The 288358-nt window shown below is 42.4% G+C and overlaps 3 protein-coding genes across 4 annotated transcripts in view; all 3 read right to left on the bottom strand.

The window, feature by feature from the left end:
* The window catches only part of LOC126282394 (uncharacterized), a 370909-nt gene extending 357995 nt beyond the window's left edge, over positions 1 to 12914 (bottom strand). Inside the window, exons 1-2 of the mRNA XM_049982052.1 lie at positions 12718 to 12914; positions 7297 to 7403 (exon numbers count right to left, since the gene is read on the bottom strand). Of these exons, the coding sequence (XP_049838009.1) occupies positions 7297 to 7403; positions 12718 to 12880 (270 nt within the window). The 5' untranslated portion in view covers positions 12881 to 12914. The remainder of the gene's footprint in view (positions 1 to 7296; positions 7404 to 12717) is intronic.
* A 95086-nt stretch (positions 12915 to 108000) lies between these two features.
* LOC126282122 (cytochrome P450 4C1-like) lies at positions 108001 to 211609 on the bottom strand. 2 transcript variants are annotated; one of them, XR_007551330.1, is made up of 13 exons: positions 211373 to 211587; positions 180547 to 180653; positions 172495 to 172585; positions 164206 to 164391; positions 155776 to 155845; positions 154830 to 154956; positions 151349 to 151412; positions 151156 to 151265; positions 144482 to 144550; positions 131586 to 131757; positions 126269 to 126448; positions 114433 to 114596; positions 114169 to 114396 (listed from the first exon to the last, which is right to left on the bottom strand). XR_007551330.1 is itself a non-coding variant. In XM_049981591.1 (12 exons), exons 1-12 carry the CDS (start codon positions 211536 to 211538, stop codon positions 108124 to 108126), a joined length of 1500 nt encoding a protein of 499 aa, XP_049837548.1. In that variant the 5' UTR covers positions 211539 to 211609; the 3' UTR covers positions 108001 to 108123. The 2 variants fall into 2 exon arrangements, 1 of the variants encoding a protein (XP_049837548.1); XM_049981591.1 differs by lacking the exons at positions 114169 to 114396; positions 114433 to 114596 and adding an exon at positions 108001 to 108281 and having other exon boundaries at positions 211373 to 211609.
* An 8971-nt stretch (positions 211610 to 220580) lies between these two features.
* Positions 220581 to 288126, bottom strand: LOC126282121 (cytochrome P450 4C1-like). The gene is given in 12 exon segments (XM_049981590.1): positions 220581 to 221603; positions 227965 to 228144; positions 234995 to 235163; positions 235240 to 235308; positions 239669 to 239778; positions 239863 to 239935; positions 244942 to 245068; positions 249888 to 249957; positions 256407 to 256592; positions 256673 to 256763; positions 267369 to 267475; positions 287928 to 288126. Coding segments are annotated over 12 exon segments (1524 nt in total). The 5' UTR covers positions 288094 to 288126; the 3' UTR covers positions 220581 to 221427.
* Positions 288127 to 288358: the final 232 nt, after the last annotated feature.

Genomic DNA, 288358 nt, shown 5'->3' with positions numbered 1-288358 from the left:
AGAGAGGGCTAATGTTTAAGAGACTAGTCAGGAAGAAATGGGGTACGGAAGTACTAAGGAATGAAGAGATACGCTTGAAGTTCTCTAAGGCTATAGATTCTGCAATAAGGAATAGCTCATTAGACAGTACAGTTGAAGAGGAATGGACATCTATGAAAAGGGCAATCACAGAAGCTGGAAAAAAAACGTATGTACAAAGAAGGTATCTGCGAAGAATCCATGAGTAGAAGAAATACTTCAAGGTCTACCCGACGGGTAGCCCTAGTCACACGACATTTACATTTACATTCAGTTGACCGATGGAAGAAGAAAATACAAAAATGTTCACGGAAATTCAGGAATACAGAAATACAAGTCGCTGAGGAATGAAATAAATAGGAAGTGCAGGGAAGCTAAGACGAAATGGCTGCATGAAAAATGTGAAGAAATCGAAAAAGAAATGATTGTCGAAGGACTGACCTAGCGTACAGGAAAGTCAAAGCAACCTTCGGTGACATCAAAGTCAAGAGTGGTAACATTAAGAGTGCAACGGGGATTCCACTGTTAAATGCAGAGGAGAGAGCTGATAGGTAGAAAGAGTACATTGAAAGCCTCTGTGAGGGATAAGATTAGTCTGATGTGATGGAAGAAGAGGCAGGAATATATCTCGAACATTGACCCCCGACGGACGGTGCAAGGAGGACATAAAAAGCACATTAGCACTGGCACTTGCTACGGTCGCAGGTTAGAATCCTGCCTCGGGCATCCTTAGGTTAGTTAGGTTTAAGTAGTTCTAAGTTCTAGGGGACTGATGACCTGAGATGTTAAGTCCCCTAGTGCTCAGAGCCGTTTGAACTATTTTTTGAAGAAATTTCTAGTGAAGTACGTTTGAAGCACAGCATCGTATGGTAGTTAGACATGGACTGTGCGAAATCCTAAACGGAAGAGAATCGAAGAATTTGAGATGTGGTGCAAAAACGAATCTAGAAAATGTGGCGGACTGATAAGGTAAGGAATGAGGAGGCTTTCCGCAGGATCGGCATGGAAAGGAATATAAGGAAAACACTGACAAGAAGGACGGCCAGGATGATGCAACATCTGTTAAGGCATCAGGAAATAACTTCCATGGTACTTAAGGGGGCTGTAGAGGGTAAAAACTGCAGCGGAAGGGGTTTTTAAGTTCCTCGGCGACACAAACAACGACATAAAGAAATAGACAAATATAGCCTTTCAAAAGAAAGTATCTGTTTTTAGTTCAGTAGCACTGACAGTAACGTTTTCGCATTCCCTGCTCCTACATCGTTTTCGGAAGACAGTAAAAAAGCTTATATGGAAGATTTAATCTGAGACACTACTACACCTTTAGAGGTCCTCCGAAAAAGCTTTGAAAAATACTTTTCCCGAAGATTACACAAAATATAACTGGGTAAGTAATCCATTTTCAGGAAAAGTGTCAGAAGAAGTAATCAAGAAATAAACCTTCAGCGACACGACTAGCGAAGGTCCGGTGGAGATACTTTCAAAAAGGAACCTCTTCTTTCATTTAGAACGTGAACAAAAGCAGAATACCCTCCTGTTTTAAACAAGCAGTCCGAAATTTGCTGCCGTTCGTTACTACTTACATATGTAAAAGCGTATTTTCTGAGTTGTAGATTGAATAGAAGTATAGAAACAGTCTTATTATTGAATTATAAAGTTAAATTGAGCTGAATCGAACCAAACTTTGTTGCTCTGATTTTCGATAAACAGCAACACAGTATCTTAATTTGAAAGCTGACTAATTACTGATTTTGAAGTGTGATGAATGGTTTACAATCAAAGATTCATTTTTTTGCTTTTCGGGCTCTAGTTGACTATACTCCAAATTCAGTTAATTGTTCTTTTGCACAACTGATTTATGCTATTTGTGATGTAAAAGTATAGTAAATATTATAAATGTCATTCCTCTCTTACTCACTGAATATTTAAATCAGCAGCAGCTTAACTGAATTTCATGTTAATTGTCACAAATAACTACATCATTATTGAGCAAGATGGCGAAAATTCATAAAAAATGTCAAGTGGTATGGAGTGACAAAAAAGCCTGGGACACCCTGGACAAGACCACGAGTTTATAAAATGATATGACCGGTGCCAGCAGTTATCTTCCGATCACAAAATATCGTTACAGAATGTGACACGTCAGATGTTGGGTTATCTTTGTTGTTATAGCATCTCACGTCTTGAGTGTACAACACTTTGTAATATTTTATCATGTCGAGATCTAAAATGTTTTACACTAAAATATTTTCGCATTAGGAGGAGAAAGTTGGTGACAGAAATTTTGTAAAAACGGTGACATAATCTGAAAACAATCTGAGAGGCTGCTAAGATTGCTTCCTAAATCATTTATATATTGTACTTTAGGAGTAGCAGAGGGCCTATAATACTTCCTAGGGGAACACAAAATATCAGTTCTGTTTTACCCTATGACTATATGGCCTTTCTGATGGTATCAATAATCCAGTCGCGCAACTGGGACGAAACTCCACAGTTACGCAATTTAATTAGAAGCCACTTCTGATGAACAGTATGAAAAGCCTTCTGGAAATCTAGAAATATGAAATCAGAGGTTACCTTCCAACAGCACTCATCACTTTGTGAGAATAAATATCTAGTTGTGTTTCACAAGAACGATATTTTCTATATCAGTGCTCTTATATGTAAGTAGATCCTTTCCTTTGAGGTAACCCACAATATTGCTCCAATGTTCCAAAATCCTACTGCCTGATATGAGTCAGTGATATGGGGCTGTAATTCAGATGATTGATTGTATTTATTTTCTTGAGTACTGGTGTGATCTGCATAAGTTTGCAGCTTTTACGTGTGGATCTTTCGTCGAACAAGTGGTCTTAAATGATTCCTAAGTATGGAGGTATTATATCGGTAGACTCTGAAAGGAACATAATTAGTATACAATGATGACTTTAAAACTTGACTGTATTAAGTGATCTAAAATCCATCGCAGCTCTTCTTCTATTCTACTTCTGGATTATTTCGGAAAACTGTTTCTTTGGTGAAGGAATTTCGAAAACCTTGTTTAGTAAGTTCGCTTTAATGGCACAGTCATCGGTAACTTTACCACTGTCAGTGCACAGTGAAGATATTGATTGTGTCTTGCCGCTGGTGTACTTTACATAAAAGCAGAATTTCTTTGCATTGCCTGCCAGATTTCAGGGCAGAGGCTCCATTGTGGCAACTATTAAAAGCATCTTGCATTGAAGTCCACGATAATTCCGAGCTTTTGTGAAACCCCGCTAATATTGAGGGAATTTGCGTTCTTTTATAACTGATATGCTTTTTTCGTTGCTTACGCATCAGTGTTCTGACCTGTTTTGTGTACCGTAGTGGATCAGTTCCGTCTCTTATTAAGTTTTAGTGCAAATCTCTCAGTGGTTGTCAGTACCTTTTCTTATTATGTAACAACAAAACGTCAAAATAAGCATAATATAATAAATAATGTGGTGTAGGAACTCGTCTACAAAGGCATAGTAAAGTAAATAATGTGGTACAGGAACTCGTCCACAATTTAAACAAATAATAAATGTGTGTTTTCTGGTGGGAAATGTGAATCGGTGATATTTAAATTAAGAGAGGCAGGGAAGGTGGACAGGGGGAATAAAATGATAATGACATAAGTACAATGCTTTAAAAGTAAAACAAAATACAAAATTAATGGCTTTTACAGGATTTTTAAAAACGCATACAAGAAAGGCACGTGAAACATCGTAATACGAAAAAATTGAAAATAACAGACGACGCTAAGAGCCCCTAAGACGATATCTCTGTAACAAAACAACATGTTTGCACAACTTTGAGTCTAAGGTACTGAGCGAGGCCTGTTGTTTACCATATGCGAGGCAAACAAACGGTTTAACAATAAGTGACAGCTCTCGATATATTTGCAGTGCAACGCATCGAACAAGCATGCATGTATTTGTGGACAACCCGTGATTATACAATCCGTTTGGCGTCACAGAAGAGGCGTCTGAATGGTAGGCATGTGATGACAGACACGTTGCGTAACAGCAAGCGTTGAGATTACAGCGTCTGGAAAGCGGCACCCTACTCCAAGTGGATTACGGCGGGGCAGATAAGGACCTTTTACGATTTGTTGATGTTACAGTTCACTAGCAGTGAGAAACTCCACCAGCTAGCTCCCAACAGCCTACTCATCGCAGTCTTCCAGTCTGCCTGTGTCGCTTTTCCATAGGCTTTTAAAGGCGGACAGCGCTGGTCTAAGCATCACATAACCAGATCCGAAGAATATATAAATCACGTTCTTTCTATTCTCCTTCCCTCGATTTCCGCTGTTTGTGCTTCGATTTAATCCGCTATCGAGCTTCAAATGATCATTGGGAAACTGTTCTCCACGGTTCCTCGCCACTTTATTACCTCTACTAATCCGCCTCTAGTTCGTTCAACACTTCTGTAACTAATTCCCCTCGACAGGAGGAGCCCTTCACTTCCAGTGCTGTTGTTTCTACAGTTTAGGTATTTATTGCTAACCAACGAGGTAGGGGTCTGACATTGCATCGACAACGAGAGAGGAGACGAAGCACTAGAGCAGTCCAACAAAGATACTGGAAGGTATTCGTTGCAGTCTGTTCAAAGATTCTATCACAGCATTCGTCTTAACTAATCAAGAAAATGACAGAAACATTAATCGAAGTCTATAAATGTGGACTGGTCCATATCTCTCAAGAAGAAAAGCAGTGACTTTATTATTATTGTCAACTCTCTCAGCCATCGACGTCTCTAAAGTCATTGGTCTCTTATGAGCTGCTATTAATAACTTTTCTCTCTCTCTCTTTACAAGCATTAATCCCGACCTGCGGGGTCTGCTGGTTAATCGGATTGTACCCCAACTGTCTGCGTCTAGTGTAATCCATGGATTAGTGCGAATGTGTGCAGATGTCTGTGAGCAGTGTAACAGAGGCGGCACGTTGTGACAAATCCGATATTCACCTAGCGGGGTGTGGAAAACCGCCTAAGCTCTCGGCTACCCCTGCGGGTCACTATTAACTTTTGTATTTCTTTTATTTACTGTCAGTACAAATTCTCTGCTTTGTGGCTACCGCATATCATTCAACACCTCTTCTAAAGAATCCTAATTGTAATATAGAAAACTAATCTCATTGGACATTGGTATTGATGTGTTATATCTTGACGTTCTTTTTCCGGGGCAAATTTTTGTCTGGGCTTTGTACATTGTACATGAAACATTTTACAGCTATACAAATAAGGTTCAGAGTCCAAGGGAAATGCAACCACCTTGCCCAAATCTCCTTCTAGTGAATGATTGTCTTCCCTCATTGTCCTTATTTCAAATATGAACGAAGTTTTCATAGATATCGTAAATTATTTGTCTGTCCGTATGTTTCACCACACTACTCCAGAAAAAATTTTAGAGCATATTTCTGATATTTTTATTCTAGTTTATCAAATTCCATTTAGGTAATCCATGTTCTCTGAATAAGCGTTAGATCATAATCAATTCTCGATGGTATCTTTAAATTATATGGAATGAAACTGACGTTCACTCATTTTTGCCTTTATTTTTACTTGCCTTTCTCTCTGTTCAACAGGCTACAATAGCAACATTTATACTGATGTGATTGTTTTCTATTTTCCAACTGTAGAATTTTGGTCTCATAGATTTTCGACGTCACCATAGATATATGTCCAGCTAGCAAAACTCCATCTGTTTTTAGCAGTTCTGACGATTATCATCTGCATTTGTTGCCTTGTATGCTCACTGGTCTTTCATTATGCTGTTCAGTTCCGAAAGATCTAAACGGAAGGAAGCACTTCTTATGCCTGTATGTCGATAGCCACATATAAAATTATTAACATCATTTCTTAGAAGAGTGTTAACTAGTAAGATTTAATTTCATTACAGGATTCCGAAATAGTTCAGCTGATTTACATGTAGTCAGCAATCGCCTTTTCAGGTTAGAAGTGTGACGTGCACGGAACTAACAGAACTGAAACGTTCCCGCATAAACTAATATTTTATCAATTCAAGGAAAGCAAAGTGCACTGCTGTAACAGTAGCAGATGTCGACAGCAATATGAATAAAAGGAGAGAAAAGCTTGACGCTCATTGGTGAGTATCAGGACCACAAGTATTTACCCTACTGCAAGTTGCTGCACAGTGCCTCTTCTGCTACAAAGCAAGTGGAATGGTGAAAATCAGTTCTGTGCGCTCATAAGTCGCCGTTTAACTTTCATCGTTGAGCTGTTGTTCAGGCGTGAGTAATGGTAACAAGAAAAGTCATTGCATAAAAGCAGAAAAAAAGATTTCTTCATCTCCACAGACATTAATTAGATATGATGTACAGTCTCAGTTAGTGGAAGTGTGGGGGAGTAGAAAATACCATGGCCTGACTGGGAAATGTTCTAACCATTCTCTTACAACGATTTGAAAAACCACGGATAATCTAGTTCTGGACTGTTGGGCGGGGAGTCGAACCCCGCTGTTGCCAACTACGAGTCCATTGTCAACAACTGCGCCATCTCATTTAAATGTCTGGTGAGATGGCCACAAGGCATTTTGGGTTCGTAGTTGCAACATACCAGAGAAAAGAAATTCGCAAATGACCATATTGTGTGTCAGAGTGATGGATGTACATATACAGTCAATGTCACTAAAGAAAGATTTCACGCACTAAAGATGGTCTAAATATCGAAGCGATATTTAGGATAAGATCTTTTCACTATAGTAACAGCAGAGTCCCCAAGTACCGGACTAAACAATGTTGGAAGCCCCTAAATGACGAGATCACATGAGAAATTTCTTACTGAAATTTTGCTTACATATGCATATCTAGCCGCCCACATTCTGTATCATGACCACGTTGCCGTACAGCAAGTAAGAATTCTTCTCATAAGTCAAGACGTGTTTTTCATTCACATAATTTTGACAATACATGATGTGCCAATCTAACACAATACGAAGGGTTCTTTATTCAGTAACAGGAAAATATTTCTGTTTGAGACAGTGGATTGGATTGGATTGTTTGAGGGAAGAGGCCAAACAGCGAGGTCATCAGTCTCATCGGATTGGGGAAGGACGGGGAAGGATGTTGGCCGTGGCCTTTCAAAGGAACCGTCCTGGCATTTGCCTGGAGCGACTTAGGGAAATCACGGAAAACATAAATCAGGATGGTCGGACGCGGGATTGAACCGTCGTCCTCCCGGATGCGGGAGACAGTGCACAGTCATTGAAGTGAACTGTACTGCTTTGTGGAATCGGGAAACACAAACATTACCTACCTCCATGTGTTCCGGCTTTTGTATCTGTACCGCTGGGTAAGGACCCATCCAGGTGCGAAAGATAGGTGCGAACTTCTTGTGCACCTCGTCAAACTTGCGCATTCGATCTGCAACAGAAAGCATGTGAGACAACACTTCATCCAAGTAGCCACGTATGTGTGCTAATATGTGAGTTCACTCTTCTCACTTATGTCATATGTAATGGCATGCAACGTAGTTAGCGGTACATGTCAATCTGATTAGTCCTTGGAGAACTTTACAACTGTCCCTTTTGTCATGGAAACCATAGCGAGCCTACATTTGTCCCAGCGAGGCCAGTGCCCCAGTGAACGGAAGGCATTGTGTGTCCCATTTGTAACACTGCACAACACAATTATAGAATCACTCTTTCGAAATACCGGAAATGCCTCCCATTGCGACACAAGTCTGAAATTTGGCTCAGTGGTGCCTACAACCTCCCTGTGTGATGGTGCTAAGGCTTGGCGCCGTGCGACGTTGCCGTCGGGCTCCAAGACAGTAAGGGGTCGATGCGTGCGACAGAAAGGCCACGCTTCGCAGCTCATGTGAGGTGTGGTGTGGGTTAATGACGTCAGATTTGCACCATATTTCAACACAACTCTGCTCAACGCCATCGTGGACACGTCACACTATGGGAAGGTTGTCACATCCTGTGTTACTGTCTTATCCACATTTCATTCCTTCCTTTGAACCCTCTGCGGCGGAGAACAGAACGTTGTCTCCAGCGTTGGAAACACGCAGTTTCCTTATGGGTGGCCGAGGAAAAGATTTCAGAGACACCACAGCTCAGAATAGGCACGAAAAGGCATCAGGGGGTGGTATAAACAGTGTCAATTTTTTTTTTCTTGGTCCATTGATTCCCACACATTTCATGGTAAGAAGCGACAATTCGCTGTGCGGTAAGCAATAGGACAACCTTCGACACTGCTGACACCCTCAGACGTTTCAAACCTTCTCTGAGGCTACTCTCCATCGAACATGATTGCATCACTTTGGAGTGCAGTGCGCCCGCAATTTTTGCTCGTGTGTACAGTTTGGAACGACTACGAACTGTTGAAAACCATTCGACGAAATCTGGAGGTGATCTGAAGCAGCAAAGTATGCTTATGCATTTTCAGCCCTTCTGATACGCACCCTCCTGTGGTGTGATCACGGAAGAAGGTTGCGATGTTGACGCACATGTGAATGAAACAGGAAAGCATTCCCAGTTCGGCAGCAGCCTTTATGGCCCCCGCCGGCCTTTACTGCAAATTTTAAAAACGCGCCTTTACGGAGGGTATCTGCTAATTACACTTAGATGCCCGCCGGCAGGTAACCCTTTGACACTCTTCCAAACAAGAAGCGTCATTGCGACCGAGGGTCACGTCTCAGGACACCACGCTTTTTCACCATTACAGAAGAAGATTTTAGGCATTTATGAGCCAAATTTTAAACCTTCGCGTCGCAGTGGGAGACAGTTACGGTATTTCTAAAAAGTGGTCCTTTAATAGTGTTGCGTAGTGAAGAGTAAAGGTGATTTATGTGTCAAATACGTTGATTATCGTATCGTCACTGGAGAGGGAAAAAGGGGAAGGAACGAGTAATCTTGAATCATACATTGAGAACTGAAATGTAGGAATGCAAAAAGTCAGAGCCCTACAGTTGAACAGTTGTGTAAACTAAGAAAGAAATTAATCTGTTTTTCTCAAACAAATAATATATTACATAGTTTATTTCTGATTTTTGTGTATCCATTTGTATCTTTTGAGGATATGCGTTTGTATTTGCAGCTAAATGGACAACTCAGACATGGCAAGTAAGGACAGCACTTTGCCCGATCCAGGAGGAATGGAAAATGGAATAGTAAATGAAGAATATACAGACACAAAAATGGGAGAAAGCAACAGTAAGAAACGTGTACCTGAAACAGTTCCAAAATACACAGATGTCCTATACTTCTGTAGGTCAGACCTTAAAAGGGAAAACGTGAATCACACCTGAGAACCCAATAAAAAGCACGCACAAGAATAGTCAGGCGCACAAATTCAGAGTTACCAGATCCACACGAGAATTCGTTAACTAGTGACACTACACGTAACTCAGTGGTTACATGAGTTCGTAAACATGGGTATTATATTTGTTCATCCCAGGAATGATTACAGCTGAGAAAACGATCCGCGTACTTCTCAGTGCTCATGTGAAAATAGGAGTAGAAAAAGAAATGTAAGAGAACAGGGGCAGGACATGAGTAATCAACTTCAGCATCAAAATATCTTACAAAATGAATAAAGACCTTCACGTTTCAGTGTAGTACCACATAATGCTGGTAGTAAAATACGAACTGCCCTTACAAATAAGGGAAGCCAAGTCACTTATCTTCATAAATGTTGGACCTAAAAATATTTCATAAATTCCTAAATGTCGTAATGGCCAATTTCACCATATAGTGACCAATTATTCATGCAATATCAGGCTGAATCTCATATTCTTTAATACTCAAGACTGTACATTGATCGATGAATGTTTACAAAATTCACAGTAGCATTTGTGATTTACGCCGAAGGTAGAAGAAGATACCATCACAGAAGATTCATTGGTGAAACTGTAGGGTAATGAGCGTCTAGCTTCGACTTTAAGGCTGCCATGATTTTAACACCAATCGTAGTGATGACCGATAACAGTTATCTTTGGCGAAGAAACAAAATGTTAGAGGTAGTGGGGGTGTATTGGCATTTGGGATTTGGTTTTGGGGATAGGAATCAGTGGGCGATTACTGCTAAGGGAGTCCGTATTTCTGGGATGGACCTGTTACAGTTTACAGCCAGTTACAAGTGCTCTACTAACATGATACATCGCTTGGACGCCAGCCGGCATTGCATCACTTGAATTAACGCATATGGCCTCGCCTGGTACACAGCTACTCTTGTACACTCGTGTGCTTCGTACTACGGTTTTTCGAGGAAGCGGCGAATGACATCGTTCCTGACAAATACTATAGGTGGGAGCAAAACCTATTATCCTGGTGTGATATGGTCTCATGCAATTGCGGGTCCGTAGTCTTGTATAGAACACACAGAACACGAGGTTTCGGAGGTGTTTCGAAACATCGTCGTGACAGTGGGTAACGTAAATTCCCAGTATTCAACGTTTCACAAAACTTACGAGTCACGACATAAATTTACATGATTACTTCTTTAGATTCTTCCCGAGAGAAAAACGAAAAGTGCTCAACCTAGCATTAAGAGGGTGTGATATCAATTAAATTTTATTTTATTTCTCCTGCTATAGTGTTTTGGAACGGTACTGATGAGAATGTTCCGGTCATAGGATAATATGAAATACTATTAACATCGCAAAATTCTTTGTTTTGTGTGGTATATAGTCAACGGAGAATACATCCTAATGTAGTAAATGTTTATAAGGGCGCTGTCCATTTGTTTCAAAAACAAGTGGGCATGTCCATTCTTCTTTTAACTACAATCATGGAGAAGGGTGATGTAAAACTGTAACCGAAGTAAAGTATGTCGTGAAAGTGCACAACATAGAATTGAAAAATCGAAGTTGGAAATAACTCACACTATAAACTTATCAACGGAAAGACTATGGTACCGCTTACATAAAGATGTAGCTTCCTATAACATGTGTGCCTCATTTCTTAAATGTCGCCCAGAAACGGTTCACAGGAGAGGTAATGACTAGTGTCTTCTGTGAGGGACAAAGGATTTCTCCTCACTGATTGCCTTTCAAACGATAGTGTGGATACGACGCAGTCTTGTAGACCAAACAATTTTTTAATAGAAAGTGCAAATGATGAGGCGTAGGAAAAATCAAAGCTAAGGATCCTGCCTAAAAAAATGATTTGGCAATGGAATAAATGTCGAGCCTAGCGAAAGGGTTACAGAAATCTTTGGAACGGTATTTTGTGGACGTTCTTTTCTCAAGGCTTGTGGAATGAACTCTCACTGGACAAACCTGAAACTTTGAACTTAAGCGGACTACATCGAAAACTATATTCATTTCTCATTTAAAAACAATGTATTAGTAAAGTAAATAAATGTCCTGAAAGAGTCTGTGATCACTGTGAATGCTTTGTGATCAAAGTCGTCAATATCGTTACCGAAATCATCAGATCAAAACTTGTAACACAACGTTCAGTGTCAGTATCAACAAAACCAGTGCTTTAGTGAAGTGTTAACTCGCTGGAACCTCGATTAGGCGAAGTTTTTATTGATACTGCCACTGATTGCTGTTTAACGGGTTGATCTGATGATGGTGGAAGTCGAAATGATGTTACTAACGAAGACATATGTTACGTGATATAGATGAATTTATTCCCAAATAAAAGCGAAGTCATTGACGTCCAGACCTCGCTCTCGTACTTTGCTGTCATTTGATGAGAATTCTGTCTATGCGGGCTTGGGGATAATCGCTGGGGATAACTGAAATTTTTGGTTCTCGTGTTTAATGGCATGGTTGAATTCCCAGATGAAGGTTTCTCATAGCTACAGGATAAAGACTGGAGGTAGTCATTTTTCTTTTGCCAGTTCGCAACTGGAATGGGAGGGGAAATGAATAATGTACCGTGAGGTGACAAAAGGCATGGGATGCTTCCTAACATCACGTCGGACTACTTTTTGCTGATCTAGTGCAATAACTCGACTTTCCATGGATTCGACAAGTTACTGAAAGCCCCCTGCAGAAACATTTAGCCATGCTGTCTCTACAGCCGTTGATAATTGCGAAAGTGTTGGCGGTACAGAATTTTGTGCAAGAACTAACCTCTCGAATAGGTCCCATAAATGTTTGGTGGGATTCATGTCGCACTGTCTGGGGAACCAAATAATCCACCTGAATTGTCCAGGATGTTCTTCAAACCAATAGAAAACAGTTGTGGCCCGGTAATATGGCGCACTGCGGACCACAAAAACTACATGATTATTTGGGAATATTAAGTCCATGAATGGTTGTAAATGGTATCTAAATAGCTTAATATAACCATTACCAGCCAATGATCGGTCTAGTTGCACCAGAGGACCCAGTTCATTCAGTGTAAACACAGCCGACAACATTATGGAGCCAACACCAACTTACACAGTGCCTTGCTGACAACTTGGGCCAAGGCCTCGTGGAATTTATGCCACACTCTAACTCTACTATCAGCTCATACCAACTGAAATCGGAACACATCTGACCAGGTCACGGTTTTTCAGTCGCCTAGGGACCAACCGATACCGTCACGAACTCGGGAGAGTCATGTCGTGCTATTAGCTAAGGCACTCGTGTCGGTCGTTTGTATATATGCCTATCGCTATCCCACCCTTCTGTCACATGAGTGTAATACGAAGTGCTCTCTGCGCACACTTGTCCAAAGATGTTATAGAAGAGGTATATGGAAACCAAAGAAGAGTCAAAACGTCGAATTACCTTCGCGTTTCGTGAGGAACGCTACGTAGGAAGTCCCTATGAAAGGCAGAGCTACGTTCCCAGGAAGCTTCTCGAGCTGCCTCCATCGCCATTTCCTGGCGATGATACTCGCAGACACTGCGACCACGAGGATCGTTAAAAGCAGCGACGTGACGTCCAGCATCTCGTGGAACCGTCGAGGGATGCTGCTGGCAGCGAGGCTAACAGGTAAACTGACTCCCGCGATGCACACCGGGCCTTTTGAAGGCTGTGCGCGGCCGGACTTCGGACTGCGCCCGACGCCACGCAACAGGTGATTCACAGTGACGCTGCACTCCGCTACCACAGCTTCCCTCGTGCCCTCGGTTCACATATATTATTGAGAACTGCGATGCTAGATTGTCCAGATATGTGTCCTACGTTGAAACGGAATATTTTCGGAATGCGAAGGACGACAATCACCGGGAAACGTCTGGCAGCATGCTGCATATCAGGATCATGTAAGGGTGAGACTAGCAATAGAAGTCGGCAAGAAAGGAAGAATAAGTACATGGATCAAAGATATTTCTTAAAAAAAAAAGACCGAAGAGAGAGATTTACTTTCAGTCATTTGGAAGCCGAACCTATAGCAACAACAGGCTTCATTCATGTAACTAGAAGCAAACATTTGTTTTCATGTAGACGTAGTTAATTTTCTCCATAACTTCGGAAAGAAAGGATCCCTTCTTTTCTTGTTTGTCACGTGCAAAGAGTTACATTTTATTCCATTCACAGTAGTTCGTGCATAAATTCAGTTCGGCATCTATAATTACCAAAAGGAATTTTGTTACTTATGCAGTCGGAAAAACGACAGAATCTTATTTATTTCTGCATTTCCACTTTATCATTTTAGAAGAGACAAAGGACGGGCTACAAGGGGAGACGGGAGACCCCATTGTGGCTCTGCCATACATCTGGTGAAACACCGGAAGAAATAGCACTTAATCCTAGAACTGCACAAATTCCTATTGGGCAATAGGAGTTGTCATACAGCACCGTTATGTATTGGATGTATAAACATTTAGCTCATTTGTAAGAAAAGGTAACAGACAAATCTGAATACGTTGTGCTTCAGAAAATATTGTTCGACTGAACCTAATGTAATATTTTATTTGTTTATGAGAGACGGGGACTTCTTATGAAGTAGGTTACAAATGACTAATTCGTGACTGTTCGCTTTTTAGAATAACAAATAATAAAGATACCAGATATTTTATCAGCCTGATAACAAGACTGCAATATTCAGATGAAACAGCCAAGAAAATTAAACAAACAAAATATACTGTAATAAAGCAAAGAATGAATTACAGGGGCAATACTCGTCTTGGAGACAGTAGCATCGGACGTATATTACACTGCGGGACGAGAATGGGATAAAATCATGATTGCAGTACTTTATTTATTTATTCGTTATCGCTGTTAAGCATCATCTGCACCTAGAAGACATATCAGTCCGGTTACTTTTATTATTAAAATCCGTATGTCATTAAAAACACTACGACAGGCCGTTCCGATAGTACTAACAAAAGTCACGAGATCGCAGGCCGATCAGCATATCGAGCAGTACCTGAGATTTCCCGAACAGTTCTACTCGTGTTCGAACAAGGTACTAACTGCATGCGTATGGAGCAGGAGAGACGGGAAATAGGAAGTGCTATGCGACACACAACGTGGAGGCTTTAGTATCTGAACTCTCAGTATTTCCCACATCTACCTTTACTTCTACATCAGTACTGCGCAGGCCACTTTATGATGAGTGGCGGAGAGTACTTCGTGGACCACTGTCACTTCTTACTCTGCCGGTTCCAGTTCTCAATAGTACGGGGAAGAACAAATGCTGGTAGGCCTCCGCTAAGCTCGAACCTAATTCTTTCGTCATGGTCTCCCGAAACGTGCGTTTACGGAATTTTAATGACAAACCTCAACGTCCTTCATGTAACATATGCCACAGGGCTTGTGTGGCCATGCCCGTGACGCTTTCATGCTTACTAAAGTAACCTGTGAAGAGACGCAACACTCTTCTTTAGACTCTATGTATTTCTTTTATCATTCCTGTCTGGGAATTGAAAATAAATTTGACTTAGGAAAGACATAGTAGAAATACAGAAGGCTTACACAAAAGGGAAAAGATACGGTCAGGTCTGAAACGACTGCAAACTGTCAGAAGGAATGCAACTCAGAATTGGAAACACATATAACAAATACTTGAATTGCGTCGTATTATATGGCCAAAATCCAGAACGGTTTAGAAAAGACAGAGGGGTTTGACAAAGAAGTGCACTCTCACCAGCGATCTCCAGTATATCGAAATATATGGAAATTTCGGCAGAGATGAACAACAAATAATATGAAAATTATAGAAGACGATGTGATGATATTTCAAGGCAACAGAAACTGGAAGATCAACTAAATACCTGGCAGAGGGTAATTGAAGAAGCGGGCATGGAAATAAGCTTAAGAAAAGTGAGGTGATGAAAATCAGAAGGTAAAATTAAACAAATGAAGCGGGCATGGAAATAAGCTTAAGAAAAGTGAGGTGATGAAAATCAGAAGGTAAAATTAAACAAATGAAGTATGTAAGTTGCAATAAAAATATATTAAAGAAGTAGATGCTTTCAAATACCTAGGAAGTACGCTCTACATGGTTTGAACTACGGATCAGAACGTTGAACCTCAACAAAGAGAGATCAGAATAGAATACAAGCAACAGGATTCTAGATAAGGCAAGGAAGGAAACAATAGGAAGTTAAACAATACGAAACACGCTTCAACTCACTGGCTGAAATGAACCCGTATAGAGAAAAAAGCTGAAATTTTTTGACCACGTGAAAAGAATCGCAAAAGAAAGACTATCAGGAAGCGCTCAGGAATGGACAGAATCTGGAAGCAGATCAATTAGAAGAATACGAATAAGACGGAGAGAAGAGGTGAAGGATAAAGTGATTCGGAGAGAACTGCAACGGGACGAAATGCTGGATGACAAAGGGTGGGAGAAAAGAGAAGATTGGGAGAGGCTTTGTAAATTATTTGCGTAAGCAGAAACATTTCAGCAAGAATAGGGAAAGTTGAATTCTATCTGGTAAGTGTTCAAGACTGTCAATGGCCGAACAGCTGTTTTATAAGCTATCTCCTTCGACAGTGGATCCGAGGGAACTCTTACAATGGAGTCTGTCTCACATCTGCCTTTCCTACGATTAGTTTCATGTTTTACTCCATACCATAAGCATCCGCAAGGAAGGAGGCGAGGGGGTGGCTGGGATTCGATGGGGCACTTGCTCCCTACTGCATCTGGACAATGGCTTTTTATTCATTAGAGAATTCTCTCGAATTTCTGGCAATCATTGTCTGCGATTCCAATAAATTGCAGTTCTAGCGGTCACTTTGCACCTTTATTTTTCTTAGTCATCACTCCGTTCACGGAAATTATGCCGATTCCTTGGTACGGCTGCAGTTTTGGTGCTGATCTGCAGGCGATCTGCCCAGCTCAAAGCATAAACGCGGCAGTAGTACACGTGTCTGTTGTTTTGCTGCATTTAGCGTAAGGACCCACCTCTCCTTGCTGCGTAATGGAGTCACAACAGTAGTTTACCATTTGTCTGTAGCGAAAGAAAAACCGTGATCGCGTGCAGACTCTGCATTCGGTTTTACACAACAGAGCTAATGTAGTACTCTCGGATGAGCGTAGCCATGCTATATTGTAGATGTATGCATTGATACTTATTCCAAAACGCACCTGTCGAAAGAATGAGATACTAGTTTCTGTGTTAGAAGAAGGGTGGGGAAGCGGCGGGGAAATCGTGGAATTTCAAGGACGACAAAAAAGTGATCTCTAGGATTGGCTAGATTGTGGAACTTCACGACATGCACTCACAAAGCTACGAATTCTTCATACCAGTTGGCATGCCGCATAATAATGTGACGAACTGAGACACAAGGATTACTTAAGTGGAGTTCTAGGCCGCTAGAAGTTGACTCTGCTAACCAGCTTGAGGATCGTGTTTCGAGGATTCCCTCGTTCGTCTAGTCGTGTATTGGACCTGGGCTACAGTTACCCTAGCTAAATAAAGTAAATGTAGCTTTCAGGGAACGTTTTCGACAACTTCCGTCACATCAGTCAACACTAAAAGCAGACGTAATTAAAGTACCACAGCAACTCCATATTTGAACAAATGTTAAGCTCTGAAAAAAAAAGTATTGCAGGAGGTATCAAAGTTGAATAAGTCTTTTTAAAAGTTTATTTCATGTTTCTCTTCTTTGAGGGACATTAATGTGGCATTTTTGTTGATATTTAACAAGATTTTCAGTTTCAATCTGATATTATGAGAACATGAAAAAATAATTTTTGTGAATATTTTCTAACTTTTTTTCATAAATCTTTCGATGCTCTCAATATGATCATGTGATGATGTAATTTCAGATAGCTGAGTCAAAAAGACGATATCCATATTAATAACATGAAAATAAATACTTTGTATTTAGGCCTACTATTGAAATATAGATACCATTTTGTTCACTGTACCAAAGCAATCAATCAAATTTAGTTCTTCGGGCAACACGTTTTCAAACTCACTGAATAAATTATACTTAAACTGAAAAGTTATGAATCGTGCCTCCTCTTAGAAAAATTTCTGTGACACCCATGTTCCATACTCAAGGGCGCTGATGACCACGCTGTTTAGCGCCCGTAAACCTCAAACACACACACACTCCATACTCAAAATGAATTAATGGATATGACTATTACTGTGATTGCATCAGTACAATCGCACAATAATTCCGCGTAGTTATTAGTTATGCATAATATATTACTTTTCTCTGTTTTTTCGTCCTGCATGTTGAACATGGTGGTCAGGGTATCCGTTAACTTAGTGAACTGTGGGATACTAATTTTTGCACTAGGTGCAATTTTATTTTTAACACCACAGCAGTTTCAGTCACCAAAGCCATTTTCTAATGGTAGTTAGCTTAGCGCCTTGGAGAGACACAGATGTAGTATGCATTTGTGTAATTACTCTTGGACCGCCAATTATCTTTCGTGAAAGGTAGTATTTTAGCATTCGAGACTGCTCTGGTTGACTCTTCCCATGAAATAACTTACTAAGCTGGCGCATTTCCTAAAAAAAAAAAAAAGAATAGCAGCTGGAAATTTCTGTTTTATTGTCATTATTACCATTTGAAAAATTACAGAGAGGGACGCCTCTGCATTCAGCGTATTAACCCTTTGAGTAGCACTGGTAAATATATATTGCACTGGCAAAAACTGGAATTACCAATGCGTAATTGTTTCTCTCCTGATGCATTGGTATAAATATTTATCACCCATATCTCAAAATACCTAAATATACATAATAAATTAAGAAGGATTATTATTGCTATTTCCTAAGAGTACATACGTCTATTTCCTTGCTATGCTATTCACGGAACGATAGTACCGTATTCATAGCAGTAAAGGTAATAGCAGTATTTCGTTATTTCGGTAGCTATAAACATTTAGTACAGGTGTTCATTCTGGGATTTCGAAGCATTTCGCAAAGACACAGGGTGTAGCTGTCAACAGCCTGCACGATAAGGGTAAGTACAAGTGAAAGCTTGTAGATTAACATACGAGTTTATGCCACTGCAGCTTAAAAGAACTATGGGCGTTGCATTAATTCTCATCTATAAATAGGTGCAATGACACTCTGACCTTAATTATGGGGCACGAGTCACGCCATTGAACCCGGAGAAGTGTTTATCTGAGTGCTTTTCTCCATCTAGATACGAATAGGACTTTGGTTTTTACTGTTCACACATCATAAATCACACTGTCTTATCAAAAGCGAGATGGGTGTTCTTGTAAAGAGTTTAAAGGTCGCTTTATCAAAAGCAGGGTGGTGTGATGTGATAAAGGATAGAAGGAAAATAGCAATGATGAGTCAGCGGCACAACAATGATCATTCCATTCTTAATCTCTGTGTAGTATGTAACATTGTTTCGAATTTCAAATACACCTGATTTGCTCATTAAAAGCTAATATCTCTTAGATGATTATTTTTTCTGAGTCACCCTGTAATTATTTTGTTCTACTTACTCTGATTTCTAGTTCATAACCATCTTTCTCCTCAGCGGACGTGGAAACTGCTGCTCATTGAAACATTGTAGGCTGTCCCTGAGATTTAGGTGTGACAGAGAGAACCTCATAATTTTTAGTAATTAGAGAAAAAATTAAGGAACAAAAAAAACACGAAAGGAATCGAGGCTCACGTCAGAGATAATCAAGAAACGCAGTGTGACCTTCGTTACTGAAGTACACTTAACCATTTTTGTGTCGGCTTTATCCGATCGTATGCCGCAGTGGATATACCGGTTCCCGTCAGAGCATCGAAGTTAAGCGCTGTCGGGCGTGGCCGGCACATGTATGGGTGACCATACGGGCCGCCATGCGCTGTTGCAATTATTCGGGGTGCACTCAGCCTCGTGATGCCAGTTGAGGAGCAACCCGACGGAACAGTAGCGGCTCCGGTCAAAGAAAACCATCATAACGACCGGGAGAGCGGTGTGCTGACCACACGCCCCTCCTATCCATATCCTCATCTGAGGATGACACGGCGGTCGGACTGTCCCGATGGGTCACTTGTGGCCTGAAGAAGGAGTACTTTTCTTTATCCGACCGTATAGCCATACGCTTTCTACGCTGCTTCCTGGATTCAGGGAGGTGCACAGGCTTCAGGTCGTATCCACCCCATAGATTAACGACGAGGGCCGTGTACTGACCATCCAGTCCGTGCGTTTTAGGCGGATTCCCACATCCGACTAGCAAGTGAATACGCCCAAGTACATAAACGATCTTGATTAAACTTCGTGTAGAGGGCACAAGATAGAGCAAAACGTATTTTTTTTTTGTTTGCATCCAATATCACTTTTAATGGGAAAAACACACCCCAAAATTTCATTTGTCGTTTTAGGTTTCAAAATAATGTCTTCGAAATGACGATATAAATTTTTTTCATATAAAAGTTAATATCTAATTAGTGTTCTTTAAAACTGTATAATGCTACGGTCGCAGGTTCGAAACCTGCGTCGGGCATGGATGTGTGTGTTGTCCTTAGGTTAGTTAGGTTTAAGTAGTTCTAAGTTCTAGGGGACTGATGACCACAGCTGTTAAGTCCCATAGTGCTCAGAGCCATTTGAACCATTTGAAAACTGTATAACCAAATTTTGTGATAATTTGGAATTTTGCGAAATACCCCACCACATTTAATTAATTTTAGAAAACGAAAACTCTTGTTCCAACATAAATTAAAGAATACAGGATGTCAAGTTAAATACCTTTCAGCCGTCTAGTTTTCAAACTTATTTCATTTGGCTACCAGTTTCAGCGTTTCACTACGCCCTCATCAGGCCCCTAACCGATGTGTAGAAACATTTTACATTGGTTGTGATCAGAAAAGGGGCCAGCAATACTGGTATTACTTGAACAGACGGTAGATGATGGTTGAAGTGATCGCTACAGCTGGCCCCTCTTCTGATCACAACCAAGGTAGAATCTTTCTACACGTCGGTAAGGGTCTGATGATGGAGTGTAAAACGCTGAAACTGTTGGCCAAATAAAATAAGTCTGGAATCTAAAAGGATGAAAGATTCTGACGCCCTGTATCGAACAGCCGAGTCCCACAACCATCTCCAAAAAGATGGACATTCAGCTAAAAAGAATCTTTCGAGAAACATACACTACAGCCCTTAAAAATTGCTACACAAAGAAGACATGCAGATGATAAACACGTCTGAAATGTAACGTCCACTGTTCAAAGTGCCGTCAATGCGAACAAGAGGTGACCGAGACGTGTAACCAATGGCACCCCATACCATCACTCCGGGTGATAAGCCAGTATGGCGATGACGAATACACACTTCCAACGTGCGTTCACCGCGATGTCGCCAAACGCGGATACGACCATCATGATGCTGTAAACAGAACCTGGATTCATCCGAAAAAATGACGTTTTGCCATTCGTGTACCCAGGTTCGTCGTTGAGTACACCATGGCAGGCGCTCCTCTCTGTGATGCAGCGTCAAAGGTAACCCCAGCCATGGTCTCCGAGATGATAGTTCATGCTGCTGCAAACATCATCGAACTGTACGTGCACATGCGATACGATAAACCGCAATCGCGGAAGGATACGATTCGACCTTTATCAAAGTCGGATACGTGCTGGTACGCATTTCTTCTCCTTACACGAGGCGTCGCAACAACGTTTCACCAGGCAACGCTGGCCAACTGCTGTTTGTGTATGAGAAATCGGTTGGAAACTTTCCTCACGTCAGCACGTTGTAGGTGTTACCACCGGCGCGGACCTTGTGTGAATGGTCTGAAAATCTAATCATTTGCATGTCGGTTAAATTTCGCGTCTGTAGCACGTCATCTTCGTGGTGAAGCAATTTTAATGGCCTGTAGTGTACTTACCCGGTGTAATGCGTTTGTGGAATACCATTTTTGGGAAATAAGCTGCACACATTGTGCTGCCTGAGTGTTTACAACATATCTAATTAAAAGATGTAAACATTTATTACTATTCTAATTATTTATTTTACTTATATTTGTTTTATGTTTTAAATCGTTATTTTATGGTTTACATTCATGACTTTTTTGTTTTCTAGTTTCCCGTTTCAAATACGTGTATTTTGTTACTGAGGATAACAAGTAACTCATTATTATGATAGAAAAAAATTACTGTTATGATGACGACGAACAAATCGTCGCCAATGTGAATGACTGGTGGCCAATGCTAATTAGACACATACAAATCTCTTCTTTGCATATACCGCAGGTTTGTCAGTGCAGCAGATAAGGAGCTGGCTGCATGGTCTAGGTCTACAACGACTAAAATAATTAAAAGTCGTTGGTAAAAAATAATATACCGTACTCAATTGGTGGTACAGGAGCCTTCATACTCAGGAGGAATATAATTACAAACAGACAGCTATAGAGGCATCACATAGGCCATACTTTAACTAAGTGCCTGGTCAGAGATTGCTTCCTATCAGCTGAAGGCTATACTGCTTTCCTACTTGTCGTCCCGATCAAGAGTAGACGAGCGCACACTAGAGACTTGGTGCAAGCCTCGGAGCGGCGCTATTCTCGACTTGCGGGTCCAGCGATACTGGTAGGGACTGCGGTCGATAACTGCAACCCCTAACAGGTGTGGTATCGAACGTTGATACCACAATTACAATAAAGATAATCTGTTTTTTTTAACATCATGCACATAAAATGAGCAAATATCTTCATGTAATATACACGACGGAGGAGATAACGTAAAGCAAAATTCAGCTGGATTTCAAATTGTCACGGGTGATACTCTTAAGTATCCTGATTTGTATCATGTACTTAATGATTGTATTACGTACTAATGATTGTATTATGTACTAATGATTGCAGATTGGTAATAATGTTTCTCAAGTGGAGATTGACATTATAATCATTCAACAGAACTATATCTGAAAGTCTTCTCACAAAGCTCTTCCAATATCTAAAGCCATATACGCCCCACTGTTGTACCTGTGCCGTCGATGTCTTTGTCATCACGAGATGAACGAGATCTTTGTCCTCAGGTACGGTGCTCTGAACGATTCTTTCATACAAAATTTATTTGTTTATTTATTCATATTGCTAGGGTCCCCCGTCAGGCAGATCGTTCCCCGGGCGCTGGTCTTTCAATTTGACGGCACTTAGGCGACCTACGGTCAATGAAGATGATAGGATAATGATGATGACAGCACAACACCCAGTCCCTTGGCGGAGAAAATTCCCCATCGACAATCCGTCACGCTGACCATTCTGCTACCGGAGGCGGACAATCTGACAATGATAGAGATAGATTATTTATTTGTCACACGACCAGTTTTGTGCTTGCGCCCATCGTCACGTGTTTATACGTTCATGTACATGTTTATATTGCTGGAGATCAAGAAAAAGACGGAGCATCATTATTATAATTACGCTATGGTGACAGATTTTCCACTTAGCTTCACGCTAGTTATCATTTTCAATTCCATATCTCAGTTTTATAAACTTTAGCTGCATACTTCACTATTACGACGTGCACTCGTGAAATACACTGCCTTTACATACAAACATGTATAAAGACCTGAGGATGGGCACACGCCCGAAACCGGTCGTGTGACAAATAAATAATCTTTTATTGTGACTTTAACGGAAATTTTTCTACACCCTACAGAGGAACAGCCACGGAGTTCAACAGCATCCACTATGGATAAAATTCATTTAGTGATAGAGATACTTCTCCCTCACTGGAAAAGAAAATATCTTTCAGATATCTTTTGATCTGGTGATACGTTTGTTAACCATGTTTAGATGCTGCAACAAGGACATTTTGGGCTTCTAAAAGATGTTCTGGAATTAGTATGGGAAAAAAGTTTTGAATGTAATGCCCGAGGACAAGAAACATCTTGCGATCGCAAAGGGCTCGATGACACAGGTATAATCGTGAAACGCATACACCCGCCAAGTTTCACAAGATCGTTTATTGACCGTTGAGAAAGTTCTGTTGTAGGTGAACACTGCGTTGATACCCACGGCTACAAATCCAGGTGAATCGCAATACGACGGCTATTGTTTGAGTTGCACATTACACCATCCATATTTTCAATGTGCGCGACAGCACTTAGTTACACTAACACTGCTAAATCCAATAAACTATCATGTCGACATACAGATTACGGGCCAGGAAGAAGAAAGAAGTAGCAAAACAATTTGGTCAGCTTGCTCACGCTTTAATTTGGTCATCTGCCTTGTAGTAGACTTAACATTGTCACTAAATACTTTTCGATTCTCTGACACTAATTTTTGATCTTCTCGCACTGATAACAGTTTAATATTCGATGATACCAGCTGTTTATTGACCATCCCTGTGATGAAACTTTTAGCCAATAACGTCACAAGCTGATTATACCCATTGGGTTGCTCTTTATTTACGTTCCGTCACTGCATTATCGTACGATTAATTCTCCTATTTCGCCTAAGATATCTGCTCATAAAACTAGTGTTAACTAACTATTTGACGTGCTGTTCCTGTCTTTACGTCCCCATTGCTCCCGCTTACGACACGTTGATGTCCTGTTGGTCTCCGATGCATCATTGCACTATTTGTGCTTTCTAGCAACCCGTTATTCTTCATCATTTCTGTTATTGCTTTCGCCTTTGCCAACTCAGATGTGTCAAATCATACAGATATGGAATTTCTGTTATAGATCATAATAAACCGCTATAACTCTCATTTACTTACAAACACTAAATCTAGGACGAACAACTGTTGTCACACACAACTACACCATTTCAAGAAATGTTGATGCAAGTTTACAGAAGAACAGTACTGACACAGCCACAGTTGCCAGATCTAATTTACGTCTTCAAAGTATTAACTTTTGTAATTACATATGTCATGCAGTAGATCTAACTGTGAGGAGTGGAACCTACATCTCCTCCTTCTCCTGAGTGAAAGGTTAAGTGCTATTCCTGTTATATGATTAGCAAGAAGAGAACGTGGAATTACCTTAATGGCTGGAATGGCCGTAAAGCCGGCCGAAGTGGCCGTGCGGTTCTAGGCGCTGCAGTCTGGAACCGCGAGACCTTTACGGTCGCAGGTTCGAATCCTGCCTCGGGCATGGATGTGTGCGACGTCCTTAGGTTAGTTAGGTTTAACTAGTTCTAAGTTCTAGGGGACTAATGACCTCAGAAGTTGAGTTCCACAGTGCTCAGAGCCATTTGAACCATATTGAACGGCCGTAAAATCCTCATAATTAATAATTGTTGGTCCGTGATTAATAGAGTGATCCGTGACCATGAAAGAAATATGAGTATTTTAGCAACAGTTTTTGCGTTGTATAGCAGTGCTTCTTTTAAAAGGCTAGGACTTCATCAAACGAATTTTGGATAAACATAGATTCTTTTATTGTTCATGCAGTACGAATTTAAATCTAAATTACTAAACCCTCGTAAAATTTAAGATCGCAGTAGGGTATGAAACAGGCCACTTGGTACTTAATTTGGTATGTAACATACCACTAGAGATCTAATAATGGTACTTAACTAATGCATAACCTATTAATTATTTCTTCATTTGAATAAAACGAGGAGAAGAAATCTTTATGATGATTTAGTAGCAATTTAATATTTCCCCACCTTTAGTGACCTCGGTTTAAGGCACTAGAAATGGTGACTGATCGACTGCATCAGCGTATTAGTAACACCCAACTTCATTAGACAGTCAGCGCTCTAAGGATTTGAAAACATTTAAGGGGGCACGCCCCTGAACGGGCTGCATTTTTAGCATTATCTTCACCCTCATAGCGCAACTGATCTATAAATGAGAGGTAGCTCAAAATTCTTACAAAAAATTAGGGTCATTAGTTAAAGCATTCCCCAAAAAGTTATTGAGGTATTTATTATATTTTGGTACTGACAACAATAGTTATAATAGTATAAAAAACGGAACACTATTTCACTGCGGTACCGTTTTCTTTGGAACCACTGACTGCACAGATTGGAAAAAGAGTCAGAGTACAGGAAACATTCACATAAGTGTCTTATGCCTCCAGTTGCCTTCCTGATGCTGAGCTGTGTAAAAGACAAGTAATTTATTTTACTACAACAAAAGTATTTAAAAACGTAGCTCAAATATCACCTACATAGTCACATTATAAAATTTTCAGGAATCAGTAGGCAAGGGAGATGACGGAGGTCATTCTAAATATCTGTACCAATTTTTGTGAGTTTAACTTCAGTCATTTAGGAGAAAAGTGTACCTGAATGATGAAAATTCAAGTTTTCGGTAAATCGCAAAAGAAGATTTACAGATTTAGTAACTTACCACAACGCTCGTTTAGAACATTCCAGCTGCAGTTGTCCTCCTGTTTCCTTATCCTCCACATTCTTTCTCTTCATTCTTTTCTTTATCCTTGACTCCTTGGTATCAGCAGCTGCAGCTGTCTCAGCTTCTGTTACCCGCCGCTTATCGGTAGCACTAAGAGCTGAAACCATATTCCATCCCGTCTGGATTTTCAGTTTCTTCATAGTATTGATCCTTGAAATTGCAACATCATTGAATGTTATTATTGTATCCATTACACCGATCTTCAGCACTGTCAGCCAAACAAATACAGTTTTGCGTATTCTCTGTTTCATTTGCAGTCAAAAGAGACCATGCTTACATTTCCTAATTCGATTTTTATTTGCCATATCCCTATACATAATCCTAACTGCCTCCATTATAGCAATTGGTAGGGAACGCTTGTTGGATATTGTTACCTGTAGCATTGGTGAACCAGTACTTGCACCACGAATCTTCCCCTTTCGCCCGATACAAACCGTGCTGTGGGATTTCATCTGTTGACACTTTGTGAAACGATGTTGCCCAAACGTCTTGTCTCATGTTTTCCAAATCTACTACACTCCTCCTTATTGCTAATCCATAATATTGAGTCAAAGAATCAATTTCACTTTTTCTAGGACGACCTGGACCACGTATGTGTTCTCCGTCTGACAGTTTTTTTCCACATAATCTTATCAGACGAGCTCCCATCCTTTTTTGTGCATTCAAGCTTTTCTATCAGAGTGTCCCCATATGGTCAGTCATTAAGAACAGTAGTGTGTCCTTTACAGTCTCCATCCCCGAGGTAGCCTACATACCTCACACCATGACGGACCTCTGGTCTTCTAAAAATCTTTACAACTCCTTTCATTTCCATGTTTCCACTTGAGCCATCAAAGTTCTTTACCCAAACATGATACCAATAAATTTACTTGCGAAACCCTGCCAGTGCTTTGTTTAAAATTCATAATCTAGTATCTCACGAGTTTCAATAAATGAGGCAGTTTCAAACCCAATCATAGAAGAATGACCTCTGTTTTGCCAAAATCCACCAAATGCTGCTACAATGTCTGTATTCTCAGACAAGGCTACTGCTTCTTCTGCTGCTCTTTACATTGAATGTTCACTTACTCCATGTAAAGCATTATGTATTTATTTATTGAATCTGTCAAACCTCAGTGGAGGTGGAGGCAAATCCATCACTGCACAAAAAGTCTCCTTCCACTTCCAATACATCGCATTGTCGACTATCAGTTACTGGCGATGTCGTAATATCATTGTGCATCTTACTCGATGAACCATGGACCTTGCCGTTGGTGGGGAGGCCTGCGTGCCCCAGCGATACAGATAGCCGTACCATAGGAGCAACCACAATGGAGGGGTATCTGTTGAGAGGCGAGACAAACGTGTGGTTCCTGAAGAGGGGCAGCAGCCTTTTCACTAGTAGCAAGGGCAATAGTCTCTATGATTGACTGATCTGGCCTTGTAACAATAACCAAAACGGCCTTGCTGTAATGGTACTGCGAACGGCTGAAAGCAAGGGGAAACTACGGCCGTAATTTTTCCCGAGGGCATTCAGCTTTACTGTATGATTAAATGATGATGGCGTCCTCTTGGGTAAAATATTCCGGAGGTAAAATAGTCCCCGGATCTCCGGGCGGGGACTACTCAAGAGGATGTCGTTATCAGGAGAAAGAAAACTCGCGTTCTACGGATCGGAGCGTGGAATGTCAGATCCCTTAATCGTGCAGGTAGGTTAGAAAATTTAAAAAGGGAAATGGATAGGTTAAAGCTAGATATAGTGGGAATTAGTGAAGTTCGGTGGCAGTTGGAGCAAGACTTCTGGTCAGGTGCCTACAGGGTTATAAACACAAAATCAAATAGGGGTAATGCAGGAGAAGGTTTAATAATGAATAGGAAAATAGGAATGCGGGTAAGCTACTACAAACAGCATAGTGAACGCATTATTGTGGCCAAGATAGATACGAAGCCCACACCTACTACAGTAGTACAAGTTTATATGCCAACTAGCTCTGCAGATGACGAAGAAATTGAAGAAATGTATGATTAAATAAAAGAAATTATTCAGACAGTGAAGGGAGACGAAAATTTAATAGTCATGGGTGACTGGAATTCGAGTTTAGGAAAAGGGAGAGAAGGAAACGTAGTAGGTGAATATGGATTGGGGCTAAGAAATGAAAGAGGAAGCCGCCTGGTAGAATTTTGCACAGAGCACAACTTAATCATAGCTAACACTTGGTTTAAGAATCATGAAAGAAGGTTGTATACATGGAAGAACTAAAAGGTATCAGATAGATTATGTAATGGTAAGACAGAGATTTAGGAACCAGGTTTTAAATTGTAAGCCATTTCCAGGGGCAAATGTAGACTCTGACCACAATCTATTGGTTCTGAACTGTAGATTAAAACTGAAGAAACTGCAAGCAGGTGGGAATTTAACAAGATGGGACCTGGATAAACTGAAAGAACCAGAGGTTGTACAGAGTTTCAAGGACAGCATAAGGGAACAATTGACAGGAGTGGGGGAAAGAAATACAGTAGAAGAAGAATGAAGTAGTGAAGGCAGCAGAGGATCAAGTTGGTAAAAAGACGAGGGCTAGTAGAAATCCTTGGGTAACAGAAGAAATATTGAATTTAATTGATGAAAGGAGAAAATATAAGAATGCAGTAAATGAAGCAGGCAAAAAGTAATACAAACGTCTCAAAAATGAGATCGACAGGAAGTGCAAAATGGCTAAGCAGGGATGGCTGGAGGACAAATGTAAGGATGTAGAGGCTTATCTCATTAGGGGTTAGATAGATACTGCCTACAGGAAAATTAAAGAGACCTTTGGAGAAAAGAGAACCACTTGTATGAACGTCAAGAGCTCAGATGGCAACCCAGTTCTAAGCAAAGAAGGAAAAGCAGAAATGTGGAAGGAGTGTATAGAGGGCCTATACAAGGGCGATGTACTTGAGGACAATATTATGGAAATGGAAGAGGATGTAGATGAAGATGAAATGCGAGATACGATACTGCGTGAAGAGTTTGACAGAGCACTGAAAGACCTGAGTCGCAACAAGGCTCCTGGAGTAGACAACATTCCATTGGAACTACTGACGGTCTCGGGAAAGCCAGTCCTGACAAAACTCTACCATCTGGTGAGCAAGATGTAAGAAACAGGCGAAATACCCTCAGACTTCAAGAAGAATATAATAATTGCAATCCCAAAGAAAGCAGGTGTTGACAGGAAGCGAAGGGCTGTTTGCAATTTGTACAGAAGCCAGATGGCAGTTATAAAAGTCGAGGGACATGAAAGTGAAGCAGTGGTTGGGAAGGGAGTAAGACAGGGTTGTAGCCTCTCCCCGATGTTATTCAATCTGTATATTGAGCAGGCAGTAAAGGAAACAAAAGAAAAATTAGGAGTAGGTATTAAAATCCATGGAGAAGAAATAAAAACTTTGAGGTTCGCTGATGACATTGTAATTCTGTCAGAGACAGCAAAGAACTTGGAAGAGCAGTTGAATGGAATGGACAGTGTCTTGAAAGGAGGATATAAGATGAACGCCAACAAAAGCAAAACGACGATAATGGAATGTAGTCGAATAAATTCGGGTGATGATGAGGGAATTAGATTAGGAAATGAGACACTTAAAGTAGTAAAGGAGTTTTGCTATTTCGGGAGCAAAATAACTGATGATGGTAGTAGTAGAGAGGATATAAAATGTAGACTTGCAATAGGAAGGAAAGCGTTTCTGAAGAAGAGAAATTTGTTAACATCGAGTATAGATTTAAGTGTCAGGAAGTCATTTCTGAAAGTACTTGTTTGGAGTGTAGCCATGTGTGGAAGTGAAACATGGACCATAAATAGTTTGGACAAGAAGAGAATAGAAGCTTTCGAAATGTGGTGCTACAGAAGAATGCTGAAGATTAGATGGGTAGATCACATGACTAATGAGGAAGTATTGAATAGGATTGGGGAGAAGAGAAGTTTGTGGCACAACTTGACCAGAAGAAGGGATCGGTTAGTAGGACATGTTCTGAGGCATCAAGGGATCACCAATTTAGTATTGGAGGGCAGCGTGGAGGGTAAAAATCGTAGAGGGAGACCAAGAGATGAATACACTAAGCAGATTCAGAAGGATGTATGTTGCAGTAGGTACTGGGAGATGAAGAAACTTGCACAGGATGGACTAGCATGGAGAGCTGCATCAAACCAGTCTCAGGACTGAAGACAACAACAACAACAACAACATCTTACACGAGTTATAGGCAATCACTAACCGACTTCAAAGACCCTTTCTCGCTGAAATATCCTTATAAACGTCAATACTATCTTCACATTTTCGGTACATATGTAGCACAGGAAACACACACACAGAAACAAGACAACGCACATTAACTAAAAACCACACACATATGTAATTCCGAAATCATGTATTCTCAGATCTCTGTTTACATTCGAACCACAGCCTTCTAGACATGCCTGTATTTTGGTTCCAGGAGTCAGTGCCTTCTGGAATACAACTGTGTCAACCATTTGTAACTAACGACGGAAAAAACGGAAGAGCAAAATAATGCGTTACATATTCTGATACACTTAAAACTGACAGATGGGCATGGCGCCAGTGCAACATTACATTCAACATCAATTTTAGAACGAACGGAAAATGATGGCGCCCATGAACCATACATTTTTGATATCAGCATGAAATACTCTTTTCTATAGACCAAGAAATTTTTTTTCAAATTTGTGGTAATTTTCACGCAATATTGGGACGCGAAATATTAGTAATAATAAGCAAAAGTAACACAGCTTTTGGATCTTATGTAATTAATCTAAATTGTACAACAATATCGTGCTTTTCTTGCCATGCAGACAGAATAGGCGCCCAGACGTAAGTGTGTAATACAATAAAAACTGAGCTAGTCCTGTCATTGTTGTAAAAACAAGAACTTAACGGAAATATTACATAGATATTATAATGTCTACCTAATCTCAGATCTTTAGAGACTCTGAATTCTTTATCATAATGTTCTATTACATAGTCTCCTGTAATGGCGTTGGCACAGTTTTTGTGGTCAATGACACAATTCAGAGAAATCATTATTCTGCACATACACTCATGTAGGGGAGTTCATTACTTTTCATTATCTATTACTCTCTGAGTTCACTCATATGTAAAAGTAACATCGATCAAATATATACATATTCCGTTGTCCCCACTAGTAGGTTTTATGCAAATTACATTGCCTTCAAACAAAAAGTGCGACATTTTCGTGATGTCTCACTACGCACAAATTATTAGTCCTACAAAAGAAAATGATCAGGGCCTTTTTGTAGGAAATGTACTAAATTTTGTATTGGGATATGTTCTCGCTGGTGGCCATGGGTTTGAAAATCACTTTTCTTCGTTTTTCTTGGAGAAAACTACGACCTCTAGTGAGTACGTATCGAGCACAAAATTTAACTATATTAAATTTCCTTGAGAAGGGTGTGTACACTTTTTCTGAAGGACCAATAATTTTTGCGTGGCTAGCGAGAGAATGTGAAAATCTTGCACATGCTATCCGAAGGCGTTTTGAATAGCATAAAACCCATGACTACGGGCAACTGTATCACAATGTATGCAGCGTATACATAGCTTAAGTTCCAGTTTCAAAACGCTGTAGAAAGAGAACCACTGCTCAGAATGACGTCAAATTTAAAAAGAATATTATTGGCACAGGGGAAAACGTGATTGAAAAAACTTAAGAAAATTTTACCAATAGATGGTGCTGTTGGTGTCTTAAACGTTCATGTGATTGGCTACAAACCCAGATGAAAATTTGTAGTAAATTCCTATGGGAACAAACAGCTGAGGCCATCGGTCCCTACTCCTCCACATTACATAATGTAACTTAAAGTAACTGACGCTAAGGACAACACACACCCATGCCCGAGAGAGGACTCGAACCTCTGACAAGAGGGCATGACGCCTCAGATCGCGCAGCTACCACATGCAGCAAACCCGGATGACTTGCAATACGAAGGCTATGATTTGAGATACACATTACTCCATCTATGCTTTCAATCTGCATGACAGCACAGGTTCGGCAGTCTACAGCTGTGGCAATATACATTTTCTGTATCCAGAAAGGCCCGTACAGGACCTGCAACATGCGGTCGTGCATTATCTTGCTGAAATGTAGGGTTTTGCAGGCATCGAATGAAGGGTGGAGCTACGGGTAGTAACACATCTGAAATGTAACGTCCACTGTTCAAAGTGCCAACGCGAACAAGAGGTGACCGAAACGTGTAACCAATACTCCCGCATATCATCACGCTGGGTGCTACGCCAGTATGGTGATGACGAATACACGCATCCAATGTGCGTTCAACGCGATGTCGCCAAACACGGGTGCGACCATCATGATGCCGTAAACACAACCTGAATTCAACCGAAAAATGACGTTTTGTCATTTGTGCACCCAGGTTCGTCGTTGAGTACACCATCGTTGTCTGTGATGCAGCGTCAAGGGTAACCGCAGTCATGGTCTCCAAACTGATAGTCCATACTGCTGCAAACGTCGTCGAACTGTTCGTGTAGATGGTTGTTGTCTTGCAGACATCCCCATCTGTTGACTCAGGGATCGAGACGTGGCTGCACGATCCGTTACAGCCATGCGGATAAGATGCCTGTCATTTCGACTGCTAGTGATACGAGGCCGTTGGGATCCAGCACGGCGTTCCGTATTACCCTCCTGAACCAACCGATTCCATATTCTGCTAACAGTCATTGGATCTCGACCAACGCGAGTAGCAGTGTCGCGATACGGTAAACCGCAATCGCGATAGCCTACAATCCGACCTTTATCAAAGTCGGAAACGTGATGGTACGCATTTCTCCTCCTTACACGAGGCATCACAACAACGTTTCACCAGGCAACACCGGTCAACTGCTGCTTGTATATGAGAAATCTGTTGGAAACTTTGCTCATGTCAGCACTTTGTAGGTGTCGCCACCGGCGCCAATCTTGTGTAAATGCTCTGAAAAGCTAATCATTTGCGTATCACAGCATCTTCTTCCTGTCGGTTAAATTTCGCGTCTGTAGCACGTCAGCTTCGTGGTGTAGCAATTTTAATGTCCAATAGTGTAATTTAGGTATGGCCATCCACCACGGCGAGATGCTATCATATCAGATGGGAAAAATCGATTTTTAGTTGTCCTAAGGCAAAAAATCGCATAAAAAGCAAAATTACTTCTGTTTATATTCCCAGACTGACACATGACATATTCAATATGATGTCCACCGTTTTCTGCCAAAAGTTGACAATCAACATGTTCCAAAACAAGTGGGAGACTGTCGGCGGTCACGTTCAGAATGCATCGGTTTGTGCTTGCCTTCAATTCAGCTACGATCGTAATTGGAACATTGAATACATCTTTTAGAAAACCGCACAAACAGAAGTCACAGAGATTAGAATCAAATGAGGACGGCCAGGCTGTAGAGAAATGACGGCTGATGATTCTATCATTTCCGAAAGGCCTCTTCAGCAGCCGCTTCACTGGCTGAGCAGCGTGCAGAGGTGCGCCATCTATCCGCAAATCCACCCTACTGAATTACGCTGATACGCAAAATAATTTCGCAGAGTTTAACAGTGACGGTACAGTAAAGTGACCAGCAGAACTCATCTCCTCTCAAAAATACGCCCAACGATAAACGATGCCATCAATCCGCACCATAAAGTCACCTTTGAGGAATGAAGTGGTACCGATTAATGTATGTGCGGATATTCCAGTACCCATATTTTGCAGTTCTGCTTATTGACACGTCCGTGCTCAGGAAACGATATTGGCCTGTCAAAAGAATATTCCGTAACCATTCATTATCCACTTTCATGGGAGCAAGAAATTCTAGAGCGAACGTTTGTCTTGCTGGTGGGTCAACGGGGAGTAACTCCTGAACATGGATGGTTTTGTGTGGATAGCAATGTAACATGTTTTGCATGATTTCATGCATCGTGCTCAGAGGCATGTTCGGGAAATTCACTGTGCACTGCTTGTCCGGGTGCACCACGAATCAACCCCTAGCGCAACGCTGTGGCCACATCTTCGAGGGAAGTCTGATCTACTGCTTTGAAAAAAAAAAAAATGGGTCAAATGGCTTTGAGCACTACGGGACTTAACTTCTGAGGTCATCAGTCCCCTAGGACTTAGAACTACTTAAACCTAACTAACCTAAGGACATCACACACATCCATGCCCGAGGCAGGATTCGAACCTGCGACCGTGGCGGTCGCGCGGTTCCAGACTGTAGCGCCTAGAACCGCTCGGCCACTTCGGCCGGCTGATCTACCGCTTTCCTTTCTCTGTTAAAGAAACGACTTTTCGAATTCTGTAATCATTTCCTCCAGACGTCTAACAGGCATCGAAGCAATACCTTTTCTCATACCCTTGAATATCCTTTTCCTACCCTTGAGTGTCCGCAACGTACGCAGGGTTACTGGCACGCCGCCACCGTTCGCGTGATTAAATCTTACCAGCAGCATGCCATTCTGTATGGAGGTAGTCACTCTAGGCAAACTGCGGAGTTGGTGTGCATATTCTGACGCTAACAGCGCCATCTCTTGGTCAAATTTTCATTTTTTGTGACGTTTCCCCCTGAGTCCATAACATGCTGTTATCATTCTGAAGAGTGGTCTTCTCTAGAGCGTTTTGAAACTGGGGCCTTTATTATGAACACCCTATACAAAGTTAAAAGATTTCTTTTATAGCTCTTAAATTTTATTGTTTTTCGCTTAAACTGTAATGCTTATGTAACTGATACAGGTAAATAAATGTTAGATTTCATTTGATGAAGCCTAAATATAGGTGTCACTGTTCATTCACAAAGAACTTGAAATAACCAGGCTAACAAATTTTCAACACTCGACGAAGTGGACCCAGGGACGGGTGACGTGTGACGTGTGACGTCAGTGGTTGTAGGATGGTGCCAGCCATAAAGCGATGAGCTGCGTGGTTTAACTGGTATGAGGCATCACTACTCAACCTGGTTCTCACTCGTGCCGATGAGAGGTGTCCACCACGGATATGTTTCGTGTAACAACTGCACAGTGGAACGAGAAGTCTTTGCTCGACTCATAATGGCTTGTGCTAAAAGAATGACAACACAATACAATTTTTTTTATTTATTTTTTTATGCACACACACTCACCCACACACACACACACACACACACACACACAACTCGAACAAAAATTATATGATAAATGCCATCGGAGAGCCTAAATGTAGTGTGCGTTTATCTGGCAAAAAAGAACTGGAACAGTGCGTTTTCCATTAAAAAATTTTGAAGTGTTATTGAAGAAGAGGAAGCAGTAATCCTATCTCGTATTATATACGGCGTGAGGATAAATCACCGAAATCCATTTCATTACCGTACGTTGCGAGATATGCAGCGTGACTGCTGTATCTATCACATACTTTATTAGCAGATGATCGGTTCTCTTGAACTATGCTACTAACCGTAGACAAAACCTGTTGCGCTGACGTAATTTTCTCAGAAACTTGGTCACGTCATTCCGGCAAATCTTTGATTACAGTGACTTTTGTCTTTGCTAATACGCAGATTACCGATTCGCCAGATGTGCCACACTCAGACACAGTGGCTTTGTCTGTTTCACTTACCACATGTTCGAATTCTGAATGTAATTTATTACTAATTTCTACATATTTGTGCGAAACCCATTCTGAAAAGTCATCAACAATGTGCTTGCACTGATCATTAAATTGCTCTTGGGTGAAAGGTTGAATGCTATTTGTTTTATGTGATTAGCAAAAAGCGTAAGTGGAATTATTTTAATTACGGAAGCAACAGTAAAGTATTCAGTAATTAATGGTTCTTGGTGTGTTAATGATGCGTGATCATGAAAGAAATTCATTTCAACGTCACTATTTGCGTCGTATATCAATGCTTATTTTAGAAATAAGCATTAAAATGATTTTGCAAAAAAATTGCGGGATCTTTTATTGACCAAGCAATATAAAATTAAGGGAGCAGCAAACGGGCTGATCAATAGCATCACCGTATTAGTAACATCCAAGTTCATTAAGCGCTGGATATCGTAAAGCTGTTAAAACATATAAAACAATGCCAGGACAGGAAATAACAGTAATATAAAACAAAAATAACTAACCTTTGAATCGTATGTAATTAAACTAAACTTTACAACGACATCCCCTTCTGCTTTCCGTGTAGACAAATGATTCTAATGGGTCTAAGCACTATGGGACTTAACGTCGGAGGTCATCAGTCCCCTAGACTCAGAACTATTTAAACCTACCTAACCTATGGACATCACACACATCCATGCCTAAGGCAGGATTCGAACTTGCGACCGTAGCAACAGCGCGGTACCGGACTGAAGTGCCTAGAACTGCTCGGTCACAGCGGCCGGCTCTGTGTAGACAGAAAAGGTTCCAAGAAATAAGTAACTGATACAAGAGGAATTGTGCTACACTTATCATTTTTTTTAAAAAAACAAAAACATAAAGAAAACGTTACACAGAGATTATAATTTTTATATCATCTCAGGTATTACGATACTGTGAAGTCTTTTCCATAATGTTCTAGTACAAATCTTAATGACACGCTTTGTGCTGTATTTACTAACTGAAAAGTATTAGCACAAAAACCAGATATTAGCTGATTTTTGAGTTAGGTAGTATTTTGTCATGGATGTAGCACTAGACTGCAGCAGCTCCAATATCGGGATGAAAAGCTATCGGTTAACTTGCCGCATCAAATTCGAATAAAGTCCCAAACTTTTTATTACTGCCTCTGTCATTATTGTCAGAGGAGACGGAAAATTTAACTTTTTTTCTTTTGCTGTTATTTTACTCCCCTCGCCCCATATGGACGGTCGGTGGGCTAACAGCAATAGAATATTCACCTCTTCAACCAAGAACATTTTTAAAAACAAAACAAAGAAGAAGAAATAGTGCTAAGGGAGAAACGTTACTCACGGTTTTAAAAACAATGGGTAGGATGAATTTTGATGGTGTCCACGCAAACAATTGTGATCGATTTTCTTTTTAAATGAAAAATTTGAGTACGAACAACTGAAAAACGAAAATATATACATTTCAAAAACTCAGCACAGATGGGTGAAGTTCTTCATAGAAAAAGAACAATACCAGCAGAGGGAGAGAAGGACTGCAGGAGGACAAAATGTCTCCCATGGTGGTCGAGCGGAGTTTGGCGTAAAGGATAGAGGTGTGTCAGGTAGGGAAGTACGGAAATGAAGATACGTTTTTGGGCAAATAGTGTGATTACAGATGTGGGAAAGGCGGAGGATGAAGAGCAGTTTCGTAGGTAGGAAGAGGTAGGAAGAGGAAGGAGATGGCATGGATGGAGGGGGGAAGGATAGAGCAGCCTTGATGTGGAGTGGGATAGGTGAAGGGGCGTAAAGGTGACAGGGGTACTAATACTGGGGCGTATCGTAGTGTAAGGGAGAGATAATTGGTTGATATTTCTTTGGCAGAGTATGTGAAGAGTGTGTGTGTGTGTGTGTGTGTGTGTGTGTGTGTGTGTGTGTGTGGTTGTGTGTGTTGGTGGGACGTGTCTTAAGAGACATGGCCTTGTATGGGGATTGGAAAGTAGAGGGAAAACTATAGGATTATTGAAGTCGAGTTTTCAGGTCCAGAGGTGTTCAAAGTCAGTCAGGGTAGGTGGGAATTGGATGAGTTGTTAAAGGATCCTTGTGGAGGAAGATAAACAGATCCAGAAAGCAAGGTGGAGTGCAAGGCATTTCAGGATCTTGAGGGCTTACAATACTGTGGTAGAGTAGCCATCCTTGCAACACTTGCAAAGTGGAGGATGTGTCAGATCAAGCTTTTATGAATGTGGACGACAGTGGAGGCCAGTTAGAGAAGTTCGACCACTTATCAGTTTTAGTAGTTGTAATCAATTGTGAACATCCAGCTGGACAGTTAGTAACTCAGGTTCCACATTAGCTGCTGGTTAACAGGTAGCCCTTGATAATTTAATGTGTCAATTAATTGGATAGGGGAGTTGTAAAGGGTAAGGTCGAATTCATGGAGTTGGAAGGTGTGGATAGAGTATCCAATAAATTTTGCCTAAGTTTTGAAAGGGTTGATCTTGAGGTGTCATTGTTTACATCAGGGGGTAAAGTGATTGATGAGGATTTGAAAGGATGGTTGGGAATTGTGGAGTGTAGGTTAGAGGGTAAAGAAAGCAGAGTCATCAGGATGCTGAAGAAGGTAATTTGGTGGAAGTGGTTTGGGCATATCAGCAGTGGAGAGGAGGTAAATGAGAGGAGAGGAGACAGAGCCTTTGGGCACACCTGCAGTGGGATGAAAGATTGAATAAGATTGATGTAATTATTAGGAAGAGCATTAAGTGTGGTGTCTGAAAAAGAGACTGGAATGCCATACCCTTGTAGACTTCCTCTAAGTCGAAGGAGACCAAAATAACATATTTACAGGCATTGAGCTAGTGGGATAAGAGACAAGTGAGGTGCAGGAGCAGGTCATCAGAGGAGAAGACGGGACAAAAGCCACTCTGGTCAATGAGAAAGATGTGGTTATGGTTCAGATGTTGACGGATGTGTCAGGAGCGGATGGATTTGAAGACCTGACTAACTGCTGATGTGAGATAAATGGGACAGCAGGAGGAGGTATCAGTAAGGCGTTTGTGTGGCTTATAGGAAAGTGGGATTTTGTATGTTTACCACAGTTCACTGTGGAGAGGACAGTGGTATAAAGCGCTGCGAGGATGACTAGAAAGGGGAGTGGGCGTTCTTTGAGATTTAGATAGGTAATGCAGTCGTGACTGGAGGATGTCAGGCTCTGATGACTGCGATGTTAATCCCTCTCCAAATGCACACACACACACACACACACACACACACACACACACACACACACACACACACACAGACACTGCTTTTATGTGTAGTACGTGTTTTATGTGGTGTGCTGTGACTGAAGTTTCCATGTACTGGAAACTGGGAACCAGGCTTGGGACAGTTGTATTTGTGCATTCATGGATGGCACGGAAAAGAGTGTAATCAAAGTGAGAGCTGTTAGGGTAGAGAAGACGTCAGAGGATGCAAAGTGGTCAGCTTTGTTCAGGTTGTTAGGTGAGGGGGTTGTTGTGCAGGAGAATAAATGGCTCAAATGGCTCTGAGCACTATGAGACTTAACTTCTGAGGTCATCAGTCCCCTAGAACTTAGAACTACTTAAACCTAACTAACCTAAGGACGTCACTTAAATCCACGCCCGATGCAGTATTCGAACCTGCGACTGGAGCGGTCACGCGATTCCACACTGTAGCGCCCAGAATCCCTCGGCCACCCCAGCCGGCTGTGGAGGAGAGGGGAGTTGGGGATGGAAAGACTGCCATTAAGTCTGTGGAATGGTTTTCAGTACCTGGAAGAAATAAATGGGAGTGTAGCACTGCTCAGGTGTATATCAGGCTCGCTTTTTAGCAGTGAGTAAACTCATAATGTGTCTCTGTATTTGCTGTTGGTGTGGAAGTGTATTCCAGTTGCAAGTCTTTAAAAAGAAGTGGTATAAGTGACTGGAGACTGGATTCTTGTTCAAGGAGTAGGGCTTGTGGGAGCAGAATGCAACAGTGAGGATATATGACCTTGATAGTGATGTGGGCAATCGTAGTGTCTGATAAGGTCTGCTGCTGGAAATCTGTAGTATGGGGGATATCGTCAGGTTGGTCGAAGGTTAGGTTGTTGCTTCCAATCTGGGTATCTATGGATTCCTGGTAGGCTATCCAGCTGGTGCTGGGGCAGTCGTGGACAGAGATTTGGATGGTGTGCATGGGAATGATATAGTTTGTAGGAATGTTGAGGAGAATAGGTAAATGCTCACTTCAGTAAGATTGAGGACTTCTGCGGTGATCTGTCCAAAGAGGTTCAGAAATGCTAGGATGACATCTGGAGTGGTGTTGCTTTCGCGACAGGTGTGTTGTGGGATGGGGACAACATCATCTCTGAGGGAATCTATAAACTGACACCACCATTGGAGGTCCGTAGGGGATCTACCATGGTTGTTAATAATATAGGTGGAAAAGGTACAGTCGATGTTGATGAGGAAAGCATATAGGATGGGATGTAGACAGTAACACAGGTAACAGTTCAGGGTTTGAAGAAGAAGTTTGGTGGGATTACTAGGTAAGGGTTGTGGCCAGATTAGGAAGTTAATATGTTGCCAGACTGCAACTCCACCTCTGTGAGGGGAAGGGGATTATGTATACAGTGGAGGGTATAGGGAGAGATTCAGATTGTATGATAGGGTTATAGGAACGTTTCGTTAAGGATGAAGGTATCGACATAGTGTTGGGGTGGGGTTTGCATTAAAAGGAGCTTGTTGGTGGGTAGGGAACGGATTTGTGGTATGGGAAGCATAATTCCTCTCGTCCTTGAGGAGAACTTGGGGTAAGGGAGTGGAGAGATTTAAACGAGTGTGGGTCAAAATGATTAGGACTTTGCTTTGGTAGTAGGTGGTTTGGGCACTGAGGTGGAAAATGGAGTGGGAGGCAAGAGAAATATGCTGTAGGTTATGCAGTCGTTGGAAGGGGTGGTTATTTTGAGGGACGATGGTAAGATTCTGAAGAATCTCATGATAACTTTAGCAGTGGCAGGTGGGTGGAAAAAGTCACTGGAATTGATAGGACGATCAGTAGAGTGAACTGGCAAAGTCAACTCAGACCTGATGGGTGGATATTTGGCTTTTCGCTTGGCAGAGTAGGTTGGGCTGGTACCATTGCAGGTGTTGCAAGTGGGAGGGGCTATGAGATTTAGACACTGCTTTTGTAAACATGAGTCTAGGTCAATATCAGCAGCAGCAGAAAGTAGTACAACAGGAGTAGGATTCGTTATGAATAGGAAGGTAGGGCGGAGAGGGTGCTAGTGTGAACAGTTCAGTGAAAGGTTTGTTCTTAACAGAAGCGATAGCAAACCAAGGATGACAATAGTTCAGGTATACATGCCGACATCGCAAACTGAAGATGAAGTTATAGACCAAGTATGTGAGGATACTGAAAGGGTTATACAGTAAATAAAACGAGATGAAAATCTATTAGTTATTTGGACTTGTATGAAGTTGTAGAGGAAAGAGTAGAAGGAAACATAAAAGAGAATATGGACCTGGGACAGGGAATAAGAGAACTGAAAGTCTAATTGAGTTCTTAAATAAAGTTCAGCCAGTAACAGCGAATACTCTGTTCAAGAATCAAAACAGGAGGAGGTACACTTGGAAAAGGCAATGTGAAACGGAAAGATTTCAGTTAGATTACATCGTGGTCAGACAGATTCCGAAATCAAATACTGCGTTCTAGGAAAACATATAAACTCAGCTCAAAATGCAATGGCGATGAAGAGTATTCGGAAATGTAAGAGATTACTCAGGAAGAGTCAATACCCAAAGAAGTGGTACAGAGAAGTAATATGGAATGACGTGACATGTTTGAAGTTTTCTGAAGCTACAGATAAAGCAATAAGTAATAGCACAGTAGGCAGTACAGCTGAAGACAAAGGGTCATCTCTAAAAAGGGCCATCACAGAAGTTGAAAGAAAAATTTAGGAACAAAGAGGGTAACTGCGAAGAAACTATGGGTAACAGAAGATATATTCCAGTTGATCGATGACAAAAGGAAGTACAAAAATGTTCTGGAAAATTCACAAATACAGAAGTACAAGTCTACATCTACATCTACATCCATACTCCGCAAACCACCTGACGGTGTGTGGCGGAGGGCACCCTGAGTACCTCTATCGGTTCTCCCTTCTATTCCAGTCTCGTATTGTTAGTGGAAAGAAGGATTGTCGGTACGCTTCTGTGTGGGATCTACTCTCTCTGATTTTATCCTCATGGTCTCTTCGCGAGATATACGTAGGAGGGAGCAATATACTGCTTGACTCTTCAGTGAAGGTATGTTCTCGAAACTTTAACAAAAGCGCGTACCGAGCTACTGAGCGTCTCTCCTGCAGAGTCTTCCACTGGAGTTTATCTATCATCTCCGTAACGCTTTCGTGATTAGTAAATGATCCTGTAACGAAGCGCGCTGCTCTCCGTAGGATCTTCTCTATCTCTTCTATCAATCCTATCTGGTACGGATCCCACACTGCTGAGCAGTATTCAAGCAGTGGGCGAACAAGTGTACTGTAACCTTCTTTCTTTGTTTTCGGATTGCATTTCCTTAGGATTCTTCCAATGAATCTCAGTCTGGCGTCTGCTTTACCGACGATCAACTTTATATGACCATTCCATTTTAAATCACTCCTAATGCGTACTCCCAGATAATTTATGGAATTAACTGCTTCCAGTTGCTGACCTACTATTTTGTAGCTAAATGATAAGAGATCTATCTTTCTATGTATTCGCAGCACATTACACTTGTCTACATTGAGATTCAATTGCCATTCCCTGCACCATGTGTAAATTCGCTGCAGATCCTCCTGTATTTCAGTACAATTTTCGATTGTTACAACCTCTCGATACACCACAGCATCATCTGCAAAAAGCCTCAGTGAACTTCCGATGTCGCTGAGGAATGAAATAACCAAAAAATGCAGGGAGGCGAAGACGATATGGCTGCATGGAAAATGAGAAGACATGGAAAAAGAAATGACTGTTGGAAGGACTGACTCACCATACAGGAAAGTCAAATCAACCTTTGGTGAAATTAAAAGCAAGTGGAATAGCATTAATAGTGCAACAGGAATTCCACTGTAAAATTCTGATGGGAGTGCGGATAGGTGGAAAGACGACATTGAAGGCCGCTATGAAGGGGAAGATTTGTCTGATATGTTAGAAAAAGAAAGAGAGTCGTATTGGAAGAGATAGGGACGCCAGTATTAGAACCAGAATTTAAGAGAGCTTCGGAGGACTTAAGAGCAAATAAGGTACGAGGGATAGAGAAGATTCTATCAGAATTTCTTAAATCATTGGGGAGAGTGACAGTAAAACGACTGTTCGCGTTGGTGTGTAGAATGCATTAGTCTGGTGACATGCCATCTGGCTTTCGGAAAAAGTGAAGAAGGATTACATGATCTGCTGAATGGAATTGTCTAATGAGTATAGAATATGGACTGAGAGTCAATCGAAGAAAGAGGAAAGTAATGAGAAGTAGGAGCGATGAGTAAAGCGAGAAACTTAACATCAGGATTGATGGTCACAATGTACAAGAAGTTAAGGAATTCTGCTACCTAGGCAGCTTAATAACCAATGACTGACTGGGGCAAGGAGGACATCAAAAGCAGAATAGCACTGGAGACACGGGCGTTCCTGCTCCAAGAGAAGTCTACTAGTATCAAACATAGGCCTAAATTTAAGAAAGAAATTTTTGAAAATGAACGTTTGGAGCACAGCATTGTAATGTAGTGAAACATGGATTGCGGGAAAACTGGGACAAAGAGAATCGAAGCATTTGAGATATGGTGCTACAGACGAATGTTGAAAATTGGGTGGACTGATAAGTCAAGGAATTAGGAGGCTCGTGGAGAATCGGAGAGGAAATGAATATGTCGAAAACACTTACAAGGACAAGGGACAGGATGATAGGACATCTGTTAAGACATCAAGGAATGACTTCCATGATATTAGAGCGAGCTGTAGAGAGTAAAAGCTGTAGAGGAAGACAGAGATTGGAGTACATTCAGCAGACAATTGAGGACGTAGGTTGCAAGTGCTGCTCTGCGATGAAGAGGTTAGCACAGGGGAGGAATTCGTTACGGGCCGCATCAAAGCATTCAGAAAAGAGAGAGAGAGAGAGAGAGAGAGAGAGAGGGAGAAGAAAAGAAAAGGAGACTGCAGGAGGGATTTGGAGTGCTCAACTCTATAACAGCGGTCGCAAATCCTTCCATCCGTTACATTTTCCCATTTTCGACCTCAATGCACAGACATGTCTTCAGAGTCTGTCCATACATGAGGAGGTAGTCGATGGTGGGGGCAGACTCTGTGATGATTCGCATAAGGAAGATGGGACCTGCATCCTAGATACAGATGGCTGTGCTTATTGCTATTGGAGATAATCTCATCTACCATGATCTCAGGGCTAACCTTCGTTATCGTGGCAGTGACAGTGAGGGGACAGCGAAGAGGATGAGGTTGTTTGATCAGGGCCAGTGTTGAACGGAGTGCGAGAGACATGGGGATCAAATTTAATGTCTTTAATTTTGAGGAGGCGGTCTGATTGGAAACTGGTACTATTGAACTTGATTAGGACTGAATCTTTGAGGGGGTTGGAATATGATTTTGGTGACGCGAATGTGAGGGATTTACTTAGGATTTCGACAGTGAGGTATTTGTTACTTATGTATCTGGGGGCCAAATGGGGTAGAATGAAGGTGTGAACAAATGGGGCAGGGAATGGTGAGGTGGGTGTGGTGTCATGTGTCCGGTCGGAGTGGATTTCTTCGGCGTTTTTTTTTGGTTACTGTGCTGGCTTGAGAAGGTTTGGCTCCTGTTGACCATATTTTGGTTTCTGGCATTGCAGCAGTAGCTTCTCGAGTTGTTTTAGCTGGAGTTACAGGTGAAGTAATCGGTGTGGGATATCAAATGCACCACCCAAGCCTCATCTCTCCCATGGTCTGAAGAGGTCCAGAGACTTAGAATGTTTTCCTTTGTAACAGAAGTAGGTCATTTTGGTTTTATGCATTATGCATTATCTGTCTTATGTTGACACATCTGGATGTGTCAACATAAGACAGATAATGCATTAAAGCAGGTTACTGTTCAAGGCTTTAACACGATCACTCCCGTTCACACATATTCACACCCACTTTGCTATATATATTGCTGTGAGTGAGTAGTGTTTGGCTCCACAACTCATTTTATAAGTGTCAACAATTCCTGAATGGAAGAGAATTATCCAGTTATCCAGTAACAGAATTAATTATGAGAGAACTGCAGTAACTTTCTGGTCATTTATCAGTTAACCAATAAGTGGCCAAAACACAATGACACGGCATTAAAATACACTGTCAACGATAGACAGCAACAGTTTTCCACATTTACCAATCAGATCCCTTTCCTACCGTCACTATAGAGGTCACTGATAACATGACATAAATTACACACTTTTCAGCCATTGTTTATAGGACTATATTTTACATTAAAGCTCACTTAAAACTGCAAACAAGCACTCATTTAATGAATTGAATATAACTCTACTACATAAACACGAACTCAGTGTAATTAATTTTTTGCTTACATAAGAGAAATATACAGGGAGTGCCTGGAGGTATAAATGAATGAGAAAATTGTGTGAAGTTGTTTTCGGTGGAATTCTTGTAGTGGATCTTGATGGATAATCAGTTGCAAGGGCCAGTTTTCAGTAAAGCGTTCAGTTATGCGTAGTTTGCCGCGAAATTACTGCCACCGCGTGATATATTCAGCAATATTAACGCCCTTTCTTTCCCGAATGACATTCATACAAAGAAATGTCACTGGGTGAAACCTGCCTTCGCTCCATGCTCCTGATGTTATGAATTCTAGGTTTAGAATAATTCTAAGATCGGCATCATCCAAGGGAATACACCAGATCTTTCTGAAGAATAAACATAAGAGTGAAATATAAGAATTAATGTAGGAGTTGACACAAGAATGAAATATATTATGAAAATCTGATAAGATTTTAACCCCTAAAAATACCAGACACACAAATATCATGTAATAATTGTACGACATTGTTTGTGAAACCCACTCGTAATTTTACTGTTAATGTAACGCCCTTACATCCCCTCAATTGGTAAGAAATATGCGTGTAGTAACTTTCTACGAAAATTGGTAGATAAACAATAAAAAACAATAATTGGGTTTCGAAGACAGGGCGCTAAAAGTCATCTACAGCACATCGAGAACTCTGACCGCTGTTTTCTCGTAAACGGTTCAGCATGTACCGGTAAGCCGAGACACGTGTTCGGTTATTTTGACTCCTCCTCTACTGAGAGAAGTTTCTGGGAAATTCGGTTATGACATTTGCCGTGTTCTTCTCACAAGAATTACTTTCCCTATAGGAGTGTAGCACTGTGTCAGAGATTTACGAAGATTCTGTCCACCTTTGTTTCTCGCGTTAGTATTGTCTCATTGATGTACTTTGTGGAAAATAAACACGCCCAGTGCATATCTGGCCCTATGTCGCCAGGTATTCGTAAGGCGCCCTGTGGAGGGTCAGTTAAATTTTGTGAAACACCTTGTGATGTAGTGGGGCAGGAAGAGTGGCGAATCACTTACTAACTCTCCAGTTTGCAGACCAACAAAGGAGAGAAATTCTTGACCACAATCCAGAGACCTGCCTTCTTTTGTACTTTTACTTTCCAACCCCCACCCCCTTCAACTTGTTACACTGTTGGAACACGGTTTATCCCATAACACGGTTCTACTGAACGTAAATGTAGTACACGCATTTAATGTTCGTTCCTTCATTTAACAGTCCACCATCATTTTATATAATTAAAATATTGTTTTCAATTATATGTGAGTTTTCCATTCCATACAATGCAGAAACTATTAGTCCTAGAGAAAAAAAATCGGTGTTTGTAGGAAATTTAATCTTTTTTAACTTTATACCGGAAAACGTTTCGCTAGAGGCTGCGGTTTTAAAGTTATACAAGAGAATCATAAAGTGACTTTCAACGAAAATTCCACCAACTCTCATACTCCACCGCTGGGAATTTTTAGTATGTTGTTCACGACACTCATTCCTACCATTGTACAAAAATTTACCACTTCCCTGATCTTCCCATGTTGAGTGGAATATTTAGGATGATTCCGTCGTTGGTTGATCGTTCAATGATGTAATCGTAGAGCTTTGTAATTTTCTGAAAACGGTAGGCAGTGTCTCAAGGTTTCATCGTCGAGCAACCACAGCGGTCTTTTGAATCATGCATGGCCCAGCAGGGTGTCCGTAGCTACATATGCGTTTTCAAAAACAGAAAACGAAAGTGAAAATGGTTTTACTCTGGTTACCAACTAGACACACATTTTCGGTGCTGGATGCTGACGATCAATCTGGAATCTGGTAATTCCGGTTGTACCCCATTCTATACGATGTAAAATCAGTAAGATACATTCGATTGGTGGTTGATGAGCTGCACGATCTCGAAGCTGGCACTGGTCAATATGGTACCAGAACGTTGGAAATACGCACCAACAAAATTAACATCGGCAATTTTCTTGTGTTCTCCGTCATTCCTTAGTTGCTTCTGTTTTCTTTGAGATGTGCTCAGTCTGTATCACTAAATGAAAGTCTTACGGTTGTTGGCATATGCGTTTCGCTTCTTTTTATTTGTGAAGTAATGTGGCCAGTAATTCACGTTTGGTTTATGTATATAATAACTGCTTTACATGATGATTACAGATACGTTATTACATTACAGTGTTCACTTCACTCTCTTGCTGTTAGGTGAGAAACAACTTTTTGGGGCTCGAGTTTCGTAGATTAAATTACTATTTAGTTCTGCTTACGGTTTTGTGATTTCATTGATGCATATGTGTCGTGCTGGAGCTGTACTTAGTTTGCCTGCGTACACAAGGATATCCGATTTTCGTCCATTTACGAATACATTTCAGCTTAACACTTCACTTTCACTGTTCAATATGTGTTGGCTTTGTGTGTTTACTGTACTTAGTGTTACCAACTGTAGGTACGTAGTTTTGCTTCGTCAGGCACAGCAGAAACAAAAGATGAACCAAAACCACGCAGCAGTTAAGCAACTTGCTTAATATGAAAAGTTGGTACTACTCAGTAGTGGAAGTGGTGAAAAAATTCCTATTTAGGAAGCACGCTCACATGGAATGGTCGAAGCAAAGGACACATCAAAAGAAGATTGATACATGTGAACAAAAGCTTTCATTAAAAAAAAAAAAAAAAAAAAAAGAAGAGCTCTACTGAGATGAGGTACTGACATGGAACTAATGAAGAGGTTGCTGGTAGTGTACTTCTGGAGTAGGCAAAGAGAACCGTCTATGGGAAACCCTTGCAGGAGAGGGAATAGACTGGTGAGACGTGAGCTACGTCACCCAGCAAGAGCAAACTTGTCGCTGGATGGAGCAGCAGAGGGGAAAATAGTATCATTAGATAATGACTAAATTATGCGAATCAGTTTAGAGATAATTCTGGACGTAGTAGTTACTTAGATGTGAAAAGATTAAAGCAACACTGGAAAGGATGGAGGATAGCACCAATACAGTTAAATGACTGGCATAAAAAAAAGATACTGTAGTCAATATCGTAACTAGAGCTAAATTAAACAGGTTCGAAAATTATTTTGTTTGATATTATTTTAAAAACAAAATCCCTTCCTTTGCACTGAGCTGCATATGCGTTTAGTTGCTAAGGCTTCAGCAACCAGCAGCGGATACAAACCAGAATTGAAATAACAGATCTGGTAACAGGTCTCAATGCTTACAAGCTTCAACACAACGCAGTACATCTTTTCTGGCCCACATCTGTTTACACATCTACGGTCCCCAAGCCGTCTCTCAGTAAATGGTGGAGGATACTTGATGTGCGACTTGCGAGCCTTCCACAGTTTAGGTTTTTTTTTTTTTTTATCTAGTAGTGTCTGATATTTGGCCGTTGAAACTAATAGGGATCGGACTTCAAGGTTTGTGACAACACCGGATGACAGGCTTACACCCAAGGTACACATTTGGAGGTACTGAAATTTATCCAAGAACAATCACATTGAACATAATTTTAAAACATAAAGGCTGATTTTCTGTTTGAGTAATTCCTAGTTCCATAAGTAGGGTCCTAGCCAAATGTATTTGCCATTTCATTCGTTTTTCTAAAGGGAACTTTAAAATTCGAGGACATCTCTGACGTCTCATAATGTATTTATATAATGCGATTTAATGTTCAAATTTCGTGATTTTTATTGTGGAGTCGAGTAAATATTTTGTTGACTCCTTATCTCGACAGTCACCCTCTATTGCATATTTTTTCATGAAATACGAAATTAATCTCAATCTTCAATTAATCCATTTCCACTCGCGATTGCACTCAGCGAGCGGACCCACGACCCGCCCTGCAAACTTTCTCAGACCGGACCTACTGCCACTAACGCGCGCTAAAATCAGCAGACGCAGAACCTCACCCTGCTCATGATGTGGGGTGTCCCCCGCGTCATCTTCGATGGTAAAGCCTAGAAGAAATAAGTAACGATAGGTTCGATTCGATACGTACAGGGCCGATATCCGGACCCTTAATCCGTCCTCCCACGGTACGAGGTAGCCAACGTTGACGTGCATGTGGACGGGACATCCGATACGGCGCCCGTCTGCACGCGGAAAGAGCTGGCTAACGTAATTTGCGCTCTCAGCGCTCTCTAGCGGCCTTTGTCGGCTTTATTTGGCTCAGGAATCTCACAGTTTATTTACGAAAACGGATGCGCGTGCAATAGCTACGTTAACTCTGTTAGCTATTCGTGGATGGCTTGAACAGCTAATTGCTGGTAGAGGAACATTACATAGCGCTGTACAATGATCAGAGATACATATTAATAGAGGTCATTCGTGACGTCAATTGCATTTTCATCCCATTTTCCCTTTTAAATAGAATATAGTGAAGGTATAGCGGCTACTGTTCGTTTGCGAGTTCGTAATATCCATATTCTCGATGTTGCTTTGACTAGCAACACTCTACAATAACGTACTTTATCACTGAGGTTTCAATCTGGAGATTCGGTTCGTAATTTCATTCCTATGGAAGAGATTTATTTAGAGTTGCTCACTGCCATTGAAAAAGATATTTATCGGTAAGATACAAACATGAATCCATCCATAAACAGAAAGTATGATAATAGCAAAAACGTCCAGTGCGTAACTTGTTTTTAGTTTGTGACGTAGACTGGCCTCTGGGGCAACATTCCAGTCACTGACTGCAGCAAATATATCACTTACAATGAATAACATCGACTTCTGAGACAATACTAGTACTAAATTAATAAGAAAGACCCAGAATGCTTTAGAAAAGATTTGGGGAAAACATGCATCTTCACGGTTCTTAGCTCACGACGCTATGAACTCCGCTACAGTTTCAACATAACTGCTACGTCTACATATATGACATACATTGTTTAAAGATTGCAGCTACAAATATCATTATTTTATATTTAACATGCAAACTTCACCAAAAAGACGTCCGGCTGACATTTTCACTCGTCGCGGCTACTACTGCACAAAGTCCTGATTCATCTGGTATAAATAATCCCTTTCCTTTCCTTTCTCTCCCTTCCTCCTTGAATTTGCATAAAAACGGAACACTAGACGGCACAGGTTCGAGATGGTCTTATCTTGCCTGCAATATTTGTGTGCTTTCTTGCCTCAGATTTACTGATATGAACCACGTTCTTGAATAGTTTTATCTTAGGCAAATAACGAGGTGAGATCTCAGATGCAACGATGGTGTGCCGTTGCGTAAGTAGCACTCAAGGAACCAAAGAGAAAGGCTCGTTGTTGCTTCTATGTGCCTGTCTTTTGCTGCATAAGGTAAAACTTAGCTTCTTTGTACTTCCAACAGATTGATGATACATCAGTTTCGGTCTATAGCATCAAGCTAGAATCGTTCTCGTCCACTTAACATCTGCCGTCCGCCTAATTCTCATACGCATGGTATTCAAGTAAATAACTAACCTCACGAATTCACGCAGTGCTTAAATTCTTAGCGTATATTCGAATGTAGTCAGTAAGAATGCCCGAGAATGGAAAAGGTCTATGTTCGAGTGCCGAGTCTGCCGAAGTGTATCAAACCAGTCAACACATTGCTGCTGAGCGATTCGTTGTTTCTCTGTTCCCATCCTGGGAGGAGCGAGGGTCAAGAACACCTTTACTTCCCTTGCCTCTGCTCTCACTCATATAGGCGGAAGATATTTTACAATTTTCCTTCCTTCTTTGGAATCGACTAATAACAAACTTCATTTCGATTAAGTATGGAGCTCTATCGGCTTTCCTTCACAGTCATCGTGCCGGGGACATTCGCTATTCAACAATCAGTCTCTCTAGCTATCTTCTTCTTCGTCTAGTCACCCAGTTATTTGAGACATTATTTCTTTTTTCGTAATGTTATCGAAACGTATTTGTCGAAAGATTCGAAGTGAGTGCTTTCATTTAGTCACAGTATGTAAGTTTCTAGGCTAGACATGGGGGTGCTCTGTAAGCAGCACTTTACTACATCTTCCATAAGTTCTGTCTTAACCTACTCATGGAATTTTCCGGTTCCTATCGAACTGAGTCTTTTGAGCTGTTAATATTGCTAACTTCAAAGGTAATGCTCTGAAAGAAAGCTTTCCAGGTGGCAGCCGAGCTGGTGGCGGAAGGAAGTTCCACTATATAGGTATCACTAGACGCCCCTCCCCCACACATTACCTCTCTCCTTCTATTCAACAACTAAAAAACGACACTGTACAGTACAGGCGTTATACTATTCTACGTGAAAGCAGCAACACTTAAGATCCAATAGTTCCATTTCTGAATGGAAAGATAGTCAGTAGTGCGATTCAAAAAAACCTTTCCAATTCCGGAGAGTTAAAGTCTCACAGATACTGAAGCCTACATTGCCGTAAGATATTTTCATTTTTCGGTAATTCTTGAACCTATTTGCTCAATGACATTCTCGCTAACATGATCACTGCATTAAGTAGCCTCGATTTTCTATCCTTCTTGGACCCCTCTCATTGGTTTCGTCTTGTTTTAATTAAGAGTCATCAGTACCCATTAATCTTTTACTTCGATTAATACTTTCGTCACGTCGACGTTTTCGTACGGATCATGACTGTACTCGACACTTTCTCCTTGACTACAAAACTAGCCACCACTGGCTCATTACAGAGGAAGCAGCTATCCCAGTAAAAGAGAACTGTACAACTGGAGTTCAGAAAAAAGAGTGTAATTTTCAAGAGTCTTTATTGTTTTATGCTGTTACCATGCCAAATATGAATAATGCAAAAGAAACTATTACGGTCTGAATAACTGACAGAACCTAAAGGAGCATTCACACTTTTAGTAACTGCATCTACATATATGCTTCCCTAGCCTCCATAAAGGGTGTGACGACGGGTAAGCTACCATTACTAGGTACACTCAGTGCCATTCAGATACCTGCTGAAGGAAAAATGACTGTGATGAAACCTACAGCAATAAATAAACAGCTTACAGTTTACAGTCATAGTATTTGCTAGCCGACACATGTTAATATAACTAAAACCGAGTTATCTGAAAAAAAATGTATTCCATGAAATAAATCAAGTAGAGGGGGGCAGACACTTTCCCCCAGTCCAGAGCTTATGGCAGGATGCAACCAGTGACGCCGGCCGGGGTGGCCTAGCGGTTCTAGGCGCTAGAGTCTGGAACCGCGCGACGGCTACGGTCGCCGGTTCAAATCCTGCTTCGGGCATGGATGTGTGTGATGTCCTTAGGTTAGTTAGGTTTAAGTAATTCTAAGTTCTAGGGGACTGATGACCTCAGAAGTTAAGTCCCATAGTGTTCAGAGCCATTTGAACCAATTGAACCAACCAGTGACAATATAAATGTGAGGGAGTTCAGAGTGTTCTACACGGCATAAACCAAGGTATCACAGATTTAATGAGGAAATGTATCTCAGGATCCCGCCTGCAATCGAGTGCTGCAGACAGATCCAAAGTTGAGTGGCAGCGCAGCAGGCTCAGGTAGACTCCAACGGAGGGGAGCGATGACGTCTGAAGCTATGGTGGGCGCTGATCTGGCTGATGTGACTGCTTGCAGACAACTGACTTCCGCCTATTCTGTGGCCGGTCATCTGTTGTTTAGCAGGTAGGCGATTTGCGTGGCAGACGAATTAGCCAAGGCCCGTCGCCCTCCAGCAGAGCACACCGACAACCTCTACAAGCGGTTCCAGAGGTGATGATGGGGACCGTAGTGGCGGTTCAACGTTTGCAGCAACAAAGGGCAATACACATACGTAGCAGCATGTGCCTTCTATAACTGCTCCTTGGATCCTTGTTTTGCTGTTCTCGGATTCGTCCTCTTCCCACTGTCCTAGTTCTCATTATGTCACATATAGATTCGAATGTGGTAAGTGCTGGAAGGGCCGAGGGAATGACTCACCGTTTGTGGGTACCCTCTGTAACCTACCAGATCATATGCTTCCATGCGCCGAGTCACGCAACTTGACATGCTGAGTATGTCAATAAGGCAGTGTAGGGAGAATGTTCGGCTGATTCCGTGTAAGGCTGCGAGTACCAGGAGAGTTTCCGGAAATGTAAATAGTGGACAACTGAATGCATAGTTTGTGCAAATAGTGTTGTTATGTGAATTAGTAAGTAAAGAGGGCTCCCAGGGTCTATGATAGTAGAGTCGTCTGTGGATCTTTCCTCTTCTTCCCTCTTTCTGTGCTGCATTCAGTCTGTTTGTTCTATTTTCTAGTGAGCCGTGGTAGAGCGCTGACAAAGTAAAACACAGCTCAGTGTCTCAGTAGTGTCTTATGGTTTGAGTTTTTTATGTACGCTACGCGACACTGGCTTCAAACAGTGTGCAATGCGCTGAGATACCAGGGATGCGAGATGGCTCATTAGCCGTGACGTTGTCGTTAAACCACTCCAGTTCTCTCGAAATTCAGTGTGCATGACAGCAGAAAATGTCCGCCACGATAGCTGAGTGGTCAACATAACGGATTGCCGTCCTACGTGTTCGGGTTCGATTCCCGGCTGTGTCGGGGATTTTCTCCGCTCAGGGACTGGCCGTTGTGTTATCTTCATCATTATTTCATCCCCATCCGGCGCGCAGGTTGCCCAATGTGGCGTCGAAAGTAAGAAAACCTACACCAAGCCTGCCGGACCAGCACCACGAGGGGCCTCCCGGCCAATGACGCCAAACGTTCATTTCCATAGCAGAAAATATACCTAAGATAAATGTCCTAACCATTTTATGGCATAGTGGGGATGTACACTAATGGAAATTGAAATAAGAACACCGTGAATTCATTGTCCCAGGAAGGGGAAACTTTATTGACACATTACTGGGGTCAGATACATCACATGATTACACTGACAGAACCACAAGCACATAGACACAGGCAACAGAGCATGCACAATGTCGGCACTAGTACAGTGTATATTCACCTTTCGCAGCAATGCAGGCTGCTATTCTCCCATGGAGACGATCGTAGAGATGCTGGATGTAATCCTGTGGAACGGTTTGCCATGCCATTTCCACCTGGCGCCTCAGTTGGACCAGCGTTCGTGCTGGACGTGCAGACCGCGTGAGACGACGCTTCATCCAGTCCCAAACATGCTCAATGGGGGACAGATCCGGAGATCTTGCTGGCCAGGGTAGTTGACTTACACCTTCTAGAGCACGTTGGGTGGCACGGGATACATGCGGACGTGCATTGTCCTGTTGGAACAGCAAGTTCCCTTGCCGGTCTAGGAATGGTAGAACGATGGATTCGATGACGGTTTGGATGTACCGTGCACTATTCAGTGTCCCCACGACGATCACCAGAGGTGTACGGCCAGTGTAGGAGATTGCTTCCCACACCATGATGCCGGGTGTTGGCCCTGTGTGCCTCGGTCGTATGCAGTCGTGATTATGGCGCTCACCTGCACGGCGCCAAACACACATACGACCATCATTGGCACCAAGGCAGAAGCGACTCTCATCGCTGAAGACGACACGTCTCCATTCGTCCCTCCATTCACGCCTGTCGCGACACCACTGGAGGCGGGCTGCACGATGTTGGGGCGTGAGCGGAAGACGGCCTAATGGTGTGCGGGACCGTAGCCCAGCTTCATTGAGACGGTTGCGAATGGTCCTCGCCGATACCCCAGGAGCAACAGTGTCCCTAATTTGCTGGGAAGTGGCGGTGCGGTCCCCTACGGCACTGCGTACGATCCTACGGTCTTGGCGTGCATCCGTGCGTCGCTGCGGTCCGGTCCCAGGTCGACGGGCACGTGCACCTTCCGCCGACCACTGGCAACGACATCGATGTACTGTGGAGACCTCACGCCCCACGTGTTGAGCAATTCGGCGGTACGTCCTCCCGGCCTCCCGCATGCCCACTATACGCCCTCGCTCAAAGTCCGTCAACTGCACATACGGTTCACGTCCACGCTGTCGCGGCATGCTACCAGTGTTAAAGACTGCGATGGAGCTCCGTATTCCACGGCAAACTGGCTGACACTGACGGCGGCGGTGCACAAATGCTGCGCAGCTAGCGCCATTCGACGGCCAATACCGCGGTTCCTGGTGTGTCCGCTGTGCCGTGCGTGTGATCATTGCTTGTACAGCCCTCTCGCAGTGTCCGGAGCAAGTATGGTGGGTCTGACACACCGGTGTCAATGTGTTCTTTTTTCCATTTCCAGGAGTGTATATCAGGTATTAGGGGGGTTACGATGAAGAGAGAATAATGAGGTGAGGCATTAAGGGGTACAGAATACCCACACCCTCTACAGTCGGTTTCCATTGCTGTCATCTAGTGACTAAAGTTCTCTGTTAGTTCTCCCTGCACACAGTAAGACAATGACATTATCCGTATCTGAATTATGAACATTGCATAGTTCTGCAGCATCTTTATCGGATGGATTGTTTAATATGCCAGTAGCTGGTGTGTGTGGTTGTTGTACTACAGTGATGACCTCTGCTGGTGCTAGACTGTTTTCATTAAATTACATAACACTGACTAAATCCCTTACACAATCAAAGTACCTCACTGTATCTTGACCTACTGCCCAATTAGGTATCTTAGCCCTTTGTAAAGATAGGGTCTGCAAACTGATAGGAATGGAAAAAAATGGTTCATTGCAGTTGGAAAGACATTACGTTCTTTTCTGCCATTGAAACAACAATGTGTCACTCCTGGAGTAGTTGTGTGTTAACGCTACAGGCTTGCGGCTTCCATGTTATCAAGCTACAGGTGATACGTACAGATACACGAGAAAAGCACGAAGTTCATAGATGAATGACGCTTGTTGTTAGTTTGTTATCTCATTGATGAGCGTCTTATAAAATTAAATCGATAGGTAGGTGAATCATCCGTCTCGTGAGTATTAGTCACACATGTGTGGAAAAGAGTGGAGAGTGTTGTGGTTGGCAGGAGAGCCAACACCGTGTTACTAGAGGAGGCCGAAAGGCACGCGATTTAGCTCACGCAGGCTGGCGTGAGGTCTGGAACAGGACAAGGAAATTAGAATTTAACGGACGTAGCTGGTGGAATACTTAACTTTAATCCATTAATGACGAACGTTGGTTTTGACGGTACATAGTTCACCATATCAATAGTAACTGATAATGACGCCTTGGTAGGTCATAGCACTTAACGTAGCTGAAGGCTATGCTAACTATCGTCTCGGCAAATGAGAGCGTAGAAGTCAGTGAACCATCGCTAGCAAAGTCGGCTGTACAACTGAGACGAGTACTAGGAAGTCTCTCTAGACCTGCCGTGTGGCGGCGCTCGGTCTGCAATCACTGATAGTGGCGACACGCGGGTCCGACGTATACTACCGGACCGCGGCCGATTTAAAGGCTACCACCTAGCAAGTGTAGTGTCTGGAGGTGACACCACAGAGAGCACTCCAGTTTGAAACACACAGGACGAAAGAATGGCGGAGCTCAATTACAGGCCTTTTGTTGCGGATTCACGGAGCATGTTGTAAGTCAGAGCTTTATATTCTTGGAAAGACTGAATATTAGTGTTTCTCTTCCCATGGATAACGAAGTCATTAGAGACACAGCTCTACCTCGAATGGGGAAGGTGCAGAGGGGGGGGGGGGGAGGGGGGGTAAGGAAGTAGGCCGTGTCATTTCCAACCGATACGTCCAGGCATTTAGCTCAAGCGATATAAGGTAACGGTGAAAAACTTTCACCTGTATTTGAAGATTGAGGTCTTCACGAAACCGAGTAATAATTAGTATCACGGTATTCAGTGATGTGCGTGGAGAAGAAACAGCTTCCATAAAAGAACCAGCATGACTTTGGCTGAATTTCTATCAAATGGATCCAAGTGCAGGAGCAGATTCCATCTTGTGAGATGTTAATGAACGGTTTTCAGAGCTGTGAGTGATAGCCGAGGGACGATCAAAAGGAAATTCGTCACAAATACAGGCTGTCCCAACAGAAGTGGGAAATGATAGGAATGATCATTCGAAGCAAAATTGTCCAATGAACTTGGGCTCCAAAACGCATCCATTAAGAGCTATGAGCACTGCTTCATCATAGATACTGCGAAACAAGTCTCTTATAACTAACAGCTCTTTTCTTTTCAAGTTTTGGAAGGAGGTAGCACAGAAAAAATGGTTGTGTAACAAACATGGGCTCTAATGTGCACTTCATAAGACCTATGAGCGTTTGTTCAGTAGAAAAGACAAATTTCGCATTAGAGAAACTGAATCAGTGCTCTTAGCTCTTAAGATATGCAATTTGAACCCATGTTTACCGGACGTTCACATCTTGTTTAGGTTCATACTACCACCTTAAAAAATATGGAAAGGAAACAGCCGGCAGTAGAAGAGTTTTGTTTCGCAGTATCGGAGATGCACTTTAGAGTCATGTGTAGTAGGCTTTTTGCTGTCATATCCCTGTATACTAACTTTTGCCCCTGGCCCTGCACAATAAGGTGACGAAAGTCGTGTCAGAGCTTTTCCCGGCACAGTGCAGCCGCTGGACATGGTATGTTCTCATGTCCTTGGACGGCCCCTGTAGAAATATTGCGCCATGCTGCCTCTATAGCCGTCTATAATTGCGAAAGCGTTGCCGGTGCAGGATTTTACCCGCCAACTGACCTCTTCATTACGTGCCGAGGTGATTCATGGGCAATGTGGGTAGCCATGTCATTCGCTCAAATTGTCCAGAAATTTCTTCAAACTAATCGCGAACAGTTGTGGCCCGGCGGCACGGTGCACTGTCATCCATAAAAATTCCATCGTTATTTGTGAACATCAAGTCCAACGATGACTGAAAATGGACTGCAAGTAGCCTAACATACAATCGTTTCCAGTCAATGACCCAGTCCATTCCATTTAAACACAGCCTACATCATTATGGAGCCACCACCTGGTTGCACGGGTCTTTGTTGACAACATGGGTCTATGGCTTCCTGGGGTCTACAACACATTCGAGCCCTATCATCAGCTCTTAGCAACTGAAATCGGGTCTTATCCGAACAGACCACGGTTTTCCAGCCGTCTTAATTTCAACCGATATGGTTACGAGATCAGGAAAACTGCTTCAGGCGATGTCGTGCTGTTACCAAAGGTACTTGCCAGGGTCGACTGCTGCCATAGCCTGTTAACGCCAAATTTCTCCACACCGCCATAATGGATGCGTCCGTCGTACGTCCCACATTGATTTCTGCGTTTATTATACCCCGTGTTGCTTATGTGTCAGCATTTAAAACTTTACGCAAACGCTGCTGCCCTCGGTCATTAAATGAAGATCGTCGGACACTGCGTTGTCCGTGATGAGAGGTATTCTCAGAACACTTGACGTTATGGATCTCGGAATAAAGAATTCCCTATCGATTTTCGAAATGCGATGTCCCATTAATTCCCGCCGTGGGGCCACGGTCACGTCGGAAACCTTTTCACATGAATTACAAATGATTGCTCCATCAATGAATGCAGTGTCCTTTAACACCTTATGCACTCGATACTATCGCCATCTGTGTGTGAGCTCATCGCTATCCCATGACTTTGTCACCTCAGTGTATACTGTTAGTATGAAAAACGTTTGTTAAAGCTAAGTACACTACACTATATGACGAATATTTAGGAGCTTCAGTCTGGAACCGCGCGACCGATAGGGTCGCAGATTCGAATCCTGCCTCGGGCGTAGATGTGTGTGGTGTCCTTTGGTCAGTTAGGTTTAATTAGTTCTGAGTTCTAGGGGACTGATGACCTCAGATGTTAAGTTCCATAGTGCTCAGAGCCATTTGAACGTGTATTTAAACAGTGAAAATAAGAACGGTAGAGCCACAAGGAAACGGATAGGACAGCGCTCTCAGGCTGTTGTATGACGATACTGTTGTGTACCATTTCTGGGTGATTGTACGAGATTAGATCTATCGAAGCAACATACGTACCTGATGCACTGGGTACTGGCTCTCTTTCCCCCACTTCACAACGAATCCGGCAATACCCGATAACCGAATTAGCAGTAAACTACCGAAACCTATACCATCATGTGGCTATAAACTGCTCAAAACAATTCTGCATTACTGTGACAGCGGATAGTCTGTGTTATTTGATCCAAAAACTGTTTCTTCGTACTGCGCCGTTCAAGGGGGTCTCTTGTCTAGAGTGCTGTTAGGCTGATGTTGTCTGTGGCAAAGGAGGACGTGAAGCAACGTCGCCTAGTGTGGAGTCTCGGTCAGTCTGCCCTGGAACAGTTAAGTAAATGGCATTTCTGCTGGAGTGGGTCGGCAAGCACCCCGTCTGTGTACTGCAGTCACGAAGGTGCGATCGCTGAGCAGCACCGGCTACAGCCAAGGAATGCTGGCTGTCTCTCTGTTTACCTTTCTCAGTGCCGTGTACAGAGTATGGCCTCCTGGTGGATGCTATGTCTGTCGCGTTCCGACAGGGAAGGATGTGGAAGTGAAGCAGCTCTGCTGCTCTTGCAAATGGATTTTTACATTGGTGTCAAAAACTAAAGCAGCAAATGGGAATTTGGCAAGGTTGCTTTTATTTTCCCACAGAACAGTATAAACTATGTAAAGAATACATAATGTAAACAGCTGCAACATGCGTAACGGTAGACAAAAATGTGCTTTTTCCAAGTTATCGGATTTTCACACTCATTCTGACAACTGCTTAACGTGTTCAGTATGGGTTGTGACCACCTTTGGCAGCAATACAATTATGGAAACGACGGATCATGCTGTGAATGATGTCATCAGCCTCATTTTGAGGCAATAACGCCCGTTACTCCTGCAGAGCTACTCGCAGGTCTTGGTTGCTGAAAGCTGACGCGATGCAATTCGTCTCCCCGTGCATTCCAGACATGCGCTATGGGATTCAAATCGGGGGAACGAGCAGGCCCCGCCATGGACGCAATATCTTCCAAGAGAACATGAATCACCGTGTCCTATGAGGTCGAGCATTATCGACCGTCAGTATGATGTCTGGGCCCACAGCACCTCGCAAAAACCGCACATGAGGTCTCAAGATCTCGCTACGATACCTGACGGGAGTTAACCTTTGCCGATTTACCTGCACAATTTCTTGAAGAGATGTTCGTGTGGTTAACATAATCCCCACCCATACCATTAGCGATCCTGTTCGATACCGGCCCCTTTCCTCAATATTTGGGTCTCAAAATCGACTTCCACTTTCCCTCAGATGCGAATTCGTTGAGAAGCTCTCCCATGATGAGATGGGGACTCATGTATGAAAGAAACATTGGCCCATTTACGACCGTCCAGGTGGAATGCTGACGACTCCACTCTAGACGTTTCCTTCTCCCCGACAATAAAGGCCACTCTTCTGAAACTTTCTGTCACCGTTTGCCTCGATACAACACGTCCAATGGGTTTTGCGGGGTCAGATGCCAGTTGCCGTGCAGTTCTAAGGCGGTACCGTGGTGGTCTTACAGCCAGAAAACGGTTCTCTCTTTCTGATGTCACAAATGGTCAGTCCTGCCCCGATCTTCAGGATGCAGTTTCGGTCTGTGTTAACTGTCGCCTCATCCGAGAAACAACAGAGCGATTCGCATTAAGTCATCTGGCCACATACAGTTTCCGACTGCCCTGCTTCCATTCTCCCTAAGGCAGTTCGCCCCATTAGCTGAACGGTCAGAGCGTTGGATTGCCACTCATGGGGGACGTGGGTTCGATTCCCGGCTGGGGAGGGAGATTTTCTCCTCTCAGGGGCTGGGAGTTGTGCTGTCCTCATCATCATTTCATTCCCACTGTCGACGCGCAGGTCGCCCACATTGGCTTCGCACTCAATAAGACATGCAGTTGGCAGCCGAACTTCCCGACTGGAAACTCCCGGCCACTGACGCCATACTCTCATTTCCATTTTCTTCCTATGGGCCTCCACCGCAGAGAGTCTGGTAGGCATCTTCTCTGTGCCATACTGCACCGTCAGTGACTGTGTACATAGCAGTTGCTGATGAGGGACTGCAAACAGTACGCGGTTTCAAAAAATGGTTCAAATGGCTCTGAGCACTATGGGACTTAACATCTATGGTCATCAGTCCCCTAGAACGTAGAACTACTTAAACCTAACTAACCTAAGGACATCACACAACACCCAGTCATCGCGAGGCAGAGAAAGACTACGCGGTTTGATAGGTGCCCCGACCTCATCGTTGGCGTGGTTTTCCGTTGACTGGAATGCCCCCTTCCATACAGAACACGATCGTTCGGACATCTGTTGACAGTTTGTATGATTACATCGTCAATTAGAAACAACACGGGGAAATAGCGGTTTGTTGCTTCGATTTTGGATACCATTGTAGTTGCCACGCCAGTGATCGCTGGAGTTGGAGTTATCGCATATTTGCAGTGCCTCAACTGTGCGTTCTGTTCTGGCAGAGGCTGTTAAGTCTGTGTTTCCCTGTGCTGTTGAAGGATGGTACAGGAGTGTGACAGTTTCGTCCTCAGTGTCTGAGCGACGTTGTTTCACAGACATTACCTTTGATCAATATGAGGATGATGTCTTTCCGCAGACGAGGTTGGTCAGTGTATGAGCGACGTTGTTTTAGTTGCCATTGTGGTTATGACGTTGTCCTGGCAGTTGTGTCTCTTTCAATACGTTTGTGTCATTTGTTGGGTTGAGTTAATGTTGCCTCCCCACGTGTGCTTGTGTTCTTGTTAAACTGTGTATGTTAGTACATTGATCTCTAGCGTAAGTCAAGGGCTTGATTTGAATTCCAAGGTTGTTTATGTGCAACCTGTCTTTTGCTTACATATGCCTGTAACTGAAGCTTGCCACCAGTTGATTGCTCTTAAATATTTACTCTGCCGATAAAGTCTAATTTGAGCAACGGATGGTTCGATATATGTGAAACCTATTAATCAGCCACCGGATTCTGTCTATTGACAAGTGCAGCACTTGTCTAATCCCTGATAATTGTCGTAGATGAGTAAAGTAGCGCCCAGGTAGCAACGCACGTTTCAGCCATGCAGTCCACAGTTCCAGCAAGAGAGGATTAGTCATGTCCTGGGTGCTATCACGTACACGAATCGGACGTTTCTAATGGCTGTCCAGGGTGATTTGAAAGCTGAACTGCAGCGGGACAGGACGCTACAACTTGTTTGCCCAGCCATACGGTTAACATTTTTCTGAAGAGTTCGTCTTGGAACGATAATGCGCCGCGTCCATCTCACCAGGACGTGGAGGTATCAATCGACTGAAAAGAATTACTTGTGGTATCCGTCGACATGAAGATGTGTATGAAGATATGTGGAACTAGTTGAAACCTGTAGTGCGCCGTCGCCGGTGCGATCCTCATACACTCTGTGATCTCACTGTAACCGTCGTCGAAGAGCGGGATTTAGAGCAGCAGAGCTTCAACAGCCTTGTGGACAGTACGATGAGGATTCAAGAACGTTACCGCACAGTGTGCAACATCACCATATTGAACGTACTTACGTTCCGTGTACGGAACTAGACTTAAGTCTTCCAAAAATCAGCAGGCAATATGGCCTTGTCATTTGCCTCCCTTAAGTCATTCATTGTGCAGGGCTGATCTAAATATGGACTGATAAGGAGGTGTTGAGGATCCTGGACATAACCACACAGGCAGAGGGTGTTCTCATTCTCTTTTAGGAAACCCCATTGCTGCAGGTTTGTCTTGCACTTTGGCACTTCTACCCTCATACGGTTTAGCGTTCTCCAGACTGTGTATGGTAGGTCTCCACCAGGCGCCAGTTCTTTTACATCTTTATAGGGATTTCTCAAGTCGATTTCCCACATTTTCAAACGATTCTCTGCAGCCGACCCTTCCAGGGCTCGGGTACGAGATAGGAAACTCTTCCTCGAAGAAAGCCGTCGGTCAGCAGGCTGGTGTGCATGTACTTTTATTGCTTGGTTTTTTCGGCTTCGGCAGCGATGTCACGTCGTACGTTGGGCGGTGCGATCCCCATGATTAATTACATCTTGTGCACTGGAGTTGGCCTCAAGCATCCGGTAACAATCCGTGCCATTTCATTCACCGCGGCATCAACTGTTCTCGCGTGTGTTGATGCAGACCATACTGGAGCGGCGTATTCCGCGGCTGACACACTGAAGTTCTCAGAACTTTTCCGTTTGCACCCCAGGATGCGCTGGTTAATTTCCTGATGATGTTGTTTCTATTTGAGGATTTTTCCCTTGTTGCATTACAATGCTGTTTATAGGTCAGTGTGCGATCCAACGTGACACCAAGATATTTGGGCGTTTTACAATGCTCAGACGTTCAACTCTCCATATTACATTTAATTCACGATTTGTCTCCCTGTTCTTTAAATGGAATGCACAGACCTGCGTCTTGGAAGGGTTCGGCCTTAGGTGGTTTGCCTCATATACTGAGATGGAGCTTCCAAGGTACTGGTTAATTTCTCCTCTACATTTATAAAACTGTTACCTTGGGCTGCAACTGCAGTGTCATCGGCACACATAAATTGGCGCGTGATTTTTGGCACTGGTTGGTCATTTCTATATATATTATACAGAGCTGGGGCGAGGACGCTTCCCTGAGGTAGGCCATTCCTCTGATTTCTCCACATGCTCTTCTGGCCCTGGAGACAGACGAAGAGTCTCCTATTATGCAGCAAAGTGGCTATCAGTGATGTTAAATGGTAATATCTAGTCACATTATATACTTTCCTAAGGAGCCTCCGATGGTTTACAGTATCATAGGCAGCTGAAAGGTCTATGAATGCTACTCCAGTGATGTCTTTCCTCTCAAACCCATCCTCGACGTGTTGGGTCAGGTTCAGGACTTGACCGCGGCACGATTTGCCTGGTCGGAAACCTGCTTGCTGTGGGATGATCTGTTGTTCCAAGACGCTTTCTATGAGACTTAGCGTCAGGCGTTCCAAGATCTTAAAACAGTGGCATAAAAGAGACGCTGGTCGGAAGTTTTTTGGATCATCAGAGTCCTTTCCTGGTTTCAGAAGTGCAACCACTCGGACTTTCCTCCACATATCTGACGTAATCCAGTAGCAGACTTTGATTTCAATCTTGAGCAAAGATGTGTACTTTAGATCAGATACCTGTTAATTAGGTTATTTTCTTTTTAGTTTTTCTTCCACAATAAGGATAACATTTTTTGTCTGTTTCATGTGATACCGTCATTCTATGTGTACGCTTCGCCTTCGTGACAGCTTGGATTCTGGTGGGGATACTTTCAATGCAATGTCTGGAAGTCTGTGGAAGAATGACAGTACATTATTCCTCAAGAACCGGAACCACAGAAGCTGTGATTTTGGACGCAAGGGACTGGAGCGAAGTCGAAGTTCTAACTAATCCACTGTGTTCAGGTTGGGACTCTGGGCATTTCAGGAACGATATTGCCCACAAACCACTGCCTCTCAGTTGCTGTTTTATGACAGGATGCATTGTCGTGCTGACACAATCATCGTCTGTAAATTGTTCCTCCACTCAACGTAGTACTGGATGCTCCAGCGTGTCGAGTTTGGCCGTCGTCGGCCGTTGACTTCCTGAATTTGGCATTCTGCTGTTACCGTTTCTCCACTAACGACACAATAGGCTCGCAGCCTCCTTTCACACTGGCGGGTCTGCCTCTCGTGGCATTTACAGGTCAATTCTGCATTAAACAAGGATGTTTGGATAATTATGATCAGATGGTGTATGCTGGTGGTGCAACACTTTACGTGGATGGTACTGCGATGCGATATGAAACAAATGTGTAAGTGACATCTGTATTACGGAATTTCTTTATACAGTTGCATACGAGGGGCGTTTGAAAAGTCCGTGCAAAGTCCGAGAGATGGCACCACCGGTGCGTATCGAGGTCATGTTCAAAAAACTGGTTCAAATGGCTCTGAGCATTATGGGACTCAACTGCTGTGGTCATTAGTCCCCTAGCACTTAGAACTACTTAAACCTAACTAACCTAAGGACATCACACACATCCATGCCCGAGGCAGAATTCGAACCTGCGACCGTAGTAGTCGCACGGTTCCGGACTGCGCGCCTAGAACCGCGAGACCACCGCGGCCGGCGGTCATGTTCACTTAGTAGCATCTTTGGAAAGAACACACATCAAGTTTGAACCATATTGGTCTATTTCTTTGTGTTTGGCATTCATGTAAATCAAGGAAGTCGAGTGGTTGTCAAAAAAATGGACGAAAAAGAATTTATTTTGGTGACTAACATTACTTTATGAAAGGCAAAACGCCTCAGAAGACTAAAGAGAAGCTTGGTAAACATTACGGTGACTCTCCACCTTCGATTAGAACAGTTTATAAGTGGGTTCAAAATTTTCAGAATGGCCATACGGGCACAAGTGATGCTGTACGTTCTGGACGCCCTGTGGAGGTTACGACTCCAGAAATCATTGATATAGCCCATGGTATGGTGATGGATGACAGAAGCGTTAAGGTGCTTGAGATTGCTAGTGCTGTGGACATCTCGAATGAACGGGTACCTAATATTTTGCATAAACATCTGGACATGAGAAACCTATCCGCAAGATTGGTTCTACGATTTCTCATGCTTGACCAAAAACGGAATCTTGTGAAGTGTTGCAAGGATGGTTTGTAGCTGTTCAGGAACCCGCAGGACTTTAAGCTCGTTTCATCACTGTGGGTGAAACATGGATACATTACTATACTCTGCAGACCAAACAACAACCTAAACAATGAGTTAGCAAGTGAGAATCTGCACCAAAAAAGTCGAAGACGATTTCTTCGGCCGAAAAGGTTATGGCGATTGTCTTTTGGGATTCGCAAGGATAACCCTTATCGACTATCTGGAAAAGTGTAAAACTATTGTGAAATGAAGTCCCATGCTTCTTTACAGAGCGTAGGGGAGCGATGCGGGAGACCCGCACCGCCTTACGAGGCAAGGTCCTAGTGGAGGTGGTTTGCCATTGCCTTCCTCCGACCGTGATGGGGATGAATGATGATCATGAAGACACAACACCCAGTGATCTCGAGGCAGGGAAAATCACTCATCCCTCCGGGATTCGAACCCGGGACCCCGTGCTCGGGAAGCGAGAACGCTACCTCGAGACCACGAGAGGCGGATCATTAATGGACCGTTTTAAATCCGAGCTGCAAGAAAAACGCCGGCGGTTGGAGCGCAAAAATGTCTTTTTCATTCACGAAAATGCACCAGCACACACCTCAGAAGGCGTGGTCGCAAAATTAATGGAAATAGGATTCCAATTCGTTTCAAATCCTCCCTATTCTCCAGACTTGGCTCCCTCACAATACTATTTGTTCTCCAATTTGAAGAAAAGGCTGGCGGGGCAAAGTTTTTATTCAAACGAGGAGGTGATTGCAGCAACTAATAGCTATTTTGCACACTTGGACAATTCCTATTATTCGGAAGGGATCAACAAATTAGAACAACATTGGACGAAGTGTGTAAGTGTAAAAGAAGACTATGTCAGATAATAAAAAAGGTTTACCCTAAACACTTAAGTAGGTTTTATTTTTGCACCGAGTTTTCAAACGCCCTTCGTATTTATCATCAGTATTAGTATGTCGAACACATGTTGAATGCTGCAGCTGTCCAATTAGAAATAACAATTTTTGTAGGTTCTTCGTTTCTTTCGCTAATGTCTTAACTTAGCATTAGGTTTTACTTTCATTCTGGGTCCGGTAGTTCCTTATCGCAGTTACATTTTATGCGCCGTTCGCAGTCGAGCGTGTATTTATGCACGATGTTCCTAATAATTCAGCATCTCCTTGTACCACCGGTTGTCAGCGGACAAACAAGTGACTGAGGTCGAAACCTTCAGTAGACGTGGTTAAAAGCGCTGGTAGTCTGCAACAAAAATGCAGCACATATTTCTGTGATACAGAGTAAGGCAAACTGGTAATCCACGTACTACCAAGACTTTGAAACAGTACTTAATTACAGTAAATTACTATTGCAGAATGAAACAACGCCTAACCGCGAAATACTCTCTCCCAAATGCTAACGTCCTGTGATAATTAATAGATAGTAAAGGATGAATTATGCAGTAAACGCTTCCTGAAACCTGACTTGGCACTTAAAATATACACTTTCACCATAACTCATACTTAATTTTATGCCAGTGCCTTCTCTAATGTGTTGGCATTTGTTGTGTTCAATTACGAGTATTAAGCGTAATGGGTGTTGTAGAAGTTAGTATCCAAACACCAGTTACATGAGACTGTCACTAATAATCGAGCGAGGAATACATTTGTTTTTATTAAATTCCATGCTAGACTGCTTGTTATGATCCCATAGTAGTGTGCAATGGCTGACGAGATTAAATGACTTTGCTCATGAAGGTTTTGTGATACCAGTTCAGTAATTTCTATGCGCTGTGAAAGTTACTTCCATTATGTAAGCTCTTAGAGCTAAAATTTATCATATGTACTCGTTTCAGCGATTTGATCATTTCTACAAATTCGAATACACACCACTGTCATCATACACATACGCTCAAGGCCCTTTCGAGAATATTTTTCCGCAAAAGCGACTTATTATTTGGTGTACCATTTTGCCTCTTTTCCTTCTACGCTTTCACCCGAGTCTGTTTCCGCTAGTAATTGTGATAAACCCAGTAAACAAATGTTGCACTTGTGTGCCTCTGGCACCCCACTCAGCTTGGTGCCCCTAGCAGGAACTTGTATCGCCTCGGTCTTAAACCGGACCTGCACAAGTTATTTATTGAGTTATTTATTTATTGCCTTATTATTTATTGTGTGTGGGTGTCTAGTGATTTCGTGTTTAAATAATTCGTGTTATTTGAATCCTTTTGCTTGAATGCAACATTTCATTGACTGTCTTCTTTGCTGTTTATTTGTTGGTGGATGCGTTGTTCAAGTGGAAGGCTGATTATTGGTGGAGTGGTTGTAAGCCTATAAGAAGAACATGATATGTTTCCATTATTTCGTATCATCCGTAGCGTATACAGAAAAAATTATAAGGCATCGCATTTTTAATAATCACAGAAAAAAATTCATTTTCAGTAATACCGGTTGAGAAACATATAGTCGAAATTTGCAGAGGAGGAGTAAGTTTAACTTCCATACGCCGAAGGAGGATTTAAGAGATTACGGTGCCTTGTGGCCAGGCCGATGTCAAAGAATTTCACCTGTACCCCTGATTTAATTATTCAATGAACGTTACGTTAATGCGATAGGATTTCAGAATACATATAGTCGCGTGCAGAAACCAAGGATGGGGGGAAGATGGGGATGAGAATCTGTTAGGCTGAAGAAGCGGGGCCGGCTGTTGTGACCGAGCGGTTCTAGGCGGTTCAGTCCGGAAACGTGCTGCTGCTACGGTCGCAGGTTCGAATCCTGCCTAGGGCATGGATGTGTGTGGTGTCTAGGGGACTGATGTCCTCTGATGTTAAGTCGCATAGTGCTTAGAGCCATTTGAACCATTTGATGAAGCGTGAGGGGGGGGCTAGATGGGGGGGGGGGCGGTAGGACGGGAGAGGGAGAAAGATGATGACAGAGCTAGACAGATGTAGAAAACAGGGAAGGAAGTATTAGAAGGGGAAACACACACACACACACACACACACACACACACACACACACACACACAGAGAGAGAGAGAGAGAGAGAGAGAGAGAGAGAATGTGAACGGTGGACGTTGAAAGCAGCTGGAAAGACCCATTGTCACAAGAGGCTTACACAATTGTAGCGAGCTGGAATAAGAAGAAAACGTCAGTTATGCAGTGCGTGGAGCACATCTTCAAGATCTCAAGTTGATATGAAGTTCTATTTAACAATTCTTGGTCTTTATGTTTACCACATCATCATTACAATATGTTTCATTCTTCTACATCTAATGGCACTCTGACTTGGTTACCACTGGCACCGACAAAATGGTGTAATATCGAAGTTGCGCACATTTGGCCAGAAATTAGGTATCAATTTTGTTAAAATAATTATTATATTCTTATCATTAATAGTGGCATGTTTACCTCATGTTACATTCAACGTAACCATCATTCACATTCCTACGCAACTCCCATCTACCACCTGTGCTTCCAAAGGTATTGTGTAACACTTGTGCTGTTATAGCTGCAGCATTTCGGATCCCCGCCAGTGAGCTGACACGATGTCGGCGAGTAATACGTCTGTTGAGAAATCCCCAGACGAAGTAGTCCATGGGTGTGAGATTGGGAGAACGCGCCTACCTGTGCACGGGTTCTCAACACGGAATCCATCTTCCAATAAATCCATCATTTATCATCGTTCAAAAACGTAGGTATATCTATGGTACAATGGAGAGGTGTACCGTCCTATTGCAAGTAAATATTACGCACACTTTTTACCTGCACAAGTACCGTAAAAGAAATTATTGCAACAGATCCAGACATATTGCCCCATCGATGGAGCTTTCATCGAAGAAGAACCAGGCATAGATTTTGTCAGTTGATATTCTCATCTACAAATCATTGTTTTTCTGGGGAGTGGGGGGGGGTGTCGAGCGGGGGGGGGGGGGGAGCCTCGCTGGAATTCCAATTGCTCCACTTGTGGTGCTTCAGCCTATATGATGAAGTTTTGTCGTTTAACATTTCCACAAGTGGGGAAAGTACTCTTATCTCTGAATAGGATCTGCGTGAGGGTGTTGTGATATGCATTTGCTACAAGCAAATCTACACCATCCTCGTCATACAACTGCAGGAGAACCTGCAGGTTGTATGGCGTTTTTTTGTCAGTGTGTGGACCAACACTTTATGTACCATCGAGCATGGAATTTCCAGTTCGACCGACAGTCGCCTCAGCGATTTTGAACTGAGTTCAATAGATATTCAAATGTATTTAGTTATATCAGTAAAGGTTGATGGATGGCCTTGTCCTAGAGCATTTTTAACCGCACCAGGTACTTAAACTTATTCTTTCACTGTTGAATTGCACTAAGAGCAGGTCCAGGTTTATTGAAGCGGCCACCAAATCTCGTCCGAATTTCATCATACGATAAATTCTGCTACCGCCAAATAAGAATGGCTTCCTGTCCATCTCAGTTAACAACACGGTTGTTCAGGTACCTGTAACAACAGGACACTTGTTTAGCGATGCCTCGAAGCCAATCCATCGTTTCCAGCGATAGCTGTAACTTCTGCATCTACAATGCACCTAGCATATACTCTTATCCGTGCTATACGGTTTTCTGCAAAATCAATACTTAATTTCTGGAAACCCTGTACTGAAGCTGTACAACCAGCACAAAGGAAGGGAACACGTTGACTGTAAAGACGTAGACCATGTTCCACCCATTTCCAAGCTCATAGTCCCTCCAGCTTGTCCTCAACGTACCCATGTTCACGATTTATATTAAGGTACCACACAACCCAGTACATGCTGCCTTATCTTCGCCTGCGAGAATGTAGTCAATCGCAGCACAACAGTGCGAATGGACGTAATATTTTCGAGAATAATGTCCGCATCATTGCATATGTGATGTCTTCCACATGTATTTGCAATTTTCCATCTCCCTACCCCTGGACATGATCTATTATTCATCTAAAAACAAAGATATGAAGTTTGTTACTCCCATACACACCAGAACCTTACCTTTCACTGAATCGATGTCTTCCCACGACCTTCCTGAACGAGTACCAACTGCCATTTTCGGACTAACGTACGACAGGGTTCATTCTGAAAACCGAAGGAGGATTAAACTGTGAAGATCAAATTCTACCACTCACTCATGTTTTAGTCTCGATGTTGCTGTCTTAAGAAACACAGTTGGGTTAGGGGAATCATACTCCTAAATATCTGCCATAAAAATCATTACTCATGCAGTTTTATCATGAATCTGACACTTCTGAGGTAGGTGAATGATGTGCAGATACTTACCTTGTACACTCAGTTGCTTTTCGGGGCTGAGACCACATATCGACTTTCTTCTGCAGTTGTTTCTCTTCGAGGCCTTTTACTGGCGTACAACGCATCAGAAACGTCACCAGCGACTTGAAGTGGCCTCATGTGGAATGTTAAAAAATGGCCCGTCTATGGTGTCTCTGAAATACTAGCAGGTGTCTGAGGTTTCTATCCTGAGAAATTGCTACCAGATGGGCTGTTTGTGCCATTACGTTGTAAACTTCGCCAAGTGACTACGCTCCGTTAACAGCGGAAGTGCTAACACATTATGGATATAATGGCACAGTTTTGATTGTCTTTCAACCACGAACCTACTCGCGGGAAGGTTTTAGAAGAAATCTTGATGGTAATTTTCAGTCACCTTACGTCTTTCAGTTTTTGTCGTCCTCAATTACGCTTAACTTCTGGACGCTGGCGTAAATTCTATGGATACTGATAGCAAGTTCAGAGCCCAGTGTGAACTGTGAACATGTTAGAATGATCTTCAACAGACCAAGGCGCCAACTCATCCTTACGTCTTCGACTTAATACAGAAAGATATACGTAGAGAACATACGGAGTCTGCCTTTAAGTTCTGCTGTTGTGCTGACGGCCTGAGCACGTATTGGCCGCCCCACTCCTGGTGCCGTGGGCTGTTCCCTTGGTCGACCTTCAGGGAGAAAGCTGCGTCACTGTAGCCAGCCGCATGACGCAACGCGACTGCATTCTCCTAACAGGTCCCTGGTCAGTTAGCGCTCCTATTCCATGAGGTAATGTTTACTCAGCAACTTCCGCTGCAAGAAGTTCCCATTCATCGTGACGGAACTTTTAGAACGTTTTCACGTGTCATGCTGGAGTATTGTTTCTGTCCACAGATGCAGTAGACTTTAGACGTGGCGTCTTCGTCACTTTCGTACAAGGAGCAACACAGAAAAGACTTAGGGCGAGGTGTAGATTTTATATTATTTATCGTAATTATGGCAACGAGTTGTAGTGTGTTGCTACGGAAGTAATACCGATAGCGATCTAGAAATAAATCTAAAAGTAGTTGGTGCGGTAGGGAACGTGGGATGTGTGAGTCGAGCTCTCTGGTGATTTCACAGGACGTAATGCAAGTCACTATTTATTGATAAACACAAAATCATTATATTAGAGATCATGGTAAGAGAAATTTGACAATCGTTGATAATAACACTGTTTAATAGACCTCTACAATTCCTCCCTTCTCCAAAAGGAAAACAAATCTTCCACCTTGCGAATCATTAACAACATTTATAAGTTAGTTCTCAGTTTCTCTTAAAACCATTTTTCGACACACAACTCTGAAAATACTCATAACAAACATCTCAACTGACTTCACAGTTACTGAACTCATCACGTACCCTTAGAATTACTGGAGCACTACTTAAACACAGCCGGCCGGAGTCGTCGAGCGTTTCTAGGTGCTACAGTCTGGAACAGCGCGACCGCTACGGTCGCAGGTTCGAATCCTGCCTCGGGCATGGATGTGTGTGTTGTCCGTAGGTTACTTAGGTTTACGTAGTTCTATGTTCTAGGGGACTGATGACCAAAGAAGTTAAGTCCAATGGTGCTCAGAGCCATTTGAACCATTTTTAAACTTAAACACAGTTCAATAATGGAAATCTTACATCAATAGCTGTCACATCTATTTCACCATCTGTTATAAAATCTCGGAGGAGTATATATTGGAAAACAACCAAATGGTGCCAACTTTCATAAATTAACTGTCAATTGAACATTAGATTGCTTTACATAACTTAAAAGGACAAACAGCTACCTCATGTAATCAATAAAAAAGTTGCACTTAATGTTGATTTTAAACAGCAGAGGAAGTAGGAAGAATCATGACCTCCAAAACAAGTCTACTCACTTATAATAGAGACAAATACGCTAACACATACAGTTTAAAAAAGCATGAGCTCATGCTAGTAGGCATTAAACTGGCTCAATCCATGGTACAAAGATGACGGAAGAGGTATAACTAAAAACATCATTGCCATAACACACCAAAATAGTTTAAAACAAAGTCGCTGACACACCGATCAATCACAATGCCCTAATACACAACAACGACAGCTTAAAACGAAGTCACTCATACATCAGTCAACCATAATGTCTGCCAAACAACGTAACTCAAACACTAATGAATGACAATGTTTTCTACACAACGTCACTGAGACGCTGATGAACGACTCTTTATTTACGTCACACTGCTGTACGGACCACAGCAGTAAAGAGGAGAACGGACCAAGTAGTCTCCATCGGTAATGCATAGCGAACAGGCCAACGATCAGTGGCGTGGTAGCTATTTATGCTCTTCACAGCACAGCTGAGAATCACACTAGCATAGGCCTGTCACTTTCACATCTGTCCGTATCGGTACATGAGAGGCATAGCGTCAGTGGCGTGGTGGCTGTTTATCCTCTTGACAGCACACTAGCATTATGTAATGTCCTGCGCAGTTGTCTAATATAGGGTGCCTAGGAAGCTGTTTTCTCGGATAGCTAGACTACAATTCAAGCAAACGTCGTCTCACAGCCATCTTTACTCCTGCGTTCTAGATCTTCTGCTGACGCTTTTGGTTATGGCGGAACACATTGTCCCGTCACTTCTACATCTGTTCATATGGGTACCTGTGGGGCACAGCATCCACCAGGGCACAATACTCCTTAAAAGTCAGTAATAAAGAGAAACAGACAGCCTGTCCATGTTGCCATTACCTCAGTGTTATTCTCGTAGCTCGGTGGTCGCACCTCTGTCACTGCAGTACAAAGCCCGGCTGCTCGCCGACCCACACCAGCAGACAGTCTGTTCACTTCCTCCTCCCCAGGTACTCTGTTGTATGGACTCCGCACCAGCTGACGTTGCTTGTACTTCCGCCGTGGCCACAGGCAGTACCAGCTTCGCAGCACAGACAGGGTCAAATGCCTCTAAGGACTATGGGACAACACCTGAAGTCTTCAGTCCCCAGAACTTAGAACTACTTAAACCTTACTAAACCTAAAGATATCACATACATCCATGCCCGAGGCAGGATTCGAACCTGCGACCGTAGCAGCAGCTCGGTTCCAGACTGATGCGCCTAGAGCCGCTCGGCCACAGCGGCCGGCGCAGCACAGACAGGAAACCTCCTCTGACATGAACAGTCAGAGACGTTCCAGGCAAGGCTCACTGTTCGTTAGACAACAGGAAACTGAATGTTAATTATGTACAATAAAATGAAACGAAATGAAATGATTGTCTGGTGTCGTTCACGGGTTTTACAACGAAAACTATATAATCATTTCCTGGCTAATATTTTCTGTTTTAATTGTGATACATTTTAAAGTTAAACTGTGGAGAATATATAAAATGATTAAGAATTTACGCAAAACATAGTTCACTAACAACATTTTCCGAAAACAAAGACAGACATAAATTACGCTAAACACGTTTTTGATGTAATACCGCAAACAGCTAACAGGTGGCTTAAGACCACAATGGATAAGGATCCTGGATGCCAGAAATGAGTTAAGTTTTTGGGCCCTAAAAATGTGTGTAATTCAATCTGAACTGATCTGACGCCGAGCCGACTTTGATTGATCAAATCTACAGAAGTTTTCTTAATATAGGTGCAACTGAGAGTAAGTGGCGATTGAGATCTGTACGCCCTGACGAAGCCGGGGCGGCAGTACGTACCCTGGTTGCTTCGCGTGGCGACATAACTTACAGCTGGCGAGATGTGTACGGCGGAGGCGATATGTCAGGCGCCACCTGTGAATCGATCGTGGCCGCGAAAGAAAAGCAAAAATGTCACGGACTAGCGATCAGGCAGTCGGATAGAAAATTTACTCTCCACCAGAGCTCTGAAATCATGGAAGATTTCAGTGTGTGGCACACTCGTTTGCTGGTCGTACCAAGGACCAATTTGGCTCACTTATACGACAGTGCGCACAAGGAAACCAAACGCCAAGACTGGTAAACCAAAAACGAATAATTGTGCCCTCGGCAAACAAGTATTCCGAGACGTCTGAAGTCACCTTGTCGGTACAGTAAGGACTCCACCACAGGCTCCCCTGCCTAACTGCTTGCAAGGGAATTCAGTTTTAGGACAGGTCCTAAGTACCAATCACACATGCCAGAGTTTCGACCAGAAGATGCTTCCAAACCGAAGTTCAGCACCCGAGTGCTTTGCACCTCTCTCAAAGAAAATAAAATCTGTTTTCCCTCAAAGTGGACGAACGACACCACCTTTACGCCTCCTTGAGCCAATCACCGAGTTCTAGAGGCGCTAAATCACCCCTTCCACACGACAGCAAAAAACTCCTGTCGAACCAGGACAAGAGTTAAGAAACCTGCAACTCAGGAAAGAAAAAATAAACCGCCAGTTACCGACTTTTTAAAGTTTTTGCGGAGGGGGGAATATGGTTTCCTCTGAAGTTGTGTTGCTTCCCACAGCAAAAACCAAACATACATAATCTTAAAGGTCTTTATCTAAACCGCCTGTGCCTTGGAGATTGTCAGTCATACCTATGAGGTGTAATAAAGATTCTATCTCTAAAAGTTTCGCAGATGCAGGGGTTTCTTATACAACTGAGTTGGCCAATGGAAGTGGGTCACAGGACTATTTGCAGTATCGGCAAATATGAAAACAGGTCAATTTGTATTACACATGGCTCTGCACGTAATGCCCAGTTTATGACTCCACTGTGTAGACGTGTTCCTTCCGTCTGTCACTCCCAACCCCCTTCTGCTGGCACTGCGGCAGGTAGCTCGGCATTGTTCTGCTGGAGACCTGTCTCAATGAGGGGCGACTCTGTATGCCCTGTATGGCTGTGGGCCTGTAGAGCAGGATTTATTGAGCGATGGGCACGCCGCCAGTTGCTTTACACTCGCAACATGCCATTTCTATGAGCTAAGAACCATAAAAATACTTCATGCTTTTAGCGCCCTACCAGGCTTCATCAATGTTTTCTCAGGCCATTAACTTTCTAGAGTTTCACACAGGGCGTGTCAGGTTGTAAGAAAATCTTTAACAGTTTTCCATATGCGAAAAATAGGTGAGAGAGCAACTTGTCCTCTCTCGCATATCAAGACAAAGGATGTGTATTGGCTTACACATAAAACATGCAAGTTGACTCTGCCCGATATTTTCCACAGCTGCTTACTGTAGCAGTAACTACAAAATGCCAACCCAAAGAGAACAAAAGAATTCCTAACTTTTTTTGTGGCAACTGTGGATACGCTTTGACAAGTTATTGCAGGTTGCTTTCTCTGCACTTTTCCTAAGAAACATCAGATGAAGGCTAGGATGATACCTTCAGGTTATCACTAGACATTTCCTAGTGCTTGAACCTTCCTTAATCACCTGGCCCACATTACTGTTAATATCCCAGCTAGTCTACGTGACTAGTACGAAAAGAACTACTCTTAGTTTGCAGGTAGTTTCAATATTTGGTGTCTATTCACTTTCTGACCCTACAGGTTGTCAGTAACTTTCCTAGTTGCAGGGCATCAGAGGACGTGGTTACAAACAAAAATTAAGAAAAGTACAGTTTAAAGAGTAGTGAAAGAGACTGCTTCACAAAGTAAAGCACATGGGAGGATAGGAAGAAGGGAATTGAAACTCCGTGGGTTGGACGGCTTTTTTTTTTTTTTTTTTTTTGATGATCAGTCTTTTCACTAATCTGATGCAGCCTGTCATGAATTCCTGTCCTGCGCCAACCTCTTTGTCTCAGATTAGCAATTGATACCTATGTCCTCGATTGTTTGCTGGATGTATTCCAGTAACTGTCTTCCTCTGTAGTTCTTGTCCTCTAGGGATCCATTTCGTACCATGGAACCCATTCCCTGATTTCTTAACAGATGTCCTAATTTCCTGTCCATCCTCCTTGTCAGCGTTTCCCACATGTTCATTTACTCTCTGATTGTGAACAGAACCTCCTTATTTCTTGCCTTATCAGTCCATCTAATTTTCAACATTTGCCTGTAGCACCAGGAAATGCTTCGATTCTCTTCTGTTCTGGTTTAATCAAAGTCCATGTTTCACTACCATACAATGCTGGGCTCCATACATACATTCTCAGAACTTTCAGTGATTACACCACAGAGTCAATTATACGATGGACTTGGCTGTTCTAGTCCACTTACTTGTGTTCTAGGGGTATCATCTTTGAATAGCAATCAAAACGTCCTTGGCCCCAGGTTAGAACCCTGACACCTCTCACATTTTGAATAAAAATTATCTGCAGTGGCAGCTAAAGACTTCTGCCATAAGACGTCACCCACATTTAGCCAATAGCTTGTCAAAAAGGGCAGAGGAGCGGACGGAGATGCAAGGCAATCTCTTGGCCTTGGGGTGGGGAGCTGCACCTAAAGGCAGAAAACCAGCAATGAGCAATGGCACGAGGGTGCGGAAGGCAACGGAAATCACTGCATTCAAGACACATATTGTATATCCTCAGGATCTGTAATTGAAAAAGTGTCATGACAATCTCTCCATCCACAAAAGATTCTGGGCTTGTCTGCCATACAGTTCTCCGGGAGGGGAGTGCAAAGGGGGGGGGGGGGGTGACCATGAGAGAAGAATTGAATAACCATCGGAAGGATAACATTATACTAAGCTTGCTTCACATAAGAAGGCGCTTCCGCGCATGCGCATAGAGGGGGGGGGGGGGGAGGGGGTAGCTAATGGATGAGAACTGCTCATGCGCGGCTGCAGACAGTGGGCAAACCAAGTCCATGTTGCCGAACTGCGTTGCTGCTGACAACAATCATGCTCATTTGCTATTTTACATCCGTTCAAATCTGTGAGGGGAACAGTAAACATTACAACCAATTTCGGTCAGTCGTCATGAGAGAAATAGTAATTCACGTCTTGACGACGTTGCGTCCACTGCTCCTCAGGTTTACTCCGCATGACATCGGGAGACGAGAACAGCTGACACAGCTTTGTGTGGCCGTGAAGTACAGTTTTTCTCAACATGAAAATTGTCTGACGACAAGATCATTGAAACTGCTTTCAGTAATTATTATTTATTGCAATTTGAACTGTATTATAAATAAAAATTTAAAACAAAACAAAATTAACTTCAAGCACAAACCGAAATGTTTCAAATGGCTCTGAGCACTATGGAACTTAACTTCTGAGGTCATCAGTCCCCTAGGACTTAGAACTACGTAAACCTAACTAACCTAAGGAAATCACACACATCCATGCCCGAGGCAGGATTCGAACCTGCGACCGTACGGGTCGCGCGGTTCCAGACTGTAGCGACTAGAACTGCTCGCCCACACAAGCCGGCCAAACCGAAATCATTACATTTACTTGACAACTGCTTCTACCCAATAGAGTTTTTTAAATGTGTATAAGGTATGTTTGTTGATGTGTTTGACTGTAGTTAAGAGTAAGCACTCCACATAAAAAATAAATATTGGTAGAAAGGACAAATGAAAAGCCTATCGTAAAAATGATTAGTAGGTTGTCATATTTTTCGCGGTTAAGAGGTATTGTGAGTGTAAACTAACTCGTTCGACAATACAGTGAGAGACCACATTTATAATCCATTGCACAAGCAAACAATTAGCCATCATCTGGCAATAATTCCAGGGAATGATGACCGATAACACCGAAAACGACCGATATCTCAACAAGTTACAGTTGCTGTCATTATAGGGCCTTATCCAATTCTTGTCGCGCGTTATTAGAGCATGCAACATAGTGGGAAAAGTTTAACTACTCCTTGGGCGATATGTTCAACATTATAGTCTGCATAATTCAAAGGATATAAAGTCCTAATCAAAAAGGCTAGAAAGTTCTCATTATTATGTACGCAATTGATATGTTGACAAACACATTTTTGAAATCACTAGTCTTTAAAACTAAGAAATATTATTAAAAATGGCTCTGAGCACTATGAGACTTAACATCTGTGGTCATCAGTCCCCTAGAACTTACAACTACTTAAACCTAACTAACCTAAGGACATCACACACATCCGTGCTCGAGGCAGGATTCGAACCTGCGACCGTAGCAGTAGAGCGGTTCCGGACTGAGCGCCTAGAACCGCTAGACCACCGCGGCCGGCGAAATATTAATACCTTGGTCCAAAGTAATATTGTTACTTTGGTCCAAAGTCTACATCGCAAAACCACCGCCACTTCTATTTGAATCTGTTTACGAAGAATCTGATTTTAAATTTACGAATAGTTTCAAGGCTGATATCCATCATCACTTCCCTGTCAAATTATTCTCTCTGAAGCACAGCATGCCTCACAGATTGTTTCCACGCTACAGGGGGATGTTATCTATTGCCTCATGCACAAGCGATTCAGTGAATGTTACCTTGAATGTTTTATTTTTCTCCAACACAGCCTTATCCTTTGCCAAAATTAATTCCATAGGGCTACACTGACAGTGACGTGGTTAAATGCAAAACTGTGTGAGCCCATTCACGTGCAAGTAAGTCATGTTTGTACATAATGTCACGTGACTTGTATAAATTAACGAGCTGCAGGAGATGGGCAAGAGTATGGTTTACACTGGGTTTAACATTTTTATTTTTAAGCCACGGACAAAGATCCGCTTTTCTGGTCTTTGCGCTTGGGTGTTTTCTCTGTAACAGTTGAATTATAACTGGCCATGACCGATTTCGAAGCAAGGTATGACAAGAATTGTGAATCACGTCGCACCACTGACAGCATTCTTTTTTTCCGAATGGTAGTCACTGCTGTTTTTCTTACACGTAAATACAAGTTCACTCTCAGAAACAAAAACAGACGAAAAGTCAGCGCGCAGAACAATTATCCGAGAACCTATTCCTATGAAAACTTTGAAACCGCCGGTACTATCATTCGTTTTCTAGCAGATCTTCGTGGAATGATTGTAATTGATCCATCTTTAATCAAGGTAATACAGTGTGGAACTACCTCCTTCTCTTGCATCGTGAATCTTTATATGGGATGTAGTTCGTGCTACACCTACGTCACTTCTTTGAACTAACTTCTTAACATATCTGGAAATAACTGTAACACGTTTTTGTGATGTCAGGCATTCATCAGACATATGAAGCACTTTAAAACGTCGTTGTTGAAATCATCCATTTGTTTTACAGGTTACTTGCAATTTCGATTGTTTCCAGGCGACACAAAACCAACTTTTTTCTACAGCTCCTACAGCTCTGACACTTTCTAGTTCTGCTTACAGTTCTCTTACCGATAACATATGATTTTGGGAGTCTGTTCTTTTGACTTCAAACGTCAGCAATAGGAGACCTGCTTTCAAAATCACATTTGAAAAAGTTATAAATGCTGTAAATCATCCTCCTCGCCTGCTTGTGAAGCACCACATCGAGGTATAGTGAGGGTCACTGAAGTGAAATGGAAAGAAGACAAGGATTTCTGGTCAGATGAGTATAGGGTAAAATCGAATTCTGTTCAAGAGTCAAAACAGGAGGAGGTATAATTGGGAAAGACCAGGAGATACGGGAAGATTTCAGTTGGAAAGAGATTCCAAAATCAGATACTGGATTGTTCAAAAATGGTTCAATTGGCTCTGAGCACTATGCGACTTAACATTTGTGGTCATCAGTCGCCTAGAACTTAGAACTAATTAAATCTAATTGACCTAAGGACATCACACACATCCATGCCCGAGGCAGGATTCGAACCTGCGACCGTAGCAGTCGCGCGGTTCCGGACTGAGCGCCTAAAACCGCGAGACCACCGCGGCCGGCTACTGGATTGTAAGACGTACCCAAGAGCAGATATAAACTCAGATCACAATTTAGTAGTGATGAAGAGTGGGCTGAAGTTTAAGAGTCTAATCAGAAACAATCAGTACACAGAGAAATGTGATGCGTAGGTACTATAGAATGAAGAGAAGCTTTGAAATTTTCGGAGGCTATAGGTAAAGCGATAAGGAACAGCTCAGTAGGCAGTTCAATTGAAGAGGAATGAACATCTCTAAAAAGGGTAGTCACAAAACTTGGAACGAAATACATAAGTACAAAGAAGGGAAAAGCTAAGAAAGCTTGGGTAACAGAAGAGATGCTTCAGTTGTTTGACGAAAGAAACAAGCACAAAAATTTTCTGCGAAACTCAGGAATACAGAAGTGTAAGTCACTTAGGAGTGAAATCAGTGGGAAGTGCAGGGAAGCTAAAGCGAAACGGCTGCATGAAAAATGTGAAGAAATCGAAAAATAAATGATTGTCGGATGGACTGACGCTGCATGTAGGAAACTCAAAACAACCTTCATGAAATTAAAGACAAGTGTGGTAACATTTAGAGTTAAATGGGAATTCCACAATTAAATGCAGCAGAGAGAGCCGGTAGGAGGAAAGAGTACAATGAAGGCAGAAGGTATAGGTAACGATCCATCAGAATTTCTGAAATCATTGGGGAAAGTAGCAACAAAACGACTACTCACATTGCTGTATAGACTGTATGAATCTGGCGATATGTCATCTGACTTTCAGAAAAATATCATCGACACAATTCCGAAGACTGGAGGAGGTGACAAGTGCGAGAATTCTACCACAAACAGCTTAACTGCTCATGCATCCAAGTAGCTGACAAGAATAATATACAGAAGAATTGGAAAGATAATTGAGAGTGCGTTAGATGACGATCAGTTTGGCTTTAGAAAAGGTAAAAGCACCAGAGAGGCAATTATGACATTGCGGTTGAGAAAGGAAGCAAGACTAAAGAAAAATCAAGATACGAACGTAGGATTTTTCGGATTGGAAAAAGCGTCAAATGGTACAAGATGTTAGAAACTCTGAGGAAAACTGGATATGCTATAGGGAGAGACAGATAATATACAATATGTTCAACAGCCAAGAGGGAAAAATAAGAATGGAAGACCAAGAACGAAGTGCAAGGATTAAAAAGGTTGTAAGACAGGGGTGTTGTCTTTCGCCCCTTCTGTTCGGTCTATATGGCAAAGGAACAACGATGGAAATAATAGAAAGGTTCAGGAGTGGAATTAAAATTCAAGGCGAAAGGATATCAGTGACACGTTGTGCTGATGACATTGCTGATTTGAGTGGAATTGAGGAAGAATTACACCATCTGCTAAATAGAATGGACAGTCTAAGGAGCAGAGAATATGTATTGAGAGTAAATCGAAGAAAGATAAAAGTAATGCATAGCAGAAGAAAAGAGAACTGCGAGACTGTTAACATAAGATTTTATAGTAACGAAGTAGATGAAGTTAAGAACATCTGCTACATAGGTAGCAAAATAACACAGGACAGAGTAAGGACATCAAAAGCAGACTGACACTGGCGAGGATGATATTCTTTGTCGAGGGGAGTCCACTAACAGCAAAGATATGCCTTAATTTGAGGAAGAAATTCCTGAATATGTGTCTTTTGGGCACAGACTTACCAGGAAGTGAAAAACAGGACAGAAGAGAATCGAAACATTTGAGATGCGGTGCTAGAGACGAATGTTAGATATTCATATGGTTCAAATGGCTCTGAGCACTATGGGACTTAACATCTGAGGTCATCAGTCCCCTAGAACGTCGAACTACTTAAACCTAACTAACTTATGGGCATTGCACACATCTATTCCCGATGCAGGATTCGAACCTGCGACCGTAGCAGTCGCGTGGTTCCGGACTGAAGCGCCTAGAACCGCTCGGCCACCTCGGCCGGCTGTTAAATATTAGATGGACTGATAGGGTAAGGAGTGATTATATTCTCCGCAGAACTGCAGGGAAAGGGAATTATGGAAAATACTGACAAGAAGTTGGGACAATATGATAGGACATCTGTTAAGACATCAGGGAATAACTTCCATGGTACTAGGGGAAGCTGCAGGGGTAAACACTGTAGAGGAAGACAGAGATTGGAATACATCCAGCAAATAATCGACTATGTAGGTTGCAAGTGATTCTCCGAGATGAAGAGGTTGGTGCAAGAGAGGAATTCATGGGAGGCCACATAAAACCAGTGATAAGGCTGATGATTGGAAAAAAATCAGAATGAAGTTGCACTCCGTCCCGCTGGGATGCGTGCACTAATTCGATTGGGATGAGTATCATAAAGGCTTTGTATTCTATTCTGAGTCAAGTTGGTCCACGACTATTATAAGTGGTCCTTGATATCATTGTTAATGGTACTGGGACACAGTTGACATCAGAGATGATCCCACACATCTCTATCAGAGACAGATCTGAGGGTCCTGCTGACCACAGGCGTAACTCAACACCAAGTAGAAGTTTCTAGAGACCCGTTCCTTATATGCTCAAGTATTGTCCTGTTGAAAAATGACACTACAACAATATATAAGAAGTAATGGCATGAGGAACCATGATGTCCTTGATGGATGATTGTGCTGTCATCGTTCTTTCAATCACTGCCAGCCATGACCTAATGTCATACACAATGGCTTCCCATACCATGGCGCCTGGAAGAACGCTGCTGTGTTGCTCTAAAACATTGGTAAAAATGGGACTACTCTCAATGTCTTTGCAGTTTTCGCCTACGATTGTCATCCACTGTAGCGCAGAACGACGGTCTATCACTGAACACAATGGGACACCGTTCACGTGCATTCTAAGTTTCGTGGTCACAGCACCGCTTCAGATGCAGCCGTTCGGTTTGTGGTGTTAATGGCGTCCTGCGCATCGTCCAGATGATACTAGTCTCTGATGGGTAGTGTCAGATGACACACGATGTTGCTTGTTGGCAGATGGCAGGGACAGATTTTCTTCCTGCGCAGTATGACGATTCTCCGTTTTGCTGGTCGACCAGAACGTTGACGACGAGTGTACTTGCAGACAAGTTCCCATACAGTCCGACACTGGGCCACTGCCACTTTCCAGTACCCCACAAATCTGAATTTTCCCTGATTCGACCCGCTAGCCAAATGAAGACTGACAATGAAGCCTCTTTCCAAAGTCTGTCAAGTGCTGACAGCACAATATGCATCATCTCTGTGTCCACCACAGTGGTCACTCAATATCTGACGCTGTTCACGCACGTTGTATACCTTTCCAGGCCTGCTATCAACACTAATGCTTTCCGTATTAGCTGACACAGAGCTTTGCAACTCTAATCATTATTTTACATACCCACCGATGGTATGTACATGTACGACGTTGCATACGTCGTGTGTGTTTCACTAAGCCAGGAAGTGTATATGTATTCTAATACTGGAGGCACATATTATTCAGTCAAGGGCAGCTTTCTCTGAGCAAAAGCAATATTAAAGCGCACCACCTTAAGTGCTCATAAACAATGAGGCCTCACATAAAGTTTACTGGACCAGACTAATGCCAGTACAATGCTGGAAATGTTTGAGGGGTTCCCTATAAGCCAGAGATTAAGAACTGAAAAAATTAATATCTATGAAAGTGACAAAAGTGTTGGCCATGGGGAAATCCTACCACATGGCTGTGTCTGTCAATTCATGGCTATACCGCAAGATGGTCGCGCCCGGTGAGTGAACGAGGTAGTCTGCTTACACGAGCGAATTGCTATGTTCTGTTCACGAGGCTGAACAGTTGAGTTCTTACTACTTACCTTCAAGGCGGCAAGTGCCAATAACAGCATACGTCCACGACGGAGACGAAACTGCTCCTGTTGCAACTGTAAGTAGGCTGTTTAGGTTCTTATATTGGTAACGCCACCGCCACGTAGCGCTCTGTATGAAAATCACTGGCTGTGCTTTGTGCGGTCTGTAGCTGGTTGGCATTGTTGTAATATTCGCTATTGTAGTGTTGGGCAGTTGGCTGTTAACAGCGCGTAGCGTTCGCAGTTGGAGGTGAGCCGCCAGCAGTGGTGGATGTGGCGAGTGAAATGTTGGAGTTTTGAGAGCGGATCATCTGGACGTGTGTCCATCAGAGACAGTAAATTTTTAAGACTGGATGTCATGAACTGCTACATATATTATAACTTTTGAACACTATTAAGGTAAATACATTGTTTGTTCTCTATCAAAATCTTTCATTTGCTAACTATGTCTGTCAGTAGTTAGTGCCTTCAGTAGTTTGAATCTTTTATTTAGCTGGCACTAGTGGCGCTCGCTGTATTGCAGTGGTTTGAGTAACGAAGATTTTTGTGAGGTAAGAGATTCATGAAAGGTACAGGTTATTGTTAGTCAGGGCCATTCTTTTGTAGTGATTATTGAAAGTCAGATTGCGTTGCACTAAAAATATTGTGTATCATTTTAGTGTTGATCAGAATAGGTAACGAGCGAAATGTCTGAGTACGTTCAGTTCTGCTCAGCTGTTTGAAAATAGAATAGTCAAAGAGGTTTATCTGCATAGTAATTCATTAGGTTTTTTAGGGGACATTTCACAACGTACCGAAGCTAAACTGAATGTGCTGGAGACGATGGTGCTACGATCTCTTATGGCTTCTGAGAGGCCACCCTGCAGTCCACCAGCTGAACTGACCGCGTTTTTTGCCGACGCGGTCCCAAGCACTGAAAAACTGGGCATGGCTGTATTCCCAAGCGTCAATGAGGAAGAAGAAGATACTACTCAAAATTTTTAGAATTTTAGCAGTTGCCACCATTCTGAGTAACTTATTCTCTTAAATCGATCGCTGACAAAATACTTTTCGAGATTGGGTTATTTGGAACTTAACGAATGATTATAATAACATCCTTTTTGTTCTGGAAGTTTTACTAATGGGTTAAGTTGCTACCAGAAATTATAAGAACGCGAAATAAAACTAATATAAAAATGAATGTACCATTGAATTGTTCATTATCAAAGAGTCTGGAATCTTTAAACAGACTACTTGATTATTAATTATTACTTTTCTCTGTATTTTGTGGAGGCCTTGGTTTGGGGGGAAGGGGGGGGGGGGGGGGGAAACACACGCACGCTTCCCGATATGTGGCACTACGGCTTGAAAAGATTTGAGTAACACGTGGAAGGAAGCTAATTTAGGTCCAGCATTCTCGCTAATTAGGCACAACCTTACTGATTCAAAGGAAGAAAACAGCAGAGCAGGAAACAGATCAATGATAAAGTTTAAATTAGGAAATGTACTTATGGTACGCTAAAAACGGAAAATTACGCTATTTCGTGTAGCACCAGCTCGATACATCAAGAGGTAACTTATATAACTCAGTATTGGCTTCTATGCACTAGACATTAAGCAGGTGTACACATATACTGTCTCTCAGAAACCACGTATCTTCTGTATGAATACGTAACACTGAATGCCTTTTTGTTCGTTATTTCAATCCCGCAGCCACCGTACCCTTTTGTGTGAGGTTCACAGGATTAAAGAGAATGGCACATCATTGTCGTCACATGCCGCTAAAAGATTACAATTCACTTTTCGCCCATTGTTTTGCAGTTACATTTGTGGGCATTGTAAATGTGAACTTGGAGAGGAACATTTAAGCCTTAGCGGTTCAGGTAGGCCCCTGTGTGTCTCGGGTGTCCTTTGTTAGAAGAGGGCAGTCTGTGAATCTTATTCGGTCCACAGGTCTACCTGGGGTGTTTAGTAAGCTTCACGCAAGCCAGGGTGTGGCCTTCTCGGCCGCTTTGGTGTGAACACGGTCAGCAGCAGGCCTTGTCATCCCCTCAGAATAATGTGAGCATGAGGTTTTGTCTATCTGCACTAACTTCAAAGGCCTAGAAATCGTGGCGCCGGTCAGCTAGCGCGGGAGTGCCGGTTTCGATCGGCTCCAAAAATTTTGTTTATTCAATGAGATAGCGTCTTGTCAACTAGTACATGCCGTGCATGTGCCATTCGAAGAAAGTAACATTGTTTCATTCCAGTGCAAACATCATGATCGTAAGATGGATGCAAAAAGTGAGAATTTCGCTGCCCTTTCTGCAATTTTTTGTAAATTTCGTAACATTTCTCATCTGTCTTATTGGGAATAGGTTGGATTCGTCCTCTTCACGTTGAATGTTTTAAAGGCTGAAAGTAGGACAGCAAGAAGTAAATTTTTGGGTATTCGAGGATGGATTATCGGAGGAATCGGGAGCTAAACGCCGTCTGGGACAGGTTCCCTCACTTTCCTGAACTTGAGGAGAAATAACTTTACACAAGCCACTATAGAATGATTCTTTAGCCGAGCAGCTTGCGTCTCGTATGCTTTGGGATGCACCCTTAATTGCTGACTTAATTCCAGTTTGTATTTTGTGTCTTGTATCGGTGAGCAACATAGATCGAGATATCTTAGTGCTTCATTGTTGCAGACATTCTTCCCTTCATTTGGTATCTCCCACAGTATTAGCATCACTTTTTGCTAAAGTAGTTTGTCATTCAACTAACCTTATTTTTAGACAACTTTCATTAAACTTTCTAAAAATTGAGCCTAAATAAAATTCTATTAAAGGCAGACTCGATCTTAATTTCAAGATCATCAGCGTGACCTAGAGCTTTCCTGGTTAGGCAATTTGTTGAAATAGAAGTATAACCTGGTGTACTACAAAGTTGTGTTTCGTTGTACCGGCAGTGCTTTTTGCATACAGTGGACAGCTTAGACGATAAGTTATTAGTTAATTAATTTTGTTATAGCAGCTAACATTGCACTTCTCCCACCATCGTTAGCATATTGTTGGAAACAAATACAAGGGAAACATATAACAATACTGGGTGCATTATGACTTTTGAAGGAGCTCGCCATCAGAAAAGATAATTTGAAATGGGTTATTAAATGACAGATGGGAAACTGTTCGTATAAAACAATGAAAATTGGTATGCGATTAATGTTCAAAAGACGCGTTTCTACAAAGCCCAGGGTTACAGACACTTCTCCATTTCGGACATAAACGATGAGTTCACTGCCAGAAAGTGCACCGAGCGAGGTGGCGCAATGGTTAGCACACTGGACTCACATTCGGGAGGACGACGGTTCAATCCCACGTCCGGCCACCCTGATTTAGGTTTTCCGTGATTTCTGTAAATCACTCCAGGCGAATGCCGGGATGGTTCCTTTGAAATGGCGCGGTCGACTTTCTTCCCTGTCCTTCCCTAGTCCGATGAGACCGATGACCTCGCTGTTTGGTCTCTTCCCCCAAACAATCCAATCCAGGAAGCGCTTATAGATTTGTAGCATTGGGCTTGACGAAAGACTGCACCATTGGTAAGAAGCAGTATGCATTAAACAATATCCGATATCGCGTTAGATCAAATGTCCCTTTCCTAAAGCATCCTGTTCTAGCCTTCCCAGAGAGAACAAATCGGTGGTAGTACTGAGAATTGAAGCTAGCTCATCCATATGACAGTCATCTTTTTAGCCGTTTTTCTCATCTCAGCTACGAAGGCGGGTAGTGCTTGCTACGAAAAAACCCACATTTGTATTGCAATTTGCACACTGATTCTTGAAACAAAGGGTAAACTTGCTTAAAGTTGTGCCGTTGGTATCATTGCCACATGCCCGACGCCTTTGAATGACGCGCGCAGGCTTCTCGCGCCGGTAGTACAGTGTGGCGAGACCAGCGCCACTCAGGTGTCGCCCTCTGCCGACTGCCACGAAGGGCGGCCGGAGCCACCAGCTACGTGGAGGACCGTTGCAATCAGGGAGCGAGACGGAAGAGCGGAGCCCCGGAATGCGTGAACCTGCTACACGGCGTGTTCCGGACAGATGCCTTTGTTCGGTGTCGGTGACACCGTGGATAGTACCGATCATTAACTTTTCTGAGTTCTAGTAAGTGACCTATGGTGATTCGAACGGTCGTCGCCCAGGGGCCTGAATACAGGGCCTGTTCTATGTGGCTCACCTGTGATGTATAACTAAGAGAACTCTGCTGGAGGGAGTCCGAAAACTTGTCATGCTACTCAAATGTACTGTACACGCTTGAGGAACTGCAGTAATTTTGATAGGATGAGCGCATGTTATATTCACTTCTGATTGGAAAATGTTTCTTGGCCAAGGTACCACTTAAATTAAATTAAACATTTCATTGTAAAGTTTTTTTGACATGGTTTTAAATCAATTATTTCGTGTTTTTAAAAGTTTGGGTTTAGGAGTACCAGTGGATTTTAGTAGATGGTTAGTTGCAATAAAATTGTGCTTAGAACTGTTGTATTACGCCTACCACCTCGGCCCCAATCCTTCCACTTAATGCTATGTTAAAAAAGTGTTGAAGGGCTCTGAGTAACTTTGATCTGCGAGACTTTGTTTCATGATGTAGTGTTCATCCTGAAATACTGTGACTTACTGTAACTCGTCCTGCGAACGTTTGAATATACGCTACCAGACAGGTAAAGGAAGGCACAAAGCATGTTGATGTCAACGTAACTGCTCACGTGTACACGCTATCGGTACGTATTGAAACGTCCCCGTAGAAAAATCATACAAGACTGTGCTTAAACTGACACACAATATTTTTAGCGCAACGCAATCTGACTTCCAAAAATCCCTACGAAAGAATGGCCCTGACTAACATTAACCTATACGTTTCACAAATCACTTACCTCACAAAAATCTTCGTTACTCAAGCTACTGCAATATAGCGAGCGCCACTACTGCCAGCTAAATAAAAGATTCAAACTACTGAAGGCACTAACTACTGATAGGCATAGTTAGCAAATGAAAGATTTTAATACAGAACAAACAATGTATTTACCTTAATAGTCATTATATATATATATATATATATATATATATATACATATATATATATATATATATATATATATATATATATATATATATCACCATTGAAGAGTCTTGCGGATAATATAGCAAGTCCATAACCAGCAGTTGTGCACTCACAAAAATTGTTTTTGAAATGTCCTTACAACCAGCAATGCAGTTATCCAGCCCCTTACTGAATTATTAACACACGTGCAAACACTCTCAGTCCCTACTTCTCACATATTTTCCATATACTATGACCAACAGAAATGTGTGCAGTGAAATGTAATTTACAAGTTACTTAATTTGATGAACTGGTGTCAATTACAATTTTATAACATAAGAATACAATAACAAAGGTACAAAATACATCTTTAAAGAACATAACAATACATATAACATTTGTAGTAGTACAGGCTTTACAAAAGAATCGAAATAGCAAATACATCAGTGTTACAAAAATTACGACATAAGTACATACATAAAAGATCAGAATAACTTTTGAAACATCAACTTCACACATGAGCATTAGAACAAAATAGAATAAATAAAGTGTAAACATCTTTACAGAGTAAATAACATGTTATTAATGCAAATTATATTTGAGGATAACAGTAATCCTCATCATAGTGAATGTAGCTTAGTATTAGAAAAATTCTGCAACATAAGTCTTATCAGATAAACATATAAAGACAGGAAGAACATAAATACACAAGGGTACACAAACACATAGTGGGATAACACAAGGAAAGGGCAGGGTTTGCTTTACTGCAGTATTTTGCAAACAAAACTTTCTTTACTTCTCGGAGATCTCCCTTCGTTCTTCATTATTTCCAAAAAGTCCTATCTATGCCTGCTTTCTGTACTTTTCTCATATAACCTCTCAGTGCATTTCTTCATATCCATCGCAACTCATTCTCTTATATAGGCTATCACCTCTTAAGCTAACTTAAATCTACTGAGCTCAGATGTTTAACTAAGGGACGAGGCAATGCAGCGGCACAAAACAATTAATACAAACAGCAATGACAAAAAAAATGCAAGTAAGCATAGCGAGCAGCAATAAATGTAATAATTTATATCTAAACATGACAAAGCTGAAGCAGAAAAAATATTACAGTAAAAATGTTTAATACCTATGTCACATCTTAACACTAAAGTTATGCATCATGACAACATACACCAGCAGATAAGTTACCAAATCGTAAAAAAAATTATTTTTGTAAGTCCTGTGAAGGGAAATGTCTATTTGTGCTCTCTTTTCCAAGAAAGTACATCATAAAATGATTCTTTACTGGGTCTGTAGGCAGAAAATAGAGATATTAGTACATCTATTACATTTTATTTTTAAACAATGCTGTGTTGCAACAAGAAACTAGATATTAAACAAAATAGGCAAAGCAAGGCGTGAAACGTCATTCGCTAGCCATAAGGCATTTCATAATGCAGTAAACAATCTTCGAACTAGCAAAACAATAGACATGAAACGTTGCTCATCATTTCATTTCAGTAAATATCATAAATTAAGAACTCTACAGTGTAATCATGTTTTCAAGTTTGAGGGTGTCGTATTTACTATGCTTTCTACAAAGGAATGTCAATAGCGAGGTTAATGCCCTTTTTTTTCTCCACCTGTGCCTCTGACAGGCACACACTAATGGCTTTCTTTTGTCAGGTGGTTGTCGCGCAGCTGGATGCCCACGACGCATTACGTGCAGGTGGTCACTTACCTTTCTTACTGAAAAATGTACGACAGCAGTTTCCGCTACAGTGACAGTCTCATATAAAATTATTTTCACACGTTGAAAATTTGCGTTAGAAATCTGTAGAAAACTTTTCACCAGCATAGTGATACATTCACGCATATACACACATTTCATAACACTAAAAGTACGATTCTCGGTTTCCAACATCCTTATTCACAAACCAGAGTCCCTAACCACTACTCGTTATTCCTTACCTTTATTACATATACACATATTTTCATCATAACAGATATGTAGCATAATCAAATAGCATCAGTTTATTTATCATAAACATACCGCAACAGCATAATACACATCGTCGTCGTAATAATATCATAACATCTCAGTCAATTCTCAAAAACGTTGTAGCTTCCTCGAATAATTTCAAAACCTAAAAAACGTTCTCTGCTCATTTCAATAATGTCATCTACCTCAAACGTACTTTAAAAATCATGATCTCATACCAAATACATCATTCAAAGCTCTCATAGTATCACAATGGTTCTGAAAAATATGAAGTGTTCACACAGTACAGACAAAATACAATTTCATAAGTGTGAAGTTATCCAGCTGTGTAATTGCGTAAACATCTGTCACTGACGTAGTAAAGAAAAATGTTTGTCTCTCACTTAAATGATCAGATAGCTGTGTAATTAATGTGTTAGAGAAATATAGTACCGATGTGTAAAGTAGTATAAGCAAATACCATATTAGCTAGGGCTCCTTGTGCTTGCCATACACATGGTACACAAAGTAAGCATGTACCCCCCTGAGGATTAATGTAATTATATCCTCAGGTGTTACAGATTACAGCAATGGAATGAAATGTAGCACGGAAAACCTTTGTATCATTGTACTTCAAATATCTTTAAAAATAAATGTTTTAAGTACAAAATTAATCACTCAAACACATGTACTGTAGCGATAAACTGTGCGTCTTGTTGTAAGATAATTATGTGGAAGTGTCGTAGTTATCGTCCTCTGTAAGCAAAGTTCTGCTGAAGTCAATGTACTTACCTCGCAATAAACGAAGTGGATTGCTTTACGTATAAATATTTTAGTTATTACGCTTATTGCCGTGATGAAGAAAGTGCTGTGCTGTAACGTATTGCTGTGCTATGGAAAAGGCTGTCTAATTGTAGCTATACCACAAAAGTTACCACTAAAACATGTTTTACTTTCCAGAACAATTCAGAAAAACTGTGCAGATATAAAACAGATACAACGCAAAAGCACAATGTAAATTGTGTCACACATTAGTAGCATCGTGATATAATCGTGTAGCTATCAAAGAAACCAAACGCTAAGTCATCTTTAATCTCACAGAAAGTACTTCAAATAAAGAATGTCTTTTCAACTGAACCAAAATGTTGCATTAAAACCTCATTAACAGTATATGTTCTAAGTATGTAAACCTTATAGTCGTTACGTAATCGTGCAACTAACAAGCAAGAATGTACAAATAACAACACTGTATCGTCTGTTCACTATAACAATGCATTAGTAATTTCTGTTTAAAAATGTTCCCTTGGTTCAAGACTGTATAGTTAACTTCAAAACATTGTTGAATGTTAACAGTTTCTCAGTGTGACAAAGCATACTAGAAATGCGAAGTGAAATGTTTTATGGCAAAGACAATGTTAAAAAGCAGATTATATTTCAATAAACGGTTTTACATGTGAAATGTGGTGTAAACCTTTACTCTTCCTAGTACGCAGAGTTTCAACTTCAACGCAATTATCATGTGCTATACGTCGGATTCTGTAAGGTCCACTGTAAACTAGAAAGAATTTGTGACTCAAGTGTTTCTTCTTATGTGACAATGAATGAGCTTTAATGAGAACTTTCTGACCAATATATAATTTCTTTGCATTTGCTATACCGTGTAATTTTATCCTTTTGTCTGCAGCAGAATTTATATTTTTAATAGCCAAGTCAATAATGTCTTTGTGTCGAAGTTTACGCGTATTCGGAAAAGGTACAAGCTCTCTAATTCTGTTCGGTGGTTCTTTATTCTTCAGTACAAGAACAGGTGGTAAAGCAGTGGAGTCATGAGGCATTTCATTCAGCACGTTTTGAAATAAGTGTAAATATCTGTCCCACTGCTGATGCTTTCTGTGACAATAAAGTCTGCAAAGCTTATTGATTTCTTTCATAATCGGTTCAGACGGGTTACAATGTGGTGAGTACAATGAAATTAAAACAGATTTGATTTTATGGTTACGAAGCATGCGTGACCAAACAGCAGATCTGAATTGCGGTCCGTTATCTGAAATGACTTTACTAACGTGTCCAACTTCACGTAAGAAATTTTTAACAAAGGCGATGGATACAGACCGTCCAGTGGCTGTACGTAACGGAGTGAAAGAAACAAATTTTGAAGTAAGTTCAACAGCGACTAGAACGTACGAAAATCCATTAGATGTTCTAACAAGCGGTCCCAAGAGATCAACAGCAGCAAATTCTTTTAATTTAGCAGGAATGATAGGAAACAATGGATCACGATGCGAGACAGTAGATGGTTTCGCCTTTTGACGAAGTTCACAAATAGACAAGACTCTTCGAATTCTCTTTTCCATATTGTTAAAATAACAAGTCGTTCGAAGAATATGATAACATTTTCGTGGACCAAAATTTGCATAGCTGAAATGAATGTACCAAATGAGCTTATTAACAAAATCGTCTGGAATGCAAAGTACCCATAGCTTGTCATCAACAGAGCATCGTTTGAACAGTATGTTGTTTCTAACCAGATAATAATTCCGGATCTGTGTGTGTGTCTTTTCATGCCATTTACTTTTGATGTCTTTCCAAATCGGATCTTTATCTTGTCCTTTAAAGATGTGGTGATGAAGTTTTCAAAGGCGACTTTCTGAATGTAAAGAATACTGAAATTTTTCTCGAGGTTGCTTTCTGTGTCACTTCTCAAGCCCAGCCGGTGCGCGTGACAGTGCGTCCGCAACAATGTTCTCCTTGCCGGGAATGTAGACTATTGTGAAGTGGAATTCTTGCAGAAACAATGCCCAACGTTTTAACCTGTCATGATTTAATTTTGAAGACATAAGAAATTGTAATGCACGATGATCACTGTATACTTTTACGTGCTTACCATAAAGAAAGAAACGGAATTTGTTAAATGCCCAAACGATAGCTAAAGCTTCTAATTCAGTAACGGAATAATTTTTTTTCAGATTTTGTTAGCACTCGGCTAGCAAAAGCAATGGTTTTCTGAACGGTAGTGTCATTTTCTATGGCTTCTTGAAATAAATGGGCACCAAGACCGACTTTAGAAGAATCTGTGCTAAGGCAGAAATCTTGTGATAGATCTGGATGAGCTAGTATTGGCGCGTTAAGTAGCGATTCTTTCAAAAAATTGAATTCCAAGTGTGTTTGTTCGTCCCAGTTCCAAATAGTATTTTTTCCAGTGAGAGAACAAAGTTTTGGTGTAGCTAGAATTTGCATATTCAGAAAACGACGGTAAAAATTTACGAGAGCTAGAAAACTGCGGACTTGTTTTTTTGTGGATGGAACTGGAATGGCTCTGATTGCTTCTGACTTTTCAGGATCCGGCTGAATGCCTTCAGAAGAAATAATATGTCCCAAAAACTTCACTTTTGTCCTACCGAATTCAGACTTTTCCAAGTTAACTGTAATTCCAGATTCTACAAAAATATGTAACACGCTGTTGAGGATGCGATTATGTTGTTCCTATGAGGCTTCTGCTATCAGAATATCGTCCACATATAAGGTGATGTGACGTTTTAAGAGCTCAGGTAATATGGAATTTAGCCTGCGAATGAATGCTGCCGAGGAAATGTTCAAACCAAAAGGAAGTTTCCGAAACTGATAACAAACGCCGAAACAAAGGAAAGCTGTGTATTTTCTACATTCTGGATGAAGTTCGATCTGATAAAAGTTGGATCTGAGATCAATGGAAGACAACACTTTTACACCATTAAAATTTTGAAGAAGTTCTTCCAACGTTTGCGGCCTGTCTGTTTCAGGAATAATGATAGTATTGATTTGTCTCGAATCTAAGACAAGCCTGATCGATCCATTTTTCTTCTCAACAACATGTAATGGATTGTTGTATGAGCTAACTGCAGGCTCAATAATGCCCTCGTCCAGCATAGATTGTATTTCTGTTCTAACACGGTCCCTATAATGTGCTGGAATTACGTATGGTCTAACACAAAATTTAGTATGCTCATGAACACGAAATTGGTATTGAAATCCCTTGATTGTTCCTGTTTTGTGAGTAAAAACTGTGGAATGTGCTTGTAAAATCTCAAAAAGGTCCTGCCTATCAGTGTCATTACAATTCTCAATTGTTTGAATTTTATTCTGAATTAACTCATTAGTTTCAAATGTGCCGTCAGTACTTGCAGAGCGACTGTTAATGTCTAGTTCCGTAGAAAATTCCGAACTGTTGTCTAACAGAAGGTAAAGCCGATTAATTTCCTCGTCATGGTTTGAGAGCCAATCTTCAAATTTCAAAGCTATTGACTTACCTTCTTTCTCTAAACTTATTTCGGCATCGTGAAAGTTTAAGATTGCTTTGTATTCATTCAAAAAGTCTACTCCCAGTATAACTTCCGTCGACAATAATGGAACAATAAGAAAGTTCATAGAGAAGCTGTGGCTTTGACAAAAGAATTCTAAGTTGGTTTGTTGGCGTACATCTACACTTTTTCCAATGACTGCACCTTGTAATTTAATCTTGCGTAACGGAAGTGTGGGGCAATAGTTCGATTTGTTGCATTTGCTAAAAGCTGTTTCACTAATTACTGAAATGGGACTGCCTGAGTCAAGTACTGCCGTAAATTTTACGTCATTTACAGTAATGTGAATCACAGGATATGCAATGTTGTTATGTTTTACGTCGTGTTCCTGGAGTAATATGTCCCTAATGTCTTCCATTTTAACGTAATTACTAGCTACGGCAGCTGCGTCGTCAGTTTCATAAGTACGTTTTGTGGCTGCCAGCGGTATGAGTCATTGCCTATTGTCTCTTTGTTGGTGCGCGTCGTTATTGGGATTTGGAGACCTAACTTCTACAAATTCACCTTGTCGAGAGGGCCGTGCTCTGTTTGAATTCCGCAAGTTCTGCTGCAATTCAGGTCTGTCGTTACGATCATATCGTCTGTCGTCATGTCGGTATTTTCCACAGTTTCTTTCTTGTCGGTCACGTGGTGGAGAATTTCTCTCTGAATCGTAACTGCGCGCTAGACCGTTGCGTCTTAAGTTATTCTGTCTCCCTTGATAATAATTATTTTGGTTACCATATTTTCTGTTTCTCTGATTGTCTCTGTGATAGTCACTACTGCGGAGAGGTGATCTTTCCCTGTAATTATTACTACTCTGCCAACGGTTGTCATACGGGTGGTGTCTGTTTTGGTCACGATTTGTGTTGTGAGAATAGCCTTGTCGTGTCGAGTTATTATTTCTTTCATCGCGGAATTGCGACGGATGTGACCTGTAATTGTTGTGTTCCTGTTTTCGCGTTCCGCGATTGTCAGTGTCAATTTCTAATTCTTGTAAGAGTCCCTGAAAAGCTTCAATGTCGTCTTTGCAACGGCCTGCCAAAATAATATGCCGTAAATGTTAAGGCAATTTGATTAAGCAAATGCGGATTAGTTCTGACGGGCTGTATGGGTTTGAAAGATACTGATTCTTATGTAACATGTCTTCAAAATATTTCACAATACTTGAAAATTCAGATTGTTCGAAATTTTTCATCATTATGATGCCATGTTTTACTCGGTCTTGTGTGGCTTGAGACCAATATGCTGAGAGGAAGGCATGGTAAAATTCTCCTTCACTGTGGCAATCGTGAATGACCGATCGCATACTTACAGCTGGTTCATTCTCTAAATAGCCACACATAAATTCTAATCTGTGCTCTAATGACCAGTTGGGGGGGAAACAATGAGAGAATTGATGAAGCCACGCTTGTGGATGAATGTCGTTGCCAGAATTCTTAAATGTTTTGAATTTACGTGTAGTAATGAACAGCTTATAGTCAAAATCATCGTGTCGGCGGGTCGCATGTCGTTCATTGTTACATCGTTTCGGCGGTTCCATCTCAAAATTCGGTGTACTTTGCCAATTTCTTTCATAATCTCCAAAGTGCCCTGGGTTATTATTTTGTGGCAGTTCCGTATTTTTATGTCCCTCTTCCCGTATTGGTGTGCGAGAGTCCTCTGAAATACGTAATTCTTGTATTACCTGTGTCAGCTGATCTTGTACTTCCCGGATATCTCTTTGGTGTTGCGTACTAATTTGATTCAGACTTTGTTTGAATTTCCTAATTTGTTCGCACTCTTCTGTGTCATTAAAGACTACCGGTTTTGTGTCATTCAGATTATCATCTACCTTTGTAGATAAATTAGTGAACTGATCCGAAAGTTCGGCTATTTTCTCCTTCAGTAGTTTGAATCTTTTATTTAGCTGGCAGTAGTGGCACTCGCTGTATTGCAGTAGCTTGAGTAACGAAGATTTTTGTGAGGTAAGTGATTTATGAAACGTCCCCTTAGAAAAATTATACAAGACTGTGCTTAAACTGACACACAATATTTTTAGCGCAACGCAATCTGACTTCCAAAAATCCCTACGAAAGAATGGCCCTGACTAACATTAACCTATACGTTTCACAAATCACTTACCTCACAAAAATCTTCGTTACTCAAGCTACTGCAATGCAGCGAGCGCCACTACTGCCAGCTAAATAAAAGATTCAAACTACTGAAGGCACTAACTACTGATAGGCATAGTTAGCAAATGAAAGATTTTAATACAGAACAAACAATGTATTTACCTTAATAGTCATAATATATATATATATCAGTTCATGACACCAATTCTTACAAATTTCAAAACTCCGCCATCTCTCTCCCCACGTCCATCACTGCTGGCGGCCCACCTCCAACTGCGCAACGCTACGCGCTGTTAGCATCCAGCTGCCGCTGCCCAACACTACAATGGCATACAACAATGCAAACCAGCCACAGACTGCACACGGCACAGCCAGTGATTTTTATACAGAGCGCTATGTGGCGGCGGCGTTACCAATAAAGAAAACCTAAACAGCCTACTTACAGTATGTGAACTAATGAGTTGAAATTCTCTGTGATAGCTAGAATAGCCACCCAAGTGCACTAGTGTTGAAGTGTTTAGTTGTGTTATGAGACCTGGAAGGGCGTATTAGAGACGAGGGCGTTGTCAGATATTCACTGACAAGTGTGAAAAATTCGGAGATGCGGAGTATTCATGTGAGACAGCGTTATCACTACCTGACACTTTGAAACGGGATTGACTGTGGGTCTCCACTACAGTACTAGCATCAAGCACATCAGTACGTAGCATCAACAGTTTAGTGTTCATCACGAACGTGGTTTTGCAGTCAGCGCAATGTTTACAAATGAGGAGTTGGCAGATGCCCATTTGATGTATGGATTAGCACGGGGCAATAGCCGTGGCGCGGTACGTTTGTATCGAGACAGATTTCCAGAACGAAGGTGTCCCGAGAGGAAGGCGTTCGAAGCAACTGATCGGCGTCTTAGGGAGCACGGAACATTTCATCCTATGAGTCGCGACTGGGGAAGACCTAGAACGACGAGGACACCTGCAATGGACGAGGCAATTCTTCGTGCAGTTGACAATAACCCTAATGTCAGCGTCAGAGAAGTTGCTGCTGTACGAGGTAACGTTGACCACGTCACTGTATGGAGAGTGCTACGGGAGAACCAGTTGTTTCCGTAACATGTACAGCGTGTGCAGGCACTATCAGCAGCTGATTGCCCTCCACGGTACACTTCTGTGAATGGTTCATCCAACAATGTGTCAATCCTCATTTCAGTGCGAATGTTCTCTTTACGGATGAGGCTTCATTCCAACGTGATCAAATTGTACATTTTCACAATCAACATGAGTGGGCTGACGAGAATCCGCACGCAATTGTGCAATCACGTCATCAACACAGATTTTCTGTGAACGTTTGGGCAGGCATTGTTGGTGATGTCTTGATTGGGCCCCATGTTCTTCCACCTACGCTCACGTTCTCATGATTTCATACAGGTTCCTCTACCTGTGCTGCTAGAACACGTGCCTCTACAAGTACGACACAACATGTGGTTCATGCACGATGGAGCTCCTGCTCATTTCAGTGGAAGTGTTCGTACGCTTCTCAACAACAGATTCAGTGACCGATGGATTGGTAGAGACGGACCAATTCCATGGCCTCCACGCTATCCTTACCTGAACCCTCTTTACTTTCATTTATGGGGGCATTTGAAAGCTCTTGTCTACGTAACCGCCCGCATCTCGTGGTCGTGCGGTAGCGTTCTCGCTTCCCACGCCCGGGTTCCCAGGTTCGATTCCCGGTGGGGTCAGGGATTTTCTCTGCCTCGTAATGGCTGGGTGTTGTGTGATGTCCTTAGGTTAGTTAGATTTAAATTGTTCTGAGTTCTAGGGGACTGATTACCATAGATGTTAAGTCCAATAGTGCTCAGAGCCATTTGAACCATTTGAATCTACGCAACCCCTGTACCAAATGTAGAGACTCTCCGTGCTCGTATTGTGGACGGCTGTGATACAATACGCCACCCTCCAGGGCTGCATCAGCGCATCAGGGATTCCATGCGACGGAGGGTGGATGCATGGATCCTCGCTAACGGAGGGCATTTTGAACATTTCCTGTAACAAAGTGTTTGAAGTCACGCTGGTACGTTCTGTTGCTGAGTGTGACTTGAAGAAAAGTAATAAAATGAGCTCTAACATGTAAAGTAAGCGCGTCCGGACACATGTCCACATAACATATTTTCTTTCTTTGTGTGTGAGGAATGTTTCCTGAAAGTTTGACTGTACCTTTTTGTAACACCCTGTAATGAACAGAACGTTCTCAATCATAATCAAAGGCAAGAATTTCGCGTTATTATTGATAAATGCAAAAGTTGTTTATGAATAACAGAAACATGTTTTATATAAGTTCGACGAAATATTGAAGTGATATTTGATGTATTTTTGTTTTGTGTGTTCTCATTTTTAATTTTGTAATTTTGTTGAGGAAATTGCATTTTATAGCGCTATGCGAAGTATCTTTATTGTTTTACTTATTTTTACATTCATGTGGCCCACGTTAAAAATCAGATTTCGAATAAAACCTGAATTAAAAATTGACAATTTCATTTTTAAATGAGAAGTATTTGCAGTTGCGAATGTGGACAATTGTCAGCTGTGTTATAACGCAATGACGAGAGTGAAAATTTGTGTCGGATCGGGACCTGAACCCTAATTTCCAGCTTCCAGCTTATCGCTGGCGATAGGCTGACCTGTTTTACCAGGTTGACTTGTATTTTCATTAAGATTCGTAAGACCATAGTAAAAATCACCATGTAATGTGAGCTGCAAATTGAGGAAACTGTTATTAGTAACAAACGGAAAAAAGATCTGAGTAACCACGAAACTCACGGCTTGTCTTGTATTTAAGTTTTATTCATTTAGCTTTTTAAATGTTTACTTTCATATTTATTTTTTTGTATCTATAAGGAAGAAAACTGAACAAAAAAAGGCTTTTCGTTACCGGGCACCAGTAACATGGAGAAACCAAAGACCGTAGAGGAATTTAACCAACACTCTAACAACTAAAAACGGAAAACACGTATTTGCCCAAAGCGCTCGATAATGTGGGAGCAGCAGCCATCAAATACTGGTGAAAGGCACGGAATCAGGATCGCTTCTTCCTTCAACAACGTTGTGACCCAAGGCGCCACTCAAGAGCGAGACGATTGTTTTCGTCTTCTAAAGAAAAAAAGGATACATCCGGACGAAAAAGTTTATCCGAAAAAGCGTATTCAGGCCCTCGGGAAAGAAAAGCCAGATGCCGACAGATCCATAGTCTATTATCCCGTCGACAAGAGACAAATCTGTGGAGTAAGGTATCAGTGTACCATGACGAAGCAGTCTCGGTCGGTAATAAAGGGAGACTAAGACGAGACGGGGAAGCTGTTTCAACTGGGGATAGGTGACATGGTTGACCTCAAACGGATAATAAGTCCCTGGCAGTGATATGCGTCTAGCAAAGGATAGCAGCACCTAAGAAACTGAATATTCGCAAATATGTCGCAATTTGGGGTTGCCGTCCAACATCAGTGTGAGGAGTCCAAATGACCTGCTGGAGACAGGGAAGTAATCGAGATGGAATGGAATATTGCACCTGTGTACATGTTAAGACAAATTTGTCGTACAAACAGGGAAGACCTAATCCTCCGAGCATGCGGAGTCTGACCACTATTTTATACCAAAGTCGAAAGGTGTGTCGTCACCACAAGAATTGACCAGACAGTTGTATAGGTCTGCAGGCTATCCGAGCACGACTCACAGGCAGACCCAAACTTACATATGTCGTTAACAATGTGTCTAGATTCTGCACTCGTACATCCATTATGCATAGTCCTGTACGGGAGAGACATATTAATTGAAAGTCTTGCCGGGTATCGACGGATAAATCTTATTTATGAACAACACAGAGACTGCAATAATTTCAGTTTTGCTGTAAGTCTGTTTGTTCTTAAGTAACAGACGTGAGGATAACTATGTAGAACAAAAATTTGCACTAGACTACCGGTCCTTGATATACCCTCACTCAGTTTCTAGATGGTTCACCAATTTCGGTTTTTAGGGGAATCTAATACGATATTGATCGAACACTTAGGGAAAGCGATTCATTACGAGGTACCCCCATTGAGTATGCAACACGCCCGACATAGGGGTAGCACGGCTAAGGCCTTAACTGATCAAAGCTATTAGGAAAATTATCATAGTCTACGTTTATTTATATGGCAGCCACCGATAGTTTTACAAATCTACTGTTGATTAATGGCGCCGCATTGTGTTCAGCGATGTTTGCTATTATACGAGAAGACCATCGTCAGTAAGTATTGCGGTGACATTGAGTGAGGTCTCGTCCCTCTAATGCGTTGTCGAGGGCCATCGCGTTACTCTTGGCACCATAGTGTGTTAGATGGTCACGGCTGGTGGTGACAGAGAACTCTGGCAGCGCAACGTACGTCATGCGCACACAAGCGTTATTTCTAATGCGATAGTGTCGTTGTACCACTTTTCAACAATGCTCGTCCACACGTGTTATCACAGTCTCCATGAAGCGTCTGCGTGGCCAGCAAGATCCCGAGATGCGCCCTTGACAGACGACGTCCGACGTCAACTACTGTTAGGTCTTAGTGCCAGTAATCAGGATAAGTAAAGAACATTTATAACGGTTGTGGGCCGGCTGGGCTCAGTGGAGGATACATCGGCTGTACGGTACCCATCCAAGCCGATTCACTGCATGCATCCAGGCCAGAGGGGGAGCAGCTACATACTGGTAAGTGGGGGCATATTACCAAGCTGTTTGTCAGTTGGACTAATCACCACAGTAACACCGCACAACCTCTAAATCTGTGAAATGTCATTTAGTCTCCTCCTACTCTTCTGATAGCTTCACTTTGTCAGGCAGTGCTCGTCGATTTTCGTTATTGTAAGCATTTTCATATTTATCGTCTAGCAGCGTATATTGAGCCAAAGCAGTATGAGACCCCTCACCGAGATACCGACACGCGGAACTTCTTATATAAGCGGAACAGAGACGAACAGGGATCATTTCAGCGACGATACGAGTCAGAAAGGAGGAAATCCTCTGGCACCAGCAACTTCTGAAGAGGACGCTATATTGAATTACATCTGGGAACGAGAATCTCGTAAATGGCGAAGGTGGTCGGCTGCTTGTCTGCTACTGTCGTGAGCATCTATGAAACGTGATTAAAGAACGGTGAATCTATGAGTAGGCTACAACGTGTTGGATCTTCAAGCCTCATCACATAACGTGAAGGTCAGAGGCTTACGCGCTGAGTAAAGTAAGATAGGCTGTAAACACTGACAGATATGACGACAGAGAACAGTGCTGACTCAGCGCAAATGCTTCGGCGCATACCGTTTAGAGCACTTACTTGAAAACAGGGCACCACAGAGAAGACACCTACACGTTCCCCTGTTAACCCAACAACGTCGTCAGTTAGGACTGCAATGGGCACGCGACCGTCGGGATTGAACTCTGGATCAATGGAAACGCAGCTCCTGGTAGGATCAATCAACACCCTTGTGACACGAGGTCAGCGACAATATCCGGGTATGTTGTCATAAATGTGAATGGCTCTCGATAGGTGCCTAGCGCAGATGAGGCAACCACTGGCCTTTAATTTAAGGGAATTTCTTGTCGTATGCCTAAACATATGATGCTGCATACTTCTGTAAACCTACCAACGACTTGTCGAACGCGGGACACGTTGAAGTGCTATTGCATCGCGTTCCGAAGGTGGTCATAATGCTTTGGTTCTCTAGTGTATTTGAAGTCAGGACTTTTCGTGGCTCGTAGCTCCCTCGAAAAGCGCTTAAAACTTCGTACTGTGTATATGTTTATATATTTCCATGCCACATGCAATTTCACGGTGGACTTAGATGCAACACTGAAATACACCACACTGCTTTTCCTCAATTTAATGTACTATTATTTAACGTATACTCGGCGGTCATGAAGAATAGGGTAGTCCATATTGCCCTCTACCATCAGGGAGGAACACGAATGCTACAGAAATACTGAACACTTATTAATTCGCGTTAATGGTATTTGGGCTCTGTGGCAGTGGGTTGACTTACTCGAAGAAATGCAGCAACCGGCCTCCTTTTCTACAACATTATTAATTCCAAGTGCCTTTTCCGGCTTTCGCCCAACCTCAGTTCCCGTAATACATTTATACATTTTTTTTACTAAAACTATGTTTATTGTCTGCAGTTTGAACGCTGCCCCCACCTTTTGTTATACAGAAGGGGCGTTCAGTAAGTAATTCATCATTTGAAACTTCCTGGCAGATTAAAACTGTGTGCCCGACCGAGACTCGAACTCGGGACATTTGCCTTTCGCGGGCAAGTGCTCTACCATCTGAACTACCGAAGCACGACTCACACCCGGTACTCACAGCTTTTACTTCTGCCAGTATCTCGTCTCCTACCTACCAAACATTACAGAAGCTCTCCTGCGAATCTTGCAGAACTAGCACTCCTGAAAGAAAGGATATTGCGGAGACATGGCTTAGCCACAACCTGGGGGATGTTTCCAGAATGAGATTTTCACTCTGCAGCGGAGGGTGCGCTGATATGAAACTTCCTGGCAGATTAAAACTGCATGCCCGACCGAGACCCGAACTCGGGACCTTTGCCTTTCGCGGGCAAGTGCTCTACCATCTGAGCTACCGAAGCACGACTCACGGCCGGTAGTCACGGCTTTTACTTCTGCCAGTATCTCGTCTCCTACCTTCCAAACTTTACAGAAGCTCTCCTGCTAACCTTGCAGAACTAGCATTCCTGAAAGAAAGGATATTGCGGAGACATGGCTTAACCACAGCCTGGGGGGTGTTTCCAGAATGAGATTTTCACTCTGCAGCGGAGTGTGGACTGATATGAAACTTCATGGCAACTGTGAGTACCGGCCGTGAGTCGTGCTTCGGTAGCTCAGTTGGTAGAGCACTTGCCCGCGAAAGGCAAAGGTCGCGATTTCGAGTCTCGGTCGGGCATACAGTTTTAATCTGCCAGGGAGTTCCATATCAGCGCACACTCCGCTGCAGAGTGAAAATCTCATTCAGGAATTCAACATTTGTTTCGTCGGCCAGTTTCGATCAAAAAAATGCGGTATTTGTTGTGAGACTTCGTCGTGGATTGCCCTCGCTTCAAGGTTACAGTGGTGTCGGCGCTATAGGTAGCCCTCAAAATGGCGTCTGTAACGAAGGTGCATTCCATGCACAGAGCTCTAATTGAGTTTTTTGGCGAAAAATTAGGGCATCACAAAAAGTCATAGGCGTTTTCATAGTGTTTATTGAGATCTGGCATGAACAAAGGTAAGGCAAACCGTTGGGCGAAGCGTCTGTCATGATTGCAACAACTTCGCTCAAACCTGTCCGATCTCCCGCATACCAGCTTACCGCACATAGCTGTGACACCTGCATTGTTGGAATATGCGTACATTCCCATTCGAATTAATCGACGCATCACAAACTCCTCGCTGCTCAGTTGGACATCTTTGTTGGTACTTCTGACATTTTCCACCAGTTGGATTACTCTAATGTACGTTTCCACTGGGTTCTTCGCCGGCTAACAGAAGACCGTAAAAATCCTTGCGGATTTGCATGCGCGTTAGGAGGCTGGTTGTGACAATTTTTTGTCGAAAATCGTCGCCGGTCGGAGTGGCCGAGCGGTTCTAGGCGCTTCAGTCTGGAACCGCGCGACCGCTACGGTCGCGGGTTCGAATCCTGCCTCGGGCATGGATGTGTGTGATATCCTCAGGTTAGTTAGGTGTAAGTAGTTCTAAGTTCTAGGGGACATAAGTTAAGTCCCATAGTGCTCAGAGCCATTTGAACCGAACATAGTCACAGGCGATGAAACGTGGGTTCATCACTTCAGACCGGAAAAATAACGTCAATCCATGGAGTTCAGCCAAACCACCTCTCCTCGAAGGCGGTAATGTCATAGCGGCGGTCAGAAACTCTGAATGGACTGTTCTGTTTGATGTCCTCCCTCAAGGTGCAACGATCAACTTTCAAGTGTATTTCGCCACCCTCAGGAAATTGAAGAAACGACGTTTTCGTCGCCCCAGAAATGTAAGCGAACTTCTCCATGACAACTCAAGGCTTCATACAAGTCTACGCACCAGAGCGGAGATCGCAAAACTTCACTGGACTGTGCTTCCTCATCCACGAGGCACTCCGGGGGAAGCAATAAGTGGATAACGGGAAGTGGATGTCGATCAGAGTGGTGGCATGTGGTCGTAGATGCCCTTCCAATAAGGTGGTATAAGAGCGTCACATTGAACGGGGATTATGCTGAAAAATAGGTTTTGTTGCCGAAAAAACTGGGAGTAATATCGTATATTGGAATGCTGAATAAATGAAACCTGGTCTCAGAACAAAAGTGTTGTATTATTTATTGATCGACCCTGGTAGCTTGTAGCTCCCATTTTCGCAGTACTGCATAATCACTGTTAGGATCACTAATGCGCCTTGGCGGACGTTTGCCTTTGTTAATACCAGAAATTTCTTGGAAATGAGATGTAATTTCAGATATAAACAATAGCAGATGTCGACCGTTGCATACCGCGTTCATTAGTGCACCAGTGAGCGTCAGATGTTGTTTCATTACGTACAATTGAGACAAATTCCTTTTTTAACTGTCGGAAAATACAGGATAATGGTTTCAGTGATGAATTGTTTCGAGTATTTTAAATATATTGCTCAAGATACACCTATAATCCTAAACAATATTATTATTATTATTAATATTATCAATTCAAAAGTGCTAGTGCGTAATACTATCCGAAATAATCCTACCATGTGACGTGCCGTCCACATTGCGCGCGGTCCGTAGTATATACGAGGGCTATTCAGAAAGTTGGGAACGTTTCCGTCTGATGCCGCTAGGCGCGCGCCGATCGCGTGTATTTTGGTATGTGCGTGCTCGGCAACTCAGTCGCGATCCATCCGTGACAGCGGGAACATCTCTGAGCGTCTGTTTTTTTCGATATTCGAATTTTAAATGTGCGCTGCAATCGAAAATCACGACAGTTATGAAGTATGGTCTGTGATACTTTTTTTGTTGGCAAAAAACCTAAAACATGTAGAAATTTATCGTGAACAGTGCGAAGTTAACGGAAACAACGTAATGAGTGAATTTTCCGTCCGGAAATGGTGCATTCGGTTTAAAAATGGCCGAACCAACGATCATGATGAAGAAGAGTGGACGCCCTAGCATTTTGACTGACGATCTTGTCGCTAAAGTCGATAAAACTATTCGTGAAAACCTTCACAATAACGGAGCTTCCGCTTTCTTCCCAACAAGTTTCACGGACTTTGTTGTTTGAAATTGTCGCTCAAAACCTAGCTACCACAAATTTTGTACATGATGGGTGCCCAAAATGCGTACAGAGCACCAGGAAAAACAGTGAATGGGGGCAACGTTGACATTTCTGGAGGCCTACCACATGCATGGTGATTCATTACTGGATCGAATCGTAACCGGTGGCGAGACTTTGGTGAAACACGTCGATTACAAGACAAAATTACAGTCCATGGAGTGGGGGCACACAAGGTCCCCAAAAACTAAGAAGATATTTGCAAACCATGTCAGCAAGGAAGTTGATGGCGACAGTGTTTTGGGGCGGGTAAGGTGTGCTTCTTATTGATTTCCTCGAACGTGGAGCAACCATAACGTCCAAACTTTTGTTGTTGTACGACAATGCCCGACGTCATACAGCAGACCGCACGAAAGAATTCCTTAATCCATTCCAATGGCAAATTTTCCCCCATCCGCCCTACAGCCGCGATCTCGCGCCAAGCGACTTCCACTTGTTTCCCAAGATGAAGAACAGGCTTGCAACGCAGCGCTTTGATGACGACGCAGGACTCCAGGCGGGCGTGACTCACGGGCTGAGGTCTCAGGCGGTAGAATTTTACTTCGAAGGTATTTCAAAGCTTGTTCACCGCTATGATAAGTGCCTCAATGAATTTGGTGACTATGTGGAATAGTCTCATGCCAGTCGCTCTTTCAGATGCGTGTAATTAAATGTACTTCGTGGACTTAGTTTTTTTTCAATGCCAAAATGTTCTCTACATTCTGAATAGCCCTTGTATGATGTGGGGATACCGCCTTTGGCCGCCTACTGTAACCCTCCTCCGAAGACATCTGTGTCTCCCACAGTTGTGTTGCATATAAATCGTTGTTCTCGTTGCTGTTAACTGTCAGCGTTATTGGTGTTATTTCACCATTTGTGACAAGTAACGCTCAATAGTTTACCTTTTTCCAGTCTCTGTAGAAATATTATTGGAATCCTCATTGTTGAGTGGCCACATTTTTTTTCACAATGTCTTTCTCTGCTAATCAGTGTGTATGTGTAGTGTCTATCGAACAAGAAGTGGTGGAAGTAAAATTTAGTGTTACTACTGTGCGAGGCTTACGTATTACTTGATGTCACTATGCGTGTTTTGTAAAGATTTTGGCCCACAACTAGTACACAGGTATTGCAGCTGTCTGGATCCCGTTATTTTATTAGCAACTTTTTTTGGAGGAACCATTATTTTAATGTGCATTTCATCTACAGATGTGGACCATAAGTAACTGTGTAGAGGCACTTCATGTAGTTGCTACCGAGGCGTCAGTCTGACGACGTGGCCGCTGAAAGATCGCAACACGAGCTCGCCCAGGAGCTTCAGGTCCTCCAGCCTCTCGACCGTCTCCACGCGGAAGTTGTACAGGATGTACGACAGCACTGTCTTTTCTTCCAGGATGGCGAACTTCTGGCCTGCAAAAAAGGGGTACAACAGAAGTAGCGCCACACTTTGGACTGTGCGAATTGTGTTAACAGCAATGAAGCAAGTCTATATAATTATTTGTCCTTACAAATATAGATCTGCATGATTCTGTCTTATATCTCACTAGCTACTCAGCTACTCTTCATATTGTACATAACATTCGTTATGACATCTTATGTCTGGTATAAGATTCAATACTTAGAAATAGTTATGACAGGAATTATAAGAGCAGTAATGATTATAACAAAAGTAGTTTACATTTGAGATTTGTCTGTGAAAAGTGCAAAAATAAAAGAGGTGAATTGCAGGCAAATAGATTTAGGCTGTAGGTCGTAGTAGCAATTAACATTCCGGAAGAAATGAGCGTGGTGAAGAAGAGGAACATAAATCATACACTCCTGGAAATTGAAATAAGAACACCGTGAATTCATTGTTCCAGGAAGGGGAAACTTTATTGACACATTCCTGGGGTCAGACACATCACATGATCACACTGGCAGAACCACAGGCACATAGACACAGGCAACAGAGCATGCACAATGTCGGCACTAGTACAGTGTATATCCACCTTTCGCAGCAATGCAGGCTGCTATTCTCCCATGGAGACAATCGTAGAGATGCTGGATGTAGTCCTGTGGAACGGCTTGCCATGCCATTTCCACTGGCGCCTCAGTTGGACCAGCGTTCGTGCTGGACGTGCAGACCGCGTGAGACGACGCTTCATCCAGTCCCAAACATGCTCAATGGGGGATAGATCCGGAGATCTTGCTGGCCAGGGTAGTTGACCTGCACCTTCTAGAGCACATTGGGTGTCACGGGTTACATGCGGACGTGCATTGTCCTGTTGGAACAGCAAGTTCCCTTGCCGGTCTAGGAATGGTAGAACGATGGGTTCGATGACGGTTTGGATGTACCGTGCACTATTCAGTGTCCCCTCGACGATCACCAAAGGTGTACGTCAGTGTAGGAGATCGCTCCCCACACCATGATGCCGGGTGTTGGCCCTGTGTGCCTTGGTCTTATGTAGTCCTGATTGTGGCGCTCACCTGCACGGCGCCAAACACGCATACGACCGTCATTGGCACCAAGGCAGAAGCGACTCTCATCGCTGAAGACGACACGTCTCCATTCGTCCCTCCATTCACGCCTGTCGCGACACCACTGGAGGAGGGCTGCACGATGTTGGGGCGTGAGCGGAAGACGGCCTAACGGTGTGCCGGACCGCAGCCCAGCTTCATGGAGACGGTTGCGAATGGTCCTCGCCGATACCCCAGGAGCAACAGTGTCCCTAATTTGTGGGAAGTGGCGGTGCGGTCCCCTACGGCACTGCGTAGGATCCTACAGTCTTGGCGTGCATCCGTGCGTCGCTGCGGTCCGGTCCCAGGTCGACGGGCACGTGCACCTTCCGTCGACCACTGGCGACAACATCGATGTACTGTGGAGACCTCACGCCCCACTTGTTGAGCAATTCGGCGGTACGTCCACCCGGCCTCCCGCATGCCCACTATACGCTCTCGCTCAAAGTCCGTCAACTGCACAAACGGTTCACGTCCACGCTGTCGCGGCATGCTACCAGTGTTAAAGACTGCGATGGAGCTCCGTATGCCACGGCAAACTGGCTGACAGTGACGGCGGCGGTGCACAAATGCTGCGCAGCTAGCGCCATTCGACGGCCAACACCGCGGTTCCTGGTGTGTCCGCTGTGCCGTGCGTGTGATCATTGCTTGTACAGCGCTGTTGCAGTGTCCGGAGCAAGTATGGTGGGTCTGACACGCCGGTGTCAATGTGTTCTTTTTTCCATTTCCAGGAGTGTATATAAGCAGTACCTAGCGGTGCGAATATGCTGAGATGATACTTACTTCATTTGTGATAATGTGAGAGTTGGCACACAGAGGAGCTGACGAAGTAGACATAACAGAGTGGTTAATCAACTTGTATGGTTTCAACCATTCTAAAGACACGTTTAAAGCTGTCTATCACAAACACAGGGTTCAATGCTAAATTTATTTGTAGTGCTCTTAAATCTCATACATTATTTCATGATATATTCTGTACCTAGCTATAGGTCTCTGAAACCACGACCGTCTTTGACATAGGCAGCAGAGCAGGAGGAAACGCTTCCAGGTTTCGGCCCTGCGGGAGTAGGTTAATGTGAGCGCAAGGTAAGCCACTCAAAATGTGAAATAGTGGTACATTAATAACCTGTGTAGCTGCCAGAGTGTTGAACGTAAGCATGCAGACGTGCAAGCATTGTGTTGTATAGATGCTGGATGTCAGTTTGTCGGATGGAGTTCCATGCACTTCGTCAGTCTATACAGGGACTGTTAATTACTGGTTGTGGGTGACGATAGAGTTGTCGCCTTATGATGTCCCACATGTGCTCGATTGGAGACAGATCTGGTGTTCGAACAGGCGAAGGCAAGAAGTCGGCACACTGAAGAGCATGTTAAGTTATAACAGCGATATATGGGTTAGCGTTATCGTGTTGGAAAACACCCCCTGGAATTCTGTTGACGAATGTCAGCACAACAGGTCGAGTCACTAGACTAATATACAAATTTGCAGTCGTGATGCGTAGGATAACCACGAGAGTGCTCCTGCTGTCATTCGGAATCGCGCCCCAAACCGTAACCCCAGGAGTAGGCCTAGGTGCAGTGCGTTTGTGCCGCAGACAGCTCATTTGGCCTCCTCCAATCAACATCGGCCATTAATAGTACCGAAGCACAAGCAGTCTTCATAAGATAACATTGCACTCCACCATCGTATGAGATCTCGATTGATACCACTGAAGTCGCAAAGTGTGGTGGTATGGGGTAGTTGATTGCACACTACACAGCGTCTGGCTCGGAGCTGACCTTGAAGCGCCGATTTGTAAAGGTTCAGTGTGTCACTGTGATGACAACTGCTGCTCGATTTACTTCTGCAGACAGTATGATGCTCCACAGCCATACGCTGAAGACAATGGTCTTCCCTTTCGGTAGCACCAAGTGACCGTCCGGAGCCCGCTCTTCTTGTTACCGTTACTTACCGTGACCACCGTTGCCAGAAATCATGTTCAGTAGCTACATTCCTGCCAAATCTTTCTTCAATATCGCGAAGGAAAATCCAGCTTCTCGCAGCCCTATTACACGACCTCTTTCAAAGTCAGTGAGGTGTTGATAATGGCGTCTTTGTCGCCTTAGAGGCGTTCTTGACTAACAGCAACTCACCACGTCCGACCTCACTGTCACTACAGTTACAGAGTGTATTTATAAAGCAAACCTGATCTGCATCCTCGTAGTGTCACTTCTAGCGCCACCCTTATGCAACGGGCACGAAATCTGAGTACACATCAACTTCCAGGTATAAAAATCACGCCTACCAACATTGTTTATGGCTGAGAACAGTGTACTCAACAAAATTACGTCAGTGTTCACTTGATTCTTACAGCATCAGTACAGGGTGTTTCAAAAATAACCGGTATATTTGAAACGGCAATACAAACTAAACGAGCAGCGATAGAAATACACCGTTTGTTGCAATATGCTTGGGACAACAGTACATTTTCAGGCAGACAAACTTTCGAAATTACAGTAGTTACAATTGTCAACAACAGATGGCGCTGCGGTCTGGAAAACTGTCTAGTACGATATTTTCCACATATCCACCATGCGTAGCAATAATATGGCGTAGTCTCTGAATGAAATTACCCGAAACCTTTAACAACGTGTCTGGCGGAATGGCTTCACATGCAGATGAGATGTACTGCTTCAGCTGTTCAATTATTTCTGGATTCTGCCGGTACACCTGATCGTTCAAGTGTCCCCACAGAAAGAAGTCACAGGGGTTCATGTATGGCGAATAGGGAGGCCAATCCACGCCGCCTCCTGTATCTTTCGGATAGCCCAAAGCAATCACACGATCATTGAAATATTCATTCAGGAAATTAAAGACGTCGGCCGTGCGATGTGGCCGGGCACCATCTTGCATAAACCACGAGGTGTTCGCAGTGTCGTCTAAGGCAGTTTGTACCGCCACAAATTCACGAAGAATGTCCAGATAGCGTGATGCAGTAATCGTTTCGGATCTGAAAAATGGGCCAATGATTCCTTTGGAAGAAATGGCGGCCCAGACCAGTACTTTTTGAGGATGCAGGGACGATGGGACTGCAACATGGGGCTTTTCGGTTCCCCATATGCGCCAGTTCTGTTTATTGACGAAGCCGTCCAGGTAAAAATAAGCTTCGTCAGTAAACCAAATGCTGCCCACATGCATATCGCCGTCATCAATCCTGTGCACTATATCGTTAGCGAATGTCTCTCGTGCAGCAATGATAGCAGCGCTGAGGGGTTGCTGCGTTTGAATTTTGTATGGATAGAGGTGTAAACTCTGGCGCATGAGACGATACGTGGATGTTGGCGTCATTTGGACCGCAGCTGCAACACGGCAACCCGAGGCCGCTGTTGGATCACCTGCTGCACTAGCTGCACGTTGCCCTCTGTGGTTGCCGTACGCGGTCGCCCTACCTTTCCAGCACGTTCATCCGTCACGTTCCCAGTCCGTTGAAATTTTTCAAACAGATCCTTTATTGTATCGCTTTTCGGTCCTTTGGTTACATTAAACCTCCGTTGAAAACTTTGTCTTGTTGCAACAACACTGTGTTCTAGGCGGTGGAATTCCAACACCAGAAAAATCCTCTGTTCTAAGGAATAAACCATGTTGTCCACAGCACACTTGCACGTTGTGAACAGCACACGCTTACAGCAGAAAGACGACGTACAGAATGGAGCACCCACAGACTGCGTTGTCTTCTATGTCTTTCACATCACTTGCAGCGCCATCTGTTGTTGAAAATTGTAACTACTGTAATTTAGAAAGTTTGTCTGCCTGAAAATGTACTGTTGTCCCAAGCATATTGTAACAAACGGTGTATTTCTATCGCTGCTCGTTTAGTTTTTATTGTCGTTTCAAATGTACCGGTCATTTTTTAAACACCCTGTATATTTTTAGGTAGGGTAGTAGCACCAAATACGCTTGACCCAAACAAACCATTAATGTTTAGTTTACTTTGGAAGGCAGGTAGGTATTGAAATGTGGACACATGGACGCACAACCGACAATTGTCACAAACAGGCACTGTCAAATTCGCGGCGCAGTTACAACCGTGCAGGAAATGACAGGTAGAAAATATTGTGAATTTTGTGATGTGTTTATAGGAAGATTGTCAGCGCAGAGGAAAAACAACTGACACCCAGAGGTGGGCAGGAATCAATCAGATCATTGCAGTTTCAAGCAGCCTACCAGAGACAGTGTTGTCGAACGTGTTCTTCATTTGGTTTCGTCAGACCGAACAAACGTAGCTATTGCTAAAAAAAAAAAAAAAAAAAATGCTCTGAGCTCTATCGGACTTAACTGCTGAGGTCATCAGTCCCCTAGAACTTAGAAGTACTTAAATCTAACTAACCTAAGGACGTCACACACATCCATGCCCGAGGCAAGATTCGAACCTGCGACCGTATCGGTATCGCGGTTCCAGACTGTAGCGCCTAGAACCGCTCGGTCACATCGGCCGGCTAGCTATTGCTCACCTACCTTCAATTTGTCACTCCTGAAAAAGGCAAATTGTTACTGTAATGAGCATTCGACAAATGTTAACCCCACTTACCCACAGATATCTGCATATTAGCGAATTTTAGCGCCTGCAGGTGCTTGAATTTGCGCTCGCTGATCAGTTTGGCTAACATCAAAACAAATTATATTCGAATTGGGGCAACCTACCGAATGTTTTTCTTAACAATTGTTTTTCAGCTCTACCTACCCAGCAACATGCTTATAACGTTTTTATTATGTTTCTGACCACTCCTTATGTGCACTTCAGTGTTTAATCTTTTCCTCAGATTTGTGTGTGTATGTGTATGTTGTATGCACAACAGGCATGTTACCGAAAACAAATTCAGCAAATGTGTATCACGCAAAACCAAACACGAACCCTTTCACTTTCAAAGCAACTGTACACCAAGATGACAAAAGTCGTGGGATACCTCTTAATATCAAGTCATACTTCCTTTTCGCCGGCGTAATGCAGCAGCTCCAACTAGAATGGACTCAACAAATCGTTGGAAGTCCCTGTTCAGCCATGTTGCCTACAGAGCCTTCTATAACTGCGGAAGTGGTGCCAACGCAGGGGTCTGTGCACGAACTGACTTCTCGATTATGTCACATAAATGCTCGATGGGATTCATGATGGGCGCTCTCAAATTGTCCAGCATATTCTCCAGAGCTATGGCGAACAGCTGTGGCCCGGTGACATGGCGATTTGTCCATTCCTGTAATAAAACATTAAATCCATTAATGGATGAAAATGACCTCTAAGTAGCCGAACATAACCATTCCCATTCAATGATCGGTTTTGTTGGACAAGAGGATCCAGCCCATTCCACACACACAGCTACATCACTATGGAGCACCACTAGCTTTGGTCCATGATGTCGTGAGAACTGAGTCACACTCGAACCGGGCAATCAGTTCTTACTAACTGAAATCGGGACTCATCTGAGCAGGCCATAGCTCAAGCGCCAACCGAAATAGTCACGAGCCCAGGACAGGAGTTGCAAACAATTTCGTACTGTTAGCAAAGGTCATCTACTGCCCTAACGTGTAAGTTCGTCGTACCTCCTACATTTATTTCTGTGGTTATTTCATTCAGTGTTGCTGGTCTGTTAGCACAGACAGCTCCAACCGAACTCCGCTGCTGTCGGTCGTTAAATGAGGGCAGTCGGCGACTGCATTGTCCGTGGTTAGAGCTGACGCCTGAAGTTTGGTATTCTGGGCACACTCTTGACACTGTGGATTTCGGAATATTGAATTTCCTAACGATATCCGCAATGGCTTCCCCCCATGAACCATAGATCTTGCCGTTGGTGGCGAGGCTTGCATGCCTCAGCGATGCAGATAGCCTTACTGTAGGTGCTACCACAACGGAGGGGTATCTGTTGAGAGGCCAGACAAATATGTGGTTCCTGAAGAGGGGCAGCAGACTTTTCAGTAGTTGCAGGGGCAACAGTCTGGATGATTGACTGATGTGGCCTTGTAACACTATCCAAAACGGCCTTGCTGTGCCGGTACTGCGAACGGCTGAAAGCAAGCGGAAACTACAGCCGTAATTTTTCCCGAGGGCTTGCAGCTTTACTGTATGATTCAATAATGATGGCGTCCTCTTGGGTAAAATATTCCAGAGGTAAAATAGTCCTCCATTCGGATGTCCAGGCGGGGACTACTCAGGAGGACATCGTCATCAGGAGAATGAAAACTGGCGTTCTCTGGATCGGAGCGTGGAATGTCAGATCACTTGATTGGGCAGGTAGATTAGAAAATTTAAAAAGGGAAATGGATAGGTTAAAGTTAGATATAGTGGGAATTAGTGACGTTCGGTGGCAGAAGGAACAAGACTTTTGGTCAGGTGAATTCAGGGTTATAAATATAAAATCAAATAGGGGTAATGCAGGAGTAGGTTCAATAATGAATAAAAAATAGGAGTGCGGGTAAGCTACTACAAACAGCATAGTGAACGCATTATTGTAAACACAAAGCCCACGCCTACTACAGTAGTACAAGTTCATATGCTAACTAGTTCTGCAGATGATGAAGAAATTGATGAAATGTATGATAAGATAAAATAAATTATTCAGGTAGTGAAAGGAGACGAAAATTTAATAGTCATGGGTGACTGGAATTCGAGAGTAGGAAAAGGGAGAGAAAGAAACATAAACGGTGAATACGGCTTGGGGGTAAGAAATGAAAGAGGAAGTCGCCTGGTAGAATTTTGCACAGAGCATTAATTAATCATAGCTAACACTTGGTTCAAGAATCATGAAAGAAGATTGTATACATGGAAGAACCCTGGAGATACTAAAATGTATCAGATTGATTATATAATGGTAAGACAGAGATTTAGGAACCAGGTTTTAAATTGTAAGACATTTCCAGGGGCAGATGTGGACTCTGACCAAAATCTATTGGTTATGGACTGTAGATTAAAACTGAAGAAACTGCAAAAAGGTGGGAATTTAAGGATAAGGATAAATCTATTGGTTATGGACTGTAGATTAAAACTGAAGAAACTGCAAAAAGGTGGGTATTTAAGGAGATGGGACCTGGATAAAATGACTAAACCAGAGGTTGTACAGAGTTGCAGAGAGAACATAAGGGAACAATTGACAAGAATGGAGGGAAGAAATAGATTAGAAGAAGATTGAGTAGCTTTGAGGGATGAAGTAGTGAAGGCAGCAGACGATCAAGTAGGTAAAAAGACGAGGGTTGGTAGAAATCCTTGGGCAACAGAAGAAATATTGAACTCAATTGATGAAAGGAGAAAATATAAATACGCAGTAAATGAGGCAGGCAAGTGGGAATATAAACGTCTGAAAAATGAGATCGACAGGGAGTGCAAAACGGCTATGCAGGGATGGCTAGAGGACAAATGTAAGGGTGTATAGGCTTATCTCACTAGGGGTAAGATAGATACTGCCTACAGGAAAATTAAAGAGACCTTTGGAGGAAAGAGAACAAAGAGAACCACTTGTATGAACACCGACGGCTCAGATGGAAAACCAGTTCTAAGCAAAGAAGGGTAAGCAGCAAGGTGGGAGGAGTATATAGAGGGTCTATACAAGGGCGATGTACTTGAGGACAATATTATGGAAATGGAAGAGGATGTAGATGAAGATGAAACTGGAGATACGATACTGCGTGAAGAATTTGACAGAGCACTGAAAGACCTGAGTCGAAACACGGCCCCCGGGGTAGACAACATTCCATTAGATCTACTGACGGTCTTGGGAGAGCCAGTCATGACAAAACTCTACCATCTGGTGAGGAAGATGTATGAGACAGGCGAAATACCCTCACACTTCAAGAAGAATATAATAATTCCAATCGAAAAGAATGCAGGTGTTGACAGATGTGAAAATTACCCAACTGTCAGTTTAATAAGTCACAGCTGCAAAATACTAATGCGAATTCTTTACAGACGAATGGAGAAACTGGTAGAAGTGGACTTCGGGGGAGATCAGTTTGGATTCCGTAGAAACACTGGAACATGTGAGGCAATACTGACCCTACGACGTACCTTAGAAGAAAGATTAAGGGAAGGCAAACCTACGTTTCTAGCATTTGTAGACTTAGAGAAGGCTTTTGACAATGTTGATTAGAATACTCTCTTTCAAATTCTGAAGGTAGCAGGGGTAAAATACAGGGAGCGAAAGGCTAATTACAATTTGTACAGAAACCAGATGGCAGTTATAACTGTCGAGGGACATGAAAGGGAAGCAGTTGTTGGGAAGGGAGCGAGACAGGGTTGTAGCTTCTCCCCGATGTTATTCAATCAGTATGTTGAGCAAGCAGTGAAGGAAACAAAAGAAAAATTCGAAGTAGGTATTAAAATGCATGGAGAAGAAATAAAAACTTTGAAGTTCGCCGATGACATTATAATTCTGTCAGAGACAGCAAAGGACTTGGAAGAGCAGTTGAACGGAATGGAGAGTGTCTTGAAAGGAGGATATAAGATGAACATCAACAAAAGCAAATCGGGGATCATGGAATGTAGTCGAATTAAGTCGGGTGATGCTGAGGTAATTAGACTAGGGAATGAGACACTTACAGTAGTAAATGACTTTTGCTATTTGGGGAGCAAAATAACTGATGGTGGTCGAAGTAGAGATGATATAAAGTGTAGACTGGCAATGGCAAGGAAAGCGTTTCTGAAGAAGAGAAATTTGTTAACATTTAGTATAGATTTAAGTGTCAGGAAGACGTTTCTGAAAGTATTTGTATGGAGTGTAGCCATGTATGGAAGTGAAACATGGACGAAAAATAGTTTGGACAAGAAGAGAATAGAAGCTTTCGAAATGTGGTGCTACAGAAGAATGCTGAAGATCAGATGGGTAGATCACGTAAGTGATGAGGAGGTATTAAATATAATAGGGGAGAAGAGGAGTTTGTGGCACAACTTGACAAAAACAAGGGACCGGTTGGTAGGGCATGTTCTGAGGCATCAAGGGATCACATATTTAGCATTGGAGGGCAGCGTGGAGGGTAAAAATCGTAGAGGGAGACCAAGAGATGAATACACTAAGCAGATTCAGAAGGATGTAGGTTGCAGTAAGTACTGCGAGATGAAAAAGCTTGCACAGGATAGAGTAGCATGGAGAGTTGCATCAAACCAGTCTCAGGACTGAAGACCACAACAACACAACATCCGTAATGGATTGGCCCCTGCCTCTAGCTCCAACTACCATTCCGCGTTCAAAACCTGTTAATTCCCGTCGTGTGGCGATAATCATGTTGGAAACTTTCTCACACGGATCACGTGAGTGCTAATGATAGATCCAGCAATGCATGCCTTTTTATACTTTGTGTTCGCCACACTAGCTCTGACCATATATGTGGATACCGCTATCCCATGACTCTTTTCACCCGATTGTGGAATGACTCCATGAAATATGGCAGTTAATAGTGCACCGTGGCACCACATGAAGCACTACGTAATGTTTCGCAACCTGTCTGTGGACTGTTCATTTCTTTGGTTCAAGGCCGTCGTCAAAAAGGAAGTAAACGCAGTGACAGTTCTTGCTTGTTTGTCTTTGGATGAACGAGTAGCATTTTGGCTGTGAAATTAGGGAGAACAAGATACACCAGTTTGTCTATACTACGTAAAGACATTTGCAGTAGGATGCATGGGTGTTTGCACAAGTTTATCCAAGTGGTGGTAGGATTCCAGAAGTTCCATTTTACGTACAAGTGATTGTTTGAGCTTGAGGATGTATTATGCCTCAAGAAATAAATTTGTCAGTAAGAACACAAAGCTTATTATTTCTTATACGATTGGTAGCTACTCAGACAATACTTTGTTTAAAGGCAGGTTATTGCTACACCTTAGAGTTAAGCACATTTAGTTAGTATATCCAAACTACACTGCTGGAAATTGAAATAAGAACACCGTGAATTCATTGCCCCAGGAAGGGGAAACTTTATTGACACATTCCTGGGGTCAGATACATCACATGATCACACTGACAGAACCACAGGCACAGAGACACAGGCAACAGAGCATGCACAATGTCGGCACTAGTACAGTGTATATCCACCTTTCGCAGCAATGCAGGCTGCTATTCTCCCATGGAGACGATCGTAGAGATGCTGGATGTAGTCCTGTGGAACGGCTTGCCTTGCCATTTCCACCTGGCTCCTCGGTTGGACATGCGTTCGTGCTGGACGTGCAGACCGCGTGAGACGACGCTTCATCCAGTCCCAAACATGCTCAATGGGGGATAGATCCGGAGATCTTGCTGGCCAGGGTAGTTGACTTACACCTTCTAGAGCACGTTGGGTCGCACGGGATACATGCGGACGTGCATTGTCCTGTTGGAACAGCAAGTTCCCTTGCCGGTCTAGGAATGGTGGAACGATGGGTTCGATGACGGTTTGGATGTACCGTGCACTATTCAGTGTCCCCTCGACGATCACCAGAGGTGTACTGCCAGTGTAGGAGATCGCTCCCCACACCATGATGCTGGGTGTTGGCCCTGTGTGCCTCGGTCGTACGCAGTCCTGATTGTGGCGCTCACCTGCACGGCGCCAAACACGCATACGACCATCATTGGCCCCAAGGCAGAAGCGACTCTCATCGCTGAAGACGACACGTCTCCATTCGTCCCTCCATTCACGCCTGTTGCGACACCACTGGAGGCGGGCTGTACGATGTTGGGGCGTGAGCGGAAGACGGCCTAACGGTGTGCGGGACCGTAGCCCAGCTTCATGGAGACGGTTGCGAATGGTCCTCGCCGATACTCCAGGAGCAACAGTGTCCCTAATTTGCTGGGAAGTGGCGGTGCGGTCCCCTACGGCACTGCGTAGGATCCTACGGTCTTGGCGTGCATCCGTGCGTCGCTGCGGTCCGGTCCCAGGTCGACGGGCACGTGCACCTTCCGCCGACCACTGGCGACAACATCGATGTACTGTGGAGACCCCCCCCCTCCCCCCCGTGTTGATCAATTCGGCGGTACGTCCACCCGGCCTCCCGCATGCCCACTATACGCCCTCGCTCAAAGTCCGTCAACTGCACATACGGTTTACGTCCACGCTGTCGCGGCATGCTACCAGTGTTAAAGACTGCGATGGAGCTCCGTATGCCACGGCAAACTGGCTGACACTGACGGCGGCGGTGCACAAATGCTGCGCAGCTAGCGCCATTCGACGGCCAACACCGCGGTTCCTGGTGTGTCCGCTGTGCCGTGCGTGTGATCATTGCTTGTACAACTCTCTCGCAGTGTCCGGAGCAAGTATGGTGGGTCTGACACACCGGTGTCAATGTGTTCTTTTTTCCATGCTGTGAACAGCAGAAAGCTAGGGGAAAGTACCGTCGTGATTATTTTCGGAGATGGCATGCAATTCTACTCAACGGTCAAGCAGCAGGTTAATTCTGACTTGTACAGTAAGCATATTTAAATTGTGCATTTGTCTACCGTGAAGGTGTGATGGATGTATTGCCAATTTGAGATGTTGTCATTAAGAAAAGCCTCGGTCGTTCAGGCTCGGGGATGAACCAGTCGGTTCGAAAGTAGTTACCAAAATATATGTACAGCAACTGTGACAGATTTATGATAAACTGTTCATGAAATAAATCAGTTGCTGGTCGTGCATCAACAAAATGTTGAAATTGCGTAACTAGTAAAATATATAGGATATCACAGGGGATACTGAATTTAACTGACGAAAGGATAAAATATAAAAGTGAAAGGGAATATAGTTGTCTAAAGACTGAGGTTAAATGAAAGGGCAAAATGGCTAAGCGAGAATGGCTGAAGTATAAATGCAGCTCTATAGAGGCACATTGATGTATGTTGGTTGGCATTCGTCTCATGTATGTCTGATACGCGATCTTAAATTTCATTGCTTGCTTCTTATAGCATATATTATATTTATTGATTCCATAAGGAAGGACATTATCGTCCGTGCCTTATTTGACGTCGACGTTGATTTGAACCTATTTCACACTTACGATTATGAAAATTTAAACTGTTGAAACATCTACAGTGAATCTAACAAAATATTTGAGCAACTGTCGACTGGTTTTCATCTTCGTTGAAAAAGTAACGTAATGATATGTTCTCATTTATTTAATTCTTCTATATCTACATTCTACATTTATACTCTTCTAGCCACCCATCGGCGTGTGGCGGAGGGCACTTTACGTGCCACTATCATTACCTCCCTTTCCTGTTCCAGTCGCGTACGGTTAGCGGGAAGAGCGACTGCCGGAAAGCCTCCGTTCGCGCTCGAATCTCTCTAATTTCACATTCGTGATATCCTCGGGAGGTATAAGTAGGCGGAAGCAATATATTCGATACCTCATCCAGAAACGCACCCTCTCGAAACCTGAACAGCAAGTTACACCGCGATGCAAAGCGCCTCTCTTGCAGAGTCTGCCACTTGAGTTTGCTAAACATCTCCTTAACGCTATCAAGCTTACCAAATAACCCCGCGACGAAACGCGCCGCTCTTCTTTGGATCTTCTAAATCTCCTCTGTCAACCCGACCTGGTACAGATCCCACTCAATCAACAGGTTGATCCAGACTTGTACAGTGAGCGTACGATATCCGTAATGGAATGTCCCATCCGTCTAGCTACCATTCCGCGTTCAAAACCTGTTAATTCCCGTCGTGTGGCCATAATCATGTTGGAAACCTTCTCACACGAACTATGTGAGAACAAATGACAGCTCCGCCAACTGTTATTCCCTTTGTTATCATGTATCCACGTGCGAACATTTGTTTCCTGCATTCTGAGGCTCGTTCTTAACTGCAAAGAGCTTGCAGTAGGACAGATGCTTTTCACCGTAGCGAAGATTAACAAGCGCTCTTAGCTCTTAAGGTATGCATTTGACAGCCCACGTTTACTGGACATATTTTGCTTGTTTTGTCCCACACTATTATCTCTGAAAATATGGAATACTTTTTTTTTACCATCCTGCTGTCTAGCAACATCATTATATGAACGATTGGCATAGAAGTGAAGATAAAAATATATTTGTGATTACTCAGCAAAGCCATCAGCAATTAGGAGGCCTAGGTTAGGTGCAAAGTCTAGCAGAAAGAAGGTTCTGCTGCTAGGTAGATCCCACGGTAGAGGTGTGGGCCAGCAGTAGCAGGAAGTGTTGGGGAGTGAGTACCAGGTCACCAGCATTGTGAAGCCTAGTGCAGGATTGGCTCAGGTGATTGAAAGCATAGGGGAGTTACGTAAGAATTTTACGAAAGAGGATCAGGTAGTGATAGTGGGCGGAGAAGGGAACAGTCTCGATAGGGACGGGGAGTATGATGTCAGTGGTGACTTGGTTAAGATAGCTACTCAAACTGGTGGCACGAATATGCATTTCGTGCAACTGTTTCAGCGTCACGATCGGCCTCACCTTAATGCGGCTGTTAGGCGCATTAATGTGGGGCTGGGGAGGGCACTGATGGCGCAGGGCATGGATCACATCTAAGTGGTGCCAGCTGGGTCCATCAGTAGATGAGGTTTCACTAGGCATGGCCTGCACCTCAATAGGTATGGGAAGGGGAGGCTGGCTAAGCTTATAGGTGACAGTGTAGTGGGTGGTGGTGGTGGTAGTGGTATTACTCATGCAAAAATTCCTGTAGTAGTTGGTGTTAGAGCTGCACCTTTTTCAGACTGAAGTCAGCTGATAGGTACACCTGCTTAAAGAAAGTACATCTAACTAAGGGCTCACCTCCAGAGGATGTAATGTTTCCAAGTAGAGAAGGAATTAGCATATTTCATCAAAATATAAGAGGTATTAGATATAAAGTTAGTGAACTGCTAATAGATGTTAACTCTGAAATTACTGGTATATCAGACCACCACTTAAATAATTTGATAATTCAGAGGCTTCCTTTACCAGGCTACAGATTAGCTGGCTGTTTCTCAAGGAGTTCTTTGCGGGGTGGGGGAGCGGCTCTGTACGTAAAAAACAGTATTTCATTTGAGTACATACACGTATCACGACACTGCACTGAACAGATATTTGAAAGTTCTGCAGCATTAGTTGAATTTAGTGAAATTAAACTTCTAATTGCTGTTGTTTATAGGTCCCGTAACTCCGACTTCAGAGCATTTTTGCTTAAGCTAGAGAGGGTTCTTGATTGACTTTGAAGGAAGTACGAGAAAGTAGTTATATGTGGTGACTTCAATATTAATTTTGTACATGATTGTGCAAAGGACAGGATGTTGGTAGATCTCCTAAATTCATATGATCTGATGCAAACTGTGTTTTTTCTAACTAGGGTGCAGGGGAATAGTAGCACAGTCATAGATAATATTTTTATTCATTCTTCATTACTAGATGGGCATTCTGTTAGTAAAAGGATCAATGGCCTTTCAGACCATGATGCACAAATTTTAACATTAAAAGTTTTTTGTACTCAAACCATGTCGTATTTAATTACAAACTATGTAGGAAAGTTAATCCAAGAGCAATAGAGAGTTTTTCAAAACTTGTCAAGGAACAAGAGTGGCTAGATGTTTATAGTGCCGATAATAGAGATGATAAATACAATGCTTTCCATAACACATTTCTCATGCTCTTTGAGAGTTGCTTTCCATTAGAACATTCTAAACGGGGTACTAGCAGTAATGGACAGTCGGGTTGGCTGACTAGTGAGATAAGGAAATCATGTAGAACAAAGTGGGTATTATATCAAAATGACAGAAGGAGTCACAATCAAGCTACAGTGGTCCATCACGAACAATATTGTAAGGTGCTTAAAAATGTTATTAGCAAGGCAAAAAGCATGTGGTATGCAAGTAAAATAGCTAATTTACAGGATAAAATTAAAGCCATATGGTCAGTTGTGAAAGTGTCTGGTGAGTTGCACAAGGTTGATGATATAAAGTCAGTTCGCAGTAATAATATTTCAGTTACTGATAAATCAGATATATGTACAGTATTTAACAACCATTTTCTGCGCATTGCTGGTGAATTACATAAAAATTTAGTTTCTACAGGAAATCATATAAATTTCATAGCAAATGCCTTTCCGACATTGACATCTGAAATACTCCTCTGTGATACAGACAAGAGGGAGATTGCGTCAATAATTAAATCACTGAAGACTAAGGACTCTCATGGTTATAATGGAGTGTCTAGTAGAATATTAAAGTACTGTGCTGCACATGTTAGCCAAGTATTTAGCCATATTTGTAATTTTTCCTTTAGGAATGGTCAGTTTCCTAAGCGATTAAAGTACTCAGTAGTAAAGCCGCTTTATAAAAAGGGAGAAAGGGATAATGTAGATAATTTTAGACCTATCTGTATGCCATCAGTGTTTGCAAAAGTTATCGAAAAGGCTGTGTATGTAAGATTAATTGATCATTTTATATCACACGATTTGCTATCAAATGTACAGTTTGGCTTTAGAAGTCGTTTGACAACTGAAAATACTATATTCTCTTTTCTCTGTGAGGTACTGGATGGGCTAAACAAAAAGTTTCGAACGCTTTGGGTATTTTTTGATTTAACAAAGGCATTTGACTGTGTTGATCTCACAATATTGCTCCAGAAGCTGGATCATTACGGAATAAGGGGAGTAGCTCACAATTGGTTCACTTCTTACCTTAGGAACAGGCAGCAAAAGGTCATTATTCACAATGTTGATAACGGCTGTGATGTGGGATCTGAGTGGGGTACTGTCAAGTGTGGGGTGCCCCAGGGATTAGTGTTGGGGCCGCTCCTGTTCCTTATTTATATAAATGATATGTCCTCTAGTATTATGGGTAACTCTAAAATATTTCTGATTGCTAATGACACTAGCTTGGTAGTAAAGGATGTTGTGTGCAACATTGACTCGGTTTCAAGTAGTGCAGTACATGACATCAGTTCCTGGCTTGTAGAAAATAAACTAACATTAAATCACAGTAAACTCAGTTTTTACATTTGCTAACACACAATTCAACAAAACCCGACGTTTTAATCTCACAGAACGGACATATGATTAGTGAAACTGAACAGTTCAAATTCCTAGGTGTTTAGATAGATAGTAAGCTATCGTGGAAAGCCCACGTTCAGGATCTAGTTCAAAGACTTAATACTGCCATTTTCACTATTCGAACGGTATCGAAAGTGAGTGATACTTCGACACGTAAATTAGTCTACTTTGCATATTTTCATTCACTTATGTCGTATGGTATTATGTTTTGGGGTAACTCTTCCCATTCTAGAAGGATATTTTTGGCTCAGAACCGGGCGGATATGGCAATAAGTGGTGTGAGTTCACGAACCTCTTGTCGACCTCTGTTCACGAGGCTGGGTTTTTGACATAGGCCCCTCAATATGTATATTCCTTACTGTCGTTTCTTGTTACCAAGATTAGTTTATTTCCAGCAATAAGCAGCTTTCACTTAGTTAATACTCGGCAGAAATCAAACCTTCATTTGGATCGGACTTCCTTAACTCTTGTGCAAAAATGTGTGCAGTGTACTGCTGCATCCATTTTTTCAATAAGCTGCCACTCGAATTCAAAAATCTTAGCAGTAATCCACGCGCTTTCAAATCGAAACTGTAGAGTTTCCTCATGGGTCACTCCTTCTACTCTGTGAGGAGTTCCTTGGAAAATTAAGTTGATTCTCATTGTAATGCTGATAGCGTTTGCTTAAACTTATGGACTGATTTTCTTTCAGGTTCATGAACATTTTTTTTATCTGTTATTACGTTTATGTTGTAAGTTCATGTACTGACACGTTCCATGACCTTGGAGATTTTCTCCTCAATTTGGTCCTACGGAACTTGAGATGTAAATAAATAAATAAATAAGAGCTACGAGTCATACTAAGGCTTCGTAATTATCTTTATATACATCATGTATTATTGTTGCCGGTTACCTGCATGAATGATTTTATTTGGAAGCAGCGATCTCTGAGGGCCCCGTCCGACCCTAGGGCAAGGCTTACCTATGCAGTTGCGAAGTCCGGCGCTGAAGGGCACGTAGGCGAAGGGGTGCCTGCCCTGCACTCTTTCCGGCAGGAAGTTGTCAGGGTCGAAGCGATCAGGGTCCGGCCAGTGGTCGGGGTCGCGGTGTGTGTGGCAGATCTGCATCGTTACTGTTACGCCCTCTGGTATCCTGTACCCACCTGCGAACATGCGAAGTGTTTACACACAACAGCAGTCACCCAAACTGAAAGCGTGATACCAAGATTAACGCACAGCTTGCCAAGTACCCACAGACAGAATGTAGGAGAGTCAACCAAGGACAAATACCGAAGGAATTGTGATTGTAGTGTATATTCTAATCTACATCTATATCTACATGATTACTCTGCAATTCACATTTAAATGCTTGGCAGACGGTTCATTGAACCACAATCATACTATCTCTCTACCATTCCACTCCCGAACAGCGAGCGGGAAAAACGAACACCTAATCTTTCTGTTCGAGCTCTGATTTCTCTTACTTAATTTTTGATGATCATTCCTACCTATGTAGGCTGGGCTTAACAAAATACTTTCGCATTCGGAAGAGAAAGTTGGTGACTGAAATTTCGTAAATAGATCTCGCCGCGACGAAAAACGTCTTTGTTTAATGACTTCCATCCCAATTCGCGTATCATATCTACGACACTCTCTCACCTGTTACGTGATAATACAAAACGAGCTCCTCTTTTTTGCTCCCTTTCGATGTCCTCCGTCAATCCCACCTGGTAAGGATCCCCAACCGCGCAGCAATATTCTAACAGAGGACGAACGAGTGTAGTGTAAGCTGTCTCTTTAGTGGACTTGTTGCATCTTCTAAGTGTCCTGCCAATGAAACGCAACCTTTGGCTCGCCTTCCCCACAATATTGTCTATGTGGTCTTTCCAACTGACGTTGTCCTTAATTTTAACACCCAGGTACTTAGTTGAATTGACAGACTTGAGAATTGTACTGTTTATCGAGTAATCGAATTCCAACGGATTTCTTTTGGAACTCATGTGGATCACCTCACACTTTTCGTTATTTAGCGTCAACTCCCACCTGCCAAACCATACAGCAATCTTTTCTAAATCGCTTTGCAACTGATACTGGTCTTCGGATGACCTTACGAGACGGTAAATTACAGCATCATCTGCGAACAACCTAAGAGAACTGCTCAGATTGTCACCCAGGTCATTTATATAGATCAGGATCAGCAGAGGTCCCAGGACGCCCCCTGGGGAACACCTGATATCACTTCAGTTTTACTCGATGATTTGCCATCTATTACTACGAACTGCAACTTTCCTGGCAGGAAATCACGCGTCCAGTTGCACAACTGAGACGAGATCCCACAGGCCCACAGCGTGATTAGAAGTCGCTTGTGAGGAATGGTGTCAAAAACTTTCCGGAAATATAGAAATACGAAATCAACTTGAGATCCCCTGTCGATAGCGGCCATTACTTCGTGTGAATAAAGAGCTAGCTGCGTTGCACAAGAACGATGTTTTCTGAAACCATGCTGATTACGTATCAATAGATCGTTCCCTTCGAGATGATTCATAACGTTTGAATACAGTATATGCTCCAAAGCCCTACTGCAAACCGACGTCAATGATATAGGTCTGTAGTTCGATGGATTACTCCTACTACCCTTCTTAAACGCTGGTGCGACCTGCGTAATTTTCCAATCTGTAGGTACAGATCTATTGGTGAGCGAGCGGTTGTATATGATTCCTAGGTAGGGAGCTATTGAATCAGCGTACTCTTAAAGGAACCTAATCGGTATACAATCTGGACATGAAGATTTGCCCGTATCCATTGATTTGAATTGCTTCGCAACCCCTAAGGTATCTACTTCTACGAAAGTCATGCTAGCAGCTGTTCGTGTTTCAGATGCTGGAATATTCCATTCGTTTTCCCTGGTGAAGGAATTTCGGAAAACTGCGTTCAATAACTCCGCTTTAGCGGCACAGTCGTCGGTAACAGTACCATCGGTACTACGCAGCGAAGGTATTGACTGCGTCTTACCGCTTGTGTACTTTACATACGACCAGAATTTCTTCGGATTTTCTACCAAATTTCGTGACAATGTTTCTTTGTGGTACCTATTAAAGGCAACTAGCATTGATGTCCGTGACAAATTTCGCGCGTCTGTAAATTTTAGCCAATCTTCGGGATTTCTCGTTCTGAAGTTCGCATTCTTTTTCCGTCGCCTCTGCAACAGCGTTCGGACCTGTTTTGTGTACCATGGGGGATCAGTTCTATCTCTTGCCAATTTATGAGGTATGAATCTCTCAATTGCTGTTGCTACTGTATCTTTGAATTTGAGCACCATCTCGACTGCATTTGCATAGTCAGTTCGGAAGGAATGGAGATTGTCTCTTAGGAAGGCATCTAGTGACACTTTATCCGCTTTTTTAAATAAAGTTATTTTGCATTTGTTTCTGGTGGATTTGGAAGAAACGGTATTGAGCCTAGCTACAACGACCTTGTGATCACTAATTCCTCTATCAGTCATGATGCTCTCTCTTAGCTCTGGATTGTTTGTGGCTAAGAGGTCAAGTGTGTTTTCGCAACCATTTACAATTCTCGTGGGTTGATGGACTAACTGCTCGAAATAATTTTCAGAGAAAGCATTTAGGACAATCTCGGAAGATGTTTTCTGCCTACCACCGGTTTTGAACAAGTATTTTTGCCAACATACCGAGGGAAGGTTGAAGTCTCCACCAACTATAACCGTATGAGTAGGGTATTTATTTGTTACGAGACTCAAATTTTCTCTGAACTGTTCCGCAACTATATCTTCGGATTCTGGGGGTCGGCAGAAGGAGCCAATTAAGTTAGTTCGGCTGTTAAGTATAACGTCCACCCACACCAATTCGCACGAAGTATCTACTTCGACTTCACTTCAAGATAAACCACTACTGACAGACACAAACACTCCACCACCTATTCTGCCTAATCTATCTTTCCTGGACACCGTCTGAGACTTCGCAAAAATTTCTGCAGAACTTATTTCAAGCTTTAGCCAGCTTTCTGTACCTATAACGATTTCAGCTTCTGTGCTTTCTATTAGCGCTTGAAGCTCAGGGACTTTCCCAGCACAACTACAACAATTCACAACTACAATTCCGACTGTTCCTGGATCCAAGCACGTCCTGTATTTGCCATGCACCCTTTGAGATTGCAGCCCACCCCATACTTTCCCGAGGCTTTCTAACCTAAAAAACTGGCCAGTCGACGCCACATAGCCTCCGCTACCCGTATAGCGCCAGCTGAGTGTAGTGAACTCCTGACCTATTCAGCGGAACCCGAAACCCCACCACCCTTTGGCGCAAGTCAAGGAATCTGCAGCCAACACGGTCGCAAAACCGTCTAAGCTTTTGATTCGGTCCCTCCGCCCGGCTCTGCACCAAAGGTCCGCAGTCGGTTCTGTCAACGATGCTGCAGATAGTGAGCTCTGCCTTCATCTCGTAAGCAAGGCCGGCATAATGTGCTGTTTAGTAATTATACCAAAATATAGGGTCCTCTTAGCTGTGGCATATGTTAAACAAAATTTTAGTGTACTTGTCGCATGAGGTAGGTAAACAGCACTTGTTGAGAAAGTCATCGGCAGAACTTTTTTACTTTCATAAATATACAGTAAAAGTCAGACTAGACCTTCATAGTTTTGTCTGGGATGTGTTGTCTCAAAAATAAAATGCCCAAATTTGATGATTCAAGTCAATGGTGTGAGAGGTGTCAGATGGCTGAATGGCAAAATCGTGTAATGATAATGCTCTTCCAAATATTACCAATATAACATCAAAAGTATCCAGACAACCCTATGGAACGTGGAGTTGAACATTAATTGTAATGGGAGGTTGGCCTGCCAGTATAAAAGGAGACGGGGAGTAGCGTGCTGCCAGTAGAAGAGCAGTGACAACAGAACGGATTGGCCACACTCTGAAATTGCAAAAAATGTTCAAATGTGTGTGAAATCTTGTGGTACTTAACTACTAAGGTCATCAGTCCCTAAGCTTACACACTACTTAACCTAAATTATCCTAAAGACAAACACACACACACATGCCCGAGGGAGGACTGGAACCTCCGTCGAGACCAGCAGCAGAGTCCATGATCTGAAATTGCAGCTAGCATAAGACAGCTAGCATTGGACATAAATGCAACACATAGTGATAGTTCTTCATTTTTCCTTATTTTGCCTTAGTTTGAGAAGGTATTAGTTACTAAATCACAAATGTCTTTTCGCAATCATATAATGACGTTCATCATCTTTAACGCCACAGCAAACATGTTGAATTAAAGAGGAAGTGATTGAATCGTCAGATGAGATTTCGTATTTACGGCTGCAGATGATATTAACTAGATAGATGTTAAAGTAAATAGTAAAGAAATTGAATGGATTGCTTTTGGTGAACTAAATACCACGTTGTTTATCAGATTCTGCGTTACTATTGTTTTATACATAACCGTTTTTGTGGAACATACAAATTAACAATGCCCCAGGCTCTGGATAAGCCATACATACACAATATCCTTTCTTTCTGCAATGCTTGATCCTAAAGGTGTGCACGAGAAACCCTTGAAGTTTGGAAGGTAGAAGATGAGGTACTGGCAGACATTAATCTGTGAGGGCAGGTCGTGAGTTCTGCTTGGGTAGCTCAGTTGGAAGAGCACTTACCTCAGAAAGGTAAAGCTCCCCGGTTCGATCACCGGTCCGGCACACAGCTTTAATCTGCCAGGAAGTTACAATTACTACGCTAGAACCAAGGTGTGGACCAAATATACCATTCATGACAAGTGAGCGTCATTATTCCACTGTAAAATTTTTGTTTTGTCAAATCTTACTGTTGTTTAGGTAGAACACCTGATCGACCTGTACCTTATGGACGCAAACTAATGGAGTGTACGGTCTGAATAACAGGGCAGCTGAACCGAAGTACTGAAAACATGTAACTTACATTATAAATTCATGAAGTATATCACCTTAAATAGAGCACTTGGCTCAAATGTATTATATTTAATTGAACACCACAACCTTCTGAGTACGTTTACAATCATCAAAATAGATGTCTATGTGAAACTGAAAGAAATGGTTCAAATGGCTCTGAGCACTATGGGACTTAACCTCTGTGCTCATCAGTCCCCTAGAACTTAAAACTACTTAAACCTAACTAACCTAAGGACATCACACACATCCATGCCCGAGGCAGGATTCGAACCTGCGACCGTAGCGGTCACGCGGTTCCAGACTGAAGCGCCTAGAACCGCACGGTCACACCAGTGAAACTGAATCAGATAACAGTTACCTACCCACTTGCACATCGTTGGTGACCTTGCGGGCGATGAATGGCACGCTCGGATAAAGCCTCAATGCCTCCTTAATTACCATGTCAAGGTACTTCATGTTATGTAGATCTTGCATTGTGAGGCCTCTAAAATGATCTCTGTCAAATATATCTTTTAACTCGGAATGAAAATTCTCCTGCAAAAAGATAATAATATTGACATAGATCAGATATACATTGATCCACACAACCATAGCGAGGAGGTCCTCAAGGGTGAGGAATATGCGTAAAAGAAGAATAGATAATACAAATTTACAAAAAACCTCATCTTCCACAAATCCTAAGTGAAATGTTTCTTACAGATGTGGAATAACTAAATAAAAATCTTAAACATTTTTTAATTTCTTGTGTGTGGTGGCTGGAACGTTATTCAAAATGTGTCTTCCTGAATAATGGATACGTTTCTGGAACGAAGTACGGAACTTAAAATCTTGATGTTTGTGAGAGTCGCTGCACTTCCAAGAACCAGAGTTCTCAGAAGTAAAATTTGATTGATATATTTGCACATTGTGCAATGGAAGTTGCTGTGGTGTTGCCATCCTGATATTGTTATGACAGATGTACATAATTGTTGACTAACTTGAATCAGTATTTAAATGTTACAAGCAGTGAGTCGAAATAATGTGTGTTCGAAAAGAAGGGGCTAATCCAGTTCCACATTCCAGTAGAGATCTTTTTTTTAACGCAGCAGCTGCAAGAGGAGCAGCTCAACACATGAGACAGACAAAAGAAGACAGATGAGACGCAGAACACTAAATTGAGCAGTTGGGACATGGCAGTGGATAAAATTAAAAAGTACACTGGAACAATTGACAATGAAGTGTGCAAATGAATATTTAGTAACTTAGAGTGTTACGGTGAAGAAACGAGAGAACTGGTGTGACATATTTATTAGGTAAGGTTTGTGAAATTGACCATTTGACGATTTCAGAAAAGAAGACAAAATCGGTGGCTTTCAAAGGGAAATATCCTGTACGGACAAACATTGCGATCTACAATAGAACAAATCAATCATTTTAATTATTTAGGTTGTGATATAATTTACGAATATGACAAAGATGTAAAGAAGAAATTAGAAAAATTCCGGAACGTAGGTGGAACAATAACCAGATGCGCAAAAAATAAAACAAGAAGAGAAACAAGATCGAAATTTTAAGAGGTGGTAGCAGGTCAACTGTTTGTTTGTGGATGTGATCGTGGGTTATAGATAAACGTCTGGAAAGTCGCATACAGGCAACACACGAGTTTTCTACGAGCAATGAAGGGATGCGCACAAGCACCGATTTAGAAATTCGGAAGTTGTGAAAGTGCTGAATGTACTTAACATTCTTAATAAAGTAGAAGAAAATAGAAGAAGCCGTAATGAACAGCTCGAAAGAATGAGTGGAGAAAGATTACCTCTACAGATTAGAAGATCTAATCCAGTTGGGAGAAATCAGGGAAGACAGAGCAGGCCGTGGGTATGGTAACTGGTGAAACAATTTTTGTTTTTGTTTTTTTCTTGATTGGATTTCGATTCCCCCCCCCAGAGGGGGGGAGGGCTGACAGCAGTATAACACGCCGCTGTGCACCCTACATAAAAGCAGGTGACAAAACTGTGACTGTTAAAACTGAAATATATCGAAAAAATTGCGAAGAAATATAAAAGCAAAGGGTCAGTGATGCTGATTAAAACACATACTAAAGAGACAGGCGCAATTAAAAAAACACAGCAACAGTTCGGCGTCTGTTCGCAACAGTTAAAAAAACACACCTAGCGACAGTATGGTAGCTATTCACAACACTGAAAAATGGGGTGCGCAACACTGAACACTCACAGAAACACTGCACTACAGAGTATGAAGGCATATGAGAGGAAGGGGTGGGGAGGACCTGGACAGAGGAGGGGGAAAAAGGGAGAGGATAGCCAGAAAAGGGGGGAACTGATGAAGGGATAAGACACAGAAAAGGGCGGGCAGGGCAGACGTGAGAAGGAGTGGGGAAGGCAGTGAAGAAAGAAAAAGGTCTCGGGGGAGAAAGAAGTCAAAGTGAGGGTAGGCAGGGATAAAAAAAGGATGGAAGGGGGGCAGAGGGAGCCTGGGAAAAGGAAAGAGGGTGGGAGGGGGAGCGGAGGATCAGAGGAGGGATAAATGGAGGGAGGTAGGCGTCATCTGGGAAGGGGAGTTGATGGAAGCCACCATGGGAAAGGAGGTGAAGGGTGTAGAGGTGGAGGGTAGGGGGGCTCACAACAGTGAAAGCGTGGCAGCGGGTGGGGATTGGAGAGGAGAGAAGCAACCAGTAGATGGGAGGGGGGGGGGGGGGGCTGAAGTCAGTGGGAGGTGTAGAGGACTTGGATATGTTTGAGGAAAAGGAGAAGATGGGGGAAAAGAATCAGGTCGTAAAAGACCTGTGTGGGGGATGGGAGGTGTATACAGAAGGCGAGGCAGACTGCTTGGCACTCGAGGATCTAGAGTGACTTATACAACCTCGGGGGGGGGGGGGGGGGTGCACATATCCAGGTGGGACTGGCATAACAGAGGATGGAACTGACTAAGGATTTGTAGGTGTGGAGGGCGGTAGAGGGGTTCAATCCCCATGGCCGGCCAGAGAGGAGTGTAAGGAAGTGGAGGTGGTCGTGGGTTTTGCATTGGATAGAGCAGAGATGAGGGATCCAGGTGAGGTGAAAGTAAAGGGTGAATCCAAGGTAGGTGAGGGTGGGGGAGAGACGGAGAGAGACGGACAGGACGGGTGCAGATGGTAAGTGAAAAATCAAGGAGCCAGACAAAGTGAATCGTTTGACTTATGGTGATGTCCTGGATCTTGGAAGGATTGATTTTGAGGAGCCGCTGGTTACACCATGTGGCAAAAAGGTCGAGCTGATTCTGTGGAAGGCGTTAAGGCCGTTGACGGGTAGGAGAGAAGGCAAGGAAGACGGTGTCATCAGTATATTGCAAAAGGTGGACCAGAGGAGGGGTGGGTGGTTGTGTGGCAAGGAAAAAAAAGGCTTAGTACTTCAAGTGAAGAAGGATTGTGATGATGATGATTAGTTCCTCCTTCGTATATAGTGGCTGCTTTGCAAAATATGTTATTGAATCTGAAACGATTTAGGATCTAAACTGGAACGGCATTTAAAGTGGTGACACCGCAATTCCTTCTTCACATTCGATTAGTTACTCTCCTAGTCACTAGAGGTCTGCATCTGACGTTAACGCCCGCTCCAATTGCTCGGAGCTTGTAGTTCCGCGCAAGTCCGTCAGAGGTCAATACAGCGCTTTGGACTGGAGGGCATCCGCACTGGACTTTTCATGACGCTCGTGCGAGCGTCGCACCATTGAATTGCTCTAGGAAGATGATATCTGTTCTTTCGGACATGCTGGAAGCACACAAGTTTCCTACAGTTAAGTTTGTTTTGTCATGGGTGCACAAACTGAAAAGTCTTTGTAATATAGGACCCGAAGATACAAAGGCGAATACAAGCTACGTGTCCAGCAAATGGAAATTTCACTTAATGGCCAAACGCCACTTTCAGTGTTACTGGTATTTTGTCAGTACACTAGAACGGTTGTATTATCATCTATTAACTATAAGTACTACGAGTACTGTATTATCGCTGTCTCCGTCTCGCAGATGAGAAAGTAAAAAATGCGGTGTTGCACAGAATAGTTATTATTCCTATAACTGGAAATGATATTTGCTTGTGACGGAGATGAGACGTTAAATTGTGTGGGTTTTGATAAGTTAGATAAAAAAAATTTGTGTAGTTTGAAATGTTTGCTGACGAAGCGATCTTTATCCAAAACGAGTGAATTCATTGTAATTAGGTCAACAGGGAATAATTTGGAGACAATTTTGTTCTTGATAGACTTCTAATTTGTCAGGTGGTCACATACTTGCATTTGAATCAATAAAGAGACGGTGTTATAAAAAGCATTATGAGACAGACAAAAGTTGGTAGACACATAGTTGTCCTATGAAACTCCAAATCTTCGTTTCAAAAATTTCGTTTCTTCTTATGGGTCATAATAATGTCACGATTAGAAATTGCCAGCTAGGAGTATACGTCTACAGGGTAAACAAATTGATCTGAGTATACTTCCATCAGCAGGTGGGAGTACGTAAGGAGCGACGCCAGACTGCGGACTAGAGATGGCAAAAAATAATGTAACTGATAGAAATAACCGATTATTGAGAAGTAGCAGTTACTGTGATAATCGCTTATATGATACTAGTAGTTTTTTCAATAACTGCCATAGACCATAAATATAATAGGCAGGCCCTGACGTCATTTTCGTGGCTCCAACATCTCTGGGCTGAAGTCACGTGAATGTTGGTGAAACATAGTTGATTCGTGTTGCGCTTATGGGTGTACTCAGCGTTTTGTCGGGGCAAATGGCATTACATTTCACGTGTAAGTGTTTCTATGACAGTGCAGATGCGTTTATTGAAATCTGCCGAAATGAATTGTATATGTTTTTTACACTTGAAGAAGAGTATCACGTAAATTAAAGTGTTGAAAATGATGCCTGTAAAGTCAGACTCATATTACATTTTGGAAAGTATCTGTGACAATTCTGTTACAGAAGTGAGTAAAATTGTTTCTCGTTCCTACTCATAGGTTCCCTAAGGATGAAAACCGAAGGTAGCTTTGGATACCGGCCCTGAAGCGGAAAAACTTTAAGCCACCTGCACATACCCGCCTTTGCTCGAAGCATTTCGCGGAGAAGTGTTTTGATAGGTTAGTCATTATGTACAATGTATATATATAATTTATATTTACAGTCTCTGTCATTTTTAAAGCTAGGCTCCAAAATTATTTTCTGAAACTGCAAAGTCCCACCTTTCATCTAAACTATTATTTTTTTAAACTGATAGTTTAAACTATTGTGAAAATAGTGGGAATTGAACCTTAGAAGTGCACCTAAAATTGATACTCTAAAATGGGCCTGCTCCTAAGAGTCGACAATTTTGGCACCTATAGTTGACATAATTCCCAGATCCCATTTTCTTTTATAAGTGACTAGAGCTCAAAAGGCGGCGAATCCAATGTTTAAAGGTTTGACACGAGCCCACACTTACTGTTTAAAAGAATTTTAACGACATTTTACTTTAATTGCTAGTTTATAGTAATTTCGTCCCGCTACCGACCACAGTGGCGTTCGATGTATTTGTTAGATTTCTTAAATGGTACTGTGAACAAATCCAGGTCAAATGTACACTCCTGGAAATTGAAATAAGAACACCGTGAATTCATTGTTCCAGGAAGGGGAAACTTTATTGACACATTCCTGGGGTCAGATACATCACATGATCGCACTGACAGAACCACAGGCACATAGACACAGGCAACAGAGCATGCACAATGTCGGCACTAGTACAGTGTATATCCACCTTTCGCAGCAATGCAGGCTGCTATTCTCCCATGGAGACGATCGTAGAGATGCTGGATGTAGACCTGTGGAACGGCTTGCCATGCCATTTCCACCTGGCGCCTCAGTTGGACCAGCGTTCGTGCTGGACGTGCAGACCGCGTGAGACGACGCTTCATCCAGTCCCAAACATGCTCAATGGGGGACAGATCCGGAGATCTTGCTGGCCAGGGTAGTTGACTTACACCTTCTAGAGCACGTTGGGTGGCACGGGATACATGCGGACGTGCATTGTCCTGTTGGAACAGCAAGTTCCCTTGCCGGTCTAGGAATGGTAGAACGATGGGTTCGATGACGGTTTGGATGTACCGTACACTATTCAGTGTACCCTCGACGATCACCAGAGGTGTACGGCCAGTGTAGGAGATCGCTCCCCACACCATGATGCCGGGTGTTGGCCCTGTGTGCCTCGGTCGTATGCAGTCCTGATTGTGGCGCTCACCTGCACGGCGCCAAACACGCATACGACCATCATTGGCACCAAGGCAGAAGCGACTCTCATCGCTGAAGACGACACGTCTCCATTCGTCCCTCCATTCACGCCTGTCGCGACACCACTGGAGGCGGGCTGCACGATGTTGGGGCGTGAGCGGAAGACGGCCTAACGGTGTGCGGGACCATAGCCCAGCTTCATGGAGACGGTTGCGAATGGTCCTCGCCGATACTCCAGGAGCAACAGTGTCCCTAATTTGCTGGGAAGTGGCGGTGCGGTCCCCTACGGCACTGCGTAGGATCCTACGGTCTTGGCGTGCATCCGTGCGTCGCTGCGGTCCGGTCCCAGGTCGACGGGCACGTGCACCTTCCGCCGACCACTGGCGACAACATCGATGTACTGTGGAGACCCCCCCCCCCCTCCCCCCCGTGTTGAGCAATTCGGCGGTACGTCCACCCGGCCTCCCGCATGCCCACTATACGCCCTCGCTCAAAGTCCGTCAACTGCACATACGGTTTACGTCCACGCTGTCGCGGCATGCTACCAGTGTTAAAGACTGCGATGGAGCTCCGTATGCCACGGCAAACTGGCTGACACTGACGGCGGCGGTGCACAAATGCTGCGCAGCTAGCGCCATTCGACGGCCAACCCCGCGGTTCCTGGTGTGTCCGCTGTGCCGTGCGTGTGATCATTGCTTGTACAGCCCTCTCGCAGTGTCCGGAGCAAGTATGGTGGGTCTGACACACCGGTGTCAATGTGTTCTTTTTTCCATTTCCAGGAGTGTAGTTCTGGCATAATTTTTCGCAAATAAAAAAGTAATTTTTGTTGGAAACGTTTGCCAGTCAGTTGAGAAATGTGGGGAAAATACGATACAAACATAGGATGGCAGACCGCTGATTTGTAATCCCGCCACGTTTTGCCAACAGTCACGTGATTTATGTTGGAGCCACACCAGCCCTATAGCTTCTGCACAGCAAGGCCAGCCTACTAGTATCTATGGTCGAAGATAACTGCCAACTGTATCTCGCGCCATGTGTTTACCGATGATTATACTACGCTTTTACATCAATACATCTGAGACCTGGCTACGATGGAGACGGATAGACCATCTGGAAGGTGTTCTATACGGCATGGAAATAACTAAGAAACTGCGTGCCATCTGTTCACAGAACTGTGTACTATTTCGTGCGCTCTTACTACTTTTAGCACAAACAATTAAAATACAGCCAATGTCAGAGCGGTGCCTGATAGGAACGACCGTAAAAGCATTGTCCTTCCCTTGAGTCAGCGCTGTGTGTGTCAGTTCAGTTTGGGCGTGTAGTACAGAGAGTTACAATAAGGAATTCGAGCGACTATGGAAATAGCTGTCAGAGGTTGGTATTTTTTTCTGGCAGTTGTTACATTTGCTCATAAAGTTCAAAGAGCTACCACTACAGGTAACCTGGAAGTTGGTAACTGTGTTCCTGAGTCCAGTTAGAACTCGTAGAAACCGGTGATATTTCCAGAGAGGATAGTTACTGGAATGAAGAAAATATTTTAGTGCTGCTACTTTTCACTACTTGCAGTTATAATTATACTTATAACTAAACTGATTCATTCCACCTACTTCGTTATTCAACTGTGACCCCGTAAGGAGTATTTGGTAGTGAAAAATAACTAACATTTGTAACAGTTAAAAATGACGGCTATAAAAAATAGCTAACCGTGGTAACGGTTCCTCCAGAATAACCGTTTGGCTACCTCTACTGCAGACACAGAGTGCTGCTATTAAAATGGTGGCAACAGCAGCGCGGCGAGCGTGCCAGACAGGCAGGCCTCTGCCCTCCTCGTGGCGCCAAGTCCGACCACAGGCCGCATCGAGCGTTCGCCCGGGGAAGCCATGACCGAGAGCGGCGCGCTCGGGCGAGTACGAGCGAGCGAAACCCTCAATTTGCAGAATTCTACTTACCAAAGCACTGAAACCTTGGCGACACGACTTAAAATGATCTGTCAGGCTGGACGTGGACTCAAGTTTCGTCCTTCGAATAAACATAAACGGGATAGAAGCAACTGACCCTAAGTCCAACCACAAGTATGTCTGCAGTTGTGATTGCTGGTTCAAAATGGCTCTGAGCACTATGCGACTTAACATCTGTGGTCATCAGTCCGCTAGAACATAGAAGTACTTAGACCTAACTAACCTAAGGACATCACACGCATCCATGCCCGAGGCGGTCACGCGGTTCGAGACTGAAGCGCCTAGAACCGCACGGACACAGCGGCCCCTTGCTGCCCCTTTTACAAACACTATTAGTCCGTATGATCTACTTCTTCAACTACGATTTCTTTTTGACAGCTCTCTACCTCACTGAAGTCTATGTGATAGCAAGAGAGTCACAACGATGATTTCTGCGAAAGCCAAACTGCTTGGTATGGGATGATATGGCAAACCTTTGTGGGCACTGTTTTTGGAGGCAGGGCGCAGCCCTCCGCTTTACTAACTGGGGAACTCCATTTAGCACGTGGCCTAAAAATATAAAAATTGATATCAATTGACTTACTAGTAATTCCTGAAACAGAAGTTCGGTCACAGAAAAAGCGGGGGTTATTTCATGACAGCGTAAATATTTTGTTTGAAGCTATTTTTAAAACATGATCGAATATGAGGCAGCTCGTAGCACATTACTGTTAGATTGTCGTACAACTAACTTCAAACGCTAAGTGGATATACTTTAAAGTGAGACAAGAATCTTAAAACTGGTAACGTAGCGTAGGAAAATATTGAAAAGGCAGTTAGTTGAAATTTTGGTGCTTCCGTTATTTAAGAACCATGACATCCAATCAAGAATTTTAATGTTCTTTTGACCCATTGCATTCACGTTCGCGAAGAAGACATTTCGTCGTATTTTTCTCTCTGTGAACATGTCTGTAGCTTGCTAGTACATAGGTTAGCCTAAATTTCTGCCTGTAACAACGAATCGCCGAATCTCAAAAAGAGATTCAAAATGTTTTTCGTATCCCTGATGCTTCTGTGTAACTGTATTTTTGTTTTAAACGCAGCCTTGACTGTTAAACGCCGCTCGGGATTAGCCGAGCGGTCTAGGCGCTGCAATCATGGACTGTGCGGTTGGTGCCGGCAACGGCTCGAGTCTTCCCTCGGGCATGGGTGTGTGTGTTTGTCCTTAGGATAGTTTAGGTTGAGTAGTGTGTAAGCTTAGTGACTAATGGCCTTAGCAGTTAAGTCCCGTAAGATTTCACACACATTATTTACTGTTCAACCTTGTATAAATGCCGACATTGAAAGATATGTTGGATGTAGCCGCCGTGGTATCTAACGTCACTAATGCACATCAACAGATGTCCTCAACTTGAAGACATCTCGAGACCGAGCGAGGTGGCGCAGTGGCTAGGACACTGGACTCGCATTCGGGAGGACGACGGTTAAATTCCGCATCCGGCCGTCCTGATTTAGGTTTTCCGTGGTTTCCCTAAGTCACTACAGGCAAACGCCGGGTTGGTTCCTTTCAAAAGGTCACGGCCGACTTACTTCCCCGTGCTTTCCTAATCCGATGAGACCGACGACCTCGCTGTTTGGCCTCCCCCCCCCCCCCCCCCCCCCCCCAAACAACACAACCCCAACCCATCATTTCCAGAGGGAGTTTCAACATGGTGTGGTACTATACAGTTTCCGATAGCAAAACTGCCAGCCAATGTGCCGAAGTTCTACCCAGTATCACGTTTTAGCATTGCCCACTCACTAGATGGCTGTGTTAACCTCTGCAGTTTCAAAGGAGAAGACACGTGTCAGTTACGCGTTTTACGAGTTGCCTTCACTTATTTTCTTTAATCATGCGCAGCAGCCGAAACACAACGCTAGACTGTAAGGTCTTTAACCGTAAGTGCCCACTCGGTACTGACACACAGTTTACACTGTACATTGAGAAAGAATGAATAATAAGAATAAAAGAACAAGAGAGTAATGGCTAGGCTGAATAGTGTGTAAGGTAGGGGTGTCGTCTGTACCCTCTACTGTTGAACCTGTGTATAACATATATAACGGAATGGCAACGAAAGAAGTTAGACAATGATTCAGGAGTGGAATTAGAACACAGGGCGAGAAAGCATAAATTATGAGACAGTGCAATTGCACGTGTGAGTGCACCGTGCGTGGCTAGTGTTCCCGCCTTCTTGTATTTTACACCCTGTTTTTAACGTACTTCTACCTCACTACGTTAATTTAAATTACTATTGTCACTGACTTGTTGCTTTGCCTGACCGTGACCGGCGCTAGCAGCGCGTATCGATATCCCCTTTCGTAGTATCTCTGCTCGCCTGCTATTACTTCTCGGTCGTCGTCTGTCGCCAGCGAGTTCGGGTCGCGAGTTCGGGCTGCCAGTCAGTTGGAACGCGTCACGAGCGCAGTCCGGACCTGCCAGTCGCGGAGTTGTAATGCGGCACTAGTGCATTCGGGTTGGAGCCGTGAGGTCTGCGTCGACATGGCTCGCGCGACCATTGCCGCCACGCATCACTTGAGCAGGGCCAATTCTAGTGCACCAGCGGAATTTTCTGCCTTGTGCCCATTAGTGTCCCGGTTACCTGCCTTGGCCGCCAACGTAATTTCACTCAGTGTCCTTTCCACACCTGTTGTCGCTGTCCAACCCGGTGTGTAGTTTTGACAGCTTAATACATTCATATTTGATTGTGGATAATGTCGTCAGTAACATTTTGTGTTTGAGTTTTCACGTACCGATTGGTGGCAAGCAAGTCGATTTGTCGGTCGGTCCGTGGCTGTCCCTTAGTTGGGTTCCGACGGACCAAGTGTAGTTGGGCTCACCACCTGTTTCACGTAAGTGAACGAGGGCAGACCGACCCCCTGGAGGCTTCTGAGTGCTGTTGTCTTTACTGGCTTTCTCACCGGTGTTTAATTGTCGGTTATTGATCTATCATAGCCAATGGAAAAAAAATTTCTTTGTTTTACTGTGTTTTATGGAAGTAAGTTTCAATTCCGGCAAGTGGATATTTGTTGAAAGGTTATTGCCGTTGTGTTGTCTTTTCTTTTAGTCTGGTTTTAGCTACTTAAAACTTAAGGCTTGTGGTTACTTTTTTTTTTTTAATTTGGAAAGTTAATGGTAGGCCTTAAGCCTTGGAACCTTATTCTTAAAATTACCTTTCAAGCTTAAACATTGCGTCCTTCTGCCTCTGAAAAGTTATGGTAATGTATTTTAAAATCTTGAAAATTTGATTGTGGGCCTTCAGCCGTTTGTATTGAATCTTGTTTACGTTTGTCTCTCCACCCTCACCTTGAGGCTTCCAGCCTAGCTGTGATACCATATATATTTTAATTATTTTATTTGTTATTTTAACTGCATTTTTATCTTGTTGGTTTCTAAGATTTCTTGTTTGGAGTCCTTCGGCTGTGATAGAATTGCATTTTGATATTAGTAGCTGTAAAGGTTCGGCTATGTCCCGCTTTGGTTGTAAATGTGTTATTAAATTATAATAAATTACAGTTTTAAGGTGAAACCGACCCCAACCTTAATTGGCCCTTTCCACAATCCTAAGCACTTGTTTTGCCCAGCGGGTTTAACGGGCGTCTCAGTGAGGTGAGAGACAATCTTAATAGCAAAATTGAGGGCTATGTAGTAGACGCGGTTAAGAAAGTAAAATAGCACATCACGGACGAAGCACCATGAAGGCAATAAACAGACTAGTACAGGCAAAGAGAACATGCCTTGCCGAAACAGGTCTACGAGTATCAAGTGTCGCTGAGGATCTACAGCTGATGGGCAAAATTGTTTCGAAGTGTAGCTCTGTGAGAAACGCGGATGAGAAGAAAATCGAATCGTTAGAAATATGACAACGTAGAAGACTGTTAATAATTAACTAGATTGGTAGATAAAATGTAGGGTCTCTGCAGAATCGGCGAGGAAAGGAATACCTACAGATTACTAACCAGAATACGGCAAAATATGACTGTGTAACATATCTGTCAATTTCTGTCGACATCGTTGTTGGCAATTAATGTGGTAATATGTAATAATCATACCAAAATGAACATATCTGAGTAGAGATTTAACGAACATTAGGGTATGTCTGAATTAGTATCCGTGCCTATATTCTCAGTTCAGGAAGGAGTCCACAAAAACGAAGTTCCCTTATTGACCGCCTTTACCATCGATCAGTAGAAAAATCAGACCACAGGCTGCACTATGAAACTGACAGAAAAGATGCATATAATTGTAAGATGACCCACTTGAAATAAACAATACAACGATCATCGAACAATAAATTATAGTCAGATAATATTTATTGTAGTTTGAAGTTTATGTCTACAGGTAACCTTATCAGCCTCTGTCTTGGTATAAAAGTTTTATGAAGCTCAATTTTACAAAGTATTAAGGAAAAAATATTTAATGAAAGAAAAGGTAAGGAAAAAACTTCAATATGATCAGAGGAAGTCAGAGGGGAAACATTGCACGAGAACTTGATCGGATTGCATATTAAAAACATCCATAACCTTAAGTAGTTTTTTTTATTGGACCAAAGTGCTGAGATCATCGGTCCCTTGGCTTACGCAGTACTTAATCTAACTTTAACTTACGCTAAGGACGACACACATACACCCATGCCCCATGCCCGAGAGAGGCCTCGAACCTCCGACGGGGCAAGGCGCATTAGGACACCGTGCGGCAAGTGTAACTAATACTCTCAGATGCAAAGGTTTAGGTGTGATTGGAAACCATGGGGGGGACTGATATATATATCAGAGAGAGAGAGAGAGAGAGAGAGAGAGAGAGAAGAGAGAGGGGGGGGGGGGGGGGTAGGAGTGAGGCAGACGGAACGAAGTGGGATTCAGAGTCAGAATCCATGAATAAAACGCTCCACCAAATTTTCGTTCAAGCTAGCGATCAAGGAAATCTTTTGTGTTATCAAGAATCTACATGGTGATTTTCATTTTTCTGATATTGTAACTGCAGTTTAGACTTACTACAGAGTAATTTTGTGTCTAAGGCTAGAATAACAGGATATCTTGGGGTTACTCACTTGTATCTCTGGGTGGTGTCCGAGTAAGACTAAAGCCCAAGATATGGCGGCCGAGGTTGTATCGTGGCCCTTAAACAAAATTGGTGCTTTAATAAAACACAAAACTTGTGGAATTATAAAAACAGAAAACAATCGTCAGAGATCATAAAAATGCATAAAGTGAACGCAGTTGCATTCATAAACAACAAACAGGAAATATGGTTAAAATAAAAAATAAAAAAATTAACCAAATACAGTGTAAAGTAACCAGCGATGAGAATTGCAGATGAGAATTGCAGATATGAGGAGGTTACAATGTACTTGGTGCATATTACTATGGTTTTCTCTTGTTGTGGGCAGATGTGGTCGACCAGAACACTGACGAGTGTGCTTACCCTATGTTCCCATGAAGTTCAACATCCGTCCACTGATACAGTCAAATGCCCCATAAATCTGGAAATCTGTATACTGTGCGATTCGCCAACCTCCCAAATGGAAGCCCACGAATTATGACAGATACTGGTAAAGATGTTTCACAAGAGTATGCAACACAATGACCACAGAGCATCTGGCGCTGTTTGCACACCGTGTATGCCCCAGTAACAACACTGGTTACAAACAACAATAACACATTCTGGTGGTCACTCTACCTGTCACGGAGAATTGGAACTCTGAAACATTTGCATACCCTCAGATGGTTGTGTGACAACGTATTCAGGGTCCATCACTTTTTAGTGAGGCAGCATCTATGTTTCAACAAAAAGTCATAAGAAAATTCATAATGATAATGTATTGGAGCTTTCAAGATATGTTCTTCAGGAAAGGTGCCGCTTCGAGGAGGAACAACTGTCTCATTACAATCATCCTACATAGTCTTCCATATAACTTATTTTTACTGTACTCTTGGTACTATACAGAGAGCAGTTCCATGATCTCGAAATATATTATCAGCATCATTCTCATTGCAACCTTCCGAAAAAACGCAAGACGTTGTAAGAACTAGAAAAAAAATAAATACTAAGGGAAAGAAGAGCTAAAATCTTATATGCTTAACTGAATTTTCCGCTTTCTCATCTGTGGGGGATGTGTATGTTAATACAGGCTGAACGTACTCCATACCCCTTTCATCAATGTCACTCAGGCAGCTGTCATCACTCTCTCAAGTTGTTCAGGAGCTTTGAATTTGCACATCGCAATGAAGGGGATAATGTTACAGTCAAAACAGAGTTGAGGTTCGATGTTCAAAAGTATAATTTGAAACTTTCAATAAATCAGAGAAAATATATGTGAATAATGAACACAACTAGTCACTGAAGCTTTCTGGTACTACTAATGGACTTTTCATGCGGCCACGCTGGTACAGAAACGCCTTATGATGCATATTTCATACAGACAGTAGTTTTTAATTAACTTGCAAGTGGATCTGTTCATACTACATAATAAACAAATAAATTTCAGAACTGTACTTAGCTCAACATCGAGCTATAATTCTCGAAACAATCACGATAACTTATCACGTGTGTGATAACAAATGCTTGAACAGCAAGTGTCTCAAGTAGTGCCTCAAATACTCAAGAGATGGCAGCACATGTCAGAAACGTTGTAGCTTCGTGTAGTACATGCACCTACCGGCACGAACGCTCAAAACAGTTTACGGTCCATTTATTAGAGTCAGTTTGACATGATGAAAATTCACAATACTCTGCCTTAACGGGTTATTGAAGTATGTGGCGACGAAAAAATGAGTATAAACCTCTAGATAAATGAAAAATATTAATTGGGGAAATCCAAGTAACTTGAACTTGGTAGAATGTAGACAATAATAGAGTTGAAAAGCAAGTATTGGAGCCAGTAAAGGGAAAATGTGAAGATACAGTCTATAACAGTGGTATGTAAGAACACCCAAACTAGCATTGTACAGATCGGAGCCTGGAATAATAGATCCCCTAACAGGCAGGTAGGTTAGAAAATTTAAAAAGGGGAATGGATAGCTTGAAGTTAGATACAGTGGGAATTAGTGAAGTTCGGTGCCAGGAGGAACAGGATTCTGGTCAGGTGAATGCAGGGTTATAGATACAGTCAAATATGGGTAACAAAGGAGTGGGTTTAATAATTAATGAGAAAATAGGAATATGTGTAAGCTACTGTGAACAGCATATTGAACGTACTACCAGAGCCAAGACAGACAGACACAAAGCCCACAGTAGTACATATGTCAATTAGCTGCGCAGATGATGAAGACTTTGAAGAAATGTGTGACGAGTTAAAAGAAATTATTCACATTGTTAAAGGAGACGAAAATTTAATTGTGGGGGACGAAATTCGATAGCATAAAAGGCAAGAGAAGAAAAAGTAGTAGGTGAATGTTGACTTGCGGAAAGTGTCTGGTAGCATTTCGCACATAGCATAATTTAATCATTGCTAACTCTTGGCTTAGGAAACATGAAAGAAGGCTGCGTAAGTAGACGAGACCTGGAGACAACGGAAGGTTTCAAATTGATTATATAATGGTTAGACAGAGATTTAGGGACCGGATGTTAAATTGGAAGACATTTCCAGGGTAAGATGTGGAGTATGACCACAATTTATCGTTTATGAACTGTAGATTAAAACTGAAGAAACTGCTAAAATGTAGAAAATTAAGGAGATTGGAACTGGATTAGCTGAAATAAACAGAGGTTGCTGAGAGTTTCAGAGGGAACATTAGGCATCAATTGAGTACAACAGGGGAAAGGATTACAGCAGAAGATGAATGAGTAGCTTTAAGAGATGAAATAGTGAGGGGAGCAGAGGATTAAACTGGTAAAAAGACAAGACCCAGTAGAAATCCTTGGATAACACATACTGCTTTTAATTCAGGAAAGGGAAAATTTAAAAATGCAGCAAATGAAACAAGCGAAAGGAGTACAAACTTCCAAAAAGGAACCTGACAGAATTGGCTATAGGACAAATGTAAGAATTTAGAAGCATATTTCACTAGGTGAAAGGTAGATACCACATACAGGGAAACTAAAGAGACCTTTGGGGGAAAGAGAAGCAGTTGCATGAATATCAAGAGCTCAGATGGAAAACGAGTCCTAAGCAAATGAGGGAAAACTGAAAGATGGACATTAACAAATGCAAAACAAGGATAATAGAATGTAGTATAATTAAATCACGTGATGCTAAGAGAATCAGATAGGAAATGAGACATTTGAAATAGATGAGTTTTGCTCCTAGGGTACAAAAATAACTGACGATGGTAAAAGTAGTGAGTATATAAAATGTAGACTGGCAATGGCAAGAAAAGCATTTCTGAAGAAGAGAAATTTTAACATTGAGTATAGATGTAGGTGTTAGGAAGTCTTTTCTGAAATTATTTGTACAGTGTGTAGCCATGTATGGAAGTGAAACATGGAAGATACACAGTTTAGACAAAAAAGAATAGAAAGTTTCAAAATGTTGGGCTACAGAAGAATATTGAATATTAGATGGGTCGATCACGTAGCTAATGAGGAGGCACTGAACAGAATTGAGGAGACAAGAAATCTGAGCCACAACTTGACAAAAAGAAAGGATTGGTTGAATAGACACATATGGAGACATCAAGGGATTACAAGTGTAGTATTTGAGGGAGGTGTTGGGGGGGGGGGGGAGGGGTTAAACATCGTAGAGAGAGATGAATACAGTAGGCAGATCCAGAAGGATGTAGGTTTCAGTAGTTATTCAAAGATGAAGACGCTCACACAGGATACAGTAGCATGGAAAGCTGCATCTACACAGTCTTCGGACTGAAGACAAGAACAACAACAATGTGGAAGATGAGTTGTAGTGTTAGTGGAGTGAAGTGATAAGGCATAGATTTGCGGCAAGAAGATATCAAATGACAGGGCATCTCTGCAGGAGGAAGAATAGTATAATGCACAGGAATACCTACTAAGAAGGTTATGAACGGTAAGAGAAAAATGTGTGCCAGTATTTTTTCGAATAGTCAGATGAAGAAGTAACATATGTGCTTAGCAAGAGTAACTTACTTTGTTGAAACTAGAAACAGTTGCTTGAAAATGATAAGGAATGTACATTACTATAACAACATGCACATGAAATTACGATAGTAATGTAACAAAATGACATAGTAATAGAGAAAGTATAGGGAAATAGGGAACTGTAGGTACAATTATAAAAATGATAATGTATCAATGAACTAAAACTGCAAAATGAGTTCAGCAGATGAAGTTGTGCAGTACAGGGCAAAGCTTCAGACGAGTATGAAGGCCTCAAAGAGGCGTGAGGCATGATCCACTGCGAAGAAGCGCCCATGTGCAATGTTCAGTTAGTGCCAGATGTCGAATGTGAATCTGTTGATGCGGAGCCATTAAAAGAGATTCACCGAGAATGCCCAAAATATGGACCTGGTGAGAAAAACAGTGACAGACCAAGTATCTACTGTTGAGAAGTAGGAAATGGAAGGAATATGACAGTGTTTTCATGTTTTCTGTATCACAAAATACAAATTCTAATTGTTTTGTTTGTTACTTATGTTTTCCTTGGATGAACAGATAAAGGATCAGTTTCGTCTATATTAGCGGCTGTGACAACAGCAAGAGTACACAGTCTCTGAAGTTAGTGTTACAGTAAACGTTTGACAAAAATTATAAATAGGATTAATAATAAAGATGACAATGATAATAATAATATTTTCGTATGTCTCAATGGCCTGGTACAAGTCTTGCAACTGGAAGCCAGTTGGGCAACTTAAATGTCCCTAACCTATCCCTGAGAACGGTGATTATGGACTTTCATAAATTTTCTTACATTTTTGATACACGTAAATTACAGAATGGGAGGGTTGAAGTTTTTGTGCGTGGAATTCTAAACCATGCAGAACCATCTCTAGTCAGTTTAAATGTGTGTGCTGCGTTCATTATACATGTATCCTGTTAGCGTGTGAAAACCATCTCCTTCTGTTTCTCCATCTTTCTATGGAGATAGAATTGAATATTAAGCTGGAGATGGGTATTAGGAATCGTGCAGAAGATTCAATCACGTGTTTGCTAGTATAAGTTCTGCTTTCATTAAAGGATGTATATAATAATGGTATGTGTCTTCTCAGTCCACAAATGAGCGTACTTATCGGTTAGTACATCTGTAACATATGAATGTTTTCTTTTATAGTGTAATAATGTGAGAGATCTTCAGTAGTAACTGTGTTTGAATTTTGTATCCACGAACAATAACATTTTTTTCAGAAATGTTTTCGTAATGGTTTTATTTCCAGATGGTAAAGTCAATTTGGGTCTAAGATATTTGTATATATACATATTTTTGTACTGCATCTTTAATCAGACTTTCATTCATAATATTGTACTAAATAAGAGACCAACTTTCACCAGAAGTCTTTAAAAATTTGCATACATGCAGTTTGTAGCTTTAGGTAGGAAAGTGATTATATGATGTAAACTGCTGTTTTCGACACTTAAACTGTATGAAGCGAGATAGACGAATTACAGATACATTGCAATTTTTTATCTATTTTCTTACTTTGTACTCTGAAAAATTAATCTATGAAACAATTTATAGTTATTTTAGACAGTTTGATTATGCAGCTATTAATAAATGTTATCTGTGTATTTTTGATGAGTGTGATTTACAGTGAATCTAAAGTTTGCCGTCGACATAGGCAGATACTCTCTTCTAGGACGCTGTAACTTTTATGGTCCCTCTTCTGTAGCGTCTGCTACTAGAGTTTGCTGAGTATCTCCGCAGTCCTATCGTGTCTTACGATATGTTCCGCCAACATAATCTTCCTTTTAGTGAAATTGTGCCGTAAGTTTCTCTTCTATGCCGTTCGGTTCAGTAACTCTTGATTAGTTACTGCTCTACCCATCGAATCTTCCACATATTTCAGTAGCATCAGATCTGAAAAGCTTGTATTCTCTACTTGTATATTCTGCTTGTCGCCCATGATTCACTTCGGTAAAGTAGGCCCCTGATAGCTGAGTGGACAGCCGGCACGGTAGCTCAGCGTGTTCGGTCAGAGGGTTAGCACCCCTCTGTAATAAAAAAAACTGAGCTAATCGATCAACAACGAATTTAAAACGGATGTCTTACAACGTCCGCCCCGAGCAGATGCGACGAACAAAAGCTAACAAAATGAGATTTAAAAAAAAGTGGTCAGCGAGACGGAATGTCATACCTAACGGCCCGGGTTCGATTCCCGGCTGGGTCAGAGATTTTCTCCGCCCAGGGACTGGGTGTTGTGTTGCCCTTATGATCTTCATTTCATACCCATCGACATGCAAGTCGCCGAAGTGGCGTCAATTAGAAAGACTTGCACCAGGCGAACGGTCTACCGGACGGGAGGCCCTAGCCACACGGCATTTCCATTTTACTTCGGTAAAAGGCTACACTCGAGACATGTTCTTTCCGAAAAACTTCCTAACATTTTGATTTGTATTACGAATTAAAGTATCAACTTCTCCAGAATCCCTTTTCTCGCTCTTGCTACTTACTTTGCTGCCCAGTTAATGGGAGTCGAATGCCACTTTTAGTGTCACATCCTAATGAAACAATTAAACAAAGAAGTTTTGAGAGGCAAAAAAGTTTAGAATATATTGGCTGTTGTTCTGGCGTTTAAATACATACTCAGACTAAGCAATGGGACTACAGACTGCTTCCAAATGAATGGTGCTTGAACTTAAATTACTGTAGCTCACCTCAAACATGAAAGTGTCCACTTCCTCTTGTACTTCTTGGTCGGTTAACCTCTGGCCATCTTCAGACTCGGCAAGCAACATGTCGAGGAAGGCCACTCGCCGCTTCCTATCTGTAAAAATAGCAGCTTCTCAATCCGAACGCGGCTCTACATTACCACAAACCAATCCAAAACTAGTAATTAAACTTTGGTACCTGTTTCATCTGTCTTCTCATCGGTTTTCTCCATCATCTTCGACAGTTTCTTTTCTCTAATGACCTGCCAATAACATAAAATAATTGACTGTTCAGTATATTTTCAGAAGGAAATGCCCAACAGCTATTATATATTTAAAAAAAGTCAATTTGCCACCTTGAACCGCTCCTAAAATACTTTATTTATACAACTAGTTTCAGTCATCTGAGAATCATCAGGTTCAGTGAAATGTTCACAACATAACATTGTTATCGTCAGGTGATAAAACCATGAACAATACACTGTCATCATACGTAAAATAAATTATGTCGTTAATACTGATTACAGTTTTAACATGGATGTGTACACTCTATAGCACAGTTTTTAAAGACTGTCGACGTAATTTATACTACAATATGACAACAGTGTCTTGTTCATGGTTTTATCACCTGACGGTAACTATTTTACATTTCGCCTTATATGATACTGTGAACACTGTTCCTGATGAAGATTATACGACTGGAACAGGTTGTATAAATGGAGCATTTTACCAGCAGCTCAGGCGGTAATATGACTTTTTTTTCAAATTTACTCTTTTATTGGTCCTTGTTAAAATATTTTAACGTCACGACTGAAAAAACACCAGTGTTGATGGATTTTCCTCCATAAAATAATATAAGACTAAATGCTAGTCCGTGTGATACTGCTTCAGAAGTTAAACCACAGCCACATGTATTAAACTGTTAAGCGATAGAATTTTGACATTAAAAAGGGAAACTCAATTTTTTTTCCAAAATGTTTTATACGGAGTGCTCCTCCACTATAATACGTGTAACGGAAGTCATGTTGGTATACTACATCAACGGCTGAATAGTGGGCTACTAGTTCCGGTACATGTGAAAAATATTTTGGCATTGGATAAAATGTTGCCGTAGCATCTTACTCAGTGATTTATTAAAAGTAGTTGCCTTAAAATTAACTTAAAGAGACAAACATTAATATTTACATTGTCTGAAAATAAATAGGTAAATGGGAGAAAGATATGAAGAAACACCTAATTGGACTTACAACTGCAGGGATATTCTCCTAACCCGTACATAAGCAGACGCCATAACATGCCAGTATTAGAGAGCGGATGTTCTAATCTGTAGCTGCTTAAAATCGAGATAGAGGTGGGGCCGATTCATCATTGGTCCCCCACCGCCCTCCCTCCATTTCCCTTCACTTTCACCTGCGTCAGTTCTCACTTCTGTTGTGATATGCGCTGTTTAAAAATCATGTACTTATGTGCCCCTGCCTCCTCTATTAACTTGGCGACCGAAGCTGTGTCGCTTGGGCTTTAAAACTGGCTCTGTTTACGCCACCGCCAACTTCAACAAAAAATTGCGCAGCATCTGGTGTCGAACACTTTGTATACACCACTTTGCTTTGTGTTGCTCGTTTCACGTTGTTTTCTTTTCTTACACTGAAATGAGTAAAGAGACTAATCCGGGGTTCGTTAAGGGGTCAGCGTACAGCCCTCACAACACCAAAAGGGATCGGCGATCTCTACGACTGGTAGGTCTGTTCTGCTTTGGCAGGAGCGTAAACACTAACATAATTTGCCAGTAGTGTAAGAGGGCGGTGGGGCTTTTTATCCTGCTTCGCTCATCTACTTGTGGTCTGTAAGTTCTCATTTGTTTATGCTACCATACGACTCTCATGTAATTGGTTACAGAGTCCACACACTATATTCGAGTCGCGTAAGCTCTCAGAGTTGCAGTGGGCTGAGCGCAGCAGCTTCATACAACTACCTCATCCAATCACTTAACGAGATTTTGTAAACGTCTCTATGGCAACACCTCTCTGCTCTATGGACTGCTATTACTTTCAGCTGGAGGCCCAATTCTTCCAAGCTGAGAACTTCCCACAGCACTGCTAGCTTACAGGGACTTTTTTCCTCTTTTTACTGGTTTTCAGGACGAGCCCTCACAGCCATCTCGGTTGTGGAATGTCAATTATGACGATATAAACGTGAGGACAACAAAGCATACAGTCCCCAAACAGACATAATATCCGATCTGGCCGGGAATCGAATCCGGTCTCTTCTGTTAGGAATCCACAGCGCTGACCCCACAACTACCTAGGCAGATGTCAGGGATCTCCACTACATTTGAGTTTGTTTACAGGAACAGGGGAATCAAAGACACACGCACACACACACACTGGCTTTCAAAACACCGTGCAGCTCATACGAACCATCTAGTTCATATTCATGGATCGTGTTTTTCCCTTGCTTTTATTCTTATTTGCTAAAAAATGTTCAGATGACTTTATGTTCTCGTAGCCAGAAGCCATGCTATGTTATACTCTTATTTCAAGGAATTAAATTATCTAAAGAGGATAGGAATGTATCGCAAGAGAGAAGCTCCCATTTCTCGTATGTTATTCAGGGTGCAAAATTTTTAGGAGATATACCACATTTCACGTGAGAAAGAACTATACGACTAAGAGACACTTCTCCAGATTCATAGAAAATTAGTATAATCCTATCAAAAGTCCAAGTGTGGTAACTATTGGAAATTAATCATAATAGCTTGCTCGGAACGTTTAGAATCAACGTTTTTTCCTACATTCTAAAATTTAAGCAGTATATTACATTAGATTATGCAACTGTTCGAGACGCGCAATATCTACAGGATCTCAGCCTAAACACTAGCGACTGCTTCGTACTACTCATACGGAGTCATAGGTTGGTAGTATTAAAGTTGCGTAACAGTCCAGTCACCCGGGCCTAGATATTGTATAACGAAACCAAAGTCTCTCTTTCTTCTAGAATTAACCTCTAAATTGTCTTTAAGCGTGGATATGGTTGTACATCAACCACCAACGAAGTACTGGATAGGTACACTTACAGTAGAACTACTCACAGAGGTCCAGTATAGGCTGTAGTTATCGAATGGCATAGAAACTTGGCAGATGTCCTAATGAGTTGATGTGGAACCAGTTTACACTGGAAAAAAATACCTCGAATTTTGGCCACAAGGATTTTGTTCATCAAGTGCTGCTAACCCATTACGTACGCAACATTTCTATATGTCTTTCTTGCATTCGCTGAGCCAGATTTGCACCTGGTGGCCAGAATTGGAACTAATTTTTTTCCATCGTAACGCGTTAGAATATGTAGCAAGTTTTTAGTCGTACGGTAATTACAGCCCACACTCGACCTCTGTGAGAAACTGTCCTTTAATTATAACTACCCGGTGCTGTTGACAAATCGACTGTTTCACGTGCTTCCTACACCTGTAAATTCAACTTTTTTCACCATCCCTCAGTTAGCTTAAATGGGAAGATTCTAAAAGTAAGGTGGATCATCTCTCATTGTGCAGAATGATGCGAATGACATTTGAGAATCAGTTGATGATGTTCTCTGCAAAACGTGAAACGTATGTGCGTAACTTAATTCTGTGTCATCATTTAGGAACTGTTATCAGTGGAATACGTTAGATTTAGAACTATTACCTTTCTCGTAAACTCATGTAGAATGTCAAGTTTCCTGTAGAATTCTTTTCCAATATTAGACATTCGGAAAATGAAGTCGTTGTGCAGCAACGGGTTAAGAATTCTTTTGATAGTGAGTTCGCCGATGCTGTAAACAATGAAGCAAAGTAAATGATAAGCAATGACTCGTGGCTGCTACATGACGAGACTGCTGCTGGTGTCAGCTACGTTTGGATGGCGAGGGTTTTCAGCAGGTAGTTGGGATGGTAACATTGTGATTGCATGTGGGAATTAGTGCGACATTTCTGGTACGTGTCTACAAAGAGTCGTTAGAGGTAAAAAACAATGCACTCGGGTTAATATACTAGAAACAAAGGACTCAAGAGAATGTTTCATCCGTAGTGACAGGCTCAAAATGAATGAGTGTATTCTGATGTCGTGTGTAAATGGCAGCTTTAGTTGCAGAAACTCCTAATATATCACAGACTGTTTCGGAAAATGAAGATGACGGGAATAAAGTGTTACGTTTATTACAATCAACACAACAGTTTATACATTGGTAGCACTAATTTCTTAACATTAATTGAGGTCTTTATTAGTGGGTGACATAACATGGGAACAGTTATGGAACAATAAAGAAACACCTTCTTTGATGCAATTGGTTGTTACAAATTACCTAACCATTGTCTGTCTATAATCCTAAAATGAAATAGTACATAAAAGTACACTGTTTTAAGACATAAACAAGAGGTAAGTAAAGCAAATTTGCGAGAATCTCTATTTCAACTGGGAAATAGCTTGTTTTTAGCAGGAAATTCCCAGGTGAATCTGTTCTTCATAAAAATATTCGGCATGAAGAAAGTGGCTAAAAACAATTAAATAATTATTTTTATCCTCTGATTTCTCCGAACGTTTACACCTGACACCAAACTCACATTTGGAAGTATTCTAGTCAAGGATTATATACCTGTAAACTGCGTTCACATAAGCAGATTCATCACTGTTTTGTGCGTCGACAGGGGTGCCCATCGCCGTTTCTGTTAACAGATGAAGTAATACATTTTAATCAATGCAAAAATCATTAAAATGAAGTCTTCATTCTAGAAATGCAAAATAATTCTATGATTTATCTTGTCTGTTCAGTTGTTAGATATGCACTCTATCACTGAAAATGGGTAAATATTATTGTTTCCCATGATAATAAAACTATGTACAAGGTCATGACTCAAACCTGCAGCTAGCCTATCCTTGGCAAAGTTGTTACCGAGCTATTCAGGCACCTGCTGAGATCCCCCTTCCCCTCACAGTTTCACTTTTTTCAGTATCTCTATTCCCTTTCGCAATTTCTCAGAAGCTTTCATGCAATACAGCTGGACTAGCAAACATGGAAAACATGGAAATAAAGATATCACAAGGCAATGGCTCGTTCTTCGTCAATATTATTTACAGCAACAGATTTCTTTATTTCATGTACCTTCATATTCACCAGCAGCTATTGAGTTTGGCTGTTGACTTGTCCCGGAGCTTGTGCCATATATTAAATGAACAGCGGTAAAGGTTACTATCTTTGAAAGCTACACCACTCTATACCACGAACACGAATCCACGGCAGCTCAGTTTCCTTTCTATTCGAGTAATTTAGAGAGACATGTTACAGATTAAAAATAACTGTTAAATTAAATCGTCAGATTTGCGGTTAAAGAAAAATGAATTGATATAAAATGAGAAAGATAAAAATAGATTCATTCTACGACTGTTGCAGTCTTATTTTACTACTCTGTCGATTCTGTCCAGATTGTGGTACATACAAAGTAAAAGTGTCAACAGTCCATATATATCTAACTCAGGAAACTCATGACCGCACGTTAATGCTGTTTGATGAACTGGAAATAAGCATTGACAGCAAGGATAGATAGCGCGACGTGTTAAAAAAGAAAGAGAAAGGTATATCACTAATTGTACTTTCTGTAGCTCTTTAAAACTGTTTAAGGAAACTTCATAATATATAAAAGTAAAGTACATATCTATAAAGTAATGTTCCTTAAATTCATTAATGTATGTACAGAGCACACAAGCACATAGAAACATGTTAGGAAACAAATTAAAAGTTAAGAAAAAATTTTTTTACACATCGCATTCCGTGAAGATATGCAACCGTAAAATTATTGTGTTAGTACAGACCAAGAAATTATTATTTATAAACTAAATTTTATACCGTATTATAATGCAAGATACACTGTACCTTGCATTTCGTTTATCACTGCTCCAATTCAATGAAACACAAAGATGGCCAGTTTAATGAGTCTCCCTCAACAGCCAAATTGTAATAGATAAAGCGACGTGCCTTTCTAGAAATGGGGAAATGTATTCCGCAAAAATAGTCCACGGCTTTAGTTTTTATTTATTCACAGAAATGCTATTTCTTTTTGCCACTTAGGTAGAAGGTATTACAATAAGCAGTATATCTTCTCACTGTGAAGTGAAGAAATAACATTTAGGGTATGTGATCCTACATTCATCATCATTTGCTTGGGCCTTTGTCCCACTTCAACTCGCGGTCGACCCTGTTACTATGGATTTCCCAATGTTAGTGTCAAATGGTGGCCGGATGCCCTTCCTGTCACAAACCTGTAGCCCATGGGACGGAAATAGTGTACCGCAGCTGTCGGCGTCTAGTGTAAGCTATGAAAGAGGTGAATACCGGGTTGGTCCCCACGTCCTGCCTCAGTTACACGACTCGCAGACATTTGAAACACGTTCGCGCTATTTCAAACTATTTCACGATTTACACTAGACGCAGATAGCTGTGGTACACTGATTCCGTCCCGGGAGGGGAGGGGGGAGGGTTCAGAGTGGCGGCAGCTAGGTCATCCGGCCATCTCTTCAAATTAACCTTGCCAAGTCCGATTGTAACCACGCCAACCATGCGAAAAAATGGTTCAAATGGCTCTGAGCACTATGGGACTCAACTTCTGAGGTCATTAGTCCCCTAGAACTTAGAACTAGTTAAACCTATCTAGCCTAAGGACATCACACACATCCATGCCCGAAGCAGGATTCGAACCTGCGACCGTAGCGGTCTCGCGGTTCCAGACAGCAGTGCCTACAAGCGCAAGGCCACTTCGGCCGGCAAACTGCGGGACAAAGACGTAAGCAAAAGAAGAAGAAGAAGAATTTCATTTAATATCAGGTCATAGGCATAACGTCTTTTAGCACCTGGTATTTATCAGATTGCAAAGCGGTGTTACCACAACGGTTTGGTGAATGGCAGGGTTGACACTAGCAAAAAAATAAAAATAAAAAAAAAGTGGTTGAAATGGCTCTGAGCACTATGGGACTAAAAATCTGAGGTCATCAGTCCCATAGAACTTAGAACTACTTATGCTTAACTAACCGAAGGACATCACACACATCCATGTCCGAGGCAGGATTCCAACCTACGACCGTATCGGTCGCGCGGTTCCAGACTGAAGCGCCTAGAACCGCTCGGTCACACCAGCCGGCCTACATGCTAGAAGCAGCGTCGCTTGGACTGTGAGGTGTCACAGTCGGGCCGTGGGGCTTTGTTGTTGCGTGGCGCAGCAGCAGTGCAGCCCGCCGCGCCATAGACAGCAGGCTATTGTGCTATAGCAGGCCAGCCGCCACCGTGACATTTCACCAGCCCACTGCGCTTTGCATTATGCCTGCAGTCCTCAACCCTGTATGTCGTTGGCTACGCTTTGGGGCATCTTCAGTCTGTCGGCAACGTCCTGGAAGTTATGGACAGAGAGATGTCATGTGCTGCAAGATTCCTACTATGCATCAGTGGATTTTGACATTCTTCTTCTGATATTCCACGTTATAAGAACGGAACGCTTTTAATTCCTTCACTGTGTACTCCATCTGCACTGTTTGTAAATTAAGAAGTATGAGGACGTTTTTATAACACTGGAAAATTTCCGTGAGAGAACCTTCATGGTTGGTGAGCTTGATTATTCCAAGGTTCACAGTGCACAACGTGCAGTTCATTGTTAACAACAAACTGTTTTGGTCGGTGTGTTGACTGTTGCTGAAAATGGAGAACACCGACTTTTGTGCTGCTATTAAACATTTCCATCTGAAGGCTTGGGCTGTTTCTCATATTAAAAGAGAATTGAATGAAGTTCACGCGGAATCTGCACCATCACTGAAGACCATACACTTTCAGATTAATGAAATTGAGTGTGGTCAGACAAGCAGTGAAGACGAAGCGCACTCTGGCCGTCCAGTTGATGTCACAACAATGGTAAACACTGACAAAATCCATGTTATGGTAATGCAAGACCACCGAATAAAAATTCGACAGATTACTGATCGAGTGCACAATATCCTGCATGGAGAACAGACTGCGAAGAAGTTGTGGACTAGGTGAGTGCCGCATTAGCCAAATTCGACGGAAAGCGCATACGTCACAACGTTTCAACACAATGTCTGGCGACGTTTAATCGCAATCAGAAAGACTTTTTGCACCGGTCTGTGACTGTTGAGGCCTGGATGTAGTATTAGACGCTTTGGTCAAAGCGGTAGTCAAAATAATGTACAGAGGCTGATGAAAGTTCTCCGAAGAAGGCAAAGATCATTTTGTCTGCTCGTAACGTGACGCGATCTATCTTATTGGAATTCCCACGGAATAATCCTTATAGATTACTTGGAAAAAGGCAGAACCACAACTGAGCCATATAACGCTTCATTGAAATGTCATTTGAAAACTTTGTTTGCTGGAAAGACATCAAAATTGGCTCGGAAATAGTGCTCTTTACTAAGATAATGCACCATCCCACACGTGAACTATAACAATGGGGAAAGTGCATGAACTGGTCTTTGACTTGGTTCCTCACCTGTCTTTTGTGTCTCAAGCTACAATATCTGTATAAGCATCTGTTATGATGACAAAAGTGTAAATGAGAGCAAGAAGAGTTAAGGGATGAATATACCCTGGACAGATTCTTAATATACAAGCAGAACAAATCAAGCTTAGGCGCACCAAGGCACATGCAGCAGGCTGGATCAGTGAGATCAGTAAGAAATACATCTATGGTAAACATCAGTGTCAAAGTGGAATAAACTACATTGTTTAAACATGAATCATTGGATCTAGGTATTATTAAGAAGCGAGTCACTTCGGATATCAATGAATGAAGGAAAATTGTATCAACTTTTATTCTTTGAAAGCAACATTTCTCTGCTTAAATTTGAGGTACATAAACATTCGTAAGGAGACAAGTTATCGTTGGTCAATAGTATTAGATTTTGCAACGAGGCGAGCTCTTCCTGTTTACCATTCCTTACCCATGCCCCAACGTCACCACTCAGGCTTTTTGCACATGATGCTGTGGTGTATCTAGAGGTAGTAACAATCTAAAATTGTACTGAAATGCAGGAGGATCTGCAGAAAAATGACGCATGGTGCAGGGAATGGCAATTGAATCTCAATGTAGAGAAGTGTAATGTGCTGCGAATACATAGAAAGATAGATCCCATATCATTTAGCTACAAAATAGCAAGTCAGCAACTGGAAGCAGTTAATTCCATAAATTATCTGGGAGTACGCATTAGGAGTGATTTAAAATGGAATGATCATATAAAGTTGATGGTTGGTAAAGCAGACGCCAGACAGAGATTCATTGGAAGAATCCTAAGGAAATGCAATCCGAAAACAAAGGAAGTAGGTTACAGTACGCTTGTTCGCCCACTGCTTGAATACTGCTCAGCAGTATGAGATCCGTACCAGATAGGGTTGATAGAAGAGATAGGGGATGAAACTACCATGGACAGATTCTTAATATACAAGCAGAACACATCAAGCTTAGGCACGCCAAGGCACATGCAGCAGGTTGGATCAGTGAGATCAGTAAGAAATACATCAATACTGGATTGTAAGGCGTACCCAGGAGCAGATATAGACTCAGATCACAATATAGTAGTGATGAAGAGTAGGCAGAAGAGTTGAAGAGTTGAAGAGGAATGGACAGAAAGTTGGGAAGGAAAACATAGGGTAACATAGGGTAACCATGGGTAACAGAAGAAATACTTCAGTTGATTGATGGAAATCAGGAATACAGAAATATAAGTCGCTGAGGAATGAAATAAATAGGAAGTGCAGGGAAGCTAAGACGAAATGGCTGCAGGAAAAATGTGAAGACATCGAAAAAGATATGATTGTCGGAAGGACAGACTCAGCATACAGGAAAGTCAAAACAACCTTTGGTGACATTAAAATCAACGGTGGTAACATTAAGAGTGCAACGGGAATTCCACTGTTATATGCAGAGGAGAGAGCAGACAGGTGGAAAGAATACATGGAAAGCCTCTGTGAGGGTGAAGATTTGTCTGATGTGATAGAAGAAGAAACAGGAGTCGATTTAGAAGAGATAGGGGATCCAGTATTAGAATCGGAATTTAAAAGAGCTCTGGAGGACTTACGGTCAAATAAGGCAGAAGGGGTAGATAACATTCCATCACAATTTCTAAAATCATTAAAGGGAAGTGGCAACAAAACGTCTATTCACGTTGGTGTGTAGAATCTATGAGTCTGGCGACATACCATCTGACTTTCGGAAAAGCATCATCCACACAATTCCGAAGACGGCAAGAGCTGACAAGTGCGAGAATTATCGCACAATCAGCTTAACAGCTCATGCATCGAAGCTGCTTACAAGAATAATATACAGAAGAATGGAAAAGAAAATTGAGAAAGCGCTAGGTAACGATCAGTTTGGCTTTAGGAAAAGTAAAGGCACGAGAGAGGCAATTCTAACGTTACGGCTAATAATGGAAGCAAGGCTAAAGAACAATCAAGACACGTTCATAGGATTTGTCGAACTGGAAAAAGCATTCGACAATATAAAATGGTGCAAGCTGTTCAAGATTCTGAAAAAAGTAGGGGTAGGCTATAGGGAGAGACGGGTCATATACAATATGTACAACAACCAAGAGGGAATAATAAGAGTGGACAATCAAGAACGAAGTGCTCGTATTAAGAAGGGAGTATGACAAGGCTGTAGCCTTTCGCCCCTACTCTTCAATCTCTACATCGAGGAAGCAATGATGGAAATAAAAGAAATTTTCAGGAGTGGAATTAAAATACAAGGTGAAAAGATATCAATGATACGATTCGCTGATGGCATTGCTATCCTGAGTGAAAGTGAAGAAGAATGAAATGATCTGCTGAACGGAATGAACAGTCTAATGGGTACACAGTATGGTTTTAGAGTAAATCGCAGAAAGACGAAGGTAATGAGAAGTACTAGAAATGAGAACAGCGAGAAACCTAACATCAGGATTGATGGTCACGAAGTCAATGAAGTTAAGGAATTCTGCTACCTAGGCAGTAAAATAAGCAATGACGGTCGGAGCAAGGAGGACATCAAAAGCAGACTCGCTATGCCAAAAAAGGCATTTCTGGCCAAGAGATGTCTACTAATATCAAATACCGGCCTTGATTTGAGGACGAAATTTCTGAGGATGTACGTCTGGAGTACAGCATTGTATGGTAGTGAAACATGGACTGTGGGAAAACCGGAACAGAAGAGAATCGAAGCATTTGAGATGTGATGCTATAGACGAATGTTGAAAATTAGGTGGACTGATAAGGTAAGGAATGAGGAGGTTCTACGCAGAATCGGAGAGGAAAGGAATATGTGGAAAACACTGATAAGGAGAAGGGACAGGATGATAGGACATCTGCTAAGACATGAGGGAATGACTTCCATGGTACTAGAGGGAGCTGTAGAGGGCAAAAACTGTAGAGGAAGACAGAGATTGGAATACGTCAAGGAAATAATTGAGGACGTAGGTTGCAAGTGCTACTCTGAGATGAAGAGATTAGCACAGGAAAGGAATTCGTGGCGGGCCGCATCAAACCAGTCAGTAGACTGATGACCAAAAAGAAAGAAGAGAGAGAGAAGATCGAACGGAGAGCAGCGCGCTTCGTTACAGGTTCATTTAGTAATCGCGAATGCGTTACGGAGATGATAGATAAACTCCAGTGAAAGACTCTCAGTAGCTCGGTACGGGCTTTTGTTAAAATTTCGAGAACATACCTTCACCGAAGAGTTAAGCAGTATATTGCTCCCTCCTACGTATATCTCGCGAAGAGACCATGAGGATAAAATCAGAGAGATTAGAGCACACACAGAAGCATACCGACAATCCTTCTTTCCACGAACAATACGAGACTGGAATAGAAGGGACAACCGATAGAGGTACTCTTGGTACCCAACGCCACACACCGTCAGGTGGCTTGCGGAGTATGGATGTAGATGTAACTACAGAACGAAATTACTGCAAAGCAACATGAGAAAAAAATGAAGGAGGGAGGGAGTTGACAAACTACAATTGACTTTTCAGAATTCTGAGCAATACTTTATACGGCTAACACTGATCTGTGGTATATCATATTGTATTATTAGTTTTTTGTTCGTCGAAGTAGGTAACAGTCTGTGTGGCAAAAGCGCTTGATGCATATTGTTCTCTCCGCTGCCCACTTTTTGTTTTGAATCCATCCTCTGTTTTAATGCATGAAGTAAGATTTACTCTCTCCTCTATGGCAGAGCAAAAGGGAAGACGTGTACAGAATTTCAACGTTGAGACCGCCATTATGCCTGATGTGAATATTGTAGCAACATTTGAGGTCTAATAAATGTTTCCATCATTAAAGGGTGAGATATAAAACTCTACATATGGATTTGAGTACTTATTCTTTTACAGGATGAGTTAATGGCAGGGATAAATATAGAATCAGCAGTCTACGAGCATTTTAATCACACTATTCCCACCAACTACACCGAAATTTTTATCCACGCCTACCAATAGCGGCACAAACAAACGAGAAGGGCACTGCGCTCCGTTATATACCAGCCACTCAAAATAGAGGACGATTAACTTCGAGAATAATGTTCTTTAGATTACATTGTGATTGAAAAATTGTTGTGGTTCATATCTGTTGCTGTAAGTATCACAGTTCATCCATCGTTCTAAGCATGACTCTAATGGAAAAAAATTATGAGTATAATGTACCAAAAACACATTTTAACGGTCTCAGTGTCAGATGAGTGTTTTAATTTCTGATTCCAAAGTCAGAGTAAATTCATAACACACCTAACTTCACGAATAAGTGTTAGTTGCAACGGTGACTTGTGAAATATCTTTCGGGTACTTACCTCAGCTGTAGATGTAATTGGAAGTAGTTTATGTACCTTACTGCAAATTAAGGGTTGCGTATCGCCAAAATGATGTAGTAAACTCGGCTCACATTTATACTCACAAATGTGCTTTGTATCAACTACTAAAATAAAGCGTAAGATAAGCGAGTGTGGTGTTACTATAGTGCGGTTCTTTCATTTAGGTTCTCTGTATCTTATTTTCCATAATAACTTACCGCATATGATATCGAGGGTACAGCGTGTGATGTGCGGATAAATGTCGAAGGCTTGTCCATCGGCTTTCGACTTCAGAAGCTTTACCAATACTTCTGATTTCTCCACGAACACTTCAATGAAATTATCGAGAATGGTAAAGTGGAAGGCGGGAGTAATCATCTTTCGATGTGAATGCCACTTTGTTCCTGGAATATAAGAACTATTACAGCGAATAAACCATATATTCTTTATGTCATAGGGAAGATTATGACTTCCTAAATATTTCAAATATCGTTTGAACAAGTCACAATAAATTTCAATTAAAGTTCTTAAAGCTGAAGTTTGTAGCCATGAAACAGAAAACACTTAGGGTCGAAGAGAAACAAAACAATGCTAGAAAGCACATTTGATTATATCAGATATGACAGAACTTTTGCGTCCTCAATTATTTGTTGGATATATTCCAGTCTGTATCTTCCGGTACAATTTTTTTCTTGTACAGCTCTTTATAGTTACATGAAGTTTATTCTCTGATGTCTTAATACATGTCGTAACATTCTGTCTCTTATACGTGTCAGTGTTTTCCATGTGTTCCTTCTTCGCAGATGCTGCAGAGAACCTCCTCATTCCTTATCTTAATAATCCACGTATTTTCAGCGTTCTCCCATATTTCAAACGCTTCGCTTCTCTTCTGTTCCCGTTTGCCCGATGCAATGAGTCAGTACCATAAACGATTTTTTTTGCCCGATGCAATGAGTCAGTACCATAAACGATTTTTAAGCTGCATACCTCGTTCTTCGTCTTCCACTCTTATTGTTCACTTTCAATTGTCCACATTGTATATCACCCTTCCGTGTAACTACCTCCTATTTATTCCAGAACTTATACAACATTGTACTATTTTTCATTGCAGAACGCTTTTTCTACCTTGACAAATCCTATGAACCAGTCTTGCCTTTTATTAGGTAAAGCACACATTGTCAAGCTTAACGTTAAAACTGAACGTCATTTATCAAATTCTCAGTGTTTTTTCCATTATTTTATACATTTTCCCTATCAGCAGATTGGTTCCATAATCTGTTAAGCTCATTCTGTGATAGTTCACGCACTTGTCTCCCCTTGTTACCTTCGGAATTGTGTGGATGATATTTTTCCGACAGTCAGATGCTACATCGCCAGACTGATACACTATATGATCAGAAGGTGCCGGTCGGAGTGGCCGTGCGGGTCTAGGCGCTACAGTCTGGAGCCGAGCGACCGCTACGGTCGCAGGTTCGCTTCCTGCCTCGGGCATGGATGTGTGTGATGTCCTTAGGTTAGTTATGTTTAATTAGTTTTAAGTTCTAGGCGACTGATATTCTCAGAAGTCGCGTCGTGCTCAGAGCAATTTGAACCATTTCTGATCAAAAGTATTGGACACCCCCAAAAACATACGTCTTTCATATTAGGTGTATTGTGCTGCCACCGACTGCCAGGTACTCCATATCAGCGACCTCAGTAGTCATTAGACATAGCGAGAGAGGTGAATGGGCTGCAACGCGGAACTCAAGCCCGCACCTCGTGGTCGTGCGGTAGCGTTCTCGCTTCCCGCGCCCGGGTTCCCAGGTTCGATTCCCGGCGGGGTCAGGGATTTTCTCTGCCTCGTGATGGCTGGGTGTTGTGTGTTGTGCTTAGGTTAGTTAGGTTTAATTAGTTCTAAGTTCAAGGGGACTGATTACCATAGATGTTAAATCCCATAGTGCTCAGAGCCTCAGAGCGGAACTCAAGTACTTCGAACGTGGTCAGATGACTGGGTATCACTTGTGTCATACGTCTGTACGCGAGATTTCCACAGTCCTAAACATCCCTAGTTTCACTGTTTCCGATGTGGTAGTGAACTGGAAACGTGAAGGGACACGTACAACACTAAAGCGTACAGGCCGACCCCGTCTTTCGACTAACAGTTGAAGAGGGTCTTAATGTGTAATAGGCAGGCATATATCCAGACCATCACACAGGAATTCCAAACTGCATCAAGATCCACTGCAAGTACTGTGACAGTTCGGTGGGAGGTGAGAAAACTTAGATTTCATGATCGAGCGGCTGTTCATAAGCCACACATTAGGCCGGTAACTGCCAAACGACGTCCCGCTTGGTGTAAGGAGCGTAAACATTGGACGATTGAACAGCGGAAAAAGGTTGTGTGGAGTGACGAATCACGGTACACAATGTGGCGATCCGATATCAGCGTGTGGGTATGGTGAATGCCCGGTGAACATCATCTGCCAGCTTGTGTTGCGCCAACAGAAAAATTCGGAGGCGGTGGTGTTATGGAGTGGTTGTTTTGGAACGCCGACATCGTGCCATGCCTCACCGACCGACATCGATACCTCTCCTCAGTCCAGCACTTCGTGAAGAATTGGCTGCCATTCCCCAAGAAACTTTCCAGCACCTGATTGAACGTATGCCTGCGAGAGTGGAAGATGTCATCAAGACTAGAGGTGGGCCAACACCGTATTGAAATCCAGAATTACTGATGTGGGGCGCCAAGAATTTGTAAGTCACTTCCGCCAGCTGTTGGATACTTTTGATCACATAGTACACATTCTACACACCAACGTGAGCAGTTATTTGTTTGTCTCTTATCCTAATGATTTTAGAAATTCCCATGGAATGTTATCAATCCCTTCTGCCTTATTCGATTTCAAATCCTCCAGAGTTTTTCCAAATTCTGACTGTAATACTGGATCCCTTGTGTCTTCCAAATCAACTCCAATTTCTTCTTCTATCTCGTCTTCAGACAATTCCTCCGCCTGGTAGAGACTTTCAATGTACTCTTTCCATTTATTCACTCCTCTGCTTTTAGCAGTGGAATTCCCATTGCAGTCTTAATATTACCGTCCCGCTTTTAATTATACCGAAGGGTGCTTTGGCTTTCCTATATACTGAGTCAGTCCTCCCGACGATCATTTCTTCGTCTGTTTCTTCATGTGTGCAGCCGTTTCACCGTGGCTTTCCTGCACTATCCATTTGTTTCATTCCTATCTGATGTATTCCTGTCTTTCTCAGAATATTTTTGTACTTTCTTTTTTCGTTGATCAAGTGAAGTATTTCTTCTGTTACCCAGGTTTCTTTGCAGCTACCTTCCTTGTACCTACGTTTGACTGTCCAACATCCGTTACTGCTATTTCCAGAGATGTACAGTTCTCTTTAACTGAAATGTCTACTCTGGTATTTCTTATCAAAGTATCCACATCCTTAGCACACTTCAATCGCGCCTCACCATTTCTTAGTACTTCAGTATCCCGTTTCCTTGCGCATTAATTCTTCCATACGATTCTCTTAAACTTCAGACTGCTCTCCATCATTAACAAATAGTGATCTGAATCTATATGTGCTCCTGGGTACGCCTTAAAACCCAGTATCTGATTTCGGAATCTCTGCCTGACCATGAGATATTCCAGTTGCAATCTTCATGTATCTCCAGTCATTTCCATGTATACTTCCTCATCCTGTAATTCTTGAATAAAGTATTGACTATTACCGTCTGAAATTCATTGCAGAACTCAGTTCCTCTCCTCTCTCATTCCCGTATAACCGCATTCCGCTCCCCCATGACTATTAGATTTTCGTCTCCTTTGCACACTAAATTATCCGTTCAGTATCCTCATACTTCACCTGCTTCTTCGTCTTCTGTTTGCGACGCCGGCACGTCTAACTGATTTATTGTTGTCGGTGTTCGCTTGCTGTCGAATCTGATGAGAACAACCCTATCACTGAACTGTTCACACTAGCTCACTCTAATGGCCTACTCTCTTATTTATAATGAATCCTACTCCAGTTATACCATTTTTTGGTGCTGTTGATACTACCCCACATTCGTCTGACCAGAAACGGTATCTTCTTTCTGTTTCATTTTACTGACACTCAATATATCTAAAATGAGCCTCTGCATTTCATTTTTCGAATTTTTTAGCTTAAGTACTACATTCAAACCTCTGTCCTTACAATCTGTGACTTGTACAATGTTATGCTCGCGTTGATTGTTCCATCTTTTCCTCATGGCCACCTCCTTTTTGGCACTCCCCCAACCCCCCACCCCACCCCGGAGATCCTAAATGGGACAAATCCGGAATTTTTAGCCGTAGGAGAGATCATTATTAAATGTTTTCAATTACATCCTGTGGATATATGTTATGTGTCCTTAATGCAGTGGTTTCCACTGCTTTCTCTATCCTCGTGCCGTTGATCATTCACATAACTGAACTGCTTGTACATTATTTTGTACACTAGACAGAGGCATCAGAAAGTGGAATTGAAGCCGAAGTTTGTCTGTAGTGTCGTTTCAGGGCTGTGGAGGTTTTACGAATAAGGAAACAACGGCAGTACGAGCGTAGTCGACTACCAGGTTTAAGCCGGTGCCAGGATCATTACTTTGACTCGCCACTGACGGCCTTCCATCACAGCGTCTTCCATGTTACGGAGCTCTTATAAGAAGAAAAAGATTTTTACGACTTATCCTATAACATAACGGGCAAAGGATTTGGCCCCGTAGAAAATTCTTGTATGAAGAAATACAGCAATGAAACAATAATCCACCTGTACCGGGTGATCAAAAAGTCAGTATAAATTTGAAAACTGAATAAATCACGGAATAATTTAGATGGAGAGGAGCAAAATGAGACACATGCTTGGAATGACAAGGGGTTTTGTTAGAACCAAAAAAATACAAAAGTTCAAAAAATGGCCGACGGATGGCGCCTCATCTGATCAGAAAAGCAATAATTAGCATAACAGAGTAAGACAAAGCAAAGATAACGTTCTTTACAGAAAATGCTCAATATGTCACCATCATTCCTCAACAACAGCTGTACTCGAGGAATAATGTTGTGAACAGCACTGTGAAGCACGTCCGGAGTTATGGTGAGGCATTGGCGTCGGATGTTGTCTTTCAGCATCCCTAGAGATGTCGGTCGATCACGATACACTTGCGACTTTAGGTAACCCCAAAGCCATTAATCGCACGGACTCAGGTCTGGGGACCTGGTAGGCCAAGCATGACGAAAGTCGCGGCTAAGCACACGATCATCACCAAACGACGCGCGCAAGAGATCTTTCACGCGTCTAGCAATATACTTTTTTGAACTTCTGTATTTTTTTGCTTCTAATAAAAACCCATGTCTTCCAAGCATGTGTGTCAATTTGTACCTCTCTATCTACATTATTCGGTGATTTATTCAGTTTTCAAATTTATACTTCCTTTTTGATCACCCAGTATATTGCCTGTACTTGGTGTCCAACGGTACAGTGGCATGTCGTTCTGTGGAATAAACCGTAAATGAATTTTGGGACAAATATCTACATTTTGCGGCTATTGTAAAAGCAGCCATCCAGTTACCGACCAAGAACCAACTGATGAGCAACGACTGCAGCTACATTCTCAACAAGGTCTGCGAATCCGCTCTCTGTGTGATAAAGGTGCAGAGTAACATATTCAGCAAACACAACGAGCTGACCCAAAAGGTGGGTGGAGCGCCAGCAGCTATGACGCCGACGTTATACCGCCTCTACGACCGCCTTTGTAAACACCGCCACCGACTCCACCGGCGCCCGCTTTCGGGCGTATGGAATTCCAACCCAGAGGCGCAATGGGAGCGGACATAAGTCACAGACACGCTCTCAGGAGGCAGCCCGACAGGCAGTGGTGGACACACATGAGGGGCGCATGGGGCACTCCTCCACCGGTAGCCCCCTCCCCCTTGCGGGACCTCTCGCATTGCCACCCACGCCGCCCCCTCCAGTCAGCCCGCACGCTGTTCGTTCGTTGTTTTCGTCAGTCTACTCGGATGAATCGAGTTATCGAGTAGAAGAAGAGGCGCACAGAGTTCATCTTTTAAGGAAGAGAACAACAAATGTAACTTTTTCCTTTCATAAGATGGCATTGTCTTGTATACAGGGTGGTCCATTGATCGTGACCGGGCCAAATATCTCACGAAATAAGCGTCAAACGAAAAAACTCCCAAGAACGAAACTGGTCTAGCTTGAAGTGGGAAACCAGATGGCGCTATGGTTGGCCCGCTAGATGGTGCTACCATAGTTCAAACAGATATCAAGTGCTCTTTTTTTTTTTAAAAAAAAAAGAGGAACCCCCATTTTTTATTACATATCGCTGTAGTACGTAACGAAATAGGAATGTTTTAGTAGGACCACTTTTTTCGCTTTGTGACAGATGGCACTGTAATAATCACAAACATATGGCTCACAATTTTAGACGAACAGTTGGTAACAGGTAGGTTTTTTAAATTAAAATACAGAACGTAGGTACGTTTGAACATTTTATTTCCGTTGTTCAAATGCGATACATGTATCTTCGTGAACTTATCATATCTGAGACCGCATGATGTTACAGCGTGATTACCTGTAAATACCACATTAATGTAATAAATGCTCAAAATAATGTCCGTCAAGCTCAATGCATTTGGCAATACGTGTAACGACATTCCCTCAACAGCGAGTAGTTCGCCTTCCGTAATGTTCGCACATTCTTTGACAATGCGCTGACGCATGTTGTCAGGCGTTGTAGGTGGATCACGATAGCAATTATCCTTCAACTTACCCCACAGAAAGAAATCCTGGGACGTCAGATCCGGTGAGCGCGCTTCGACGACCAATCCACAAGTCATGAAATATTCTATTCAATACCGCTTCAAGCGCACGTGAGCAATGTGCCGGACATCCATCATGTTGGAAGTACATCGCCATTCTGTCATGCAGTGAAACATCTTGTAGTAACATCTGTAGAACATTACGTAGGAAATCAGCATACATTGCACCATTTAGATTGCCATCGATAAAATGGGGGCCAATTATCCTTCCTCCCATAATGCCGCACCTTACATTAACCCTCCAAGGTCGCTGATGTTCCACTTGTCGCAGCTATCGTGGATTCTCCGTTGCCCAATAGCGCATATTATGCCGGTTTACGTTACTGCTGTTGATAAATGACACTTCGTCGCTAAATAGAACGCGTGCAAAAAATCGGCCCGTAATTTCTCTTGTGCCCAGTGGCAGAACTGTACACAACGTTCAAAGTCGTCGCCATACAATTCCTGGTGCATAGAAATATAGTACGGGTGCAATTGATGTTGATGTAGCATTGTCAACACCGACGTTTTTGAGATTCCCGAGTCTCGCTCAATTTGTCTGGTACTGATGTGCAGATTAGCCGCTTCAGCAGCTATAACACCTACTTGAGCATCATCATTTGTTGCAGGTCGTGGTTGACGTTTCACATGTGGCTGAACACTTCATGTGCCCTTAAATAACGTAACTATCCCGCGAACGGTCCGGACACTTGGATGATGTCGTCCAGGATACCGAGCAGCATACATAGCACACGCCCGTTGGGCATTTTGATCACAATAGCCGTACATCAACACGATACCGACCTTTTCCGAAATTGGTAAACGGTCCATTTTAACACGGGTAATGTTTCACGAAGCAAATACCGTCCGCACTGGCGGAATGCTACGTGATACCACGTACTTACACGTTTGTGACTTTTACAGTGCAATCTATCACGAAGCGCAAATAGTGGTCCCACTAAAACATTTATATTTCTTTATGTACTACAAGAATATGTAATAAAAAATCGGGTTTCCTGTTTAAAAAAAGGCAGTTGATATCCGTTTGACCTATGGCAGCGCCATCTAGTGGGCCAACCATAGCGCCATCTGATTTCCCCCTTCAAGCTAGACACGTTACGTTTTTTGTAATTTTTTCTTTTGATGCTTAATTTGTGAAATATTTGGCGCGGTCACTACGACCCCGTATGTGTATAATCAGTTTAAATAAAACTTTCAGAAACTTAGCATGTGACTTGATTATTTTGTATTACGGTAAAAGTGAAGGTAGCTCAAGACATCTTTAGCGCCCCCTCCTTGAGGTTTCTCTGTATCCGCCACTGGCGACAGAGCACCTAATGATGAGATGATTGGTACTGTGTCCCTTGACCACCGAGTGGCGGAAACACATGCATGGAATGTTCTTTCTTTCTGCTTCAGGAGTACCCAAAGAAGCAAAAATATGAAAATATTAAATAAGGAATGTTTAGTTCGATACAGACTGAATTAACATGTGAAGTAACTTGCCCAGAGTACTTAAAAATGGGTAAGGCTAACAAAGCAGTCGAAAAGTAGATGATTAGAACAAAGAAAGATATAATGGCACTGTTAGTAATTACCTGGCGATAATATTCTGCCGACCACATACGCAACATCTCTTTCCGCCTATGACGTTAATGGTACATACTAGAAGTTTCCAGTACTCACCTGTGCTCGTGAGAAGACCTTCTCCCAGCCAGGGGTGCAGGAAAGCGTAGAGGTCAGCTTTAGTAATAAGATCACTGCTAGCCATGACAATCTGAAACAACAGGGAATCCAGTGCACTTAGCCCACTCCACAGTTGTAAACTATCACTGAGAGTCTTACACTGAAAGCAAGGCACGAATAAATACACAAAGCCGGTCTTATAATAACAACCATTACTTTCTACTTCCAGCACACTCCGTATATCATGGAACTAAATCTCAGAGTCCCATTTCTCAAACATTTGCTTTAATTCCCCGTTGTTTTAAATTTAATTTGTAATCGCGTAATCCTAATATCGTTTAAAGTCATCTCACACGTGCCGGTGTTGCATGAAGAACGTTTGCTTGCAACGACCTGAATTGACTTTACTGAATCAGGCTCCTGTCTGCTGTCGAGTTGGTCACCACGTCTTTCATTAATCACGGGACTTTCGGAGCTGCAGTGGGGTTGCTGTTTCGTGATTTGAGGAACACTTCACTCACTTTATTTCGAGAAACAAACCACTCCATTAAGTTCCGCATACTTAGATCGCTGTGGATAAGTCACTTTAAGTGCCAAGATAAACTCATCGTTTGACACACACACACACACACACACACACACACACACACACACACACACACATACACATTTCCGTCTTCCAAGTTGCACTGGCTTCATGTAAGGTGGACATCTTAATCGTTTTTGTCTTTCGTAATATATAAATCGGAGTAGCAAGTGCCGGGTCACGTACACTTTGGAAGGGCAATATACCCCGAAGCTGTGACGAACGCGCACCGCCTGGCGACAGTTGGTATATGGCTGGCAAAAACGACCATATTTACTGTTAAGCATCCTTCATTATAGATGTGAGTAGGTGATTACGTTTTGGGTAGTTGTGTGTCATGTGACAGTAATCCGGTGTAATTTTTTAAGCGAAGCGTTAAGAATTGGAGGAGAAAAAAAAGGGTTCAAATGGCTCTGAGCACTATGGGACTTAAAATCTGAGGTCATTAGTCCCCTAGAACTTAGAACTACTTAAACCTAACTAACCTAAGAACATATCACAGCCTGCATCTCGTGGTCGTGCGGTAGCGTTCTCCCTTCCCCACACCCGGGTTCCCGGGTTCGATTCCCGGCGGGGTCAGGGAGTTTTCTATGCCTCGTGATGGCTGGGTGTTGTGTGATGACCTGAAGTTAATTAGGTTTAAGTAGTTCTAAGTTCCAGGGGACTGATGACCATAGATGTTAAATCCTATAGTGCTCAGAGCCATTTGAAGCATTTTTTTTTGACATAGCACACATCCGTGCCCGAAGCAGGATTCGAACCTGCGACTGTAGCGGTCAAGCGGTTCCAGACTGACGCGCCTAGAACCGCACGGCCACACCAACCGGCGAGCAAAAAAAGAAAACTAAGCGCCAACTGTGCAGTATGGTAACAGAGTGGTGATCACTACATCAGTTAATAATACTGTGTTTGTCCACTGGCACAAAAGCTTTCCATTTGCATAGCTGTACTGCAATTTTGCTTCCAGTGATTGGGGAAGAGCTGGTTGGGTCCTTTCGCGACGTCCATGTGCCATGATTGAAACAGCGGAGATAATACATGCTGAAACCATACAGATCTAGCGCAAGCTATCTCAGGGTAAGACAGGAGTGGTCTTGGCGTTTGCCATTGCCTGTCGTTCTTGTAGAACGCTTACTAGTGAGAAAAGTGCTACAGTGGTTGCGATATTATAAAGGACACAGTAAAGCGCTTTCCTGCTAATCCCAGGCTCTTCTCCGTTCCACACCCTTTCCCCATTGCAGCCCAGATCACGGAAAAGAACCTCCTAAGAACAACTTAGGGCTATCTAGATTGTCCTGATTACTAAGTGAACCTACGTACCCAAGCATTGTGATTTCACTGCTGCTGCTATGGCTCTGTTACGCGAAAACATATCCAGGCTGCAAAAGTCATTTTGGTGGTGTACAAAGCGATAACGCTAATGCTGATAAGTTTCTGTGGTGCTTGTTTTCAACATTCTCCTTCGTACACTAGACGATTTTATACAGTATGTAGCGGCATACATCGGCACGCATCTTCGACAAGCCGTCAGCTGATACGTCGCCGTAGCTGTCAAAGGAGTTCACACGTTGACCGCCAGGAACTCTGTTATCATTCTCTGTCTCTGGTGTCCTGCGACGCCCGGTGGCTGTTAATTTCCGGTATAGAATTTCTGTTAGTTATCATTCAAGTCTGGACGATCCAGTTTAATTCTGTAGCAATTGTCACTTCCTCGATTAAAATCATATTCAGATTACCGCTCGACACAACTATTGAACGAGTCTTTATAAGCTTATCTGTGGTTTGCTTAAAATAATTGTTTTATAACAGAGCCTCGGAAATTATATTCTGTGTCTGTGCCTGGTTGATTTTACGAATCCTTATAATATTCGATTCTGAAGTCTATCATCTAGTCTTGCAACAATCGTGACGTGAACCAGACAGTGAGAATAGATCTGCAATACCAGAAAACTTACGACGACTTCTTAAGAGCCGAAATTTTCCTCGATGGGAGACGTATCCGTCGTATCAAGGATCGCTGTGCGACTACCCCACTTCGACCGTACTACTCAAGTACAGACAAGTTTTATCTGCGCTGGAGTAGCTGAAGTCCACGATATAATAATAACACGTCTTGCAACACCGTCTCCGGCCATCCTAATTTAGGTTTTCCGTGATTTTCCTAAATCGTTTCGGGCAAATGCCGGGATGGTTCCTTTGAAAGAGGACGGCCGATTTCCTTCCCAATCCTTCTCTAACCCGAGCTTCTGCTCCGTCTCTAATGACCTCGTTGTCGACGGGACGTTAAACACTAACCACCACCACCTCTTGCAACAGAGTCATACGAGAACCTCAAGGCAGTGTGTCCGTCTCACAGGAACAGCGTGCGAGGCAAATACTTACACAGGAGGGCGTCTGGTTCGGAATGCCATCTCAATATCTCCCACATCTGGGCAGTGAGGTCAACACGAGCGCGGTGGTGAGGACATTGCTGCGCATCCTATGGAGCAGCCTATTGCCAGCTCAAGTGAAGGTCACTGCAGCGTCCCAAGTAGTGATGTCACTAGACACCATAGTGGACCCGGCAGACGGAATTCAGTTCGCAATTGCGCCATTCAAAAGGTTCAAATTGCTCTAAGCACTTTGGGACTTAACATCTGAGGTCATCAATCCTTTAGACTTAGAAGCACTTAAGCCTAACTAACCTAAGGACATCACACCCATCCATGCCCGAGGCAGGATTCGAACCTGCGATCGTAGCGGTCGCTCGGTTGCAGACTGTAGCGCCAAGAACCGCACGGTCACTTCGGCCGGCGTCGGTAGGGAGCAGATAGGTCGAGCTGCTGGAACAATTCCCTGAACGAGATACGTCACAGCACTGTTCACTGTATTAAGACTACTGCAACCCCACCAGTTTCATGTAGGGCCATACGCCTTGGCTATTGCCAGGAAGAAATCGATACTATGTTGAAGGAGGGTACCATCTGCACTTCTAGTAGTCCATGGTCGTCTCATCTACACGTAGTGCTCAAAAGGTGTTGCGCTTGGCGCCACAGATAGATTACCGCGTCCTTGCGTTCTTAACGCTAGAACGATTTTAACCTACGTAGTTAGACGCGAAATACTTTTGAAACGTTTTCTGAAAACTGTCTTGAGCAAGTAGCTCGGCAGCCACACCAAATGGGAAATCTTAGATCTTGTAGCTACATATAGGCCGGATCTTATCGTCAATGTCAGTAAAAAATGGAGATTAGTGATCATGATGTTATTATAGCAATTATGGTTACGAAAGTTAATAATTCAGTCAAGATGGCTAGGAGAGTGTCTCAGCAAGACAGACCAAATAAGCAGCTGTTATCATCTCACTTAGACAGTGAAATGACGTCGCTTAGTTCCAGCAAAATGGATCTATAGGAATTAGGGGCAAAGTTTAAGTATACTGTAATCGTGGTCTGGAGACGTATGTTCCTAATAAGTAGATAAAGGATGGAAAAGACCCACCATGGTTTGATAACAAAATTCAGAAGATGCTGAGGGTGCAGAGGCTGTTGCATTGTCGGTTCAAAAGAGAAACCGCAAATGACGACAGGCAAAGACTAGTAGAGGTTCGTGCGTCTGTGAAAATATCTATGCGCAAAGCATACAACAACCAGAGAAAATATTGGTCCTATGTGAAATCAATAAGCACGTCAAACGCTTCCCTTCAGTCCCATGTTGACTAGTCTCGTATGACCGCTGAAGATAGCAAATCGAAAGCCTGAGGTTTAAATTTCACGTTCAAGGTATCTTTCACACAAGAGAATAATACAAACGTACCGTTATTTGACCATCGGACAGAATCTCGTATAGGCTACACAGTAACAAGCATCCCTGGCGCAGAGAAACAACTGACAGATTTGAAAAAAAAATCACAGGTACAATACTGCATCAGCCCCTTACCTAGCTTGCATTTGTTGTGAATCTCTCGCCCAACACAAAGTGCCAAGCGTCTGGAAAAATGAACGTGACTCCAGTATACAAGAATGGTAACAGAACGCACCCGAAAATTTGCAGACCACTAACCCTGACTTCGGCTTGCTGCAGAATCCGTGAACGTATTCTCAGCTTGAACATAATATTCGTGAGACTGAGAAGCTTTTTTCCACGAATCAACATAGTTTTAGAAAGTACTGCTCGTCCGAAACTCAGATTGTCCATTTCCTACATGATATACTGCGAACTATGGATGAAGGCAACAGGCCGATTCCCTATTACTGTATTTCAGGAAAGTATTTGGTACGGTGCCCCACTGCAGGCTGATGACGAAGGTACGACATATGGAATATGGCTCGAAGTGGAAGAACCCAGTATACTGTCCTCAATGACGAATGTTCATTAGAGATAAGGATGTCGTCAGGAGTGTCCCAGGGAAGTGCGATAGGACCACTGTGGTGCTCTGTATACATAAATGGTTTGGCGCACAGAGTAGGCAGCAATCTGCGGTTGCTTGCTGATGGTAATGTGGTAATGTGGAAAAATGTAAGTTAATGTGAATGAGTCGAAAGAACAAATCTGTAATTCTGGAGTATTACTAGTATCCTGCTTGACACAGTGAACTCTATTAAATATCTGGACGTCACGTTGCAAAGCGATATGAAATGGAACGAGCACGTGAGAACTGTGTTAGGGAAGGTGAATGATCGATCTCGGTTTACTGGAAGAATTTCAGGAAAGACTGGTTCACCTTTAAACGAGACTGCATGTAGGATGCTGGGGCGACCTATTCTTTAGTAGGGCTCGAGTGTTTGGGATTCGTACCACGTCTAACTGAAGGAAGACATCGTAACAATTTAGCGGCGGGCTACTAGACCTGTTACTGGTAGTTTCGAACAACACGTGTCACGGGGATGCTTCGGTAGCTCAAGTGGGAATCCCTGGAGGGAAGGCGACGTTCTTTATGAGAAACACTATTAAAAAATTTAGAGAACCAGCATTTGAAGCTCACTGCCAAACGGGCATTTAGACAGTCGTCTTTCCCTCGCTCTGTTTGCAAGTGGAACAGGAAAGGGAATGAGGAGTAGTGGCTCAGGGAACCTCCGTCAGCACCTTACGATCGCTCGTAGAGTGTGTATGTGGATGTAGATGTAGAAGGGTGCTAGATCATTATCCTATACCACTGTTGAGAGACTATAACTATGCTTTATGTGCCACAATTGTATTTCGTGCTAAATTGTGCCAAGACCTAGACACAAATTCCTGTGGCTGAAGAGGGCACACTGAAGACGGCTATAATTACGCCATTTGGCCTCTTTGAGACTCTTTTCATGACATTCGACGTACACAAAGCTACGCAGACTTGACAGGTATTTATAAACGTAGCGCTTCAAAGTTTGTCTTGAAGACGTCCTTGTATTTTCAACACAGCAACACAAACAACACCACTTGGTCGAAACCCTTCAACACTTGGATCATTACAAGATTGTATTACATACTGCCAAGTGTGTTCTGGGCAACCTGAGATTACATATTTTTGGACGTCTAATCTAGCCAGCAGGGTCGTTATCACTCACTAAAAAGGTAGAGGCTGTATTGAGGATTTCACGACCGGAAGCTGCTACGGAACCGTGTCTCTTTCAAGGAATAGTGAAATCTCACGGGTGTCACCTACCCCATTTAACTGAGCTTCAATAACCGTTAACCGCAGTGTTGTGTGGTCCTAAAATCAAGGCCAAAGCGATCATCCAGTGGACGGACGCTATGAGCCCTGCTTTTTAAGCAGATTAACTACAACAAATGCGGCATTCATCACACAACCCGCATTAGAAGGACCTCTCTCGCCGGTGCTGGATACAAGCCAAACCCTAGTCGGTGCAGCATGGCAACAGCATGCAGATGATGTGTGGTAGCAACTTGCACTTTTCGTACAAGAGCTCTCTATCACAACAAACATGGAGCGCATAAAGTCGCGAACTTCTTGCTGTGTATGAAGCGATTAAATTCTTTCGCTCACAGTTGAATGCAGGAGAATTTACGATTTTCAACGACCACAAACCAGTCGCTTACGCCTTCGGAAGTAATAACGATAAACTCTCGCCACCGCAATACAATCAGGTGAAATTTATCACTCCGTTCAGCAAAGTTGCACACTACATTTCAGGAACTGATTACACGATAGCCGACTACCTATCGCGTTTAAATAGCGTAACGAATGCAATAGATTATGCTGAACAAAAGCGGAAGTGTTAGACCAGGAGCTTCAAGACATTTTGAAGGAAGCTTCCTTCATCCATCAGCTGAAACTGATCGATGTTCCTGACACAAACGTAATTCTTTATTGCTAAGCCTCGAATGGGAAATCTCCTCCGTTACTACGTTCGTTGTTCTGCAGACACGCTTTTGAGAGCCTTCACCACTTATGCCACCCTGGCATCTGATCTACAATTCAACCGATTGCTAACCATTTCTTGTGGTCTGACATACAAAAAGATTGTCCAGCGTGGACTCGCGTATGTATTCAGTATCATCATTGTCAGATATCTCACCAGCGCCTGTGGAAAAATTTCCCTGACTGCCTCAAGATTCGCACGTGGCCGTATTGATGTAGTATGACCACTGCCTCCGCTGTTAACAGCAATCAGCCGCTTTACCGCTGGCCTGAAGACATATCATTCGACAATATTTCAATAGTAACATCAATTCCCATCTTCGTTTCACACTGGATTTCACACTCCTGTTGTCCGCTACATATCAGAAAAATCACAACAGTCCGCGGCTGAACTGTACGTCCAGCTGAACAAATTCTATGGTGCTGTACATCACAAGACCAGAAGCTATCATCCAGAAAGCAATGGCATGATAAAATGCTGGCATCGTTCATTAAAAGCTGCATTCCAGTGTCACGATTCACGGCTTCACCGGTGGTCTTGCACGGCCTGCGAACCACTTACGAATCTGACCTGGACTCTTCGTCGGTTTGAGCTCGTTTATAGTGAAACGCTGCGGGTTCCTGGTGAGTTCATTAATCCAAGTGCAGTCAGGACGGATGACACCAATCAAGCAGATTTTATTTCCAGAGGAAAGAGATGACTCAAACTGGCCTCTTCAAGCATCGAGGCATGGAACTTCACATATCTATGTGCACCTTGTGTTACAGTCACGCACAGATAGAGTGAAACTGGCATTGACAGCTCCGTACTCTGGCCCTCATTGTGTCGTTGGCAGGTGAACTAACCACAGAGGTCTTGCTTAATGATCTGCATCTACATCTACATGCACACTCCGCAAGCCACCTGACGGTGTGTGGCGGAGGGTACTTTGAGTACCTCTATCGGTTCTTTCTTCAGTACTGTTCCACTGGAACAGTTCCGTCAGAAGAAGGGATCACACTGTTATCAAACAATGGGTAGTTCTGTGAAGTGTCTCTCAGTAGCCTTTCCTTAACCTGGAATTGGGGATAATGCGACCGGCAATTGAGAATATATGTCGACAGCCTTTCATGTTCCACTTACCTCTATATGCTCTGGTTTAGTTATTCTTACTTCTGCGAAGGGACCAAGCCATAATCGATGAATAGGCCAGAATTTCTTAGTTGTCTTCTTCACGAATTCCATAAAATCTGTAACACAATTGAAAATTTTTCTCATTTAATTATGCTCCCCTTGTGAGCTCCAAAGTCAAATTTCACCCCCCCCCCCCCCCCGCCCCCGTCCCCCACACCTAGGTTAGAGCGTTACAGCTTTGTTATATTCATATTAGGGCGAAAATTAAATTCAGGTAGTGATTACTATTTGAAAAACAGTAAACCAGCCATGTTTTTGCAGAAAGTAACCGACTAATCTAATAAATTTTCTTTACTTTACCTGCATGATCACAAATCTTTTGTCATGAGACTAACGGTTACGGTCTACATTGACCATATTGATATCTGTTTTATAAAGACATGTCCTAAACAGATCTGGAGATGGTCAGTATCGACCAAAATCTGTAATCTGATGACAAAAAATTGGGACGACAGACGTAAAGTAAAGGAAATTTATTTTATATTCGTGTCACTGTGCAATTCGCGACTGTGTCACTATGCCCGACTAATCTCTTTTCCACTGCTATACATACACCTCGCTGGTTAAAGTTACCATTGCTGACTTAAGCATACGCCTCCTTATAGTAATTTCTATGATTAAATTTTTTAGGGAACTGTTTACCTAATGAATTTATTGCACATTAATTTGAAAATTGTGTCGTTCTTACACAAATTCTTCCTCCGAAAACTCATCAGTATCTTTGTGTGTTTACTCAAACTACAGCCAGCGTCGGTAGGATGTCGCACCATATAAACGCTGAATAAGTAAGAACAAGCTAGTATCGCCTGTGGTCGAAATTTGATCAACAGAGTTTAGAAAGTAACGTATAACTCAATTTTTAATATGAGTAACTGGAACTTATCCACATGCAGATTCTTACTTCTTACTTGAACACTATGCAGATTTTTAGGCCTTAACTGATCGCTACTAGGAAAGGGGTAAGACAGAGTGAACAGGAAACATGAGAGACTAAAAGACACAAATGAGGGAAATAATTGCATTACTCTACAATTTAAGGATACAAAAGCTCGGCATGAATAACATTTTCAGTAAACATTCTTTCATCATCATCTAAATGTCCTCGCTCACTATGTTCACAACTATAAAATTTCAAACCATCGAAAGACCGGCCTCAAGTTGTTGCTACAGCTAATTCACCGTGCGTGCAAACGGTTGTCTTAATGAAATTTTAACTTTTTTGAATGTTTGTCCTTGTGACTAGTTAATAGTAATAGCAATTGCAGGAATAATTTGGGATTGTGTTGTCTGAAACTGAAAAGATAAAATAGTACCCGAGTAAGTCATATGCACAAGTAGAATCAAAATTCGCTTATTTTGTGAGAGTCCCGTTAAAAAGTGGTTATCATTGGCATTATTATATAAACATTTGACATGCATCTGGTTCCATTAACTAATCCATCTTCCTTATTTAAGTTCATACGAAGAACAATGCAGTTAATTTTTAACTGTGATTTGTGTGGTGGTAAACAACTTACAAATTTTAAGTAGCCTTTCGCTCCTGTTATCTTCCAGTCAACATCGTCAACTGCTTTCTTCAAGTCTACAAATGCTATCAACGTAAATTTGACTTTCTTTAACCTGTCGTCTAAGAGACGTTGTAGGGTCAGATTTGCCCCGTGTGTCCCTACATTTTTCCGCAATCTGAACTAACGACCCTGAGTTTCTCCATCCTTCTATGAATAACTCGTGTTAGTACTTTGCAATCATAGTTCGTTAATATACACAAGTGTCAGCACCCGCTTTCTTTGGAGCTGGAATTCTTAGATTCTGCTTGACGTCTGAGGGTATTTTGCTTGTTTCATACTCATTGAACACTGGGTAGAATGGCGTGTCATGGCTGGTTGTCCAAGAGATATAAATAGTTCTGACCGAATGTCGTCTACTCCATGGCCCTTGTTTAGGTTTAGGTCTTTGAGTACTCTCTCAATTTCTTCCTACAGTATTATGTTTTCCTTATCATCTTTTTCTACGTCCTCTTCGCTTTATACAGGGTGGTCCACTGATCGCGACCGGGCCAAATATCTCACGAAATAAACGTCAAACGAAAAACCTACAAAGAACGAAACTTATCTAGCTTGAAGTGGGAAACCAGATGGCGCTATGCTTGGCCCGCTAGATGGCGCTGCCATAGGTCAAACGGATATCAACAACGTTTTTTTAAATAGAAATCCCCATTTTTCATTACATACTCGTGAAGTACGTAGTGAAATACGAATGTTTTTGTTGGACCACTTTTTTCGCTATGACAGATGGCGCTGTAATAGTCACAAACATTTGGCTCACAATTTTAGACGAACAGTTGGTAACAGAACGTAGGTACATTTGAAAATTTTATTTACGTTGTTCCAATGTGATACGTGTATCTTTGTGAACTTATCATTTCTGAGAACGCATGCTGCTACAGAATGATTACCTGTAAATACCACATTAATGCAATAAATGCTCAAAATGATGTCCGTCAACCGCAGTGTATTTGGCAATACCTGGGACGACATTCCTCTCAACAGCGAGTAGTTCGCCTTCCGTAATGTTCGCACATACACTGACAATGCGCTGACGCATTTTGTCAGGCGTTGTGGCTGGATCGCGATAGCAATTATCCTTCAGCTTTCCTCACAGAAAGAAATCCGGGGACGTCATATTAGGTGAACGTGCGGGCCTTGGTATGGTGCTTCGACAACCAATCCACCTGTCATGAAATATGCTATTCAATACCGTATCAACCGTACGCGAGCTGTGTGCCGGACATCCATCATGTTGGAAGTACATCGCCATTCTGTCATGCAGTGAAACATCTTGTAGTAACATCGGTAGAACATTACGTAGGAAATCAGCATACATTGCACCATTTAGATTCCCATCGATAAAATGGGGGCGAATTATCCTTCCTCCCACAGTGCTGCACCTTACATTAACCCACCAAGGTCGCTGATGTTCCACTTGTCACAGCCATAGTGGATTTTCTGTTGTCCAATAGTTCATATTACGCCGGTTTACGTTACCGCTGTTGGTGAATGACCCTTCCTCGCTAAACAGAACGCGTGCAAAAATCCGCCATTGTCCCTTAATTACTGTTATCCCCAGTGGCAGAACTGCACACGACGTTCAAAGTCGTTGCCATGCCATTGCTGGTGCATAGAAATATGGTACGGGTGCAATCGATGTAGATGTAGCATTCTCAACACCGATGTTTTTTAGATTCCCGATTCTCGCGCAGTACGTCTGCTACTGATGTGCAGATTAGCCGCGACAGCAGCTAAAACACCTACTTGGCTGTCATAATTTGTTACATGTCGTGGTTGACGTTTCATATGTGGCTGAACACTTCCTGTTTCCTTAAATAACGTAACTATCCGGCGAACGGTCCGGACACTTGGATGCTGTCGACCAGGATACCGAGCAGCATACACAACACACGCCCGTTGGTCATTTTGATCACAATAGCCATACATCAACACGATATCGCAATTTGTAAACGGTCCATTTTAACAAGGGTAATGTATCACGAAGCAAATACCGTCCGCACTGGCGGCATGTTACGTGATACCAAGTGCTTACACGTTTGTGACTATTACAGCGCCATGTATCACAAAACGAAAAAAGTGGTCCAACTAAAACATTCATATTTCTTTACGTGCTACACGAATATGTAATATATATGGGGGTACCTATTTTAAAAAATGCAGTTGATATCCGTTTGACCTATGGCAGTGCCATCCAGCGGGTCAACCATAGCACCATCTTGTTTTCCCGTTCAAGCTAGACGAGTTTCGTTCTTCGTAGTTTTTTCGTTTGATTCTTATTTTGCCGGCCGGAATGGCCGTGCGGTTCTAGGCCCTACAGTCTGGAACCGCGTGACCGCTACTGTCGCAGGTTCGAATTCTGCCTCGGGCATGGATGTGTGTGATGTCCTTAGGTTAGTTAGGTTTAAGTAGTTCTAAGTTCTAGGTGACTGATGACCTTAGAAGTTAAGTCCCATAGTGCTCAGAGCCATTTGAACCATTTGATTCTTATTTCCTGAGATATTCGACCCGGTCACTATCAATGGACCACCCTTTATAATATTGTCTTCTAAGCTCATCTCTCTTGTAGAGCCCTTTTACGTACTCCTTCCACCTGTCAGCTTTCTCTTCTTTACTTCTTACTGGTTTTCCATCTATCTGATGAGCTAGTTGGCGTATACACTTGTACTCCTGATAGGTGTTGCCTTCGTGTCTGTCGTTCAATGTGCTGTTCATAGTAGCTTACCCGCATTCATCTTCTCCTATACATTATTAAATCTACTCCTGCATTGCCCTTACTTGATTATGTATTTATGACCCTGTAATCACCTGACCAGAAGTGCTATTCTGCCAGCTACCGAACTTCACTAATTACCAGTATATCTAACTTCAACCTGACCATTTCCCATTTTATATTTTCTAATGTACCTGCCCGATTGCAGACTCTATCGTTTCATGACCCGATCCGTAGAAGGCCAGTTTTATTTCTTCTGATGAGGACATGTTGCCTAGTAGTCCCCACCCAGTTATCCGAATTGGGGGGAGGTTGGGGGCTATGTTACCACCGGAATATTTTACCCACGAGGATGTCATCATTATTGTATGCGTAATGCAGTATTACCACATTAAGACCATGTTGGCTTATGTTACAAGGTTATTTCACACAAACCGAGCGAGGTGGGGCAGTGATTAGCACACTGGACTCACATTCTGGAGGACGAAGGTTCAATCCCGCGTCCGGCCATCCTGATTTAGGTTTTCCGTGATTTCCCTAAATCGCTCCAGGCAAATGCCGGGATGGTTCCTTTGAAAGGGAACGGCCGACTTCCTTCCCTAATCCGATGAGACCGATTACCTCGCTGTTTCGTCTCTTGTCCCAATCCGCCCAACCCATCATTTCACACAATCACCTGGCATGTTGCTCCTGATAGGATATAGCCTATGTTCTAGACAGATTGTAAGGTCTACTCACTAAGGATGTGTCGTTAGATGCAAGGGTGCGTCTGAAGGCCATAAATTTACCGGGTGAAATAAATGAATAAACAAAAAACTGTTAAATAAAATAATTGCCAATAAGTTAATTTTAACGTGTATTATGTTAGTTTAGCGGACAGTAAGGGAACACCTGTGTCATTTGCTTCTTGTACAGCGGAATCGCACAGGTTACATGAACCTGACCTTCCCAGCAATTTATAACGATGCCTTATTTCAGCTTCCAGGAACATAGCCTCTTATTAAGGGCTTCCGCTACACTCTTGCACGGCAGCGAAATGACCGTCCGTCCACAACACGTTGAAGGATATACTGTAAAGACACGACAGATGAGGTAGCAACTACCACTTATGCGCTTTTTGCAGAGAGCGATGCGGAGAACGAGGGAAACAAGTTTTTCCTTGCTGTTTTGTGAGGGGTGGGGTGGTGGGTGGGGGTGGGGGAGGGTTGCAGTAGACAGGGAGAGGCAGTTTCTTAGTGCCAACAAAACTTTAAAATAACCTCATAGATTTCTTGCTCCTTCAGTACCTAAAAGTACACGTGCCCTCTACGTATTTCATGGCCTCGTGTCAGCATAAAGTTCACTAAATCCTTGAGTCATATAAGATCAAATCCAACATCAACATCCTAGTTATCAGAGCTATATAAAGCTCTAATTTTAGATGAATACTGTTCTTGCTTTTAATGGACCAATAGTTACCTACCTTGCCTTAATAATGTAATTCCTTCTTCACACTCCACTTCTCTCGTAATGAACTACTCTCCAGTCATAATTGATTTATTCACCAAAAATCAAGAAGTGGAATAATTTAAATTTTTCTATTGTGTCCTATATTTTCGTTATTATGCTTATCATACACTCAGTGTCCTCTAATAGTACAATATCAGCAGGTCTGTAGCTGGATAATACAATTACGGGCGCCTATACCGTAGTTTGTAAGTGGAGGGGGCTAGAACTGGGGGGGGGGGGGGGAGGGAGGGTATGGTGTATTTTGAATATTTTGGAAGACGAATGGCGACTTGGAAGTAGTCATAGAAAACCACCTCACTGCACCATAATTTTTCCTTTCCTCTAGAGCTTGTTGAGTCCTTGCCATGTCGAACTGCTACACTACGGCGGGCAAAAGGAGGTCCGATACGATATTACGAGGTGTTCCATGACTTTTGTCACCTCGGTGTATGACCAGAAACGATTATCTCCACCATCTTAGGTCCTTCATCCATACCATTTCTGTTCCGGTGTAATATCAAGCGCCGGCACGTCGGCCTGGAACGATACAGCAAAGAAGGCTGCGAGACGACGCCAGCTAATAGAGCACTGACTAGGACGTTACCACGACAGGAGTGGCACGTATGCGAAAAGAATGTAAGCGCCGCTCCAGCTAGCCTCGGCCGCACTAGAACATGAGCCGCACTAGAAGAGCTGCTCTAAACGACGAGCTGTGATACAAATTCTACAGCAGTGACTTGTGAACTTGTGTGATTTGCTTGCATGGAAACTGCATACGTATATCGAAGAACACTGATTATTTGCATGTCGCCATTTGCTTGCGACACTTCATTGTAGAAAGACAAAGTTAGGTAATTTCAATTCAATTTACTGAAATAAACTCCGTTAATAAGATTTGCTTGACTGTTGTCTAGCTGTCCCAGAAAGCAGCATCCTAGGCACCCTATGTTAGACGAGTGGGTAGGATCCCACAATCTCTAACTTTACTTATTTCTCCGTTCAGGTTGTAACGCCGGAAATGCATATCCTCCTATTTCCATCTATTGTACTATAAATATTTTTCCTTATTTTGTTACCTGAAGATATTATTTGTATTTTTACGCTTGGTCTGGCCTAGGGAAAACTATGCTATGGAACGATTACATCGATAGGTCGTACAGAGAACCAAAGTGTTTAGGATCTTTGGATGTGTTAACTCTGCCGCATGGAGCGCGGGCAGAGGGAGTCTGGCTGGAGGAGGGCGGTGGAGCAGGTGTGTTGTGCGACGCTCCCGCGAGTTGCCGCGCTTTCGGGGTTTGGCAGCATGTAATTGCGCTCGACTTGCTATGATAGTTTCTGACACGGTGTCGCGGACGGGAAGCATTAGCTGACACACATCAAGAGCCCGTTTCGCCTGGTGGCAGTGTCTAGAAGAAGGCGCGCCAACATCCAGCTTCTGCAACAGCGACGGCCGACACATGAGTGATTGTCGCCACCTCCTCGACCTACGACTTCAAACCTTCAATCAACCAACAAGGGAGACTGGAACCACGTAAAGTTTTAGAACTGTATGGCCGACCTCAGCTTTTAAAATTGTTCCATTTGCCTCACAAAATTACAGCAACTTAGCGTGAACCTTTGTTGCTCATTGTCCCAATTGCATTACCAAGCAGGGTTCCTTCATTTTTCCGAAATGAACCCGAGTGTCGTTGAAATTCAGACGCCAGCATTAAAGTAATATCATTCCATTCACTGCTTTAGTTTCAAAGTTCAGTTAAAGTATTCATAGCTGGCTACAATATTTAGATTACACAAGCACAAACAAAGAGTGCGAGTTTTGTTAGCATATTTTAGCTTACATGTGACAGCAGCTCAGCTTGGTACGTACCAAATTTTACTTCCGTTAACTGTTCAGAATCATTTAATTCAAGTTCAAAGTTAAATCTCTTATTTCTAAATTGCGTAGATTCAAGTAGCTTTTGAAATGATTGTTGAGGTAGCCCAAGCCTAACCTTATTTTATTGAATTTCGTAGTGCTTCAGAAACAAAGTTCACTATTAATTTCAGTCACTAAATTAACTTTCAGTTTTCCGGTTTTATTAATTCTTTTGCTACATTAAATCACAGTGTAGCGAAATTTATTACTTCTAACAAACATTCAGTTTTCACACAACACGTGTCAACCTTCATTTGCCACGCTTTTAGTGTTAATTATATGTGCATTAATCTTTCATTTTCAGTTATTATAGTAGTTGTCCATAGGACTGGCGACCGTAATTTTCCCCAAATCTCAAATATCTGATTAACGCTAGTTAATTGTTAACGTAACGACCACACGTTTAGTTTGTTTATTAACTTTACCCTTTTTCAAAATTAATTTCCACCACTTCATTTGCATTTTCCTTTCATTTAGATGTAACCCTTTCCTCCCTCTTTACCGACAGATTAACTTCGGGGACGATTGCTTTTCCCAAATTTCCATTAGGTACACGCGGTTTAATTTTTCACTGTCATTGAGGTCGATAAGTGAGGGGGAGGTTACAAGGTGATCCTGTTTCACTAACCCATTCGAAATCTTATTGTCTGAGTCATAGAAATGCTGGTTTATTTATTACACCGGTAATTTCTTCCTGAATATTTTTCATTCAGAGATCACAGTGGGGAATAATTCTTTTGCGAAGGAAGTTGTCTCAAAACCATATCTTTCCAAAATCCCTTGTCTCTTGGACACATTTCAATGTGTCGTCGACGCAGAGGGGTTCACTGTCTTCAGTATCGTTGTGTCATTGATCACACTGCTGACCCTTTTGCCATTGTGGTCAGTCTTGCGATCGAAGGCCAAGAACTTCCCTCGATCATCTGCTTTTGTGCGCTTTTTGTAGTTCATTAAAGCAAAAGAAATGGGCCTGGACGGATTTTATTTACAATAAGTCCGCAAGGGAAGAGCAAAGAAATCGAAAAGTATGGTCAAAGAAGCTACATTAATCGAGAGAGGGTGCGTGTGTGTGGTCTTCAGTTCAGAGACTGGTTTGATGCCGCTCTCCACGCTACTCTATCCTGTGCAAGCCTCTTCATCTCACAGTACTTACTGCAACCTACATCCTTCTGAATCTGTTTAGTGTATTCATCTCTTGGCGTCCCTCATGAGCTGTTATGAGATTTCTTGATTTTCCACAGCAACATAGTAAAATATGAACACTGTGTTTGGCTTTAAGAGGTATCAGTGTTCTCACTGAATGTTACACCACCTACATCGTGCAATGTCTCCTGTAATAGTTGATATTTGGGCTGAAACAATGTTTTGAAAATACACATACATGCTCAAATCAGATTCCGTTCAGATGTGTTAGCAACGACACGAGAAAATTTGTCTTGCCGCAGTTGGCTGGACCTACAATTATCAGAAGTATGTGGGGCTGAAACAACGTTTTGAAAATATACATACATGCTCAAATCAGATTCCATTCACATGTGTTAGCAGCGACACGAGAACATTTGTCTTGCCGCAGTTGGCTGGATCTACAATTATCACAAGTATGTTGTCCACAATGAGTTCGCCATTCTTCTTCCAGTCCTCTTGCACACCGTTACAACTCTAGTCGCTTACAACAAAGTCTTAATGCTTCATCCACACTGCTTTGATACCTGCTACATCAGCTACTAACATGCAATGTGATTTTATAGAAAATGATCAGCACTATTCCCTGTCGTGATACCGACTATGTCAGTTTCTGGCATGCAATGAGCTTTTACAGAGAATTTCGTAAAATGACATAATTTTCTGCTGTCGTATGTTTGCAGCGAAAATATTGGTAGCAACAGCTTTAGTGTTTGTAACATAATGAGAGGTAAGAAATAAAGCACATACGTAGTTATCTATATTTTTATTCAGTAATCATACAAGGGATGCACTACATCAACAGGTTCTTTCTGTATCCTAACACCTGTACAGAATATCGAAAATAAAGCCTTCTTGTAAGCACAGATTTCAGTATGTATTTCTCTCAATCTTATTGGCAGTACACTACTTTCCGTCGGTAACATATTGACCCACTGTTCTAGTCGTCTGTATACACACTGCTCATACAAATATATTCTGCAATGCCCCTATCCACAGCTTTAACACATGGCACCGGTCTGTTCAGTCTTCCTAACACAATGGATAGGACCATCTGTAGACCGAACAAGTTTGTAACCATGGAGCGCTGTAGATAAATGGATGTGTCACCCGATTTCACACAGATTGCAGTGTCATCATACACTGTTGTAATGGACAGAGCAAGAGCAGCACAGAAAAGTCAGGAGGAGGATGTCTCTGATGATACTCAGCGGTCAACAACCGCTTGATGTAGGATTTTGCATGACACAGTTCATCTCATTCCACTTCCGAAACCCACACCAGTCACTGTCTGCAGATGCTTCTGTAGCGACATGTAAACACTTTGAACCAATGACAGTTAAAAGTATACTCGGAAGTTAACAGTAGTGGTGCACAGGGCATAATTGGCATCTTCTCATCCACTACATTCTCACTTCGTCCACGTAATATCATCAGAATATTCTTCAATGGCGCTTAGGATGGGGTCCAGTAGTGTGACCTTCATCAGGCTGATTAGGACCACTGGTGCCCTTTTGTAAATCGAGCTGGCTGGGTGTCTTCCACTAACAATAACAACTAATTGACCTGCTTCAATAAGCTGGCCAGGTGCACAACAGGATCCCAGGGTGCAGCCACTGCTGCAGGTCTGGACAGGCTCGGACATATTACTAATGCAGACGGCGACAGGCTGGAACGCTTCACATACACTGATGAGGAAAGAAGAAAAACTATGTACAAGCAATAATAGCAACACAATGATTTCATTTTCCTCACACGACAGTGAACACAGATGTCCAGCAAGGGTACTTAGTCTTCTGTGGCTTCTTCCTATTGTGCTGCAAATGAGACTGCAGTGCTGCTGGGCTCATATTAGCTACTGCCCATTTCAAGCGCCTCTGGTGATGAAATTCTGTTGGGGCTGCAATTGGGTTTTCTGTCCAGAAGGACTTTGGTTCTAGCCCCTGAAAGGGCACATCCATTTCAATTTCCTTCAGTTCCCAGGTGGGGGTCTTCAGCACAGCCCTGCGACACAGAATTTCCTAACATTTTTGAAACTCTTGCCTAAATTCGAAAGTCGCACCCGAAATCGAAACTCCTGCCTAAATTCCTAACCCTCGCCTAAATTCGACAAACTCCCGCCTAAATTCGAAACTCCCGCCTAAATTCCAAATACCCGCTTAAATTCGAAACACCCACTTAAAGTCGAAACACCCGCCCAAATTCGAAACACCCACCTAAGTTCGAACCACTCACCTAAATTCGAAACTCCCGCCTAAATTCGAAACTTCCGCCTAAATTCGAAACCCTCGCCTAAATTCAAAACTCCTGTCTAAATTAGAAACTCCCGCCCATAGGATAGGTGAGGGTAGGGAGGGGGTGCAGACCCACATGCTGGTTGGGGAAGAACATGCATTATCTGGGGGTGGGGATGGGTAGAGGTAATTACTTGATTAATGTAATTAATTTGCATATCTATTAGATAATAAAAGTGTCCTCATGCTTCTCTTATCCCACTACGACCAGTGGAATATAGATAATCGTAAGACCCTCGTGATGGTTAAAATTAGGTGTAATAATTTTTGAAAATTAGTTCATCTTTTTCATCTGATTTATCATGTTCTTCCAGAATGAGATTTTCACTCTGCAGCGGAGTGTACGCTGATGTGAAACACTTTCCTGGCAGATTAAAGCTGTGTGCCGAGACTTGAACTCGGGACCTTTCCCTTTCGCGGGCAAGTGCTCTACCATCTGAGGTACCGAAGCACGACTCACGCCGCGTCCTCACAGGTTTTCTTCCGCAGTACCTCGTGTCCTACCTTGCAATCTTTACAGAAGCTCTCCTTTGAACCATGCAGGACTAGCACTCCTGAAAGAAAGGATATTGCGGAGACATGGCTTAGCCACAGCCTAGGGGATGTTTCCAGAATGAGATTATCACTCTGCAGCGGAGTGTACTCGGATGTGAAACTTTCCTGGTAGATTAAAACTGTGTGCTGGACCGAGACTCGAGCTCGTTTCTTGTTTTCATTAGAATAACAGCGCGAAAATCTACAAGTACAGGATGTAGTGTGTGAAAGATATAGGGATAAAAGTAGATGAAATATTACTTCAATATGAATAGGCCTAGACTTACTCTTCAAATGAAATTACGTTAACAATTTTGGGCCGAATCTACGTATCTTAAACTAATCTGTTTCAGTAACATTTAAAAATATTTGGAAAATACATAACTCCCTGAAAAAGTACTTTGGATAATTTCTGAGATGTTTTCAGAACTGGTGAAAGTATCTGCAGTGTGTAAGCCTACGTTCAAAGACTGCACCCATTCCTCCTCCTTCTCCTGTTCAGTTTCATATTTGGCGTAGAGGAATCATTCTTACTGTCGTCAGACGGTACATAGATCGTAGTCTTTGCTTCATACACTGCAAGTAACCCAATCAAAAATAAATATGAACAGCTGCAGGGTAAAGATTCCAAATAGAAGCCTGATGCAGTGTAGCAGCAGCGAGTTGCCAGCTTCGAGGCTGCGGCTAAAATGTAGCGTCAAAGTGCTGTTCCACAGAATGGCTATGATGCATGCTACCATAAGCAATTCGACCAGGGCGACAAATGGTAACACAAGAGTAACTGGAGTGAAATTAATGGAAAGGAAATGGGATGGGAAGGAGACAGGAAGGAAGTAATAACTTCCAGCCACACAAGTTACTGCGGCAATGCAAATGCAAGAGTTGAAAATTTGGAAACGTCTAGACCGTCCTGGAAAGCTTTCTGTCAGGTCCAGTTTCCCAAGATCCTGCTTGCCGCACTGCTACGACCCGCTCCCGTTAACCCTCTACTCACAGATTTCTGATACTCGTAGGAGATCGGACGTTGGTTGTGCTTCAGGATTGAAACTTTTTCATCAAGTAGCCTTCACGCCCATATATTTATAGATATGAGTGATGTCTGTTCTGTCGGACATGTGAAAAATCGGTTCAATGGAGGCCAGAGTGAGGGTCACCACTGACAAAACCGACAAACAGCAGTAGGCTACAATCAATCACAGTTTAGGCAGTGAATCAAGTGATCAATGAGGCAGTGGATAGTCAGTGAAGGATACAGCAATCAGGCAGCCAATGAGCAAGGCGAGTGGGTAGTTAGAGAGTAGACAGCCAACAAACTGGCTGAAACGGTGGATAGGAAATCAGATGAATCAGCAGAGGATGAGTTTGCCTTGTGAAATAATGCCAACCTATTGTTGACTCAGTTTTCGGACTTCGAGTCTGATCCCTGCATTCATTCCGACGTTCACTGTCTTTTTGTAACACTTATTTCCCATACCATTTTGAATGGATTTAACGTGCAGTCAGACGCATGAATCTTTAAGAATCTGACTACATTCTCTTGTCTGAACTCACCCTTCAAATATTACGCTATCATGGTTGCTGTGAGGCCAGGCACATGGAACCTCAGATATTAAATTAGCCAGTTCGGAGTAAGGAACGAGATAATTAGCCTAGGGTGGTGCCGCAAAGTCGTAGAACATGGAAGATGAAAGCTACGAGCTGTCACAAATTTACGGCAGAACATTATTAAAAGGAGGGATCAGTTGATAGCACATTTACTCAAGCAGTAAGGGAGTGTCAATTTGCTATCGCTGGAGACTGGGTGGGATCAAAAACGTAAAACGAGGCATAGGTGTAAACACAGGACGCTGATTTACGTGGATCTGGGACGAAGTAACCAAATAAACGCTGGAATTCCAGTAACTTGCTGGAATCCATCCGGGTGACATCGTCGACAAATGGCGATATTTCTACAGATGACCATCCTGTCTTTTTCAACGCAAGACTGCGGCAAGAAGCTACTGTGCAAGAGAACTTAGAATCTCGGTTTTCAGAGCACTTCCGGAAAAATAAGAACACAGACATACACACACACACACACACACACACATAAACACACTGCGAATACTAGCACCACCATACAACCGAAGATAACCGACGCCAGAAGTAACCGACAGCGAAAATTACTAAATACGGGTGAGGCAGCACTGAACTCTGTCTCTCAGTGTTTTGATAAGGTAAAGAACAGGATTCTAAGCAAAATGGCACTAACAACCTCCATGTTCATTTAAAAGGTTACTTGCTAATTTAATTTCGATCTCTTAAAAACATTACTACAATAGCGGGAAGTGCATACCAGAATTTCCAACTTCTTATATCCTATAGCAAATCCGGTATGAAGATATTGTTCTGCAGTGGTTGCTCACCTACTTTAGGCGTGTGCGACACTTGACAGTGCACCGGTCCTCCATTCCGAGGTCATCTTTTGTCAGAATGGGTATAGTGAAAGACAGATCTGACGTGCGCTGTGCTATCGATCAACAGTGCACCGGGCGACTGACGATAATATCGGGTTGGCACCAAAGTCTACGAACTTTCTCTCCATTATGCAAGACGTATTTCCAACAAGACTGTTCGTATTTTGTTGGAATATGTTGTGAAATTTGTTTTACCAGTTCCATCTAAGATCTAGATACGTTTTAGATTTCATTTAGGATGATCTTGATTTGCGAAAGCCTGGTGTCTAATGTATTCCTTGCAGTTGTGGCTTGTCATATATTGGCTTGACTATAACGACCGTGAAGGACCGCTGTACTGAGCATAAGCGAAACGATCTTGGCACCTGTCGTTCTACGGAATATAACAGAACGGATATTCTGGCACGCACTTCCGCTACCTGGATAGTGTTATTAAAGAATCAGATGAAATTAAGTTAGGAAGTAACCTTGTGTATAGGGATAAAAGTTTTTCTTTAATTCTGCAAAGGATCCTTCTCTCTCGCTTGGCAAAAAACGGAGGAACAGAGTTAACGCTACCTCAGACCGAGGTTTTAATTTCTCTTGCACAGCGCTTTCTTGCTCCAGTCTTGACTTGAAATTGAGAGGGTGGTCAACTGTCGAAGTATCGGCGGTTGTCAACGACGTCACGCGGCTGCAGTCCCGTAAGTTATGATCAGGGAATGACAGAAGTACCAAAACAGAACAATAAGATCTGAAGATCAAGAACGGAGTGCTCGGGTTAAAAAGGAGATAATGCAAGGTTGCAGTCTTTCGCCGCTACTCTTCTCTACATCAAGGAAGCAATGAAGGAGGTAAAAGAAAGGTTCAATAGTGGAATTAAAATTCATTGTGAAAGGATATCAGTAAATCGCTGATCACATTGCTCTCTTCAGTGAAAGAAAGAATTCATGTCATGTTGAATGGAATAACTAGCCTATTGAACACAGGAAATGGATTGAGAATAAAAGAGAGCCGAAAATATTGAGAAGCAGCGATAAATTTAATATCTAAATTGGTAGTTCAAAAATGTGTGTGAAATCTTATGGGACTTAACTGCTAAGGTCGTCAGTCCCTAAGCTTACACACTACTTAACCTAAATTATCCTAAGGACAAACACACACACCCATGCCCGAGGAGTACTCGAACCTCCGGCAGGACCATCCGCACAGTCCATGACTGCAGCGCCTGAGACCGCTAGGCTAATCCCGCGCGGCCAAATTGATAGTCATCTAGTACACGAAGAGAAGGAATTCTGCTAACTTGGAAGAAAAATAACATACGATCGCTAAAGCAGGGAGGGAACAAAGCAGACTACACAGACAAAAGATCTTTAATAGTATCGATCATCAGCTGTATTCCAACGAAGAAATTTATGAGAATGGAAGTTTGGAGCAAAGCATTGTATAGTAGTGAATCATGGACTGTGGAAAAACAGGAAAAGAAAAGAACCGAATCGTTTGAAATGTGGTGCTACAGAAGGATCTGGGAATTAATTGGACTGATAAGATAAAAAATGAAGTTATTCGCAGAACTGACGAGAAAGGAACATATGGATATCACCGACAACAAAAAGGAAAAGAACGAAAGGACACGTATTAAGTAATAAGGGAATAACCTTCACGGTGCTAAAGGGAGCCGTAGAGGGTAAAAACTGTAAGCAAAGACAGTGACTGGAATATATCGAACAAGTAATTGAGGCTGCAGGGTGCACGCGCTACTCTGAGACGAAGAGGTCAGAACAGGAAAGGAGTTGTAGCAGACTACGTCAGACTAGTCGGCAGACTGACAAGTAGATTAAAAAAAAAATCAGAGATTTGTTGAGAGATGATATGGCTGGAACCGGACAGAATAGCGTGGAGAACTACGTGTGATCAGTCTTCCGACCTATATTGACAACAGTCGACGAGTGCTGCATATGCTGTGGAATGAGGTTGCAACACCATTCACAAAGAATTTAAAGGTTTATATTTGTGGGACATCCATAATTATTCTGCGACGTGTTCATGCCATTGTTGTAAAATGCTTTTATTGACCAAAGTGCTGCACGACAGAAGTCGCTATACACTACCATGGTTTCGGGGTCTTAGTTCTACCATCAGGTGTATTTGAAATCTTGCATTAGTAGAAAGTCATTGTTTTGTTTTGTTTTATGGCCCAAAAACAACGAGAGTCATACGCAACCCTATCAGAACCGTACCAGGCGAAGGAAAGAAAAAGAAAAGCGTAAAAGCGACTACACTTTAAGCCCAATCGACGGAATGAAAGACAGCGAAAAACAGGTACTTGGAGAAAGGTCTATGAAATACGCCGTAGAGAAACAGGTTCTGAACCAAAGATTAAATGTCCTTCGCCATACTGCTACGGTCGACAGCCAGCACGTCATTTGCTAAAAAGCCGATAACTCATGCGGTAAATATACATTGGAACGTAAGTGGTTAAAAAGAAAATGGCATTCCATCAGGAAATAGCGAACCTTCAGAGGTTGAGGGCACTGAGCAAAAACTGATGGGGGAGCGCTAGTTAACAAATAGCGATGCCCAATACGCAACCTAGCTAAATGACCTCACGGCGGGAGGGCCGAGAGGAGGTCGTTGAAGCCGGTGGGATAGGTTCAATTTCCCGGAGCGTGTTCCCATGAAGGAAGGACCAGTGGTGTTGCCAAGTGACATCATCTGCTAACAGACAGCAACACAGAGATCATCAGAGGGAATGGAAAAACTAGCGGGCCGAGATACCAGGACTACCTGTTTGGTAGCAGCATTAGCAGCCTCGTTTCCCGTCGATGACGTGACCAGGAGTCCACGTAAACATCACAGTGGCTCTACCAAGAGTGAGCAAGTAACAGCCTTGCTGAACCCGTTGCACTAAGGGATGGGTGGTGTACAGCACACAGAGGATCTGAAGGGCACAGAGAGGTGGAGCAGATGACGTAATCAAAAAGCCTGTGTCTCTGGATGTACTGCGTGCCTGATACAGGGCTAAGAGTTCTGCAGTAAGTACTGGGCAGTCTTCCAAAAGCTGATACCGAAAAACGTCGGTGCCAATGACGATACGAAGGCACACCTGACACCACAGTAAGTCCGAGAGCCGTCAGTGTACACAAAGGTACTCTTGTGAAGTTCCGTGTAAAGGTCGTGATACTTATGGCGAAAGAGCGAGGTTGGAGTAATGTCCTTAGAAAGTGAATGAAGACTGGCATGAACACAGGCCGCCGAACAAAGCCAAGAGCCTAAAGCGAACTCCATGAGGCAACAGAAGGATGAGCCCCAGGAAGTTCGTAGTTTCAAAGAATGGAAGAGATTCACGCAAATGGGTTTGTCAGTGGAAAAGCGAAAGCCATTGTGGTGCTCCATGGGTAAAGACGATCGACGCAGCGCTGAAGACGCCGTCCAATGCGACAAGTCCGCGGAGAACTGCAATAGATGGCAAAATCGTCTCGTCAACGAAAATGGAGCTGGAGACGCCCGGCAGGAAACAGGCCATAATGGGGTTAATGGTGATAACAAAGAGGACGACTTTCAGGACAGAAACCTGAGGCACACCCTTTCCCTGGATAAACGTGTCCGACAAGGCATGACCCACGTGTATCTTGGAAACTCGGCCTTTTAAAGATTCCTGAAGAAAATGAGGCATGCGACCACAGAAGCCCCACGTGTAGTGAACACTGAGGATACCAGTCCACCAATAGGTCTTGTAAGCTTTCTCCAAATCGACGAAAATGGGCATAGTGTGGAATTTCCGCAGAAAACTGTTCATAACATGTCTTGACAAGGTGACGAAATGTTCAACTGCAGAACTGCTCACTCGAAATCCAAACCATTTAGTGGTCAGGAAACTGTGGAACTCGAGGCACCATAGCAACTGGACATGAATCACTCGTTCCACCATCTTGAAAACATAGCTGGTGATCGAAATGGAGCGATAACTAGAAGGAAAAATTTTGTCCTTAACAGGCTTAGGTATGGGTAAGACAGTGGCTTCACATCAGCATCTGGAAAACGTGCCCTCTGCCCAGGTGCGACTGTACATATGAAGGAGAAAGTGCTTGCCCACAAGAGAGAGGTGAACATCGTCTGGCCCTTGGATGGAGGATCGGGATGAAGTGAGAACATGCTCTAGTTCCCTAGGTGACACGGTAGCACTCATGATTCTGAGCAGAAAAGGGTGTCGCTCGAGCCGCCTCCGCTTGTTTCCGATAGAGGAAGGCAGGGTGATAGGAGGAGATGGAAATCTCTGTACAATGGTGGCCCAAAGTGTTGCAGATTGTAATAGGGTCCACTATGAAATCATCTGCTACTGTCAGGCCAGAAACTGGGGAATGGACCTCCGTCTCAGAAAGTCGTCAGAGATTGGCCCACACGAGGGAGTGGAACTGTTAAAAGAACTAGTAAATGAAATCTACCTAGCTCTTTCGCTGTCCGAAAGAATGCGACGACACCGTACCCGAAAGTTTTTCAAACGAATGCAGTTTTCGATTGTAGGATGACGGTTAAAAACGTGGGAAGCATGTCTCTGCGCGCCTCAATCCACCAAGGGTCAGGGACATGGCGCGGTAAAGAGGAACCGCAAGGAATGGAACGTTCTGCGGTGGTAAGGACAACGTTTGTAAGATATTCTGCCTGATCATCACAACTGGGGAAATGTTGTTCGTCGAAGGTCACCAGGGAGGAGTATGGCCTCCAGTCGGTCTTAGAAATCTGCCATTTGGGTGTGCATGTAGATGGGGTAGGAGTCAGCAAACGGATAGCACATGGGAAATGGTCGCTTGAGTATAAAAAACAGAGAGAATGGACTACTCGAGACGATGGGCAAGCTGAGTTGTGCATGAAGGTAGGTCCAATTGGGAATAGGAGTCCGAAAGGAACATTGGTGCTTATGTTAAGGCAAGTGAGGTAAAGTTGATTGAGAAGTTCAGCCAAGAGAGCAGCTCTGGAATGGTGGACATTAAAGTCACCGAGCAGCAGAAAGGGGTGAGGAAGCTGTCCAGTAAGCTGGAGGAAGACTGCCTTGGTGACATCAAAGGACAGAGGGATGTAAACGGCGCAAAGGGAAAAGGTCAACCGAAGAAGGAAAATGTGGAATGCAACAGCTTGAAGCTGGGTAGTCAGGGAGGTGGGTCGACTATGATCATCATCCCAGATGAGAAGCATGACTCCCCCATGGGATGAAATGCCGTCCTCTGGGGGGGGGGGGGGGGGGGGAGAGGAAGGTAAAAATGGACTGGGAAGAAATGCGAGAGCTCAAAGCTGTCTTGAGGACACAGTTTTGTTTCCTGGAGGCAGAGAAGAAGTGGATGCTTCGATTTTAAGAGCAGCCGTAAGTCCTCTTTGTTGGATCAAAGGCCATGAATGTTCCATTGGAGGAAAGTTATGACGAGGAAAGGAAGAGGTGTCACCTCGGCGATTGCCGAATGCCAAACTTCTAAGACTCTCTGCTACGGCACACAGAGACTGGAGGATCTTGCTCCATGATATCTCCTTCCGTCGGTCTGCAGAGTCCAGGGCAGAAAGACTAGGCGGTGCACACTGGCGTCACTGAGGTCGAGTCGACCAGGCGGCGAGTGTCACGTGACGACACCGTCCAAGAGGATCTCCGAGTCGGCAAAGGAGAAGACCGTTTGCCATTGTTTAACTCCTTGGACCCTTTCGGGGTTGAACAGCAAGACTCAGGCGGTTTTTAGCTACGGAGATGTAGGAAGTCTTTTCAAGGGTGCTCCTTCTATCCTTCCTGCCCTGCTGGTTGTGTAACCAGTGACTTCATCCCATGACGTGAAAGGTTGGTGGATTGTTGCAGGGCTGTAGGAGGAATTGGGGATGCTACCCTGACACTGAGCGACATTATAACCACAGTGCTGAATTTGGGTCGCAGGTCTGCGTGCGAGATGTAGCAAGAATAGCACTGCAAGTGCCAGTTAGTAGAAAACAGGGTTTGTGACTAGCCAACAAGTTGGGAGCGACCAGGTAAGACACTTCACCCGAATCTCCTGGACAGCCCGCTCATCGAGATACACAGGACAATCTCGAGAGGAGGTGGCATGGTGGCCATTGTAAACGATACAGCGGGGAGGAGAAGGCGAACAATCGACCTCGTGAGCATCCCAACCACAGATTACATATTTGGCCAGGTGTCAACAGGATGATCGAGTGTGGTTGAAACGATTACACTAGTAGCAGTACACTGGGTTCGGAATTGTCGGTTGGACTATGATAACTTCATAATCTGCTTTGATCTTTGACGGAAGCACCAATCTATCAAAAGTGAAAAGAAGAGTGCATGTGGGCACTAAGGATGCGTCTACCTTTTTCATCACCCGATAACTGCAACGATACCTTGGATTACTGCCTCAGTATGACCATAGAGCAGTCCAAAGTAGAGACACTGCGGGAAGAATCAGTGTTCCATTGGCCTCGATACAAGCAAGATAGCCAAGGAGGAGCGCAGGAGCAAGCAGTTGTTGAGCTCGAGAGTCAGAAGTAGTCACCAAAAGCAAACTGCCATTGCGTAAACGAGAGCAGGATTTCGCAGGGCCGGCAACTGTATCAACACCTTTCTGAATAATCCCTAGCGGATTTACTGTAGCAAAGGACTGGTCGTCTTCAGTACGGGAAATCACACGGAACCGTGGTGCAGCTAGGAGGGTCTTTGAATCATGAGCTTCATTCTGTTTACGTTTGGTTGACGTTGACTGCGAAGATGATGATTGGTTCATTTTGAGAAAATCCACCATGATTGATAGTGTCTCTGATGGTGCACTCCTTCCAACTGTGGGCCTCCCTTTCAGAGCTTGGAGCACCAACCTGAGGTGATTGTTCACACCTCAGGTGACACCTCTCGAACACGTCAGAGGGGCCAACGGCTATTTGGGAAGGTAGCAGCTTAGCTCAGGCAATCACCCCTCCCTGAGCCTGGATTGAACCGGGGGTACGTGCGATTCCTACCTGTGGACTCACGGCCGGGAATTATGCGTTACCCGGTCATGTGTAGTACGTCAGATGCCTGGGCCGGCCTTCAGGAACGCACAGGGAAGAAGAAGAAAAAGAGAAGGGTAAGAGAAGGTGAACGAATAAAGAAAAAAAGGATTGAAAAACAGTGGAGAGACAACTCAGATGTCAGCTACTGAAAGTGTAGAACACATTCCTAAAAGCATCCCAGACATGTTTCCCAAGAGAGGGGAAAAAGAATAGCAAGAGAATAGACAAAGACTACGGAAGGGAAAACATGCTGCAAAGGCTGGGACGCTGTGATTGCCAAGCACGAACGCACCAAGGAGCGGCGAGCCACCTTGGGCACCAGGACGTCATGCCTATAACAAAACAAGTAGTAGGCAAACATCCACTGTGGGTCAACCGTCATTATAGCACACAAAATTTTGACAGCAAATAACCCAGCTGTGTAGACCCCATTTGGGAAGCTATTATGACGTTCTAGATACGGTAGATGTTTTCCTATTACTAGGTTGGGCAAGGACATGACGTCGTACTACTGCTACATTTCGGGTATACCTGATGATGTGACTAAGACCCACAAACCGTGGTAGTGTATAGAAACTTCGGTTGTGTAAGACTTCGGTCAATGAAAGCACTATACAACTGTGGCGAGTCTCCGTGCGACCGCTACGGTCGCAGGTTCGAATCCTGCCTCTGGCATGGATGTGTGTGATGTCCTTAGGTTAGTTACGTTTAAGTAGTTCTAAGTTCTAGGGGTCTGATGACCATAGCAGTTGAGTCCCATAGTGCTCAGAGCCATTTGAACCATTTTGTGGCGAGTCTGTTTATCGTACTATCGACTTAGTTGATGATGGTAGAGCACAAAGTTGCAATAATCTCAGACGAGAGTCACTGTTCTGTATATCAGTCAGCACTTTGCGCCGTGTTTGCAGGCGTGGAGCTAGTGAAGAAACTGGTGGTACGAAAAATAAATTTTCTGAAGGTGCACACGTTATTTGATTGTCTGTTCCAACAGTTTTCGATGGAATGGAACGAAGAGCATGGAGATTTTATACATCGCTGCAAAGTAGGCTGGTTAAGTCTATGGGTACGCCTAGAACGATTTTTCGATTTAAAGCCCCCTATTGTTAAATTTATTACGCAAAAAAGCAAAGTAGTAAAAATAACACAATTTTCGGAATGGATTGCAGTCCTCGCACTTAAAGTGGACTTGACTACACGCTGCCTACAGTAAGACGTAGCAGGATGCAATATGAGAAAAATCTTTGTTGTTTGATGGTGACGCATTTAGAAAGGAACACACATTGTGGAAACGACAAATTCTGACAGTGTCCATTTCCCTAATCCCACTGGTGTTAAGGAAAATGTGAGTTCTGAAGAATTTATTGTAGCCTTGGAAGAATTACAAGGATAGTTTTCTAAACATTTTGAGAATATTTTACATCAGTTTCCGGGGCTGTTTGCTATTTCAGTTGAAAGCACCTCAGTGCATGTTTAGATGAGACTGATTCGTCTGCGATGTACTGCCAGTTTAAAAGACAATCTTTCATATTAAAACTTTACTGGATGTCTATGTTGTTTCCCTTGACAAGAGTTTCCATTACTCCATAATGAGTTTACAACGTGATGAAATATTTTGAACAACATATTAATTGTGCAAAAGACTCTTTTCGATTAAGAAGTTAAACAAACCATGATTATGTTCCAACCTAGCGCGCAAATCTGTGAATTTGTCTGCGTCTATCTGTATGCTGACAGTTTGTACCAGGTAAAAGTTTGATTGTGTCGTCAGAATGCCAAAAATAGTTTACTAATATTGTAAATTTTGTTTGTTTGTGGCCTACGCTGTTGAGAAATATGAAATATTACAGTAAGTCACATCATTAGCATCTAAATGTGGCGTGTTCGCAGTTTCCCCTTCTTCCACCTCCTCACCGAGAGCATGGCGTAATGGTGGAGGAAATTCGCAGACAAGCGAGATCTGTACTTGTGTGCAAGAACACTGCTCATTTGCCAATTTATTGGACCTTCATGGTATACACGATAATGCTAGCATGAAAGCAGGCTGCATCGCCCCTTATAGTAAAACATTGATACTGTAATTTAAAAGTTTTATATCTGGTGATGCATGGGCTGACCATGTTACGGAGCCCTCCATTAACTCAGTTAAACGCGAGACTCCATCCTCTGCTCGAAACTCGTTCCTCACAGTACGAATATCAGTAATAGATATTCATAAAATAACCACAACCAGTCTTTTTCTGTTTTATGTAGATGTACAACTACAAACCGTAAACTGCCTTACAGCGTGTGGCGGAGGATAATTCTAGTACCACTGTCCGTTCACTGTTTCTGTTCCATTAAAGAATGGTACACTGGGACAACAACTGGCGACAAGTCTTCGACTGAGCTCTAATTTCTCTGATTTCCTCGTTCGTGTCTCTTCGCGAGATAAAGTGTTACTAAATAATTAAACTTTAGGTTGCTCCTGGCAGTTGCTTCAACATATTTTACGTTGCTACAAATTCTATTGACTTGTCGACAGTAGCGTGACGGAACGGTAATAAATATCATCGCCTATTTACTCGCAGTACGTTAGATTTATTTACGTTCAGAATCAGCTGTACCCGTCATCGATGCTCCATCGGCCTTTCTGCATTTCGTTACCATCTGCTTGCGACAGGTCCTAACTGGAGTATACATTAAACCTCGGATTCGCAGTGATCAACGTCTTATGTAACATTTTTAAATTGACTTCTGGAAATTTTGCAAATAATGTACACTGTACAGATTTCCGAATGACGTGGCTCTTTTCAACATTTTTTGCCGACAAAAACGCTATCATGATCAAATTTGTTTTCACATTAAGCGTATTTATGATAGCAGACATGGGCACTCTCCAACGACACAGTACCACAGTGGCAGTTAACAATCACAGCGCACTTTTATTTGGCATCTGACGTATGTACATTCTCATGTTGGTATCGAATTAGACAGTTACTAAACACATTATGCTGTACCGCGACAGCCAATAAAACACGGCGATGTGTTTAGTTGACACACAGACAGTCACGCAAAATAAACAGATGATAACTTTAAAGTGCTGCCTGATCGATGTTTAGATGAGAACTCAATTATCGTTGTTAACATATCCCAGCCTAGCCGCGGTTCCTCGAGATCTCGCGTAAATCAATTGCGAATGCCACCACAGATGTTTCCCATTTAATAATTCGCCCGGAACTGTTGTGGAGAGTTACGTCCGACTAATTACAGACTGGCGTATAAACCTGCTGCGATCTCCAAAACTACATAATCATTTTAAAAAAATGGCTAACCTAGATTTCTCTACTATAAATATTAAGAGTAACTCGTTTTATAAAATGTGAGTTGGTTTAGGAAATTAGAAAAGTTTGTGAAACCATTTTATACATCCGTATTTGAAATACCCTGTTTAGAATTACAAGCGCTGCATTAAAAATTACGGTGAATTACACAAAAATCTTAACTAATGGCTTAATTAATTAGTGAAATATCTCGGCTGGTGTATAAAATTCAGGTCAACAGAAGTATAATGGAAATGGTCGGGATCTAACCAGCAATGCAGCAAAATGTGCAATGGAAAATGTTAATTATCTTGTACGTTAATTAGTTTCACAGAAATTGAAGTACGTTACTGAAATGTCGAAATGGCAGTCTCTCTAATGAGTGGTGTCACTGTGTCCATAAATACAGTGCAGCAAAACGTTAAGTGACTTTTGTCGTGTCGTTTACAACGTTTCCAGTAGAACTAGATGCGTCATTGGAATCAGCACAGTGAAAATAATACCTTGCATAATGAACCTAGTAGTAAAAAGCGTAGGTTATGTTTTGAAGTATTTCAGCACCTACCACACGTGTATTAGTTAGAAAACGTACGTAAATTGAAGAACGGTGAAACAAAAAAAACTAATTATTAGGAGTAGTTCAGTAAGTGCAGACAGGCGATTCCATCTTGCTCTGTTTCACGTTGACCTTACTGTATACAGCAGAACTGTCTGCGAACAGCTTCATGTAACTCCGAACTACATCATTTGTAAGTAGGCTTTTTAGGTTTTTATATTGGTAACGCCACGTAGCGCTCTGTATGAAAATCACTGGCTGTGTTGTGTGCAGTCTGTGGCTGGTTTGCATTGTTGTTGGTTATTGTAGTGTTGGGCGGTTGGCTGTTAACAGCGCATAGCGTTGCGAAGTTGGAGGTGAGCCGCCAGAAGTGGTGGATATGGGGAGAGAGATGGTGGAATTTTGAGAGCGGATGATCTGGACGTGTGTCCATCAGAGACAGTACATTTGTAAGACTGGATGTCATGAACTGCTATATATATTATGACTTTTGAACACTATTAAGGTAAATACATTGTTTGTTCTCTATCAAAATCTTTCATTTGCCAACTATGCCTATCAGTAGTTAGTGCCTTTAGTAGTTTGAATCTTTTATTTAGCTGGCAGTAGTGGCGCTCGCTGTATTGCAGTAGTTCGAGTAACGAAGATTTTTGTGTGGTAAGTGATTTGTGAAACGTATAGATTATTGTTAGTCAGGGCCATTCTTTTGTAGGTATTGTTAAACGTCAGACTGCGTTGCGCTAAAAATACTGTGTGTCAGTTTAGTGTTGATCACAATAAGTAAAGAGAGTAATGTCTGAGAAAGTTCAGTTTTGCTCAGCTGTTTGAAGAGCAAATAACGTAAGAGGTTTATCAGCAGAGTAATTCATTAATTTCTCTAAGGGGACGTTTTATTCGAACAGCTTCATGCAACTCCGAACTACATCATTTATATATGTTATGAACATCAATGTCCGCAAAAAACTTCCCTGCGGTACTCCCGACATTACTTTTACACTGGTTGGTACAGCCACGTTAGCAACATAGTATTGTGTTCTGTCTGCTAGGAAGTACTGAATTCAGTCACAAGTCTAGTACTATACTCGGTAAGCTCATGTGTTGTGCACTAAAGGGCAGTACAGAGCTCTCTTTTTATTCCTTTCTGGTTTTAGTTACAAATGTGACTTCTTTTGCGAAGATTCTTCAGCTCTGATAGTATCCTCACTTGGCTCGTTTCAAATGGATCGACGTGGCGCACTAAGATACTGTAGTCTGACTGTAAGTGGAAACCTTCAACCTGTTGTTCAGTCAGCCTGATCTAGTTCCTGGTTGGTGCCTTCAAACCATCGAGGCTAAATGCCTTCACCGAGGCCACTGGGGATCCCGTTTCCCATCCTTTGTCGAGTGTAAGTTACTGGTCCACCTCGAATAAGTCTTGATACCAACGGGACATCAAACGGTGACATCCATTCCCTTACTGACACGTAATGTCTCATATTGTACTCTTCTGCAGTTTCCCCACAATGACCAGCATCTTAGGATGTTTTTTATTGGCTAAATTACATCACTGCTACATTTTTAACTCTTCTCACAAGCATAAGCTACAGCTATGTGCAGTACGCTCCTATTCTGACTAACTGGTGAGGTACTGAAGATAGTGGAACTTATCATAATCAGTTATTAATGCATATGAGATGCGTAGTCCAATTAATTACCGAAAGTAAGTTCGATATCAGAAAGTTGTAGAGTACTCTCAGTTCTAGAAGAACTTCAATTGTCCGTATATCCTGCGATAAGGGTTCCTCTGTGGACAACTCATTTCCAAGGATTGAAAATTTCCGAAGGCTGAAGTGACATAATATGTGCAGATACAGGACATATCTCAGTCATATACAGCAGAAGTACGATTCATTAGTACTTTTACGTTTCGGGAAACTATTTTCAAAGATACCACAAAAACATTTGCATATTTCGAGTCTTTGCAATTTCTTCTACATTTATCAAACATTTTCTCGGTAAAATGGATCCATTTGCAGCAATACTTCAATTTAATTATGTAGCTGTGTATTATTAACGGCACAGTGCTTTGTTTTGTTGTAAGGGCCATGCATTTCTACACTCATACCTGAGAATCAGTATACACAGCACATTACACGGAACCGGTTGCTGAATGTGGCATAAGAAGACAACACAACTGTTTTTTTTAACACTCACGGTGGGCTTACAAAGTGTCTAAAATCTCAGATCCCATCGTATCTTATAACCTGTGCTTGACAGTAGGATACAGCCTACATTAATAGATGTGTGAACCATTGTTTTGTCCATGAGCCAACTGCACATCACAATTATGTACGTAGTACTCTATCTACCAGCACCCAGTTTTAATATAGAATTATGCCCCTAGTCACGAAACATTCACTACCGCGTGAAATGTTCCGTTAATGGAAGTATGATTCGCCTAACTGAGCACTTCATGTCAAGAGGTTAGTTCTGGAAAGTTTAACTGGTCAAAATCTGTGTGGTTGCTGCTTTAACATTGTCACTAATAACGCCTTTCAGTATTACTTGTCGTGTAACTCATCATCAGTAAGAAATATACTGTTTTTAGAGAAACAAATAGCAAAACTAAGTGTTTATCTTTGTACATCAAACATTGATTCAGCAAAACGTCAGATTTTCATTGCACTTCTTCCAAAAAGACATTTTCGCAATTTGAACTTAAGAGGCAGAATCCAAATTTTCGTCTTGAATTTGCTGGCTTTTCTTGTGTGTTTGTATGTGTGTGTGTTTGTGGGGGGGGGGGGGGGGATTTCCCACGTTTCTGACATGTCATGGATATGCAGCTCTCATAACTTACTAGGAGGTGTGTAATCTTTCCTTTAACACCTACATATTCCATGGATAGCAGAAATGGGCAAGAAATTGTGCATTTGTTTGCATTTGTGTACATGAAAAACCATAAAACTACAGTCAACATGATGGGTGTGGACGCAGTTCATTCTGGCATTTTTGAGTGTCTCACGACACTTCGCGTTAATTGTAGTGCTTAGAATATAATAGAAAAAATATAGTTTTCCCCAAATCTCAGATGTACTGCCCCACTACACTTCTTTTATATTTACTGCTTTCAGTGTGTTAATCTTGAGGAGATATGGCACAAAGATGATTTTCTTGAAACAATGTGCGATCCAAGTGGAATATTCGATACTAGTGCCGGCATAGACCAGTGACGTAAATGGCTGCAGTGATGTCACCTAGTGGTGGTTCACAGTTTGATTGTTATTCGGCGAAGCCAACGAATGTTAAGAGAAAAATATCTGTTCGTGGTGACAGACTGATCTGTGGCTTAGACCGTCTCAAAACACCGCCACTCATATCACGTTTCGGATGGACATAGGCTACTTATTCTTAAATATATTTCCAATAAATATACGTGTAATACGTATAGATGAAGCGTTGTTAGCAAAAATCTCGAGATGTTATTTACGGCGTTTGTCGAATGTCTCCTATGTCACTGGCCAAAGCCGACGACTAGTTTAGAATATTCCTCTGTATCCCAATGTAGGCAACACTGGATGTATGATAATATAGCGTACATATTGAACGATGTCTCGTGTATAATGCGAGCATACCTCTTACATATACTCCCTATGACAGTTGCCAAAAGAAGAGAAATCTCATTTATTTCGAGACAAGTGTAAATGACATGTAGCAGAGACATAATTTCTGAAGTTAGAGATTACATAAACAGTGTTTGCCTTTTCTAGATTTATCCTGGAACTGTCAACTAACATGAGTGAAGTACACCATGGACTTTTGCACGCAATATCACACTTTCTCATCGATTGTACTTTAACGTCATAAAAATCCGAGGTCTTCAGATAATCCTTCAAACTGATCACATAGTTCGACACACTGGACATTGGTAACAGAAGCATTTCCTTCTTTAATCACGTTTTACTGCTATAAGACTTGCAGTAGAACTGTAGACAATCTTATACTACTATGTAAAGATAAGTTGCAGCTTAAAGTTGTGTGAGGGGTCCACATGTACGTGGAGCCCGATTTTGTAATATAATTCATGAAAAATGACCTGAAACGATTGTCACATGTGGAAGAGATTGTATCTTTGACACCACTGAGTGGCAGAATTGACTGTAAGTAGGAGCTCTCGGAGCATAGTTGCAGTTGCCGTTGCACTGTTGTAAGTAGGATGTAAGACTTAAAGCTAGTGGCTACCTGTGAGAATTCACTTGTTGGTCTATGGACGCAGTTAAATAATAATTTGTGAGGCCGTAAGATTAACCAGAATTGAACTGATTTTGATCGTTTACAAGTATTGACAATTGTCCATGGCTACTATAGAAGGGTATTGAATTTGTGCTTCAACTGAAAGGGAAAGCAACTGGAAGAAATATGTGAAATTAGGTGTGTGCAGCAATGCGATATGTGGAATTGGATGACTTTTACAATACTGACCCGTGAATGTAGGAACCAAGTATTTTCCATCAGATTTAATGTGCAGGTTGATTCAGTATATTCGATTTGTAATATTTTGTGTGTTTTCTAATCCTGATGCAGACAAGTTAAATTTTGGAATCTGTTTTGTCCAACGATGTCAGACTTTTTCTCATGTAACAATCCAAGTGTTTTTAATTACGACAGTAAGTGAGAATTGTAGGATAGTTGGGTAGTTCACTAAATTTGAAGTAAATTTGAAATGTTCCATATCAGATTCTGTGAAACTCAAACATTATTTTGAATACAATTTTCAAACTGAAGTATCCGGTCTTATCATATCCCGTTATCTGTACCTCATCCTCTTCCATGTCGTGTTTATTTAAATCCAACGAATATTTCTCTAAAAGAAATCTTTTTCAATCAGAATCAGAAAAATATAAACGTTGAGATGGGCAAAGGCTACTTATTTTTAAATATATATTGTAGAAAAACGTATGTAATACATAAAGGGGAAACGTTATTAGTTAAAATCTCGAAAAGCTCTTGACCAACGTATTTCCCATTTGTACATGATACTCTAATAAACTCTTGGATGGACATTGGGTAGTTATTTTTCAATATGTTTTAAACAAATGTATGTAATATGTAAAGAGGAAACTTTATTAGAAAAAATCTGAGGAGCTTCTTAAACAATTTATTTCAAACGTTTACGTCGTGCTCTAATAAACGTTTTCACAAAGACATTGTCTGTATGTTTTCTAAATGTACTGCTATGGAATCTGTAACCTGAAAATTTGCAGCGCGGATTAAAACCATGAGAAATACTTCTATTGAAACTATCCTCACAGATCCAGCTGCTGGGCAGGTGTCTCTTGTATTAACGATCCCAACTGATTTACCATTTCATTTTCAGTGTCTTCATTTCCCAGTCGAGGTTTCGTTTGCAATACCAATAAAAAAGGGGCTCATGGTGTGTGTGTGTGCGCGTGTGTCTGCCTGTCTGTGTATGTGTGTGTGTATGCGTGTGTGTGTGTGTGTGTGTGTGTGTGTGTGTGTGTGTGTGTGTGAGGGAGAGAGAGAGAGAGAGAGAGAGAGAGAGAGAGAGAGAGAGAGAGTGAGAGAGAGAGAGAGAGAGAAGGGAAGAGGAGGGGAAGAGAGAGGGGAAGGGGAAGAAAATTGACAGGGAGAGAGGGATGAGGAGATGGACAGAAACAGGGGAGACTAGGACGTATATAAAATTCCCACACATATTTAGCACTGCTGGTTACGCTAGTATGGCATACGAATGCACGCAGCAGTTCCGCCTTGACGCAGAATTCCTCTGTGAGGCTGCAGCCTACCTTCGCGGGGCGTGTGGAGCAAGACGTAGGTGTTGCCGAGGAAGGGCAGGGCTAGGTCCCCCGGGATACGCTCCACGTCCCTCCAGACACGCCACCTGCGGGAGAGTAGCATCGCCGAGGCGGCCAACACCACCACCGCCGCCAACACGCCCGTCACTGTCAACATTCTACAGCACTCTGCGCAGCTGCTCTGGCCTAGCCGTGCCTCCGGCTCGCACTGTCAACGAGTCCAGGACTGCCCGACGTTTCCTGAACGCCGCAATTCCGTGACTTGGCTGCCATAATCATTTTCTGTCACGCAATCGTACGAACATCCTTATTTTTTCACAAGGTCAACGTACCAAACACGCACGCACTGAATCACACACACGCGCGCTCCCACATACACAGACTCACTCACTCACACACACACACACACACACACACACACACACACACACACACATTACTTTCAGATTGCCTTACCTCGCACGGTATTTAACCTAGATTGTATTGCATTGTATTGTATTGGACTGGGGACCTAGAAACGACTGAGAGGCTTCGTCCCTGCCATAACCCTCAGTGGTACACAACCCCACAGCAGGCTACAGCAGTCCACTCACCTCACCGCGGTCCTACACCGAAGCGATTTAGGGAAAACATCGAAAACCTAAATGAGGTTGGGAGGACGCGGGTTTGAACCGTCGTCCTACCGAATGCGAGTCCAGCGTGTTAAACACCGTGCCATCCCGCTGGGTGTAAAACACGTTGTCAGCTTTTTTCACCTATCATCCACTTTTGTGCTTGTAATTGTAAAATTTTTCAATCACCCACTCTTTCCACAGGAATGATGATTTATAAGCCGAGGATGTAACTTTACTTCACAAAATTTATGAAGTGATGATACAGCAAGTTAAAGCAAATAATAATAATTACTTACGAAATATTTTGTATCGAAATTTTATGGAAATCTAATGAAATTATTCTAAAGTCCTTGCTGTGTGCCGACCACCAAGATAGCTGGAACAGCCAGTGGTAGTATGGACCACCCTGAGTATCACTGGTGTAAAGCAGGACATTTGGTACCTTTAATTAACTTTAATTAAGTATGGACGTATCATTGCCGACCCTGTAACTTTAATTAAGTATTATGTAAACTCTTAATTATGACTTCCTTTGAATAAAATATGGAGCAGTACAATTTACATTGGTTTGGTTACCATGTAATATTTTCCCATCTTTACTGTTCTAGGATTAATCAATCACTCCTAATATTCCTGAGGCCACATACGCAATCCGTAACACTGAAAAATTTTGGCACACCTGACAAAGCGACTAAGGCTATGGAAAACAAAAAATACCGAGTTGAAAACGATGAATTTTGTTTCATCCAAAGCCTGCAAATGCAAAGTCTTAATTCTATAGTATATACAGAACTAGGACGTTGTCTTCAGAAATAATAAACACTTTAAAACACCACGAGACAATAACACACACACACACTCACATACAAACACACACATTCACGCATGTGCGCGCACGCGCACGAACACAGGCGTGCACAATTAGAGAAAACATAGTAGAATTATTTTCTTTAATATTAACTTAAAACATGTGTATTGTCATTGAAAATGTTGGCGATTTTGTTTACACTTATTGTAAATCGACGGTACGATAGGGTAGTGCCTGTCTTGTTCGGAACTACGATGCTCGTCCGAAGGAACAGACACTTGTGACAACAGTCGTTATACAATACGTGGTAGCCATCTGCATTTGCGAATATAGACAATCATTAGTTGTATTATGGATTGACGACAATGAAAATTTGGCCGGGCCAGGACTCGAACCCGGATTTCGCGCTTACCGAGAGGCGTCGCCTTACCATTAGGCTATCCGAGCACGACTCACAGTCACACCCGAACGTTCGTGTGTCATCAGCAACGTCTACAACCTGCACTCTTGCTTTCATTATGTACACTATGTGATCAAAAGTGTCCGGACACCTGGCTGAAAAAGACCTACAAGTTTGTGCCGCCCTTCATCAGTAATGCTGGAATTCAATATGGTGTTGGCCCACCCTTAGCCTATATGGCGGTTTCCATTTTCACAGGCATACGTTCAATCAGATGCTGGAACGTTTCTTGCGAAATGGCAGCCCATTCTTCACGGAGTGCTGCACTGAGGAGAGTTATCGATGTCGGTCGGCGAGGCCTGGCACGCAGTCGGCGTTCCAAAACATCCTCGAGATGTTCCATAGGATTCAGGACAGGACTCTGTGAAGGCCATCCCATTACATAAATGTTATTGTCGCGTAACCACTCCCCACAGGCCGTGCATTATGAACAGGTGCTCGATCGTGTTGAAAGATGCAATCGCCTTTCCCGAATTGCTCGTCAACAGTGGGAAGCAAGAAGGTGCTTGAAACATCAATGTAGGTCTGTGCTGTGATAGTGCCGCGCAAAACAACAAGGAGTGCAAGTCGTTTCCATGAAAAAAAAAAAAAAACAATTACACCATAACACCACCGCCTCTGAATTTTACTGTTGGCACAACACATACTGGCAGATGACGTTCACCGGACATTCGCCACACCCACACCCTGCCATCGGATCGCCACAGTGTGTACCGTGATTCGTCACTCCACACAACGTTTTTTCCACTGTTCTGTCGTCCAATGTTTAGCCTCCTTACGCCAAGCGAGGCGTCGTTTGGCGTTTACTGGCATGAAATCCAAGTTTTCCCACCTCCCGCCTAACTGTGTAGTACTTGCAGTGGATCCTGATGCAGTTTGGAAATCCTGTGTGATGGTCTGAATAGATGTCTGCCTATTGTACATTGCGACCCTCTTCAACTGTCGGCGACCTCTGTCAGTCATCAGACGAGGTCGGGCTGTGCGCTTTTGTAGTGTACGTATCCCTTCACGTTTCCACTTCACTATCACAACGGAAACAGTGGAAGTAGGGATTTTTAGGAGTGAGGAAATCTCGCGTACAGACGTATGACACTAGTGACATCCAGTCACCCAACCACGTTCGAAGTCAGTGAGTTCCGCGGTGCACCCCATTCTGTTCTCTGACGAGGTCTAATGGCTACTGAGGTCGCTGGTATGGAGTACCTGGCAGTAGGTGGCAGCACAATGCACGTAATATGAAAAACGCCGGATACTTTCGATCATTTTAGTGTATGCTCGCACACAGGGCAGACATTCCAGTTGAAAGTCGGCGGATGCATGCATGTCCGAAGGAACTATAGATCGTACTTCTGAACAACACAGGCACTTCAATGTAGTATTTATCCACCAACAGTACACAAGCGGCTTTCAATTAAAATGTCTCCCCTGTATGTGAACATACATAATGAATATACGAGTGCAGATTGTAGACACATGATTCGTAACATAGGGATATGTGGATCTGGCTGTGGGTTGTGCTGGGATAGCCTAGTGGTGGCCGGCACAGTGGATCAACTCAGTAAAATATTCAGCGATCAACTAGAATAAGTGTCTGCCCCAACCAACAGCAGGTAATTAGGGAAAAACAAAAAAAAAAAAAAAACAAAAAAGATGAGGTTACCGCTCGCAGTAAGCGGGAAATGCTGGTTCGAGTTCCGGTGTGGAAAAAAATTTCATCGTTGTCATTTCATTACTCAGCTGACGGTCGTTTACGTTCGCAAATGCAAATATCTGTCGTGTACTATAAAACAGTGGTAAGAGTTGCGTGAAATTCATGAACAAACATCATATAATCACTGATGCGTACATGAAATGTATTGTCTCTGATTCAGATTCAAGTGATTTAGTGGAGGCAGTAGGGCACGGCAAACGCATAGTCCACGAAAAAGGTAAAGAACTCGGATGAAATGAAGACTTTCAGTACACTACGAAATTCAAACTTGGTATTACCTGTTACACAGTCCTAAAGTGGCTAGGGCATAATTATTCCTTCATCGGGAACTCTGATTTAGCTACAACTACGAGGGAGAGTCTTAAGCTTTCAATTGTGTAAAAAAGGGCGAAAGAACGGACCGGCAAAATTAACTTGCATTGCTGCAAAATTCTGGAGCATATAATAAGTTCGAATACATCGGTAATAAATTTCCATAAAAGAGAGAAACTTCTATGCACAAGTCAACAATAATTTAAACATCATCGGTCGTGCGAAACTTAACTTTATTGACCGATGACCTAAGGAGTTTGATCCCATAAGATCTTACCACAAATTAAATTAAATTAAAAACTCAGCTCTTCTTGAGGTCCCGTTGTTGCTCCTCTTTCTTCCGGATAACAAATATAGCCCCTGTGGACTGCGGTAACATGTGGTTAAACCTCTGTGGTTACAACAATCACGAAAGATGTTGTTCGTTGTGGGAGCGTAGCACAGTAGTCGTGGTTGTGATTCAGAGTTTGTCTAGGGAATACGTAATGTGTATCGTTAGCGTGTTCTCCCCTGGCAGCTGAGTGGTCAACGTGACGGAATGTCATACCTAATGGCCCGGGTTTGATCCCCGGCTGGCTCGGAGATTTTCTCCGCTTAGGAACTGGATGTTGTGTTGTCCTTATCATCATGATTTCATCCCCATCGACACGGAAGTCACCGAAGTGGCGTCAACTCGAAAGACTTGCACCACGCCAACGGTCTACCCGGAGGGAGGCTCTAGCCACACGGCATTTCCATTTCCATCGTTAGCGTGTTTCTGATAATGTCTCCCAGAATCAACCATTTCAGAACGCAACGCTAATAGATTCTTGTGGTATGATTTCAAAACTGTCATGTGCAGAGTCATGAAAAAATCAATAGGTGCATCTCAGTCTCTTCTGCTTTCTGAAGTTCAATCACCGCTATTTAAATGTTATTAATTAGTCAGCAAGTAGCCTTCAAAATGTGGAGGTCTTTCTCTCAGTTAATAGAGGCAAAGAAGAAGAGGCGAAGTCTCACACTTTGCACGATTTCCGGTGAGCCATGGGTGAACGGCAACTGGCAGATTCCGGACTCCTAGATTTATAGAAAGCCGTTGATATAGTGACACTACAGAGTGTTTACGAAGGTCTGAGCACGCGGAATTTCAAATATGTGACTGGCTAGAATTTAAAAGATAGGACTCAGTACGTTGTCCCGGAGGCGAATGTTCATCCGACAAGAAGGTATCGAAATGAGTGCACGAGAAAATTACCTGCGACTTCAGACAGTTGGCGGTAGAATGGAGATGGGTGTGGGGCCCTGCCCACTCGCCTTTTACAGCGTACCTAAGGGGTGCTGTTTTCTCGGACAGCTATACAACAATTCAAGCAAATCACATTAATGGTTTTTGTTACAATAAAGTAGATTGACAATACTTAACTTTGGCGTATAAGAATGTATCGCAAGTAATTGGGGACATGCAAATAATCAATGTCTTTCGGTATTTATAATGTTCATAATCTTTTGACAATGTTGACTGGAATACTCTGTTTCAAATTGTAAAGGTGGCAAGGGTAAAATACAGGGAGCGAAAGGCTATTAACAATTTGTACAGAAACCAGATGGTAATTATAAGAGTCGAGGGACATGAAAGGGAAGCAGTGGTTTGGGAAGGGAGTGAGACAGGGTTGTAGCCTCTCCCCGATGTTATTCAATCTCTGTCGTTCGTACATGAACGATCTGACGGGTGGGATGAGCGGCAACCTGCAACTACTTGCTGGTGACGTTATACTGTACTTAAAAATGTATTCGTCGAGTGACTGTAGGAAGGTACACAATGACTAGGACAGAATTGCTATTTAGTGTGATGAATGGCAGCTTGCTCTAGATGTGTAAACGTGTATGTTAATGCAGAAGCACGAAAAATAAATAAATCCTGCAATCCATAATGTAATTTTCACTAGGCAGTGAAGCGAAAATTTCATTCTGGAAGCATTCCCCAGGCTGTGGCATGGCGGCAGTATGCCTCTAACGACTCTAAATAAAATAGACGTCACTTGAAATGAGACTGTCAGGGTAGTGACCGAATGCCTGAGTCATACACTTGTCCACAAAATTTACGCACTTGCTGCCTAGTGCCACCAAATATCAGACCAAAAGTAAACAATTAGATATAGAGGGTAAAGCAGAAAATCAACCTAATGGCACTTAATGCACAACCACGCAACACAACTCGTCTTCAGTCAATGAAGATCTTTATCCAGCGAATAGTACCATTAGAAGGCCGACCTGAAACGCGTCGCCTGCCTTTATCGTTGGTCTGTCTGTAAAATACAGACCTACACCAACAAAGAGGAAATCACACAAGTGCAACAACTACAGTACAGTATATGAAGAGCACTGAGTAGATTAAGAACAGGAGTCGCAAAATGCCAAGTGGAAATGGTTAAGTGGGGCTACTCTGAAGATGACTAGTATTAATGTGAAGAAACACAGATTGCTGAACATTCCTACAGATGGATTTTGTTTGCACATCGGAATATGTATTTTTGTGCAGTCAAAAGGCCATCAAAGCTGCAGAGTTTTTGAGAAAGGGAGTTCATGACAGAATGTGTAGTAAAATGTCATGGCAAGATATAATATATATATGTCTGTCAGATATTGTAACTTTTCTGAATAATAAATGTTTTTTTTCTTCTGAACCAAACCTGGACTGGACCGCTTTACTATCTTAAACGCCGTGTGTCTGTGCTGTAATCCTGAAACACATGTTATTCAATCCTTTTTCAAAATATAAATAGAACTTCCATTATCACCTAAGCCAAATGTAATTGTGCTCCGTCTCCCCCATTGATTCACCTTTCTCTCGATTGTCTGGGAGAGATGGACCACCCCGACTTCTGTCTGCACGCAGCGAACGCGGTGGCCCTTTGGCGTTAGATTCATGCCTAGATATTTGTTAAGCTCTCAGTAAAAAACTGTATCGTTATTATGCAAACAAATCCTTAAAATTAAAATTGATTAGCTACACAATAACAATTTTCGGCTCACCATAACAGAGAACGTGATTTTTCTTCAGAACTAAGACGAAAACAACAGCAGTACCTTTGCACCACGTTTGTTCGCAAAACAAACTCCTTACAAGTAGCAGGAGCTACTTACTAGCCTCGCATTTGTGAAGTACGCAGTCCGTCTCACCCAGTGGTCTAACTCTCTGTTAGAACTGGAAGTGAAGTTCATTTATCAGCTCGAAGTCACAGAAAAAAAAAAAATTCATAAGCAAAGTAAAATTACTGTGAGGAGAAAACAAAGTAGCTTCGTTGCCACCTGAAACTAAAAGCAAAGACAGTTCACAGCTAGCACATGTGACCAGTAATGAATTTAAAAGCTTATTTGATAAATTTTTAACTAAAGAATTATCACCACTTGTTTTCATTAGCGTTTTCTGCTGCAAGAGTTTCCGTTTAGCCAATTAGATTGCTTCCGTTTCTTAAGAATGTTCATTTCGAGCCGTAGTAGTAAGCAGCTATAGTTTCACATTTACTCGGTTTCAGTATGGCGTCGAGCGCCACGCTTGACCTTACAGCAAATCAAAGGTGCCTCCCTCTGCTTTCCTTTCTGTGTACTCGCTACTCTCAGGCTGTGGCGTCTCAGTCTGGTGGTACATCTGAAAGGAGCAAGAACCTGAAGCCAGCTCCGGGATTCCATGGACGGCAGTTTTGCACGAGACCTAGCGTGTGTTACTAGGAATTGCAAGGCTTACCACCATAACGTGCTTTCTGTCAACAGTTGCCGGCTCTGAGAGCACTGGCGGACTGCAGGTGGTGAAGGGGCGGGGGGTGGGAGGGGGTGGGAGGGGGGGGGAGACGAGCGAAAGATAGCAGCTGGACTTCGCGCCGGCAGTATGCTGGGGGAGCGGCCACATCAAGCTGAACTAGCACTGGGGACCGCTGTAGGCAGTGATGGGCAAGTCTTGGGTTCGTTGCCAGGACCTGGCATGGTGCATCGCCGTGCTTGCCTATGTTATCGGCTAAGTGGCCAAAGCCGTCAGCTGTTAGCGCTACATTGGATTCAGCCGTTACCGGCAAAACGAGAGGGGCCCTGGAGAAACAAGCAGTCTCGTGAAGTCGGAGAGATAGTGAAAGCAACAGAGCAGTGGGATTGCAATGGTCAGCACAGGGCGTGGCAGGCTGTCCTTCAGACATTGATTGGCTAGGAGAGAGGACGGTGTTACTTCCAGATATCTAGAAGATACAACAGCTTGGACTCTTGGAGGAACTGCGGAACACAGTTACCGTTCCGACGATTCTGAAGTGGGCCTGCCGAACGACTTGTTCCGTTGAGTGTGCCTGCAGCTTCATTCATGTGCTGGCATTAGTGTGTCCCAGGGATTATAAATGTCAAAAAGCAGTGCAGCTGTGTCGTGGCTGCATTGGTAGAACGGTGGTTATATAGTGGTACATGAATTGAAAAAGCACGGTGTGGCTGTAGTGTGCTCTGATTGTACTGTAATTGTAATTCTGTATAAAAGACACGATGAGGCCATAGTGTGTCTGATTTTGTCATTAACTTTCTAATATCCATCATCGGTTTGCGCTTGATTGTATGTTAGTTTGTTGTACCAGTGTAGACTGTGTCGTTCTACTTATTGTCTATTTCGTGTGTGGTTAAGACACTGATTGTAACTGGATGTTGGAGTATTTTCTGATGAACTAGCATCGTTCTGAAGTATACTTAGTGTGCCAAATGTAAAGTTAATTCCTGTGGGCAAAAACAGATGTCTTAGGAACGTATTTGTGTTTGATCAAGTACGTTCTTACTGCCCCTTTGAGGGTTTTATTATTTTATTACTGTGGGTCGAGTCCATATTTTCTTTTACAATTGCTTCACTTCAAGTTAACAGAACACTAGATTACAGGACAGACTGAAAAATTCGCGGTCCCACTGCGCTTCGACCACACAGCTTTACAGTATAGAAGCATGCGATTTATTACTAGACGAAAAGGGAAACAAATCTATTTTGCTCAAGCTTTGCTGCTCTGTAGTGTTTCGGCAGCTGTTTAATTTACTGCTTTTTCCACCAGATACGGCCTCCTCTGCAGCTCACCGACTTGTAGCTTCCATCATTCGCACGAGATGTCACTCCAAACACCAATCAAATATCCAACAGTTAATACATATGTGACACACTCATCCTTACTAAGCAGCATTAAAATTATACACACAAACATTTCTCTTCAATCGGTCTATCTATTAGTAATAATCGTGTCAAAATCCTTAGAGTAGTTGATGAGATTAGCTGGAACATACAGGTAGAAACTGCAGCAGGGAAGTATAAATTATGTATGTATTGAATATACAAGATACTTAGAAGATTACGTGTAATATCAGTTTCATATAACTATAATCGTAGTACTACTGCCTTTCCTTATTTGCCATATACTTCCGTTTTTACAAATATATGTCAACTGTACACAATTACCTTATATAATAATAAAAATCAAATGTCATACATCATCTACAAAAACATGGACACTAGATACGTTCGTAATTTTGACCATTAAAATGCAGTCCTATAATCTTCAACATTGAATACTGATTGTAGTGTAATATTCTTGGCACCCATAGAGCAATTAATATGCGAATGAGACAAACGGCAGAGAGCTTTGATATGTTTTCCTTAAAATTTCGAAGAACTGAGGCAAAGTATATCAAATGTACAAAAAATTAATTTCTTAAAAGTCCACATGCTTTTTGTACCTTTTCCAAAATTAGATGTGAAAGAGGCAGAGCTTCAGTATTAATCTGATACTCGTCAGTGCAAAGTACAGACACAGTTTTCACAGCACTGTCATTCATGTTGGATTTTTTTTTTTTTTTGAACGCTGCCGTTGTTTTTATGAAACATGTGATGTGTAGTCCAGCAGTGAAAAAGAGGATGCTTGGATATAATGTAGATGATTTTAGAAACACTGAAGAAGGCGCTTGCTTAGAAACTTGTGTGTACTTGTTAAAGACCCTAGTATCAACTAATGCACAGTTTGGGATCGTGAAATGCTACTTTCTGTCTAATTGGAAAAATCGAGTATATTGTTGTCTCGTTAGTTAGTAGATTCGTTTTGTGTGGTGCGTCTGGTGCCCTGGTCACGCTGGGCTGCAGTTCAGTTTTTGCCCCGGCTGTTACCAGGAGGAACCCTTCTACCGCGGAGTCAGCCTGAGGAAGACGCCCTTGAAAGGCCGCAACACCAGCTCGCCTATCAGCTTCAGGTCCTCCCGCTTCTCCACCGTCTCTACGCGGAAGTTGCGTAAGATGTACGACAGCACTGTCTTCTCTTCAAGGACGGCGAATTTCTGGCCTGTCGGAACAGTAAAAAACATACATAAACAAGGCTTATATTTAAAGGAGTGTTTTAAATAACAACAACAGATACATGAAAGATAATGGAGTTAAAAAATTCTATAATTTTCATATTCTGTTGAGGGTAACATTCGGAAACTTAGCGATTCGTAACATTAAGTATAGCAGGTTTGATTCCACGGGGAAGCATTTGTACTAAGCGACTATATTCATTTCGATTAGGAAACGATACAGAAGACAGTTGCAAATGATGTTTATTACATATATACACTCCTGAAAATTGAAATAAGAACACGGTGAATTCATTGTCCCAGGAAGGGGAAACTTTATTGACACATTCCTGGGGTCAGATACATCACATGATCACACTGACAGAACCACAGGCACATAGACACAGGCAACAGAGCATGCACAATGTCAGCACTAGTACAGTGTATATCCACCTTTTGCAGCAATGCAGGCTGCTATTCTCCCATGGAGACGATCATAGAGATGCTGGATGTAGTCCTGTGGAACGGCTTGCCATGCCATTTCCACCTGGCGCCTCAGTTGGACCAGCGTTCGTGCTGGACGTGCAGACCGCGTGAGACGACGCTTCATCCAGTCCCAAACATGCTCAATGGGGGACAGATCCGGAGATCTTGCTGGCCAGTGTAGTTGACTTACAGCTTCTAGAGCACGTTGGGTGGCACGGGATACATGCGGACGTGCATTGTCCTGTTGGAACAGCAAGTTCCCTTGCCGGTCTAGGAATGGTAGAACGATGGGTTCGATGACGGTTTGGATGTACCGTGCACTATTCAGTGTCCCCTCGACGATCACCAGAGGTGTACGGCCAGTGTAGGAGATCGCTCCCCACACCATGATGCCGGGTGTTGGCCCTGTGTGCCTCGGTCGTATGCAGTCCTGATTGTGGCGCTCACCTGCACGGCGCCAAACACGCATACGACCATCATTGGCACCAAGGCAGAAGCGACTCTCATCGCTGAAGACGACACGTCTCCATTCGTCCCTCCATTCACGCCTGTCACGACACCACTGGAGGTGGGCTGCACGATGTTGGGGCGTGAGCGGAAGACGGCCTAACGGTGTGCGGGACCGTAGCCCAGCTTCATGGAGACGGTTGCGAATGGTCCTCGCCGATACCCCAGGAGCAACAGTGTCCCTAATTTGCGGGGAAGTGGCGGTGCGGTCCCCTACGGCACTGCGTAGGATCCTACGGTCTTGGCGTGCATCCGTGCGTCGCTGCGGTCCGGTCCCAGGTCGACGGGCACGTGCACCTTCCGCCGACCACTGGCGACAACTTCGATGTACTGTGGAGGCCTCACGCCCCACGTGTTGTGCAATTCGGCGGTACATCCACCCGGCCTCCCGCATGCCCACTATATGCCCTCGCTCAAAGTCCGTCAACTGCACATACGGTTCACGTCCACGCTGTCGCGGCATGCTACCAGTGTTAAAGACTGCGATGGAGCTCCATATGCCACGGCAAACTGGCTGACACTGACGGCGGCGGTGCACAAATGCTGCGCAGCTAGCGCCATTCGACGGCCAACACCGCGGTTCCTGGTGTGTCCGCTGTGCCGTGCGTGTGATCATTGCTTGTACAGCCCTCTCGCAGTGTCCGGAGCAAGTGTGGTGGGTCTGACACACCGGTGTCAATGTGTTCTTTTTTCCATTTCCAGGAGTGTAGAAGGATGTTCATTTGTGCATGCAAAAGTTTCGGGATTTGATGAAATTAATTGTTGTTTTTAATTTTGAGCTTGAATTCACGGCTGCGTCCCTGTTTGCGAACAAACAAATTTGTGTTTGGATAGGTTCCACACTTAGCAAACAGTACCTTTTCTGTTTTTCTTATCCAAACTTTATTTCTGTGAAATTACATCGTCACTGTCTTTTTCATTTACTTTCTCTCAAAGAGCAGAAAAAAATTGTTTTTTCTGACTGTACATATATAATTTCCGTTTTTAAGTCAAGTATTTACCAAACTAGTTTAGACAAGAAGAGAATAGAAGCTTTTGAAATGTGGTACTGTACTGAACAGAAATGAGGAGAAATGAAATTTGTGACACAACCGGACTAGAAGAAGAGACTCGTTGCAGGACACATTCTGAGACTTCAATGGATCACCTATTTAGTACTGGAGGGGACTGTGGGTGGCGAGGGAGAGGGGGACGTAAAATCGTAGAGGGACATCACGAGAGGAATATAGTATACAGACTGAGGTCAAAATAGTCATTCGGTAATTAAGAGACTTGCACACGACAGAGTAGCTTTTGAGTTACATCAAACCAGTGTCCAAATTGAAGATCACAACAACTACTACAACAACAATAACATCCACCAAATCGAAAAAGAACTTTTTTTAGATCCTCTAAACATGCAGATTCGTTGAAAGCTGTAAAAGGATATGTAAACACATTGCATATGCACACATACAGACACACAGTCTTTCACATCAGGTAAAATAATGTGAAACATAAGAGTTAAACGTTAAAGGTGTAATATCTCATACATCCCATGTAATTAATTTTTCTGTATGCTTACTGTGAAAAGCAACATTTCCTATTATTTGACAGAAAGCAAATAGAAAACCTAAGGATAATATTGAACTTGAAAGAATCGTGTCGGGTAAAAAACAAAAAAGAAACATTGTTTGCTGAAGGTGGAACCTATCGAAAATCAAACTTAAGGTCTCTTAAACTTAAACTGAGGGATAGACGAAATTAAGTTGTTGTAACGCTTTCTACTAAAATCCCAAGTTCATTTTATGGAAAGAAAAGAATAAAGCCTAGTTGCGAAACGAGCTCAGATGTCACAGTCACGGTAGTCATGAGATATGACCCTCAACTGGTAAAACAGTTTTACAAAATTAAAACCGCCTATCCTTATGAGCGCTTAGTATGACGCCCTGTGACAGGAAATGCATGACGCAGCAAAAGAAGCCACCGTGATAATATCATCAGTAATATTACCAAGGACATTTTCTACGTTATTAAGTACGTAGGTCGCAATGTGAGATGTTCAGATATCGTCATAAGATCATATCAGAAGCAAACAGCCTTAGACCTGCATATTTTTGTACAAAGCTTAATTCTTTTGGAGAGTGAGGTGTGAGTGGGGACGGGGGCGTGGTGACGGTTGGTCGTCAGTTTTCTGACTGGTCTGATGCGGCCAGCAACGAATTATATGAAAGTGATGCCTAGATGTCGTAAAATATGTTCTATCAACCTCCCCCTTCTCCTTGTCAACATTTTTGGTGTGTTGCTCTCTTCGTCGATTCTGCGGAGAACCTCCTCATTTGTCATCAGTCCACATAATTTTGCAACATCCTTCTGGAGCAGCACATTTGAAACGCATTGATCCTGTTCGTTTCTAATTTTGCCACAGTCCATAACTCATTGATCTGCACCAAACGCACATTCTCAGAAATTTCTTCCTCAAATAACACCGAAGTTTCATTCTAATAGATTTCTTCCGGATAAGAATGCCTTCTTTGCCAGGTTATTTCTTACGTCCTCCTTGCTTCGTTCGTCATGTGCCGTTTTACGCCAAGTATGGCAATACTTTGCTCCCAAATTTTGAAGTCAAGTTCGCTGCTATTTGCGCTTCTGCTGCTTCTCACTACTTTCGCCTTTCTTCAGTTTACTGTCAATTCATTGTGCGTGCTAATTAGGCTGTTCATTACACTCGGCAGCTCTTGAAATTCTTGCTCACTTTTGCTCAGGATAGCAATTTCATCAGTGAATCTTTTCATTGATATCCTTTCACTTTAAATTTTAATTCCACTCCTAAACATTTATTTTCCTTGAATGCTTCTTCGATTTGTAGGGTGAACAGTGGGGTTCGAGAAACTGCATGCATGTATTATGCTCTTTCTAATCCGAACATTTCATTGTTGCACTTACATTTTTTTTCTGTATTCGTACTTGAACATATTGTGTTGTAACAGTCGTTGTCCACAGCCGGCAACGATTTTACTGAGAATTTCGAACATTTTGCATCATTTTACACTATATAATGCTACTTCCGGGTAGAAAAATCGTATGTAAGTATTTTGATTTTTGCAAGGGTTACTTCTATTATTATGGACGTCGTCAGAACGCCCCATCTGGTGCCTTTTTCGTTACCTAAAGTAAAACAGATCGACATTTAACACATCCTCAACCTCAGCAGCGTCAACTCGTTTAACACCCATGACTGCCGCCGAATACGTGGTGAGTGTGTTTTGGCTGCTCCTACCGTCCTCATACAGCCGCATAGCCTTCTGTGACACTTATACAGCGCTACAGGGATCACCTGTTGTAACGGTTTAAAAGAAAAAGAAGAATGCCGATTCGCCTGTCTATCTGTTACACGGTGAGTTTTATAAAACGCCTTTTCCACGATACAAAATCCCAGGTTATATCAACACTACGGTTTATGAGGGTACTTGTCTTCACTTTCCTGGCATCAATGACTTTGGTTTGCTTACCTCGCGACTTCTAAGGTTGTCTCGTAACTTTCGTCCTGCTTGGCTTTTTGTCCATCCAAGAACAGCTTTCGACGTACAGACAACAAACTACGCGAAGATGAAGTGCTAGTGTGGGAGAAAATCCAGTGCTACGAAATAAAATTATCAAAACCTATAATGCCACTTGAGTTCTAGTCATTAATGTTTAACCGTAATCAAGAACGCAAGTAACAGCCTGTTTAGGTCCATTCATTAAATAAAAAAAATGGCTCTGAGCACTATGGTACTTAACTGCTGAGGTCATCAGTCCCCTAGAACTTAGAACTACTTAAACCTAACTAACCTAAGAACATCATACACATCCATGCCCAGGCAGGATTCGAACCTGCGACCGTAGCGGTCGCGCGGTTCCAGACTGTAGCGCCTAGAACCGCTCGGCCACTCCGGCCGGCTCATTAAATCAAATTCTGTGGGAGGAACCATGTTCAGAGCACCGCAACGAGACACAGTTTAATGATTCACAGTATTACGAGACGTTTAGAATTTCCCACGGCCGTTCACCAAGCCACAGTTCAACACGGCAGTGGATTATCAGTAGCTCGTCACACCACTCCGTCCTAAGCGCAAGTTGCCTTTGTTCATACGTGGTGTAAGACTGCTAGCGAATTGCTATACTCAAACATTTTCCAAGGCACTGTTAACTGCGAGGAATAATTATCGGCATCACATTTCACTTGACCGCCCCGACAAGTGTTGTCTCGCTCGTGTTCGCTAGAAGACTCGCAGTGAGTTGACAGTAACTGTTCGGCACCCGCTTATTTAAGTGCGCGCTAAAATGTCTTTCTCGTTTAAATTTTTATCATAGTTAATAAACTTAGGAAAATATTAATCATTCATCAGTTCAACTATGGTTGACCGGATGGCTGGAGGAGCATAGCAGTGTTCTAATAATAAATGTTAACTAACTATATTGTACTGACGAAATAAATCTCGGGTGAACAGCCTCGTATGAGTGTGCATAGGACACAATATTTCGGCAATGTGGTCGATTGCTGAAATATTGTGTCCTATACACATTCATACCAGGCTGTTCACTCGCGATTTATTTCGTCATAAAATACGCCCGGTAGAAATTGAAGTGTCACATCATATATTGTACAGCTTCGTGCCACGATCAGTATGTGATTCTCGGCTGTCTATACGGTACTCCAGCGCGATACAGTCACCACTAGCAGGTGCGTTCCCTTACTCTGAAACCACCTCCCGCACAATTCAGTGCACAGGACTCTTCCTACCTCCTTGCTATTGAATGTTCTTGTCTGACTGGCAACAAGTAGAAGTAAAAATGCAACGTGGGTTATGAATGCATCACAGATGACATCTCAGGGCGGCTATGTACGGACGGTAACGAAACTAAACTAAACTAAACGCCGTCCGAACAGGCCTTGGAAGGCCCCAACGGTACCGACCGGCCGCCGTGTTATCCCTCCGTCCAGGGGCGTCACTGGAGGCGGATATGGAAGGGCATGTGGTCAGCACATCGCTCTCCCCACCGTCGTTAGTTTTCGTGACCGGAGCTGCTACTTCTCAGTCAAGTAGCGGCTTAATTAGCCTCACGCGAGGGGCTGAATGCACCCCACTTGCCAACAGAGCTCGGCAGACTTGACGGTCACCCATCCAAGAGCTAGCCCAGTCCGACAGCTCTTAACTTCGGTGAACTGACGGGACCCGTTGTTACCACTGCGGCAAGGCCGTTGGCACATATACGTACGGTAGCAGGAACAAAAAGACATTCTCCACTCAGACTATGGCCGAGGAGGTACCGGCCGAGAGCTTGTGGATTTTAAACCACTTAATGCGGCTGGAAGCTTGAGGGAATTTTATCAGTACATATCATTATTCTTACCAATGCAGTTGCGCGGTCCTCCGCTGAAGGGCACGTAGGCGAATGGGTGCCTGCCCTGCACCCTCTCCGGCAGGAAGTTGTCCGGGTCGAAGCGCTCCGGGTCCGGCCAGTGGTCGGGGTCACGGTGGGCGTGGTAGATGTGCAGCGTCAGTGTGGTACCCTCCGGGATGTTGTAGCCGGCTGACAACAAGAATATGAGGTAGGCTTAGACTGCACCCAGAGAGGAGTCCATGATAAAGAATTTACACTGTCAATATGTACTATATTTTTTACCCTTTATACACTGTGATTTTAAATGCTGAGCTATCAGTTATCAGCATTCTCGCCCACTTCTAAGACATTACTAAGACAGTATGTAGAGCGAAAAAAAAACTGCCTTAGGTTTTTCATGCCGTCACCAACGACGTCATTAGGGCCAGAACACAAATTCGGATTTGAGAAGGTTATTATTTTGATGGTAACGATCCAGGAATATTTCGTAAGCAGTTTAGGAATTGAGCAGAAATTCAAAATTTGGATGGATGGACGGTGATTCGATCTGCCGTAAGCATTGTGCCGAATACGGTGGAAAATGGTCTCTGATAGTTGCAAGTTATTCAACCCAGCAGGAAAAACTGTGAGGTTTCGCAACTGAGCGCCAGAACACAGCTCGAAATTCCCAGCAATCTTCGCTGTCGTTACCTACTCATACACAACTGCAGTACGTTACACAGTTTCAATACATAGGTGGTTCTTACCAGAAAAATCATTAAAAACATGAAACGAGATAGCAAGAATCTAATTTTAATAGATAAAGAATAATAACCCGCAAACAACACTGTAATTCTGAACGTTAGAGACAAAGACAGTATCGATTTGAAACTGTACACGCTATCTACCCGAATACTGCTGGATGTAAACAATATTTAAACTAATTGTGTATATCCACAGTATCGAGGAGTGGCAGGTTATTTCTATATACAGCTCATTGTACACACTCGGTTCTTCCAGGAGAAAAGGGTTCTTTTATTCTCCAAATCTTTCAGACCTTTGTCATAAGCATTGTAGCTTTCTTCACACTTGCGGTATTTTACTACAGTGTGTAAAGGAATAGAGCAAGAAGTTTGGTCCAAACTTCATGAAGCTAGGAAGTTTTCGCTGTCTTACACTGATGCCCTTCATATAATGTAGATCATCAATATACCCAGGTACTCCAACATGCTATAAATAAATAGCTATCGAAAGAAACATTATAACTACGTATCTTTAAGAGCAGAGAAATGCATGAGGTCATATGTGTACAGCAGCTGTCACATGTCATTGCAAAATGAACATAGTGTACACAGGCTTTGCAGTCAGTACTAGTTTCAGATAATTTGCCTGTATCGCCCCCCCCCCCTCCCGCCCCTCTCCCACTCCCTCCCGCTTACAATTCTCATTCCTACTCCCTCAATTAACAATTCTGAATTACTATAGCATATTGCCATGATGGATAACACAACAAGTATAAACAATATACCTACGTACATCATGGATAATATAGCAGTTATAAGGCACGAGCAGTTGGTGCAGAAGTTTTACGAGAGTTAATGATGAGAAACATAAACAGCAGAACAGTTTGAAGTAATCGAAGTATTAAAGTTACGGGATTGAAGAAACAATAAGAGAAATGAGGCAAAACATAGGCTACTGTATGAAAGTTTAATCGTTACATTAGGCCAATAATTTTAACAGTTAAATGTATATGACACCAGTAATGACTAGGACGCAAAATCAATGGTTTACATTTTTTCAAGAATAAATCACAATGGTTCCACAATTGTTTCAGAGACCTCTGCTAAAAGGCGAAGGGAAAAGCAAACAACAGACGTTGAACATATTTCAATAGATAAACTGATTTCATTTACTAATTGGAAGAGCTGATGAGTTTATGTGACGGAAATTAGTCCGCAGCTCGTGGTCGTGCGGTAGCGTTCTCGCTTCCCGCGCCCGGGTTCCCGGGTTCCATTCCCGGCGGGGTCAGGGATTTTCTCTGCCTCTTGATGATTGGGTGTTGCGTGATGTCCTTAGGTAAGTTAGGTTTTAGTTAGGTTTAAGTAGTTCTAAGTTAGTGGGGACTGATGACCGTAGATGTTAAGTCCCATAGTGCTGAGAGCCATTTGAACCATTTGACGGAAATTAAAATTAACGGATAGGGTATTCTGAAGACTAATAACCTCTTTTAGACTGCATGTATAATATAGCACCTCTTAATGTTCGACTGGAAATGTTAACGAGCGTAACCAAACCCATGTATTTCTTCCTTTGACGTAAGAACAGTGTTTTCAATAATGCAGTACAACGGAAAAACGAAACTGGTAACTTGCTTTGTGAGGAATCGCTGATATCTACAGTGTCCAAAGAGTAACGAGCACGAGTGTGATAAATAAAATCACTTTCCGCCATCTACTTTCTTATGGCTATAACGTAAACCAGAAAATGATGTATTCGAATCATTCAAGCCTACTCTTGCCTTTTTTTCTAACTGACACTGACGCTGATCGATATACACTGTAAGACAAAAAATAATAACGCCCCGCGAAGGAGTTATCCAAATAGGCCAAAACAACTACCTACGGAAAATGCTAAACTGTAAATTTTGGGTTCCGGTGGATGTATGGGTAGCGCTGCAACGCAGTTTGGGACAGTGATAGTAAACAGGGAACATGTCGATACCAGGGCAAAAGGTCTTTGTACATTTCATTACTTGTGCTCAGTAGGACAGTAACTGTACCTCGCAGGCTGGCATATGAACAATACAGGCAGATGTCAGCAATCGAGGGAGGACGTGTAGCTGGTTTGAGTACTCGACGAATCGCTCAACATTTGAGTAGGAGCGATGCCACTGTTCGACGATATTGGCAGGAATGGGTGAACCATGGCAGAATACTGCATCAAGAAGGGAGCGATCGACCCAGAGGGATGACTAGAAGACCAAGCAGTCGTCAGAGAGGCACTCAGAGCATCAAATTCATCATTATCATCGACCCGACGTGCAACTGGAGCATCAGTAGTCTTAAGGACCATTCACAGATGTCTCTCAGAAAGGCAGCTGAGCTCCTTGCGCCGACTACCCCCTTACGCCATCATTCAGCTGTGTACGCCGAGAAGCCCGTCTGCAGTGGTGTCGAGCACATTCGGTCTGGAATCTGATTTACTGGAGTAGAACTGTCTTCTGTGACGAAACCCGCTTCGAAATGAACTCCTATGACCAGCTAAGACATGTCTAGGCAGGCATATGAAAGAACGCAAAATCCCCAAGATTGGCGAAGTTTCACAGAAGTTCGAAATATGGCGCGTACTTCAATGCGGGATACTTTTAATAATTTCCACAACGAAATTCTGTCTCGAAATCTGGCAGAAAACCCAAAGAGATTCAGGTCATACATAAAGCACACCAGTGGCAAGACACAATCAATACCTTCACTGCGCTATAACAACGGTGAAGTCACTGATGACAGTGCCACTAAAGCAGAGTTATTAAACACGGTTTTCCGAGACTCCTTCACCAAAGAAGACGAAGTAAATATTCCTGAATTCCAATCAAGAACAAGATGAGAAACATAGAAGTAGATATCCTCGGTGTAACAAAGCAGCTTAAATCACTTAATAAAGGAAAGGCTTCCAGTCCAGATTGTATACGTCTGGTTCCTCTCAGAGTGTACTGATAAAATAGCTACATATTTAGCTATTGTATACAACCACTCGCTCACAGAGGGATATGTACCTAAAGACTGAAATGTTGCTCAAGTCACACCAATACCCAAAAAGGGAAGTAGGAGTAATCCGCTGAATTACAGGCCTAGATCACTAACGTCGATTTGCAGTAGGGTTTTTGAACATATACTATATTCGAACATTTAGAAGTACCTCGAAGAACTATTTATTGCCATATAGTCAGCACGGATTCAGAAAATATCGTTATTGTGAAATATAACTAGCTCTTTATACTCATGAAATAGTAACTGCTATCGACAGGGTATGTCAAATTGATTCCATATTTTTGATTTCCAGAAGGCTTTCGACTCCGTTCCTCACAAGCGTCTTCTAACCAAACTGCGTGCCTACTGAGTATCGCCTCAGTTGTGCGACTTGATTGGGGATTTCCTGTCGGAAAGGTCACAGTTAGAAGTAATAGACGGAAAGTCATCGAGTAAAACAGAAGTAATGTCCGGCGTTCCCCAAGGAAATATTATAGGCCCCACATTGCTCCTGATCTATATTAACGACATAGGAGACAATCTGAGTAGCCGTCTTAGATTGTTTGCAGATGATGCAGTCATTTACCGTCTTGTAAAGTCATCAGATGATCAAAACGACTTGCAAAATGATTTAGATAAGATATCTGTACGGTACGAAAAGTGGCAATTGACTCTGAATAAAGAAAAGTGCGAAGTTATTCACATTAGTACTAAAAGAAATCAGCTAAATTTCGATTTCGCGATAAGTCACACAAATCTGCGGACTGTAGATCAACTTAATACTTAGGGATTACAATTACAAATAACCTAAATTGCAACGATCACATAGATAATATTGTGGGTAGAGAAAACCAAATACTGCGATTCATTGGCAGAACACTTAGATGGTGCAAGAGGCCTACCAAACTGACTGCTTACACACACTTGTCCGCCCTATTCTGGAGCGCTGCTGTGCGGTGTGGGATCCGCATCAGGTGGGACTGGCGGATGACACCGAAAAAGTACAAAGAAGGGCAACTCGATTTGTATTATCGCGAAATACGGGAGATAGTGTCACAGACATGATACGTGAATTGGAGTGGCAAACATTAATAATTAGCTTTCTCCTCCGATTGCGAAAACATTCTGTTGGCACCCACCTACATAGGGAGAAATGATCATTACGATAAAAAAGAGAAATCGGGGCTCGCACGAAACATTTAAGTGCTCGTTTTTCCCGCGTGCCGTACGAGAGTGGAACGATAGAGAGGCAGTGTGAAGGTGGTTCAATGAACCCTCTGACAGGCATTTTTTGTGAGTATCAGAGTAATCACGTACATGTAGATGTGGATGTAGACGTCTAGAGACGCCCAGGAGAGCGGTGGGATACCATCCTGACTCTCACCTGCCATATGGTCCGGTAACCTAGAGTGATGGTTTGGGGCGCCATCTCATCCGTGATACCGTTATAGCACAGCGATATGTCGGCTACGCCCTGTTTTGCTGCTCTTCATGGCAAGCCATCCCGGGCTTACATTTCGGCAAAATAATGCCCGAGCGCACACCATGAGAGTTTCTACTGCTTGTCTACATGTTTGCAAAACCCTACCTGTAATAATAAAGTCACTGGATCTCTCCCCAATTCAGAATGTTTGGAGAATTATGGGCAGGATGCTTCAACCAACTTGGGATATTGACGATCTAACGCGCCAATTGGACAAAATTTGGCACTATATACCTCAGGAGGACATCCAGCATCTCCATCAATCAATGCCAAGTAGAATAATTGCTTGCTTAGGAGACAGAGGTGGACACACTCATTATTGAATTACCCTTGAATAAATCATCCATTTTTTTCTGAAATGGTAATGATTTGTTCTTCATAGTGTATTGTGTTTAACACTTCAATGAAAAATCTATACATTCGACTTGAGAATTATTACTGAGCTCAGCCCTGCCACCAACGTACTAACATACGTGCATTTAAGTCCTTACAGAAATTACGACTTCCGTTGGCGAAGTGTGAATAAGTTGAATCAGTTATCGAGTGGCAGTACGAAAATAGTTTCCGCTAACGTAACATATTATTTTGTCAAACACACTCTCGCTTATACAGATGAAACATCCTGCAGAATTTAAGTCGAGATCCGATTCAGATATTAAAATTAACAGTTCACTCGTATTTCAATTAAGCATTTAAGCAGTCAATATATTCTCAGTTTTTGCATATATTCCGTTCAATACATGAATTACAAATGTACTTATATGACTTTATATTACAGTAAATACTAGTCTAGTCATGAAACTAATAACAAACAAGCAGACGGAGAGCCCACTCTATTGATATTTACTGGATATCTTCCCAATATATGACGGTTCCTATATTTTCGCGTTCAAGGAAGACTCCTAGTTTGCCTGCCTGGTGGAAAGACCATGTAGTTCGTGCAGAATGTTGATGTTTATTGATTTGAGCGACAGGATACATAGCAGACGTTACTGCCTTCCAATTAGAACAAATTGTTTTTATATTACCTTACATACAACTGATTGGCCAGCTGATGAAGTAGAGTTGGATTGTTCGAGTAAAGGCTGCGCCGTTACGTTTCGTCGTTGTGAAATCTACTACAAACTAGACAGATTGTAGGCATAGAGTTCTTTTCATTGTATTTTGTAGCCGTATGGAATCTTCTCTTAAAATAAAGCTCAGTTGTTCAGGTGTTATAACGGAAATTAGCAGTCTCTAATGATACGCATGTCTACGGTCTCCTCCCTCCTTTTCAGTTGATATTAAGGACAATACTTACACAAGCGCTCACCATTACACGATACAGTAACATGTCACTTACTGGAATATTTCACTGACTAGTAGTCATAAAATACCCCAACAAACGCGGGGGCAGAAATTTTCGTCATTGATAAGAGTATCACAATTCAGACAGATTGTAGGCGTAGAGTCCTCTCATCAGATTCTGTAGCTTTATGCAGTCTTGTCTTAGAAACTTCAGCTTCCAACAAAAGAGAACACAATTAAGTTTATTGGTCTCTCACTGAAGTGGAGAACATTTGGATGGCAAATGCTCAAGACTAGTTAAGGCAGTCATAAACGAGTGTTAACTGTTATTATCGACAAAATGCGAACTGAAAAGCAACTGGAACGACAGGATAAAAGTTACATAGCTCCGACTGTCATGGAGTTATTCTGTTACGAAACTTGTTTACTACTTATTGTAATTACATATACATTAAACTGAAGTTTCGATTTTAAAGGGCTAATTAATTTGAGTAACAGCTTCATGTAAATACAGTCGTCTTAAGTCACCTAATGCACATACCTATTTGTACATCTTGAGTGGCCCTGCGTTGGATGAAAGGCACACTTGGATAAATTCTCAAGGATTCCTTGATAACCATTTCAAGATATTTCATGTTATTCAGATCCTGCATTGTCGGTGCTCTCTGGTCGTCTTGGAATATATCTTTCATTTCGGCGTATACTCTCTCCTGCAAACAGAGAATCACGGTATCTTAACGTCCGCAGCCGCTTCGTCACGCCGTCAAGCTGTCTGGTAACACTCACCTGTACATCTGGATGGTGCCCCAGCAAGATGAGAACCCAGGACATGCCAACTGTGGTCGTGTCGTGACCCTACGACAGACATACCTCTTAATGCGAGAGTTTGGAAGAATGGAACACATCTGAATAAGGGGTTAAGGGGTTGTTAGTGCATTCTGCAAATTTAAACAATAGCGTGGACATCAAATATACTAGAATAGGCCGCAGTGATAATCACGTCTCGTGTACCTTCACATTCCGAATTTCGCGGCTCTGTTACAACGTAATTAAATTGCCAAATGTGCAGAACAGTCATTAAGTTACAAAATAACCAATCCCTTTGACTTTTACGTTGAGTGAAGGCACTGTAGGCGCTTGGGATAGGGGTGAGATGAACTTACGATGGATGGACGCGGTATGACTGCAGATGACATTGCCGGCCAGAGTGGCCGAGCAGTTCTAGGAGCTACAGTTTGGAACCGCGCGATCGCTGCGGTCGCAGGTCGAATCCTGCCTTGGGCATGGATGTATGTGATGTCCTTAGGTTAGTTAGGTTTAAGTAGTTCTACGTTCTAGGGGACTGATGACCTCAAAAGCTAAGTCCCACAGTGCTCAGAGCCATTTGAACTATTTTGCAGATGATATTCGTTAAGTAGACATATTCGTTTTATATTCCACCATTCATTACTTCACGTATCTGCCATCATGAACAGAGAAGAAATGCTGAATCAATGGACAACCAGAGGTAGGAGGAGGTATATCCTAAGCATTCTTTGTTGCCACTTAATGAATATTCTTCACGGGAAAAATCACACTTTACGACATCATCACTAAGGCCGACAGAAGAGCTCATGACACGTCCTGACAGTTACAAAGTGGTTCTCGTCAAACAACAATGACATCAATGGTAATAATCTGCATTCATGAGCTTCGGTGTGGAGATTGCATAACTCTTGAAAAATGACGTGATTCAACGATTCTATGTTTTAAATTATTCTGTCTACTACCTTCAGATACCATTCGTTTTCAAATGCATCTAACTAACATACCAATCACCATAACAAAAAAAAGAGAGAAAAAACGTTAAGGTGATATAACTACATTGGATGCAACGTTAAACAAACGTATTAGTTACCATAGTGACAGATGGAGACTCATCGCTGTCAGCTCCTTAAAAAAAATCGCATGCTATGCATACTTGTGCACAGCCCTCTCAGCAACAGTAATAATCTAAGACATAAGGTGTTTGACAGGCAAAGTGCTTTCAAGAACAATATTAAAATGCCACATCTAGCCAGAAGCATCAGGGAAACGAACCATGTAATGTGTACAACAAAACATACTGTACGATCACCTGTTCATATTACTGTCACATGTGCTTGAATGCATGAGAAAATTTCAAATGTCAGTCAGTGAATAAAAGTACTTACTGTAATATCGATACGATTTCACAGTATACCTCTGTCTTACACGAACAGTTACGTGGGGGACGCGGATACTTATACACAAAGCGGTGCCTCATGTGAGCACCGGTACAGACACATCTCGAACCATTGTCAAGACGTGTTTCGTCGACGGAACGTAACTGCTAGTACCATATATGTTCGGTACGTCAGTGGTAAGCGACAAATACAGTGTCTAATCTCGAATTTAATATTTTAGTGTATAAAACTGAAGAGTGTGTGAAGTTGTACCTATATCTTTATTGTAAAACAATGCATTCGCAACTATAGCATTACAACTATAGTACATCACAACATGAAATAGGTATCAGAAATGAAGAACGGGGAAAACAAACTCGTTAGGTTTCGTAGATGAGCGGCGCCCACACAGAAAATAAATAAGGTAAAATAGTAACAATGGATCAAAGGTAAAACAAATAAAATTAAGAGGTCAAAGTGTTCATCGTGTTGTATGTGATCTATATCTGTATATTAAAGAGTATGTGTCTACGAGCATGTCTGTGTGTTTGTGTGTGTGTGTGTGTGTGACACCATTTCACAGAATATAACCATTGTTTGAAACTGTTCAACAATTAACATATATTACTTCCAATAGATTAGGCATACAAATCGTACAAGAAAACGACCCACTTGGCAAATACCTTCATATGAAAAAAAAAAAGAACTTTATTTCGTTTAGTGTAATAAAATTGTGCTGGAATCAAAGTGGAAAGATAAAAAGAATTATAGTGGACGGGGTAAACATTTAAAAACATAGACTTTTACACTAACAGTTAAAATGTTCGCAGGGAATATAGAGAATGAGATTCGTAAAAAACCAGAGGGGGTAGCATAGAGTGGTGATATACACTGCTTAGGTTATATACGTTTGCTCTCTGTTGCTGATTCAGGGCACAGTGGACGAGATTGAAAATTATTATGATCGCGTGCGGAGTCATAATATGACAATTCAAGACAATCCAGCACATTTAATTGCAGATATATGCGTAGCAAGCGATTTCTTTTAAGAAATTGAATACGATGTTTTTCACTTATTCTTTAGGTACTTCTAGGTAGAACAATTCCATATTTAAGGTTGAGTAATTGTTTTTTTGTTAATTTTTGATTATTTGAAAACTGGGTGCGTCTGGAAGGGCACTAGTTCTGAAGTAACAAAAGAATATAGGCAAAGATAATATCTACTTGCATAGAGTGTTGTGTGTCAGACTTATTTCATTACATCAAAATTACACTTTACTCAACGGACAAAAAATGAAGCACAATAAATAATTAAACTACACAGCATTACAGGCCTTGACATTGGCCGAAAAACTGGTAAGTGGATTATGTCTTCGTTTATAATGTTTGGTTACCTAAGAACTGGTGTCCCTTCCAAGCGCTAGTCAGTTTCCCGAAGATAGTCCAATAACCCGGTAAAATAGCTTGAAATAAACAAAAATGACTAGAACGAAAACGGTGTGCTTTTTATTATATTTTAAAAATAAGAACAATGTGCCCACATCCATTATTGTAGGTAACTACTATGTTCGTTTAACACTGTATTCAATGTAGCTATATGAATTTAATGTTTTTGCTCTCGTATTATGGTGTGTTGTATGTTTTCTTTAGATTCACTTCAAAACGGAGAATATCTGTAACTATCAGTACAAATAAGGTCATTTAAAACACAACTTGGTGGAATCATGTCATTTTTCTAATTTATTGAGTCTGTGGAACCAATTCTGAAGAAAGTAAGGAAATTTTACGCTAACGTAGTTTGAGTGGGACCTGTGTACAGGTCACAGCAGTAAAGAGAATTGCGTACGTCTACAAGCCCTGATCATACTCTTCGATCATATTCTATAACCATATGATGACCTCCTCATTTCATTTACATGTATTAAGACAGAAAAATGAGCAAGGATGTAAGTTAACCATGTTAATAAATTAATATTGACCATTTTGAATTTTTTGTACTTTTTCCCGCTGATAACCAAATATCGTACCGCGTCACTTGGACCTAAAATATACCAAGGAGAGGAATGTGCCGACCACCGTTTAATGTATTAACAACATCGTGTGCAGAAACTGGTCTTGTAAACGCTGACTTTTATGCCTTTTTTGTTGCATCGAAGCAAATAGTTTCTAATGTACCATTACGTTACACATGTGCAGTAGCAATACTCGAAGCTGTCTATTATAGTGAAAGTCTTTCTGTTCCCATAAGAAGTTTCCATGCACTCGATAATCTCACATTAACATCCGACTCTGAATATGAAAAAAGAATCCTAAATGTTCACTTTTATGTCACCGTTGCGTGATACATGTGCAATCGCAGTACTCTACGCTTTCTATCGTTCAAAAGGTCGTTCTGTTCTCGTAAGGACTTTACATGTACCTAAAGAGCCAGCGTTAATATCCGACACTATATTATGTGGCTTCAGTTGCCTGAGACTGTTGTCATGTGTGTGTGAACTGCGTCTCCGTGAGTGGGTGTACTTGTATTTATCGTCTATTTTTGACAATTTTTTTATTTGTGACAGTCTTTTTGTTGTGCCTGTGCAACTCAACATCTCCCCTATATGGTGAATAGCTACTTTACTTTTCACAATATTGTGACATTCCATCCCAGATTTTCCATTCTTCGACTATATGACAAAAAGTTGCTATAAATATTCATTTTTTGAGTGACTTTCATTAGGAAGTGAATAATTTGTTGGACTTGGACTGGTAATGGTTAAAGGACGCGACTGGAATCTCGAGATAATTTTATGAGTAATGGCGTATGCTAACGAGTCAGAAGATAATACTCGTATTTGCATAAAAACTGCTGCACTATCTGCGCAGAATAGTGAGAAACATCACAGATAAAGGAATGGGGTTCCATACCTTTTGAATAATTTAGAACAATGATACTAATTTTGAGTTCTGGTGTTTTGAGTTGAAGTCTCGGAACTCTGTACTGGTAACTACATATTGTAGATAACTTCCCACCGGCAGAGCGGGCTCACCTCAAACATAAAAGTGTCCACTTCCTCCTGCAGCTCTTTGTCGGTTAGTTTCTGCCCATCCTCAGACTCGACGAGTAGCATGTCCAGGAAGGCCACACGTCGCTTTCTCCCTGCAAACATTGACACCACAACAGAGGTGATACACGTAATGCAGCAACAACTAAAAGCCTCCCTGTGTCATAAAAGTCACATACCAAGATCGTCGTACTGTGACGCCTTTTCGTCACTTTTTTTGGTCTTTCTCGACTGCTTCTTCTGTTGAATGACCTGCAAAAAAAAAAAAAAAAAAAAAAAAAAAAAAAAAAAAAAAAAAAACACAGGTGATTACACACTGGTCAGTGATACAGCGGTGTTGTAAAGCCATTACCAATATCTAATTCCCATTATCAGCCATGTCAATGTCAATGAAGTATAATTCTACGACAGTTGTCGTTGTGGCCATATTCCCAAAGACTGGTTTGACGCAGAACGCTGAAGTATCCAGTGCAAGGCTCGCTATCTCTGAATAACTACTGCAATCCACATCCAACCCATAACCCGTCTGCACAGTTTCAGTTCTGCCAGTAGCTAGTCTCCTACCTTTCAAACATCACAGCAGCTGTTCTGCGAAGCTTGCGCAACTAGCACTCCTGGATGAAAGGATATTGTGGAGACATGGTATGGCCATAGCCTGGGGGACGTTTTCAGAATGAATTTTTCACTCTTCAGTGAGGCAAAGAGTTAGAGTCTCGGTTCAGCATACAGTTTTAATCTGCCCAGAAGATTCATATCACCGCACACTCAGTTGCAGAGTGAAAATATCATTCTGGCATGCGGAATGGTTTTTCACGTCTGGCTTCCCCAAGGATATCAGCAGTTCTTCGTCTACTCCAGGGCACGTGTATCAACGTAGGTCTTTCAGCGCCCCGGCAAATTCTTGTTACAGTATCATATCTCTCATACTATCTTCATCTGCTACCTCTCCCCTTCCTACAAAATTGTCTACAAGTTCATTTCCACTGTACATAACCTCTCGCTATTCCTTCCACCTTTCCGCTTTCTCTTCTTTGCTTAATACTGGATTTCCATCTTACCTCTTGAGTTTCGTACAGATGCTTCTCCTCTCTCCAATAAGTCTTTAATTTTCCTAAGGGCGGTATCTATCTTTCCCGTAGTTCGATAGACTTACACTTGTCCTCTAGTCATTTATGTTTGCCCATTTTGCAACTTTTTGGAAGATTGGTGTTGCCAGTTTCAGTTGTTGCATTTTTATACACAATCCAAAAATAGTTTTGCATCAATCTGCTGACCAGAACTCCTGAAGACAGACATTGACTGTGGATATTGTATCGCAGACACAGTCCCTTTGACTGTTCACAGATGTCATTAAACCCGCCCAAAGATGTAATCACCCATGCATGGGCAGCGCCTAATAGACGGAGGGGTCCGACTGCCGATAAGTTCCACTCAATCCGCCAGGAAGGTGGTACACGGACCGTGTTGTCTGTTGTTCAAACAAGCCTAGATGGTCAATACCGCGGTTCGATTGCGGCCGCATTGTTACTTCGTGCCAGGAAGGGCTCTCATCAAGGGAAGCGCTCAGGCGTCTCGGACTGAACCAAAGCGAAATTGTTCTCACACGGAGACAGAAAGGCAGAAACTTTAAATAACATGGTTCGCTCAGTCCACTCAAGGGCTACTACTGCAGTGGATTACCACTACCTACGGATTATGGCTCGGAAGAACCCTGACACCAACAACACCTTGTTGAATAATGTCTTTCGTGCAACCACAGAACGTCGTGTTACGACTCAAACTGTATGCAATAGGCTGCACGTTGCTCAACTTCACTCCCGACGTCTCTTTCGAGGTCCATCGTTGCAACTACGACACCATGCAGCGCGGTACAGATGGCCCCAACAACATGCCAAATGGACCGCTCAGGATTGACATCACGTTCTCCTCAACGATTAGTGCCCAATATGCCTTCAACCGTCGGAGACGTGTTTGGAGGCAACCCGCTCAGGCAGAACGCCTTAGAGACACTGTCCAGCGACTGCAGCGAGGTGGAGGTTCCCTGCTGTTTTGGGGTGGCATTATGTAGGGCAACGTACGCCGCTGGTGGTAATGGAAGACGCCATAACGGCTGTCCAATACGTGAATGCTGTCCTCCGACGTATAGTGCAACCATATCGGCAGCATACTGGCGAGGCATTTGTTCTTATGGACGACAATTCGCGTCCGCATCGTGCACAACGTGTGAATGACTCTCTTTAGGATAACGACATCGCTCGATTAGAGAGTGGCCAGGATGTTCTGCAGACATGAACCCTGTCCAACATGCATGGGATGGATTTAAAAAGGCTCTTTACTGACGACGTGATCGATCAATCACTCTGAGGGATATACGCTGAATCGCTGTTGAGGATTGGGACAATCTGGACCAACAGTGACTTGATGAACTTGTGGATAGTAGGTCTCGCTGTATGGTGGTACAACATGCAATGTGCGATTTCCATGAGCAATAAAAAGGGCAGAAATGATGTTGATGTTGACCTCTATCCCAGTTTTCTGTACAGGTTCCTGAACTCCCAGAACCGAGGTGGTGCAAAACTTTATGATGTGTGTATTTTCCCCTACCACCATATAAATTCGTTATTTTCTACGATGTCCAAGAATTTTTAATAGATCTTATCTTTTTACCTATAATCCTCTGCTGTCCCCAGTATTTCATGGCTTAAAGCTATCCACTGGACTTCCGTGTTCCTTAAAAAGAAAAGGAACACGTCTAACTGCATCCCACATACAAGAATACCAAAAGATCATATTTGCGTACCTGAGCAGTGAAATATTATGAGCACACTTGGACACAAGGGAACGCTTCTTGAGCTTCACTAGTGTCACCTTCATCAAAACACAAAAGGCACATTAAGACATGTAATGAGAGCAACTTGGTCCGTCGCTGCTACGTATCCGCACGAAATTTTCCAGGAACAGTTTGCTGCTTTCTGACCTATGAGGTAGAATGAACACGTTGTATAATGTTGCAGCGTGTCTGCAAAGCTCGGCTCCACAATCATCGCAGAAGGAGTAATAGGTTTGAGGCGCGTCACAGTCTGATTGCCGACGTGAGTGGTAGGAGGTACTTGAGAGCTCCGCTGTACCAGCATCTCTGTCGTACCAGACTGCAGTGCCTCCGTTATCTGCAATCCGCTTCTGGCTTATGGATATCTGTCAGAGAGATATTAATGCTTTCCGTAGTTGACAAACCAGTTCGTTTCACAACATCTCAACCTTCAAACACCTTTACACAGATATTAGTGAAGAGATTTTTTAAGCGATCATGAGTAAAGGATTTCAGTATCACAACTCCCGTGGTCGACGGGTTGCAAAACCACTATCTGAGAGCCAGAAAACTCAGCCGATGACTGCTCCTATGGAATTTCATTTTCGTTACACTGCAGGCGGGGAAGGCCTACAAAGCAGATTAGCGACTGGCGATAAGAAATGAGTTTGCTGATCTACCTGGGAGCGGGGTTGGGGGTTGAGGGGAACAGTAAGTTCAAACGCCGCCCCCTCGTCCAACAAGCGGGAGAAAGAGTACATAAGTTTTTCAGTTAGTACGGCTGTAGGTATCATTTTAGGAGAACTAAAGGAATTTTGGATGTGGTTTCTAGTGAACTCGAAACGCCATACGCTTAATCATACAGACTGGAAAATTGCGCCAGTGTTTAAGAAGGGTAGTAGGAGTAATTCATCGAACTACAGACCTATATCATTGACGTCGGTTTGCAGTAGGGTTTTGGAGCATATATTGTATTCGAACATTATGAATCACCTCGAAGGGAACGATCTATTGATACGTAATCAGCATGGTTTCAGAAAACATCGTTCTTGTGCAACGCAGCTAGCTCTTTATTCGCACGAAGTAATGGACGCTATCTACAGGGGATCTCAAGTTGATTGAGTATTTCTAGATTTCCGGAAAGCTTTTGACACCGTTCCTCACAAGCGACTTCTAATCAAGCTGCGGGCCTACTGGGTATCGTCTCAGTTGTACGACTTGATTCGTGATTTCCTGTCAGGAAGGTCGCAGATCGTAGTAATAGACGGCAAATCATCGAGTAAAACTGAAGTGATATCAGGTGTTCCCCAGGGAAGCGTCCTGGGATCTCTGCTGTTCCTGATCTACGTATATAAATGACCTGGGTGACAATCTGAGCAGTTCTCTTAGGTTTTTCGCAGATGCTGTAATTTACCGTCTAGTAAGGTCATCCGAAGACCAGTATCAGTTGCAAAGCGATTTAGAAAAGATTGCTGTATGGTGTGGTAGATGATGAAGAAATCACTTCGACACAAGCCCGGAATAGGAGGTGGATTCTGAGATGCCACATGAGCTGACATCTGTGATCAAGAGATCGCGAATTATATCCTGAACGGCTCATCTCAGTTTTATTACATCTACATCTACATGATTACTCTGCAATTCACATTTAAGTGCTTGGTAGAGGGTTCGTCGAACCACAATCATACTATCTCCATACCATTCCACTCCCGAACAGCGGGCTTAACTCAGACGGATAACTAGAAGACAGTGTCACGGACTGAAGACGATCCCAGTCAGCAGGTTATGCAGAGTGCAAATTTTTCGCTTGTTTAAGAAATACGGCAACTAACAGAAATGAAAGTTATGTAGACAAAATATTTAGAGAGGTGTAGATTTATTTTTAAGTAAATTTTCTTTCACTACCCCAGTATTTTCTTTGTAGCCTACTGGAAGTACCTTTTTCCCATATCCATCGTATCTTGCAGATAGTATATAGCCATTCCACCAAGATGCTGCTGTAGCAGTTTTCACTAGCAAATTCGATATTCTATATGTAATGATATAATACTTATTTCAATATTATTACTCACAAAAATTTTACATACCGCTGATAAGAATTATTGTTGCGTCCTATTTCACCGCGAAAACAGTGAGGTGAGACACACTACCACAGGCTTCCTGTCAGATCCTTGAGCTACGTGGTGAATACTACATGCTCCCTACAAAGTAACCCATTCGACATATGGATCTGAAATTTTCGAATGTTACCAGCAGTTTTACATTCCTTGAGCTACGTGGTGAATACTACATGCTCCCTACAAAGTAAGCCATTCGACATATGGATCTGAAATTTTCGAATGTTACCAGCTGTTTTACATTGTACACGACGAACTCTACCTCACAAGTATTTCAATTGTTCCTTGGCTCATTGTGTTTTCAACTACTTCTGTATGTTAATGAGGTTTACCTTCCTGGTAAATCCGTGTAGAACATCCAGCTGCTTGTAGAACTTCTTCCCCGTCGGAGACATGCGGAAGATGAAGTCACTCAGAAGCCATGGCCTGACGACTCTCTTAATTGTGAGCTCGGCAATACTGTAACGAATATTCAAAACACACGTAGTAAATTTCTCAAGTCGATAACCGCGAGTAGCTATAATGGGAGGTTATGCGCAGTTTTTTTCCATATGCACCTTTAATTATTTTTAAACATTGCGTCAGCCTTACGCAAAACACAATGTAGGTTCTTTTTATGCAAACTTTTATTATCAGTGGGTATACATTCTATTCTGTTGCATTACTTTATGGTGTGTAAGACACGCTACAGCGTTGTATCCTACAGCATACCATTCGTTTGTGTCTGAGCTGATGTTAGAAATGTCAATAGATTCGTATAGAACGGAGATATAAGAATGAAAGGAGAGCAACGTGTACGTGTGCGTGTAAACTACAAGCGGCCAATGTAACAGAAGGTTAAGGGGGCACACTTTTTGTGCACGCTTCACGCCGTAAAATGGGATGAATAGAAACCATGGGGTGAAAGGAAACGAAACTTCCAAAATAGTTCTATGCTGTTGTGCAGGAAGACAAATAGCAACATTATTCAAAGATCAATTTGTTATGCTGTAGGACGATCTTTATGGTTGGAAATAAAGAACACACTTCGTACGCTGTGATCGCAGCATAGAAACATCTATCGTTCCAAGGTGACCGATTCCAACAGGCTCAATATCAGATGATGGAAGCATAAGACTGCTGAAACTGGTCGTCTTCGAACAATTGAAGTTTCAGTACCACGCACGCGGCGCACGAAGTGTGCTCTTCATTTCCATTGTTATTATTATTATTAACACTTATTACTTTTATTAATAATGCATACTGTTATTATGACTGTTATGTAATATCTTAAGTATATGTTGTTGCTGCTCAGAAGGCCTTAAGGATCTAATCCTTAGGCTGAATAAGCAATAAATAAACATATCGTTTTAAAGAAAGAGCTATTCTATATCCGCACAAAGTGTGTCAATGTAGGCACAGAAGTAGTCATAAGAGCCGACAGTGACTCGACAGCGAATTCGGGAGCTGAACCTCGGAAGAGAGAACGAAAATCAACAGGCGAATCAATCTACGGGGCAGCAGAGAGTTCGAATACAGCTTAGAGACAAGCACAAATGCGAAAACAGTGCACGGCGCAAAGCAAAGGCTAGGTCCGAGGTAGCTGAAAACAGCGTTAAGAACTGAAGGGGCGAGCCTATCGCCGCTGACAGGTAAAAACACCTCAACCAGTTGCTCTTCCCATGCCATGCTTCTCGTGCACCATCGATGATGGTGCTGGCGAGAATACTGAAGCCTACGTAGATGAGCTGTACAACTGTTCTACATGAATTTGTTTCCCGTCTTACCTATTATAAATGTATTATTACCGTAGAAGGAAATTAAATTTATTTTCTCGTGTTAGAAGAAATATACATCTTCGCAGTGAACTGACATGTGAGTTGAATGACTAGAAAAGTGCTGCAAAGAACAATTTGTATCGTTTAAGTGTTTTATTTACTTTTGATTGGTGATGATTGCCACTGTGCTATGTGAAGGAAATGGAATAGTTACAAGAGAAAGAAGGAAAATCCGTCATATATCGTCTAATTCGTTCTTTATTTAATATAGGTGCATCACCAGGTACCGTGGTTCTTTTTCCTGATCGTCCTGAACAGGCATCTGAAAGGAAAGTTGGCGCTGGTGATTTATCAGTGCTGTGAAATGTACAGGATGGTTACACTGATCAGCCATGGCATTATGACCGCCGACCTGCTATCGATATAAACCCGTCCAGGAGATAGCAGTGTCAACCGGCGAGGAATGACAGCTACTCAGACACACGTGCGGTGGATGTAGTATCAGTGACCGTTCTACTGATGTGCAGAATGGGGTACGTCGCGCGCTCTATCTGAGTCTGTCCGAGGGGGATTGTTATGGCCCGGATACTCGGTACGAGCATTTCGGAAGCTGAAGGACTTGTCTGGTTTCGAGGAGTCCTGTGGTGAGTGTCTCCAACACTTGGCGAAACCAAGGTGAAACAGCGTCCAGACGTCGTGGAGTTGGGCGGCCACCCCTCATTACAGGTGTCGGACGTCGTAGGCTGGGCAGCTAGGTAAAACAGGACAGGCAGCGAACTGTGGTGGAACAAAAATCAGACTTAAATGCTGGGCAGAGTACAAGTGTGTCTGAACACGCAGTGCATCGAACATTACTAACGTTGGGCCTACGCAGCCAACGACCTATGCAGCTGCCAATGTTAACAACATGACATCTGCAACTACGACTGAAATTGTGACGTTGGCAGAGTGGTAGAGGGTTGCATGGGCTGATGAATCCCGATACCTTCTTCATCATGCCGGTTGGAGGACACGAATCCGTCGTATTCCAGGAAACAGATGCACTGCGAGACAAAAATATTCAAATGTGTGTGAAATCTTGTGGGACTTAACTGCTAAGGTCATCAGTCCATAAGCTTACACACTACTCAACCTAAATTATCCTAAGGACAAACACACACACACACACACACACACACACACACACACACACACACACATCCATGCCCGAGGGAGGACTCGAACCTCCACCGGGACCAGCCGCACAGTCCTGCGAGGCGGAGACAAGCTAGCTGCTGCTGCATTTTGCTCCGGGGAAGATTTATGTGGGCATTCATGGGCCCAGTGGAGCTCAGGCAAGGAGCCATGGAGGCCAAGGAGTATCGTACACCGATTGCAGACGATGATCATGTTTCCCGACACCAGCGACATTTTAAAATAAGATAATGCGACATGTTAAAAGGCCAGGAGGGTAATGGAGTGGTTCGAGGAGCACGGTGACGAGTTCCAGTTGATGTGCCAGCCCTCCCCTAACTCGCCTATAGGAACTCGACCGAAGTCTTCTGGGATATGACTGAATGTGGCATTAGAGCTCATAGCTCCCCTCTTCGGAATGTACGCGAATTCGGTTACTGGTGTGTGCAGATGTGGTGCTAATTCCGTCCAGCGACCTACCAAGGTCTGTTTACTTCCACGCCACGACGCGTCGCCACTGTTACGGTGCCAGAGGTGGACATGCGGGATGTTAGATAGACGGTCACAGTGTTCTGGCTGATCATTCTATATCTAAACTTTCGCTACTTGACCCAGTGTACACAAAAAACTTTTCACCGTGTCGGTACCTCATTTTTTTTTAACAATTTTCTGACTGCGTTGCAGGATTTGCGTTGTTAGTGGTGTTAGTATCATGACTTGCCTTCAGGTGTCGGTACTGGTAAGTCGACGGAGAACTGAAACACAAGCATCGGTCAACACGGTACTGGACAAGGTGAACAGGGCCTTATTAAAACAAAGGCAATACTGCTGCTGCTATTTCGGAGTATCTACGTATCTGCAACGGTGTTGAAGAATTTGATTCGAAAGTTACAATTAAATGGTGATTTAGGAATTGCTCCTGGGAGAGGTCGACGGCCAATGGCGCGAGAAATTGTTGAAGTGCGATCTCCAAGCTTTGTACGACCTGTGTTACGACAGCTGAACAATCAGTGGTCCACCGCTGTTTCGAGCAACAGTTGACCAGTCTGTAAGTGAGGTTCAGTCTGACGTGGATGCAGATGGTCGTCACAATAAGCAGCGTTTGTAACCTGTAACGTAAAGAAGTGTGGAATCAACAAATGTTTCCCTCCAACGTGCATATTAAAATGTGTTTCTTTTAACTGCTTACTCGTTATTTCTCTACCGCATTTCCTTACGAATGTTTGCACAAGGTTTTACTGTCATACGATCACTCGTTTTTATGGGGACGTTCTCTAGTACTGAAAGTTTACACCATGCCCTTATTTGCATATTCTGCGGTGTCACACAGGCAACAATGGCTGCTCAGAATAAATTTCCGTTTCCCGTTCCAACGGAAAGCCCTCCAACCTAAGACGCTATCATTTACACAGCTCATACTCGTGTTTTTATTCTAACGCTAGACCACGAGCTGTAAAAAGTCTTACAGACGTTTAACACCGCCCCCCTCAAGTTGCTGAAATGTAGACACTGAAAGATCTCGATTTTTGTCAGTCGTTTCTGTTGTGGTTGGCAGGAGAGCCAACACCGTTACTACAGGAGGCCGAAATGCACGCGCTTTAGCTCACGCAGGCTGGCGTGAGGTCTGGAACATGACAAGGGAATTAGAATTGAGAAAAACGGACGCAGCTGGTGGAATACTTAGCTTTAATCCATTAATGACGAACGTCACTCTTGACGGTACATGATTTACAACATCAATAGAAACTGATCATGGCGCCTTGCTAGGTCGTAGCAAATAACGTAGCTGAAGGCTATGCTAACTATCGTCTCGGCAAATGAGAGCGTAGAAGTTAGTGAACCATCGCTAGGAAAGTCGGCTATACAAATGGGGTGAGTGCTAGGAAGTCTCTCTAGACCTGCCGTGTGGCGGCTCTCGGTCTGCAATCATTGACAGTGGCGACACGCGGGTCCGACGTATACTACCGGACCGCGGCCGATTTAAAGGCTACCACCTAGCAAGTGTGGTGTCTGGCGGTGACACCACAGTTTCAGATGTCCAGCTACCGACAAAAGTGACCTGGAGAATCGGACAGTTGGCAACAAATACTCATTTCCTCAGGAATACAGTAGTTCTTCTTTGTTCAGTGCACCACGCGTAGAGGATTGTACAACAGCATTTGATGCTTCCCTAAACACTCATTTTGGCAGGTAATATGGTTTTATTTCTCTCAAAATTTAATCATCCATTCAGTATCAGGGTCGACCATCCCATATCGTATCAAAATTTAAAATATTTGACCATTCCTCAAATATATATTAATTTTTACAACAATACTGTGTATACTCTGTAATTTAAGGTAACTTACTTGTACACCGCTGCTACATAATCAGAATCGATGTTGTGCTGTGCGTCGATTGAGGTCCCCATAGCAGTTTCTATTTAAAAAAGGAAGGAAACCGCCGTTAGTAGGGCAACACAATACAAATCACTCGGAACTGAGAGTGAAACGTGTGTGTAAGACACAGCGACATATCAGGACGCAGTATTTACAAGCTAGCAAGAGACCACGTTAAGCTCAACTGCACAAACACACATTTCGTAAATAAAAACAAGTTTGTCACAGCTAGGGACAAGCCAAGTACTACAATTATGACATGTTATACTAATTTAGAACTGTGACTGATTTTGATTGGCAGCCACAAGACACACGCAGTATAAAACAAAAGGAAATTAACGGAAAAAGGACTGAGGGCGCCACAACTATGTTTAGGTATAACACAAAACAATAATTTGTGTACTTGCAAAAAGGTAGACCCAGCCGTGATTAATTATTATTATGATAGTAACAACCTAAAAGCAGATCTATCTTAGACTGAAATCAAGGAAGAGCTTCAAGGAGCACAGCATCAGCATTTCCATCAGGCGATCTCACCAAACATACCTACTGAGAAATTCAGCAACATAAAGGATTTGGGAGATCAAAGAGGAAAATATTGCGGAATTGCGAATGCCGTGTGTGACATGGGAGACTCTAAACCGACTGAGGACAGGAGTGTCACGATGCAAGGCGAACCTCAGAAAGAGGGGTTCGTGGCTAAAGACCTGCAGGACCCACATGTAATGGTCTGCCGAAACCTGCCCGATCACTGTACCACAGAAAATCTGCATGCAGAGAATGATAAGGGCATCAAGACAGAGATATTCTGGAGCTTATGGTCCATCTGACAGAAAATGAAGAGCGCCGTATATTAGTATTATATTATATCTCAAATCAACATCCCTTTTTCTCAACACATAATAATCGTATAGGGAGTATGAGGTATCGTTAGAAAGGGTCTTGGACCACTGAATGCCGATTTTGCGCTAAAACGTACTATTTGCGGAAAATTTTAACATAGAAATAGCTTTTAATTTCTTGTTTTTATCAGTCTTGTGACTGGTATGGTGCGGCTCGCCACGAATTTCTCTCCTGTGCTAGCCTCTTCATCTTAGAGTAGCGCTTGCAGCCTACGTCCTCAATTATTTGCTGCGTGTGTTCCAGTCCCTGGTTTCTTATACAGTTTTTACCATCTTCAGCTCCCTCTAGTACGCTGGATGTTATTCTGTGAGTGTCTTAACAAGTGTCCTACCATCTTTTCCCTTCTCCTTACCAGTGTTTTCCATTATTCCTTTCGTCCCCGATTCTCCGGAGAACCTCCTTTTTCTGTACCTTATCAGTCCACCTAATTTTGAACATTCTTTTGTAATACCACGTCTCAAATACTTCGATTCCCTTCTTTCCTGATTTTCCTGCTGTTCACGTTTCACTACCATATAATATTGTGCTTCAAATTTACACGCTAATAAATTTCAATCGAAAATTTAGGTCTCAATTTGATAGTAGCAGACTTCTCTTGGGCAGAAAGGCCTTTTTTGCCGCTACTAGTCTGTTATTGATGTCCTCTTCACTCTGCCTAGGCAGTAGAATTCGTTAACCTCATCTACGCACATCAAAAAAACTTTCTGAATCACTTCGTTTCTGAGAGTTCCGGAACTGCACAGAAATATGGAATAGAGATCAACGTAACATCATTACCCATTTTTATTGTTCATGAAAACCACACATTGCATGTACTACCACTATACAGCGAGACTGTCAGAGGTGGTGATCCGAACTGATGTACACACCGGTACCTGTAATATCCAGCAGCACGTCCTCTTGCATTGATGCATGCCTGTATTCGTCGTGGTATATTATCCATAACTTCATCAAGGCGTTGTTGATCCAGATTGTTCCACTCCTCAACGGTGATTCGGCGTAGATTCCTCAGAGTGGTTGTTGGGTCATATCGTCTATAACCAGCCCTTTTCAATCTATCCCAGGTGTGTTTGTTTGATATGATTCATGCCTGGGTAACATACTGACCACTGCCTCGACATTATGCTGCCGATATTGTTGCACTATTGGTCGGAGGATGGCATTCACGTATCGTACAGCCGTTAAGGCGTCTTCCATGACCATCCCCGGGGTACGTCGGCCCCACATAATGCCACCCCAAAACAGCAGGGAACCTCCACCTTGCTGCTCTCGCTGGAAAGTGTGTCTAAGGCGTTCAGCTTGACCGCGTTGCCTCCAAACACATCTTCGACGATTGTCTGGTTGAAGGCATATACGACACTCATCGGTGAGGAGAACGTGATGTCAATCCTGAGCGGTCCATTCCGTATGATGTTGGGCTCATCTCTGCAGCACTGCATGGTGTCGTGGTTTCAAAGATGGACCTCGCCATGGACGTCAGGAGTGAAGTTGCGCTTCAAGCAGCCTACTGCGCACAGTTTGAGTCGTAACACGACGTCCTGTGGCTGCACGAAAAGCAGTATTCAGTATGGTGGTTTTGCTGTCAGGGTTCCTCCAAGCCATAATCCGTAGGTACCGGTCTCCACAGCAGTTGTAGCCCTTGGTTGGCCTGAGCGAGGCATGTCATCGACAGTTCCTGTCTCTCTGTATCTCCTCCACATCCGAACAACAATGCTTTGTTTCACTCCGAGACGCCTGGACACTTTCCTTGATGAGAGCCCTTCCCGGCACCAAATAACAATGCGATCGCGATCGAAACACGGCATTGACCGTCTAGGTACGGCTGAAGTACAGACAACACGAACCGTGTATCTCCTACCTGGTGGAACGACTAGAACTGATCGGCTGCCAGACCCCCTCCATCTAAATGGTTCACATGGCTCTGAGCACCATGGGACTCCACATCTGAGATCACCAGTCCCCTAGAACTTAAAACTACTTAAACCCAACTAACCTAAGGACATCACACACATCCATGCCCGAGGCAGGATTCTAACCTGCGACCGTAGCGGTCTCGCGGCTCCAGACTGTAGCTCCTAGAACAGCACAGCCACTCCGGCCGGCATTTTTTTTCCCCTCAGTTTTCAACGTCTTGCACCGTTTTGCATTGCGTATCGTGCCTTGATTTATCTTCAGTCTTGCTTCCATTATCAACCGTAGTCAGAATTGCCTCTCTCATGCCTTTAGGTTTCTTAAAGCCAAATTCATCACCATGTAACACATCTTCAATTTTACGTTCCATTATTCTATGCATTTTCCTATCAGCAACTTGGATGCATGAGCTGTAAGCTGATTATGCGGTAATTCTTAAACTTGTGGAGTCTTGGTTTCTTCGGAATTTTGTGGATGATGCCGTTCCGAAAATCTGATGGATCATCGCCAGTCTCATACAGTCTGCACACCAACGTGAATAGTCATTTGGTTGCCATTTTTTCCAATGATTTTAGAAATTCAGACGGTATGTTATCTATTCCTTCTGTCTAATTTGATTTCAAGTCTTCCAAACCTCGTTTCATTTCTGATTCTAATACTGGATCCTCTATCTCTTCTATATCGACTCTTGTTTCTTCCCCTATCACGTCATCAGACGTCTTCATCCTCATATAGGCCTTCAGTGTACTCTTTCCACCTATCCGCTTTCTCTCCTGCATTTGAAAGAGGAGTGCACATTGTACTCGTAATGCTACCATCCTTGCTTTTAACTATCACAGGCAAATGGACATCATTTACGCTCTGCTTCATACCTATCTTTTAGGAAGCTAACTTATTAATCACGAGCAAAGAACTCGCTTTTCATATTGTCTTATTACAGACAACGTTTTATTTGTTTTTAATTACATATTAACTGTATAATTTGTATACAGCACTAATATAGATAATAACTGTGATGACAGTGGTAGTTCATTATATCTGCCGTCGAGCAAGTTGACTTTTCTAAGCAAATATACTTTCCCCAAAAACAAACAAATTTGTCATTGTCACAAACTACTGTTATACGAACGACTACACTTATTCCAGATAATGTCATTATTTACTAATATCAAAATGTGAAAGTTTACAATTAATGCTCAACTGATTGACACCGGGAAAACTATTGTAAAACCACTGCTAAACTTACACCATCTGATCCAAACATGCCTTTTCATTTGATAAACAGACAGCCTTCTACTAAAATGGCTTTTGCAGGTACAAACCTTGAAAGAGAATGATTATGATTACCAATTTCCTTCTTTACTTATGGGCAATTGTATGTAGCCTTTCCACTGGAAGGTAAATCAGCTAACATTTTTGTATCTCTTAAAGAAATTGAAAAACAAAACGTACGTTCTTATGTCGAATACCATTTACACCGAGGTAATGTAAGGCTCTGTAAATAATTTTGTTCACAATTATATTCGTGAAAACGTGTATACAAAAATATATCATAAATATATGGTTATTAATTCAGGTCGTTCGGTTCATTTTCAGATATGTTTTCTCTTCTTTCCCACAATTAGCCTCATCGCAACGACTACATTTATTCCAAATAATATCATTTTTAAAATTATAAAAGTGCGAAAAATTCGCACTGACTCCTGGTTGTTAATATTTTGCATTACTAAGCCCTGGACAACTAAAATGAAATATAAATAGACGTTAGGAGTCCGCAGCAAACCGCTGGTCCCCTCTTATAATTAAGTAAGTATGTTTAAAATCGAAGGAAGTCACGTCCATACAACCTCCAATCTTAACGTACTTAGTAAATTACACTCCTGGAAATGGAAAAAAGGACATAGACACCGGTGTGTCAGACCCACCATACTTGCTCCGGACACTGCGAGAGGGCTGTACAAGCAATGGTCACACGCACGGCACAACGGACACACCAGGAATCGCGGTGTTGGCCGTCGAATGGCGCTAGCTGCGCAGCATTTGTGCACCGCCGCCGTCAGTGTCAGCCAGTTTGCCGTGGTATACGGAGCTCCATCGCAGTCTTTAACACTGGTAGCATGCCGCGACAGCGTGGATGTGAACCTTATGTGCAGTTGACGGACTTTGAGCGAGGGCGTATAGTGGGCACGTGGGAGGCCGGGTGGACATACCGCCGAATTGCTCAACACTTGGGGCGTGAGGTCTCCACAGTACATCGATGTTGTCGCCAGTCGTCGGCGGAAGGTGCACGTGCCCGTCGACCTGGGACCGGACCGCAGCGACGCACGGATGCACGCCAAGACCGTAGGACCCTACGCAGTGCCGTAGGGGACCGCACCGCCACTTCCCAGCAAATTAGGGACACTGTTGCTCCTGGGGTATCGGCGAGGACCATTCGCAACCGTCTCCATGAAGCTGGGCTACGGTCCCGCACACCGTTAGGCCGTCTTCCGCTCACGCCCCAACATCGTGCAGCCCGCCTCCAGTGGTGTCGCTACAGGCGTGAATGGAGGGACGAATGGAGACGTGTCGTCTTCAGCGATGAGAGTCGCTTCTGCCTTGGTGCCAATGATGGTCGTATGCGTGTTTGGCGCCGTGCAGGTGAGCGCCACAATCAGGACTGCATACGACTGAGGCACACAGGGCCAACACCCGGCATCATGGTGTGGGGAGCGATCTCCTACACTGGCCGTACACCTCTGGTGATCGTCGACGGGACACTGAATAGTGCATGGTACATCCAAACCGTCATCGAACCCATCGTTCTACCATTCCTAGACCGGCAAGGGAACTTGCTGTTCCAACAGGACAATGCACGTCCGCATGTATCCCGTGCCACCCATGTGCTCTAGAAGGTGTAAGTCAACTACGCTGGCCAGCAAGATCTCCGGATCTGTCCCCCATTGATCATGTTTGGGACTGGATGAAGCGTCGTCTCACGCGGTCTGCACGTCCAGCACGAACGCTGGTCCAACTGAGGCGCCAGGTGGAAATGGCATGGCAAGCCGTTCCACAGGACTACATCCAGCATCTCTACGATCGTCTCCATGGGAGAATAGCAGCCTGCATTGCTGCGAAAGGTGGACATACACTGTACTAGTGCCGACATTGTGCATGCTCTGTTGCCTGTGTCTATGTGCCTGTGGTTCTGTCAGTGTGATCATGTGATGTATCTGACCCCAGGAATGTGTCAATAAAGTTTCCCCTTCCTGGGACAATGAATTCACGGTGTTCTTATTTCAATTTCCAGGAGTGTAGTATAATTTTGTAACCAATTTTCGATTTGATGATGGCCTAATCTCTCACCGAATTAGGAACTCAGAAACAACGACACTGAAATGAAAGGTTAAAAAAGTTGTTTGGAAATGAAACGATTACAGAATTTCTGATGAAGTTCACTTCAGAGCGGTATTAAAGAGTCCAAGGAATCCCCAGCCATTAAGGCGAGTTTTTCTGTCAAAAATTACTGCAAGAAGTTGTCTGTTGGTGGGTTTTCTTAGAAACTGCATCCCATAGAATGAATACTAAACTGTTATTATACTGCAATAAATCTTCACGAATTTCTTGAAGCTTAAGATCACATGACATTATTATCCAATTTGTTTACGTTCCCAATACCATAGGACCAATTCTCACCACATATTATGTCGAGGGCACAGCGTGTGATGTAGGGGTAAATGTCGAACGACTGCCCGTCAGCTTTCGTCTTGAGTAAGTTTACGAAAACCTCGGCTTTCTCTGCGAATACTTCTACGAAATTGTCCAGGATGCTGAAGTGGAAGGCGGGCGTTATCATCTTGCGGTGAGAATGCCATTTCTTCCCTGAAAAGTTCACAAGTAGCATGAGAGAGTACTGCAGGCACTTGAAGCATCTTGACAACTGTATATCGCAGGAGTCTCACCTGTGCTGGTGAGCAGACCGTCCCCCAACCACGGATGCAGGAAACTGTAACTGTCTGCTTTAGTTATCAGTTCACTGCTCGTCATTATTTTCTGAAATATTCGGAAAACAGAACATTATGGCTATGTTTCAAGTTATGGCTTCAACTGAAGCAAATTGCTCAGTGGTTTTGTGAACAACCGCGTAGATTAAAACACCGAGTCCTAAATAGAATGGCAACAGGCTTAACATACGATTTAGATATTAGTTTGTCCCAGTAATGTTATTATGATTCTCTACTATTGGCCGGAAATGGGTTAGTTTCTAAACTGTTTACTTCTGGCGTTTTCAGGGTTAAAATACAGGAAGTGAAAGTTTGTTTGCAACTTCAGCAAAAATCAAATTGCAGTTACAAGAGTTGAAGCACATGAAACGGATGTAGTTGAAAGGGAGATGTATCTACTTTGTGAGGCTCCTGCCGGTTGCTCAGTTCTCTGATAATTATTCCTGACTTTTTCGACGATGGAGCGTTTCGTCTTTAGTATTATTTGATGAGCATCATTAAGTCTATTGTATCGATATGACGCAATTGATTTATTATGTGCTTCGTCGAATATAATTACTGAATTTTGATGGTAGTAACATCATGCCACGTCACTCGAATAATATTTCAACTTCGTGGAAATCTTTTATCGTGGACAACCTTCCGTAGATGCAGGTTACTATTCAATATTCTACCAACACCCGACCGTAAAATTTGGTGCACTTGTAAGAACGTTGTTTAGGTTTTTATGTAGGTAACACCACGCAGCGCTCTGTATGAAAATCACTGACTGTGCTGTGTGCAGTCTCTGGCTGATTGGAATTGGTGAAATATTCGCTATTGTAGTTGTAAGGTGTCAGGCAAATCCAACACCTTCCATGAAAACGCTGACATGATAAGCAAATCCAGTAGTATGTCACATAGCTCAGAATAAATCATGACATTAAATTAATCAAGGTAATACGAGTAACGAGTGAGCAAATGGAATACCACAGACTAACACAAGAATGCCTAAATGTATGTTGTATCTTCCTACCATGAGACCGACACAGTTCCGAGGGGAGAAACGAGAACAGAAGCCGAGAGCAAAACCGTGTTAAGTTAGAAGGCCGTACGATAAGGGACGGACTGGACACCCACGTCGCCAGCTAACCACTAGGGCACACCATCTGCAGTTTTAGCGTGAGACTTTTTTCCGTCTCTGTTACGTTAAGGACCACCCCCAGCCCATGTTAAAAGCCACAGCCCTCCAGAAAAACAGTATAGATCTTACAATAACACAAAAAGGGCCACTACCACCCGCAAGTTTTAGCGTGAGACTTTTTCGTGTCTCTGTTACATTAGGACCACCCCCCCCAGCCCATGTTAAAAGACAGAGCCCTCCAGAAGAACAGTACAGATCTTACGATAACGCTAAAAGGACCACACCAGCTGCAGGTTTTAGCGTGAGACTTTTTCGCGTCTCTGTTACGTTGCAAACTTTAAAAACATTGCCCCACCACGAAAAGTATAACGTTTCTCATTGGATAGACAGAATTTTTGTAGGCAGAGCTTAAGGTTAACATTGAGACCCTGATTGGTCAGATGAAAACAGAGCCAGATAGTTTTTTTAAACCAACTTCGGTAAATTGTAGTAAGGAGAAGTTAGGAAAGAGTTGCTTCCGAGATGGCAAGGTGAGCGGAGCTGTGCTGCCCGCCGCTGCCCTGACGCTGCCTAAATACCGACAAGGTAATGAACGCACGCGATGCCGCATTTTTGAGCGCTATATAAGGCTTCACTCAGAACTGCAGAAGTCTCATCTGTTACACCCCCTTTTTGCGTAATACTAGTGTCGATCGTTAATTAAAACTCATGGTGTTCACATTTGCCACTTGAAGTAAAAATCTGAAACGCGATAATTTTTCTGTTATATAGTTATTGAGAAGCCACATCAGCCACTGTAATTTACGACAAGTTAGATAAGTAATTAAAGATAATTGAGGGTCACTGTAGACCATGTTGATAGTTTTCTCTTTTGTGAAACTTAATTTAAACCTAGATTATAGACGTGATATGGCATAGGTCATCCTTTGATCTATTGTAGAAGTTGGAAACCCATTCAGGGAATATTCGTTCACATTTTTGTTGAACGCTGTTGGTTTCACCATCCTGTATTAAAACGTTTCCTTTTATCAATAGTGCAATTTATAAACGATGTTTTGTGAGTAGAATAATATTTCCAATGGTAAACGTAACTGCTTTTTTGAAGTTATTTTACCAGCTAACTAAAAATAGGAAAGCCTTGAACCCCTTCCACTAAATTTAGTTACTATTAAGATTCTTTTACAGGGAGTGCAGTGGAGCTGACGCTGAGATCATTAAGTATTTGGTTATATCATCGCTAGTCTCAGTGAACTCTCCTGAATTCTACATGTCAGGTGTTATCTGGCGTCGCCTTACCAGCAACAGGTCCCAGGTTCAAACTAGTTAATTCCCTAAAAAACACACTCAGAGCGTCGTTGCGCGAAAGTGGTGGGGAGACACGATATAGAACAAACAGACACCACCATGAATGTTTAGAAAATGGCGACCCTGCCAGGATGGTAAAATACCATGATTATATTTCGACCACATGCCTAACTAGGTCAGAAAATACCTGCTGAAAAATTTCCATAGTAAATTTTTTTTCTCAAGTTATACATAGTCGAAAACAGTAGCTGCAGCGATAAATAGTAAGAAAGTTTTCAACAAATAGTGAGTCATTGTAGCAGAAGCAAAGGCATAATTAAGTTATGAATTTTAATATTGTTAGAATTAAGTTTTCTCTCCAATGCAAGCGCGCAGGTGGCGGATACATCGTTGACAAGTTGGTTCTGACCCAACAAGTAAGTGAATTGTTTGTCAAGCCGTGTGAACAAAAAGTTTATGAAACGCGTGAGATCGTATGAGCGCATGTTGACGAGAAGTAGGGCGCGTGAATTCCTTTTAAAACAGGAAATAAGGGATTCGGAAAGATTAGCAATGGCAGATCGAGACCTTGACCGAATTGAGGTAGGGACCCAGCATGAAAATGGACAGAGAATAGAGGACAATACAACAGACGATGCAGTATCGCGAGAAATAGGACAGATAACGCACAATAACGAGGATAATGTACGCCAAGGCACAGAAAACCTAGGTCAGCATACGACAGAGGAGCAGGAAAGTAGTGAGACAGGTGATGAGGATTCTAGCTTGCGTCTTGAATACGTAGAATCCGTAGTACAAGTAATCAGAGCTCCCTCACCACAGAGTACAAGGAATGCGAGCAGAAACGTGTCACAGCACAGTTCAATGCAATCAATTGCAAACCAACAATTGGGCAAAAACACAGAGCGTAGGACGTCAGAAGAAAACGCAATAGGACCCACCAATCTGGCAGAATTATTACAATTAATTACTGAAACCATGACAGGCAAAATAAAGAAATTGCGAACCAAATTAAAATTCAGAATGCAGAAATGACGAAACAAAATGCAGAAACCACGAGACAAATGCGTACGATTAAAGAACAAAAAAAAATTTCAGTTACACCTAAGTCATATTGAAGACGAGGAGAAAGAATCTCAAGAAGTGATAGGAAACTTAATAACAGGTTACAATCAGTTGAGAACGGACATTGACAAGGTACAAACGGACGTACAAACATTGCGTAATGACACTGAGGACGAGATCAAAACATTACGTAACTACACCCACGGATAAGTCCAGAAACTAGAGAAACAGATAAACGTAATTACTAGACAAGCAGCAGGTAGAGCGCGTGAAATTGTTGAAAACAGTGTGTTACACAAACGTATCACAAAAGCAGCGCTGAAAAGATATGATAACCGCATATTCAAAATAGAAGCGCAAACGAAGCGACAATTTCAGAAATTGCGAGCAGAGTTGTTGCAAACCATTGAAGAGCGTAGTGAACAAGATCGAACAAGCACTGAGTCTGCAACCACATCCGTATCTGAAACAGCACCGGAAAAACAAACAATTAACGAAAATATTACGCATTTGAGATTCCAATCACAGGCGGAAAGTAACATACGTGATAACGGAAAGCCAGGTCGCGAAGAGTACAGTGCAATGCATTCAGCTACACGTTCACAACCGATAGAAGAAAATTATTGCGTACCACTCCAACGATACTACGCAAGGGTAGGCGAAAGTTACAGTGGACATTATCCAATGGATCTACCACAACCGGAAAAAACGACGGGAGAAATGATCAGAAACAAAAGTGGCGAAGAATCGCGAATTTCATATGGAACTATGACGAAGACGACAACGATCATTTCCTCACAGTCAGGAAATTTCAACACTTTCGAGAAGGAAACTCATTACATCCACGAACTTTTATTGATCAATTCCGAGTAGTATTACCGGAAGACTGGACGCTAGCTCACAAACTAAACTTTATATGTCCACACATGTCAGGAACAGTCGCAGAAACCATGCAGAATGTTGCAGCGACATGCCGATCGTACGAAGATTTCAGAGAGATGTTTCTCTCACGATACTGGTCCAGCGAAGCACGGAACAGAGTGCAGTACGAATTATTACAGAACCCATCTTTTTAAAGAGTCCCTTGAAATTTTTCGATGTAATGGCAAACAAAAATCAATGCTTAGATGTACCATTCAGTGACGTAGAGTCGATTAAATTATGCGCGATGAAGCTACCATTGAAATACCAGCAATCATTAGTAGGTCGCGGAGACAATGACGTCGAAGCATTTAAAGGTATTCTAAGGGAACTAGAGTTCATATTTTCGGAATATGACGCAAGAAAAGGACGAAGCGCACGTGAAAACGAAAGAAAAAAGCAGTGGAATCCACAAGACACAGTACAAAGAAACAATAATTACGAACCACGTGATAACTTCGCACCAAGAAACGACAATAGATTTCAACAAAGAACCGGATATGGATTTAGAAGAGAATATGGCAATAACTATAATTCACCCAGGAACGGCAACAACTATTACAGAGGGAATAACGACAACTGGAACGGGTACTGGAGAACCAATAGACCGACAAATTATGAACAAAGAAACCACTATCAACAAGCTGAACAAGAAAAGCGAATACAGATAGGAGAGGTGGAGGTAAAACCACCAAACCGCGATAAAGGTTCGAATTGACAGCTAAGTGCCCTTGCCAAAGAGAATGATGCACCGACACAGAACAATTGCAGCACCTTGAACAGTAAAAATCTTATCACGAGAAGAGAAAAAGGAAGAAACAAATCTGCAGGGACCAGATGAAAACGAAGACAAGAAGATAACAATATCGTGTTGGGACGAAATTAATTGGGAGAATACTGGCGAGGAAGATGAATTACCAGAGGCATGCACAACGAATGTAGGAGGAAAGGACGAAGTAATCAGTATTGCAGAGCTATTCGAGATGGAAACCAGGGAAAGCGAATTCAATGAGGATAATGCGCAGTCGACAGAAGTTGAAAATAAGTTACGAGTGGGCACACAACCCAATGTATATAATGAAGCAAGTTATGAAGCGATAATTAGAGCATTTAGATGCGATTATGTGGAAGTAGCGACGAAGAAGGAGAAGATAGACGAGGATGAGGAAAAAGTAGAGGACGCTGAAGAAAGAGTAAATGAAGGAAGAAAGAGAGAAGAGGAAATAAAAGAGAGAGAAGTAGTTGTCGAAGGTTACCCTACAGAAAGTTCGAATTCACAAGGGAAATTCCTAAAAAGACTCATGTATGATTCAGTGGAGGATTCGTTGATGCAAGAAGAAGAAGAAGAAAACCAACACTTTCAAATTCAACCAATTGTGAAGGCCATGGTAAAGCATATCCCAGTCAATATTGTAATTGATAGCGGAAGTGAACTGACTGCGATATCAGAAAATTTATTCGTGTAGTGTAATGCCAATGAGGAATTGCCAGTTCTGAAAACACATAAGATTAAAGTAAGAGGTCCTATTAGAAACAATGCTGCGGAAGTTACGAGACAAACAAGGTTAACTCTTTTTCGTGCAAAGGTCAAAAGATCGAAGCCAATTTCGTGATTATACCTAAACTAACTGTAGATTTGATTATAGATGTAGATTTTTTAAATGAGAGACGAGCGATAATAGATATGGGGAAAAGTAGTGTAACATTCGGGAATGTCACACTTCTCTTTGAGCAAAAGCTAAAATTAGAAGAAATACCAGTTATAAACAAACAATTAAGAATGACACGAGATAAAGAGGATGATGAATTAGAATGGTATGCACAAAAGAAGTAATCGCCTCAACTCATGTTAGAAGTCCATAAAGAAATCGACGAAAAATTGCAAGAAGTTCAAGATATTTCGGAACACAGTAAAAGAGAATAAGAGGGTATTTTACGAGATAAAGCACAGGTATTTTTACCTAAGGCTGGCAGTATTAAAAACTTTCAGTAAAAGTTTGAAGATTAATTTTATTAATGGTAAATAATCAGCACAATATTTCAAGATTATGTTGCAGATAAGATCGTCAGGAGAAAGAAGAATGAAGAGAGAAGAAGGTGAGAAAAAGAAAGCAGTTTCAATAACAACACCAATAGTACCATAGATTAAGATGAAGGGATAAAGCGTAGATAGTCTAACAGCATGAAATACTAAAATGCTATACACCATGACACTACACAGAAATAAAAAAACGAATTTGAGGATTCTTGAGTAGATGTTAAGACTCCAAATATATTAGAATTGTAATATGGAAAGGGCGCCGATTTTTTGTAAAGCATTTTAAGAAAGCGCAAAACAATTTACCTACTAAACATATGTTAGACGATTATAAGTAAAACTTTTTGTAAGAACCATTGTAAAAACTCCAACAAAGACCAGATGCAACGACCCTCAATTTGCAACACGAGAAGTATTAAGAAAGATAAGAACGTAATTAGCAAGACACCAGGACAGCGAGACCAACAGAAGGCCCTTGTAGCTGAAATGGGCTGCTGTATATCTGCCAAGCGGAACCATAGAGTTCCTGAGCCCTGTAGCGACGGGACGCCGAACGACAGGACGCCGAACGATGGGACGCTGAACGTCAGAAGGGTGCACGGACAGACAAGCAGACACCTGACTTCCGCCGTTCATAAACCCCGGGGCGCCCCCAACTCAGCGGAGCGAGCAAAAAACGGCCCGACGAGAAGACCACTTGGGCAAGCCACCACTGGCAAAAAATATGCGTAAAAGTCACACTACTGCTATTAAACACCACGCTGAAGCACGAAACTGAAGAAAACTTCCACAAAGTAAAAATTACACGCCCAAACAATTTATCAAACTGTTACTAGGAGGAGAAGTTCAAAGCGACTAGTTATCAATAAACATTTCCATGTCCTGCCCAGAGGAGAACCAAGAAGCGAGTAAGAAGCAGAGAAAAAGCAAGAAGAACAGAAGTTGAAGATTCACAAGATGGAGACCAAGAAAGAAGATGGGTGAAGAATAGACAACATACCTTCCCAAATCCCTATCCTATGGTAAACTAGTCGTCTGCGAAGTATTACAACGAAGAACGACCGCATTTAGCGACACATAACGATGACTTTCACGCATACAAAGCCAGTAAACCAAGAGATTCTGCACTCACAGCTCCATTCCATTATGGGACCCCCACAACAGCAACACACACTTGCAAAGCCAACAAGGAACGACGAACGAAGCTGTACATCAGATACTTGCCCACATCCATCTCGCTCAAGTCCATCACCTTCGTGCAAAAACATTCGCCAACATCATGCTTGAACATTCATAGGATTGTGTGAATGTGTGAAATCAAAATTATGTGATGTAGGAATTGTGCAAAAGAAACGTGTGAAAAACTAAATAAGTTAAGCACACAAGACAGCTAATAAACTACAAAATGACAGTCATTGACTATGGACTTAAGTAAAAAAATAGACTATCGATAAAAATAACTCATTAGTTCTGATATGAAAATAAGGAAACAATATGCCACTTGTTTTCTCCTCATAAAAATAGAACAATAACTATATTTTACTTACTTTCTCCTTATAAAAACAAAGAATAAAAAATTATCTTGTTGGATGTTTTCCCTTTTTTTAAAACATTTGTACTATTTGTTAGGATAATATTTCAGTACTTGTGTATGTATATTTCTTCTCAAAGCAATTCTTGGAAATAATTCTTATTTGTTAGTGAAACAATGTTGAAATGAGTGTCTAGAAACAAAAACATTTTACTTGTACGTGATATTTAGAAAATGTGTTAGGAATAGATTTTACTTAATTACTACATTTATAAAAACAATATTTCTAACAAAATCGATGTGAAAGACTCCTCACTTTCGATAACAAACTTCTTAAAAAACAAACTACACACTTAAATAAGGAAAGAAAATAATTAAAAATTAATAATAGGATAAAAATATTCTTGTTCTGTCATTTTTAATTATAATGTGAAACCATATAAAAATATAAATTAGCAAAACAAACTAGCATAGAACAGAATAACGTGGCTGAACAATAAGCAACAATATTTGGAAAAATTAGAAAATTTTTGACTTACTTAGACAACGATTCAATCATTGCCTAAATTCAGTGCAAAAATTAAGTTCGAAGGGTGGTGATATGTAAGGTGTCATTCAAATCCAACACCTTCCATGAAAACCCTGACATGATAAGCAAATCCAGTAGTATGTCACATAGCTCAGAATAAATCATGACATTACATTAACCAAATTAATACGAGTAACGAGTGAGCAAATGAAATACCACAGACTAACACAAGAATGCCTAAATGCATGTCGTATCTTCCCACCATGAAACCGACACAGTTCCGAGGGGAGAAACGAGAACAGAAGCCGAGAGCAGAACTGTGTTAAGCTAGAAGACTGTACGATAAGGGACGGACGGGACACCCACGTCGCTAGCTAACCACTAGGGCACACCACCCGCAGTTTTAGCATGAGACTTTTTTGCGTCTCTGTTACGTTAAGGACCACCCCCAGCCCATGTTAAAAGCTACAGACCTCCAGAAAGACAGTATAGATCTTACGATAACACAAAAAGGGCCACTACCACCCGCAAGTTTTAGCGTGAGACTTTTTCGTGTCTCTGTTACATTAGGACCAACCCCCAGCCCATGTTAAAAGATAGAGCCCTCCAGAAGAACAGTATATAGATCTTACGATAACTTTAAAAACATTGCCCCACCACGAAAAGTATAACGTTTCTTATTGGACAGACAGAATTTTTTTAGGCGGAGCTTAAGGTTAACATTGAGACCCTGATTGGTCAGATGAAAACACAGCCAGATAGTTTTTTTAAACAAACTTCGGTAAATTGTAGTAAGGAGAAGTTAGGAAAGAGTTGCTTCCGAGATGGCGAGGTGAGCGGAGCTGTGCTGCCCGCCGCTGCCCTGACGCTGCCTAAATACCGACAAGGTAATGAACGCACGCGATGCCGCATTTTTGAGCGCATAAGGCTTCACTCAGAACTGCAGAAGTCTCATCTGTTACACCCCCTTTTTGCGTAATACTAGTGTCGATCGTTAATTAAAACTCATGGTGTTCACATTTGCCACTTGAAGTAAAAATCTGAAACGCGATAATTTTTCTGTTATATTTTTGTTGAACGCAGTTGGTTTTTACTATCCTGTATTAAAACATTTCCTTTTATCAATAGTGCAATTTATAAACGATGTTTTGTGAGTAGAATAATTTTCCAATGGTAAACAGCAAAGGTGAAGCTAGAAAAAGGGATTAAACTTGAAGATGGAGAAGTAAAATTTTCACGATTGCCGAAGACACTGTAATACCGTCCGAGACGCTGAGGAATCAGGAAGATCAACTGAACGATAACGATAGACATTTGTAAAAAGGCTATAAAGCGAATATCAATAAAAGTAAAAGAAGAGCCTTTTAATATTTAGTTGTGCATTGAGGGGAAATGAAAATAGTAGGACTGAAAGCAGTAGAACAGTTTAGTTTTTTGGGCGACCAAATAACTGATTTCGGAGGAACTAAAGAGAAAATAAAACACAGACCAGCAATAAGAAAAAAACTTTTCTGGAAAACAGAATTACGTTAACATCGCGTATAAAAGTGGGTTTACATAAATCTTTTGCAAGAGCGTTTTGAGTGCAACCTTATATGGGACTGAAATATGGAGAGTACAGACATGATAAGCAGCGAATCTTCTGGAATGTAGTCTTACAGGAGAGTGCTGAGCTGAAGACTAGTAGCATAGATTTACTAACGAAAATGTACTGTAGCAGGAAATAATAAAGGAAGGGATAGGCGAGACGACCTGAGGCAGCACAGAACAGTTACAGGAAATGGAGGTTTTGTTATCTGATTTCTTACGCTACTGCAGTCACGTTACTGAGGTATAAACCATTTTGTGCATTTCAAACATTTGCCACTTTCGAATACATTTGGTTTTTGCTCTTATGACTCTTTGCCATTGCAATACACCAGCTTGGTTTTACCAGCATCAGATTCGACAACTGGTTGTTTCGTTATTTTACTTTTATGGACACCTGTATCAAAACTCCTCTGCGTCAGGGATGTGACACTTTGTCTCAGCACGTAACCGTAACCACTATTTGCTTTTCGCCTGTCTCTGTCTTTTGCAGCGCTCCTTACCTCAAGTTGGTCTGGTTTGCTGAGGTGGACTGGATTCTGTAGCACTACTTACCTCAAGATGCTCTGGTTTGCTTATGTGGACTTCAGGTTTAGGACCAATCCATGTTCGATGTATGGGCCAGTACTTCTTGGTTTGTTCGTCCGCGAAAGCAATTAGATCTATAACAAAAATTCGCACGGTCCTGGGATGAAGTCATTTTTTAACTTGTTCAGAAAAGAATCACATATGCTCTAGAAGATTGTATTTTTGTAACCAGTTTTTCACTCTATTCCTTGTACAGACTGAACATTAACCAACCGACAAACTGCAGGGAGGAATTCCTGACTGTAAATGGACGCTTGATCACGTAAGCGCCCAAAACTGACTTAAAATGTTTTGTGATGTGGTTGGTTTCTGTGAGGGTACTTATTTTGGTACAGCCGTGCTGTCTCTCGACCGATTCCATCTGCTTGGCAGTACACAAACACCATCTCGGCTTGTTTCCCAACACCAGATCTTTCTACTGCTTACAGTAGCTGCGTCAATTGCACAGTCTGAAATACACAAGGAACCCAAGGCACGTGGTCAGAGGAACTTTCATTCGTCAGCGCCATCTAGCTGCAACTTCTGTTCACTGGACCTTTTTTCCTCCATTTCCAGTCAGGAATCTGTCCCTGAAAGTTGTCGGATTTATTAGTCTTCCCCCTACATATGTGAATGACTTTCCACTTAACATGCAACAGGCAGAACAGGTACTTATTGCAAATGATACTAGGATTATAATAAATTCCTTCAGAGAGAAGGCAACAGCTGCATTATACTGTGTAAAAAAGAGAAAAAAAGGAGACGTATCACGAAGGAATTACTCGAATGTGGCGGAAATGGGTAGATGTATTGCACATGTACAGAAAAACGATGATTATTATTTCTAAAAAACTCGAGGATTTATTCAAGAGACGTAGCTTCACAAATTGAGCAAGTTAATAACTTGTTGATTCACATCTGGTCCTTATAAACATGTACATCTACATCCATACTCCGCAAGCCACCCGATGGTGTGTGGCGGAGGGTACTTTGAGTACCTCTATCGGTTCTCCCTTCTGTTCCAGTCTCGTATTGTTCGTGGAAAGAGAGATTCTCGGTATGTCTCCCTGTGGGCTCTAATCTCTCTGATTTTATCCCCATGTTCTCTTCGCGAAATATACGTAGGAGGGAACAATACACTGCTTGACTCCTCGCTGAAGGTATGTTCTCGAAACATCAACAGATGCACGTACCGAGCTACTGAGCGTCTCTCTTACAGAGTTTTTCACCGACGTTTATCTATCATCTCCGTAACGCTTTCGCGATTACTAAATGATCCTATAACGAAGCACGCTGCTCTCCGTTAGATCTTCTCCATCTCTTCTATCAACCCTATCTGGTACGGATCCCACACTGGTAAGCAATATTCAAGCTGTGGGCTCTCCGTTAGATCTTCTCTATCTCTTCTATCAACCCTGTCTGATACGGATCCCACACTGGTGAGCAATATTCAAGCAGTGGGCGAACAAGTGTACTATAACCTACTTCCTTTGCTATCGGATTGCATTTCCTTAGGATTCTTCCAATGAATCTCAGTCTGGCATCTGCTTTACCGACGATCCACTTTATATGATAATTCCATTTTAAATCACTCCTAATGCCTACTCCCAGATAATTGATGGAATTAACTGCTTCCAGTTGCTGACCTGCCATATTGTAGCTAAATGATAAAGGATCTATCTTTCTATGTATTCGCAGCACATTACACGTGTCTACACTGAGATTCAAATGCCATTCCCTGCACCATGCGTCAATTCGTTGCAGATCCTCCTGCATTTCAGTACAATTTCCCATTGTTACAACCTCTCGATATACCACAGCATCATCAGCAAAGAGCCTCAGTGAACTTCCGAAGTTATCCACGATGTCATTTATGTACATTGTGAATAGCAACGGTCCTACGACACTCCCCTGCGGCACACCTGAAATCACTCTTACTTCGGAAGACTTCGCTCCATTGAGAATGACATGCTGCGTTCTATTATCTAGGAACTTTTCAATCCAATCACACAATTGGTCTGATAGTCCATATTCTATTACTTTGTTCATTAAACGACTGTGGAAACTGTATCGAACGCCTTGCGGAAGTCAAGAAACACGGCATCTACCTGGCAACCCGAGTCTGTGAACCTTTGAGTCTCGTGGACGAATAGCGCTAGCTGGGTTTCACACTATCGTCTTTTTCGAAACCCATGCTGATTCCTACAGAGTAGATTTCTAGTCTCCAGAAAAGTCATTATACTCGAACATAACGAGCAGTTATTCGGCTTGCCATTGACTGATAGATTTGTTAACGGTCATCCTGACGAATCAAATTCTTTGTAATTGGAGCCTTAGGATGTCAAAACCCTCGACGGTTGAAGGGCCCTGCCCGTAATGGTCCAAACATTCTCAATTTAGGAGAGATCCGGTGAACATGTTGGGCTAGGTAGGCTTTGAATAGCTCGAAGACAAGCAGTAGAAATTCTAGCCAAGTGCAGGCGGGCATTGACTTGCTGATAATGACTTTCCACTAAGGGCAACGGAACGGGGCGTAGAATATAGCCGACGTACCGCTGTACTGTAAGGGTGCCTCAGATGACAGCTTAAAGGGTCCTGCCCTGAAAGGAAGTGACATCACAGACGATCAGACCTGGTTGTTGATGCTGTAAGGTAGGCGGCCGTAAACAGCTGTTAAGTGATGATTTATTATGACCGGTTTCGCTGCGGTAAGGAAGCATCTTCAGGTGGTTAGTAGTGCCACATAGACTAGCACACGGAGACATCCCCAGCTTTGGTAGTCACATAATCCAACCCCATGAAGAGGGAAAGTCGTCAACAAATGATAACAGGCAGAACACTGGGCCCAATAGCGTAGAGGATGAGGCACCCGAGTCAGCTGTCGCGAGGTAAAGCACTGGTGAATGCCCGTATTATAAGGCGGTATTATTTCTGTAGATAACAGATTTTTCTAGTTTTTGCTTCTCCGTTCCTTCGTATGTCGTTAGCTCAGCTGTGAATTATTTTTCATTTTTAGCAACCGAATTCTCAAGTTCACTTTCATCAAATGTCTCACATATACAACATACTCATATAATTCACGACAACTAATTTCGCATAAAAATTGATTTACTTAACATGAAATCGATAATTTTAAAGAACACTGCCTTGACAAAAGTAGAGCGTAGATTTGCACTCCCCGTTTCAAATGCTCTCGTTGAGTATACGTAATAATAAAACGCTATTCAATTTATATTTTGGCAATTTACTATTAAATTGAGTTTTTATATACTCTGCCATATGTACCCTCATATCAACCCGGTTCAATGAACTCTTTTTTCTTTCAGCAGTCTTCTGACTGGTTGGATCCATCCCGCCACGAATTCCTCTCCTCTGACACCCTCTTCATCTCATAGTAGCACTTGCAACCTACATCCTCAATTATCTGATGGATGGATTCTTATCTATGTCTTACTCGACAGTTTTTGCCCTCTGTAGCTCCATCTACTACCATGGAACTCGTTCCCTGATGTCTTTACAGCTGCCCTGTCATCCTGTCCCTTCTCTGTGTCAGTGTTTGCGACATATATCTTTTCTCTCCGATTCTGCGCACAACCTCCTCATTCCTCACATCAGTCTACCTAATATTCAACATTCGTCTGTAGCACCACATCTCAAACGCTTCCATTATCTTTTTTTCTGGTGTTCCCACAGTCCATGATTCACTACCATTTAATGCTGTTCTACAAACATACATTCTCAGAAATTTCTTCTTACCTATTTTTGACACTAGTAGACTTCTCTTGGTCAGGAATTTCCTATTTGCCAGTGCTAGTCTGTTTTTAATGTCCTCCTTGCTCAGTCCGCCACTGGTTATTTTACTGCTCAGGTAGTTGAATTCATTAATTTCATCTACTTCGTGACCATCAATCCTCATCTTGAAGTTTCTCGCTGTTCTCATTCCGGCTACTACTCATACCTTTCATCTTTCTTCGATTTACTCTCAATCCATATTCTGTTATCATTAAACTGTTCATTCCATTCAGCAAATCATATGTAAGTAGGCTGTTTAGGTTTTTATGTTGGTAACACCAAGTAGCGCTCTGTATGAAAATCACTGACCGTGCTGTGTGCAGTCTCTGGCTGGTTTGCGTTGTTGAAATATTTGCTATTGTACTGTTGGGCAGTTGGATGTGAACAGCGTGTAGCGCTGTTCAGTTGGAGGTGAGCCGCCAGCAGTGGTGGATGTGGGGAGAGAGATCGCAGAATTTTGAGAGCGGACGATCTGGACGTGTGTCCATCAGAAAGAGTAAATTTGTAAGACTGGATACCATGGACTGATATATATGCTCACTTTTGAACATTATTAAGGTAAATACATTGTATGTTCTCTATCAAAATCTTTCATTTGCTAATTATACATATCAGTAGTTAGTGCCTTCAGTAGTTAGAATCCTTTATTTAGCTGGCAATATTGGCGCTCTATGTATTGCAGTAGTTCGAGTAACGAAGATTTTTGTGATGTAAGTGATTCATGAAGGGTATAGGTTATTCTAAGTCAGAGCCATTCTTTTGTAGGGATTATTAAAAGTCAGAGTGCGTTGCGCTAAAAATATTGTGTGTCAGTTTAGTGTTGATCAGAATAAGTCAAGAGAGAAATGTGTGAGTATGTTCAGTTCTGCTCAGCTGTTTGAAAATCAAATAACGTAAGAGGTTTATCAGCACAGTAGTTCATTAATTTTGCTTAGGGAATGTTTCACATATAACGATTCTTCACTTTCACTCAGGACAGCAATGTCATGAGTGAATCGTAGCATGGATATTCTTTCACCTTGACATTTTATTCCACTCCTGACCCTTTCACTTACACACATCAAAAAAGTTTTGCATCGCCTTCATTCCAAGAGTTCCGTACCTTGTACAGAAAACTGAAATAGAGATCAACATAAAAATCATTTCTGCCCTTTTTATTGCTCATGAAAACCACACATTGCATGTTATACCGCCATACAGCGTGACCGTCAGAGGTGGTGGTCCAGATTGCTGTACACACCGGTAACTCTAATAGCCAGTAGCATGTCCTCCTGCCTGTATTCGCCGTGGCGCACTATCCACAAGTTCATCAAGGCATTGTTACTCAAGATCTTCCTATCCAGTCGTCCACGGCGTAGATCCCTCAGAGTGGGTGGTGGATCACATCGCCCATAAACAGCCCTTTTTAATCTATTCCAGGTATATTCAATACGGTTCATGTCTGGAGAACATGCTGGCTGCTCTAGTCAAGCGATGTCGTTACCCTGAAAGAAGTCATTCTCAAGATGTGCACGATGGGGGCGCGTATTGTCTTCCATGAAGACGAATGCCTCGCCAATAAGTTGTCTATATGGTTGCACTATCGGTCGGAGGATAGCATTCACGTATCGTACAGCCGTTACGCCGCCTTCCATGACCACTAGCGGAGTACGTCGGCCTCACATACTGCCACTCCAAAACAGCAGCGAACCTCCACCTTGCTACACTCGCTGGACAGTGTGTTTAAGGAATTCAACCTGACCGGGTTGCTTCCAAACACGTCTCCGTCGATTGTCTCGGTGAAGGCTTATACGACACTCATCGGTGAACAAAACATGCTTGTCATTCCTTAGCGGTCCATTCGGCATGTTGTTTGGTCCATCTGTACCGCGCTGCATGGTGTCTTGGTTGCAAAGATGGACCTAGCCATGGACATCGGGAGTGAAGTTGCGCATCGTCGAGACTGTTGCTCACAGTTTGAGTCGTAACACGGCGTCCTGTGGCTGCACGAAAAGGATTACTCAACATGGTGGCGCTGCTGTCAGTGTTCCTTCGAGCCATAATCCTTAGGTAGCGGTCATCCACTGCACTAATAGCCCTTGAGCGGCCTGCGCGAGGTATGTCTTAGACAGTTCTTGTCTCTCTGTATCTCCTCCATGTCTGAAATACATCGCTTTGGTTCACACCGAGACGCCTGGGCACTTCCCTTGTTGAGAGCCCTTCCTGGCACAAAATAACAATGCTGACGCGATAGAACCACGGTATTTACCGCCTAGACGTGGTTGAACTACAGACAACACGAGTCGTGTACCTCCTTCCTGATGGAATGACTGGAACTGATCGGCTGTCGGACCCCCTCCGTCTAATAGGCGCTGCTCGTGCATGGTTGTTTACATCTTTGGGCGGGTTTAGTGACATCTCTGAACAGTCAAAGGGACTGTGTCTGTGATACAATATCCACAGTCAACATCTGTCTTCAGGAGTTCTGGGAACCGGGGTAATGTAAAACTTTTTTTGATGTGTGTATTTCCATCATTGCTTTTTCTCTGTACAGACTGAATAGTAAGAATGAAATACTACATCCTTGTCTTACACACCTTTTTATCCGAGAACTACGTTCTTCGTCCACTTATAATTCTCTCTTGGCTCTTGTACATATTGAATATTATTCGTCTCTCCCTAAAGCGTTCCCCTACATTTCACAGAATCTCGCATATCTTGCAGAGTTTTACAATGCCGAACACTTTCTTTAGGTCGACAGATCCTATGAACATATCTTGATTTTTCTGTAGTCTTGCTTCTATTATCTACCGCAACTTAAAAATTGTCTCTCTGGTGCCTTTACCTTTCCTAAGCCGAACCGATCGTCAGATAATTCGTCCTCGATTTTCTTTTCCATTCTTCTGTATACTATTCTTGTCAGCAATTGGGACACATGAGCCGTTAATCTGATTGTTCTATGATTCTCGCATTTTTCAGCTCTTGCAGTCTTTGGAATGGTGTGGACGATATTTTTCCCAAAAATCAGACGACATGTCGCCAGACTAATAGATTCTACACACCATCGTGAACAGTCATTTCGATGCCACTTACCCAGTGATTTTAGAAATTGGATGGAATGTTTTCTAATCCTGCTTAAGTTCTCCAAAGCTCTCTTCTGATTCTAATACTGGACCCCTATCTGTTCTACATCGACTCCTGTTTCATCTTTTATCACAGAAAACGAATCCTACCCCCTCATAGAGACCTTCAGTGTACTCTTTCCACCTATTCGCTCTCTTCTCTGCATTTAACCGTGGAATTCCCCTTGCACTCTTTATGTTAATAGCCTTGCTTTTAATTTCACCGAGCCATTCCTTCCGACCATCATTTGTTTTTAATTTATTCACATTTTTCATGCAGCCATTTCGTCTTAGCTTCCGTGCATTTGCTATTTATTTCATTCCTATGCGACTTGGATTTTTCTATTCATGAATTTCCCTGAATATTTTTTTTAGTTTCTGCTTTCATCGATCAACTGAAGTATACCTTCTGTTACTCATGGTTTCTTCGCAGTAACATTCTATGTACCATGTTTTTCTTTCCTACTTCTGTGACTTCCGTTTTTAGGGACGTCCATTCCTGTTAAACTGTACTGCTCTCTAAACTATTCTTTACTGTAGCATCAATTGCCTTACGCAACCTCAAGCGTATCTCGTCATTCTTTAGTGCTTCGGTACCCTTCTTGTTTGCGTACTGATTCTTCCTGACTAATGTCTTAAACTTCAACCTACTCTTCATCCTTGCTACATTGTGATCTGAGTCTATATCTTCTCTTGGGTACGCACTACAATCCAGTAGCTGATTTCGGAATCTCTGTCTAACCTCCAGTATCATCCGGGCTATTTCAAGTATACCTTCTTCTCTTGTGATTCTTGAACAGAGTATTCGCTATTACTAGCTAAAATTTATTACAGAACTCAACTAGTCCGTCTCCTCTCTTATTCCTTGTCCCAAGCCCATTTTCTCCTGTAACCTTTTCTTGTACTCCTTCCTCTACTACTGCATTCCGGTCCCCCGTGACTATAAGATTATCATCTCCCTTTACATACTGTGATACCCTTTCAGTATCCTCATGTACATTCTCTGTTTCTCTAACTTCAATTTGCGACGTCGGCATGTATACGCGAACTGTCGTTGTCGGTGTTGATTTGCCATCGATTCTGTTAAGAACAACCCTATCGCATAACTGTTCACAGTAACGCACTCACTGCCCTACCTTCCTATTCATAACGAATCCTACTCCCGTTACACCACTTTCCGCTGCTGTTGATATTACCTTGTACTCGTCTGACGAGACATCCTTGTTTTCTTTCCATTTCACTTCACTGACCCCTACTATATCTAGACTAAGCCGTTGCATTTCTCTTTCCAGATTTTCTAGTTACCCTACAACGTTCCAGCTTCTGACATTCCACTCCCCAACTCGTAGAACGTTATCCTTTCGTTAGTTATTCAGCCTTTTTTTTTCATGGTCACCTCCCACTTTGCAGTCCGTTCCCGGAAATCCGAATTGGGAACTCAACTGTTCAAATGGATCAAATGTCTCTGAGCACTATGGGACTCAACATCTGAGGTCATCAGTCGCCTACAACTTAGAACTACTTAAACCTAACTAACCTAAGGACATCACACACGTCCATGCCCGAGGCAGTATTCGAACCTGCGACCGTAGCGGTCGCGCGGTTCCAGACTGAAGCGCCTAGAACCGCTCGGCCACACCGTCCGGCGACTCGGCTGTAATCTTTTGCGAATGGAGAGATCATCATTACACTTCGCATCCTCATACCGTTTATCACTGCTAATACTTCCGCCCTTAGGGGAAGTTTCCCAGTGTGCCCTTTGTCCACTCCTCCGCAGTTTTCGACAAAGCCATTGGCTGAATGTGGGTAAATTCTTATGCCCGAAGACTTCGTCCCTCATTGCTGATGATTTTTATTCAAAATTTAAGCGGTGGAGGTGCTCGAACCCGGGACCGAGGACGATTGATTATCGATCAAAGATGCTGCCGCTTGTCCATGGGTGTAAAGATACTAAAATGCCGAAACAAAAATTTAACGGCTTATCGGAAAACATACTTCAAGTGATAAAATAATCTGTGCATATGTCCATTTCTTGAGGCAGCATTCTCATACAACAAGCTAACAAGAGCTCTGATTGAAGATTTTGACAAGGCACTGAAAGACTTAACGGAAAACAAGGCCCCGGTAGTAGACAACATTCCGTTAGAACTACTGGTAGCCTTGGAAGAGCCAGCCATGACAAAACTCTTCCATCTGGTGAGCAAAATGTGTGAGAATGGCGAAATACCCTCAGGCTTCAATAATAATATAATAATTCCAATTAAAAAAGCAGTTGCTGCCGGATATGAAAATTACCGAACAATCAGTTTAAAAGCCACGGTTACAAAATATTAGCAGGAATTCTTTACAGAAGAATAGAAAAACGGCTAAAGGTGACTTCGCCTTCGCGGAAGATCAGTTTCGTTTCCTGAGAAATGTAGAAGCACACGAAGCAATAGTGACTCTCATAGGAGATAGGTTGAGGAAAGGCAAGCCTATGTTTATAGTATTTGTAGGCTTAGAGAAAGCTTTTGACAATGTTAGTTGGAATATTCTCTTTGAATTTCTTAGGTTAGCAGGCTTAAAATAAAGGGTGAGCAAAGCTATTTACACCTTGTACAGAAACCAGATTACATTTGTAAGAGTCGATGGGCACGAAAGGCAAGCAGTGATCGAGAAGGGAATGAGAGAATATCGTGGTCTATCCCCCGAAGTCATTCAGTCTGTACACTGAGCGAGCAGCAAAGGAAGCAAATGAAAAATTTGGAGTACGAATTAAGGTGCAGAGAGCATAAATAAAAACTTTGAGGTTTGCTGATGACGTAATTCTTTCAGAGGTAGCAAAGAAGTTGGAAGAGCAGTTGAACAGAATGGACAGTATCTTGAAAGGAGGACATAGCAAAATGAGAACAATAGAAAGTAGTCGAATTAAATCAAGTGGTACTGAAGGAATTTAATTAGGAAATGAGAAACTTGTAGAACAAAATTAGTTTTGTTGTTTGGGCAGCAAAATAATTGGTGATGGCCGAATTAGAATGTATGTAAAATGTTGACTGGCCACGGCAAGAAAAGAGTTTCTGAGGAGAGAAATTTGTTAACATCGAGTACAGATTTAAGCGTCAGAAACTCTTTTCTAAAAGTATTTGCGTGGAGCATAGCCACGCATAAAATTGGAACATAGACGATAAACAGTTTAGATGAAAAGAAAATAGAAGCTTTTGAAATCTGCTGTACAGAAGAATGCTGAGGATTAGATGGGTAGATAACGTAACTAATGAGAAGGTACTGAATAAAATTTAGGAGAAAAGAAATTTGTGGCACGACATGACTAGCAGAAGGAATCGGTTCGTAGGACAGATTCCGGGACGTCAAAGGATCGCCAGCGTAGTACTGGAGGGAAGCGTGGGGTATAAAAACCTTACAAGGAGACCAAGAGATGAATACAGTAAGCAGATTCAAAATGATGTAGGTTGCAGTAGCTACTCGGAAGGGAAGAGGTTAGCACAAAATAGATTAGCTTGGAGAGTCGCATCAAACCAGTTTTCGGACTGAAGACAACAGCTACAACAACACCGCAAATGGACGTCCACTGAGTGATGAATCAGATGAATCAAGTTTTATACTCGATCGGTCAGATGGCCATTGGCGCGTACCACGTGTAACATGTGAAAGAAAACACCCTGCCACCCTGCAACAGTTATGGCCCAGGGGATGTTTTCGTGGAATTCCCTGGGTGATCTCGTTATTCTGGAAGACACAATGGATTAACACAAGTGTGAATCCATCCTGTGGTGTCTTGTACACCAGTGTATGCAGTTCGTTTTTCGTTAGGACAAGGTAACGTGTCACATAGCTCACAGTGGACGTGCCTGGTCCGAAGCGCTCCAGCAAGAGTTTACCGCATTGCACTGGACACCAAACTACCCGGATTGAAACACAATCCGGACTCAGCGGGACAACCTAGATCGGGTTGTTTGCGTCGTTTGATTGTACTGTGTACATTTTATTCTGCATAGGAACACAGTCGCTGCACTGACGCCTCCGTCAACTTGTTCAACAGTGTGTTTTGATGTCTTTTTCCATGACAGTATTCTAGCTGCACGTTGTTCTGGAAGTCAGGTACTCAGCAGTCAGTTGTGAGGTTGATTTGTTTATAACTGCTGGTTGCAGTACATCACTCGCAATTCATATTAGAATGTTAACAACTTAAATAGATGATGCTGGTTGTGTGTACAAACTGTTTAGTACATTTTCTTTTCTCTCTTACACCACTTGTCAAGAATAGAAGCCTGCTACTCCACATAAGATACAGCAGACATTATTTTCTGCTATAGTTTAGCAAATGTAAGTAAAATAGCCACGTATCATTGTATTAGTTGATAAGCGGTTCGCGTGATTTTCCAGCGTTTTAGGGGCACAGGTTTGGAAAAGGTAGAGAGTGAAAGGCCTCGTTCATTCCGCAAGCCTGAGACGGAGGAGTGTCAGCTGCATGTAGTGGACGAAATTCTGGGAACGATACGTGGCGATTATCACTACAGGAATTTGTGTACCACACTTAATCTAATCTAATCTTTGTGCGAGTGGTTCTTTGAGAACGACTGTTATACTTCATACGTATAGCGCAATTCCTTTCACCAAAGTGTTGGCGGACGCAGTGTTATGGATGGTAGTCAGTTGATTATCTCCTGTTAAAATGTGTTATGAATGGACGTCCTGCTGCCAAAGACGACCGAGAAGAAGGCCTAAAAATAAAACAGCGCAATCGGCACCGCTGCGTGCTCCCTTGGCACGCAGCGCGCCATTTGCCGGCTCGGCTCGGCTCGGCTCAAAACATCCTCCTATTCTCTTGGACTTGGAAGGAACTATATGAGGCCGCGACGTGCACGCGGAAGGTACGATACGACAGAAAATTGCGGATATAGATCGGCAGAGGGGCCCCAAGACCCCATCCATGAAGCGTAGAAAGGATGTGATGACACCATGTCGTATCATACGCCTTCCGCATGTCGAAAAAGACAGCAACCAGATGCTGACGGTGGGCAAAGGCAGTACGGATGGCCGACTCCAGGCTCACCAGATTGTCGGCGGCGGAGCGGCCTTTACGGAACCCACCCTGAGAAGGAGCCAGAAGGCCTCCTCCTATACAAAGTAGTTAGAAGATAGGTGTGCGTTTTCGGACTCATGTTTATTAGATGATGGTGTAGCGTACTTCGATCAGAGTCTGCAACGTCTGCTGTGGCTGAAAAGTTCCACTGGAGAGTGGCAGTTCCTACTGCAGTTTGGTACTTGAAACGTGAAGGACTCCCTTTCCATTTTGTCCTCTTCCTGTTTTCAACTTGTGTGCGTTCGTCCTCTGAAATCTTGACCCATTTCGCACAGTTATTTGGCACTTGACTCGGTTGTCAGCAGTACTTTCCCAGCGATTTTGACTGTACTGGCCTTGGGCAGTTGTCTCTTACAGAAAGCCTTGAAGCCGAAAGTGTTGTGTTCTCTCTGGCCTCACTCACTTCGTACAAAACTTTCTTCTGTATTCTCTCTGTATTCATGCGCCTGGCATGTCAGGGCCACCTTCGACGTCGGTGGGTCAGGAGTGGATGATTGCTGATAGTGCTTGCGAGCTGTAAGACTTTGGTGTTGGGCACTATATCTCTCCAAGAGATCTGAAGCACCCTCGGAGACAGCGGAGATGAAACGTGTTCTGTTGGGGTTCGTACTAAGCAATAGTTGTGTGTGAGCAGTCCATTGTCCCACACTTCCGTTTTTTCAATCTAGCCATAATAGATAATGCTTTTGCCACGATAGATAATGTTTAGAGGGACATAACTAACTTTTCAGGTAGTTGTGAGAAGAAGTGTACATGCTTGAGAAGGACAGATTTGTTACACTTAATAACCTACACAGGGATCCCGTCTTCACCTGGAGCTTTTCCATTAGTAAGGGAATCTTCTGTTCTCCTTTGTTCTTCCATTGTAGGCACTGCATCTAGTTCTTTCATACCTGCAATTGGTTTGATGGCGTGAAGTGCTTCCCCGTTAACATTACTCATGGTATTTAATGCTTTTTAACTCCCTTACTATCGGTTACCAATTACCTCGATGTCGAGGATCCCAAATATAACCAACAGAAATAAAAAAAATGTAGTAACAGATGCGTTACATTCACCAATGATGTCTTCTCACAGCTTGATTCAATGCCTGTCATCCATCAAGTTCACTGAACGTCGATGGTAATCCACCGCATCAAAACAATTATCTCGTGTTAAATGCAGTACTACTGCCATATCATGTTCATACTAAGAAATACACTCGGATTAGAAAAGTTAACATTGTGTATTTTGTCGATAAGTGTCTTGGAGGAGTAGTCATCGAAAGGTAAGTGTGGCTGTTACCGCCAAATGCAGTGATTGCCACTGGATAATAGAAATAATACCAATTGTTCTCATTGGTCTACGCTTACGGAGAATTATTTGGCGACAGCCAAAAATGACAAAAATACGAAGACCTTTAATATCAAATAGCTATAGTAACAACTTAAGCTCAATGCTGGAAATTATAAACGCTTTCAAGAAACAAAAGTCATAAATTTAAAAAAATCATATTGGAAACCAGTGATAGGTGTTTAATCAAGAGCACAGTAATGGAAAGAAACAGTTGACTATCTGAAACAAACAAGTCCATAAAAGTGACGACACATAGTTTTAGATCAGTTAATCTAGGCTTGCACTGCTTGGACGAAACATACAAAACACGATTGCTAATAAAGCAGTGTACGTGATGGGGACAAAAAACGTAATTAGTAGTAGTTCATAACTTTTCAGTTGGATATACAAGTAATATGACACTCCTAAGCGATATTTGATTTCTGGAAAAGTGACGTAAACCAAAAGTTGGAAGGTTCATTTCAAGAGACCTATTATTCATTTGTTAGACTTACGAAATAATTTTAGCTTATATTTAGTGACTGAAAGCTGAAATAAGAAAAAACTAGTATATCGATCCAAAAATTCTTGAGTCACTATACTGTCTTTGGCATTTAAAGGCCATAAGAAACAACAGTAAACATCTCTGTTACACATTATGGGGCAGTATCAGGATCATAATATACGTAACTTTCTCAAAAAACTAATTGTACACATAAGCCGAGAAAATAAGTCATATGATTGAAAAACTGAAAGAAGGGAAAGTGGAACGCAAAAGGTACAGTAGTAAAACAAAAACTGAAATTAGTGAGTAATACTGAGAACTATGGTGGTAACATGTATAATGCTGTGGATAAATTGTTTTGGAATGCAAAAAAGAACCTACAGATTTGCTTGTATGGCAGCTGACGTAAAATAAAGAAGTTCTACTTTCTGTGTTTGATGCCTATTGCTGTAGTCGCTACAGATATAAATTTTGTATAAAAATGTAGGTGCAGTTTAATGGAGATAACGTTGTAGTGGATAATACTGTTATCCATGATAATTAGGCAGTCAGCGTATAACTTTATCGGCAAGACCAAAGTTCTCGAGAGGACGAGAAAAATATCGCATTTGTGATACGATCTGAGAACCTTAGGTATTGCGCAGTGTTATTACGGATAATGATTGATTGTATTCTTTGGATGTCCAGATAGTCACTAATCACATTTTATCTAAGGTATCTCCAAATCTGCGATACGAGGGGCATTCAATAAGTAACAAACAAGTTTTTTTTTCTGAAAAACAGTTTGGTTTCATTCATCATTCAAATACACCAAATAATGCACCACTCTTTCGGTGCAAATTCCTATTTTTCAGCACACTCTCCGTCCAATGCGACGGCCTTACGCCACCTTACCAGGAAGGCCTGTATGTCAAAAAGGACAGACGTCGGTGCCAACTTCTTCCTGCATCAGTAACCTCCCCCAACATCAACGTATTGCTTCCCGCGGTGGACATCCTCCATTGAGCCAAACAGAAGGACAACGGAAGATGCGAGTTGCGGACTGTTATATGGATGAGGAAGAACAGTGCAATGGAGTTTTGTGAGCTCCTCTCGGGTGAGTAGACTTCTGTGAGGGCTTGCGTTGTCATGGAGAAGGTTCACTACTGGCCATTAAAATTTCTACACCACGAAGATGACGTGCTACAGATGCGAAATTTAACCGACAGGAAGAAGATGCTGTGATATGCAAATGATTAGCTTTTCAGAGCATTCACACAAGGTTGGCGCCGGTGGCGACACCTACAACATACTGACACGAGGAAAGTTTCCAAGCAATTTCTCATACACAAACAGCAGTTGACCGGCGTTGCCTGGTGAAACGTTGTTGTGATGCCACGTGTAAGGAGGAGAAATGAGTACCATCAAGTTTCCGACTTTGATAAAGGTCGAATTGTAGCTTCTCGCGATTGCGGATTATCGTATCTCGACTTGCTGCTCACGTTGGTCGATATCCAAGGACTGTTAGCAGAATATGGAATCGGTGGGTCCAGGAGGGTAATACGGAACGCCGTGCTGGATCCCAACGGCCTCGTATCACTAGCAGTAAAGATAACAGGCATCTTATCTGCATGGCTCTAACAGATCGTGTAGCCACGTCAGGTGGCGACGTTTTCAAGACAACAACCATGTGCAGGAACAGTTCGACGACGTTTGCAGCAGCATGGACTATCAGCTCGGAGACCATGGCTGCGGTTACTCTTGACGCTACATCACAGACAGGAACGGCTGCGATGGTGTACTCAAAGACGAACGTGGGAGCACAAATGGCAAAACGTCATTTTTTCTGATGAATCCAAGTTCTGTTTACAGCATCATGATGGTCGCATCCGTGTTTGGCGACATCGTGGTGATCGCACATTAGAAGCGTGTATTCGTCATCGCCATACTGGCGTATCACCCTGCGTGATGGTATGGAGTGCCATTGGTTGCACGTCTCGGTCACCTCTTGTTCGCATTGACGGCACTTTGAACCGTGGACGTTACATTTCAGATGTGTTACGACCCGTGGCTCTACCCTTCATTCGATCCCTGCGGAACCCTACATTTCAGCAGGATAATGCACGACTGCATGTTGCAGGTCCTGTACGGGCCTTTCTGGATACAGGAAATGGTCGACTGCTGCCCTGGCCAGCAGATTCTCCAGATCTCTCACCAACTGAAAACGTCTGGTCAATGGTGGTCGAGCAACTCGCTCGTCACAATACACCAGTCACTACTCTACTTACTTAACGTCCCTCGTACTGTCCACGTAACGTCGTCAGCTAATTGTATAAGTAAGCCAAGAAATGCACTGCTGTACTATTACGAGGCGTGTTTTTATAGTAAGTACCGTTTTGAAATTAAAAAGACGTTCTTGGATATCTCAATAATAAATATTTTTACATAAAAGCCTGTACCTTAATCTACTTCTTTACATAATTTCCGTCAATATTGAGGAACTTGTCATAACGTTGTACCAATTTTTGAAGACCCTCCTCATAGAAGTCTGGCGCCACTGTTTTGACTTCGTCGTCGTCTTGAAGACACTGACCGCCCAGGTGTTTCTTCAAGTGCAGTAACAGGCGGCAGTCACTGGGGACAAGATAGAGGCTGTACGGAGGATGATCTAGAGTTTCCCATCGAAAAGATGTGGTGAGATCTTTGGTCTGATTCGCCACATGCGGAAGGACATTGTCTTGCAGTAAAACGATGCCCTTGCTCAACTTCCATGGACTGTTGCTTTGATTCTGGTGTGATGTAGGCCACCCATGTTTCGTCGCCCGTAACAATTTGGCTTAAGAAATCATCACAGTCGTTGTGGTACCGATCAAAGAAAGTCAATGCACTGTCTAAACGTATGGTTTTGTGCACATCCGTAAACATTTTGGGTACCCAACGTGCGCACAATCTTCGGTAATTCAAATGCTCGGCCACAATGCCATACAAAACACTATGAGAAACATTAGGAAAGTCATCCCACAAGGAGGAAATCGTAAAGCGTTAGTTTCCTCTCACCTTATTGTCCACTTCCTGCACCTAACTTTCATTAACGACTGAAGCACGCCCTCTCCGTTGTTCATCATGCACATTTGTGCGACCATCTTTAAATGCTCTCACCCATTTTCTTACCATTACATCACTCATAATGTTTTCTCTTTAAGTTGCACAGATCTCACGATGAATATCGTTCACTTTTATTCCTTTAGCACTAAGAAACCTAATAACAGCCGGTACTTGACAGTTGGCAGGACTCACGATTATCGGAGGCCTCTTAAACAATCAGTACACAACGTAAATAAGGAAAAATCCGACTGTAATGCGTAGATTAAGGTACAGGCTTTCATGTAAAAATAAAATTGGTGAGATATCTTAGCACGACTTTTTTAATTTCAAAACGGTACTTACTTAAAAAACACGCCTCCTACTTGTTGGAAACAGTAACTACTTGAAATACCTCGTAAGGACCATCTGGAGCCATCGAATGACCACCCAAAATCAGTTAAAACAGGCAAAAGACTGAGATTCATCGGAAGAATATTAAGGAAATATAATTCATACACTAAAGAAGTAGTTTAAGAAACTCTCGTTCGACAGGTTTAGAGTGCTGCGCGTCAGTGTGGGATAAACAGTAGAAACAGACTTCATCTGTTGAAGAGCGGCGCGTTTCGTCACGGGACATTTCAGTCAGAGCGAGAGCATTACGGAGATAATCAGAAATCTCAAGAGGTGTAGTGCAGATCACAGAGCAGTTAACTATTAAGATTTCGAGAGGATTCATCCCGGGAGGTGTCAGTCAATACATTACTTCCCCCCAAAAACAGCTCATGAAATAACTGTAACGGGAGAATCAGAGAAAGTGAAGTTAATACAGAGGATTACCGACGATTATTCTTCCTACGTGCCATTCGCGAATTAACAGAGACAAATGGGGAGGAGATACTGGTACCAGAAATACCATGAGGGGTAAGACAGTTAGTTGAGTATAGATGTAGATGTAGTGATGCATACGACACCATCAGCAGATTACTGTGAGTGGAATGTTTATGAGCTGCAGGGAAGGTAAAAATTGAAAGTCTCATGGTCATCAAGTATGCTATTGACCTCTGCATGGAAAACTTGCTTTGATATTTTGTTACTGCTTTGGGTAGTCTCTACTTCTGTCACATTATGTACTATTTGTAGCCAACGTGACTTACTTGCTGAGATCATTTTTAGCTTTGATTTTATATCCAATTTCTCTGCTAGTCGTAAATTGGGGTGTGTTCTAAGAGACTTCCTCCTCCGCTATCTGATGTTCTTGGTAGTTTTTTCCAATGGACAACATTTCGGAGCCATACAGTAACGTTGGAACTGTATAATTTTGTAAATGTTCTCTCTCGCTCTCTTAGTCTCTGTCTCTCTCTCTGTTTCACCTTTTAAGGCTTTCATTATTTATCGGGAGATGGTTGGAGACCAGTTTATTTTCTGAGTGGTTCCCCCTTCCTTTCATAGCATTAACCAAAATACAAAGATATCGTTGTGGAGGTAGCTTGCTTCTCGTGTTTCTGTAACCAGTGTAAAATAACTCTTAAAACTTGTTCTGTAGTAAGAGGTTCCGTAGGACCCTTCCAAATTTATGTCAAAGAACGAACTTATTCATAGGGTTGGAACAGTAGCTCCTGGAAGAGGGAAGGATCTGAACTGAAATTACTTATGTGATAACACGTGTACTTGATTTTAATAAAATTTTATCAGAACTGAACCCATAGGAGTTGTGATCACCTCTACAGCCTAGTGAAACATTAAAATTCACTTGTAACGGCTCGAAGAAATACGTACTTCCTAACGGAGACAATTACATCTTCTGCGAAACGAAATAACCATCTGGTATATGTACAAAGCATGCTGTACTGTCTCCTGATGGACATTCAGTAAAATAATTTTTTTTTCGATGTACAGAAAATATTAGATTATTGTTCTTCTAATCTACTTTTTGATTTTTATTGACGGTTCATATAAAAGGTCTTCCTGCTGAGTGTGGGAATAAATAATTTTAGCACTCTACAAGTTCTTATTCCAAAAGTTACTCCAGGACAAAGAAGCACCACACATCATACTGTAATTTAAAGTTCAAACTAAGAGAATCAAATGGTGGTTCTTTCTACACATGGAGAGTTGCATCAATCATCTGAAAAATGTGGGACAAAAATTTGGAACTTAAACGTTAATGGTACCACATTGTCTTGAACAGTTTGCAGTAAGTATCTAAATATTTTCAGCAGAAGATTTCTGATCATAGTATTCAGTCCCAGAAGGTGATATCACGTAATCTTCCTAATTGGGGAACATTCGCTTAACAAACTTCTGCATATTAAAACTTTATTTGAAAAGTCCTTTAAAAAGTACTCAGTGAATTCGTTAGTGCAACAAGTACGTGGATAGCTACTGTCTTCAAGCATCACGAGCTTCAGCACTAGGCATTCAAAGGACTCTTTACTAGCGTCACAACAAGCATGATTAAAAGCTGGCGGCCTACCATTTACATATGCTTTTCCAAATTATCTGCAGTTTAAAAGAAAGATTTTACACAACTTTAAAATAACTACTCCACAGTTTTCATCTCACATAAGATTACTTTTTGGGCGTGGAAAACTATGTTTCATCACAGCTGCGAACTGGTTATTCCGTTTTAGTCTCAGCCGTGGATGTCCTCAACAAATCACGACAGTTTAATTCCGATTGTTATATGGTATCTGCTCCTCTGAATTAAGTGGAGTACAAAATGTGTGATTATAAAATGTCTATTTTTACTTTCTTACGGGAAACTGTTGTTTTGAGTTTTGTCTTTAGTTCGATGTCTCTTTCGTTAAATTTTGGATAACTGTAAGTATTTTTAAGTTATTTTGAAATAATTTACGGCACAATTAACTCTTACAGTTTGCATGAGACCCTGTTCAGTTACGAAAAGGTATCTCGGTAACTGCTCTACAGGGTGGCGATTTATGCTGATTTACAATAAGCATCCTGCTGGACAGTCTGGCTACATTAGCTGCTGTGATATCACTTCCTGTTTGTGCTGCAATGTATGGTATGAACCTTGTTTTGTGAGACGCACTGCACCTTACCCTGTGTGTATGTGGTCACTGAAGACGGGGGCCAATAATGCTGTCACCACCATCACTGATGAAAATGAGGGCAGTATAAATATTCTGAAGCAATTTAGAATTAAGTCTGGCCAAAATGCAGAACCAATGCTACAAGAGGTGGATAGACAGCGAGTCTGCAAAGCAGAAATCGTGGTAAATAATACGACCCAAGTCGCATGACCCATCATACCCAGACATGGTTGATCCTCAAGAAAATAAAGATCACAAAGCTGTATTGAGTTTTCTGTACTTCAGCTTTAAAGTGCGAATTCTGAAAACCTGCTTCTTTGCAGATGTTTCCCATTATGTCAGAAACGGCTTACGCTAAGACTTTGGAGGTAGCATTCACAGTTTGATAGTAAAAAATATATTTTTTTTTAAATGACATTAATTTAATACCTTCCATAAAATATTTATATTCTGATTAGATATCTTTTAGTAGATCAGTGAGTGTATTACATATGACTCTATAACTTGGTTAAGTTTTGTTTTGTTACCTTGGATAGTTCCTGAGAAAACAGGATATGAAGATGTTAAACTTAATCAGTATAGGGCATAAAATGATTAAAATACGTTGTGTATCCCGCCACACTATGCTTCCCTTACCTTCACGAGGGAGGAAGAGAACCTTGTATGTATTGCCCAGCAGGGGCATAGCCACCGCTCCAGGGAGCTTGTCTATCTCGCTCCAGAGGCGCCACTTCCTGGACACGACCACGGCTGTGACCGCTACCACCACGGTCACCGCAAGGAGCGCCGTCAATTCCAGCATCTCGGAGCCTTCAGTTCCAGCGAGTCCACACCGATGGCGACCGTACCTCAGACTGGTCTCTGTCCCACGAGGTGCCAAGTTCGCCAGAAATCTTATCTGTCCGGTAGTTAAACTGGCCAGTGATTCAGCACTTTATGCTAAGAACCCAGCTCTCGGCGAGCAAAACGTTCTTGAAACGTTTACGTCGATGGAGCGCTGGCCCGGTTGCTGATAATCTCGTCGGTAAGCGCTCCCGTTTCCCCAACCTACGCGCAGGCTTGGCGAG

The sequence above is a fragment of the Schistocerca gregaria genome, chromosome 7 (genome assembly GCF_023897955.1).
Source record: "Schistocerca gregaria isolate iqSchGreg1 chromosome 7, iqSchGreg1.2, whole genome shotgun sequence".
NCBI lineage: Eukaryota > Metazoa > Arthropoda > Insecta > Orthoptera > Acrididae > Schistocerca > Schistocerca gregaria.
Note: the sequence above shows the minus strand (reverse complement) of the source record. Positions and strands in the feature narration are given on the sequence as shown.

Excerpts from the sequence above, each read along its gene's own strand:
- LOC126282122 (XM_049981591.1), bottom strand. The coding sequence starts at position 211,538 with ATGTTGACAGTGACGGGCGTGTTGGCGGCGGTGGTGGTGTTGGCCGCC. Across the intron at positions 151,266-151,348 it reads TGAGAAGACAGATGAAACAG|ATAGGAAGCGGCGAGTGGCC; the intron begins GTACCAAAGTTT and ends CTATTTTTACAG. Across the intron at positions 108,282-126,268 it reads CGGACTTCGCAACTGCATAG|GCCAGAAGTTCGCCATCCTG; the intron begins GTAAGCCTTGCC and ends CCTTTTTTGCAG.